General features: G+C 43.9%; 7 protein-coding genes across 15 annotated transcripts in view; 5 read left to right on the forward strand and 2 right to left on the reverse strand.

The window, feature by feature from the left end:
- Positions 1 to 31,826: 31,826 nt before the first annotated feature.
- Positions 31,827 to 127,650, reverse strand: LOC144605287 (endosome/lysosome-associated apoptosis and autophagy regulator 1-like). Of its 5 annotated transcripts, none has more exons than XM_078420393.1 (23): positions 127,507 to 127,650; positions 89,077 to 89,197; positions 86,063 to 86,249; positions 83,764 to 83,911; positions 82,166 to 82,249; positions 78,608 to 78,713; positions 75,388 to 75,537; positions 73,990 to 74,078; positions 69,364 to 69,544; positions 61,255 to 61,383; positions 59,569 to 59,659; positions 57,299 to 57,404; positions 56,442 to 56,579; positions 55,315 to 55,578; positions 53,622 to 53,795; positions 53,337 to 53,517; positions 50,123 to 50,222; positions 48,711 to 48,812; positions 46,574 to 46,700; positions 43,173 to 43,351; positions 40,560 to 40,725; positions 38,926 to 39,021; positions 31,827 to 32,516 (listed from the first exon to the last, which is right to left on the reverse strand). In XM_078420393.1, exons 3-22 carry the CDS (start codon positions 86,215 to 86,217, stop codon positions 38,956 to 38,958), a joined length of 2,736 nt encoding a protein of 911 aa, XP_078276519.1. In that variant the 5' UTR covers positions 86,218 to 86,249; positions 89,077 to 89,197; positions 127,507 to 127,650; the 3' UTR covers positions 31,827 to 32,516; positions 38,926 to 38,955. The 5 variants fall into 5 exon arrangements, with proteins under 5 accessions (XP_078276519.1, XP_078276515.1, XP_078276517.1 ...); XM_078420389.1 differs by lacking the exon at positions 127,507 to 127,650 and adding an exon at positions 108,027 to 108,381; XM_078420390.1 differs by lacking the exons at positions 31,827 to 32,516; positions 127,507 to 127,650 and adding exons at positions 32,579 to 33,255; positions 108,027 to 108,381.
- Positions 115,239 to 123,794, forward strand: cfap276 (cilia and flagella associated protein 276). The gene is made up of 5 exons (XM_078420388.1): positions 115,239 to 115,381; positions 117,522 to 117,638; positions 119,581 to 119,693; positions 122,192 to 122,394; positions 123,562 to 123,794. The coding sequence occupies exons 1-5, from the start codon at positions 115,301 to 115,303 to the stop codon at positions 123,630 to 123,632; spliced, it is 585 nt and encodes a 194-aa protein (XP_078276514.1). The 5' UTR covers positions 115,239 to 115,300; the 3' UTR covers positions 123,633 to 123,794.
- Positions 127,651 to 127,884: 234 nt separating the features above from the next.
- Positions 127,885 to 180,129, forward strand: LOC144605457 (SRSF protein kinase 1-like). Of its 3 annotated transcripts, XR_013548852.1 has the most exons (17): positions 127,885 to 127,997; positions 128,080 to 128,140; positions 152,436 to 152,554; positions 153,955 to 154,063; positions 154,712 to 154,799; positions 156,119 to 156,206; positions 157,541 to 157,647; positions 158,426 to 158,591; positions 160,037 to 160,062; positions 161,349 to 161,586; positions 162,495 to 162,917; positions 165,603 to 165,703; positions 165,861 to 165,968; positions 169,704 to 169,773; positions 171,247 to 171,339; positions 173,302 to 177,599; positions 178,840 to 180,129. XR_013548852.1 is itself a non-coding variant. In XM_078420740.1 (16 exons), exons 1-16 carry the CDS (start codon positions 127,982 to 127,984, stop codon positions 173,484 to 173,486), a joined length of 1,998 nt encoding a protein of 665 aa, XP_078276866.1. In that variant the 5' UTR covers positions 127,885 to 127,981; the 3' UTR covers positions 173,487 to 177,900. The 3 variants fall into 3 exon arrangements, 1 of the variants encoding a protein (XP_078276866.1); XM_078420740.1 differs by lacking the exon at positions 178,840 to 180,129 and having other exon boundaries at positions 173,302 to 177,900; XR_013548853.1 differs by lacking the exons at positions 127,885 to 127,997; positions 128,080 to 128,140 and adding an exon at positions 145,712 to 145,875.
- LOC144605458 (LHFPL tetraspan subfamily member 5 protein-like) lies at positions 177,733 to 228,082 on the reverse strand. 2 transcript variants are annotated; one of them, XM_078420742.1, is made up of 4 exons: positions 227,512 to 228,082; positions 190,719 to 190,955; positions 182,521 to 182,560; positions 177,733 to 180,745 (listed from the first exon to the last, which is right to left on the reverse strand). In XM_078420742.1, exons 1-3 carry the CDS (start codon positions 227,924 to 227,926, stop codon positions 182,547 to 182,549), a joined length of 666 nt encoding a protein of 221 aa, XP_078276868.1. In that variant the 5' UTR covers positions 227,927 to 228,082; the 3' UTR covers positions 177,733 to 180,745; positions 182,521 to 182,546. The 2 variants fall into 2 exon arrangements, with proteins under 2 accessions (XP_078276868.1, XP_078276867.1); XM_078420741.1 differs by having other exon boundaries at positions 182,521 to 182,563.
- Positions 228,083 to 263,326: 35,244 nt separating this feature from the next.
- On the forward strand, positions 263,327 to 266,906 carry LOC144605308 (colipase-like). Its single transcript, XM_078420425.1, has 3 exons — positions 263,327 to 263,407; positions 264,786 to 264,908; positions 266,778 to 266,906. Exons 1-3 carry the CDS (start codon positions 263,327 to 263,329, stop codon positions 266,904 to 266,906), a joined length of 333 nt encoding a protein of 110 aa, XP_078276551.1.
- Positions 266,907 to 273,618: 6,712 nt separating this feature from the next.
- The window catches only part of LOC144605460 (uncharacterized), a 73,464-nt gene continuing 58,724 nt past the window's right edge, over positions 273,619 to 288,358 (forward strand). Inside the window, exon 1 of the mRNA XM_078420748.1 lies at positions 273,619 to 273,629. The gene's annotated coding sequence lies outside the window, so the exon portion shown is untranslated. The remainder of the gene's footprint in view (positions 273,630 to 288,358) is intronic.
- Positions 274,410 to 288,358, forward strand: part of LOC144605459 (striatin-interacting protein 1-like) — a 37,121-nt gene continuing 23,172 nt past the window's right edge. Inside the window, exons 1-6 of one of the 2 annotated variants that reach the window (XM_078420744.1) lie at positions 274,410 to 274,591; positions 274,695 to 274,764; positions 283,046 to 283,115; positions 284,512 to 284,586; positions 285,808 to 285,942; positions 286,557 to 286,677. In XM_078420744.1, the coding sequence (XP_078276870.1) occupies positions 274,590 to 274,591; positions 274,695 to 274,764; positions 283,046 to 283,115; positions 284,512 to 284,586; positions 285,808 to 285,942; positions 286,557 to 286,677 (473 nt within the window). In that variant the 5' untranslated portion in view covers positions 274,410 to 274,589. Of the gene's footprint in view, positions 274,592 to 274,694; positions 274,765 to 280,683; positions 281,394 to 283,045; positions 283,116 to 284,511; positions 284,587 to 285,807; positions 285,943 to 286,556; positions 286,678 to 288,358 lie in introns of those variants that run through there. The other variant, XM_078420743.1, reaches the window with a different exon arrangement.

The raw sequence follows: 288,358 nt of genomic DNA on the forward strand, positions 1-288,358 counted from the left end.
TTTTTGGATTAAATATTTTGGAAATATAAATATATTTAAACGGGGAAATCTGTAAATGCTGATCTATTATTTGGAACTCCCAGTAATTTAGCAGCTGGCTCACAAATGATTTTTGAGAAGGGTCGCGACCTGAAATCTCACCTTGTCCATGTTCTCCAGATGCTGCCTGACCCGTTGAGCTATTCCAGCACGTTGTGTCTTTTCCCCCCCAATTTCTCTCTTAACTGACCGGGGCTCCATCGGCAAACTCAGTGGAACCTCAGTGGTGGCCTGGTTCATGTGTTTCTTTCAATCTCACTGGGGCCCTGGTCACATGAATCTTTATTGGGGAATTTATTGTAATAGATTCAGAGAGTCACACAGCATGGAAACAGGCTCTTCAGCCCAATCTGCCCACACCGACCAACATGCCCCATCAACACTTGTCCCACCTGCCCGTGTTTGGCCCAGATCCCTCCAAACCTGTCCTGACCATGTACCTGTCTAAAGGTTTCTGAAATGTACATGCCTCAACTACCTCCTCCAGCTGTTTGTTCCGTATGCCCACCACCGTTTGTGTAAAAAAAAATGTCACCCCTCAGGTTTCTATTAAATCTTGCCCCTCTCACATTAAACCTAAGCCCTCTGATTCTTGATTTCCCCATATGACTGTGCATTTACCCTATGATTTTATATGCCTCAATAAGTTCACACCTCAGCCTCCTGTGCTCCAAGGAATAAAGTCCAAGTCTGCCCAAACTCTCCCAATAGTTCAGTTCCTTGAGTCCTGGTGACATCCTCGTAAATCTTCTCTGCAATCTTTCCAGCTTACTGCCATCCTTCCTATAGCGTGGACAAAAACTGAACACAGTACTCCAAATGCTCTGCCCCTCACCTTAAACCTATGTCCTCTGTAAAATTCCACAGGGTAATTTCTTCAGAAAAGTTAATTAAAAGTGAGTCATAGTGTTAATATGAATAACATCCAAAAGTCTGGAAATGTGGCAGCCTGATTTAGGCAGCGTCCGAATGTACTAATTAATGGACTTTTACTTAATAATGCACCGATGATATAAGGACAGAATGCCAGAGCAGTTTAACCGATGAAGTCATTTTCTTGCTGCTTCTGAGTCAAGAGCTATGGATTAAAGTCGAGACTCTTTGTTCCAGGGTCTGGAATAACTAAAAGCCTGGTCATCTTGGGCAGCTTTAGCAGAACGCCAAGTTAAAGAGTGATACGGAAAGCAGCTGACAGCAACTTCCTTCACCTCTTGTTCCGACAAGGGAACAATGACATTCTTACTTCAATCAGTTTACAGCCCTGCATACACACACAATGGATAATATGCAATAAACAAAAAAATAATAAAGTAATAACCACACAGAGACAAAGAGGAAATCAGATTAAGAAGAAGAATTTGCAACATTAAAATCTACTGGGAATACAGAATGTAAATTTAAAATAATGGAAGATTTTAAATGAATTGAAATATTGATTGAAGGATACAGCATGGAAACGGGCCCTTCAGCCCACCGAGTCCACGCCGACCATCGATCCCCGTTCACACTGGTTCTATGACCCCATTTATGACCCCATTTTCTCATCCACTCCCCGCACAGTGGGGGGAATTTGCAGAGGACAATTAACCTTCAAACCTGTATGTCTTTGGGATGTGGGAGGAAACTACAGCACCCGGAGGAAATCATAAGGTCACAAGGGGAATGTGCAAACTCTGGAGCGATTGGGCTTGTATACACTGGAATTTAGAAGGATGAGGGGGGATCTTATTGAAACATATAAGATAATTAGGGGATTGGACACATTAGAGGCAGATAACATGTTCCCAATGTTGGGGGAGTCCAGAACAAGGGGCCACAGTTTGAGAATAAGGGGTAGGCCATTTAGAACGGAGATGAGGAAGAACTTTTTCAGTCAGAGGGTGGTGAAGGTGTGGAATTCTCTGCCTCAGAAGGCAGTGGAGGCCAGTTCGTTGGATGCTTTCAAGAGAGAGCTGGATAGAGCTCTTAAGGGTAGCGGAGTGAGGGGGTATGGGGAGAAGGCAGGAACGGGGTACTGATTGAGAGTGATCAGCCATGATCGCATTGAATGGCGGTGCTGGCTCGAAGGGCTGAATGGCCTACTCCTGCGTCTATTGTCTATTGTCTATTGTCTATTGTCTAACTCCACACAGACAGCACCCAAGGTCAGGATCGAAACCAGGTCTCTGGTGCTGTGGGATAGCTGCTCTACCAACTGCCTCTCACTGCCCATTGCTTGAAAAGCTTTTTATTAACCATTCAAAATTGAGTATTTTCTGGTCTGAAAGTAAAACAATACTCTGAAGTCACCTTCACCTTTTCTATTTCCTCGGGTATTTAAAATGATGCAAGACATAGATAAGGTAGACAGTCAGAACCTGTTTCCCAGCATGGAAAATCAAATATGAAAGGCCACAACTTTAAGGTGTGAGGGCTAAAGTTTAAAGGAGATGTGCGGTGGGAGTTTTTTTTACACAGAGGATGGTGAGTATCTGGAACGTGCTGCAGGGGATGATGGTGGAGGCAGATATGATAGTGCCATTCAAGATGATTTTGAATAGCAACGTGGATATGCAGGGAATGGAGGTGGATTGTGTGCAGGTAAATAAGAATTGGTCGGCATCATACTTGGCACAGACATTGAAGGCCGAAGGGCCTGTTCTTGTGCTGCACTGTTGTATGCTTGAAGTATTGCAAAGACTTCTTCTCTGCTATAGTATTTTAATTTCTCTCTTTCAAACATTACAAAAGATAGTATGACCTCAAGGTGTTCGCAGTCTCGGGTTGAGACCGAGGTCGGGAAGCTCCAAAAGCCACAAGACGTTCGACTAGTCCTGACCCGGGGTCAGATCGCCCGGCGTGGGGGAGCCGAGATCCCCCCCCCCCCCCCCCCCCCGATGCAGGAGCTGGATCGCCCTGATGAGGAAGGCCTGCCGCCAGCTACGAGAGTAAGATCGTCCCGTCAACGGAGGGTTAGAGGCCCCCGATCGCTGAAGGACAAAGAAGGGAGAGATTGAACTTTTTTTTGGCTTCTATCACAGTGAGGAATGCGGAGGAGTCACTGTGGTGGATGGTCATGTTAAATTGTATTTTGTGTGTCCTGTTGCTTTTTATTTGTCTGACCGTATGGCAAATGGAATTCCTCGTATGTTGCAAAACATACTTGGCTAATAACGTATGATTATGATTATGAATATGATGACTACTGAAACTAAACCTGGGAGGTTACAGCACTTCCCAAACTTTTAATTAATTTCCCCAGCAGCTCTCCCTATAAAACACACTTTCCATCAGCATCAATGGAGCAGCTTAAACTCAGCCGGTCAAGCCTTGAGCATGCAGAGAAGGAACTGCAGGTGCTGGAATCTTGAGCAAAACACAAAGTGCTGGAGGAACCCATGTGGAAAGGGATGCAGATGCTGGTGTATACCGAAGATAGACACAAAGTGCTGGAGTAACTTAGCGGGTCAGGCAGCATCTCTGGAGAAAAGGGAAGGTGATGTTTCAGATTGGGACCTTCTTCAGACTCTTCCAAGCCATAACAACATGGATGCTGCCTGACCCACTGAGTCACTCCAGCACTTTGTGTTTTGTAAACCAGAGACATGTATTTATTTGGGATTATTTTCAATGGCTTTATTTAATTGCCATGTACATTTTAAAAATAGATTACTTGTCACGAATATTCACTTGACTGACTACATATTATTTTTCTGTTGCATATATTTGTTTCTGAATCTTGGATGGAAAATTGCTGTCATTGCATTTCACTCAGCGTCCGAGACGACCACTGGAGAAATGGATTTAAATCGTTTTCCCAAGCAGGCTTTCCAGAGAAGGGCCTTCAGGTGCATGTAATGGGATGGGTATCAACTGGGTGAAGTCTGGTAACTATTAGTGAGATGACCCGAGTTTGCAGCACAAACAAATGTTAGGGTGATGAAGGCAAACGGCTGTCATCAGAGATCACAATCAAAACCAAGAATCAAATAAACCCTGTGGGAAGGAACTGCAGATGCTGGTTTACACCACAGATAGACACAAAATGCTGGAGTAGAACTCAGCGAAACAGGCAGCATCTCTGGAGAAATGGGTGATAAAGGGGTAACTTCAGACTGAAGAAAGGTCTCGACCCAAAGTGTCACCCATTCCTTCTCTCTGGAGATGCTGCCTTTCCCGCTGAGTTACTCCAGCATTGTGTGTCTATCAAATAAACCCTATCAGGAATTACCATTTTCTTGTCCCTTTTGGATTAAAGTTATGATTTGTTTCTCCACATTTATCACCACCATACTGCAACACCTCAAAGAAAATAGACCACAGAATAGTCCAGCACAGGAACAGGCACTTTGGCCCGCAATGTCCATGCCAAACATGATGCCAAGTTAAATATATTTCTGCTTACTCGTAGAAACATAGAAACATAGAAAATAGGTGCAGGAGTAGGCCATTCGGCCCTTCGAGCCTGCACCGCCATTCAATATGATCATGGCTGATCATCCAGCTCAGTAGCCTGTACCTGCCTTCTCTCCATACCCCCTGATCCCTTTAGCAAAAAGGGCCACATCTAACTCCCTCTTAAATATAGCCAATGAACTGGCCTCAACTACCTTCTGTGGCAGAGAATTCCACAGACTCACCACTCTCTGTGTGAAGAAATGTTTTCTCATCTCGGTCCTAAAAGACTTCCCCCTTATCCTTAAGCTGTGACCCCTGGTTCTGGACTCCCCCAACATCGGGAACAATCTTCCCGCATCTAGCCTCTCCAACCCCTTAAGAATTTTATATGTTTCTATAAGATCCCCCCTCAGTCTTCTAAATTCCAGCGAGTACAAGCCCAGTCTATCCAGTCTTTCCTCATATGCAAGTCCTGCCATCCCAGGGATTAATCTGGTGAACCTTCTCTGTACTCCCTCTAAGGTAAGAACGTCTTTCCTCAGGTTAGGAGACCAAAACTGCACACAATACTCCAGGTGCGGTCTCACCAAGGCCCTGTACAACTGCAGCAGAACCTCCCTGCTCCTAAACTCAAATCCTCTTGCTATGAATGCCAACATACCATTTGCTTTCTTCACTGCCTGCTGCACCTGCACGCTTGCTTTCAATGACTGGTGCACCATGACACCCCGGTCACGTTGCATCTCCCCTTCTCCCAATCGGTCACCATTCAGGTAATACTCTGCTTTCCTGTTCTTGCCGCCAAAGTGGATAACCTCACATTTATCCACATTATATTGCATCTGCCATGCCTTTGCCCACTCGCCTAATCTATCCAAGTCACTCTGCAGCCTCCTAGCATCCTCCTCGCAGCTAACACTGCCACCCAGCTTCGTGTCATCCGCAAACTTAGAGATGTTGCATTCAATTCCCTCGTCCAAATCATTAATATACACTGTAAATAACTGGGGTCCCAGCACTGAGCCTTGCAGTACCCCACTAGTCACTGCCTGCCATTCCGAAAAGGACCCGTTTATTCCTACTCTTTGCTTCCTGTCCACCAACCAATTTTCTATCCACCTCAAAACTGAACCCTCAATACCGTGTGCTTTAAGTTTGTACACCAATCTCCTATGTGGGACCTTGTCGAAGGCCTTCTGAAAGTCCAGATATAACACATCGACTGGTTCTCCCTTATCCACTCTACTAGTTACATCCTCGAAAAATTCTATAAGATTCGTCAGACATGATTTGCCTTTGGTAAATCCATGCTGACTTTGTCCGATGATTTCACCACTTTCCAAATGTGATGCTATCACATCTTTAATAACTGACTCTAGCATTTTCCCCACTACCGATGTTAGGCTAACTGGTCTATAATTTCCCGTTTTCTCTCTCCCTCCCTTTTTAAAAAGTGGGGTTACATTAGCTACCCTCCAGTCCTCAGGAACTACTCCAGAATCTAAAGAGTTTTGAAAAATTATCCTGAAAAATGGCCTGTTCTCTCGTTGGTTCCTCGACATGTTGGTTTAGAAAACCATCTCTCAAACATTCCAAGAAATCCACTTCCTCAGCATCCCTGCCAGTTTGGTTCACCCAATCTATATGTAGATTGAATTCACCCATTATAACTGCTGCACCTTTAGTGCATGCATTTCTAATTTCCTGCTTGATGCCATCCCCAACCTCACTACTGCTGTTAGGTGGCCTGTACACAACTCCCACTAGCGTTTTCTGCCCCTTAGTGTTTCGTAGCTCTACCCATATCGATTCCACTTCCTCCAAGCTAATGTCCTTCCTTTCCACTGCTTTAATCTCCTCTCTAACCAGTAACGCTACCCCACCTCCTTTTCCTTTCTGTCTATCCCGCCTGAATATAGAATATCCCTGGATGTTGAGCTCCCAGCCTTGGTCACCCTGGAGCCATGTCTCCGTAATCCCAACTATATCATAATCATTAATAACTATCTCCACATTTAATTCATCCACCTTATTACGTATACTCCTTGCATTGAGACACAAAGCCTTCAGGCTTGTTTTTACAACTCTCTTACCCCTTATACAATTATGTGGAAAAGTGGCCCTTTTTGATTTTTGCCCTGGATTTGTCTGCTTACCACTTTTACTTTTCACCTTGCTACCTGTTGCTTCTGCCCTCATTTTACACCCCTCTGTCTCTCTGCTCCTGCTCCCATCCCCCTGCCACATTAGTTTAAATCCTCCCCGACAGCACTAGCAAACACTCCCCCTAGGACATTGGTTCCATTCCAGCTCAGGTGCAGACCGTCCTGTTTGTACTGGTCCCACCTCTCCCAGAACTGGTTCCAATGTCCTAAAAATTTGAATCCCTCACCCTTGCACCATTTTTCAAGCCACGTATTCATCTGAAATATCCTCCTATTCCTACTCTGACTAGCACGTGGCACTGGTAGTAATCCAGAGATTATTACCTTTGAGGTCCTACTTTTTAGTTTATTTTCCAAGCTCTCTAAATTCACCTTGTAGGACCTCATCCCGTTTTTTACCTAAATCGTTGGTGCCAACATGCACCACGACAACTGGCTGCTCACCCTCCCCCTTCAGAATGTCCTGCAGCCGCTCAGAGATATCCCTGACCCTTGCACCAGGGAGGCAACATACCATCCTGGAGTCTCCTTTGCGGCCGCAGAAACGCCTATCTATTCCCCTTACAATTGAATCCCCTATCACTATAGCCCTTCCACTCTTTTTCCTCCCCTCTTTTGCCGCAGAGCCACCCACGGTGCCATGAACTTGGCTGCTGCTGCCTTCCCCTGATGAGCCATCTCCCCCAACAGTATCCAAAATGGCATATCTGTTTAGGAGGGAGATGATCGCAGGGGATCCATATCGCTTCATTTCCTGCCTTTCTTTAATAGCCTCTTAAATGCCACCATCATATCTGCCTCCACCATCAACCCTGGCAGCATGTTCCAGGCACTGACCGCTCTGTGTAAAAAAAACCTGCCCCACACATCTGCTTTAAACTTTGCCCCTCGCACCTTAAAGCCATGCCCTCTAGTATTTGATATTTCCATCCTGAGAAAAAAAGGGTTCTGACTGTCCACCCTCTCTATGACTCGCATAATCTTTTATACTTCTATCAGATCTCCTCTCAGTCTCCAGAGAAAACAATCAAAGTTTGTTCAACCTCTCCTTGGAGCAAATGGCGCTCCACTAGATCGACATGAACATTGCCAAAACAAAAATAAAGATGGGATCAGAGGACTGTCTCAGGTTTGTAATGAGGAGTCTAGTTTTATGCACTAGTATCGTGGTTATTAATTCCAGAATACGAGACATTTGGACAGATGCATGGATAGGTTTCGAGAGATATGGGTCAAATGGGACTGGATTAGATGGGGCATGTTGCTCAGCATGGATGGGTTAGGCTGAAGAGCCCATTTCCAAGCTCTATGACTCCATGACTGTAATTTATTGATTTTTTGATTGTTACATATTGTGTGTATCGTGTTTACAGGCCTGTTATGCTGTTGCAAGTTAAAATGTCATTGTTCTGTTTTCAGTACATATGCTAATTAAACGCTCTTGACTTGTAAAACCGTCTGAACCAGAGCCAAATTCTGCCCTTGCCCATATGTCCACATCGAGTAAAATGCCAAGAATTGCATTTTCATCAGGGCTAAGACAGTGCCGAATCTTCAACGCAAACCTATTACCTTCTTTAACATTTATTTATCTTCCTATATTTGACGAAAAGATACGGCATGAAAAAAGTCCACACGGACCATTGATCGCCCGTTCACATTCGTTCTACGTTAACCCATTTTCTCATCTACGCCCTACATCCTAGGGGCAATTTACATCAGTCAATAAACCTACAAACCCACATCTTTGGGATGTGGGAAAAAACCGGAGCACCCGGAGGAAACCCCTGCGGTCACGGGAGGAACATGCAAACTCCGCACAGACAGCACCCGAGGTCAGGATGGAACCCGGGTCTCTGGCACTGTGAGGCAGCAGTTCTACCAGCTGAGCCACTGTGCTGCCCTCCTTTGACACAGTACCTTTCAATGCTACTTTCTGAATTACAATATGATTTTTAAGTGAAGCCATTGCCAATTGAGAGTGCTGGTGTCAGAAACTCTACCCAACATATCTTTCCCTCCCTGAACTCCAGTGACCAGGCAATTAAACAGCAGACTGGTGCAGGGTGAACTAGTCAGATTGCTCACCGCTGTGCCACTTGACTACCTGACACCACACTCTGAGCACCACTGGTTAACCAGGAATGCACGATATTGTTTATTGGAGGAGGCTAATTTTATTGAAGTAAAACTCTCCTTCCAAATCATTATCCAGGCCCAAGCCATGCTCTGCAATGTGTGTGTGTATACACAAGAGAAAGATTGCACATGTTGAGGTCATGTCTGTGTTTACAGATAGCAGACATGTGGATACCTAGCAATCTGGCTGCGACGTTCTTCATGGAAACAAGCACTGAGGGAATAGCTTTGTGTTTATCTGTCTCTGCTTATGACCCATCCGCCTTTGTAAACCTGCCATGTATCTTCCACTTAAACGGTTTGACAGCTGCTTGTGTTTTTAAAAGTTCAAGAATGCTGTTAAAAACAAAATGTTTCCTTTGGAGTAAGGGTTAATTGAAAATAGAGTTCACTCTCTGTGTATCTGTGGAGTATTACATTCAACTGACGTTGTATTAAAGAATCATGGAATCATAGACCTGGATGAAAATGCTTCAAGTCAGACTAAATTAATTGTAAAGAAATTAAATCAATGAAGAGGGTAGTGAAAAACAAATCCTTAAACAATGAAAATGGCTACAGGTACATGTCAGTTTAATAGGAGGCCGTGCACCCAATATACCTCCACAGTTATCCAAACCTAGATTTGCTGCCTTATGGGGAGAGATTAGAGGGCAGGAAAGTGCGAAGCAGTAGACTTGCTGTCTCCCAGCACCAGAGACACGGGTTCGATCCTGACTACAGGTGCTGATTGTACGGAGTTTATACATTCTCCCTGTGGCAGTGTGGGTTTTCTCCGGGTGCTCCGATTTCCTACCACACTGCAAAGATGTGCAGGTTTGTAGGTTAATTGGCTACAGCAAGAAAAAACTGTAAATTGTCCCTTGTATTAGAATAGTGATAGTGTGTTGGGACTGCTGGTTGGTACGGACTTGGTGGGCCAAAGGGCCTGTTTCCATGCTGTGTCTCTAAACTAAACTAGAGTTTGGGTTGGATAGGCCGGGACTTTGTTCTTTGGAGTGTTAGAGGCTAAGGTTATTGAAGTGTACAGGATCGTGAGGAGCATGGATAAAGAGAATGCTCACAGTCTTTTCCCAAGGTAGAGGGTTCTAAAAGTAGAGGGCAAAGGCTTAAGGTGAGGGGGGACAGATTTAAGAGAGACCTCAGGGGCAACCTTTTCACTTAGAGGGTAGTCCACATCTGGAATGAGCTGCCAGAGGAAGCTATAGAAGTGGATACAATTTCCACTTTAAAAAAAATCTGGACAGATATTTCGATAGCAAGTGATGGGGACTAAGGCTGGCAAATGGAACTAGCCCAGAATGTCATCTTGATCAGCATGGACAAGGTGGGCTGAAGGGCCTGTTTCCATGATGTACAGTTCTGTGACTCTATGAGGCCAGTGGTTCAGATGAAGTACTCTTGCCTCATTGAGAAGGTGGCAGACTCTACCTCCCCTCTCAGCAAGTTGAGCATTAACTTGGTCCGCTCCATCACCGAAACACCGAGGAGGTATTGCGCAGAGTGAGTGCAACCTTTCAAGTGAGGCTGTAAACAAAGGCATTAAACAAAGTGCTGGAGGAACTCAGCGGGTCAGGCAGCATCTGTGGAAGGAAAGGGACTTAGTCGAGACCCTTCATTTAAACTCGATCCCCTTGAAAAATAAGACCAGGTGTTTCATTGCTCAACCAAAAAGAAAGATTTTAAGGCTACTAATCTCACTGTTACATCAGCTGCTTTCTGAACTGATTGTGCATTTACTTACATTCAAAACCAGTCATCTGTTGGCTGTAAAGAATTTCTAGATAGCCTGGGGTTATGAGCGTTAGTGTGTAAATCTAATTCCTCTCTCTCTCTCAACCTTTTCCATGTGGTCTCCATTAGCCGCCCTGCGATGTCAAGCCAACTGGGCTGGGATGCGGGGCGTGCGGCTGGAACGTGAGGGAGGGCGTCTTTTGGATGTTGAAAGGGAAGTTGGTTTGCATTTTCCAATAGTAGCGAAAGAGTTTTGTACTTGCAGCCAATAGCATCTCAAGGACTGGTGTATCGAAGGCTGCGACTATCAACATTATTCTGTTTTCCAGCAATGGGGCACATACATTTGGTAAATTTGTTGGTGTATGTTATTTTAATAATGATTAATTTTCAACATGTGTTGATTTTATACTTTTTAGTTAATAGTTTCTTAAGTTGGAAGTCGATTGGTCACAAAGTTTCTTCCCAGCTGTGTCAGGCAACTGAACCATCATATCAACAGCTGGAGACCGGTCCTGAGCTACTATCTACCTCATTGGAGACCCTCAGAAACTCTTTAATCAGACTTTACCTTGCCCTAACCATTATTCCATTTATCCTGTATCTGTACACAGTGGACGACTTGTAATCATGTATCGTCTTTCCGCTGACTGCATAGCACACAACAAAAGGTATTTTCATTGGTATACGTGACAATAAACTAAACTAAACTAAACTAAAGTAAACCAAAGCAGAAGATGGGAGGGGTACATTGATGAGGAAAAAAATATTGATAAATGTAATTTAATTTTTAATTGATATACATACTGGTACATATTTGTCTACAAAAACCCACTGATAATGTCCAACCATCATGACGCAAGGTTTCATCTTCCAAACTCACATGTCATTCATTAAATCGAGACCAAACATCAACTGAAAACTGGATAGCTTCAGGAAAAATGAGCTGCTGTGAAAGCTCAGTGCAAAGAAGTTCACTGGAAGCTCAGTGGAAAGATATTCCATATTTTAGCCATCAGGTAAATGGGCTTAAGTACAAGTGAACTTGTAAACATGACAGAAATGACTGGTACGGATTAACAAATGATGATAGCAGAAATTTACTGCACTAATGGGGGAGAAAACTGAAATCTGTGCATTACAGGGAATGTAATCTGCTTGGAATGTGTTCAACAGCAAAGTGTACTCTGGGCTCTCTGGAACGCTGTACGCTGAGGGGAGACCAGATAGAAGTGTATCAAATAATGAGGCATGGAAAGGGCAGACTGTCATAATCGTTTACCCTAGGGTAGAAACGTCAACAACCAGAGGGCATAGCTTTAAGGTGAGAGGGGCAATGTTTACAGGAGATGTCCGAGCAAGTTTTTGTTTTTAAACAGATGGTGGTGGGTGCCTGGAATGTGCTGCCAGGATGGTGGTGGAGGCAGATTCGAAAGTGGTGTTTAAGCTTTTATGTAGGCACATGGATATGCAGGGAATGGAGAGTTATGGATCACGTGCATGTAGAGGAGGTTAGTTACATTTTGCGTTATGTTTGGCACGAACATTGTGGGCCGAAGGGCCTGTACCTGAGCTGTACTGTTCGATGTTCTGTGTTCTGTGTTCTATGATTGTGAAATTGTCTTGACACATCTCAAACCCATTACAGCTTTCGATGTACCTTGAATCATCTGCAGAGTTCCCAAGTTAACATGAAGGAAATATTTTATGTTGCGTTGCTGGAAGATCAAAAACTGTGAGAGAGGAAATGTTGATCATTTTGATGCAAATAGTAAGGGAACTTTGCCCTTCACCGTGTTCCTTCATTCAAGAACATCCAAATTTCCATAACGAGTGCAGACGTGAGCATTTATAGCACCAGTTTTTGTAAATGCAAACTGAAAAAAGGATACCGAGCTTTATGCAGAACAAATACGTACAGATCAACCATTTCCAATGTTTTGGAGATTTTCAAATTAAACATTGTCCGAGGGTTTCCAATGAGGCCGATTGTAGCTCAGGACTGCTCTCTAGCTGTTGATAGGATGGTTCAGTTGCCTGAGGAATGAAGAGGTGTCTCTACACTCGTGACAAATAGACTGGAAATTAACACAGCACCAGGAGTTAGACAACACCAAACACTGCCAGAAAATATGGGAAGATATGGCAGACCATTGTTTGATATCAGGGATGTAAAAACTTCTGAGATAAAATCATGAGGGGAATACAGAGGGAAAATATACAGAGTCTTTTACCCAGGAGAGGGAAATCAAGAACCAGAGGACATACGTTTATGAGGGGCAGAAAGATTTAATAGGATGGACACATTTTTTAAAAAAAACACAAATGGTGGAGGTGTATGGAACGAGCTGCTGGAGGAGGTAGTTGAGGCAAGTACGATCACAACTTTCAATAAACTTTTGGACAGGTACATGGATAGGATAGGTCTAGAAATAACTGGGCCAAACGCAGGCAAGCGGGACTAGTGTAGATGGGGCATGTTGGTCGGTGGGGGGAAATTGGGTCAAAGGGCATGTTTCCATGCTGTATGACTCTGTGGCCACTGCCATATTAAACGTTATTTATAAATGCTCCCTGAAGCATATTGCAGCATGTTAACTGGTTGTTAATATTTCAAAGCATTTGTTGGCAATCATCACGATGCGAACAACAACTTACAGGGACACTTCTAGTTTATTGAGGGCAACACATGATATTCACAAGTGCCTGATGAATGGATCCCCCTAGAATCTCTCCTTTTCTCTGTCTTGGGATGATGGCTGACCTGATGTGTGGACGAGTTATTTCTGATTTTATATCACATTTCAAACACTAGGTGTGGCCTTTTGACCTTCACGTTGCTCATGGGTATTATGGTATTAACGTCAAGAATTTAATTATGTAACAATGATATTTTGTAAAATAAATTCAATTCACCGTCTGACAGGCAGGATCATCTAAACTGTCCATAACACAAGCCAGCTGGTCCACACAGACTGCCAGCATTCCCCCCATCAATCCCCTCATTTAGAAATCCCACAAACACTTCAAAGTCCACTGGTACCCCTGGTGCTCGACTCTTTAGACTTAAGACATACAGTGCAGAAACTGGCCCATCAGCCCACCGAGTCTGTGCCGACCAGCGATCAACCCCCCGTACACTAGCACCATCCTACACACCGGGGACAATTTTACAATGTTACCAAAGCCAATTAACTATACACCTATACGTCTTTGGAGTGTGGGAAGAAACCAGAGTACCCGGAGAAAGCCCACACGGTCACCAGGTTTGATCCTGACTACGGATCTCTGGCACTGTAAGGCAGCAACTCTGCCGCTGCGCCACTCCTTGTGGACTTAGTAATGGAATACAGATTCCATTGTGGACTTAGTAATGGAATACAGATTCCGACTGTTCCCTTGGAAATAGTTGGGCAAACACAGGTTAAAGTAAGCACGGATTTGCTGACTTAATTCAGGGGAACATTTCTGTAGGGAAAAAAGCACGTTTCAGGAAATTGACTTTCAATAGGGTGGCACAGCAGCACAAGTGGTCGACCCGCTGCCTTGCAGCGCCACAAACCTGGGCTCGATCCTGACCTCAGGTGCTGCCTGGGTGGAGTTTGCACATTGTTCCTGTTACCACGTGCATTTCCTCTGGTGCTCCGGTTTCTTCCCACATCCCAAAGACGTGCGGGTTTGTAGGTTAATTGGCCCTCTATAAATTGCCGCCTGGTGCATTGGGAGTGGTTGCTGAAGTGGGATTACGTAGAACTTGTGTGAACGGGTGATCAATGATCGGCGTGGATTCGGTGGGTCGAAGGGCCTGTTTCCATGCTGAATCTCTAAAACTAAAACTTACACAGCTCCACTCAGGAGTAAGCTGCAAGAATAGACAACACTACACATCCTCCTGACATGCAGGACTGCACACGGGATCACACTTGTAAACTGAGCAACAACCAGTCCTGAACAAATCAGTGGCTGCAGTGCAATTTACCTAGGTCACACATTTTTCCGTTGACAGCTGCTATCAATTTAGAGAAATCGGCCCATCACAATAGTAATTTAGCTGGAGAGCAATGAACATGTCTAATGCCGCACGTTCAATTAACCTGAAGACTTGAATATAGTCCAATTTAAGTTAAATTTTACTCTGTAATTTAACAGACATTTCAATTATTTGGCATGTTATATGGCTATTTTCCAAGTCAAAAATATTGGTTGACGAACAATTATGCCTTTTTAAAATAATGTCTATATCAAATGCTGTACCAGTTAAATTATTCCCCATGTGGTGCAGGGAGTGAGGATAGTTGGACGTTGTTCACTCTACACTGACCTCTGCTGGTCAGTGTGTGTTTACGATACGATAGAGAACAAGAACTTAAGAGTGTTTGATTGACTGAAAGATGCAGCTTGTAAACAGGCCCTTCGGCCCGCCGAGTCCATCCCAAGCATTGATCACCCGTTCACACGAGTCCTATGTTATCCCACTTTCACATCCACTCCCTACACACTAGGGTGCAATTCACAAAGGCCCAATAAATCTACAAACCCGCACGACTTTGGAACTTGGGAGGAAACTGATAGAAGCCCACATGGTCTCAGGGAGTTCGTGCAAACTCCATACAGACAGCAACTGAGGTCAGGATCAAACCCAGGTTTTTGGCGCTGTGAGGCAGTGGCTCTACCCGTTGTGCCACCCCAAATCACATGACAGTACCGTGCTTACGTTTACTATTCACGCTTAGCCAATGAATAACTCCAGTGAATGGATCAAAACATTTATTTGTTTCCATTTGGAGTTCAATTATTACATTACAAGTTAAAGTGTTCCCATAGTTAGGTATATTTGCGGGGAAAAATTGATACATGTAACTTAATCTTTAATTGACCTGCATCCTGGCACTGTTTTGTATACATTAAAAGCACTGACCAGAATAAACAATAAATAATACAAGATTTTATGCTGGAACAAGAAACCTCGAGTACCTTTTAATACTGAACTGTCTCTGTAAATCGCCCGAGAAAGTATTTAATCGGGATGCATCACCACATGGTTTGGGAACAGCTCCATCCAAGGCCGCAAGAATTTGCAGGGAATTGTGCACGCAGCCCAAACCATCACACAAACCAACCTCCCTTCCATTGACACCATCTACACACCACGCTGCCTCGGCAAGGTCACCAGCACAATCAAGGACGAGTCTCACCCCGGTTACTCCCTCTTTTCTCCTCTCCCATGAAGCAAGAGGTACAGAAGTGTGTAAACACACACCTCCAGATTCAGAGACAGTTTCTTCCCAGCTGTTATCAGGCAACTAAACTATTCTACCAACAAAACAGAGAATAGTCCTGAGGTGTGATCTACCTCATTGAAGACCCTTGGACTATCTTTATTAGGAATTTACTAGACTTTATCTTGCGCGAAACGTTATACCGTTAGAGTTTAGACTTTAGAGATACAGTGCAGAAACAGGAACTGCAGCCCACCGAGTCCAGCGATCATCCTGTACACAAACACTATCCTACACACTAGGGGCAACTAAACATTTTATCCAAGCCAATTAACTAACAAACCTGCACGTCTCACGTGTGGGAGAAAGCTAGAGCACCCAGAGAAAACCCATTTGGTCACAGGGAGAACGTACAAAGTCCGTACAGACAGCACCCGTAGTCAGGATCGAACCCGGGTCTCTGGTGCTGTAAGGCAGCAGCTGTACTGCTGCACCACTGTGCCACCCTAAACCTCCAGACTCACGGACAGTTTCTTCCCAGCTGTTATCAGGCAACTGAATCGTCCTATCACAACTAGAGAACGGTCCTGAACTACTATCTACCTCATTGGTGATCCTCAGACCACCTCTGATATCACTTTACCGGCTTTACCTTGCACTAAACGTTATTCCCTTGTACATTGTGCACGGCTCGATTGTAATCATGGATAGTCTTTCCGCTGTCTGGTTAGCATGCAACAAAAAGATTTTCACTGTACCTCGACTCGGTACACGTGACAATAAACTAAACCAACTAACTAAATACCTCGCCAATTCATTTGTACACACACGCAAGCACTTTGCCTTTTAGTAGCTGTGCTGACGTTTACTGATACTTGAGCTGTGTATGTCTCCTTTCAGCAGATGGAGTCTGCTCGTTATTAAACAGCTTCCTTGCTTCAGTTGCTGCTTTGCAAAAATGAAAACAGATTGGATCAACAGGTTGAAGAATTTCCAACATGTGGATCCCATTTATTTTCTTTACTTAATAAAAAAAAAACAAGCCATAAAATCTACAATTTTATGTGGGCAGATATTCTTTTTATGGATGAGAAGAGACTTTCCTGGAAGATTTCAAGTCATTTAAAAACACACACACACACACACACACACATCCATTTCATCTGCAGTGAAACTGTGTGATACAGGAGTGATACAGTCTTGTAGATGGCATGTTGCTTTTCCTCACGATCACAGAGTATGCATGTGTACAGTAGCTGAAATGTTCATTGTGTCTCGGGGAGCCGCGCAGGCCCGATCGACCCGCCGAACAACTCCGCTGCCGACGACCAGAACGATGACCGAAGACCAGAACGGGCCCCGGGTAGGCCCGACCCGCCCCACAGGCCCCCCAGGGGACTGCGGTGAAGCCGGGTGGAGAGGCCTGTCTGGGCCGAAGGAGCCTCAGCGGTGGCGGTGATGGGAGCCTCGGCGGCGGCAGTGGGAGATTCGGTGGCAACGTGGGCCTCGACGGCAACGGGAGCCTCGGTGGCAGTGGCGCCGCCTCGCGGTCGATGAACGCGAGGGGGGAGGGGAAGACAATGGAGGACCCGGCGTGCGCGGGAATGCCGTGAAGAACAATGGGGACCTGGTGTGGAGGACACTCTAGTTTAGAATCCTCTGCCCAGGGGATAAGTCTGTGTTTGTTTGTTTGTTGTTCATTTTTTCCGGTGAAGGCGCTGTGCACACGGCAGCCAGCCAACAGTCACTTGTCTTTTTCTTTTGGTTTTCAATTTTAATTTCAAGTGTTCGTGTACCTTGTGTGTTGTGACTGTTGGCAGACCAATTGCCCTTCAGGGATGAATAAAGTTTTTTCATATTGTATCGTAAGGAGAAGATGGATGAGAGGTGGTTTTATAGAGCTGTACAAGATCATGAGAGATGGACCCACAGAGAAACTCTTACCCACAGGGAATCAAGAACCAGAGTGGATAATAAAAATATTGTTTTCTCTTATTGCGGGATCACTAAAACAAGACATGGAAAGCATCCTTTTGGGATGTGTAGAAAAAAAACTACAGATGCTGGTATAAATCGAAGGTAGACAAAAAATGCTGGAGTAACTCTTCAGTCTGAAGAAGGGTCTCGACCCGAAACGTCACCCATTCCTTCTCTCCAGAGATGCTGCTTGGTCTGTTGAGTTACTCCAGCATTTTTTGTCTACCTTCCCTTCCTTTTGGGATGTATCACAGCTTGGTTTGGTACCAACTTTGCCTCAGAGAGCAAGACAAGTGCAGCCCAGCCCATCATGCAAAGTAATCTCCCCATCCAACTCCCCCTCCCCCTCCCTCTACACTTCACTCTGCCTCTGAAAAACAATCAGCTGATTCAAGGCCTAATTCCACCCCAGTCATTCCCTCTTCTCCCTCCTCCTGTCGGGCAGAAGATACAACAACTCGAAAGTACGTATGCCAGATTCAAAAACAGCTTCTTCTCCACTGTATCAGGTATTTAAACAGGCCTCTCATAAGCTAAGGGAGCATTCTTGAACTCCCAGTCTATCTTGGGCAGGCTACGACTTTATTCCTTGGAGCGCAGGAGGCCGAGAGTTGATTTTACAGAAGTATATAAAATCATGAAGGGAATGGATAGGGTGAATGCACAGAGTCTTTTACCCAGGGTAGAAACATAGAAAATAGGTACAGGAGTAGGCCATACGGCCCTTCGAGCCAGCACTGCCATTCAATATGATCATGGCTGATCATCCAAAATCAGTACCTCGTTCCGGCTTTTTTCTCATATCCCTTGATTCCCTTAGCCCTAAGAGCTAAATCTAACTCTCTCTTGAAAACATCCACAGTGAATTGGCCTCCACTGCCGAGAATTCCACAGTTTCACAATTCTCTGGGTGAAAACGTTTTTCCCCATCTCAGTCCTAATTGGCCTACCCCTTATTCTTAAACTGTGACCCCTGGTTCTGGACTCCCCCAACATTGGGAACATTATTCCTGCATCTACCCTGCTCAATCCTCTAAGAATGTTATATGTTTCTATAAGATCCCCTCTCATCCTTCTAAATTCCAGTGAATACAAGCTCGGTTGATCCATTCTTTCATTATACGTCCTGGAAATTAACCTGGTGAACCTACGCTGCACTCTCTCAATAGCAATAATGTCCTTCCTCAAATGAGGAGACCAAAATTGCACACGATACTCCAGGTGCGGTCTCACCAGGGCCCCGTACAACTGCGGAAGGACCTCCTTGCTCCTAAACTCAAATCCTCTCGCAATGAAGGCCAACATGCCATTGGCTTTCTTCACTGCCTGCTGTACCTGCATGCTTACTTTCAGTGACTGATGTACGAGCACACCCAGGTCTCACGCACCTCCCCTTCTCCTAATATGACACCATTCAGATAATAATCTGCCTTCCTGTTCTTGCTACCAAAGTGGATAACCTCACATTTATCCACATTATACTGCATCTGCCATGCATCTGTCTACTCACCCAACTGACCAGAGTCACCCTGCAGCCTCATAGCATCCTCCTCGCAGCTCACACTGCCACCCAGCTTTGTGTCATCCGTAAACTTCGAGATGTTCCATTTAATTCCCTCATCTAAATCGTTAATATATGTTGTAAACAACTGGGGTCCCAGCACTGAGCCTTGCGGCACCCCACTAGTCACTGCTTGCCATTCTGAAAAGGACCCGTTAATTCCTACTCTTTGCTTCCTGTCTATCAACCAGTTCTCTATCCGGGTCAATACCCTACCCCCAATTTTGCACACTAATCTCTTGTGTGGGGAATCAAGCAGCAAAGTGCCTTGACTGATTCACACTCCGTGCTCTCTCCCTCCTTTCTGCTTCTGACTGTGGCCTGGTCATTCAGACTGTGCCATCCAATGTCCTTTCCGTGTCTGCTGGGCACCCAGCACCAGCCCCTCGCATTAGACTAACGAGGCAAAGACTGATTACAGAACAGACTCAGCTGCCTCACCTCACAGATCATCTCGAGCCCAGCTGTGAGGCTCCAAACGATGTGGTCAATGCAAACAGTCAGCATCCAATTAGCGTTACACACCAAAAGCACGCAGACTAGATTCCGATCATCTCTGGAGAACATGAATAGGTGACGCTTCGTGTTTCAGCCTGAAGAGGGGCCCTGGGCCAAAACGCCACCTGTCCATGTTCTCCGGATGCTGCCTGACCGGCTGAGTTTATAGAGTCACACAGCACAGAAACAGACCCCTCGGCCCAACTTGCCATCTGAGTCCAATTAACCTACAAACCCGCACGTCTTTGGGACATGGGAGGAAACCGGAGCACACGGAGGCAACCCATGTGGTCACAGGGAAAACGTGCAAACTCCACACAGACAGCACCTGAGGTCAGGATCGAACCAGGATATCTCACTGTTGGGCAGCAACGCGACCCACTGCACCACTGTGCCACCACAATTCTGTTGAATATAATCTGAGACACTGAAGCAAGTGCACCTTCCTTCAAAATATTGCCATGGACGTCTCATTCTACCTGTGCAGACAGATGACCATAGGTTTTTGGCAGCAGAATTAAGCCATTCAGCCCATCAAGTCTAGTCTACCATCCAATCTTGGCTGATCTATCTTTCTCTCTGAACCCCATTCTCCTGCCTTCTCCCCATAACACCTGACACCCGTACGAATCGAGAATCTATCAATCTCCACCGTACAAATATCCATTGGCTTGGCCTCCACAGCCTTCTGTGGCAATGAATCCCATAGATTCACCACCCTCCTACTAAAGAAATTCCTCCTCATCTCCTTTCTAAAGGTCTGTCCTTTTATTCTGAGGCTGTGCCCTCTGGTTCTAGACTGTCCCGCTCGTGGAAGCATCCTCTCCTCATCCACCCATCCCGACCTTTCACTATATGAGATGGAGTTTAACATCAATGCTTTAATACTCTACCTGATCATTCACACGGCCAGGGTTTTGTTCGTTCATAACGTGGCCCCTAAGCCAACACATTGCATCAGTATCATCACTCAGCATGCACAGCTGCTCTTTCTCATAGATGTAGGTTGTAGTTCGTATTGCACAAGATCACTCCCTCACAGGGTTACATGAAGAGGAGTAGACCTGGAAGATTAAATTGTGAGTTATAGTGCATTGCCAGAATTTTCATTAAACTGGGCAATTACATCTGTTTAAAACATAAATCAGGTTTCCACAGTTGCTCCATGAGACACTCACGTACGTTACGAGTGATCTATGAAGTTGGTGCGATATGATTGAACTTATACCACCACAAGGAAAGCTCATCAATTTTGGGCCTCATCTCTGAGGAAGGATGTGCTGGCACTGGAGAGGGTCCAGAGGAGGTTTGCGAGAATGGTCCCACGATTGAGTGGGTTAACGGACGATGAAAATGGTACTTATGGTACCGGGAGGAAAATGGCCGTGGTATCTCTGAGGTATCCGCTGGGTACAATCATATAGTTGCCAACCAGATCCCAGTGTGTCAAAGGTTACTGGGAGGAGGCAGGAGAATGGGGCTGAGAGGGAAAGATAGATCAGCCATGATTGAATGGCAGAGTAGACTCGATGGGCTGAATGGCCTAGTTCTGCTCCTATGACCTATGAGCTTATGATCGTGAAAGCTTTGCATGATTATTCATGTGATAACCTGGACTGGAGATTATCATTGTTACTTCTGAATGGTAAACCCTTGCTCCAATCAAGAAGAAGACTCAATTTCCCATTCCAACCACCCGTATCCTCTTTGTATCAGTATAAAGGGCATAGAGTTATTTGTGTATTGAAAAACCAGCCAGAAACAGAACAATATTGTCCCTCAAATGAGCTTACAATGTGTGTAAGATTATGAGAGGACGTGTATAAGATCATGAAAGGAGTAGATATGGACAATGCACAGAGCCTTTTATCCAAAGTAGGGGAATCAAGAACCAGAGGACGTAGGTTTAAGATGAGGGGGAAAATTTCAATTTCAATAGGAACCTGAGAACAACTTCTTTACACAAATGGTGCTATGTATGTGGATCGAGCTGCTGAAAATGGCCGTGGTATCTCTGAGGTATCCGCTGGGTACAATCATATAGTTGCCAACCAGATCCCAGTGTGTCAAAGGTTACTGGGAGGAGGCAGGAGAATGGGGCTGAGAGGGAAAGATAGATCAGCCATGATTGAATGGCAGAGTAGACTCGATGGGCTGAATGGCCTAGTTCTGCTCCTGTGCTTTATGGTCTTATGGATCTTAACAATGGCAGAAATGATGAGCCCATCCAGAGAAAGGTAAGTGAGTGGTCTGCCCAATCTCACTTTCCTTGGCTTTAGATTGCTGGGACCTGTTCCACGTTGCTGTGTGTCTGGGTCATATCCAGGCCAGACTGGGTAAAGGTCGTCAAGTTTCCTTGCCTGAAATACATTAGTCAACTAGACGGTTTCAGTGACAGTGTAGGCACTCCAGATTTAACTAATGACTTAATTTAATATTCCCCATTTGCCTTAATGACCTTTGATCTCAAGTCTACCACACTGCAAACCTCAGGAGAACAGTCTGGAACTCCAGTCCTGCTGTATTTCACGGTTGTAAAGTAGGAATTGTGCCAGTAGTGGACTCATGCAGCACGGAAACAGACCCTTCCGCCCAACTCGTCCATGTTGACCAAATGCCCATCCAAAATATTCTCATTTGCCCATATTTGGCCCATATCCCCCTGGCACATACAGCATGGAAACAGGCCCTTCGGTCCATTGAGTCCTGGCCAGCCAACAATCACCTGTACACTAGTCTGTGTTATCCCACTTTGGCGTTCTGCACACTAAGGCAATTTACAGAAGCCACTTACCCTAGGGCCGAATGGCCTAATTCTGCTCCTATCACTTATGAACTTATGAGCCCAGAGAAAACACACGAGGTCACGGGGAGAACATACAAACTCCATAAGGCAGCACCCGAGGTCAGGATCAAAGCCAGGCCTCTGGTGCTGTATGGCAGCAGCTCTACTGCTGCCCCATTGTGCTGCCCCACTGTGCTGCCCCACTGTGCTGCCCCACTGTGCTGCCCCACTGTGCTGCCCCACTGTGCTGCCCCACTGTGCTGCCCCACTGTGCTGCCCCACTGTGCTGCCCCTCTGTGCTGCCCCACTGTGCTGCCCCACTGTGCTGCCCCACTGTGCTGCCCCACTGTGCTGCCCCACTGTGCTGCCCCACTGTGCTGCCCCTCTGTGCTGCCCCACTGTGCTGCCCCACTGTGCTGCCCCACTGTGCTGCCCCACTGTGCTGCCCCACTGTGCTGCCCCATTGTGCTGCCCCATTGTGCTGCCCCACTGTGCTGCCCCACTGTGCTGCCCCACTGTGCTGCCCCATTGTGCTGCCCCATTGTGCTGCCCCTCTGGCAGCTCATTCCACACACATTGGACTCTCTGTGTCAATTTGTAAATAGCAGAATCACACATACAGCAATGTGATAATGGTCAAATGGGGAGATTTTTGTGATATTAATCTGAGTAAATACAGTCTACAACACTGGTGTGTAACTCCCTCAAATAAGCCATTATGAGACTGAGAAACAAGAATAAAACTGTTAGAGACATCAGGCAAACCTTAGGCTTACCAAAATCAACTGTTTGGAACATCATTAAGAAGAAAGAGAGCACTGGTGAGCTTACGAATCGCAAAGGGACTGGCAGGCCAAGGAAGACATCCACAGGTGATGACAGAACAATTCTCTTCAGGAGTCAGGTGTGGATTTGTCAATGACCACTGTCCGCAGAAGACTTCATGAACAAGAAATACGGAGGCTACACTGCAAGATGCAAACCACTGGTTAGCTCCAAAAATAGGATGGCCAGGTTACAGTTTGCCAAGAAGTACTTAAAAGAGCAACCACAGTTCTGGAAAAAGGTCTTGTGGACAGATGAGACGAAGATTAACTTATATCAGAGTGATGGCAAGAGCAAAATACGGAGGAGAGAAGGAACTGCCCAAGATCCAAAGCATACCACCTCACCTGTGAAACACGGTGGTGGGGGTGTTATGGCCTGGGCATGTATGGCTGCTGAAGGTACTGGCTCACTTATCTTCATTGATGATACAACTGTTGATGGTCAGAGCATAATGAATTCTGAAGTGTATAGACACATCCTATCTGCTCAAGTTCAAACAAATGCCTCAAAACTCATTGGCCGGCGGTTCAAGACAATGATCCCAAACATACTGCTAAATCAACAAAGGAGTTTCTCAAAGCTAAAAAATGGTCAATTCTTGAGTGGCCAAGTCAATCACCCGATCTGAACCCAATTGAGCATGACTTTTATATGCTGAAGAGAAAACTGAAGGGGACTACCCCCTAAAACAAGCATAAGCTAAAGATGGCTGCAATACAGGCCTGGCAGAGCATCACCAGAGAAGACATTCAGCACCTGGTGATGTCCATAAATCGCAGACTTCAAGCAGTCATTGCATGCAAAGGATATGCAACAAAATACTAAACATGACTACTTTCATTTACATGACATTGCTGTGTCCCAAACATTATGGTGGCCTGAAATGGGGGGACTATGTATAAACACTGCTGTAATTTCTACATGGTAAAACCAAAATGTACAAAAATGGCCTTTATTAAAATCTCACAATGTGCACTTTAACCACATGTGATTTTTTCTATTACAAATCTCAAATTGTGGAGTACAGAGGCAAATAAATAAATTATGGATCTTTGTCCTAAACATTATGGAGGGCATTGTATACCTCTCGTTTCCCTTATCCCTAACCTGTCTGATGAAGGGTCTCGACCCGAAACGTCACCCATTCCTTCTCTCCAGAGATGCTGCCTGTCCCGCTGAGTTACTCCAGCTTTCTGTGTCAATCTTTAGCTTAATGCTTTATCTGAACGACAATAAAAAATATTCTACTCTGCATTCTATTTGGAGGCTGACCACTCAGCCCATTGGCCGATGCTAGCTACCAGGACAACATTGGTATTGGTATTGGGTTATGATGGTTGTATTCCTTCTCTCATTTCGTTAGACCTTGGCAACCTACTCTTTCTCTTTGCCCATCCATTTCCTTTGGATTTTTTTGCCATTTAGCTTCACTGAGGAGTAAGTTGCGGTCAGCAATTAACCTCGAGAAACCAGGCAGCATCTCTGGAGGGTATGGACAGACAACGGGTCCATTCCCTCCACAGACGCTGTCTGACCTGTTGAGTTCCTCCAGCACTTTGTGTTTTGCAAAAGATTCCAGCATCGGCTGTTCCTTGTGTCCCTCTTTAAGAAGGAAAACCATAGTTTGAAGTAGTTGCAGGCTTCTCCCCAGTTAACCTGCGACTGTTCGCACTGGGATTTGGATCGTGCTGAGTTACAAACCCCACATTCTGCTTCATATCAACATGACAGATCAGAGATTACAGACACAAAGCAGGTCCATCTGAATGAAAATTCTTCTGGATTTTAGTCTTTCATGTATGATCCTTGTCCCTGGATTAATTTTTGCCAGCTTTAACCGATAATCATTGAATTAAAACCTCAAGGAGATACCTAATAACTCTGCTTCTTAGCAGTGACAAAAATGTTATAATGTCAGCCTTCATTTAAAGATTGCAGATTTCAAAAAGTGGATCTTGTGCATAGACTAATCATTTCATTTGTGGACAAAAGTGCAATGTGCTATCTTGGCATGAGGTGTAGTTCGGGGAAAAGAACCTGCAATGTTTAAAACATCGGCAACAAAGGGTGTGGAGAGGATGTTTCCACTAGTGGGGGAGTCCAGGACCAGAGGGTCCAAGTTCTATGTGATCCCTCTTGCATCCACCCTACACATTAGGGACAATCTACAGAGGCCAATTAACCTACAAACCTACATGTCTTTGGAATGTGGGAGGAAACTGGAGTGCCACAGGAAAACCACACGATCACAGCAAGAACGTACAAATCTCTACAGATAGCACCCATAGTTTGGTCTCTGGCGACGTCAGGCAGCAACTCTTCAGCTGCCCCACAGTGCCACCCTCGCTGTGCCACCTTGCCACACTTACATGCATCACTCCTGTGTCATAACGCACTTGGAATGTTGTATTCTGTTCTGGTCACCCTGCCATTCAGCTGGAACGACTGCAGAGAGGATTCACGAGGATGTTGCCAGGATTTGAGGGCCTGAGCTATACGGTGAGAAATGGGCAGACTAGGACTTTATTCTTTGGATGTTAGGAGGCTGAGGGTTGATCTTACAGAGGTGTACAAAATCATGAGGGGAATAGATAGTGTCAAAGCACAGTCTCTTACTGAGAGTAGAGGAATCAAGAACCAGGGGACATTGGTTTACTGTGAGGGGAAGTATTTAACAGGAACCTGAGGGGCAACTTTTTCACAAAGAGGGTGGTGGGTATAAGGAACGAACTGCTAGAGGAGGTAGTTGAGGCAGGTACAATAACAGTATTTAAAAGACACTTTAACAGGAAAAATAGGGATAAGAAAGGTTTATTGGGATATGGGCCAAACATGGGCAAATGGGACTAGCTTTGATGGAGCATCTTGGTCAGCATGGAGGAGTTGGGCTGAAGGGCCTCTTTCCATGCTGCACGATGTCATGACTGTGATTGACCAGTTATTAGCATGTCATTACTATTGACCGGATGCTTTGTAGATACAAAACAACTGCATTGGACACAACTTTTTCTCGTCACTGACATTCAGAAGCGTGCCAACGAATCTGCTACAGTTTAAGTGGCAAATGCTACGTTCTCATGAGATCTAAATGTTTCAAGTTTTTTCACATTTTGTTTGCATGGATTTGTGATGGTAGCATAAAAAAACAGAAGTAATGGGAGGGTGATTCACTGTGTAAGCTCAGCATGTGCTTGCTTTTCCAGGCATGTTTAGGTAAAACACTGAGACGTATTTTACATATAATAAGAAAAATGCTTGAATTTAACTGCAGTAATTTTAGGCGTGTACTCAAGGCTATTGGTAATGGGCTTATTTTTCTAGTGATCATATGTACCAGAATGTAAAATGGCATTTAAAGAAACATTTGTGCATCCAAATCCTCAGGCAGTTATTTTGTTCAATTTTGTGTTGCAGAGTTAATTTTGAAATGGCATGTTGAGCTTTCTTTATTTACGTCCTGGAGCGGCACAGTGGCACAACGGAAGAGTTGCTGCCTTACAGTGACAGAGACCTGGGTTTAATCCTGACTATGGGTGCGATATGTATAGAGTTTTTAATGTTCAACCTGTGACCGCGTGGGTATTCTCCAGGTGCTCCAGTTTCTGCCCACACTCCAAAGACATACAAGTTTGTAGGTTAATTGGCTTCGGTAACATTTTTAATTGTCCCTAGTGTGTAGGGTAGTGTAGGGAGCGAAAATTGGTCGGCCCCATCTCGGTAGGCCGAAGGGTCTGTGTGCATGCTGTATCTCTAAAGTCTAAAGGCGTGTGTGAACCATTTAAATGGCTCATTTTTCAATACTTTGTCTTGGTAACTGTTTTTAATTGTGTTTGGGAGGGGATGTCCAATTTTATTTTGGCCCGGGGCACCAGTAAGTCCTCAGCCATCTCAGGCACTGATGGGCAAAAGCATGTCCTCTTCCCAGTGGAACTGATGGGAGTCAGATTCACCAAAGGACTCAGGCAGCTTGAATCCATCATAAGACCTGTCTTGTTTTAATTCCTAACTCTGGGCAAAATTTACTGGCTCTTGCTAATTATCTTTTAACATATTGCTGGAGGGCTTTTCAAAAGTTAATGCGCCTGATTGTTTCCAGTATTTAGAAGGGATCATCTAGTCACTGTGCCCAACTTATAGAAATGCCCTTGGTGATCATAAACAGAACAGAAGATAAGCACCCATTGACTTAAATGTCACTGAAAGAGGTTAACAGTGATTATAGGTCTGTACTCACAACGAACTTTGGCCTGAATATTCAGTGATGCTTGTTTAGCAGAAACAAGGATCTGCAGATACTGGTTTACACAAAAGGAACACAAAGTACTGGGGTAACTCAGTGGGTCAGCCAGCATCTCTGGAGAACATGGAGAACAGGCACCATGATCGGTGAATCAGCAACTACACAGGAATCTAGTTGCTGATTCAAATTCTTACAAAGACTTTAAAAAAGGATTTTAAAAAAGCCCGAAAGTGCTTGCCTCTGTTTGTATCTAAGCTCCCATTAAAAGCAGAGCTGCTCATTTCAGTTAAGTCACGTGAGAGAGTGTCTGAAGGTGCTGCCCTTTTCCAAACCCAGGCACCAATCTGTCAGATGACTGTCCCATCCTGTGGAATTGTGTACATGAAAGAGACCGGTAACCAGTGGTGGGGAAGCTATCCAAATAGGAGACAGGTGTCGGGAATAAGGCACACATTGAGAAGTTAAACAAGTGTTTAGTTCAGAAACAAGACACTGCAGATGCTGGTATATACCAAAGATAGATACAAAGTACTGGAGTAACTCTATGGAGAACATGGATAGGTGACCTTTTGGGTCAGGACCCTTCTTCAGACTGGCGTTCAGTTTAGTTTAGAGATAAACTCTAAATGGAAACAGGCACATTGCCCCACCAAAGTTAGAGCCAACCAGCGATCACCCCATATACTACACACTGTCCTATCCTACACACTAGGGACAATTTACAGAAGCCAATTGACCTACAGTCTGATGAAGGGTCTCGACCCGAAACGTCACCCATTCCTTCTCTCCCGAGATGCTGCCTGACCTGCTGAGTTACTCCAGCATTTTGTGAATAAAAACCTTCGATTTGTACCAGCATCTGCAGTTATCTTCTTATATGACCTATAAACCTGCACGGCTTTGGAATATGGGAGGAAACCGGAGCACCTGAAGGAAACCCACATGGTCACTGGGAAAATGTGCAAACTTCACATAGACAGCACCCCTAGTTAGGATCAAACCCAGGTCTCTGGTGCTGTGAGGCAGGAACTCTAACGTTGTGTCACTCTACGCAATTTGAACAGAAATTATTTTGCAATCATAAACTCCCGACCTGAGGAATGAAGGTGCTGGAGAATGGTCCTCTGATAATGAAGAATGTGCTTTGACGGTGGTGGATCTGTTCCCTCATTCTTTCAACAGGGTCAAGGTGAAGTTTAAAGGCAGAGAAGGTGTTTGGTATTGGCAACTTCATTGTAAATCTGCTGACTATGCAGATTTTCCAAACCCACATGGAAGACGGTGGACGCTGCCATGATTTATGCAGAGGGAGTGGTCGTTTTCCTCTCAAGGGGAGCTGATAATTCATCACAAAAAGGGAGGCACCACTCGCTAATCCATGTTAAAATAATTCACGTTTAAAAAAATTGATGGTTTGCAAACAGCTGATAATGTTACAACAGCGAGGGCTGATTCAACAACACATGTTGAACTGATTAAGGACTAGAAGTGTGAATACAAAGACCCATAGCTGGCGGCAGAAAGCTTTCCCCATTTGAAGGTAAGGAGGGACTTTCTGGAGCTTAGCAGATGGAAAGCCTTACCGAGCAATTAAAGCAGAATCGCGTTAAGGGCTGGTTTAAGTCAGCTGTCAATAGCACGAACGCCCACTCTAATGCTTGAAGATAGACACGAAAAGCTGGAGTAGCTCAGCGGGACAGGCAGCATCTCGGGAGAGAAGGAATGCTCCCTTCTTCAGACGCTGATGCTTGATCCTTTTGACTCAGACCAAGCTCTTTGATCCCCGCCGGTGAAGTTAAACTGACGTTCCCTCTGCACCGCACCTACCTTCAATTACAACCCAAAACAGAATCTAATTTTATCCTTGGGATAGACACAAAGTGCTGGAGTAACTCAGCGGGTCAGGCAGCATCTGTGGAGAAAGGGGATGGGTCACGTTTCAGGGACCCTACTCCAGACTCCGAAACCTTTGTCTCCAGAGACGCGGCCTGACTCCAGCATTCGGTGACTATTCCGGATAAACCAGCATCTGTAGTTCCTTTCCACACATTGGTTTCATCCCTGATTGGGTCGTGCCTTCAATTACTCCACTGGGGCTCAGAGAAGATTTTTGGAGTGGGGTATGTTATTTATTTGTAAAAACACGTTTGCGCATTGATTTAAAGCGGGGGGGGTGGGTCAGATTTGACCTGCATCCAACATGACATTAGCAATTAGCGTGCAGGTAGCAATCATGTAGGTCTCACCCAAATTAACGTCAACGCCTTCAGGAACTGAGGTAACGCTGGAGGCTCACGGTGTTCCATCAGGCGAGGAGTAAATTGCTCATTTATAAACCTCCCCAGAGCAATTCCTAGACGCTGACTACAGACCCCTGGGTTCAGTGGATCACCAGGATTGGACAAGAAAGCACCCCGAGTTTGCTTTACAATTAATTAATTCTCACTGGGAAAACATTTCAAAACGATTTTTAAAAATAGCGCATGGATAGAATTACCCCCAGACAAGAATATATTTAATTGTATCACCATCGAAGGAGGGCCATCTAACGGCTGCAATTCAAGATTTTTTTGTCAGATTCACTATTTTTCCTCGCATGACTCCAAAAATAACATGAATTATAAAGCCCACCCTCGTTGGAACGTGGAAGGAACAGATGTAAAAAGAGACTAAAAGTTGAATGTGTTAACGTCCTAAACACACCCATTTTACAAATTATGTTTAATTGGGCAGAAACTCATAGACAGTATCTCCCCAAATGTTGATGAACTACATTTGGAGGGCGAGGCAAAAGTTAGTGGATTAAGCTGCTACATGGAAATAATGTTCCGTGCAACCTTCACTAAGACAGAGAACCTGCCATCTCTATTCATTCATTTATTTATCAATTTATTAATCTATTTATCTACCAATTTATTTATTTATATATTTACTAACTTATTCATTCATTCATTTATTTATTTGTTCAACTGAAAACCATTCACCTTTTTGTGATGCTGCTGCTGGGCTGAGGAACACTGCCTCAGCGAGTGGAAAGCTCTTTCCACTGTTACAAAGCATCGTGCCTGCTTCCAAGTGTGTCATAAACCTTCGCCAGATCTTGTCATGGTTGGGTTTTTTTGTTCGAGAGATCTCTGCATTGTGGCCAGGTCTTCACCCACCTTCCATATTAAACTGCATCTGCCAAGCATCTGCCCGCTCACCCAACCTGTCCAAGTTACCCTACATCCTCATAGCACAGTTCACACTGCCACCCAGCTTTGTGTCATCTGCAAATTTGCTGATGTTACTTTTAATCCCTTCATCTAAATCATTAATGTATATTGTAAAATAGCTGCGGTCCCAGCTCCGAGCCTTGCGGCACCCCACTAGTCACTGCCTGCCATTCTGAAAGGGACCCGTTAATCCCGACTCTTTGTTTGTCTGCCAACCAATTTTCTATCCATGTCAGTACCCTACCCCCAATACCATGTCCTCTAATTTTGCCCACTAATCTCCTATGTGGGGCCTTATCAAAGGCTTTCTGAAAGCATAATACAGTGAAGCTTCATCTGACACCACACCCATGAAGACCCTGCAGGCCACATGATGAGCATTTGACAGCACTGGACCTGTACTAACTGGAGTTTAGAAAGATGAGGGGCAACCTCATTGAAACTTACCGAATAGAGAAAGGTCTGGATAGAGTGAATGTGGAGAGGATGTTTCTACTAGTGGGAGAGTCTAGCACCAGAGGCCAGAATAAAAGGATGTACCTTTCAAATGGCGATGAGAAGGAATTGCTTTAGTGAGAAGATGATGAATCTGTGGAATAATTACAACAGACGGCTGTGGAGACAGTGTTTGACTGATTCTTGATTGGTACAGGTGTCAGGGGTTGTGCAGAAGAATGGGGTTGAGAGGGAAAGATAGATCAGCCATGATTGAATGGCAGAGTAGACTTGATGTGCCGAATGGCCTAATTTTGCTCCGAGAATTTATGAATTTATTCTGTTAAGGTTGCTACATAAATTTGTTCCTCGTGTTCAGGCTGCTAAAATTTGCTCTGTTCCACTGCGTGCCTACACGGGATATACTGAGTGAGGCAGGGAGAAAGAGTCTAAATTGGCCACCTTCATCAAACATTTTCCTGACAGCAAGATTATCGGAAACAACACAAAGTCTATTATATTATGACTAAAATAAAAATAACTATTCAGCTGCGAACATTAATTCCATCATTTAAGTTAAACAGCCAACTGTTCATCAAAATGGTCATTGCAGATTTTCACATTGGATAGAATGGTGAAAAAAGTCGTTCATCTCTTGATATTTTTGTTTTTAAGGCAGATGCACAGTTTCCAGGGCGATTTTCATTTCACATGAAGTGCCGTTCAGCATTGGATACAGAAGAGAAGAGATGCACAGGTGATCCTCTTGTAAGGTGGCCCTCTTAAAGATGATGTGCCGAGGACCAAGAAAGAGAAATATCAACCCCCAACAACTAAACCAGTTTTGATCAGATTAAAAAGTTATGATATTTTGAATGTGGTATTTTTAACATGAACTTGTGATGTCTTTTGGTTTCATTATTTAATAACAAGTTCTGTTTAATACACAATTCTTGGGAAAAAAACAAAAATTGATAAGTGGTCCCATAATGAGTAAATATGATTGTCATCAATCTCCAGTCACTTTATAGATTTGAACATAAATTAATATTTTTTTAAATCTTTGTAGTACATAAACAATACAATAGTAAGGCCATCATGAATCACTGTTTACACCATTCACACACAAGGATCTTCATTTATATTTGCCTTTCTAACGATAACTCTCTTTAACACAGTACTCGTAGTTCAAACGTGTCTCAGTAAAGGCCACTTCAGTGAGTGCATCAGCAAAGCCGTGCCTGCTACATTTCCATGTCTGCAGAGGATTTCAGTGGGACACAATCAAAACCATCTGCCGTTCTCTGGAATAACAAAGAGAAAGGTCAAATTAAAAATCGAGGCCCTGAAATTCAGGATATTGAACAAAGATTTGATCTTTACCCATCTTTCCTCCTCATTCTCAAAGCATGTCTTACTGTCAATTTGCCAATATGGAGTTATCGTACTTCTATTGATAAGTGCACCATGGAACTAGTAAGTAAACAGTATGGCTGCATATAGACTAAATATGGACTTCAGTACATACATGCTGTTGTATAAATTTCTTCCATCATTGAACACAAATCTAACACCAAGAGTCAAGACACAAGAGCGTTTAATTGTCATTTGCACTGTGGAGCAATAAAATTCTTATTTGCTGCAGCTTTACAGGAACATTAATGCAACAACACAACAAATAAATATACAATAATGAACAATGCAATAAATTATCAGTAATCCCAGGTAAGCTGACCACAACTGTGCAAACTGAAGTATGTCATGCAAACTAAACAAGGTCTATTGTGGATCATTGCTGAGGTAGGCTTGAGGTCAGTGCCGTGCAGTTTCATGATTACTGGGAAGAAGCTGTTGTTGAATCTGGAGGTCATGGTTTTCTATCTCCTGTACCACCTTCTCAATGGTGGGAGTGAAATGAGAGTGTGGCCAGGGTGGTGTGGGTCTCTGATGGTGCTGGCTGCATTTTTGAGGCAGCGACTCCTGTAGATTCCTTCGATGGCAGGGAGGTCAGTACCCGTGATGCTCCCCCACTTCACAAGATCACTGCATGAAAATAAAAGCCTCAGAGGAACTTGAGATATTTTGCCACCGATACTTCCCATCAATGAGGAGAAGGGTCAAATACTCACAACCATCTTAACCAATGAAAATATTTTTACTTAAAGTAATTACAAGTAAGAATGTTTGACTTCAGACCATCAAAACTAGTTTAATCGGAGGAAGAAACACCAGTTTGCTCGCCTGAACATAATTATAACCTTTGAAGAACATTAACATGAATAGCCGAATGCAAATTTGTTTCAAAGCCATTCAATTCATTGACATCTTTCAAAATATGACTGCTATTTTAATTACATCAGGGTATTGGACCCGAATGTTGTTGTGTTAAATAAGTGCAATCATGCACTATTTGCACATCTTATGTCCCGGTCTTATGCTTGTCCTGTACTACCCAGCTTAATCGCATTTTTCATCCGTCACCTTGCATATATAAAATTATGAGAGGCAGAGATAGGACAGACAGTCAGAAGCTTTTTCCCCCATAGTGGAAAATAGACTAAGTGGACTCGTTGGGCCCAAACCTCTCCTGCATTGGTGCAGCACCCTCTCCTCCCCCACTCCCCTCTCCCTCCCCTCCCCCTCAACCCCCTAATCCTCCCTCCTCCCCCCTCCCTCTGTAGGAAATAGAGTTAAACTTTGAAACGTGAATAACTTAAAAAATATAACTCCGATTTCAATGAAACTTCTTCCATTAACACCAAAGGGACGACGGTGAGTAAGGTGGGCCTAAAATTGTTGTGCTATCGTGTACCGTTTTGGCTGCAGTTCAGGAACAAACAAACAAACAAACAAACAAACAAGAGTATTAGTATACAGATATCAAAGACTAGGGACATTGCTTTAAGGTAAGAGGGACAAAGTTTGAAGGAGATGTGCGGGACACGATGTTTTACACAGAGTGAGTGGTGGGGGCCTGAACGCGCTGCTAGGAGTGGTGGTGGAGGAAGATACGACAGTGGCGTTTAAGAGGATTTTGGATATGGAGGGAATGGAGGGCTGTGGATCAAGCGCAGGCAGGGGAGATTAGTTTAACTTGGCATCAAGTTCGGCACGGGCATTGTGGGCCGAAGGGCCTGTTTCTGCGCACGCCATTCTGGGTTCTATTTTATGTTCTATATTTCGATCCCAGATCCAAAAAAAAGGGGAAATGGAAAAGAAATAAAAAGGGAGGGATAAAGATGTATATTTGTTTCAAAGAAAACAAAAATCACATGAAGGAAAGGCAGAGATACCATAAACAGCATCAAGCTAAAGAGCAGATATTTATTCTTTCACAACATCGCCTGAGGGATGTTTCGCAGCCACACTTACAGAAATAATCATCCTGATTGCCTCTGCATCATGCAACTCAAGGCAGAAAGGGTGTTGACGTAACAACTCATAGAGTCATAGTCATTGAGGCATAGAGCATGGAAACAGCCCTTTGCCCCACCTTGCCCATGCCTGACCAACATGCCCCATCTACGCTAGTCCCACCTGCCCATTTTTGGCCCATATACCTCTCAATCTTTCTTATCCATGTACCTGTCCAAATGTTTTTTAAATGTTGTGATAGTACATGCCTCAACTACCTCCTCTGGCAGCTCGTTCCATATACATAACACCCTTTAGACAATAGACAATAAACAATAGTTGCAGGAGTGGCCATTCGGCATTTCGAGCCAGCACCGCCATTCACCGTGATCATGGCTGCTCATCCACAATCAGTACCCCGTTCCTGCCTTCTCCCCATATCCCTTGACTCTGCTATCATTAAGAGCTCTATCTAACTCTTGAAAGCATCCAGGGAATTGGCCTTCTGAGGCAGAGTATTCCACAGATTTACAACTCTCTGAGTGAAAAAGTTTTTCCTCTTCTCTGTTCTAAATGGCCTACCCCTTATTCTTAAACGTTGTCCCCTAGTTCGGGACTCCCCCAACATCAGGAACATGTTTCCTGCCTCTAGCGTGTCCAATCCCTTAATAATCTTATATGTTTCAATAAGATCCCCTCTCGTCCTAAATTCCAGAGTACACAAGCCCATTCGCTCCAGTCTTTCAACATACGACAGTCCCGCCATTCCGGGAATTAACCTCGTGAACCTACGCTGCAATCCCTCAATAGTAAGAATGTCCTTCTTCAAATTTGGAGACCAAAACTGCACACAATTGTGTATAAATGTTGCCCCTCAGTTTCCTATTAAATCTTTCCCCCAAATCTTTCTCATTTGATGAACACGCAATAGTCCCTGTCATATACCCAGGTGATAGCACGGATTACACATGTAAAGCAACATTAGGTTATTGGTGACACAAGGAACTGCAGATGCTGGAATCATGAGCAAAATGCAAAGCGCTGGAGGAACTCGGCGGGTCAGGCAGCATCTGTGGAGGGAGTGGACAGGTCAGAAAAGTCCTGACCCGAATCGCTGCCTATCCATCTCCTCCACAGATGCCGCCTGACCCATGAAGTTATTTGGACTTCCCCTATCAGAGAAATACCCCTTTCTCACCAATCCCCCCCAAATCCTTCTCTGCGACTGAAAACCAATTTAGTTGTGTATTTTATCCCAATTTCACCAGAAAGTCACAGATCTAAAACGTGAACATTTTCTCTCTCCACAGATGCTGCCTGACCCGAGTGTTTCCAGCATTTCCTGTTTTCATGATTACAATTCAAGGCTCAGGAATGGCAATAGTCTACCTTCTAACTCAGAGGTGACATCAGTGCCCCAAATCCAAGGCTGACATTAAATCGGAATGAGGGTCCCGACCTGAAACATGCTATATGACTCAATTACTTCGAAAGAATTGTGTTAAATTGTGTTGGATCTCCATAACCCTTGATCCCTTTATAGGTCATGGTGTGCGTCAGCCTCGGATACACTCAGTGGTCCAGCCGCCACTGCTCTCTTGCGTAGAACCTTCTATACACTCAAGGTCCCTGAGAGAAGATATTTCTTCTGTACCCCAGGAACCAACCTTGCAAAACTTTGCTGACCTTCCATTAATCCAAGGTAGCGCTCTCCTTAAATATGAGTATCAAAAATGTACGCAGTATTCCAGGTTTCAGAAACAATATCATCGTATGACAAAAGAGTTGACTTGGAGAGTTCATCGCACTGCCTATTATCCGTCTCCAAACTGGCAATAAATTATCTGCTGTGCATTTCTTTGATCTCCACATGAGGTAATTGGTGTACATAATCACTCTTTAATTAGCCTGATAAGGTTTGTAATTGATTTCAAGTTCCAGCTCATTATCACGTGCATGCGCATGGTGAGGCGCAGGTACAATGAAAGCCTTGCTTGCAGCAGCATTACAGGCACATAGACTCAGACAACACACAACAAATTGTACATAAAATATACATACGATTCCAAGAGAAAGAAGATTGAACATTAAAAAATCAAGTCATTTGTGGATAATGTAATTAAATAAAAGACAAGTCCATAACCATGCAATTGGAAATGGAGCTGAATTAAAATCGTAGTTCTTATTGACCAATCCCACTGTGGACCAAGGGGCATGCTAATTCTGTGTATGAAGGAACTACAGATGTTGATTTACACTGAAGACAGACACAAAATGCTGGAGTAGCTCCGTGGGACAGGCACCATTTCTGGAATAAAGAATGGGTGACGTTGACCTCAGACCGAAGAAGGGTCTCAACCAGAAACGTCACTCATTCCTTTCTTCCAGAGATGCTGCCTGTCCCACTGAGTTATTCCAGCATGCTAATTTTACATTTTTTATCACCTCCTTGATACTCTGACCCTGGGATCATAGATACATAGAAAATAGGTGCAGGAGGAGGCCATTCAGCCCTTCGAGCCAGCACCACCATTCAATGTGATCATGACAGATCATCCACAATCAGTACCCGGTTCCTGCTTTCTCCCCATATCCCTTGGTTCTGCTAGCCCTAAGAGCTCTGTCTAACTCTCTTTTGAATGCATCCAATGAATCGGCCTCCACTGCCTTCTGAGGCAGAAAATTCCACAAATTCACAACTCTCTGGGTGAAAAAGATTTTCCTCATCTCAGTTCTAAATGGCCTACCCCTTATTCTTAAACTGTGGCCCCTGGTTCTGGACTCCCCCAACATCGAGAACATGTTTTCTACATCTAGCGTGTCCAATCCCTTAATAATTTTATATGTTTCTATAAGATTCCCTCTCATCCTTCTAAATTCTTATGACAGTCCCGCCATCCCGGGAATTAACCTCGTGAACTTACACTGCACTCCCTCAAAAGCAAGAATGCCCTTCCTCAATTTAGGATCCTGAGAGACTTGTCATCCTCACATTTCATCTCCATTGGGAAACCCCTTCAACACGATAACCTTACTTGCTAGAAATCCTGCTCAAAACCCTTTGAGAATCCTGCTCAAAACCCTCACACACCTTTTTTTTAAAAGTATTCAAGACTTGTTTGTTATCCCTCTGACACACCAGTAAAATAATTATACAACTTCTGTTCCTTACCCACTTTGGCCTTAGCGACTCGACACTGCCTCTTAAATATCCTCTGAAATGGCCCTGCAATGCATTTAGTTACAACTTAACAGTCAGAATACTGCAGAGGTTCAAGAAACTAACTCTCTGGACTGGACTGCTTGGACTGGATAATGAAAGCGGGCCTTGTCCACATCGTTCACTTCCCAAACAATAAAAAGATAAAGAGTCAAGAGTGTTTAATTGTCAAATGCACGAGGAACAGAACAATAAAATTGGCCCATACCCATTATCCATAGACAAAGAAAGGCCTCGATAGAGTAGAAGTGGAAAGCCCGTTTCCACTAGTGGGAGAGTCTCAGAATAAAAGGATGTACTTTCAGAATGGAGATAAGGAGGAATTTCTTTAATCATAAAGTGGTGAGGCTATGGAATTCATCGTCACAGACGACTGTGGAGTCCATCATTGGGTATTTTTAAAGCAGAAATTGATAGGTTCTTGGGAATCAGGGAGAAGGCAGGAGAATGGAGGAAAAATAGATCATCTCAGATTGAATATGATTGAATAGCAGAGTAGACTCGATGGGCTGAATGGCCTACCTCTGCTTCTATGTCTTATGGTCTGACTTGCTGCAGCTTTACAGGCATAAAGATTATCGCATTAATGAAATAACTGACTGTTAAAGGTTGCTATAAATGCAAGCTATTCACATAACAGTACATTTACAACCAGCATGTGCAAGGGTTGGAAAGCTAATAAAATAATAACTCTGTTCAAACTTGCTATTGTTCCAACAATCATAATACAAATACTCATGAAGAAACAAAGAACTGCAGCTGCTGGTTTACAAACAAATACACACATCGCTGGAGTAACTCAGCGGGTCAGGCAGCATCCCCAGAGAATATGGATAGGTGACATTTCGGGTTGGGCCCCATTTTCACGCTGGGTCTGTGTGGCATTCAATCCCAACTTCCAGTCTGAAGAAGGATCCCGACCCACAGAAATTGCCCATCCATGTTCTCCAGGGATGCTGCCTGACCCACTGAGTTACTCCAGCACTCTGTGTCTTTTCTTGAATGCCAATACACGCGTAACCTAAGAAAATGTCCTACTTCGCCCTTCCCGAGGATTAGTACGCACAAACATTTTCCATACATTATTAGTTTGATTTTACCATCTGATTTATCCGTTTCTTCTTTCATCTATTGCTCACCATTTCTATCTAAGTGGAGGGCACTGTGCTTCAGTCAAAGACTCTGTTTCCCAGGGCAAAACATTCTTCTATGCCGGGATCAAGTGTATATGAAGGCTAAAAACAAAAGCGCAGACAGTCCAGATGTAAAAACGTTCTTCAACATTTCGCAACAGAGCGGGCAAACTGTTCCCTGGGGTCACATTATTAAAGGTTTGCAAAGTTGCTTCAGTTTATGGTCCAAAGATAACAGTCAGTGGCCAGAGGCGGCTGTGTAGACGTACATCACATGCGTGACACCATCACATGATCAGCAGCCTCCATACATGCGGGCATTACATGCGTGAAGGTGCCACATTAACATTAATTATCAGCACAAAATGTTTGAGCATTTAACGCAAGGGAAAATTGTTCGAGTAAATGGACTTTTGAGATTCGTTACCACAATATTTTGAAATATATTTGAAACAAACCACAGCGGTAATAAATGATAAAGTGCAGACGTCATTAATTGCTTCAGCTCGCTGCCTGGTCTCCCCTCCAGAGATTTGCTCTGGATAAGGACAGTTTACCAACGGATTGAAATTCTGCTCAGTTGAGCCACTTTGGGCAGGTGAGGGAACTCACGCTTGGATCTTCCATCTCCACAAGACCTGGGGTGCTGCCAGTGTAATAAACTTTTCACGACCAAACGTCAGAGTCTTTTCTCCATCCAAATGACCAGATTGTGGACGGGAGTGAAGTGGGTGGAGGTGGAAGGAGAGGAGGAGGGGAGGGAGTTGTGGGAGATGATCAAATGGAAGACGGTGGTCTTGGGGAGTGTTGGAGGGGGAATTGTTGGGGGAAAGAGTGTGGAGGGAGAGGATCCAGGTGTGGAAATTATCTGGGTGGGTGGGTGAGGAGGCAGGGTTTGGGGAAGGTGGCGGTGGTGGAGGCGAATAGACCTGGAAGTACCAACAGGTTGGGATAGGTGGGGCCTATCACTGATAATGAAAGCTGACAAGCAGCCCCTATTAAGAGGAGGACTGACTGCACAAGAGAGACTACCAAGAGAGAAACAATGCCAAAATAGACCCCATCCCTTCAGGTAAGGCCAGCGTTGGTGCGCAACGTCTAGATAGTACAACGTTGCACGGGTGACTTAAAAAGCAAGCACTGCACACCGCTCAATGCCAAAGGCAGCCACACACCGTGCAAGCAGGCATCACATGCATGGCACATCGCATGGCCAGCAGCCGTCATACATGCGGGCATCACTTACATGATGCATGTGTGGAACACCTCATGACTGGCAGCCTCTGTGCATGTTTCCATTGTTTGCAAGGCACATACATAACACGTCAATGGCCAGTGGCCTCTGTGTATATGTGCATCACATGCATGACACCATCACATGATCAGCCATGTGTGCATTACATGCATGAAGTTGCCAGATCAACACTGTAATTACCAGCCCACAATGTACCCTGGTGAATGTAGAGATTAGGTTTGGTTAAAAAATTAATCACCTGGCACCAAGAATCTTCCAGCATGCAGTAGATTTCCTCCCTTGCTACTTTCCCTGGCAGTTAATTTGTAAGCAAGTTCAATAAAAGAATAAAGTTTGCACCAACTGCTATGAGCAAGGGTGATTATATCACACGCCAGGAACATACCTTCACAGCAATTGACTTGATCTTTCCAAACAAGGACTTCTTGCTCATGAAGATCAGATCATCCTCCATGTCTTCCCCTTCCATGATGGCACAGCTGTCCACAGCTGGCAACTCACCATCCTTGGTGCTGGCATTTATTATCAGTTTGGAATACTTGTACTCCAGCCTATAAACAGTGCAATCACAAGCACAACTTTAACCAACATTCAAAACTTGGACCCGCGTTGAATGTTTAAAACCGTGTCAAGATGGAATCTGAAAAACCTCTAGAGAAAGACTGAAAATAAGTATTCATATAAGTGCTAAACTAGATCAAATTAGTTTAAACTAAACTAAAATGCTAAGCTAAACTGAATTAAATTAAAGCTAGAAAATGACCCAGTGCTGGAGTAACTCAGTGGGTTAGGCGGCATCTCTGGAAAACATGGAGAGGGGACGTTTTGGGACGTCACCTGTCCGTGTTCTCCACAGATGCTCCACCTGACCTGCTGAGCTACTCCAGCACTTTTTGTCAATTTTTGTAAACCAGCATCTGCAGTTCCTTGTATCTTCATACAAATGCGACCTTCGTGGTATTCTTACCTGGAATTTGTACTCTGAGTGATGTTTATTTATTAAAGCCTGTCCTTCGCTAAAGAAAGCATTTGCAGGTATTAGATGCACAAGAATGGCTGTCACAACATACTAATTTGAGCGTCCGAATCACCTAATATTGTGCATTTGACATCCACAACACATACATGGTTCAGTATCCATATCATTTTGATGAATATTTATTCGATTAACATTGTTCAGCTTTGATTTTCACCCCACTCTATTGTGATTTCACAGTGCTACACATTACCTGAGGCAAATCAGGACAATATCTTGTTATTAAAATTCTAAATTTTAAAATGCTTTAAGGAATTCAGGTTTTAAAATTGTTAATTAATAATTAATCCAAGAAAAGGCCAAGTGGAACCAGATAACGATGCTACTTAAGACATTTGATACATGCAGTGTTAACTGGAGGAGCCAACACCTAAATCCAGATCATGCAGTTTCCCATTCTCCCCCCCCCCCCCCCCCCTTCAACTTGCTTGCTTCAACTTTTTATGTTCATAAGACATAGAAGCATAATTAGGCCATTCATCTCATCAAGTTATTTGAGGGTGGCACAGTGGCACAGCGGTACAGTTGCTGCCTAACAGCGCCAGAGGTAGGGTTCGCTCCTGACTACGGGTACTGTCTGTACGGAGTTTGCACGTTCTCCCTCTGACCACACGGGTTTTCTCCAGGTGCTCCGGTTTCCTCCCACACTCCAAAGACATTCGGGATTGTAGGTTAATAGGCTTTGCTAAGTTGTAAAATTATCCCTTGTGTGTAGGATAGTGTTAGTGTACGGGGTGATCGCTGGTCGGCGCAGACTTGGTGGGCTGAAGGGTCTGTTTCCTACCTGTATCTCTAAAGTCTAAAGTCCAAAGAACATGTTCTACGTTTCTGTCTCAATCCCATTCTCCTGCCTTCTCCCTGATTTTCCTCTACAAAATCCCATGGCTGTTCCTGCAACCACTCCCTGTGGAACATATTCTTTACTCCAACAAACAGTATTAAGGAACTTCCCAGTTCACTCAGTGACATTTTATATGGAGGAACTTTCAGTGCATGTTCACGAGCGAGAAGAAACATTTCCCTTATTCACAATAAAACTCTTCATAGTGTTAAAAACATTCAATTATAAAAACACTTGATCTATAGTATTTTTCCATTAGATCATGTACCTCCTCTTATTCATAGTTTCCCAAACTCTGCTTTTATCCATCTATGGTTTAGTATAACGGGCAATCTCAGCAGTATCAGGAAGTGATGATGCAGCTCTATTGAACATTGGTCAGGCTGCATTTGGAGTATTGCATGTAGTACTAGTCGCCCCATTACAGGAACGATATGGAGGCTTTGGAGAGGGAGCAGAGGAGGTTTGCCAGAATGCTGCCCAGATTAGACGGTTTCAGCTACCAAGAGAGATTGAACAGACTTGTATTGCTTTCTCTGGAACGTCGGAGGTTGAGAGGAGACTCTTTAATCGGACTTTACTGGGCTTGCAATTTACAATTGACTTTACTTTTCTTGCACTAAACATTATTCCCTTTATCCTGTATCCGGACGGCTTGATTGTAATCATGTACAGTCTTTCCGTTGACTGGATAGCACATGCCAAAAAGTTTTTCACTGTATCTCGGTACTCGTGGCAATAACTAAACTAAACAAAATGAGAGGAATAGATCGGGGAGATGTACAAGTCTCTTGCCCAGAATAGGAGAATAAAGAACCAGAGGACATAGGTTTAAAGTGAGGAGGGAAAGATTTAATAGGAACCTGAAGGGTAACTTTTTCACATAAAGGATGGCGGGTGAATGGAACAAGCTGCTGGAGGAGGTAGATGAGGCAGGAACTATTGCAACGTTTAAGAAACATTTACACAGGTTGGCTGGTGTGGGCAAGTTGAGCTAAAGGGCCTGTTCCCTCGCTGTAAGACTCCATGACTCTATGATTCTAAACTGATATTTGACTTCAATATTATTTATCTTAAATATTTCAAAGAAGATTCCAGTTAAGTAACTATTATTTACTCACTTCCGATTTTTCTTGTAGAAATAGCACGTTGTGGCTATTAACAAGCAAGCAGTAACTGTCCCTGTGATTATTCCGATTTTCAAGAAGAAGTCTATTGTCTTGCATGTTGACACTCTTTGTTCCGGTAACGCCACACCGCCTTTGCACAGTTTTGGCTCCCACCACAGGTAGGTCGTTTTCTAGAAACCATTATAATAAATAAACTTTACATCAACCATGCCAATTTACCAATCTTTGTTTTTGTTTAAGAACCACATCACATAAACCCGTCTCCACCTGAATTTGCTACAACATTTTCCATCTCACACATCAATGGGGATATACTTGTCTGGAACTGGTGGTTACGTACGAGCATTTGAAATCAGGTACATAGTTCTGTTGCTGTCACCAGGATGGTGAACTGGGGTTCACACAATGTCTACCCTCTGGTTGCAAGAGTGCCGAGAAGATTGACGAGAATGTTGCCAGGACTCGAGGCCCTGAGCTACAGGGAGAGGTTGGTCAGACTGGGACTTCATTCCTTGGAGCGCAGGAGGATGAGGGATGATCTTGTGGAGGTGTATAAAATCATGAGGGGAATCGATAGGGTGAATGCACAAAGTATTTTACTCATGGTGGGGGGAATCAAGAACTTAAGGTGAGAGGGAAAGAGATTTAATAGGCACACGAGGAGTAATTTTTTTTTTACACAGAGAGCGGTGGGTTTTTTACACAAACGAGCTGCCAGAGGAGGTACAGACACAACTCAGCGGGTCAGGCAGTATCTCAGGGTGACATGAATAGCTGACGTCTGGGGTCGGCACTCTTCTTCAGACTGATTGCAGGAGTGTGGGGGTGGGCGTGTGTGCTGGAAGAAGACTGGAAGGGTGGAGGGGCTGGACAAAACATGGCAGGGCATAGGTGAACACAGATAAGGTGGGGGGAGGGGGGGGGGAGGGGGAGGTTTGATAGACAGATGGTTGGACAAAAGTCAGAGGTGAACACAAGCACAAGGTGTGAGAAAAAAGGATGAGAGAGATGTGAATTATGAAGTTAGAGGATTGACAAGGTGCAAATTGTATAGCTCGGGGAAGGGATGTAGATGGGGAGGGGAGTTGAGGCAGGTTGAGGACACTTGGACATGGGTAGGAAAGCTTTAGGGGGCTGTGGGTCGAACGTGGGCAAATGGGACAAGATTAGATGGGGCATCGTCGGTGTCGAAGGGCCTGTTTCTGTGCTTCATGACTCTTTGAGCTTTGATCTTTGAGCGTTGTTTTTGTACTGTGATGAGTTTGGTTCTCTGTCCGCCTGGAGCCAATGCAACTTGTTCCGCCAACTACTGTGGGGTTTCTGCCAACAAGTGTAAGCGGGAATTAATTGGTAGGTGGAGGCAGCCTGAACCGTCCACTCCTCCTACTCCTCGAGCAAAGAAGTATTTATATAGACAAATTCTCGGCCCTGCTATTACAGTGATTGTAAAAATATACAGGTGTGTCAAACACAGGGCATTTAAAGCTACTGAAACTGAACCAGGAAAAATAAACAGAAAACATCATTGCGAAATACATTCAAAATGCAGATCCAAATTCTACTCTACTACTCTTTCAAACTTTTGTGAACAATACATTGCCCATGGACATGACTGTGCTCATCACAGAGTCTGAGGAAGGGTCCCGACCTGAAACACAGCCTGTCCATGCCCTCCACAGATGCTGCCTCATAAGGTCATGTGACAGGAGCAGAATTAGGCCATTCAGCACGTCAAGTCCACTCCGTCATTCGATCATGGCTGATCTATCTCTCCCTCCTAACCCCATTCTCCTGCCTTCTCCCCATAACCTCTGACACCTGTACTAATCAAGATTCTATCTATCTCTTCCTTAAATATATCCACTGACGGCCTCCACAGCCTGCTGTTGCAAAGAATTCCACAGATTCACCACCCTCTGACTAAGAAATTCCTCTTCATCTCCTTCCTAAAAGAACGTCCTTTAATTCTGAGGCTGTGACCTCCAGTCCTAGACTCTCCCACCAGTGGAATCATCCTCTCCACATCCACTCTATCCAAGCCTTTCACTATTCTGTTCATTTCAATGTTCCCCCTCATTCTTCTAAACTCCAGCAAGTACAGGCCCAGTGCCCTCAAACACTCATCATATGTTAACCTACTCATTCCTGGGATCATTCTTGATCCCAGTGGAGGAGGTCCAGGTTAGAAAGATATGCTGCCTGACCCGCTGAGTTACTTCAGCACTGTGTGTATGTTTTGGTAAACCAACATTTGCAGTTCCTTGTGTCAGTATTTACATGGTATAACAGGTATAACAGAGCTTTATTTGGGAGACAGGATGTAGATTTGGAGAAAGTTCCTGACCCAAAATGTCACCCATCCTTTTTCTCCAGAGATGCTGCCTGACCCACTGAGTTACTCCAGTAATTTGTGTCTATCATTTGAAGATCCACAATGTAGAGAAACTGCAGAGATTTCACTGTGGCCTAACTAAGGTGCAGTGAACTGCAAATAGGAAAATATGTTGTACCTAGATCCCTAGTGTGTAGGAAGGAACTTCAGATGCTAGTTTATACCATAGATATACACAAAATGCTGGAGTAACTCAGCGGGTCATACACAAAATGCTGGAGTAACTGGGTTGTAAGCTGCCAAAGCGAAATATGATGTGTTGTTCCTCCAATTTGAATGTGGCTTCACTCTGACAGTGGAGGAGGCCCAGGATAGAAAGAGATGCTGCCTGACCCGTTGAATTACTCCAGCATTTTATGTCTATCCTAGTTCCCTAGGTAGCATTTAATGAGGGATAGGTAGCAGGAAACATGCTAAGACAGATCCATCCAAATAAATTGTCTTGCAACTTATTTGGGCATGGATCCCTCTTACCAAATATCCTGAGCAAACACCAAAGTGCTGGAGGAACTCAGCAGGTCAGGTAGCATCTGTGGAAGGAATGGACAGGCGATCGTTTTGGATCGGGATCATTCTTCAGAATTATGTAGTGGGGAGAAAGCAGGAAAAGAGAAGAGGGGCAAAGCCTGGCAAGTGATAGGTGGATAAAAGTGAGGGGGTGGGAATGAAAAGGAGACCAAAAGGTATCAGATAAGGAGAGAAGAGGTGGAGTGAAATGTAAAGCCATGGGGAGGGATATGGGTGGAAGGGGACAGGGGTAGGGGAAATCAAAGTGATTGGGGATGAGAAATGAACGTACGGAGGAGGGAGAAGGAGCACGGTGACTGGGGTGGAGGGAGATTGGGTCTGTGTTACCGAGTGTACTGATGGTTTACACCATTCAGCTGGGAATAACAATCAGAAACTCTGGCTCGAACTACATTGACACAAGGAACTCATTAATGACAGTCTCGCGGTTCACACGGGAAGTCATTCACATTGTGCCTGTGTCACACCGTACCTGGATTCCATTAATGCAAGCGCCCACGATCTCGTGGTAATCACTCTTTGAGCAGAGAGGGCAGGCCTCTGCCGTCTCCCACAAGAAGTGGAAGGTACAGCCATCGCATGTTCCTTCCTGGCACTTCCTGTAAACACAACAATACGCAGTAAGGCTATACGCTTTAACAAAGTACACCGTGGAGATTTCCCCCCTTGCCAGGATGACTTGTTTGGTTTCATCACCACACCACTGAACTGTCTGAAGAGTGGAGCAGATAGTTTCAAATTGCTACACTGCAATTACTCATCGTTACAGACACTACCTCGTTTCCATTTCAAGTACAAATCTACCTGTCTCCCAATTTGCTTTTAAAACCTTATCTCACCCCTACAAAAATTACTCCAAATATTATCCATATTTCTCACTTATGTTTCATTAATATTGCACTGGTAGTTTGAGTTTGAGTTTGAGATTGAGTTTAACTTTGAGTTTAGTTTAGTTTAGAGATACAGCGTGGAAACAGGCCCTTCGGCCCACCGAGCCCGCACTGACCAATGATCACCCGTACACGAGTTCTATCCGACACACCAGGGACAATATACAGAAGCCAATTAATCTATAAACTTGCATGTCTTTGGAGTTAAAGAATCTGAATATCTGAACTTCAACCTGTGAAGGCAGAACTGGAAATCAGGCAAGTCCTGAGCAAAAACACCAAGTGCTGGAGAGGCTCAGTGGGTCAGGCAGCATCTGTGGAGGGATGGGACAGACTCTCCACAAGTGCCGAGTTCCTCCAGTCCTTTGTGTTTCGCTCAAGATTCCAGCATCTGCGGTTCCTTGTGTCATCAGTCTGAAGAAGGGTCCCGACCCAAAACGTCACCTATCCATTCCCTCCCAGAAGCTCCTTGACCCACTGAGTTCCCCAGCACTTTGTGTTTTGCTCAAGATTCGAGCATCTTTATAAAATTATGATAGGCATAGCTATGGTAGGCATAGGCGAGGTAGAAACTTTTCCCAGGACAGAAATGTCGAAGACTGGTGGGCATGAGAGGGGCAAAGTTTCCTGGAGGTGTGTGAGTGCCTGTTGGGGGTGGTGGAGGAGGCAGATGCAATCGTGGCGTTTTGAGAAGCTTTTAGAAATGCACATGGATAATGCAGGGAATGGAGGGGTATGGATCTTGTACAGGCATAGGAGATTAGTCTAACTTGATATAATGGTTAGCGCAGACATTGTGGGCCAATTGTTGTTTTATTTTATGGTATGTATGTGTTTGTTTGTCTATGTATGTATGTGTGTGTATAAAATCTCTCTCTCTCTATATATATTATATATATATATATATATATATATATAAAAAACTTTTTTCTCGCTTATTATATTGTTTACAGAGCACTATGTTTACATATTCTGTTGTGCTGCTGCAAATAAGAATTTCATTGTTCTGTCTGGGACATATGACAATATAACACTCTTGACGATTTGCAGTTTCTCGTGTAAGTCCTGTTGGGTTCTGAAATTGCCACCAGAGGTCACTTTGCATCGCGCTTGCAGGCTGATGTTTTAGGCTGGCTCTTTGAACAGATACTTCTAAATTACATTTTATAATTTATAGTCGCCAATGGTTATTGGCGAGCTAAGAAAACCAATAGAACGTTAACTTTAGAATGAATTAAATGGGGCCTTCAAATCTATCTTTGCACTTATCCCAGTCTGTATTCCAAGTACGATTCTTATGTTAATCATTAAAGATTTAAAAGCAAGAGTGCAACGTGTCAGTTTTGGTCTTGATGAAACACTTTATCTGCACGGCTTGTTCACAGAGGTAGCCGAGATACGATTGGACAAAGGAGTCTGACCACCTCTGAAGTACAAACCCAGTCTGAAATCTGCACCAGTTGCTAGGATACCACGTCGCAAATCATGCACATTTTAACTGGAATTTTCATGCACGGGATTCCCCTTCACACCAGCACCCGCGCAGCTGTCAGCTGCAAATCACCTCCCCCCCCCACCCCACCCCCCATGCTTCTGACGTTAAAGCCTGTTGGAGTCACAGAAGGAGACTGGTAACCATGCACCCTGTTGGAAATGGACAGTGTGATCCACCATGCAGCCGACACCCTTAATGTATTTACTCAAAGGATCTGTCATTACTTTGGCACAGAAATGGTTCCTGAGCCAACATTTCCAGGTTTGCATCTCAGTCTCACTGTGGACGCTCTCCCATTTTTACAGGTCTGCGTGGATTCAGTAGATCTATGAAATACAAAGAAAAAGTGTCACTCATCCATCGGGCACCCCGCCCGCGCATGAAACCGTCCTCTCCGTTAAACCATCAAAGCTGATCACATGTAGATACCAGTCGCCATCTCAGGCAGTGGAGGCACTGCAGGTAAGATCTCCCGAAACAGTAAACCCTCATAAAAACAGACCTCGGGAGGATGGTATCCATTATTGCCGACTGTCCACTATAACCGAGTAAAGTATTCTCATGTATAAGTAGTGGAAACGAACAACTGCAGATGGTGGTTAATACACAAAAGGGACACAAAGTCCAAAAACTATCCATGTTCTCCAGATATAGAAACATCGAAAATAGGTGCAGGAGGAGGGCATTCAGCCCTTCGAGCCAGCACCGCCATTCATTGTGATCTTACCCGCTGTGTAACTCCAGCACTTTGTGTCTCTTACTGTAAACAAACATCTGCAGTTCCTTGGTTTCTAGCCAGGTTAAATGTCGTTGAAACCGTCCTGAACGCAGCAGGTTCATGCGGCACGGTGGCGCAGCGGTAGAGTTGCTGCCTCAGAGCGCCAGAGACTCCAGTCGATCATGACTGCGGGTGCTATGTGTACGGAGTTTGTAGGTTCTCCCTGTGACCGCGTGCATTTTCTCTCCCACACTCCAAAGATGGATAGCTCTGTAGGTTAATTGGCTTGGTATAATTGTAAATTGGCCCTAGTGTGTGTAAGGTGGTGTTATTGTATGGGGATCGCTGGTCGGCGTGGACTCAATTTTCTCTATGGTTTTGCCATCAGATGTGGGAATTCTTCCATTGACTTCCCATCCTCAATGGGCAATGTTAACACATCTTCTGTCCAGGTGGTGACTACAAATAGATCCAATTTTACCCTGGTTATGCCTTCCAAACCCTCCTATCGAACTATGCTTCCGGCACTCAAATGCAGATGATTTACCTGTAGTAGAAGGTATTTATTCACAAAATGCTGGAGTAACTCAGCGGGTCAGGCAGCATCTCAGGAGAGAAGGAATGGGCGACGTTTCGGGTCGAGACCCTTCTTCAGACTGATGTCAGGGGGGCGGGACAAAGGAAGGATATAGGTGGAGACAGGAAGGCAGTGGGAGATCTGGGAAGGGGGAGGGGAAGAGAGGGACAGAGGAACTATCTAAAGTTGGAGAAGTCAATGTTCATACCACTGGGCTGCAAGCTGCCCAGGCGAAATATGAGGTGCTGTTCCTCCAATTTCCGGTGGGACTCACTATGGCACTGGAGGAGGCCCATGACCTTTGATTTGTACCAGCATCTGCAGTTATTTTCTTACACTACCTGAAGTAGAAGATAGTATCAGGCAATGCTCCGGATTTTCCGCCTGGGAAGAGGTCAGCCACGGCCTTAATGTTATCGAGCTCTGTTTGAGTGGTTACTCCTGAAAATAGAGAGGAGATTCAAAGATTAGGGGGAGTTCAGGTGTTACCAGCAGCATTCGTCAATAATAATGAATTAGCATTCATAGCAAGAGGATTTGAGTATAGGAGCAGGGAGGTTCTGCTGCAGTTGTACAGGGCCTTGGTGAGACCGCACCTGGAGTATTGTGTACAGTTTTATCATATCATCATATCTATACAGCCGGAAACAGGCCTTTTCGGCCCTCCAAGTCCGTGCCGCCCAGCGATCCCCGTACATTTAACACTATCCTACACCCACTAGGGACAATTTTTACATTTACCCAGCCAATTAACCTACAAACCTGTACGTCTTTGGAGTGTGGGAGGAAACCGAAGATCTCGGAGAAAACCCACGCAGGTCACGGGGAGAACGTACAAACTCCTTACAGTGCAGCACCCGTAGTCAGGATCGAACCCGAGTCTCCAGCGCTGCATTCGCTGTAAAGCAGCAACTCTACCGCTGAGGAAAGACATTCTAGCCTTAGAGGGAGTACAGAGAAGGTTCACCAGATTGATTCCTGGGAGGCAGGACTTTCATATGAAGAAAGACTGGATAGACTCGGCTTATACTCGCTGGAATTTAGAAGACTGAGGGGGGATCTTATAGAAACATATAAAAAATTTAAGGGGTTGGAGAGGCTAGATGCAGGAAGATTGTTCCCGATGTTGGGGAAGTCCAGAACCAGGGGTCACAGCTTAAGGATAAGGGGGAAGTCTTTTAAGACCGAGATGAGAAAACATTTCTTCACACAGAGAGTGGTGAGTCTGTGGAATTCTCTGCCACAGAAGGTAGTTGAGGCCAGTTCATTGGCTATATTTAAGAGGGAGTTAGATGTGGCCCTTGTGGTTAAAGGGATCAGGGGGTATGGAGAGAAGGCAGGTACAGGTTACTGAGTTGGATGATCAGCCATGATCATATTGAATGGCGGTGCAGGCTCAAAGGGCCGAATGGCCTACTCCTGCAGCTATTTTCTATGTTTCTATGTTTCTAATAGAGAAAGATTGGAATGTTACATTACAGTTGTACAAGACATTGGGAAGGCAGTACTTAGGAGTACTGTGTTCAGTTTTAGTCTGCCACTAGACCAAACCTCTCCTGCATTGATGCAGCACCCTCTCCTTCCCCTCCCCCTCCCCCCTCCCTCGTTCCTCCTCCCCACTTCCCTCCCCCCACACCATCCCCCTTAACCCCCCTTATCCTCCCTCCTCCCCCGCTCCCTCCCCCCTCCTCCCTCCCTCCCTCCCCCCTCCCTCCCTAGGAGATAGATTTAATCTTTAAAATGTGAATAACTTTAAAAATATAACACCGATTTCAATGAAACTTCTTCAATTAGCACCAAAGGGACGACGGTGAGTAAGGTGGGCCTAAAATTGTTGCGCTAGCGTGTACCGTTTTGGCTGGTTCATGAACAAATAAACAAAAGAGTTTTAGTATATTGATAGAAAGAATTTCATTAAGATGCAAAGTGCAGAGAAGATTAAAAGTGGAGTTTAATAACAATGGCCTGTTTCCTTTATCATCATCACTTTTTTGCATATGTTTTATTCATTGTTCTTTATCTCTCCACATCATTGCCTACGTCTCTCGTTTCCCTTATCCCTAACCAGCCTGAAGAAGAGTCTTGACCCCAAATGTCACCCATTCCTTCTCTCCAGAGATGCTGCCTGTCCCGCTGAGTTACTCCAGCTTTTTGTGCCTATCTTCAGATTAATATTAAAATTAAGACTAAAATTAAATTTTAAAATAAAATTAAGATTAAGATGTGAAGAGTGCAGAGAATATTAAGATTACGATTTAGATTAAAATTAAAATGAGGATTAAGTTTAGGATAGAAATTTAAATCAATTGAAATTAATTTAAAAAAACAAGATTGGAAGTATTCAGATTTTTATTGAATTAATAAAAATTAAGATTAAAATTAATTTAAAATTAAGATTTAAGATGTTAAGAGTGCAGAGAGGATTAACTACTAAGTAAACTAAATCAGAAAGGGTGCAGAGAAGATTTATGAGGATGTTGCCAGGACTCGAAGGCCTGAGCTCTGGGAAGATAATGGGCTGGCTAGCACTTTATTCCTTGGAGGGCAGGAAGCTGAGGGGTGAATTTATAGACGTGTACAAATTCATATTGAGGGAATATATAGGATGAATGCATAGAGTGCTTTACCCATGGTAGGGGAATTAAGAATTAGAGGACACAGGTTTAAGGTGAGATGGAAAAGATCTAATAGGAGCCTAAGGGGCAACTATTTCACACAGAGGGTGGTGGGTGTATGGAACAAGCCTTCGGAGAGATAGTTAACGCAGGCACTATCAGAATGTTTAACAGACGTTTGGACAGGTACATAGATAGGATAAGTGTAGAGGGATATGGGCCAAGTGCGGGCAGGTAGGACTAGTGTAGATGAGGCACATTGGTCGGTGCAGACAAGTTGGGCCGTGGGGCCTGTTTCCATGCTTTATGACTCTATGCAAGGTACCATTGCAATGTTTAAGAAACATTTGGACAGGTACATGGAGAGGAAAGGTATGGGTGCTCTCTGTAGGGAATTTGTATGTTCTCCCTGTGACCTCGTGGGTTTCATAAGTTCATAAGTTATGGGAGCAGAATTAGGCCATTTGGCCCATCAAGTCTACTTAGTTTAGTTTAGTTTAGAGATACAGTGTGGAAACAGGCACTTCGGCCCACCGAGTTTGCACCGGCCAGCGATCCCCGAACATTAACACTATCCTACACACACTAGGGACAATTTACACTTATATCAAGCCAATTTACCTACATACCTGTACGTCTTTGGAGTGTAGGAGGAAACCGAAGATCTCGGAGAAACCCCACAAGGTCACGGGGAGAACATACAAACTCTCCGTACAGACAGCACCCGTAGTCGGGATCGTACCCGGGTCTCTGAGGCTGCAAGCACTGTAAGGCAGCAACTCTACCGCTGCGCCACCGTGCCGCCCTACTGCCGTACTCCGCATACTCCTTCTACTCTGGGTGGTGGGTGTATGGAACGAGCTGCCAAAGGAGGTAGTTGAGCCAGGTAGGAAAACAACATTTGAAAGACACTTGACCAGGTTTATAATAAAACACTTACCTATTAAATGGTCAGCGAGATTGATGGGATGGGAAGACATGACGGTTCTAAATCCCACCATATCGAATGGAACAAGTGTAGACTGGCAGATGTAAGATGTGACAGATCTGGCAAATCCTTCCCCCTCATCGAAGAACTCGTCCAGGGTTACATTGTCCACACAGGAGGCCAGCTTCCTTCCCTGAAATAAAACAGCGGCAGTGTTGAGCGGGTGTCGGGAGGGTTCTTGGGCAGAAAGCGTGGGGAAGCTGAGTGAATGCCGGCGGAGATGGATCTGCTCCCTACCTGGTTCCCACACAGGCTGATGTTGAAGTGATGGAAGAAGCGGACACCTTTCGGAGTAAACCGGGGCTCACTTGTAAAGCTGGTGATGTGGCTGAGAGGACTGAAGTCGTACTCCCAAGACTTCTGCCCTTCACGATGCACGAATCTGCAGTCATTGTAACACAGGTTGCGGTTCTGAGGAAGGAAGATATGCAAGGCTTCAACAAGGAGACAACACAACCAAAAAAAACACCGAGCACTGGAGTAACTCAGCGGGTCAGGCAGCATCTCTGGAAGACATGGATAGATGACATTTCGGGTCGGACCCTTCTTCAGGCCATTTGATAGGCAAGTGTTTTTGAAGATATACATGTCCCATATGGGCCAAAAACGCAGGCAAATTTAGTTTAGTTTAGTTTATTTTAGAGATAGCTGTGAAACAGGCCCATCGGCCCACAAAGTCCATGCCGACCAGCAAACACCCACACACTAGTTCTATCCTGTTTGCACGTTCTTCCTGTAACTGTATGAGTTTCCTCCGGGTGCTCCGGTTTCCTCCCACATCCCAAAGACGTGCGGGTTTGTAGGGTGATTGGCCTCTGTAAATTGCCCCTGGTGTGTCGGGAGCGGATGAGAAATTGGGATTAGAAATTGGGGTAACATAGAATTCGTGTGACGGGTGATCGATGTACAGCGTGGTCACGGTGGGCCGATGGCCGTTTCCATGTTGGATCACTAAATGAAACAAAACTTTTTAAGACTGAGGATGGATGACATAACCATCAGATTATCTCATAATTTACCTCAGATTATCCTCACAGCCCTGTGACCTGGCAATCCATGGGGGTTAATTCTTCTGAATTTATAGAGTGGCTAAATTCCTGAAAGAGCAATCCCAGTACAGTTGGATATTTTTTTAGCACTCATTGCATATTTGTTGAACATTTTTAAACTCACTATTTAAATGAAATGGCGGATAACAATGGCCATTTATTATAGTTGCCAACTGTATGTTTATTTCTCTGCACCACTTTCATTTTGTATTCTTCGCAATTCCCAGTGAACTCACTCACGAGGAACAGGCCCGACAGCCCACAATGTCCGTGCCATACATGATGCTAAGTTAATCACCTCTGCCTGCACATGATCCACATCCATCCATTCCCTGCCAACCTCAAAGCCTGTTAAAAGCCACTGTCCTATGTATCTGCCTTCACCACCACCCCTGGCAGTGCGTTCCAGTCGCCTACCACCCTCTTTGTAAAAAACTTGCCCGCACATCTCCTTTAAACTTTTCCCCCCAACCTTAAATCTCTGCCCTCTAGTTTTAATTAAAGAGATATAGCATGGAAACTGGCGGCTGTGGAGGCCAAGTCATTGGGTATTTTTTAAAGCGGGGATTGACAGAATCTTGATTAGTAAGGGTGTCAAAGGTTATGGGGAGAAGGCAGGAGACTGAAGGTAAGAGGGAAAGATAAATCAGCTATGATTGAATGGCAGCTTAGAATCAATGGGCTGAATGGCCTAATTCAGCTCCAATGACTTATGAACTAATGAACCTATGAAAGAGGCCCTTCGGCCCATTGAGTCCACACCAACCATCGATCAGCCGCTTACATTACTGCTATGTCATCCCACTTTCTCATCCACTCTCCGCACACCAGGGATACATTTACGGAAACTTCATCAAAAGCAAGAGTTTGTAAATCTTTACCAAATTACTTTGGGTGCCAGGGCCACAGGGGTCACAGGACTCCTTCCCCACGTAGTGATGAGGTTTGAGGTGTGTGTTCGGTGGGCATGCCTGGCATTTGTTGATCTCCTTGTTGACGTATTGTCCTGAAGCACAGGTCACGCAGAGAGATCCCGAGGAGGTTGACTCCAAGGCACAAGGTCCGCAGTGCGACGCCACGCCCCCTACCACATTGGTCACGTTGATGGAGTAGATCTTGGCCACATCCGATGAATACTTCCGGCTCTGAAATATTTAAGACCACAATAAATAAACATCAGTGGCATTTTTTTTTTTTTTTAAAGAAAAATAGATTTAAAATGAGAAATAAATTTATATAACTTCTTTTTCTTACAGTTTCGTAAGTTCTCGAAGCAGAATAAGGCCACTCGGCCCATCAAATCTACTTCACCATTCAATCATGGCTGTCTTTCCCTCTCAACCCTATTCCCCTTCCTTCAGCCCATAACCCCTGACACCTCTTTTGAAATACTGTCTACAACCAATCTTATCACTGTTTAAGATAAGGAAACACAACAGCCATAGATTTTAGCTAAAAATATGAAAACAAAGAGAAAAAGCAATGAAGAAATTGACATGGACTGAAGATGAAGTTGTAAGAACTCCAATTTTCTGACTGTTGGTAAGAACTCACGAATGTCTCAAAGTCCATCACCAAAATACCTAATCTGCCTAATCTAAGTAGTCCCATCTGCCCCGCGCTTGGCCCATATCCCTCCACACCTATCCTATCCATGTACCTGTCCAAGCGTCTCCTAAATGTTATGATAGTACTGCATTAACTACCTCCTCCTGCAGCTCATTCCATATACCCGCCACCCTTTCTGTATAAAAAATGACCCCTCAGGTTCCCATTAAATTCCCCTCCCCTCACTTCAAACCCATATCCTCATTTTCCTTACTCTGGGCAAAAGACGTGTCTAGCTCTTTGTGTCTTTTTTTTCCACAAGTGCAGGTACTGGCAAAAATAAATTATTAGCTCTGGTGCTGGGCTGGTTTCAAGAGTGAGCTGGTCTTTGATCTGGAGATAAGAGTTTACATTTCATTTTGGCACAACCTGTGAGCAGATAAGAAGTATAAGCGTATACCTCTTCAAACGATGCGCTGCGTTGGAATGTCCAGACAAAGGCGAGAGGCGATCCTCTTTCAATAACGTACGTGTACGACTGTTTCTCCCTCGAGCCGTTCCAGAGTTCCACTGACTGTGTATTTTCTGTTGTGGGCCCCTGGAATATTCACAGAGTAAGTTAAGGTTTATGACAAAACCTACGGCCAAAAAAACCTGCCGTGTATTAGTTTAGAGATAGAGCATGGGAAATAGGCCCTTCAGCCCACTGAGAACACGCCGGCCATTGATCACCCTTTCACACTAGTTCTACGTTATCCCACTGTCTCGTCCACTCACTGCACACCAGGAGCCATTTACAGAGGACCAATTAACCCACAAACCCCCGCACGGCTTTGGGATGTGGGAGGGAAGTGGAGCAGCCAGAGGAAACCCACGCAGTCACAGGGAGGACGTACAGATTCCCCACGGACAGCACCCAAGGTCAGGATTGAAACTGGGTCCCTGGCGCTGTGAGGCAGCGGCTCCAACATGCCAAGGCCCCGTAGCGTTGCTGCCATTTACCAACTGAGGACGGTCAAAGTCTGACCTTGGGGCTGCACAGAGCCGCAGCAGTAGACCCGCTGCCTTGCAGCGCCAGAGACTACACGTGACTACACGGGGACGGGTCGGAGGTTCCTGGCCGCACATCACGCATGTCTCTAACCCAGACACGTGACTGCACGTGACCACACGAGAGCAGATTGAAGGTCCATGGTGGCGCATCATCTGTGTCTCCAACCAGACACGTGACTCCACGGAGACAGGTCGGAGGTTGGTGGTGGCACATCACGCGCGTCACCACACAGGCCGGCGCGGGAGAGGACGGAGGGAGCTTACCACGCGGAAGTGCAGCTCGCAGTCAGCGCTGCACACCGTCTCGAAGATGAAGGTGATGCGAGCGATCTCCGGGTTGTCTTCAGTCACGATGGCCGACTGCGGGGGTCTGGGCAACAAACACAACACAGAGAGAAATGTCAGAGGAGGCACGGTCTCTCCAAAACAAAAAATGAAGTGGACTTTCAAAAGGGATTACTGCAATGCATAAAAGCAAACGTGGTTGGTGGAAACCTGAACATAGAACACAGAACAGTCCAGCACAGGAACAGGCCCTTCGGCCCGCAATGTCAGTGCCGAACATGATGCCAAGTTCTAATAATCTCCTCTGTCTGCACATGATCCATATCCCTCCATTTCCTGCATATCCTCGTGCCTATCCAAAGCCTCCTAAATGCCACTATCGTATCTGCTTCCACGACCACCCCTGCCGTGCGGTTCAAGTACCCATTCCTTTCTGTGTAAAAAAAACTTGCCCCTCATATCTCCTTTAAACACTTCTCCTCTCACCATAAAGGTATGCCCTCTTGACATTACCACCCTGGCAAAAATGTTCTGACTGTCTACCCTCTCTATGCTCTCAACACTTTACTTACTTCTACCATGTCCCCTCAACCTACCAAAAAAAAAACAAGTTTGTCCAACCTCATCCTGTAGCTAATACCCTCTAATCAAGACAGCATTCTGGTAAACCTCCATTGCACCCTCTCCAAAGCCTCCACATCCTTCTTGTAATGGACCAGAAATGCACGCAATGCTCCAAACGCGGTCTAACCAAACCCCCACAAAAGCTGCAACATAATTACGAACGCACACACGTTTGTGATGAAAGCAGAATGGAATCACTAAATTGCACACATCAGTTCATCAGTCACAGGAGAATGAGACCATTCAGCCCATCAAATCTACTCCGCCATTTAAATGGTTGCTCTATCTATCCTTCTCAACACCATTCTTCTACCTTCTCCCAATAACCTTTGATACCTTTACCAATCAAGAACCTAGGGCAACACGGTGGCGCAGCAGTAGAGTTGCTGTCTTACAGCACCAGAGACCCAGGTTCGATCCCCACTACGGGTGCTGTCTGTATGGAGTTTGTATGTTCTCCCTGTGACCGTGTGGGTTTTCTCCAAGATCTTCTGTTTCCTCCCATACTCCAAAGACATACAGATAAGTAGGTTCATTGACGGTGTACAAGTATATTGTCCCTTGTGTGTGTAGGATAGTGTTAATGTGAGGGGATCGCTGGTCGGTGCGGACTTGATGGGCTGAAGGGCCTGTTTCCATGCTGTATCTCTAAACTAAACTAAACTAAACCTGGCAATCTCTGTTTTTAAAATACCCAATGACGTTCTCCATGGTCATCTGTGGCAATGATTTCCACAGATTCACCACCCTCTGGCTAAAGATTCCTCCTCATCTCCATTCTAAAGGTACGTCCTTATATTCTGAGGCTGTGCCTGCTGGAACTAGACTCTCCCACTGGTGGAAACATCCTCTCCGTATTCACTCACTCTCTCATTAAAAATATATTTATATATGAATGCCAAGTAACCCATCAGTTCACAGTGGCTCTCAGAGAACTCCCATCTTCTTCACTGAGTGTCTAGTATAACATTCTTTCTCACATGCTGATCAGGGGTGCAACAATGCCACAGTGGTAGTGTTGCTGCCTTACAGCACCAGAGACCCAGGTTCGATCCTGACCACGGGTGCTGTCTGTACAGAGTTTGTATGTTCTCCCTGTGACCGTGTGGGTTTTCTCCGGGTGCTCCAGTCTCCTCCCACACTCCAAAGAAGTACAGGTTTGTAGGCTAATATGGCTTTGGTAAACGACTGTAAATTGTCCCTAGTGTGTAGAATCGTGCTAATGCACAGGGTGACCACTGGTCGGCACGGACTCGGTGGGCCACATGGCCTGTTTCCGCACTGTATCTCTAAAATTTAAACTCTATAGAAGAACAGAATCTAATTCTTGGTGCATTAGGTGCTGTACCTTTAAAATCTAAAATAAAACTTCCATACACCCACAAGGGTTAATTCATAGTAAACCATCCAGACCAGCAGCCAGCATATCTGTGGGACGTTACAGAAAACCACAGGTCCCAGGCAAAGCCACGGATCTCAGGGAGTACACGCAAACTCCACACAAACAGCACCGTTCTTGGCAGAAACAAACATCAGTCACTGGAACCAGGAGGGAGCGAACTCCGAGCGGCCGCTTCCCTGTGAAGACCTAAGCACCCCGCATGGAGGCTGAAGATCTCGCTTACGTGAATCCTTGAACGGCCATCGTCAGCATCAAGTAATTATTGTCGGCTCCAGCCATGGTGCTCTGCACATGGTCCTCAGCCACCTCCCACCCTGAAACAAAGCGGAGTATTTAAATAACAAAAACAAGCACCAATGCTCAGAGCAAACAGTCAATGCACAGGAAACGACACTGGAGTAATTCAGCGGATCAGGCAACATCTCTGGACAGGTGATGTTTCGGGTCAAGACCCTTCCCTTTAAAAATACCCAAGACATTGGATATTTTTAAAGTGGAGGTTTATAGGTTCTTGATTTATAAGGATGTCAAAAGTTATGGTGAGAAAGCAGGAGAATGGGGTTGAGGGGAAAATTGGATCCGCGATGATCAAACGGCAGAATGAACTTGATGGGCCGAATGGTCTAATTCTGCCCTGATATCTGATGGATGTATAAACAAGATGGCTGGTTTCTTCCTGATTCCCTAGGTTCAGAGAACATGGAATAGGTAAGGCAACAAGTCCACGGGGGCCAAATGCCAAACTATCTCTCACTTGAATGAATTTCCATTTTGGTATCCCCCTCTTGGGGAACAAATATCTATACTGCATCTACATGGGTACATACATGATGCAGTAAAAGCTCATCTCTGCAATCAAGTGTCAAAAGGGTTTAATTGTCATAGATACCAAAGATGGAACAATGATACTCTTACAGCAGCATAACAGATCTGTAAACACAGTATATATATATATATATAATATGTAATAAACACAAAAAGTTCAATAAATTTTAAAAAACAATATTAGTGCAAAACAAAAGACCAAAGTCCATAGTGCAAGCAAGACAATTCGTAGTTTAGTTGATGTTTGTCATGTTCAAGAGCCTGATGGTTGTTGGGCAGAAGTTGATCCTGAACCTGTAGGTCTACACGTAGAGAGAGTTGGGGTGGAGGGAGCAAAAATTGGGATGATACACACAGGGGCATCATGTGCCAAGCAAAGGGTATGGGGCAATGGTGAGTGATTGAGAATGGGTGCCAGGGCTATGTAGAAATTTTGGAAACGCTTATGTGTTGGTGGATTCAAGTTCTAGAGGCAATGGTCATTGCCGCAGTCAGTCAGTTCCCAGTTAAATTACACAGAAGCAGGTCTTAACTGTTAGAGATACTGGTATTATAGACAGTGATGATGGTTATTAAGAATTACAGTGGGATCTTGATCAGCGGGATAAATGGGCCGAGGAATGGCAAATGGAGTTTAATTCAGATAAGTGCAAGCTGTTGCATTTGGGAAGTCAAATAAGGGCAGGACTATCATGGTGAATAATAGTGCCCTGGGAGTGTCATAGAGCAGAGGGAACTAGGAATACAGGTACATAGATCCCTGAAGGTGAAATTGTAGGTAGACTCTATGGGGTGTGTGCAGAAAACGGAGCCACTCTTTGACCGATGACACTGTAGGCCAGGTATGTAGGATGGAGTTCTGCACATGACATAATTTGGAAAGTCATTTGACAGCTTTAAGCATATTCAGTTAACATGGTGAAATTAGTGCAATATATACAAGAACACAGTAGAGGAGCCACACAGGTCAGTACCAAGTTGTTAAACATGACTAGGCTTTTGGTTTCAACTATTGCAAAGCCCATTTGGCTGTTGAATGGAAAGGTGTATTTATTATTCCATATACCACATTAATTCTACTTACCATTCATCCCACCACAGCCTTGTTCCATCCCACTGAAGCAGGAACTGTTCATATTTTTAGGCAAGGTGTTCCACCACTTGTATTCAAAACCCTGGATTGGTTCCGTTCCAACAGCGCACTTGATGCAGACTGAAGAGAGATAAATACATGGACATTACCTCAACAGCCAAACGTATCTGTCAGGCACCCTGCCCAGGACTGTCTCCTATATGATCTCCTCCAATCTTCTACTCACGAATTCTACGAATGAATGAATGAATTAATTAATAAGTTTATTGGCCAAGTATGCAGTTACAAGGAATGTGCCTTGGTGCTCCGCTCACAAATGACAACACAAACATACAGTTAACAATTAAGAATAAAGCACAAACACATCAAAAATATAATGATACACCATTACCTCTAAACATGTGGGTGAAAATAAACCAGAGCAAAAAAGAGACTACAGACTTTGGTTATTGAGTAGAACTATCGCTCGTGGAAAAAAGCTGTTTTTATGTCTGGCTGTGGCTGCTTTGACAGTCCGGAGTCGCCTTCCAGAGGGAAGTGCTGCGAAGAGTTTGTGGCCAGGGTGAGAGGGGTCAGAGATGATCTTGCCCGCTCACTTCCTGGCCCTTGCAGTGTACAGTTCATCAATGGGGGGAAGGTTGCAGCCAACAACCTTCTCAGCTGTGCGAACGATCCGTTGCAGCCTCCGGATGTCATGCTTGGTGGCTGAGCCAAACCAGACCATGACGGAGGTGAGGACGGACTCAATGATAGCAGTATAGAATTGGACCATCATTGTCTGTGGCAGATTGTGTTTCTTCAGCTGCCGCAGGAAGTACATCCTCTGTTGGGCCTTTTTGACTGTGGAGTCGATGGTGGCTCCCCATTTAAGATCCCTGGAGATAATGGTTCCAAGGAACTTAAATGACTCCACAGATGTGACTGTGGTGTTGTTGATGGTGAGTGGGGGGAGGGGAGGGGGATCACTTCGAAAGTCTACAATTAGTTCCACTGTCTTGAGAGCATTGAGCTCCAGGATGTTGTGATGGCACCAGGATGCCAGCTGTGTCACTTCCCGTCTGTAGGCAGATTCCTCCCCATCCTGGATCAGTCCAATCAGGGTAGTGTCATCCGCAAACTTGAGGAGCTTGACAGAGGAGTCTTTGGAGGTGCAGTCGTTGGTGTAGAGAGAGTAAAGGAGAGGGGGGAGTACGCAACCTTGCGGTGCTCCTATGCTGAGGGTCTGCGGGTCCGAGATGTGCTTTCCCAGCCTCACATGCTGCTTCCTGTCTGCCAGGAAGTTGATGATCCACTGACAGAGGGGTTCAGGCACAGTCAGCTGGGAGAGTTTGTAGTGTAGTAGCTCTGGCACAATGGTGTTAAAAGCAGAGCTAAAGTCCATAAACAGAATCCTGGCAGTGGTCCCCTTGTGGTCTAGGTGCTGGAGGATGAAGTGCAGGCCTAGATTGACTGTGTCAGCCACCGATCTATTGGCCCTGTGTGCAAACTGCAGGGGGTCCAGCAGGGGGTTTGTGATGTTTTTCAGCTGGGCCAGCACGTCTTTCAAAGGTCTTCATGACTACAGAGGTAAGTGCAACAGGCCTGTAGTCATTAAGACCAGTGATCCTTGTCTTTTTGGGTACAGGGACAATAGTGGAGACATTGAAGCAGGCAGGGACAGTGCAGGTTTGCAGGGACTGGTTGAAAATGTCAGTCTAGGTCGGTGCCAGTTGTTTGGCACAGAGCTTGAGGGTGGTGGGGGAAACATTGTCCAGTCCTGGAGATTTCCGGCTTTTCTGTTTTCTAAATAGCCTCTCCACCTCCATAATTACTATTGTTAAACTGGAGTCATTCTGTGAGGATGTGCAAATTGGTGATTGCAGAGAAGGGGGGGGGGGGGGGTGGGGGAGGGAGGGCCAGTCTTTGCAAACTCCGGCCAGTCTCTGAGTAGGTGTGAATTGCTGCTTGGGGAGGAGTGGGTGGGGACGGATCCAGTCTTTGCAAACTGGGGTCAGTCTTTGAGTACGTGTGAAGTGGTGATGGGGGGAGGGGGTCCCAGGATTATGTTTCTGTTTCTCAAACCTGCAGTAAAACTCGTTCAGGTTGTTGGTCAGCTGACGATTGTCCAAGGAGCGTGGGGTTTTCCTCTTGTACCCGGTGATTTCTTGCAAACCCTTCCAGAAGAGTCATTAGCTGAGAACTTGTTTCTCAGCTTCTCAGAGTACCTTTCCTTGGACGCTCTGATTCCTTTTCTCAGCCTGTACTTGGCCTGCCTGCAGAGATCTGTATCCCTGTAGGCCTCATCTTTTGACTGGCGGAGCTGTCTGAGTTCTGCTGTGAACCAGGGCTTCTTGTTGTTGAACCAGATCCGGGTCTTCGTGGGAATGCAACTATCCTTGCAAAAGCTGACATAGGATGTCACAGTGTCTGTGTGCTCATCGAGGCTTGTGGTTGCTTCCCTGAACACATTCCAATCAGTGCAGTCAAAGCAGGACTGTAGTTTTTCAATGCCCTCACTTGTCCACTTTTCTTCAGATTCAGACTCGTTCCATATACCTGTTCAAATATCTTTTTAATGTTGTTATAATACCTTGCTCAACTACCTCCTCCGGCAGCTCGTTCCATATATCCATATACCTGTGTGAAAAAGTTGCTCCTCAGGTTTGTATTAAATCTTCTCCCTCTCACCTTAAACCAATATACTCTGGTTCTTGATTCCTCTACCCAGGGTAAAAGACTTCTGCTTCACCCTGTCTATTCCCTTCAAGGTTTTATACACCTCAACTACTTTGTCAGTCCTTAGCAGCATTGCACTGGCAGAAAGAACTCCAACTTCAAAGAAGGATAAAGGATAATGTTTAGTCATCAACCAACAGTTCATCTAGATTATACTGTATGAGTCATGATGGTTGTGTGCAATTATTTGCCACATATCCTGCATCAGTGTCTACCAACCCTGAGCTAAGAAGAGGCAATATCCAAGTTCAAATCTTTCCTCCGTCAGAAGAAGGTCCCACCCTGAAACGTTCATTCCTGTCCATTCCATCCACAGATGCTGCCTGGCACACTGAGTTCCTTCAGGAGTAGCCAATTCTAAAACTAGAGAGCACAGGTGTAAGATGAGAGGGAAGAGAAAATACAAAGGTGCCAAGGCAGTTTCCCTTCTTGTCACAGAAGTGGATTCATTACAATTGCTCCACTTTTTAAAATCGTTATTTACTGGACTTTATTGTGCGCTAAATGTTATTCCCTTTATCTTGATCGCAATCAAGTACAGTCTTTGCATTGACTGGATGGCACGCAACAAAAAAGGTTTTCACTGTACCTCGGTACACGTGACAATAATAAACTGAACTAAACTAGATATAAGAGGGATCTCTGGGGCAAAGTTTTTACTCAGAGGGTCGTCCGTAACTGGAATGAGCTGCCAGAGGAAGCACTACGATACGATACGATACGATACGATACAATAGAACTTTATTTATCCCAGGAGGGAAATTGATCTGGTAAAAGTCATAAAACACAAGATACATGAAACATGAAATTAAAGTGACGAGTGGAAAGGATTGGGAATGTGCAAAAAACGTTGTGTTACGGTGAGCAACCTTCCTGAACCGTTCTTACATTCATTATTCATTAATCCCTTGCTCAGTCGTTCTATTTCACAACATTTCCACAGCCACTGACAGCAGGACTGGAACTACCAGTTTCAAAAGCCTGTTCTGCACAAATATATCTGCAGGGTAATTTGCAACTTAAAGTGCAGCTCACAAAATTTGCCTGAACAACCATTGCCTTTTATAGTCATCTGCCCCTGAAAATTAAACCAATGCCGTATTCCATTTAACTCCAACAAAATGGCTTATATTCCTGTGGAAACAAGGAACTGCAGGTGCTGGTTTACAAAGAAACACACAAAGTGCTGTAGTAACTCAGCGGGTCAGGCAGCATCTCTGGAGAACGTGGATAGGTGACGCTTCAGATTGGGACCCTTCTTCAGGCTGTGCTCGGCTTGTATTTCTCTCCTGTCACTGATCACGCAGGGAAGAATAAAAGTAAATTGTCTTTCTCGTCATCTACGTACGGTGCTTTTTTGTTTGTGGATAAAGAGGTGCTGGTAACTTATCAATGACAATTTAATCTACATTTATCAACAATTTTTTTACCATCAATATCCTCCCCTCATCTGTTTCGATTTTGTGACCATTCAACTAACACTTTATTAAACTAATAACTATAAAGTATGAAATCAACGCATGTTAAAAAGTAAACATATTATTTAATAATATACACGAATAATGTTTGAGAGACTTTTGCGTCACATACTGCCACAAAAAAGCTCTGTCTACGTACATCCAATACTTGCTAACTCCGAGGTGATTGGTAAATAGGGGCAGCTGATAAAAAGAAAAAATATTTTCTGGCTTGAATAGTTTGAATCTAAGATGTGGCAAAAATTATTTTGTATAGTGAAAGCAAAACGTATTTGAAAGGAAAATAACATTGCTGAAGAAGGAGGCTAACTGGGTTGGCCAGTCAAATTCTAGCAGAGGATTTTACAAAAAGCTGGAGAAACTCAGCGGGACAGGCAGCATCTCTGGAGAGAAGGAGTGGGTGACGTTTTGGGTTGAGACCTCTCGACCTGAAACGTCACCCATTCCTTCTCTCCAGATATTCTGCCTGCCCCGCTGAGTTACTCCAGCTTCGGGTGTCTATCTTTGGTTAAAGCAGCACCTGCAGTTCCTTCTTGCACACTAGCAGAGGTTTGCTGTGTCAATCATACTGTGGGCAATGATAAGAATGAAACTGTAGCCTCAGGTCGATAAAGTAAATGCAAATAATTTTATCAATCGATCATAACTGCAAGCATAATTTAGTATGGGTGCAATGCAAACATCGCCAAATTCTGACAAGTCTAACATCACATCTAACATCATCTTTGAATAATGGCATCTAAAATGGCGGCCCCCTCATGTGTAATAAATGCAAAATGAATTTCACTGTGCAGCTGCGTATGTGACAAAAAAAAGCTATGTTGAACTAAATTAATCTGCTCCATGAAGGCATTCAAGTCACGTAATTAACCCATTGGACGACAGCAGAAACCTTCAACAGTGGTGGAGTTAAACAAGGCCATGTCTCTGCCCCAGTCTTTCTTGCCTCCGACAGACTTTACAGTGGAGCTCATCCACAGAATACATGGGAAACACGGCATATCATAACATATGGTCGGCGTGGGCAAGTTGGGCCAAAGGATCTGTTTCCACGGTGTATCATTCTCTGACTCTAAGAGCTTTGTGTTAGCTCTGAAGATTAGCTCCAGAATCAAGATCACTCAATCCTCAAAAGACACAAAGTGCTGGAGTAACTCAGCGGGTCAGGCAGCAATGAGCAGGAACATTGATAGGTGACCTTTCAGGTTGGACTCTTCTTCAAGCTGATCCTTCTTGAGAAGAAGGGTCCCAACCCGAAATGTTGCCTGTCCATTCTGAGAATGTAGCATTCTCCAGGGATGCTACCTGCCCTGCTGCGAGACTCTAGCGCTGTGTGTCTTCTCTTTCCTGAAACCCTCTGCCTGCCCCCCTTTTCCTGACTTTTAAGTTTTCTTAAAAATAGCTTTTGAAAAAGGATGGGCGACTTTTCAGGTCAGGACCCTTCTTCAAACCGAAGAGAACCAAGCCGACCCGCTGAGTTACGCCTGCACTTTGTGTCACTCAGGTAGGCTGCAATGGCTTCAGCTGTCACTGCAGAAGCCACACAAGCACCCCTCCCAACAACCCTGCAAGATATAAGAATACAGGACGACAATAGACAATAGACAACAGGTGCAGGAGTAGGTCATTCGGCCCTTCGAGCCAGCACCGCCAGTCAATGTGATCATGGCTGATCATCCACAATCAGTACCCCGTTCCTGCCCTCTCCCCATACCCCCTGACTCCGCTATCATTAAGAGCTCTATCTAACTCTCTCTTGAAAGAGTCTCCAGAGAATTGGCCTCCACTGTCTTCTGAGACAGAGAATTTCACAGATTTACAACTCTGAGTGAAAAAGTTTTGCCTCATCTCCGTTCTAAATGGCCTACCCCTTATTCTTAAACTGTGGCCCCTGGTTCTGGACTCCCCCAACATTGGGAACATGTTTCCTGCCTCGAGCGTGTCCAATCCCTTAATAATCTTATATGTTTCAATAAGATCCCCTCTCATCCTTCTAAATTCCAGTGTATACAAGCCCAGTCGCGCCAGTCTTTCAACAAAATTGCACACAGTACTCCAGGTGTGGTCTCACTAGGGCCCTGTACAACTGCAGAAGGACCTCTTTGCTCCGATACTCAACTCCTCTTGTCATGAAGGCCAACATGCCATTAGCTTTCTTCACTGCCTGTTGTACCTGCATGCTTACTTTCAGTGACTGATCTTAGATTAGAGGGATCTTAGATTAGAGAGATACAGTGTGGAACCAGGCCCTTCGGCCCCCCGAGTCCATGCCAACCGACTATCACCCGTACACTAGTTCTATCCTGCACACCAGGGACAATTTTACATTAGCCTGTGCAGGTTTAACATAAACCTGAACAGGCTTCTGCAAAATTGGGAACATGTTTCCTGCAGTCACAGGGAAAATGTACAAACGCTGCACATTTACCACCCATTGTCAGGATCGAGCCCTGGTCCCTGGTGCACTGAGGCAGCAGCTCTACCGCTGTGCCATGGTGATGCCCTTGGGTGAACGGGCAAACCTACTCAATTTGCCTTAATCTCTTAATCCATTTGCGTACTAAAAGTTTATCAATCACTATTATTTTTTTGTAAAAACAAGCAACTTATCTTCAATTTCTAAATTTTATTTGCCTTCTGGATGATGAAGTCCATTCCTCCTTCAGCCCCGAATTGCCTGGATGGAATATTTGGATTCTGATCCCTGGTCCAGTTACAAATATGACAAATCACCATTTCAATCCACGAATCAGATGGTTACCAAGGGGATCCAGAACTACTGAACCAGAACCACTGCACAAGACAGCGTGGGGAATTAATACACAACTGTACCATATGTTGCTCTGAAGAGGTACTTTCCATCTGATAATGTAGCAGAACATTTAACCTGGGGGGTGGTTAATAATGCAACTATAGTGTATCGAAGAGGCATAACTAATAGAATTCCAATCCAAGGGGTACGAAAGGAATTACAAAAATAGAGCCACAGAGACATAGAGCACAGCAACAGGCCCTTCAGCCCAACTTGTCCATACAAACCAAGATGCCCCATCCAAACTGGTCCCATTTCCCCACATTTGGCTCTTATCCCTCAAAACCTTTTCAACCTATGTTCCTGTCCAAAAGTATTTAAAATTTTATTATTGGGAACTGCCTCAACTACTTCCTCCGATAGCTCGTTCTACATACCCACCACCCTCTCTGTGTGAAGAGGTTGCCCTTTTAAATCTTTCCCCTCTCACCTTAAACCTATGTCCTCTGGTTCTTAATTCCCCTACCCTGGGTAAAAGACTCGGTGCAATTAAAGTTTGGTTACTGTAGTGAGTTGAGGACGAGCGTAAAGGAGAGGGTCTAAAGGACAGGAGATTCCTTTGAGATTTTCATAATTGGGCTGCTGAAAAATCTGGAAGGTTTTTGGGAGGAACAATTCTCCATCAAGAAACCCAGTCAAAGACTTTCAAGGGGTATCTGAGCCAATCCCCTCTCCTACGGCCACCAGCAGAAAACGCATCAGTCTGAAGAAGGGTGCAAACCTAAAGCATCAGCTATCCATGTTCTCCAGATACTGTATACTGCCTGACCTGCTGAGTTACTCCAGCACTTTGTGTCCACTGAAAAGTCACCTATCCATTTTGTCAGAGATGCTGCCTGGCCCACTGAGTTACTCCAGCACTTTGTGTCTTTTTTTCTTTGTAAACCAGCATCTGCAGTTTCTTGTTTCTACCCCCTCAGGTGCTGTTCTGTTAATCATCTTGCTTGTTCAGGTCTTTATTTCAATCTGACAAAAGAAAGCCAGCCGTCCCACATTCTGTATAAATCCCTGAAATGTCATCTTACACGTGGTATTTTTCACGCAATCCTGGCTAATACGACAACCTTCGAGAAGAATGAAACGCAATCATTTTACCTTCAGATCCATCTGAGTAAAAGCCAAATGGACAAGGCTGGCAGCCGGTGGTGTTGACTGGGACGAAGCCTGGGTTACAAGGCTTGCATGGCTTCTTGGCTCCCGAGGCAGGAAGCTTCACTGCACCAGTCATTTCTTCACTGCACAGCTTGGGCTCAATCCACTTGTACATGATCTGAGTCTGCAAGATAAGTAACACGAGAAAGATGTGAAAAATGCCTTCAGGTGTCTGGAGAAATAACATAAACAGCATTAACCGCCTCAGCTACTTTTTTCCCCCCAGATAGTTTTCAGTAACATTCAGTAATTTGGACACTCAAGGTTCTTCAGTCTGAAGGAAGGTCCAGACTCGAAACATCACCTATCCATGTTCGCCAGAGATGCTTCCTGACCTGCTGAGTTACTCCAGCATTTTATATATTTTTTCAGTGATTTGGATGAAGCCTTTTCATAGAACACGGGTCATGATTCTATCCTTAAGTGTTTTCCTCGTTGACTCTTTTAATGACAGCATTAGACCACAGAACGTAGATCTGTAGAGCATAGGAACAGACCATTCGGCCCACACTGTCCATGCAGAACATGATGCCAGGAGAAACCGATCTCATCTGCCTGCACATGATCCGTCTCTCTCCATTCCCTGCATATCCATGTGCCCATCAAAAAGCCTCCTAAACGCCACTATTTAGAATGCCTCCACCTTTTTATGACCCCTGGCAGCAGGTTCCAGGCACCCACCACTCTCTGTGTAACACACTTGCCTTGCACATCTCTTTAAACTTTCCACCTTTTCTTTTTAAACAATCTTACAATTGTGAAAACGACCCATTGCTGAGAAGAGAACCTATCTTTTCACAGTGCATACTCCTGAAACACTCTCAGTCAATATTCCACATCCCATAGATCAAGCTCCCTATGTCCCAACAGGGAGTGTTCAGTTTAGTTTAGTACAGTTGACAAGATACAGTGAAAAGCTTTTTTTGTTGCGTGCTTTCTAGTCAGTGCAAAGACTATACATGATTATAATCAAGACCTCCACAGTGGACAGGCACAGGATAAAGGAAATAACGTTTAGTGCAAGATAAAGTCCAGTAATGTCCGATTAAATATAGTCCGAGGGTCTCCAATGACGTAGATGGGAGGCCAGGACTGCTCTCTAGTTGGTGATAGGAGGTTTTAGTTGCCTGATAACAGCTGGGAAGAAGCTGTTCCTGAATCTGGAGGTATGCGTTTTCACACTTCTGTACTTCGTTTATAGTTCCATCACCATTATCACTCCCAAATGTCTGTCTGGTCCTTCTGAAAATGTTAATTTCTCGGTACATTTTTGCTGTGGCTCTTCTGAACGCATAGAAAATGTGGTATAAATGTCAGAGTTCCATTCACGCAAGACCTTTACGTCAACCTGATATAAACTTGGCATCATGTCCAGCACAGACATCAAGGGCTGAAGGGCCAGTTCTTGTGTTGAACTGTTTGGTGTTCTATGTTCCGGCAGAGGAACAATTTCCATCCCTGTTGCCCCTTCGAATTTGAATTCCTGCATTGCGTTCACCTCCATGACAACCCCACTCACAGAAGAAAGACAGAGCTATCTGGAAAGATCCTGAGTGCCAGAGGTGGATTTCCAGCTGGTATTAATAGCTTCAAGATGGGGTCAGGAGGATTCCGTGTCACTGGGCTTCATGCCACTGACAGCACTATTTTAAAAGAGAGCTATTTCACAGTGTCGATTTGCATGGGTTATCCTACAGCGTAAAAGCAGCTTTCTTTCGGATGGAAATGGTTACGGTCTATGTGATGCAGGCCCATGGTAACTGACGTTGTATTGAAATGTATCACATGTAACACTGAGTCAGAATATTCAGGAGACACATGTTGGCTGGAAATAATCGATGGGGAGATGAAACAGCACGTTTATATTCAGTGTTGTTGAGTACATATTTACTACAATCAGATCAAGGCTAGAAACTGACATGCAGGTCCGTGGTTGGTACAGCCACAGAGACCGAGCTTCTTCTGGGACCTTTAAGAAACAATCTAGATTCTGCCTCTGCTTGACTGGTATCTCTCACTCCCCCACTTCCTAACGCCTTTAGCTGATGGACAGGATGACCTAGGAGCATTTCAATTTGATCATCAGCCTGACATAAACAAGGCTTGGGTCTCAGAATCACAACCAGCACATCAGCTCAGCTTCAGTCGAATGCTGACACACTCTGTATGTTCTAGTTGTGCTATTATGTTAATTGTATTCTGTTCTAATTAGGCAATTTATTATCACGTGTATCAAGGTACAATGAAATGCTTTATTTGCATTCCACCGCGTGGCGCCATCAGTGGTGGGAGCCAGAACTACCGTCTGTCTGTTTTTTCTTTTGCACATGGATATGCAGGGAATGGAGAGAAACGGATCACGTGCAGGCAGATGAGATCGGTTTCTCCTGGCATCATGTCTTTTTTTGTTATTTTTAGTGCGTTTTAAAAGTATGTGTTAATGTTCTCTGGTCTGTTTCAACAGTTCAACAGTTCAACAGAGCTTTATTTGTCATTCGGTACCAAGGTACCGAACGAAACTACATAGCAGTCATACACAAAAAAGAACACAAGACACATAACCCCAACACAAACGTCCATCACAGTGACTCCAAACTCCCCCTCACTGCGATGGAGGCAACAAAACTTCCACTCTCTTCCCCATGCCCACGGACAGACAGCTCGTCCCCGACCGACCCGCACAGTCCCCGCAAGGGGATGGAAGTCCCCGCGGCCGAGTCGCACCGGGCGCTGAAACGTCTCGCGGCTGAACCGGGCGATGGAGCTGGTCAGAGGAAACCTTTTTTCAATCTCTTACCTTGCTGGAAATGCGATTGTTTTCCGGAACGTATCTCCGGTCGCTCTGCGGCCTAACATCATGGAGCTGGCGGCCTTGCTCGAGACTGACTTTGAGCCCCACAGTGTGATGTTAACTTACCATCGGAGCCTGGGATCGACGCTCCAACCGCGGCCTGCGGACTTCAACATCGAGGAGCTCGCAGTCTCAGGTAGAGACCGATGTCGGGAGCTCCAAATCGGAAAAGGTTTGATCAGTCCTGACCAGTGGTCAGATCGCCCGGCACGGGGGAGCTGAGATCCCCCCCGATGCGGGAGGTTGATCGCCCCGATGCGGAGGGCCCAAACGCCGCTGGCTACGGGAGTCAAGATCGTCCCGTCAACAGAAGGCTCGAGGGCCCTGAGCGCGGGAGAACAAAGAAGGGAAGAGATTGAACTTTTTTTCGCCTTCCATCACAGTGAGGAATGTGGAGGAGTCACTGTGATGGATGTTTATGTTTAAATGTATTTTGTGTGATCTGTTACTTTTAATTGGTATGACTGTATGGCAAAACAAATTCCTCGATGTTGCAAAACATACTTGATGAATAAAGTATGATTATGATTATTATTATGATTATGATTAGTTCAGTAAAGTTTTACTATACATAAGCACAATCTTAGATTAAGTACAAAGTGTGTACATAGATTAAGTTCAAAATTAAAGGGCGGCACAGTGGTACCGCCTTACAACGCCAGAGACCTGGGTACAATCCTGGCTACAGGACTTTGTACAGAGTTTGTACGTTCACCCTGTGAACGTGTGGGTTTTCTCCAGGTGCTCCGGTTTCCTCCCAAATTCCAAAGACGTACGTTTGTAGGTTAATTGTCCTTCGTCTGTTGGATTTTGCTGCTGTACAGGATGATCATTGTTCGGCACAGATTTGGTGGGCTGAAGGGCCTATTTCTGCACTGTACCTCTAAACGAAACTAAACGACAGAAATAGTCCACTGAGACAATATACAAGAGTCTGATCCCTGACTCCTTTAGACTTTAGAGATACAGCGTGGAAACAGGCCTTTCAGCCCACCAAGTCCACGTCAAGCAGCATTCATCCCATACTATCCTACTAGTACTATCCTGCACACTGGGGACAATCTTATGGAAGCCAATTAACCTACAAACCCATACGTCTTTGGAATGTAGGAGGAAACCGGAGCACCCGTGGAAAACCCACGCAGTCGCAGGGAGAACGTACAAACTCTGTACAGACAACACCCATAGTCAGGATCGAACGCGGGGGTATCTGGTGCTGTAAGGCAGCAACTCTGCTGCTACGCCACTGTGGGTCGGCCCTTGCCCTTTTTAAAATCATCTCCTTGCTGCACATTGTCAGGGCTACACAAAGGTTTCCACTTGCAAGCTGGTAACCTAACGCCTTCAGCACATCTCAAAACAATAATTGTTCAAAGGCTTTTCACAAGTTTCCAAGTTGAAGCATGTGTAAGGAGGATAAAATATGAAAAGCCGGAGTAACTCAGCGGGACAGGCAGCATCTCTGGAGGAAAAGGAATAGGTGACATTTCGAGTCGAGACACTTCTTCAGATGCAGATGTCACCTATTCTTTTTCTCCAGAGATGCTGCCTGACTCGCTGAGTTGCTCCGACTTTTTGTGTCTATCTTCGGTTTAAAAACAGCATCTCCAGTTCCTTCCTACACGCATGTGTAAGGAGGTTTGCTCTAGTCCTTTATTGAACATTCCGCACATTTACTTTAATATAAAACTTGGTGCACTTCAACGTAAGAGAATTACCTGTCCTTCTGAATCGCACGGCGTGTGTGTGGAGAAGTAGTCCTTCTCTGAGCAAGGCTGCCGTTGCTTGCATGTTCCTTGGCCAGGTTCTGATTCAGAAAGACACAACAAGCAATCTAATCTCGGCCCAAACTTGACAAATAAACCCAAACAGAACTACGAGAAAGACAGAAAAGCCCAAGGCATCGCTTTGTCAGCGCTTGACAACCGTTAAAGAGAATAAATATTGTCATATGTGCTGTATAAACCAACATCCTTCATTTCCATCTTTTCATCTCAAATCCCAAAGGGAAAAGATAATTGACATGCTATGTTCAATATGTTTGCCTGAAATTGCAATTTTCGCAGAGGCATTGGATAACTCGTGATGAGAGGAGAGATTTAAGCGGGACCTTAGGGGCAACTTTTTCAGTCAGACGGTAGTCTGTATCTGGAACAAGCTGCCAGAGGAAGCTATAAAAGGGGATACAATTACCACCTCTGAAAGACAAATGGACAGAAAAGGTTTAGAGGGCTATGGGCCAAATGCAGGCAAATTGGGACTAGCCCAGAATGCCAACTTGGGCAGCGTGAAAAAGGTGGGCCAAAGGGCCTGTTTCTGTGATGTAACAGCTCTATGACTTGAAGTAGATCAACACACAGGAGAGACAGATATCTGTTCCACTCTTGATGGTGGTGCAGATCCGGGCTACCAAAGTGAATTAATCTATTTGAAACATTAATCTTTCTTTAAGATATATTCACCACAGGATGTGGGTGTAAGTGGCAGGGCCAATATCGGACACTTGTCACTATGGACACTAATGGGCAGGACACTAAGTAGCAATTGGACACTAAGTGGCAGGGCCAACATTGGACACAACATTGGCTTGCTGGACACCACCCCAAAGGCTCGTAAGACTCAATTACACTGGGGCAGGTCTGGTCCCATAGAAATCACCTCATACGGCATCTGTAAACCAATTGAGATTCCACAATGACGTGGAAACTGTATTTTAAAATCTAGAGTACTTAAATAATCAAATTTTAATTTTGTTGGCTACCATTCCCCTTAGTTTAGTTTAGTTTTGATATACAGCGTGGAAACAGGCCCTTCGGCCCACCGAGTCCATGCTGAATAGCGATCACCCATACACTAGTTCCATCATACACAATAGGAACAATTTACAGAAGCCTATTAACCTCCAAACCTGCACATCTTTAGATTGTGGAAGGAAATTGGAGCACCCAGAGGAAACCCACGCAGTCACAGAAAGAACGCACAATAAAGTCCAGACTGACAATACCCGTAGTCAAGATCGAACCCAGGTCTCTGGCAATGTAAGGCAGCATCTCCACCGCTGTGCCACAGTGTTGCCTTGTGCTGTCATAAAAGTCACAAGCTGAGTACAAACTTACCTGAATATTGGTCTTTTTGACAAGTTAGGCAGGAGGTTGCACCTCTGGGAGAGTAGGTATTCCTTGAGCAGATGTCACAATAGGAGGAGCCAAGGTTCGCATTGTATGTACCAGGTTTACATGGGAAACATTCCGATGTATAGGCCACCCCTAGACGCACAGAAACAGGACCAGAGAACAACGAGACAGTGAGTGAATGGGTTGGCTGGTTTGATGTCAGCACCTCCTGTTATGTCTGATTTTTTTTTAAAAACAGACACAAAGTACTTCAGGCTAAAGAAGGGTCCCAACCCGAAATGTCGCCTGCCCGCCTCCTCCACAGATGCTGCCTGACACGCTGAGTTACTCCAGCAGTTTGCGTCTTCTTTTTAAATCAGCATCTGCACTTCCTTTTGCCTACATAGGTCTACATCAGTTGCGCACAGAATTAGATCAATTTAGACTTTAGAGATACAGCGTGGAAACAGGTCCTTCGGCCCACCGAGCCCATACCAACGAGCGATCACCCCGTACACTAACACAATCCTACATCCGAGAGACAAATTACAATTTACAGAAGCCAATTAATCTGCACACCTACGCATCTTTGGAGGGAGGGAGTCGCAGGGAGAACATACAAACTCCGTACTGACAGCACCTGTAATCAGGATCAAACCCGGGTCTCTGGCGCTGTAAGGCAACAACTCTAGCGCTTCGCTACAATTGTTGAGCTACATTCCGCTAGGAGTATTGTGAAGGAACTAACACCAAGCTGTGCTAGAAGTTGATTTTTCTTCGTTGATTTTTCTCAGGACAAGTAAGTCCACGACGTTGCCAGGGCTCGAGGGACTGAGCTACAGGGAGAGGTAGGGAAGGCTAGGACGTTATTCCTTGGAGTGCAGGAGGCTGAGGGGTGATCTTATAGAGGGGTGACTTTTTTTTTTACACAAAAGGTGGTGGGTGTAAGGAACGAGCTGCCGGAGGAGGTAGTTGAGGCAGCTACTATCACAATGTTTAAGAAACATTTAAACAGGTACATGGATAAAGTAGGTTTAGATCGACATGGGCCAAATGCAGGTGGGTGGGACCAGTGTAGATGGGGCATGTCGATCAGCATGCAAGTTGGGCCGAAGAGCCTATGTCCACACTTTATGAGTCTATGACTCTATGTCCTGCAGTTAAAACTAGATAACGTTTGTGTGGAAAGAGAATATTTGACCAATTCTGCGTGAATAGATGTTATACGCTACATAACTCTCACTTATCATTTCAAATTTACATTGTTTCATGCATCCCAGTTCGATGGTGATTTCGGATTGTAGACTCCTTGTCACTCTGAACAGGATAAGGTTGCAACAGAAAACATTACGCATGAAATGACTGGCGCTCGAGTGCTGGAAAATGGCATAGGATGACACTGCACAGCACGATGACAACAATCTTTCCCCGTGGCGGAACAGAAAGTGGCTCTGCGGATGCAGTAGCATTTTCCAAATGCACAAAAACAGCCACTGGTGATAAAACACTGGTTAAAAATAATCCTCAGAATTTCACTGTAATTCTACACGGTCACTGAGAAAGTTTAAAATTTGCTGCAGCAAATGCCACATTTTACTGTCAAAGCTCGTGATTTTTGTTTTAAAAACCTTCCAAAAACAACTGGAGACTAAAACCCTGAAAATGATCTGAATATTTCCCATCATCGTTGTTTAATTCTCCCCCAACATAACTTTCAGGTCAAACACAAAACCTGCACATCGTGGTAATCTGTCATTGTACAAAAGAAGTGCTATGACCCAGTAAATTGCAGAAACTATGTGTACCAAATCCTTTCTGCCAGGCTAAAGATATCACGGGTCCAGACACTTGTGATGAAGGTTTTTGGTGCTGATTTAGGTCAGGCTCACAAGTGATAAAGTTCCTTTTCCTGCAAAAAAAGCACCATCTTTGGATTCAAATACAATGAAAGAAAGCATTGTGGTGGAAGGAACTGTGGAAGCTATGACTGGAGATCAAAATCCTCAATAAACCAAACAAATATGACAAGATCAGTGGGAATTCTTTTTTAAAAAAGGGTTATGATTCAGATAGATAAGTCTGCACACATAGCAATGCCATTATTGTTCGACTTTGATGCCATTCACAAACAGAGAACCTGCATCTGCAGTTCATTGTTTCTTCACCAGGATGTCACCTGGGCTTGTGGACTTGACAACCTATAAGGGGAAGGTTGGACAGGCTGGGATTGTTTTCTTTTCAAGTATAGGACGTTGATGAGAGATCTTATTGAGGTGCACAAAATCTTGCGGGGCATGGATAAAGTGAATGCTCAGTATTTTTCCCCAGAGTAGAGGAATCTAAAACTAGAGTGCGCAGGATTAAGATGAGAGGGGAGAGATTTAAGAGGGGCCTCAGGAGCAGCTGTTTCGCTCAGAGGGCAGTCTGTATCTTAAATGAGCTGTCAGAGGAAGCTATAGAAGTAGATACAATGACGACTTTTAAAAGACATTTGGACAGATATGGATACGAAGGATTCAGAGAGGGCAATGGGCCAAATGCAGGTATATGGGACATGCCCAATTTGGTTGGCATGGTACGAGGAGTCTGTTTCCATGCTGTACTGCTCTACGACTCTGTGACTCTATAAAAACAATCCAGGAGGTTGTGGACAGACTACTCTGCCAGAAGCATTATTTTACACGTCAGATGATTCCCTCTTCCTCCGCATTGAGCTACCTCTCCTCCACTCACCTTCCATTGGAAACATCTCAGAGATTCACACATGTTCATAAGTCCCTGGAGCAGATATAGGACATTCGGCCCATCAAGTCTACCCTGCCATTCAATCATGGCTGATCTATTTTTCCCTCTCAACCCAATTCTCCTGGCTTCACCCCATAACCCATGACACCCTTACTAATCAAGAATCAGCCAATCTCCATCAATATCCATTGACTTGGCCTCCACAGCTGTCTGTGGCCACGAATTCCAGATTCACCAGCCTCTGACTAAAGAAATTCTCATCTCCTTTTTAAAGGTATGTCCTTTTATTCTGGGACTATGGCCTCTGGTCCAAGACTTTCCCACACTAGTGGAAACATCCTCTCCACATGCACTCGATCCAGATCTTTCTCTATTCGGTAAGTTTCAATTAGCCCCTCCCCCTCATCCTTCTAAAACAATAAGACAATATCTGTACCACTTATTTTATTTTAAGAGATAATTAATCGGGCTGGTGTACCTGTGATAAGAATGTTTCTGATGAGAACTGGCTTTGGTAGCTTCATGCCCAGCGAAAACCTTGTTGTTTGCCAGTACAGGACATTGTTACCCCGATTCAATTTGACCTTTTAAGAAAAAGACAGCACATTGCAAAATCTGAAATATATAGCACCCTGTAAAGGTAAACGGTAAAATGGGTGCAAGTCAGATGACAATACCATCGCTAATATGACTGAGGAAGATGGAAGAAGATTTTCAATGATTTGCAAACACAATAGTGGGTGGATTTTCTTTTCCACAGGCATTAGCTGATTAATAAAGACAATTCTGCACCTTGAGGCAAGTTGAAAATCTACAGCAGAGAATGAGAGTAAGCAGTTGGACTGCAAGTGGAGAGGCAGGGTGAATGTTTAAGAGACATCTGGGTCCAAGATCAATCTGATTGAGAACCAAAGTGAAGTAAGACTTTCTCCGGAGTCATATGGATATGCATGGAAACATGTCCTTTGGCCACTGTCTCCAGTCTAATATCAGGCACTTACCACCCTCTGTGTGAAAAACCTGCCCCTTACATCTACTTTAAACTTTTCCCTTCTCAATTTAAACCTCAATGGTCCAATCGTACTTTATTTGTCACATGTGCACCTGCACCGTGAAATTATGTTTGCATATTTGCACATGCGGACGCCACTGTGTTTCGGCGCCATTTCCAAAGCACAATGTTGGTCCACCCGTGCGCTCTGGAGCGGTAACCCCATGCTCCTGCAGTGCATTCGTCCCATATCCGCGGTACCGTGGCACCGAGGGAAGAGTTCTCTTGAGGTCTCCAGAGAACGTCTTACTTCATTCTCTGCTGTAGATTGATCTTGGACCTAGATGTCTCTTAAACATTTGCAACCACTTCACCCTGCTGCTCCACTTGCAGTCCAACTGCTTACCCTCATTCTCTGCTGTAGATTTTCAACTTGCCTCAAGGTGCAGAATTGTTTTTAGTAATCAGCTAATGCCTGTGGAAAAGAAAATCCACCCACTATTGCATTTGAAAATCATTGAAACTCTTCTTCCATATTCCATGGAGGCCAAATCACTGGATGGATTTAAGAGAGTTAGATAGAGCTCTAGGGGCAAGTGGAATCAAAGGATATGGGGAGAAGGCAGGCACGGGTTATTGATTGTGGATGATCAGCCATGAATGGCGGTGCTGGCTCGAAGGGCTGAATGGCCTCCTCCTGCACCTATTTTCTATGTTTCTATGACATGGGTTTAAGCTGAGGGGCAAAACCCTACCCCGTGCCCCACCGAGTCTCACACCAACTTCTCCCCTCCCCTCCCCATCTCCTTCCGTCTACATTCCTTCCTCTGCCTTCACAATTCTCAACTCTTCTATCCTTATCTGACAACTTTTGTATTTTCATTTCTGCCCTGGGAAAAGGTTCTGACCGTCTACCCTACCAACGCCTCTCATAATTTTACATACTTCTAGTTGATTGGTTTGTGAAGGACCGTGTGCTTCTTGGAGTGCAACATCAAGTACACGTTAAACAAACACACGCACAGGTATCATTGTTCTGACATCGGAATGTAGCCCATCGTCCTCGACCTCGAGGGATAGCCACGACGATACTTCTCTGTCTCCCCTCAGCCTCTGACATTCCAGAGAAAACACTCCACGTCTATCCAACCTCCCATAGGTAAAACCCCTGGTAAAATTCAGGCAGCATTCTGGTAAACCTCTTGGCTGCATGATCTAAGGCCTTGTGATTTACCAATTCTAAGTGGGGACAAATTATTTTGTGACGTGCTTAATTGTTTTCCCAAGGTGTCTGTTTGTTCGGTGACTGCCGCCAACTCCATTTTAGCTCAGAGGCCCATTCGAACCCTTGCATCACACCCATGAACTTTAAAACATGTAAAATGAAGAAAGAAAATAGGATAATGAAAAGAGTGTGCCTAACGTACAAATGACCCTGGTGAGTTTACAACATAGTCAGCCTTGCCAAGAGTCATAATGGCATTTGCTGTTAGTTAAGAATGCCTGGCATTCAAGTCAAGTCATTTAATACTCATTGAGGTCAGTAATTTCTCCCACTGGATATCAAACTTTCTCAGAACAACAATAGGTTTGTCGTAAACTGTCAACCAGATGCAACCTGACTAGATTAAATGTTGGCATGTCAAAGTGACGAGCAAAACCAACACACACAGGAGGAGACATTGTGAAGCTTCCTCGTTTAGAGATACAACGTGAAAACAGGTCCTTCGGCCCACCGTCCGCACCGACCGGCAATCACCCGTGCACACTAGTTCTGTCCTACGCACGAGGGACAGTTTACAGAGTGACAATTAACCTACAAACCTTTGGAACATCTCTGGAATATGCGAGGAAACAGGAGCACCCAGAGAAAACCACACAGGGAAAACGTGCAAACTCCGTACAGACAGCACCCACAGTCAGGATCGAACCCGGGTCCCTGGCACTGTGAGGCAGCAACTCTACCGCTGTGCCATCGTGCCGCCCTAAATCATTGCAATATTTTTAAACAGAGACAGACCGACAGAAACTGCTTATCCAGACAGATTTGGAGACATTGCCATTTATATAAACCTCAAATCTTCCTGCGTGACAAAGATCTACCCAACACTTGACAGGGTCTTCTACTATGTGACAAATGAGAGATAAATGTTTGGCAGAGAGATCCCCATCGCAGTCACTCTCTCCCCCGCCACTCTCTCCCCCGCCACTCTCTCCCCCGCCACTCTCTCCCCCGCCACTCTCTCCCCCGCCACTCCCTCCCCCGCCACTCTCTCCCCCGCCACTCTCTCCCCCGCCACTCTCTCCCCGTCACTCCCCCGGCACACAGTTTTCAAACACTTCCCTTCACGGCACAACACCACTCTCCTTCGTAGAACTACTGCCAGCAACAAGGGGAGGCACAGTGTTGCAGCGGGTCGAGCTGCTGCCTCGCAGCACCAGAAACCCGGGTTCGATGCTGTCTGTGTGGAGTCTGCATGTTCTCCCTGTGGCCATGTGGGTTTCCTCCGGGTGAGTTTACTTTAGACTTTAGAGATACAGCGTGGAAACAGGCCCTTTGGCCCACCGAGTCCACGCCGACCAGCGATCACACCACACACTTGGGACATCCCTCACACGAGGGACAATTTACAATTTACAGAACCCAATCAACCTAGAAACATGCACGTCTTTGGAGCGTGGGAGGAAACCGGAGCATCCGGGGAAAACCCACGCGGTCACAGGGAGAACATACAAACTCAGTACAGATAGCACCAGTAGTCAGGATCGAACCCGGGCCTCTGGCGCTGTAAGGCAGCAACTCTATCGCTGCACTACTGTGCCGCCCGATGGCTCTGTTAAGGTGGAAGAGAGTGCGGGGAACCTGGCGCCACCAAGTTGAACATGGGGTTCAGCGAACACTGGCTGGTGAGATGCTCAACCACTGGGATTTCCCAGAGTTTAGAAAGAGATCACAGTTTTATTGTATTATTAAGGAACATTTCTTAAAATTAAAAAAGGGCGGAGATTTAAGGGCAGGGATTGAAATGTATTTCATATACGTACCGTTTGGCGGTTCCATTGATTTCTTTCTGTTTTCTTCATCCATTTGTGCTCATTGTCTATTGATTGACACTGGTCATTCTGAACCTGTGGAGAAATAATTATTACAGCATGTCAATAAACTGGAAAGGGTGCAGGGGAGATTCATCGGGATGTTTCCTGGGCTTGTGGGTTTGAGTTACAAGGAGAGGTTGGATAAGCTGGGACTCTTTCTTTGGAGTATAGGAGGCTGAGGGGTGTAGGGACCTTATTGAGGTGTGCAAGATCTTGAGGGGCATGGATAAAGTGAACGCTCAACGGTCTTTTTCCCAGGGCAAAGGGTTCTAAACCCAATGAGGGCATTGGATTAAGGTGAGAGGGGAGATATTTAAGAGGGCCCTCTGGGGCAACTTTTTCACTCAGAGGGTAGTTAGTGTCTGGAATGAGCTGCCAGAGGAAGCCATATAAGCAGATGCAATTATGACTTTTAAAAGACATTTGGACAGATATATGCACAGGAAAGATTTAGAGAGATATGGGCCAACTACAGGCAAATGGGACTAGTCCAATATGGACAAGGTGGCCTGGAGGCCCTGTCTCTATGCATCTCTATGACAAATTAAAATTTGCAGAACCCAATTAACCTCCAAACCTGTATGTCTTTGGAGTGTGGGAGGAAAGACGTACAGGTATGTAGGTTAATTGGCTGGGTAAAGGTAAAAATTGTCCATAGTGGGTGTAGGATAGTGTTAATTTGCGGGGATCGCTGGGCGGCACGGACTTGGTGGGCCGAAAAGGCCTGTTTCCGGCTGTATATATATGATATGATATGATATGATATGAAACCGGAGCACTCGGAGAAAACTCATGCATTCACAGGAAGAACGTACAAACTCCGTACAGACAGCAACCGTAGTCAGGATCGAACCCAGGCCTCTGGCGCTGTAGACAGCAGCTCTACCACTGCACGACCATGCCACACCACAGTTCTCTTGCACTGAACCAGTTCAGCGTTGATGGGCCAAAGGTCCACCTTCCTTACTGTAAATGTTCTGCCAGTATTCAAGACTGTAACAATCTCAGATTCTATTACTCCTCTTTCAGAGTCAACTTCACTGCTGGGTTTTAAATGGGCAACGCTGTCGTTTCCAATGGTTCCAATTTATTTTTAACACACCGATCAAATTATAAATTAAAGTCACAATTTCAGCAATATTGTGAGATTTATGTATGCTATTCTCTCACACCCCTTCACCTTTCATCCAGTAAGCAGTGAAAGTTACTGACGAGATCATTAACTGCATTTTCTGAGCCTGAAACAAAACATTATCTGTAGTGCATCTATAAAATGTTCACAAGAACATTTCATAGGAACTGTGGATGCAGGAGTCTTGAGTGAAGCACAAAAGTGCTGGAGGAACTCAGCGGGTCAGACAGCACCTCTGGTGGATAGACACAAAGTGCTGGTGTAACTCAACGGGTCAGGCAGCATCCCTGGATGGTATGGATATGCGATGTTTCAGGTCGGAACCCTGCCTGACCAGCTGAGTTACTCCAGGACTATGCTTTAAAATGTTCATCATGTCATTCAACAGACACCTGTAACTTTTTCAACTACTTACGAAGAATTTGAAGAGGATTGTCGTGTCAGGGTAGAGATATTCAAATGACACGGTGCCAGATTGTTTCAGGGTCACAGCGTACATCAGCGCTGCCGTACACTCATCGTTGTTGGAAGCTATGAAGTCACCTTCAGGAGTCCACTTTGACCTGTCAAAGTTTCACGGAAAAATAGAGTTCAAATTTACCACAAGTGATAATGCTTCCAGTTGACCAATCTTCCTCAGTGCATCCATTGTAAATGGCAGGACCCTCATGGGCATAGATGTTTGGTTTAGTTTCGTTTATTATTGTCATGTGGCCCAAGGCACAGTGAAAAGCTTTTAGGTTGCATGCTATCCAGTCCACAGAAAGACTCTACATGATTACAATCAAGCCCTCCACAGTGTACAGAGACAGCTTAGAATAATGTTTAGTGCAAGATAAAGTCCAGTAATATCCAATTAAAAATAGTCTGAGGGTCTCCAATGAGGTTGATGGGATGTCAGGAACGCTCTCTAGTTGGTATTAGGATGGTTCAGTTGCCTGGTAACAGCTGGGAAGAAACTGTCCGTGAATCTGGACTTCTTGCCTGGTGGGAGAGGGTAGGTGTCTGGGGTGAGACTCATCCTTGATTATGCTGGTGCTTTGCCGAGGCAGCATGAAGTATAGATGGAGTCAATGAATGGGAGGTTGATTTACGTGATACACAGGGCTGTGTCCACAATTCTCTGCAACTTCTTGCGGTCTTAAATGGAGTTGTTTCCAAACCATGCTGTGATATATCCTGATAAAATGCTTTCTCGGAAACGCCTATGGAAGCATAGAAGGATCTTGAGGTGCAACTATAGAAGTATTTAAAATTGGGAGGGGCATAGAAAGGGTAGCTACTCCACATCGTTTTGCTGGGGCATAGATTTAAGGTGAGAGGGATAAAGTTTAAAGGAGATTTACAAGGCAAGTTCCTTTTATACTCAGAGAGTGTTCGATGCCTGGAACGCACTGCCAGGGGAGGTGATGGAAGCCGATACAACAGCAACATCTAGGAGGCATTTAGACAAGCACTGGGCAGGCAGCGATGGAGGGGTTGCGACCACGTGCCATGTCCATGTTATATGAGAAAAGCCCTCCATTCCAGGGAACATCCTGGTGAATCACTTCTGCACCCTCCCTATTGCTTCCACGCCCTTCCTGTAATGTGGCGACCAGAACTGAACACAATACTCTAATGCGGATTTATCAATGTTTGGTCCAGCTGCAACATGGTCTCCTGACTCCTATACCCACTCTTGATGAAACTTCCTTCCATACATGGATTTTTTTCTTGGCCGTTCTGTATTTTCCTCCGGAGACACAAGAGTAAAATACACAGTGAAAATGTGGACACACTCAACTGATGAAAATAATCGGGGTATATCTGTGATTCCTCAATATATATCTACAGTCTCTGGAGGTTCCAAATGAGAGGGCACACTCAGTAAAATACTCTGAGATGCACACAAAGTCCTGGAGTAACTCAGCGCGCCAGGCATCGTCTCTGTAGAAAAAGGATGCGTGACGTTTCGGGTCGGAACCCTTCTTCAGAACGCTTCCTTTAAATATAGCAAGGGTTGAACATTGTGCCTTTCAAACTTGAGATAATTTATTGTGCTATTTTCTACCTCTAGAAAATAGCACGATATTATTCTGTTATTGTCACGTGTACCGAGGTACAGCAAAAAGCTTGGGTTTTGCATGCCATTCAATGAGATCAAATAATACTATACATAAATATAATCAATCCAAACTCAAGTACAACAGGTAGAGCAAACATTTAGACAGGTACATGGATAGGATGGGTTTAAAGGGATATAGTCCAAGGGCAGGCAGGTGGGATTAGCGTCGATGGGGAATGTTGGTCGATGTGTGCAAGTTGAGCCGAAGGGCCTTTTTTCACACTGTATAACTCAAATGACTCAAAGAACAAAATAGAGCGCAGAATATAGTTCTCAGTAATATAGCGTGATAGTTCCATAGTTAAAGTCCAATGCCCGCATTTGGGTAGAGGTGAGTTGGCGTGTGCCCCAGGTTATGGAAGAAATGCTCAGAAGCATGATAACAGAGGGGAGGAAGCTGTTCCCGTGTCTGGTGATGCACGCTTTTAAGCGTCTGTACCTTCTGCTGGTCGGGAGTGGGAAGAAGGAATGACCAGGGTGGGACAGGGACAAGTCTGTAACAAAGCAAGAATCTATCATAACAAATAGATAAATATATCTCAGAGAGCATCAGGGGAAATAATCAGTTCTCCAAACATGAGATTGGTTGAAGTGCAGATATACTTACATAGTACAGTTCTCAGCTGAGTCTTCCAGCGAGGCATCCTGAGCTGTTCCTGAGTTAACAAACCCTGGTGGGACCTTCACCCACTCGTTGAATTCAATACCAGTGCCCAGGGAGTAAGTGCCAACTATGCAGTCTTTGCACACTTGGTCTTTCATGTCCAAAAACTGACCAGCTCCACAGGAGAAAGCTGCAAAAAGATACAGCATCCACATCAGGAACTTTGGCAAGGCTGCCAGTTTAGTCAAAACTCAAATATATTACATATCTTAAATATATCAACTCTATCTATTTTTTAACTTTTTTTAAAGAGATACAGCATGGAAACAAGCCCTTCGATCCACTGAGTCCACGCCGACCGTCAATCACCCATTCACACTAGTTTTGTTATCCCTTTTTTGCATCCGCTCCCGACACACTAAGGGCAATTTACAGAGATCAATTAACCTGGAAACCGGCATGTCTTTGGGATATGGGAGGAAACCAGAGCACCCAGAGTAAACCCACACAGTCACAGGGAGGATGTGACAACTCCACACAATCAGCACCCAAGGTTACGATTAAATCCATCAAGGAATCTACAGGAGTCACATCCTCAAAATGGCAGCCAACATCATTTAAGCCCTACGCCACCCGGATCACACCCTCATCTCGCTGCTACCATTGAGAAGAAGGTACAGAAGCCTGAAAACCGTAACCTCCAGATTCAAGAACAACTTCTTCTCAGCAGCCATCAAGCTCTTGAACACTGAAGAACACTAACCTCAGCAACTATGACCTTCTATGGTCTGTGTCTTTGGTTGCACTACTTACTTTGGTTTTGCACTGTTATGAATACCTCGTGTTACCATTATTAATATATTGTATTGTTGAATATTGTATGTTTTGTCTGTGTGCTATTGAATTTATGGGCCTGTAAAGCTGCAGGAAGTATGAATTGCATTATTCCATTTGCCAGTACATATGACAATTAAACACTCTTGACTCTTGGTTTCTAACGAAGATTATTAAAGGCAATGTACAAAGCTCTCCGAATAGATTTTAAAATTATCCCCAGGGATATGTGGTTTTCTTTGGATAATCTGTGTCATCTGTGCGTGTGCTTAATTATCCAGGTTCAACCAATCTCAACCAATAATCATCCCATGTTAAAATTATCCATTGTTAGTGGATAATTTACTCCATCCTCTCTCCTGTTTTCACTGCACCCCAGAGAAGGTGTTCGCTTGTGCCTTTGGAGTTAAGATGACAGGACAGGCTGTCAAAAGGTGTTTCTCTCTTTCAGCCCTTTTTTCTAAAAATATATATTCAAAACTAAGGTTGGCACTTAATAGGAACAGATGGATGTCAAATAAATTAAAGCATTCTCTGCTCGTTGGGAAATAATGCCTCTGAAAGCCATGGGCAATTGTCGCTATTAAAGTATTAAATTGAACAAAGGTAAATCTTTGTTTACCTACAGATTGAGGCCCCTCTGCCCACTGTGTCCATGCTGATCAAAAATAGAGCTCTTGCTTCTGAGGATGAAGTATCTAACTTCAACATAAGTTCATAAGTTCATAAGTCAAAGGAGCAGAAGTCGCCCATCAAATCTATTCCGTAATTCAATCATAACTGATCTACTTTCCCCTCTCCACCCCATTCTCCTGCCTTCCCCCCATAACCCTTGATACCCTTACCAACCAAGTATCTATCAATCTCCACCTTAAAAATAGCCATCGATGGCCTCCACAGCCATCTGTGGCAATGAATTCCACAGATTCACCAGCCTCTGACTAAATAAATCCCCTCTCTTCTCATTTCTAAAGGTACATCCTTTTATTATGAGATAACGGACTACATTTTTTAACACCATAGAAGCTGGCCAATCCATCTTCAAGACAATGCTAGCCTTTACAGTGAGAGGGGCAAGGTTTATAACAGATGCGCTGAGCTTTTCTTTACCCTGAGTGTGGTGGGTGCCTAGAACGCACTGCCAGGGGTGGTGGTGGAGGCAGATACGATAGTGGCATTTAGAAGTCTTTTGGATAGGTACAGGGAATGGAGGTCGGATCCAGCTGTGGATCACGTGCAGGCAGAGTAGATTACTTTAATTTGGCATCGTGTTCAGTGTAGACATTGTGGGTTAAAGGGCCTGTTCCTGTGCCATACTGTTCTATGCTCTATTTTCCGTGTTATCCCACAAAAGAACCCAAAGCTATGCATGGGTACTATCAAGCCACACAGAGGTACAAACAAATAGTGCTTAGAGAAAAACACCAGAGTTCAGAATGCAGCATTACAGTGTTATGGTATCACAGTTACAGAGAAAAATTCCAGCGTCTGCAATGTGATAGGTCGGGAGATCGGAACTGCACCCTAGCTTAAGGGAGGGCCATTCGGTAGCCTGACAACAGCGGGGAAGAAGCTGTTCCTGAGTCTGGTGGTTCGTGCTTTCAACCCTTTGTATCTTCTGCCTGACGGGAGAGGGGAGAAGAGGGAAGCACTCTCCTAAATTGTGCCATGTTTGATTGTAATTTAAAACCAACCATTGGACTACATGCTCCACTTGAATTGGATTATTGCACTTTCTCTATGCAACAAAGAGGAAAATGTAAGAATATTCTGCCACATTACTGGCAAAAGCTCTGAATATCTGTGGGTAATTATTTAATAAAGTTAGGGTGGTACAGTGGCGTTAGAGGCAGTGGCGTTAGAGTTGCTGCCTCACAACGCCAGAGGCCCGCATTCAATTCTGGGTGCTGTCTGTATGGAGATTGTACATTCTCCCCGTGACCCCCCTGGGTTTTCTCCGGGTGATTCGGTTTCCATCCACATCCCAAAGACGTGCAGGTTTGTAGGTTAATTGGCTTCTGAAAATTGCCCTTGGTGTGTAGGTATAGGACTAGTGTGACCAGGTGATCGTTGGTCAGCATGGGCATGATGGGCCGAGGAGTCTGTTTCCACAGTGTATCTCGAAACCAAACAAAACTCAACTAAGATGATCAAACCGAGATTGGAATGTGTGAAGTGTTTACCACATGGTGTGCCGCTGATTGGCTCTGGCAGTCCTATGCAGCTTCGGAGCACATGAGGCACAGCCACTCTCCACCTCGATCCACGACCATCACACTCCGTGTACTCAAAGTAGTAATCCGACTGCAAAAAAAAACCGAAATGGCCCACGTCAAACACGCAACAATGCACAGGTCACGGCTGAACAAGATGTTGCAAAGGTCACATCTGGAGTACTGTGCACACTTCTGGTCACTCCACTAAAGAAAGAATGTCACTAAAAAGGAAAATACATTTGCGCAGGTATATGGATAGGAAGGGTTTAGTGGAATAGGGGCCAAATGCAGGCAAATGGGACTAGCCTAGTATGCCAACTTGGTCAGCATGGACAAGGTGGGCCGAAGGGCCTAGTTTCATACTGTACAGCTCTGTGACTATAAAAAGGGTTCCAAAAAGACATGATGATGATCCAAGACTGGAAGGTTTGATTTATCGGGGAGGATGAATAGGTTGGGTTGTTTTTCCCCATGAAGCGTATGAGGCAGAGGGCTGACTTTACAGAGGTTTATAAAATCATAAGGAGTATAGATCGGTTGAATGGCCACAGTCTTTTCCTCAGAGTAGAGGAGTCAATCCCATTTGCCAGCAGTTAGCCCAAATCTTTCCCCTCTCACTTTAAACCTATAGCTTCTGGTTCTTGATTCCCCAACTCTTGGAAAAAGACTCTGCTGCACTGACCCTATCTATTTCCATCGTGACCTTCTATATCTCTACAAGATCATCCCTCATGAATTATCAATAGCAACCATTTGATACTTTCACAGTCAGAATAAGTGTGAAGTTTTTACTTTGACTTAAATGGAGGATGATACTTCTACACAGAGTTTGACTCGGCTGGGGCTGTGTTCATTGAAACTTAATCAAGTAATCTCAGTCCAAAGCAGTGCCGTGAAGGAGTGTGCAGCACAACATATGACTAAAATGTAAACACTAACCTCTCAGCACACACCAATACATTATTTATTTTGATGTTCACTGTACTTTGAATAAACATGTAGCATTATTGTTGTTCACCAGCTTGGAACAGAGTTATATGCTTTTAATAAATTACCTGGCTTACAATACAAATTTATTTTTTTTAAATTTTAGTCAAAAGGGAGAAATTTAACAAAGAGAGTTATAGCTATATTGACTCAGATTATGTAGCCAAATAGGTTTTTTAATCATGAACGTAAGTTGGCTTTGCATTAACTTTTCTTATGAAGAAAAGATGAGGTAAAAATGGTCAATAATATAAAGGAGGATAGTAAAAGCTTCTTTAGGTATGTGAAGAGGAAAAAAATATTGGTTCCTTGAAGACAGAAGCAGGGGAATTTATTATTGGGAACAAGAAAATGGCAGACGAGTTGAACCAGTACTTTGGATCTGTCTTCACTAAGGAAGATACAAACAATCTCCCAGATGTTCCAGTGGCCAGAGATCCTAGGGTGACGGAGGAACTGAAGGAAATTCGCATTAGGCAGGAAATGGTGTTGGGTAGACTGATGGAACTGAAGGCTGATAAATCCCCAGGCCCTGATGGTCTGCATCCCAGGGTACTTAAGGAGGTGGCTCTAGAAATCATGGACACATTGGTGATCATTTTCCAATGTTCTATAGATTCAGGATCAGTTCCTGTGGACTGGAGGGTAGCTAATGTTATCCCACTTTTTAAGAAAGGAGGGAGAGAGAAAACGGGAAATTATAGACCAGTTAGTCTGACATCAGAGGTGGGGAAGATGCTGGAGTCAATTATAAAAGACGAAATTGCGGAGCATTTGGATAGCAGTAACAGGATTGTTCCGAGTCAGCATGGATTTACGAAGGGGAAATCATGCTGAACTAATCTTCTGGAATTTTTTGAGGATGTAACTAGGAAAATGGAGAGGGGAGAGCCGGTGGATGTAGTGTACCTTGACTTTCAGAAAGCCTTCAACAAGGTCCCACATAGGAGATTAGTGGGCAAAATTAGAGCACATGGTATTGGGGGTAGCGTACTGACATGGATAGAAAATTGGTTGGCAGACAGAAAGTAAAGAGTGGGGATAAATGGGTCCCTTTCAGAATGGCAGGTAGTGACTTGTGGGGTACCGCAAGGCTCGGTGCTGGGACCGCAGCTATTTACAATATACATTAATGACTTGAATGAAGGGATTAAAAGTAACATCAGCAAATTTGCAGATGACACAAAGCTGGGTGGCAGTGTGAACTGTGAGGAAGATGCCATGAGGTTGCAAGTTGACTTGGACAGGCTGTGTGAGTGGGCGGATGATTGGCAGATGCAGTTTAATGTGGATAAGTGTGAGGTTATCCACTTTGGTGGTAAGAATAGGAAGGCAGATTATTATCTGAATGGTGTCAAGTTAGGAAAAGGGGTCGTACAACGACATCTGGGTGTCCTAGTGCATCAGTCACTGAAAGGAAGCAAGCAGGTACAGCAGGCAGTGAAGAAAACCAATGGAATGTTGACCTTCATAACAAGAGGAATTGAGTATAAGAACAAAGAGGTCCTTCTACAGTTGTACAGGGCCCTGGTGAGACCGCACCTGGAGTACTGTGTGCAGTTTTGGTCTCCAAATTTGAGGAAGGATATTCTTGCTATTGAGAGCGTGCAGCGTAGGTTTACTAGGTTAATTCCCGAAATGGCGGGACTGTCGTATGTTGAAAGACTGGAGCGACTAGGCTTGTGTACAATGGAATTTAGAAGGATGAGAGGGGATCTTATCGAAACATATAAGATTATTAAGGGGTTGGACTCGTTAGAGGCAGGAAACATGTTCCCAATGTTGGGGGAGACCAGAACCAGGGGCCACAGTTTAAGAATAAGGGGTAGGCCATTTAGAACAGAGATGAGCAGAGAGTTGTAAATCTATGGAATTCTCTGCCTCAGAAAGCAGTGGAGGCCAGTTCTCTGAATGCTTTCAAGAGAGAGCTAGATAGAGCTCTTAAGGATAGCTGAGTCAGGGGGTATGTGGAGAAGGCAGGAACGGGGTACTGATTGAGAATGATCAGCCATGATCACATTGAATGGTGGTGCTGGCTCGAAGGGCCGAATGGCCTCCTCCTGCACCTATTGTCTAATGCTTGAAGAAATGCCTCAACTGAGGTATGCCAGGACATTTTAAATGTGCACTAAACTGCTGGTTTCCTGCAAGCTATTGTTATTTTATATTCTTCCTAATTCATCTAATCTTGTATAAATATGAAATGCACCAGGTTTAAGTGCATAAACTTGTAATATTCTATGGTTGAACGAGTTTGTTCACGGATATATCAGAATGCAAATTTAATACCTACTTCTAATATATAAGAAAACATCTCACTGAAGGAGTTCGACCCGAAACGTCACCTATTCTTTTTCTCCAGAGATGCTGCCTGATCCACAAAGTTACTCCAGCATTTTGTGTTTAACTTCGGTGTAAACCAACATTTGCAGTTCCTTCCAACTTACCTCGCTGCTACCATCGGGAAGAAGGTTGTCAGCCTGAGAATCGTGAGCTCCAGGTTCAAGAACAGCTTCCCAGCAACCAGCAACACTGTGAACACTGCGCATCATTGACCACAACAGTCAGCACCAAATACTGTGGACCTTGCCCTACTGAGGCTGCTCTACGCACCTTTGCTTGCAGCACAATGGTCTGGTTTATTAAGAATAACTGATCATTTCTTGTATATTTATTTGTTGTATTGGTGCATTTAATGTATCTGTAAAGGTGCAGCATACAAACATTTTGTTATTCCAATCGCGGTGTGTAAGACAATTGCACACCCATGAATTCTTGCACAGTTCTGGTCGCTCCATTACAGGAAGGAAGCAGAGGCTTTGGAAAGGGTGTGGAAGAGGTTGACCAGAATGTTGCCTGGATTAAAGGGTGTTAGCTACAAGGGTATTAGCTGCAGAGTGGAAAAAGGACTGGAGGGCATAGCGTGAGGGTGAAAGGGTTAATCACACAAAAATGAGAATAACATTAGTTGGTGCAGATCTGAACCGGCCTGAGGAAGATCTGAAATGCAGCCATGACATCCCCATTAATATTAATGACAGGAAAATTGTGGGGATGGTGTGAATTTGTAAAACCAGCCCAAAGCTGGTTCATATCTGTCCCGAGAAGACACTGGAACCAAAAAAAACAAGATACTCCTTGAGAATAAGGGGACAAAAATAATATTGTTTATCCATGGGATCATCTTGAGCACTTCAACAATAAACTTCAACAAAGGTTAATTAATCGTGAGCAGGAGAGAACACCTTTACTGCTAAAAATCAGGCTTTTTTTTGTTTCTGGAAAGTTCAGTAGATGTTCTGTAGAAACAGGGAACTGAAGTTGCTGGTTAATACACAAAAGGACACAAAGTTCGGGAGTAACTCAGCAGGTCAGGCAACATCCCTGGAGAACATGGATAGATGACACCGGATTGGAACCCTTCAAGTTGAGAGTAAGGGGGCAAGAAAGTCTGATAGTCCTATTAAGTCCTAGCCTGCCCAACCTCTCCCATTAGTTCGGGCCCTCAAGTCCTGGCAACATCCTTGTAAATATTCTCTGCGCTCTTTCTAGCTTAATAGCACCTTTCCTACAGCAGAGTGACTGAACATAATACTACAAGTGTGGCCTCACCATTGTCTTGTCTTTCAGCATTAAAGCTTTGGTGAGGTTCTACCTTTGTAGCAGCCTTGTCGGCAATGACTAACATCCAAAGCGTTTACTGTTGCTGCTGTGCCCCTGCAAGTGGCCAGTGCCCACACTGTCCGTGCCACAGACTGCTCTCTGGGGAGTGACAGAAGACCTTTACCAGTGCAGCTAATCTGCCAGGCACTGATCTAGAAGAGGCCGCCAATGCTCGCCAACTCAGCTGATGCATTCTGACAGTGCGCCACACAGATCACCAAGGGCACTTTCAACAGTGGCCAGAGTCCAGGGGAGTTGCTGTGGTGACAAATGGTACCCATGCAACAATGATTGCTCTGAACATGAACTCTCCTGTTCCCCGCGGTTTATCTACAGGCATCATCTCATCAGTTACGGTCATTCTCTGTGCACTTTGCAAAGATATCACAGAGGGGGCCAGACAGCTGAACCATGACAGGGCTTCTGCTGAAGTCTCAGCTCGAGAGCTACAGTAAGCAGGCACAACCCAAACCCAGTGGCTTAGCTTAGTTTAGTTTAGTTTAGTTGTCGATATACAGCGTGGAAACAGGCCATTCGTCCCACCATGCTGAACAGCAATCACCCATCGACTAGTTCGATCCTACACACTGGGGACAAGTTACAGAAGCCAATTAACCTACAAACCCTGATGTCATTGGGATGTGGGAGAAATCTGGACCACCCAGAGAAAACCGGTGCAGTCACAGGGAGAACGTGCAAACACCATACAGACAGCACCTGTAGTTAGGATTGAACCTGGGTCTCTGGCACAGTAAGGCAGCAGCTCTACCGCTGCGCCACGGTGCTGAAAAGCAAGATCATCAGGTAGATATTTCCAAATAAATACAAAGCTAACATTTGGGGGATTCATTATAATGCTGTTTTGTAGATGGGAAAAGTTCATGTGGAGGCTAGGATTTACTTTCAGAACAAACTCTATTACAAAAAAAATGACACACAGTGCTGGAGTAACTCAGTGGGTCAGACTGCATTTCTGGGGAACATGGATAAGCAACATTTCGGGTCAGGACTCTTCTCCAGACTGATTGTGTTCGGGGAGGGGGTGGGGGAAGTTGGGAAAGAGGTGGGGCAGGACAAAGCCTGGCAAGTGATAGGTGGATGCAGGTTATGAGAGCAGCAGTTGGACAAAGGCCAGCGATAAAAAGATAAGAAGCATGAAACAAGGATAAAAAGGGTATGAATTGTGAAGCAAGAGGAAGGAATATAGTTGGAAGGGGGTGGGGGTTGGGGGTTGGGGTTGGGGTTGGGGGTGGGGGTTGGGGGTTGGGGTTGGGGGTGAGGGTTAGGTAAGGGGTGAGGGTTAGGTAAGGGGAGTAAAGGGTGCACATCACCAGGATTCAGTGAGGCCACTGACTTGAGGATTAGCTTAGACCTTGGGCTGATCTGCCTTAGTCTGAAGAAGGGCCCCGACTCGAAACGTCACCCATCCATGTTCTCCAGAGATGCTGCCTGACCTGCTGTTACTCCAGCACTTTGTGCCTATCTTTGATATAAACCAGCACCTGTAGTTCTTTGTTTCTACATGTTCACTTTAACCCATTGGCTGCCTTGACCTATTGTGAAATCTCCTCAAGGTGTGTCGCTTTATATGTTTGCTCTTACCGTTCCACTCAATGGTGCAGGCTAAGCCTCTTCAACATTATTTCATGGTTTCAACCCACCGCAGTCTGACCCAAATGAGAGAGGAATGTGACCACGACACCTCAACGGATACAATTCCTGAACTCAAACTAGTGCTGTTCATGGACCTCTTTAGTCAGAGACTGACATCGAGTGCTGCTGGAAGGTCATCAACTTGGTGAAAGACGCTCTTTGGTCTGCCAGAGCTTTGTTGACCTCCCAGCGGAGTGAGCTGTCCGTCGGGGAATGTTGCCGACTGGCCTGCTGCAGACTGCAGGAGTACGTGCTGAGGGACACACTGAAGCTCGGTGCAGCCAACGCCAAGGCTCTGTGAGGGAGGACCACAGTCTAGGGTCCTTCTGCTGCTGGACATGGGGGGCAGGGTGTGGTGGAGACGCCCCTCAAAATAAGGGAAGGGATTCCACGCCAGAGGGCCACATGAGTAGCAAGCGTGGGGGGAAATTTTATGTAATTGGGGTATTGAATGTATGTATAGTCTCCAAGAATGTCGGATGGAGTTTTGGGAGGAACATGTTTTGTATATATTTATTTCTTGAATAAAGTTTTTTTTTATAATTTTAAAAAAACGGTGGGTCCATCACATGCTTAGAAGGAGGCAAATCTCAAGAATGGACTTTCCCTTTCATGCCAGTCAGGCACAAAGTGCTGGAGAACTCAGTGGGTCAGGCTGCATCTGTGGAGGGTATGGACAGGTGACGTTTCAGAACAGGACCCTTCCTCTAATATAGGAGGGTCATCCAACATAAACTCAGCCCCCTCTGTGGTCACAGTGGGAGACAAATTGAATTTCAATCAAACGCCATTTTTCTTCGTGTACATTAAAAGATTTCTTTAGATCCAGTAACCATATATAAACTACACTCTAGACAAAAAATGTTCCGAATAGTTTTCTCTCTTGTAACAATCATTCCGATGTGATCATTCAAAATTTAATTGAGGAACATAATGATGAAAGAAATCCAAATGCAACCAATCGAGCTACAAGAGAGATGTGAATTAAGTGTGAGATTGTTTTAAACACTGCCATTGCTTGCCTTTTCCCATAGGAAACATGATTCAGGTTCAAAAACAAAACAAATGCTTGCAACATCCTTGCAGCTACCTTGTCGAAACGTGCAGATCTTCCAATGTATTATAATGTCTGTGTGGATTATAGCCCCTCCCTTTCAACATGGAAGCTGTTATTTAACTATTTAACCTCACCGCGGATAACATTCTAATACTACCTTAATTAGTTAATCAGCCTAATAGAGATCAATTATCCTGAACTGCAGCTGTAGATAACAGGGTTTAAAGGTTGCAGAGTTTGAAAGATTATTGAGTGCTTTGTCCAGAGTGCAGGAAAAATCATCCAAGTGCAATCAGCATTGATCCAAGCAGGTAAGCCAAGGACATGCCAAGTTTGATTTGGAGATACAACAGGGAAGCAGGCCCTTCGGCCCACCAAGTCCATGCTAACCATCGATCATTTGTTCACACTACTTCTATGTTATCACACTTTCTCAATCACTTTCTACACAGGAGGGGAAATTTACAGAAGCCAATTGACCGACAGAGCCGCACGTCTTTAGGAGGTGGAAGGAAACCAGAGCACCTGGACGGAATCTATGCGGTCACAGAGAGAATGTGCAAAGTCCACACTGACAGCACGAGAGGTCAGGATCGAATATACATCTGTGGTGCTGTGATAATAATAATAATAATAATAATAATAATAATAATAATGCATTACATTTATATAGCGCTTTTCAAACACTCAAAGACGCTTTACAGGGATTTCTAGAACATAGAGAAGTGAATAAATAGATAAATAAGTAAACGAGCAGAAAAAGGAGACAGAAGGTGAGGTGACCTTCAGTGGTTGAAGGCAGTGCTGAACAGGTGAGACTTCAGTGATGTTTTGAATGTGGTGAGTGAGGAGGAGTCTCTGACGGTTTGGGGTAGTGAGTTCCATAGGGTGGGAGCAGCGATGGAGAAAGGCCCTGTCCCCCCAGGATCTGAGTTTGGTCCGGATGGGGGGGGACAGGAGATTGGCAGCAGCATAATATGTATGGCAGCATAATATATGGCAGCATAATATGTCGTGTAATATAGAGAGCACTCATCAGAGCATGTGTTTGTACGAATGGATAAAAAAATAATAGTTTTTTTGCTTTACCGTCAGTGCAGCAGGTAGAGCTGCTGCCTCACAGCGCCAGTGACACAGGTTCGATCCTGACCTCGGGAGCTGTCTGTGTGAAGTTTGCACATACACACTATAATTGCGTGTATTTCTTCCCACATCCCAAAGATGTGCAGATTTGTACATTGTACTCTGTAAATTACCCCTGGTGTGGAGGGAATGAATGAGAAAATTGGATAACAAAGAAGTGGTGGGAATGAGTGATCAATGGCTTGGTTGCCTGAAGGACCTGTTTCCATGCTGCATCTTTCAATCAAAAAAAAGTTCAACCGCGAAGTCAAGGACATTATTGTTATTTAACTCGATGGGCTACAATTTCTTATATTTATAAATTAGTTTATTGATTGTGCCTTTTTAACGTTGGACACTGTTGTTAATTTGATTTTGACAAGGGTTTTTACAAACATTATGAAATATTAGGCAATCACCATCCCTGCAGAAGATCAAAGTTGGGATGTTTGCTGGGTAAGAAGGAACTGCAGATGCTGGTTTAAACCAAAGATAGACACAAAAGGCTGGAGTAACTCAGCGGGACAGGCAGCATTTCTAGAGAGAAGGAATGGGTGACGTTTCGGGTCGAGACCCTTCTTCAGATGTTTGCTGGTGATTACATAATGTTTCAATTCCATTGACAGCTCCTCTGAAAGAGAAGGCATCCATGTCTGTAGACACCACTCAGGCATAAAGCTTGATGCACAGCAACCACTTTAGGTGCCAACTCATAACCACCTCCAAAGAGTCTACTCCCTATCCTTGCCATCCAATGGGATTATCATCAACATTCCAGTGTACACCAGAACCTTAACTGGGCAGTCAAATAAATACTGCTGCCGAAAGTTAGACAAAAAATGCTGGAGTAACTCGGGGGGACAGCTGAAGTTACTCCAGCATTTTGCGTCTATCTTCGGTGTAAACCAGCATCTGCAGTTGTTTGCTACACAAAAATACTATTGCCATTGGGGTCAAGCCAGAAGCAATGTGTTCTCATCTCCTGGCGGGACACTACCCAACACAAAGCTCTCCACTCGACTTGCAAATCGTCAACTGTCCGTCACTCCCTCCACAAACAACTCAGCAGAGCTCCATTCTGCACCATCTTAAAATATGCTAGAATAACTTCATTTGCTCAATAGTGGTTCAATGGTGCTTTTATTTTCACATGTGCTAACACACAGTGGAAGTGTGAAAACGCACACCTCCAGATTCAGGGACAGTTTCTTCCCATCTGTTATCGGGCAACTGAACCGTTCTACCACAACTAGAGAACAGTCCTGAACTACTATCTACCTCATTGATGACCCTCAGACTAACTCTGATATAACTTTACTTACTTTATCCTGCACTAAACGTTATTCCCTTATGTATCTGTACACTGTGAATGGCTCGATTGGAATCATGTATCGCCTTTCTGTTGACTGGTTAGCACGCAACAAAAGTGTTTCGCCATGTTCTCTGTTCACGTGACAATAAACTAAAGTCAACTAAATTAGTTTTCTTATAAACAGTCTAGGTGTAGAAATGGCACATCCCCGATCCTCAATTAGCAAGTGTACAGAAATAGCCTACTGAGCCCACATGCCAGAGGTGCCATGCTTTGGTGCTTCAAAGTCCACGCTCCAGTTCTTATGAGCAGTGCCTGTTCCAGGCAAGTCCTATGCTTCTGTGGGCCTCCAGACATCTCTTTGTCACAGCTTTTGAGAGCATTCCCTAAACCTGAAACCTTGATCTCCACATTTAACAGGTGTGGCTTGGCCAGGAGAACATTGCCAGCTGCTGCATCCATCAAAGCCACAGTCTCTCCTTTTCTGGAAGTACATCTGGTGTATGTGGATCCAGGAATGAATAGCTGTGACCATATACCTTCACCACAAAGACTGCAGCCGTTCAACAAGGTAACTCACCACAACCTTTCAAGGACCATTAATCATGAGCAATTAATATTTGGTTATCTATTGACACCCTCTAAACAAATAAAATAAAAATTATCAAAGGAAGGAAAGCTGGAAATATCTTGGGGAAGGCTTCATATCCTTTTCTCAAGTGGGACACACCCAAAGGCCCAGCTATGGTAGAATATATAACAATAGAAAAAGACCAATTCTTATTCCATTTTTGCTCTAGTTTTTTCCATGAATATTCTGCTTGAAATGCTACCAATGAAAACATTCTGTGCTTATTCAGCTGGCGTGCTATACCAGGTGACACAAACTTCAGATGAACCACGAAATAGAACCAATAAAGTCATCAGCAAGTCACAACTTGTCTGCAAACTACTTTTCTTGATCTAACAACCTGTGTGAAACATTGGCATATGAATGATTCTCAGCCACATAACCACCCATGTCAAAAAAAAACTCTGAAAATTGATTCAGACATTTGACATGCTGCTTCTTGTGAGTACATATTGTCAAAATGTGGGAACCAGCTTGTAATAGATACTGGAGAACTGTGGAACAGCTTCTTCCCCTCTGTGATCAGGCTTCTGAACTCTCCTTCCATAAGCTTGGGTTCTATCCCAATCACCTCTACACCATTGCGGAATTTGTCTCTGGAGCTGATGTGCGACAACACTATGTTCTGAACTCTGTATCTTCCCCTTTGCTCTACCTATTGCACTTGAGTTTGACTTGATTGTATCTCTTTTTATGCACGGTTTGAGACGGGTAACACCACCAGCTCGCCGTCTAAAAACAGCACCGAAGAGACGCTGGCTAGCGAGGCTGGAGGGGGATCCACCGCCGGGGATGTGCACACATTCTCGGTGTCCGAGCATGAGGTGAGGTGGGCTCTGACGCGTGTGAACACGAGGAAAGCTGGAGGCCCAGATGGTATATCTGGGCGAGTACTAAAGTCTTGTGCTACTCAGCTTGCTCCAGTGCTCACCACAATATTCAACCTCTCCTTGGCAAAGTCCGTGGTCCCTGCATGCTTCAAAAGATCCATCATTGTAACGGTGCCAAAGAATGCCTCTCCAGCGTGTTTAAATGACTACCGACCGGTGGCCCTCACCTCGGTTGTCATGAAATGCTTTGAGAGGCTAGTCAAGAAGCATATCTGCGCCCTCCTTCCTCGCAACATGGACCCACTACAGTTCGCATACCGTCCGAACAGGTCCACGGATGATGCGGTCTCCCAGGTTCTACACACCGCTCTCTCTCATCTGGATAGCCAGGGGGGCTATGTGAGGATGCTGTTCATTGACTTTAGTTCAGCATTCAACACAATAGTCCTCAGCAGACTGGTTGAGAAGCTGCTGGAACTGGGGCTTAGCACCCCTCTGTGTGCCTGGGTCCTGGACTTTCTCACTGCCAGGCCCCAAGTGGTCAGGATGGGGGAACATACATCTAGCTCCCTCACCCTGAACATAGGATCCCCCCAGGGCTGCGTCCTTAGCCCCCTACTGTACTCCCTGTACACACATGACTGTGGGGCCAGGTTCAGCTCAAACTCCATCATCAAGTTTGCTGATGACACTGTGGTGGTGGGCCGGATCTCCAACAACGATGAGAAGGCCTACCGGGAGGAGGTGGCTGATCTGGCACTCTGGTGTCAGGACAATAGCCTCCTCTTGAATGTCACTAAAACAAAGGAGCTGATTGTGGACTTCAGAAGGGCTAAACATCCAAGGACGTACACGCCACTGGAGATAAATGGGTCTACTGTGGATAGGGTGAGCAGTTTTAAATACTTGGGAGTCCGCATCACAGAGGATCTGACGTGGGCAACGCACATTGCCGCACTGGTGGGTAAGGCAAAGCAGCGCCTTTACCACCTTAGACAGCTGAGGAAATTCAGAGTGTCTCTGAGGATCCTTCATTGCTTCTACTCTGGGGCTGTAGAGAGCATCCTGTTAGGTAACATTACAGTCTGGTTTGGGAACAGCTCTGCCCAGGACAGGATGGCCCTGCAGAGAGTAGTGCGTTCGGCAGAACGCACCATGGGAACTACACTCGTCCCCCTGCAGGACCTATACATCAGGAGGTGCAGATCCAGAGCAAGCAAGATCATGAGGGACCCCTGCCACCCCAGTAACGGACTGTTCCAGATGCTACGTTCAGGCAAACGCCTCCGCTGTCACGCTGCGAAAACGGAGAGGATGAGACGGAGCTTCTTCCCACAGGCCATCAGGACTGTCAACTTTTATAACCCTAGAGACTAAATTTTTGTCGACACTAATAGTAACTTATTAACTTTATTTATATGCTGTAACTGTAATTCTTTTATGTGCACAACCCGCAGGCATTGCCACTTTCATTTCACTGCACATCGTGTATGTGTATGTGACAAATAAATTTGACTTGACTTGACTTGTATAGTATTATCTGATCCGATTGGTTAGCATGCACAACAAAGCTTTTCACTGTACCTCGGTACACGTGACAACAATAAACATAAACACAAAGCAGGTGCCCACAATTCCTCATTTTCTGATAAGCAGGATGAATTAAGTGGTATGCTTTTTATTGTGTTCAGTGCCTCTCTAATAATCAAGGACAATCCAAAAGAAATCATTAATAACTATGAGTGGAAAAAGTCACATGAGCTTTGGGAGGTGGGAGGAAACCGGAGAACCCGGAGGAAACCCACGCAGTCACAGGGAGAATGTGCAAACTTCACACACACAGCACCCAAGGACAGGATTGAACCTGTGTCTCTGGCGCTGTGAGCCAGCGGCTCTACCTGCTGTGCCACTGTGCCAAGATCCAGACAATGTTGATCTAGATATTTCCAAAAGAAGATTGAACTATTAAAGGAAGGGACTTCTTGCTCTTTAATGAGAAAGCTGGAGAAAAGCCTCTTTTAAAAAAAACTCTATTTACGGCCTCTTTGCGAAACTGATCGTGCTTTTTGAGGACTTGGCTGGTATATTTCCTCGCGAGGTATTTACTGACCAACTTCACGGTTACAAAAAAGTAGTTACAAAACTGCACGAACAATGAAATCCACACAGCAGATACATATAACAGGTATAACAGAGCTTTATTTGTCGTTCGGTACCGAAGTACCGAACGAAACTACATAGCAGTCATAGAAAAAAAAAGAACACAAGACACATAACCCCAACACAAACGTCCATCACAGTGACTCCAAACACCCCCTCACTGTGATGGAGGCAACAAAACTTCCACTCTCTTCCCCACGCCCACGGACAGACAGCTCGTCCCCGACCGACCCGCACAGTCCCCGCACCGGGCGCTGAAACGTCCCGCGGCCGAACCGGGCGATGAAAGGCCCGCGACCAAGCCTTGCGCAGCTAAGTCCCGTGGTCGAGCCGCACCGGGCGATGTTAAGTCCGCAGCCGAGCCGCACCAGCGATGAAAAGCCCCGCAGCCGAGCTGCACCGGGCGATGTTAAGCCCCGCAGCCGAGCTGCACCGGGCGATGTTAAGCCCCGCAGCCGAGCTGCACCGGGCACTGTTAAGCCCCGCAGCCGAGCTGCACCGGGCACTGTTAAGCCCCGCAGCCGAGCTGCACCGGGCACTGTTAAGTCCAGCGGCCAAGCCGCACCGGGATGTAAAGTCCAGCGGCCAAGCCGCACCGGGATGTAAAGTCCAGCGGCCGAGCCGCAGCGGGCGATGTTAGGCCCCGCAGCCGAGCCGAGCCGCACCCCGCGCCGTGAGGAAGAGAAAAGTCCCCCCCCACCCACACACCACCACCCCCTCCCACACATACACAGCCAAAAAAATATATATATAAACCATCCCAACACCGACACACAACAAAAAAAGACGGACAGACTGCTAGTCAGCCGCTGCCGTTAGGCGCCGCCACGTACACCGTAAGGCGTTTGTCAAATTGTTTCAGCATAGACTAAAATTAAAATGCTATGTAATTATTCAGTGATGTCTACCCATCTAACCTGTGAGCTACTTCTTCAGTCTCCTGTATTCATTAGCTTCATCACCAGTGCAGTCAAATTTCAAAGCCATGGCTCAGTAACCTGAATTGTAACCTGTATTGGCCATCAATTTATTGGCCTGCTTTTAACCAAAACTTTGATGGGGGTACAGCATGTTCAGGTTGATACATTCTTCAAAGAATACAGGCACCTTGTGTTTTGCGTAATTTAAAACTGCACAAATTAATCATAAACATGACTACATTGCCGGGTGTGAGCACGTTATTTCAAAGATACAGGCATGTAAATCAGGATTTGGTATTAAATGACCAAGCCCAATATTCCAAAAATACATAAATCAAACACGTGTAAAGGGCGAGGTGCCTGGATTTTGCATATTCCGGTCTTTTTTTAAAAGATCCCCTTTTTTTCCATTTGCTCAAGGGTGCTTTCTTCCCTCTGCCTATCTCTCTCTATCTGTAGTTTGGTGGCCTTGCTCTGCCTGTGATCACAACAAATGGTCTCCCACTGTCCAGCCTTCACTGGTCAACACCTGGGACAGGTGGAAGATTTGCTGCCGTCCAGGCCTGAGCGATTGGATGATCCCAACAACTGGGCTCAGCGTCAAAGCAAATTCAATTTCTAGAGAGTTCTCAGGGCACCTGTACCTTTAGTATCTGCACAGATGGGCTACTAGTTTCTAATTAACTTGTTAATGTCTACTGTGCCATGTAATCTGTACATGTTGTCCACTACCTTTGTTGTCTTTGGTCCAACAATATCTAACAGTGACACAGTCAGATGTCTCGATAGGTAACAAAGGCACCAGTAAAGATGACCACAAGGACATATCATATCATCATATCATATATATACAGCCGGAAACAAGCCTTTTCGGCCCACCAAGTCCGTGCCGCCCAGCGATCCCCGTACATTAACACTATCCTACACCCACTAGGGACAATTTTTTACATTTACCCAGCCAATTAACCTACATACCTGTACGTCTTTGGAGTGTGGGAGGAAACCGAAGATCTCGGAGAAAACCCACGCAGGTCACGGGGAGAACGTACAAACTCCTTACAGTACAGCACCCGTAGTCAGGATCGAACCTGAGTCTCCGGCGCTGCATTCGCTGTAAAGCAGCAACTCTACCGCTGCGCTACCGTGCCGCCCATGACATGACATGATTTGCCAGTAGAGTGCAGGTCCACAACCAATTTTCCAGCAATTGATGGTCCGGCGCCTCCTTTAATCCGGACAAAAGCATGAGCGTGCACTTGAATTTGCCCCCTGCAGCCCGGGCTCTGGAACTCTAGCCTGGCCGGAGTCGGTGGATCGGGTCCCATAACCAACTTCCAAGGCCAGCTTTGGGGTACCTTGACTCTCCAGTGGCCTAGGCGGACCCTTCCAGTACGTTGTGATAGTACCTGCCTCAGTTTCCTACTCTGACAGCTCATTCCATATACCTATCATCCCTTGGGTAAAAACAGTTCCTCCTCAGGCTCCTGTTAAATCTTTCCCCTCTCACTTTAAACCGATGTCTTCTGGTTCTCGATTCCCCTACTCCGGGTAAAGGTTTGTGCACATTCACCTCTCATCCTCCTGCACTCCAAGGAGTAAAGATCAAGCCTGCACAACATCCCCCTACAGCTCAGGTCCTCAAGTCCTGGCAACATCCTTGTAAATCTTCTCCATTTAACGAGATTAGTTTTAACTCGGCATCATGTTCGACATGGATATTGTGGGCCGAAGGGCCTGTTCCTGTACATATTGTTCTATGAACACAGAGTCCAAATCCTGATCATTTCTCCCCAGCAAGTCTATCTCGGGGTCTGCTCCAGATGGGCTGCAGCTAATCGAGAGTGAATCTCCCCACCCATATTCTCCAGGTAAGTCACGGATGGGCGATGAATACGGGCTATGCCTCATAGCTCCTGGCTCATAAATTAATTCAGAAAATTTCCAGGGGACTCAACGGAGGGCTTCTTAACATTACTGTATGCATTTCCATCGGCCGTGTTCCCATTCCATGTAAAGTAAGGATCAGAAGGGTAAAAATCTGTCAATAAATCCAATTCTGTTGGGTTTTTTGTGTCAAATGAATGTCATTGTAACAGGGAGTTAAACATTTACACGCCTTTGTCACCAGCGTCCCATTTTAAACATGCATGGGTTTCCCAGAAACTAAGGTTACCTGAGAATGATGATAAATTAATGTAACAATTGCTGCCTCAACTGAAGCATAAAAAAGGGCAGCTGTTGTTTAATATGCAAAGCAATCTAGAAACCTGCCAAACTGTCAAACCTGTACACTTATAGTTGGTGGAAAACCTGTGATGATTTGTTGGCCATGTTACTCTTTTCTGGATGAAAGACACATTTTGAATTTCCACTGTTGTATATATGCTTTTTTAGAAAAGCAGAGGAAATACTTATACCAATGAGAGAGGCCTCTAGATAGGGTAGACAGTCAGAATCTTTTTCCCGGGGTGGAAATGTCAAAGACATTTAAAGAGGGCATAGTTTTAAAGTGGGAAAGGCAAAGTTAAAAAGTGCAAGTTTTTTTTTAACAGAGTGAGTGCCTGGAATGTACTGCCAGAGATGGTGGTGGAGGCAGATACAAGAGCGTTAGTTAAGAGGCTGTCAGATAGATACATGGATATGCAGGGAGTGGAGGGATATCGGTTATATCCAGGTAGAGATTAGTTTATCTTGGCATCATGTTTGTCACGGACATTGTGGCTGAAGGGCAGGTTCCCGTGCTGTACTGTCCTGTGTCCTTATGTTCAATAATATCAATGCCCGCCTGTAAAACATCTTTAATGCAAAATATCTCAACATGAGCAATAAAAAACAAAGTATTGTCAAGCAAATTAAGGGAATATAAAGCCAGTGTCCAAAAGTTTGGTCAAAGGGACAGGCTTTGAAAATCATCTTTAAAGATTTGTTAAAAGTGGTTACTGTGGAGAGTGTGCAGGGTAGGAATTCCAGAACTAAAGATATGGGCAGCTCACGCATGGCTATGAGTGGTGAACTGAGTTTAATTTACAGATACAGCATGGAAACAGGTCTTTCGGTCCACGCTGACCATCGATCACCCATTCACACTCATTCTGTTATCCTTTCTCATCCACTCCCTTCAATTTACAGAGGCCAATTATCCTACAAACCCGCATGTCTTAGGGATGTGAGTGGAAACCCACATAGTGAGAATGTGCAAACTCCACACAGACAGCACCCGAGGTCAGTGTCGAAGCCGGGTCTCTGGCGCTGTGAGGCAGCAGCTCTACCCCAAAATGTACCGCTGTGCCCACTGGTGATTAGATATGAAGATTCTGAAGATGCAAGAATGAGAGGAGGTGGCAGGGACCTGCAAGGACACAACTATCCGATGGGAGTTTTAAAACTGAACTGTGGCTTATCTATGGGCCAATTATACGTCAGCAAACACGGGAGACGCGGATGAACAGGATTGTGTGCAGGACAAGGGCGTTTTGGATGGCTTCGAGTTTACACAAGGCAGTTTGAGTGGTGAGGGCCAGAGATAAGCGGGTTTGTTATAAAACAATGAATAATGCGAACAACTAGGCAGTGAACAACGTGTATTTAAATATTTCTTATGAATAATTTGCATCCACAAAGATTAAGTCAGAAATTAAAATTCTACGTGATAATTGCCTCGGGAACAGTTGTTATTGGTCAGTCGTTCAAACATCAGCTGGTCATCGTGCATTTTGTATCGCTTTACAGGTCTGTGCTTTATCAAAGATGAACGATAACTTGTGAAAACAATATTTTTTGCGTCTCTACAATCCGGCCGTTTCTCGCGCCGAAACGCCTCCAGTCCTTCAGTAAAATACTCCGCACACCATCTGTTTACAACATGTGCTGCCCCCAAATGTCATGACATTGACCTTTCTCAGCCCTGAAATGTGACACAGAGCATCTGCACTCTTGCAGATGTGTAATAGATTGCGCTTTGAGAAGAAAACTTCCAAATCGCACTTGCTGGACGGGCAGGTGAAAAATACAAAGAACGCGTCCTTTGTTTTGCAGGAAAAAAACTTTGGTGAAGTGTGAACGTCAGCGAGGGATTGTGAGCACCATATATTGGTTAGATGCCGCCTTCTACCAACAAGAAAAGCGGAGAGGGAAAAAAGTAAAAAGTTGCCACATGCGCCAAAATCAGAACAGTAATTATTACAGGTCTTTGGCGAGTCGAATGAAACCTGTTAAATCATAATCCAACCTGCCATATGGACAAACGGTATATCCGCGGCTTACTTAGTCGGTCGGCCAAAGTCAGTGAAGTGTCCAAACGACTGCGTTTTCACCAGAGGAAACAAACACTGTATCATTTCATGAAAAGGATACAATTGTAATCACTGTGTATCACTGTTGCATTGCCCGCGAACTGTGCAACGCTGTAGCTCGCTATATTGATCAATATATTGATACATACTTGCAGAATAAGAAATGGTTAATTCCTGTGACAGCACTTCGCGCAATGCAAGCCCCAGAGTGTTTCATTCCAAGCGGGGAGAGATGCAACAGTCATTGCCAAGCCGTGGAGTGTTCGGCGTACAGTATGAAAGCACTTTACCTCTTTGCAAATGGGAAGGTTGTCTTGTCCAAATGTCAGGCGAAAGCCGGTGGCGAAAAGCAGCAGCGGGAAGAGCAGGTGAGAAGGCGAGGTGTCTCCACACATGGCGAGTCGGTAAATGCTGAGGCAGCGTTGTCACATGGAGTGGTGAAAGGTGGACTCTCTCCGTGTGTGTGTGTGTGGTATTCCTTATCGTTATCACTCCGCTCCTTGCAGCGTTTGACACACACACACACACACACAGAGAACCAGTACAATGCCCCTGGTGTTGTCGGCTCGCCTCTTTCCGTCAGTTCACGGAAACGCCCGACCCGATCCGCAAGTGACAGGTGCGCCACCTTATACCGAGGGAGAAGAATCCTCCATCAGACCGGCCGAGTTCCCGGGGCCTGATCCACAAGGCGTGCAACAAATGTGTGTGTCATCTTATAAATAAGCTTGCAACGCCTTCCCCCGGCGTTACATTTGTTGCGTTTCATCATTCAATTATTCCCTGCCGAGATACAGGTGCACACGGGGAGAAATAACAATTGAACGCTTTGAAGCTGAAGAAATCGACATTCTGTACTTTAAATAATTCACATTCTAACCAGTGAATCCAAACTGGCCACTTTTGAAATTCTATTCCAGTTCCAAACGAAACAACCGCTGGTGCTATAGTTACAGAACGTTGTGGTGTAGTCAGCTGAGATTTAAACCAAATTCTACTCCGAGAAATCAAACCGAGTCAAATACATCACATGAGGAATATTTTATCTGTTCGTCGCCGGACCAGCATATATCGCCGCGAAACCTAGACAGCTGATTATGGGGATAATTAAAAATCTGCTTCGTTGCTGTAGACAGACGCAAAGTGCTGCAGCAACTCAGCAGGCCAAGCAGCATCTCTGGAGAAAAGGAATAGGTGACGTTTCGGGTCGAGACGAGTCGAAACGTCACCTGTTCCTTTCCTCCAGGGATGCTGTCTGGCCGCTGAGTTGCTCCAGCATTTTGTGTCTATCTTCGGTGTAAACCAGCATCTGTAGTTCCTTCCTACACATTCACTGTTGTAGAAATGAGGGGCGGGCGTCGGCGAAGGGATTTCATTCTCTGGAGGATTTGTGCACCAGTTATTTACTGGACTTTATCACAAGGCAATCGTTTATTGCCCATCACTAGTTGATCTTGAACTGCAATTATTCTAGTTGATGGAGAAGAGTTGATCACGCAGGGGACACGTCAATCTCAATCGTCACACCAACATTGTATTTCAAAACTTAAATACCCTGGAGCAAAATAAAACCCACAAGGCGCTGAAGCCAGACAACAAGATTCCAGCATCTGCACTTCCTGTGCCTACTTGGGTTCAGGTTTATTATTGTCACCTGTGCAGGTACAAGGTGCAGTGAAAAGGATCTGAGGAAGGGTCATGACCCGAAACATCGCCTGTTAATATTCTCCAGAGATGCTGCCTGACCCGCTGAGTTACTCCAGCACTTTGTCTTTTTACAGTGAAAAAGCTTTGTTTTGCATGTTCATAAATTCATGTGATAAGAGCAGAATTAGACCATTCGGCCCATCAAGTCTATTCCGCCATTCAATTATGATTGATCTATCTCTCCCTCCTAAATCCATTCTCCTGCCTTCTCCCCATAACCTCTGACTAATCAATAATCAATCTATCTCTGCCTTAAAAATATCCACTGACTTAGCCTCCACAGCCTTCTGTGGAAAGAATTCCACAGATTTACCACTCTCTGACTAAAGAAATTCCTCCTCATCTCCATCCTAAAAGAACGTCCTTTAATTCTGAGGCTATGACTTCTAGTCCTAGACTCTCCCACTAGTGGAAGCATCCTTTCCATATCCATTCTATCCAAGCTTTTCACTATTCTGTACATTTCAATGAGGTTCCCCTCATTCTTCTAAACTTCAGCGAGTACAGGCCCAATGCCATCAAATGCTCATCATATGTTAACCTACTCATTCCTGGGGTAATTCGTGAAAACCTCCCCTGGACCCTCTCCAGAGCCAGCACATCTTTCCTGAGATATGGTGCCCAAAATTGCTCACAATATTCCAAATGCGGCCTGACCAGCGCTTTATGGAGCCTCAGCATTACATCCCTGCTTTTGTATACAAGCTTTCTTGAAATAAATGCTAGTACTGCGTTTGCTTCCTTTACTACTGATTTAACTTGCAGATTATCTTTTTGGGAATCCTGCACCAGCACTCCCAAGTCCCTTTGCACCTCCGATTTCCGGATTCTCTCCCCTTTTAGAAAATAGTCTACGCCTTTATTCCTACTACCAAAATGCAAAATGCATGACTCCACACTTTGCTTCACTATATTCCATCTGCCACTTCTCTGCCCCCTCTCCCAACCTGCCCAAGTCCTTCTGCAGTGTCCCTGCTTTCTCTGCACTACCTGCCCCTCCACATATTTTTGTATCATCCGCAAACTTGGCCACAATGCCTTCAATCCCCTAGGATCACATATACCACACATTGATACAATCAGTTCAAACTCAAGTACAAAAGGTAGAGCAAAAGGGAAGATACAGAGTGCATCAGTTTGACAAAGTCCAATGTCTGCAATGGGGTAGAGGTGAATCGCTCAGAACCCTAGCTTATAGAAAGACTATTCAGGTCTACTAACAAAGGGGGGAAGTAGCCGTTCCTGAGTCTGGTGGTGTATGCTTTCAATCTTCAGTAGCATGCCAAGGTAGCGTGAAGTGCAGACGGAGTCAATGGTGGGATGTCTGGCCTGTGTGATGGACTGGGCCACATTTATAACTCTTAAATTCCCTTGCTGCGTTAGTTGGTATGCTGAGTTATTTGTCTCTGCAATTCGTTTACGACTAGGTCACTGTGCCCTGTGGCTGGTGAACCTGAAGGGTTACTAACAATAGTCACTAGCTTATTATTTGGAGATACAGCGTGGAAACGAGTCCGCGCCAACCAGCGATCCCCGCACACTAGCATTATCCTAGAGACAATGGGCAAATTACAATTTTTACCAAATCCAATTAACCTAAACTTGAACGCCTTTTGAGTGTGGGAGGAAACCAGGGCACTCAGAGAAAACTCACGTGGTCACGAGGAGAACGTACAAACTCCATACAGACAACACCCGTAGTCAGGATCGAGCCTGGGTCTCCGGCACTGTAAGGCAGCAACTCTACTGCTACACCACTGTGCCACCCTATTTCCTTCTGATTTCCTTTCCTAAAGTGTATCTGTGAACCAGCTGTTTTTTAAAACACAGCATAGGCCATTTTTCCTCTTTACTGATATTAATCCTTCAACATGTTTTTATTACATTAACTACATTTAGATTTGTATGTTCTCATCTACTTTTAATTTGACATCTATAGCAAGATGCTTGACTTTGAATTGTAGTCTTTAATGGGTGAGCAAACTGCTTTGTCCAATAGAAATGAAATATAGAAACAAAGAACTGCATAACCTGGTTTACAAAAAAATGACACAGTGCTGAAGTAACTCAGTAGATCAGGCAGCATTACTGGGGAATATAGATAGGTGATATTTCAGATTGGGAACATTCTTCTGACGTTTAGGGTCCCAAACTGAAATGACACCTATCCATGTTCTCCAGAGTTGCTGTCTGACCCACTGAGTTACCCCAGCACTTTGTGTACTGTACTGTTCTACCTTCAGTTCATGGACTGCTGAGACTCAAAGACATTGCTTCTCACCACCTCAATGTGCAGCTAGCGATGGAGCCAATATATGCTGGTCTTGATCGTGAAGCCCACATCTTGTGAATCAACACATACAAACAGCAACCAAACAGGGTACAGAGCACAGGGTTAATCAGGGAAATAAGTGAATATGTGTTTGCTTTGATGTCTTGATGTTGGTGAGTTGTTGTCAGTTGTGTGCAGGAGACCAGACAAAGGATCATTGCAGTGGATATCCCTGGAGCTAACAAGAGACATGGATCAATAGATCAATCCATGGTTATTACAGTGAAGCTGCAAGCATTTTGTTCTTGCTGGGACCAGGATACCACATTTAATTCTCATAATAGGGAGACAATTAAATTGCTGGACAATTGCGGCATCAAACTAAAGGCCAACAAGGCTGATCCTTAAAATCAGATGATTAAATTATAGGGAGTCATCGAGCTGTAAAGAACAGAAACAAGCCCTTCGGCCCACCTTGTCCATGCCGACTAAGTTATATTACCCCCCTATCCATGTTCTCTAGAGATGCTGCCTGACTTGCTGAATTACTCCAGCAGTTTGTGTACTTTCAAGTTATATTTTTGATTCATATTTTACAAGAAAGGATTCCAAAATATATCATTTTTCACAGGGTCTAATCAGATAACTATCTCGTGTTCCATCAATTCAGTTATAGAAATTAATTTAAAATACTTCTATCTAGTTTCAGTGCATTAGAAAGTTGGCAGAAAAATAGTTCTTCATGGGTTAAGGGGCTGTTTTGTGGCTGTGTAGTCCTGCTATTAAGAAGCTCCATCTTGTGACTGCATTATGCAAGTTGCATGTGTAGATGCGTAAGTGGATCTGTGACAATGGAGCATCCTGTTGTTACATTTGAATCACCCACATCATAAAATTCATGTTAAAATATACTGTAGGTTTTGGATCCAGCATGGAGTCCAAATCATCGGGTTGGGGAATGTAAAAAGATTTGTACGTGCTTAGCAAATGTGAAGAAAGAGTGTAGTGATTTAAATAATGGTAAGTAAACACAAAAGTGGGTTTTCACAAACTTTTTCTTGCTACATAATTGCTGGACCAACCCGTGTGACTGATATGCATATTCAAAAGTCAAAGATAACGAAGCTGCATAAAAATCCATTGAATTCCAATATGATTAATTAAATAACAGGAACCCGGTGGTTAATCTGGTTTAACAGCAATTGAATAAAGTTTACTGAATAAGAGACCAGACAATACCATCGCTCCACACCAGTCTTTATGCCCCTGGCAACATCCTCCCAATTTATTTACCTCACCTCCAGTTGCATGGTCCTTTTCTCCTCGTATCTCATATCCCTTCGACCAAGGTCGCAGTGGAAGAGTGAGGGGAGGCACAGTGGCGCAGCAGTAGATTTGCTGCCTTACAGCACCAGAGACTCGGGTTCGATCCAAGAAGGACCGACGGTCTGAAGAAGGATCTCGACCCGAAACATTGCCCATCCCTTCTCATCAGCGACGCTGCCTGTCCTGCTGAGTTACTCCAGTATTTTGTGTATGTCTGCAACTGCAGATGTTGGTTTATACCAACGATAGATACAAAGTGCTGGAATAACAGCAAGTCAAACAGCATATCTGGGGGGAAATTATGGGTGACGTTTCGAGTCGGGACCCTTCTTCAGACCTGGTCCTGAGCCAAAACGTCACCCATGCTTTTTCCACAGAGATGCTGCTTGACTCGCTGTTACTCCAGCACGTTGTGTCTATCTTTGGGGGTGGAAGAAATCCTAGCAAGTGTAGGTGGATACATGTGACGGGGAGCGACGGAGGTGATTGGCAGATAGGTGGAGTAAGTGACAAAGGCTAGCGGTGAATAGGAGACAAAAGGGGTCAGATAAGAAGAGGAGGAATGAAATGTAAAACCAGAGAAGGATATGGGTGAAAGGGGGGGGGGGGGGAATAAAGGGAAAAATGGGACTCAGTAACGGGAGATGTGGGAAGGAGGGGAAAGGGGCAAGGTGTCTGGGAGTGGGAGATAGTGTGAGGAATGTATGTGGGGGGAGGGGTAAGACAAAGATAGGAAGTGCAGGGGTTATTGCTTGAAATTGGAGAACTCAATGTTCCTACTAGTCAGAATTTCAACTGTGAGGAGAGAAAATGTTAACTTGTCATCTGAAGGTGAATGCAGAAAGAACATAGAAAATTACAGACAGATAATGCTGGAGTAACTCAGCGGGTCATGCAGCATCCATGGAGAACATGGATAGGTGATGTTTCAGATCGCAACCCTTCTATAGACTTCCAACCCGAAACCTATTCCTTTTCTCCAGAGATGCTGCTTGATCTGCTAAGTTCCACAGAGCATTTTGTGTCCATCTTCGGTATAAACCACCATCTGCAGTTCCACCCTACACATAGAAAATTGCAGCACAGGAATGGACCCACTGAATCTGTACAGCACTTTCTCGGAGATGCACGGCGTCTTCATATGTTCATAAGTGATAGGAGCAGAATTAGGCCATTCGGTCCATCAGGTCTACTCCACCATTCAATCAAGGCTGATCTATCTTTTCCTCTCAACCCCATTCTCCTGGGGCTTCTCCCCATAACATCTGACACCCTTACTAATCAAGAATCTATTAATATCTGCCTCAAAAGTATCCATTGACTTGGCCTCTACAGCCATTTATGGCAATGAACACAGATTCGCCACGCATTGACGAAAGACATCCCAGCTGTTATCAGGTAACTGAACCATCCTACCACAACCAGAGAGCTGTCCTGAACTACTATCTGCCCCATTGTTGACCCTCGTACTATCTTTGATTGGAATTTACTGGCTTTACCTTGCACTAAACATTATTAACTTATCATACACCACAAATGGCTTGATTGTAATGATGTATAGTCTTTCTGCTGACTGGATAGCATGTAACAAAAGCTTTTCACTGTACCTCGATACAATAGACTAAACTAAACCAACTAACTTAACTCGTCTCTTTCCTAAAGGTGCCCCCTTTTATTCTGAGGTTGTGGCCTCTGGTCCAAGACTCTCCCAGTAGTGGAGACATCCACTCTAACTGGTGCGATAAGGTCATAAGTGATAGGAGCAGAATTAGGCCATTCGGCCCATCAAGTCTACTCCGCCATTCAATCATGGCTGATCTATCTCTCCCTCCTAACCCCATTCTCCTGCCTTCTCCCCACAACCCTCTGACACCTGTACTGATCAAAATTCTATCTATCTCTGCCTCAAAAATATTTGACCTCTACAGCCTTCTGTGGCAAAGAATTCCACAGATTCACCGCCCTCTGACTAAATAAATGTCTCCTCATCTCCTTCCTAAAAGAACGTCCTTTAATTTTAATAATTTAATAATGTGTTTTTTTCGGTGTTTCAGTTTTTCAGTCATTCTTTACTGCCCTTACGTTTTTTAAAAACCGGGCAGTGATCTTGGCGGAGTTCAGCAGGAGGCGGTAGAGTGGCAACTCTCGACGAGGTTCTGATACATCACAGCCTAGCAACGGATTGTGACTCCGTCAACAAAAGTGCCAGTAACATCGGACAGTCTTCCCTTCGGAACTCTGTGGGCAGCGGCCGGAACCATGCCAGAGACACGCGAACCCTTCCCCTTCCCCAGATATGAAAACGACGATGATTTCACAGGCCGCAGAAAAGAAAGTCAGGTATTCCAACAACTTTAAAACTTTGATATCGCGCTCTTTGTAAAAATGCATCTGCATTTTATTTAGAACTATTTTAACAGCTATTTTAATACTTTTGTTTATAACTGGACTGTAAACAGTGTTAAAATGATTAGTTTATTTATCGTGTAAAATACCCGTTTTAGCACGAAACGCAAGGTGTGAAATGTGAGAGAAATCCACGAGGATTAATAACCCAAACTAATAATTAAAAACACGATGTCAAACATAAAATATATACTAGGATTTAACATTTAAAATCGCTTCAACGGCGCAACATAACTTACAGATTTTTGTTTCTTTGTAAAACAGACCATTGCATTTGTTTTTTAAGCCCTTGAATCGTTGTGGTGTAACTGAGCCAGGAACCAATATTTCTTACGAAACTTCCACTATATCCGACAGTATGGATCATTTTGCAAATGTTTTTTTTAAATAACTGGATTTGTTTCTTAGCTGCGTTCCTTGTAAGTTTGTTGTAAATAAAACAATTATTACAACGTTATATTGCACGTAAACTTACTCGAGGAGCAAGTACTGTCAACGTTTGCAAATAACACAAGCTAGAGAATGTACAGGGCCTTGTTGGAACCGCGCCTGGAACATGGTGCATATTGTTCTCACAACCTACAAGACGTTGGTGAGGTGGTACTTGTACAATAAAAAAGGAACTGCAGATGTTAGTTTATACAACTCGGCGGGTCAGGCTGCGGCTCTGGAGACCATGGACACGTGATGTTTCAGGTCTGCACATCTCATCAGACTGTCTATCTTTGTTACTGCGTTCAGTTTTGGTCACCCTGCTTTGGGAAGGATGTCATTAAGGTGGAAAGAGTGCTGAGAAGATCTACGTGACTGAAGAAGGGTCCCCTACCCGAAATCTCACATATCCAGAAGTACTGCCTAACATGTTGAGTTAATCCAGCCTTTGTGTCTTTTTATATGAGCATGTTGCCAGGACTTGAGGGCCTGAGCTACAGTGAGAGGTTGGGCAGGCTTGGAGTTTACTCCTGTGCAGGAGACCAAGGGGCGATCTTCTAGAGATGTGCAAAATCAAGAGGGGAATAGATAGGGTGAATGGACAGAGCCTTTTTCCAAGGGCAGGGTGATCAAGACCCACAGGACATGTGTTATTGTGATTATAACCGACTTTGTAACTGACAATTGCTGGGACCTAGGTTTAATGTCAGTAGGGAAAGACTTAATAGGAAGTGAGCAACAACATTTCTACTCAGATGGTGGTGGGAAGCCAAGATGGTGGCTCCTTGGTCTAGTGCCTGACAACAAATGAAACTGAAAGGGCAGGGGTCTCCCCCTCCCCTTATTTCACAGCCTTTTGTCTTCATCTCCTGCGTTTGTCCAACCATCTGCCAACATCTCTCTCCTGTGTCCACCTATCACTTTCCAAGCATTGTCCTGCCCACCTCTCCAGTCTGAAGGGATGGCACAGTGGCGCAGCGGTAGAGTTGTTGCCTTACAATGCCAGAGACCCAGGTCAATTCTGACCTCGGGTGCTGTCTGTGTGGAATTTGTACCTTCTCCCCGTGACCGCATGAGTTTTCTCTGGATGCTCCAGTTTCCTCCCACAGCCCAAAGACGTACAGGTTTGTAGGTAGACGCAAAATGCTGGAGTAACTCAACAGGACGGGCAGCATCTCTGGAGAGAAGGACTGAAGAAAGGTCTCAACCTGAAACATCACCCATTCCTTCTCTCCAGAAATCCTGCTAGTCCCGCTGAGTTACTCCAGCATTTTTGCGTCTACCTTTGATTTAAACCAGCATCTGCAGTTCTTTCCTACAGATTTGTAGGTAATTGGGTTCTGTAAATTGTAACTTGTCCCTCGTGTGTAGGATAGTGCTAGTGTACGGGTGATTGATGGTTGGCGCAGACAAGGTGGGCTGAAAGGCCTGTTTCCACGCTGTGTCTCTAATGTCTAAAGGGTCCCGCCCCAAAACGTCATCCATGTTCCCAGGTATGCTGCCTGACCTGCTGAGTTATTCCAGTATCTTTTGCTGTTCGTACCCAGCTCCTTGGGAGTCTTGGAAATTACCGTGTTAAATAATGATGTTAACGAGTGATGTTGTGACGTCCTTCATGTTTTGCGTTCTCCACTTCTCCCAGAGTCTTCAGTACGAGCAGCCGACCCACATAGCACAGCAGGAGGACCCATGGAACCGGCTGCATGCAACTGCAACCGTGGCAAGTGCCAACAAAGGAATCTACCTCTACAATCCCAAGGTAGAGTATAGAACACCTGAAACATCATGCTAACAGGTATAGAAGCCGTGCCGTAGGTGGCTGCTATTTGTATACATTGGGTATACAAGCAACAAATTTCACTGTGCCTTGTCACGTGACAATAAAATATTCCATCCAGTAGTATAAAACGCACACCTCAGGGACAGTTCTACTCGGCTGTTATCAGGCAACTGAACCATCCTACCACAACCAATGAGCAGTCCTGAACTACTATCTTCCTCATTGGAGACCCTCGGACTATCTTTGATCGGACTGTCCCGGCTTTATCTTGCACTAAACGTTATTTATTGTTATTCCCTTTATCACTTATCTGTACACTGTGAATGGCTCGATTGTAATCAAGTATTGTCTTTCCGCTGATTGGTTAGCACGCAACAAAAACTTTTCATTGTACCTCGGTGCACATCACAATAAACTATTAAAACAAAGCCATTAAACAATGATAATGGCCTTCTGCCCAACAAAAGTATCAACTAGTTGCTGCCAATGGCAACATGAAATTCTAGAATCTCACCTCCAGTTGCTGAATATGAAAGTCACGGTGTCATACAGCATGGAAACAGTCCCTTCAGCCGAGGTGGACCATGCTGACCAAGATGCCCCAATTATGCTCGTCCCACCTGCCTGTGTTTGCCCCTATCCCTCTAAATCTTTCCTATCCTTTTAAATGCTACTATAGTATCTGCCCAAAATACCTCCTCTGGCAACTCATTCTATACACCCACAACCCCCTGTGTGAAAAAAGTGGCACGGATTCCTATTAAATCTTTACCTTCTCACTTTAAGCCCAAGTCCCCTTGTTCTTGATTCACCTATTCGGGGTAAAAGACTGTGCAGTTTTCCTTTCCATGATTTTATACACCGCATGATTTTATACACCTCAAGAAGATCACCCCTCAGCCTCCAGCACTCCATGGAATAAAGTCCTAGCCTGACTAATCTCTCCGTACAGCTCAGGGCCTTAAATCCTTGCAACATCCTCATAAATCTCTACACCCTTTCCAGCTAAACAACATCCTTCCTGTAGCAGGGTGACCAAAACTGCACACAATATTACAAATGCAACCTCAGCAACATCTTGTACAACTGTAACTGGTGAAGGCCAAAGTACTGAAAGCCCTCTTGACCATCCTGTGAAGCTGCTGAGAGTAACAAATAAGAGAGATCTTTCAGCCAACAGCACTCATTGATTCAGTATGTTTGACCTGACAGTTGATTATTTAAGATTTCTTAGCGGAACTTTTCTATGTTTATTGTATATGTTCCTTACACCTTACTAATCATGGAACTAGAGCCAACTGTGCCTGGTGTCAAAACCACACAACAGTTGGCACCAGGACACCACCTGCCTTATACTACCTGGAAAGCCCTAAACTGCCTCCGCGCTGGAGTGGGACGTTGCAGACTCAACCTGAAGAAGTGGAGCTTCTCGGACTCTGACAAATGCAACTGTGGAGAGGTACAGACAATGGCCCACCTACTGACTTGTGGCGGAGAGGCATGCACTGCGGACAATCTCCGCAGAGGCACAGATGTGGCACTGGCTGTGCCAAAGTGGTGGCCGAACGTCGTCTGACACATGAGCGAAAAAACCTTACTAATCAAAATTAGATACAATATTTTAAATACTGACTCTCAATTACTAGCATAGGTTTAAAATAAAGGTAATGCATTTACCTGTACTGAATTAAATGGAGTATTTAAGTCAACAGTTGGGACTTGGACCTATTTAGGTTTAGCTACTTTGAATGGATGGATATAATGAGGTGAGACGGTTGTAGATTTGGACATTGTGTCTGTCATATGGTGACCTATTTCAAAATGCCTTAAGTATAGCTGAACATTTGCTTCTTTCAATTTACAGTTCAAACAGAAGTTGCTCTATTCACTTAGTTTTGATAGCTGCACATTGTTCTAATAGGCACCCAAAGACAGCCTGGACATTCATCTTAATGCTGTTTATGATCATTCAAACGCGTTTTTAAAGCAGAAAAATGAGGTGCTTCTTCAAAAAACTACTTGTGATCCTCAGAGGTGAGTGCTTTGTGATAAGTGTGTATTTGTGTTCAAACTATTATCGTATACTGTAAACGAGAATGAGTCCGTATTAAAACAATAATGATGGAAAGATACAAAGTGCTGGAGTAACTTAGCGGGTCAGGCAGCATCTCTGGAGAACATGGATAGATTAAGTTTTAGGTCAGGACCCTTGTTCAAACTGATTAGCCTTTAAGGTTTTAAGTGAACTTACTCAAGTTCCAGTCTGAAGAAGGCTCTCGAGCCAAAACGTTGGCTATCCATGTTCTCCAGAGATGCTGCCTGACCTACTGAGTTACTCCAGCACCTTATCTTTCCTTGGTCAACCAACATCTGCAGTTCCTTGTTTCTACATTAAAGCCTATAATGACATTGTGACTGCAGCATAGACTTTTGCAATCAGGTTAACATGATCCGTCTGATTTTATGGCCATTATTTGCAATGCATAATTTGGGAAAATGACTTTGGCATTTTAAATGGTAAAAATATCTGTGCAGTCTAAAAAATGCTGTTTCTCAAGAAGTCTGAGGAATGGTCTCGACCAGAAACGTCACCCATTCCTTCTCTCCAGAGATGCTCCCTGTCCTGCTGAGTTATTCAAACATTTTGTGTCTACATTCGGTTTAAACCAGCATCTGCTGTCCTTTCCTACATTGTTTATCAAGAAAGTGTATATAGATTAATAGGGCTAGGTTGCAACTTTGCTATAACATTGTAGAGCTGGTAGGTGTAAAATAACCCAATCAAAATACAAGAACTAGGTATGATTACTAAGTTTGCAGATAATACTGAAGTGGGTTGTATTGTAGACAGTGAAGATGGTTATCAAAAATTACAACATGCTATTGAGCAGTGGGCAAGTGGGCTGAGGAATAGCTAATGAAGTTTAATGCATAAGTGTGAGGTGTTCTTGATTCCCCTACTCTGGGTAAAAGACTGTGGATTCACCCTTGATATTGTACACCTCTATAAGATCACCACTCAGCCTCCTGCACTCCAAGAAATAAAATACTAGCCTTCCCAACCTCTCCCTATAGCTTAGCCTATCAAGTGCTGGCAACATCCTTGTAAATTTTCTCTGCACTCTTTCCAGGTTAATGACATCCTTCCAATAGCAGAGCAACCAAAATGAAATACATTACTCTAATTGTGGCCTCACCAGCGCATCTTGCACATCTGCAACATAACGTCCTAACTTCTATCCTCAACATCTTGACTGATGAAGATCCATGTACTTAAAGACTTCTTGACCACCTTATCTACCTGTAATGCCACTTTCAGGGAACTAAGGGAACGCAGTTAAGGTCTTGGTAAAACATGTCTATAATCCTAGATCCCTCTGCTCTTCCGCACTCCCCTGGTCCTATCAATTACTGTGAAGGTCCTGCCCTAGTTTGAATTCCCAAAATGCAAACCTCATACTTGTCTGCATTAAACTCCATTAACCATTCTTCAGCCACGTTGCCCAGATGATCAAGATCCTGCTGCAATTTTTGATAACCAGCTTCACTGTCTACGATATCACCCACTTTAATGTCATCTGTAAACTTATTAATCGTGCCTGGTACATTCTCATCCAAATTTTTGATATTGCAAAGAACACCTTAGTAAACAATCTTGAACAAATATTTTGCATTTAATTCCTCGGAATAGTTAATTATTCAGCAGAAAAATGAACTGTTCGAATAAATTGCCAGCTGGAAAATTGTGTGCTGATATTTGGATCAAAAATGGGGTAGCTAAATAAAAGCAGCTAAGGTCTTGACTTGCAAAGAGGTCCTTCTGCACTTGTATAGGGCCCTGGTAAGACCACATTTAGAGTATTATGTGCAGTTTTGGTCTAATTTGAGGAAGGACATCCTTGCTATTGAGGCAGTGCAGCGTAGGTTCATGAGGTTAATCCATGGGATGGCGGGACTGTCATATGAGGAAAGATTGGAAAGACTGTGCTTGTATTCGCTGGCTTTTAGAAGGATGAGAGGGGATCTTATAGAGACGTATAAAATTATAAAAGGACTGGACAAGCTAGATGCAGGAAAAATGTTCCCAATGTTGGGGGAGTCCAGAATCAGGGACCATAGTCTAAGAATAAAAGGGAGCCATTAAAAACTGAGGTGAGAAGAAACTTTTTCACCCAGAATTTGTGGAATTCTCTTGCCCAACTTGCCCACACTGACCAACAGGCCCCATTTACACTAGTCCCACCTGCCTGCGTTTGACCCCTCAGAAGGCAGTGGAGGCCAATTCACTGGATGAATTTAAAAGAGAGTTAGATAGAGCTCCAGAGGCCAGTGGAATCAAGAGATATGGGGAGAAGGCAGGCACAGGTTACTGATTGTGGATGATCAGCCATGATCACAATGAATGGCGGTGCTGGCTCGAAGAGCCTAATGGCCTCCCCCTGCACCTATTTTCTATGTTTCTATGTCTTGGTAAATCATGTCTGTGAACTTACATCTTTAACTGTTTACTTGCCTCTCTGAATTATTTACAGAGGCTGTTGGCTAAGCACCAATGGACAATTACCTGAAGATGTGTTTCGCCGGAAAATTGCAATGGACAGAGTGCAGAAAGATATTTGTGGCTGTGCCCGCGATCACACAGAAACCGGCGCTATTTACTTACGAGCAAGATCTCCCCCAAGATTTTGGGTTTCACCCACAAAAGCATCCGTTCATAGCATCGATGGAGCAATAAGTGAGATACTAGTTTTGATCTGCATGATCAGAATTAGAATAATTTTCTATGTGCTTATTCCTGCAGCATGTTTTACCTGACCGTTGGTTGCTGGCACGCTTTCTTGATGCTGCCATCCCAGATGTACCTTCCTCTTCAAGCAAGGGGCAGCCGGTAGAGCTGCTGCCTTACGGTGCCAGAGACCCGGGTTTGATCCTGACCTTGGGTGTTGTTTGTGGGGAGTTTGCACCTTCTCCCTGTGACCACGTGGGTTTCTTCTGAGTGCTCCTGTTTCCTCCCACATCCAAAAGACAGACAAGTTTGTAGGTTAATTGACCTCTTTAAAATTGCTCCTAGCATGTAGTGAGTGAATGCAAAAATAGGATAACATAGAACTGAGTGAATAGGTGATCAATGGCTGCCATGGACTCTGGGCTGAATGGCTTGTTTCCATACTGTATCTGTCAATCAATCAATCAAGGACACAAAGTGCTCAAGTAACTCATCAGGTCAGCACTTCTGGAGAACATGGATTGTTGGCATTTTAAGTCAAGACCCTTCTTCAGACTGATTGTAAGGGTGGGATGAAACCTGGGAGAGAGGAGGGGCAGGACAACTATGGCAAGTAAACACAGGCGAGGGTGGTGGGTTTGATAGGCAGATAGTTGTACAAAGGCCAGAGATTAAAACAGAAGGCGTGAGAATTGGGAAGGCAGTCGGAATGTGGGCGGAGGGGAGAAATCAGTCAATCAATATAAACTCACATCTTTGCATCTTCTAGAAAGTTATTTTGAGATAGAAATGTTCTGAAACTAGGTTTGTTTAGATGTGAGACATCAAGTGTGATTCTGATAATCCTTACAAAGACACACGGGTGTTAGTCATAGAGTCATACAACATGGAAACAGGCACTTTGGCCCAACTTGCCTGCCACTGACCAACAGGCCCCATTTACACTAGTCCCACCTGCCTGCATTTGACCCATATCCCTCTAAACCTGTCCTGTCCATGGACCTGCCCAATTGTTTCTTAAACTTTGCGATGGTACAGGGGTTGGACCAGGGCTGGCTGCTGCTAGGACATGACATTCACATTCTTCTGAGGGAAAGGGTTTTTTAAAAATATGCCCAGGAATATCTTATATGCTTTGGACTTAATTTTTCATGTTCCTTTTACTTCTTTTCACAGCAAGCCAACATACCGCGGCAACTAATGGAGGATATTCCAGGAAAAAAGATGGCGGTTTCTTTACAATCTGAAGTGGAGGATGTTTCTGCATAAATACTGAACTTAGATATTGTCGAGTCTTTGTTCATCATCTTCAATAAAACACTGTAATATTAAGAGCAAGCTGTACCAACACTGTGAAGTAGCATTGACTTCTCCCCATGTAATAAGAGAATTAAATCACTAGAAAATGAAAATTCAGAATGTTGTCCAATGAAATTATTACCTTTGGGCTTCCTGGGGCTAATTCAGTCATAGCGTCGTACAGCGCAGAAACAGGCCATGCCGACCAAGAAGACCCATCCTCAAAAATAAAATCTTTGCTGTTTCTTATCTGCTTGTTGGCCCTCAGTAATGTTACTGAGAATAGAGTGTTGGAGTCTGCATGCATGCTCACCATCACTGCAGCTCCATCATCTCTGTGTAGACAAGTTGTTGTTCGCATATTGAGCATCAATGGGACTGCTAGGACGTCAAAGTCCTCCAGTCTGAAGAAGAGTCCCGACCAAAAATATCACCTATCCATGTTCTTTACAGATGCTACCTGACCTGCTGAGTTACTCTAGCACCTTGTGTACTTTAAGTTTACTTCAGTTTATTGTCATGTGTACCAAGGTACAGAGAAAAGCTTTTGCTGTATGCCAACCAGTCAACAGAAAGACAATACATGATTACAATCGAGCCATCCACAGTGTACAGATACACGATAAAGGGAATAATGTTTAGTACAAGATAAGGTCTCCAATTAGGTAGATGGTAGCTCAGGATTGCCCTCTGGTTGTTGATAGGATGGTTCAGTTGCCTGATAACAGCTGGGAAGAAACTGTCCCTGAATCTGGAGGTGTACGTTTTCACACTTTTATACCTCTTACCTGACAGGAGAGTGGAGAAGGGCATAGTTGAAGTAAGTTAATGTAAAGGACAATAAAGGCACATTTATACCTCTTTTAAGGAGTCGGATCCAGGTAATTGTCTCAAATTTATTGAGCCATTCAAAATCTGTTTGCTTAAACAGAGCGTAGAAACCACAGACAGCACCGGACGGCAATAATGAATAGGCATTGGGGGAATGGTGAGCCATCACCACTAGTGACCTAGCTGTCTCACTAGTCTGTTCATCTAAATTGGACTGCTTCCAACCCGTCACTCTATCCTCCCTTGCAAAGCTTGTCTCCACTATGAAACCTGCAACCTGCCCCCTTGATCCTGCCCCCACTGCCCTTCTGAAGGATGTCATTGCAATAGCTGGTCCCAGCATCCTCTCTATTATCAACAGTTCTCTGGCCACTGGCACTGTTCCAACCAGTTTCAAGCACGCGGTGGTCCAGCCCCTACTGAAAAAACCTAACCTAGACCCCACCTTGCCTAGCAACTACAGACCCATTTCCAAACTGCCATTCCTGTCAAAAGTCCTTGAAAAGGCAATCCTTAACCAATTAGTGCCCTACCTGCACCAAAACACCATCCTGGAAAGTTTCCAGTCAGGTTTCAGAGCCCACCACAGCACAGAGTCTGCCTTGTTGAAGGTACACAACGACCTGCTTCTCGCCATCGACACCGGCGACTGTGCAATCCTGCTCCTTCTCGACCTCAGCGCAGCATTCGATACAGTGGACCACACCATCCTTATTGACCGTCTCCGGTACGCGGTTGGCATTGATGGCACTGCCCTGAGCTGGTTCGCTTCGTACCTCAAAGATAGGAGTTTCGCCATCAACATAGGCAGTTATTCCTCTGCTCCAGCTAGCCTCTCCTGCGGAGTTCCACAAGGCTCCATCCTAGGCCCCATTCTCTTCTCTCTATACATGCTCCCCCTTGGCCAAATCATTCAAAGGCACGGCATTTCTTTCCACTGCTATGCCGATGACACTCAGCTTTACCTCCCCCTGAAACCCAACAACCAGTCAAATTTAAACAGCCTCTCACACTGCCTTGAGGACATAAAATGTTGGATGGCACAGAACTTCCTCCAATTAAATGAGAGCAAGTCTGAGGTCATCCTATTCGGCCCCCCCGACTCCATCAAATTGATAACAGGCAGTCTTGGAAGCCTATCCTGCCTAGTCAAACCGCATGTCAAAAACCTCGGCATGATATTTGACTCTGCATTAAAATTTGATAAGCAAGTCAACGCTGTGGTAAAAGCCAGCTTCTTCCAACTTCGAACCATAGCTAAAATCAAACCTTTCCTCAAATTCGACGACACAGAAAAAATCATTCACGCTTTCATTTCCTCCCGCCTAGACTACTGCAACTCCCTATACACTGGGATCAGCCAATCTTCCCTGTCCCGCCTGCAACTGGTCCAAAACGCCGCAGCGAGACTCCTGACGGGTACCCGTAAAAGGGACCACATCACCCCGATTCTGGCCTCTCTCCACTGGCTCCCTGTACGGTACAGAATCAACTTCAAGCTCCTCCTATTCACGTATAAAGCCCTAAATGGACACTTCCCCCCCTACATCAAAAATCTTCTAACCCCCCTCTCTAACTCCAGGTCCCTCAGATCGGCCGACTTGGGGCTCTTCACTATCCCGCGGTCTAGGCTTAAACTCAGGGGTGACCGCGCTTTTGCGGTTGCAGCTCCTAGACTGTGGAACAGCATCCCTCTCCCGATCAGAACTGCCCCCTCCATCGACTCCTTTAAGTCCAGGCTCAAAACATATTTCTACTCCCTAGCGTTTGAGGCTCATTGAGGAGGCGCTGTGAACTGTTTGCGTGCTACTGTATGTTTTCATTTTTTTTCTATTGGAACCTAATCAAATGTACAGCACTTTGGTCAACGTGGGTTGTTTTTAAATGTGCTATACAAATAAAATTGACTTGACTTGACTTGACTAGTGGCATCAACTGTACCACCCCAGTTTATATCCTTCTGCCTCTTGTGGTTCCTTCAAAATAACACTAATTGTAAAACTATTTAGCTCACACCACATCATTAAAAAGCAAATACATCCTCTGTGGATCATTTGTATAGAAATAAGTTGCACCTGCCAATAGAATCAGTTGGACCTCTGTATCTGTAATTGTAGTTTGAGTTAATTAGACTTTAAATGCTGTTCTCATGATCATAGACAAAGGTAACTACCCTAATTTTAATATGCTCACCCCGAAAGCTTGATCAACCAATAAGGGACAATCTATGTGTGTCAAATCTACTGAAGATGTTTTTCTATTTGTAGGTTTGCAGATACATCCCAGTTCCATAAATTAGGTCATTTTCAATTTGCCATTAAAAACACTTCTGGTCAAAAGTCTGAGAAAGCTTTTTCAAAATTTTGGATACACTTAAAATCTCTGGAATAATCTAGCAGAGTACCAGACTGAATTTAGTTTAGAGATGCAACATGGAAACAGGCCCTTCAGTCCATCGCGTTCATGCTGACCATTTGCATGCCCTAAAGCATATAATAAGATTTTGAGACTTCAGAAGTCTCATGGCCAATACTACTGACACTACCTTGCAGTTTAGGATTTGCCACGATGTAGTCAAGGCTGTTTTAATTAAAAGGACACAAAGTGCTGGAGTAACTGAGCAGATCATCTCTGGAGAACATGGATAGGTCACGTTTCGAGTCGGGACCCATCATCAGAATGATCTTTACCTATTTACCCTTTAGACTTAGACTTTAAAGATACAGCACGGAAACAGGCCCTTCGGCCCACTGAGTCTGTGCCGACCAGCGACCACCCCTTACACCAGCACTATCTTACACACCAAAGCAAAGCCAATTAACCTATGTCGTTGGAGTGTGGGAGGAATCCGGAGCACCCGGAGAAACTCCGTATAAACATAACTCAGGATCGAACCTATGTCTTCGGTGCTGTGAGGCAGCAACTGCGGCACTGTGCCTGCCCCCTCTAATGGAGCAGCCATCCAGGAGGTGCCACTGGTGGGACACTTACCTCATGAGGGTATAGGGTATAGACACGTCAGCGATGGAGATTACGTCAGCGGTCTAGGGTACGTCATCAGGCGAGCACTGTCTCAGTGCAGGGACTGGGAGGACCTGACTGGGAACAAGCCAGAGTCCTCAGCGAGGCAGGTGCTGTGCCCTCCCCCTGGCGGTGGGAGGTCGAGAGGCCAGGCGCTGCTCATTCCTCCAGACGGGAGCGCCTCCCCCTAGCGGTGGGAGGTCGGGAGCGCCTCCCCCTAGCGGTGGGAGGTCGGGAGCGCCTCCCCCTAGCGGTGGGAGGTCGGGAGCGCCTCCCCCTAGCGGTGGGAGGTCGAGCGGGTCCCAGCGAAAGAGAAAAGAAACTCTGGCGGTACGCGTGCGCCGTGCTGGCGGCGGCGACGACGACGACGAGAGCGAGCGGACGTTGGGGAGCGCTGGTGTGCGCGTGCGCGTCTCGGCGCGACGCGGCCAGAACTAGGCTCACCATGAGCTCCCGGAAAGGTGAGCGGCATCTCTCCCCCCTCCCGACCGGCGCCGGCCCCCGGCCCACTCTAACCCGCCCTCTCCCCCTTTGTCTCCTCAGTGCTCGCTCTGCAGGCGCGCAAGAAGCGGAGCCGCGTCAAGAAGGAGAAGGTGCCGAAAAAGTGAGTGCTCCGGGGCCGGGCCTCCCCTCACCCCCATTCCCCCCCTCCCGGGGCCTGGTCCTCCCCTCACCCCTCCCCCTCCCCCATCCCCTCTCCTCCCCCCCACCTCCATCCCCTCCCCCCCACCTCCATCCCCTCCCCCCCATTCCTTCCCAAAGCTCCTCTCCACCTGCTGCACCAGGGCCTGGCTGGTATCTCCCTCTCCCCTTTTCCTGTCCCACCTCTGCCCTCCCGATCTTCCCCATCGCCTCTCCCCATCTCTCCCTTCCAACCCCATCCCATCTTCCCCGCCCCATCCCATCTGCCCCATCCCATGTCCCCCACGCCCCTCCCATCCCATGTCCCCCACGCCCCTCCCATCCCATGTCTCCCACCCCCCCGCATCCCATGTCCCCCACCCCCCCATCCCATGTCCCCCACCCCCCCCCCATCCCATGTCCCCCACCCGCATCCCATGTCCCCCATCCCATGTCCCCCATCCCATCTCCCCCACCCCCCCATCTCCTCCACCCCACCATCCCATTTCCTCATGCCCCCTCCATATCCCCATCTATCTTTGGGGATTATGGAGGAAAGGTTATACTGGATTCTCACTTAAAGGTTTGAATTAGTAGTGTGTCTTAATACATCTAGTTAATGCAAAACCTTTAATCAAGGTAGAATTCTATACAACTTTTGCTTCTAAGCTCATTCACTTTGATTAAAACAGATTAGGTTTATCTGCAAATAGACACAAAATGCTGGAGTAACTCGGTCTGAAGAAGGGTCTCAACCTGAAACGTCATGCATTCCTTCTCTCCACAGATGCTGCCTTATTCCATCATTTTGAGACATTTTTGATTTAAACCAGCATCTGTAGTTCTTTCTGACACAAGGTTTATCTGCAAATGGGTCTACTAATTGTTTATAGAGACATGCCACTGCAGATGTTGGAATCTTGAACAAGATACATTGCTGGTGGAAGTCAGTGGGTCAGGCAGCATCTGTGTCGGGAATGGATAGCTGACACTTCAGATTGGTACCCTTCAGATTGATTATATCCTTCTTTTCCCCCAACTACAGTCAGGCTGAAGAATAAATATCGCCTATCCATTCCCTCACAGCCTGACCCACTGACTACCTCCAGCACTTTGTGTTTTGCAAATAATTTATATTACCTTGCAAGATTTCCTGTGTCCTTTTCAAACCTTGTTCTGGGCAGTAAGAGAGCTTGCAAGGACACAAAGTGCTGGAGTAACTCAGCAGATCAGGCAGTATCTCTGGAGAACATGGATAGATAATGTTTTGGGTTGAGACCCTTCTAAAGGCAGTGATGCTGCCTGAATTGGTGAGTTACAATAGGACTTTGTGTCCTTTTGTGTATTAACCAGCATCTGCAGTGTTTCTAAAGGAAGAGATCTTGCATGTTTTTGTTGTTGAAAAGGTATAGTTGGGAAATACTGGGCAGCATAATGCTAGATTAGGTTTTTTCTCAGACAGGCCTTTTCTCCAGTTATTTGCTTGTTGAATATCTAGGTAGTTTATTTGATGTCTGGAAAAAGCTGGGGGGATTTCTGCAATAGAGGAATTAAGATGGCCAAGTATATCATATTGGAGGATCCGATGCTGGAATCAGGTGGACGGAGCTGCGCAATGTCTAGAGTGGAGAAATATTTTTTTAAAGTCCAGGTGTTGGTGTGTGTGGAATGAGAAGCAGTTTGTTTCATGTCCTGCACTTTTCAATCAGGACTGGGAGAGAGAAATCCTCAGTTTGAACAAAGGGTCTTTGACCTACAGAGTCAAAGTTTCCTTTGTTCTCCACACTACTGCCGAGTACTTCTCCAATTGTGTTTTTTAAAGGTTTCTATCATCTGGGATCTCTCTTTAACCACTTGAGCTGACCTCCTTGCTTTGGACAATGGATAAAGTAATGGCAGGACATTAATGGTACAGACCGAGGATAAATGGGTAATTGGACATGAAGCAATGCCAATGAAAGTCGGCCTGTACTTTATGGGAATTGTCACATTATCCAATTCTGCTGGGTTTACATTTGAAGATATTGTTGGAATGGATGGTAAATTTCTGTAGAACGGTAACAAAGAAAATAGTGTGTTACTCAAATATGAGATCATAATGTCATTGATGTCATAAACAGATTGTTTCAACTGATTTTTGAGGATTTTTATAATTGTATTTAAAAAATATTTTTCAATTCATGACCTTGTTTTATTTTGTCACAAACTTGCATTTTTCTCCTGTCTTCCACCATGCCAATTGAGCTCATCTGTATTGGGCCCATCTACTTGATCCCAAGACCTACATACCGCTGATCATTAATATCTTCCCTGGCTGCCATGTTAACTGATATTGTTAATGGCTTCTCTCTGCCATATAAGCCTTCCTTCAAATCTGCCATAATTTTCTTGTAAAGAAAATTCTTAATCCTTCTGTCCTTGCAAACCTTTACATGGTCCTCCTTTTTCTCAACCCTATCTGGGTGATCATTTTTTTAATCATAAAGGTTTTGTATTATAAGATGAGGTTTTTCTTGCCTTTATCTCCATATTTGGAATTTGGTACACTTTGGAGTCACTTATGACCTTATTTGACACAGTTCCTATTCCACAATGTCCAGCTGAAAAGATCTGTTCTTATCTATCCAGTTTTAAAGATGTTTAGTGTCATTTTATTCAAGTTTGTTCAGCAGAAATGTTCTGATACGTTGTAGAGTTTTACTTGTGGTTGGCTTGATTGTATTCATGCATAGTATTGTCTGATTTGAGTAGATAGCATGCAAACACAATTTTTTCACTCTTGCTCAGTACACATGACAATAATAATCCTAAACCTAAAGTATGCAGGAGGGTGGAATGTATTCTTCCTGTCACTGCAACTTACCTAGTGAACCTATTGCTATATTGACTACCCCTGTCCACCACTCACTTGTATCCTACCGGGGCAAAACTTTTCTGCAGACTAAGGGTTGGAATTGCAGGGGCAGCGTGTTTACTGTATTAAACCATTGTCTAATAATAAGGGTTATTTTCAAGGGGAATGTAGGGTACTCAAAGAACAGAGGACAAGGTTTAAGGTGAGAAGAGAAACATTTAATGGGAACCTGAGAGGCAACTTTTTCATTCAGAGGGTGCTTGGTATATGGAATGAGCTGCCAGAGGATGTAGTTGAGACAGGTACTTTCATAGCATTTACAAGGAACTTTAGATAGATAGAAAGTGCGGCAGTTACAGTGGATCAGGCAGCATCTCTGAAGAAAAAGGATGGGTGACATTTTGGGTTAGATTCGAAGGATGGGTGACATTTTGGGTCGGATTCGAGGGATGGGTGACATATTGGGTCCCGATTTGATTAAGGGAGATGTACAAGGCAAATATTTTTACACAGTGGTAGGTGCCTGGACAGCGCAGCTAGTAGGAGGAAGTGGGGGTTATGGGAATAGATACCCTGGTGACTATTATGAGGCATTTGTTTCTGAATTAGCACCATTTAAAACGTTGCTTAGTTCAGTTCCATTTGGGGTTCACAATGGATGACTTTGCACACATTGAAATATGCTTTCTGAAGTTTATTCATTCACATCAATTAATGTTTCTTTTTAATTCAATGTTTCCAATACCATCCGCCTTTGTGTATAAGCAAGTTTCAATTTTTTTATCACGGTCATTAACGCGTTGAATAATTGTGGCATGAGGTCAAGTCCTTCTTGGGCCCTGTTGTCACATCCTGACACTTTTGTTTCTCTCCATTAATCCTACCCTCTGTACATAGAAACATAGACAATAGGTGCAGGAAGAGGCCATTCGGCCCTTTGAGCCAACACTGCCATTCATTGTGATCATGGCTGATTGTCCCTAATCAATAACCCATGCCTGCCTTCTCCCCATATCCATTTTTTTCCACTAGCCCCTTGCAGCTCAGTCAATTTCCCAGCCAGATCAGTAATTCCATTAATTTTAAACTTAATGAAAACCTGTATTGAGTGATTTTATCAAATATACTGTATGGATGTTGACTGTAAATATCTATGAACCTTTGCCTGAGTGCCACAAGGTCTATGCGCAGATGGTCAACATATTTGGCGGCACAGTGGTGCAGCTGGTAAAGTTGCTGCCTCACATTACCAGAGATGTGAGTTTGATCCTGATCTTCGTGGGTTTCCTCAGGGTGTTCTAGTTACCTCTCGCATCCCAAAGATGTGTGGGTTTGTAGTTTAATTGAATTCTATAAATTGCCCCTATTGTGGAAAGTAAATGGGAATGTGTTTTAATGCAGAAATAGTGTAAATGGGTGAACGATGGTTGGCGTCGACTGGGTGGGCTGAAGGGCCTGTTAGCATGCTGTATCGCGAAACTAAATATTCATTCATGTTCTTTAATTATAGTCTCCAGTTATCTACCAGCATTCCACGTTAAGTTAAATAGACTATAATTTCCTAGTTTTCCACTTTTCATTTGCTACTGAACTATTGATCCACATCTTTGTTAATTCTAGACAGCTGTGTCTACATAGTTAAGATTGGCCAGTTGCTCGTCAATGGGGAGGTCTTTGAAAACCTTGCATCATGTTCACCCATTATAGATGTGGATAGGATTCCACTAGTGGGAGAGTCTAGGACAAGAAGTTCACAGACTCCGAATAAAAGGATGTACTTTAGAAAGATTAGGAGGAACTTCTTGAGGCAGAGAGGGTGGTGAATCTGTGGAACCTGTTGCCACAGATGGCTGTGGAGCCCAAGTCATTTGGTATTTTTAAAACAGAAATTACCAAGTTCTTGATTGATATGGGCCTCAAGGGTTACGGGCAGAAGACAGGAGAATGAAGTTGAGAAGGAAAAATAGATCAATCATGACAGAATGGCGGAGTAGACTAAGGGCCGAATGGTCTAATTCTGCTCCTATGATTTATGAACATAATTTCTGTGCATGCTGCCCTTTGTTAGTTTCTGTTTAAACAAGCCTTGATTTTTAAAATTCTCATCGTTTTCTGATCCTTCCATGGTTTAGCCCCTCCTGATCTCAGTCAAAAACTTTTTCCAGCCTTGCCCGTTGCCTTTCGTTGCTGCCTCTGAATGCAGATACGCCAGTGTTGGCAATGCCTTAATGCCATGCCCTCAGACTTGGAATTCCCTCGCTACCTCCCCACCTCTTTATGCCTCTGTGCTTTGAAGCATTGCTTAAACCTATTTTTGAGACCTTCAGTCACCAATCTCTTCATTTGGCTCAGCATCAAATAAACTATTTAAGGAATTTTAGTCCAGTTAGTTTAACGTTACTGCAGCTAAACATTAAATAAAGGGGATGAATACCTGAAAAATTGCAGATGGGTCACGCCTGTCAGCCCAAATTGTGTTTTATTAGGTTAAAGGCACATTGCAAATTCCTTAGCTTCAAAACCAAAATTATTATACATGATGGAAATCTATATATATTATATATTACTAAAACTCTCATCTTGTATATATGTGGGTTAGTGGATATATTGTCCCGAAATACAGCCAAAGCAGTAGACGATAGCGCAACAATTTTACGCCCATCCTACTCGCCATTCCCCTGCGGTCTCAATTGATCAAGGTTTGTTACATTTTAAAAACAATTAACTTAGTAAACTTTAATAAATGCGCTGCCCCCCCCCCCCCACCAGGAGGACCGGCGCCGGTCCCAGCGTGCCCTTCCTCCCGTGGTGCAGCACGGCGGCAGAGGGTCTAAGAAGATGGCCGTTGCCGTCGAGCTGCCACTACAGGAGAGGTTTCCACCCAACGGGTCCACGGCTCGCTCTGGCTGACGCGATGGTCGCCCAGGGTGAGTGGTTCCCTCTTCCCCCCGCACGGCCTCGGGGGAGACTCCCCGGCTGGCAACGGGCCCACGGGTCGTCAGTTGGGGGAGGATTGCTGGGCCCGCAGGAGAGGTTTGCACCCAACGGGGGTTTCCGCGCCCGCAGGAGAGGTTTGGACCCAATGGGTCCACGCGTGTCTAGTATGAAATAAAAACAAGTTGCTAGAAATACTCAGCAGGACAGTGGAAAAAGAAAATATTTGCTTCAGATTGACATTTGCTTAAAAAGTTAGTTAGATTACTCTGGTGATCCATTGAACACCCAACCTAATATTGCTTTTTATAGTCAATATATAAGCCTTCTCCCATAAAGTCACGGGTAAGTACTATTGCGCAAAATTCCAATAGGGGAGAGAGTGGGAGCAATGCCGTTGGACGTCAAGGATAAGTCGTTAGTTTCTCGCTAGGCATGGTCTGTGAGCTTCGTGAAGGGAATGTTGCATGTCCAGGTCATGGTGTAGGAACAGGCCCTTCGGCCCAACTTGGTCACGTCGACCAAAGTGCCCCACCTACATGTCCTACCTGCCTGCGTTTGGCCTATATCCCTCTAAAACCTATCCATGTACCTGTGTAAATATTTCTAAAGCATAATATTTGGTGTTGGGCAAGCGCTGCTTCATTATATTTGAAATACTATCCTAGACTATTCTGTCATCAGCTGAGAAAGTATGCAGAGCCTAGGAAGGATTCCGACCCGAAACACCACCTGCCCAGGTTCTCCAAAGATGCTGCCTTACCTGCTGAGTTACTCCTGCACTTTACATTTGTAAACCAGCATCTGCAATTCCATGTGTCTAAATTTAGAGTTTGTCCCACATGGGAATATCTTCCACAGTGCAACACCCCATCGAAGTGTCTCCCAACATTTGGTGCTCATTAGTGGAATGAGTGGGACTCGAACCCTCAGTCTGACAGGACTGGGAGTGGTTCTCACAGAGGCACTGCTTTCAAATCTCAACATTTTTGTAATGTCATGGAGTCATACAGCATGGAAACAGACCCTTCAGCATAACTTTCCCACCCCGACCAACATGTGCCATCTACATGCGTTCCACTAGCCTGCGTTTAGCCCAAACCTGTCCTATCCATGTACCTGTCTAAATGTTTCTAAAATGTTGGAATAGTACCTGCCTCAATTCCCTCCTCCAGAAACTCGTTTCATACACCTACCACCCTTTGTGTGAAAAGGTTACCCCTCAGTTTCCTATTAAATTTTCCCCCACTCACCTTTGTCCTCTGGTTCTCGACTCCCCTACTTTGGGAAAGAGTGTGTGTGTGTGTGTGTGTGTCTACCCGATCTATTTCACATGATTTTGTGCATCTCTCTAACAGCTCCCTCATCCTCCTGTGCTCCAAGGAATAGAGTCCTAACCTGCTCAACCTCTCCATATAACCTAGGCCCTCGAGTCCTGACAATATCCTCATAAAAATGCCTGTACAGATGCTCCCAGACTTGCGATGCTTCGGCTTACGATATTTCGACTGCGATGGTGCAAACGGCAGCGACCCGTAGCAAGCTGCAGCTCGCTTCCGGCCACGTGATCAGGTGTATTAAATGCGTTTCCACTTCATTATTTCCGATTTCCAATGGGTTTCTCGGAACATAACCCCATCGTAAGTTGAGGAGCACCTGTATCTCAAATAGAAACACGGTATTAATGATAAAAAATTACAGAACTTAATCAAACCTGAATTCTAAATTTTAATTCTGAAATTCAGTAATCCAATGGTGCAATAGTCGGATATAATACCTGTCTTGTGGATTTAAAATTTACAGTTTCATAAGAGATATACTGTCCTCAGCTTCCAGTTAAGCAATTTGATCTCTTATTGAAATTAAAACAAATTAATTTGCGTAACATCTTTGGAATGTTACAAAAAAATATGCACACCTTTGATGTTGGCAGTACATGTTACTGAATTTGCATTTTTAGAATTATGGTATCTTGTAAACGATATCAATCATTATTAGGTTTAAATTTAGGTTTATTATTATTGTCACATAGCAGGTACATTGAAATGTTTTGTTTTGCGTGCTATCCAATCAAATCAGCTAATGCTGTACACAAATACAATCAAGTCAAACTCAAGTGCAATAAGTAGAGCAAGGAGAAAGATACAGTTCCAAAGACAAAGTCCAGTGTCTGCAGTGAGGTAGGTTGGAGAATCTGGATTGTACCCCAGCTTATGGAAGGACTGAATTGTATTATAATGCTAATGATGTAATATTTGATAGTTATGTTGATTGAGCAATCAAATATTTGTAGTTATACTAAAGCAGCGTATTTGGTGTAAACCAGGCCAGGGAAATTTAACATGTTTTTTTCTCTGTGCTCCCAAAAGATTTTGTGCTGACTTTCAGGAGAGGCGCCTATGTTAATCTTTATCATTACACATTTGCAGCATAACTGAACACCGGCAGAACATTTTAATTACTCACGTTAAAAATGAATTGTTTCACGCACAGAAGCCAGGTTGAATTTACTGGGGTTTTTTTTGTGTTTTTACCTTGCTGTCCAATTAAGAACTTCAGTTGGAAAAACTTAAGAGTGTGATCTCAATTTTCCAGTTCTGCTGAAAGGTCATTGACATTGAACGTTAAGTTTTTTGTACTTGTTACTTGACCTGCTCAGTATCGTCAGCATTTTGCATTTGAACTTTTGTATGGTTCATCCAGTATAAATTCTTCCTTTTCCATGTCCTGTCCTCACCTGTGAGAAGTACATCGGTGAGGCTCTTGACTTTAATGATATGAAAAATTTCTCTATTCTCAGATACTTTTAGTCTCTTGTTCCAAGGATTAGTCCAGCTTCTGCAGTCTATCCAGATAACCAAAGTCATTCATGCCTGGAACCATTTTAATAAGCTTTCCACATTTCTAAAGCCTTTACCTCTTTGTTAAAGTATGGTGCCCAGAATTGGACATAACATTGCTTTGACAACAATTGAAATATTGCAATTGTAAATAATGGAAAATTCTGATGTTGACATTTAAAATGTAGATTCTATAAAATCAATTGACTAGGACTGTGAACATGTCAACCAATTCTTGACGACTGAGCCATCAAATCTGACTAGCCACAAGTAAGTTTGATCTTTTTCTATTGAAGTATGCCTCGGTCCATTCACATTTCCCTTCCTGGACCTGACGTCTTTGTGTTCAACACTGAAAATTCTCTATTGTTGCTCCTCACTTCACCCTTATTTCTTTCAGAAATATTCCTTATTTCTTTGCACTGCTGTTATCTCTTTATATTGTAACCCCTACTCTCTCATCTGTTTCGACCCCATTGTTAAGTTCTCCATTGCACCATGTGGTAATTTTAATTGTCCTACATACAGCAATGAGATAATGATGAGTTGAGTGTTATATTGAAAGATAAATAATTAGCCTTGACTCCAGGAAAAAATCCTTTTTCCCTCAGCTTGTCTCATCTTTGATTGCTCAAATTGGTGGTATTGTACTTAAAGTCAAAAGATTTTACACTCAAATATGCACACTAGATGGAGGGAAGGGCAAAAGCAGACAGGTTGAACCAGAGACATACTCTGCTAGAATAAAACACGAAAGTGCTGGGGTAATTCAGTGGGTCAGGCAGCATCTGTGGATTCCTTCCAGAGACATCTGTAGAAGGGTGCTGTTCCGAATCATCACCTATCCATTCTCCACACATGCTGTCTAAGTTACTCCAGCACCTTGCGTTTCACTAAAAATTCCAGCATCTGCAGTTCCTTGTATCTTGTCTTCACTTCACTGTACTGTTCATGTTCAGGTACTGTTCAAGAGAAAGCTTTTGTTGCAACACGGTATAACAGTGCTCTCGAGTGGACGGCCAACTAATTGATCCAGTCACTATCACTTGTATTGACCAGATAAACCCAGACAGCTGCTTATGTTTGAAAAGAAGTGCGAGCCTTGTTACGTTACAGTGTACATGAATTACAAAGGTTGTAGCTTTAGCGGTTTTAAGTAGGCTGGCTATTTTTGGCAGTTCAGCAGCTGCTTGCACTTCATTAAGCTCCAATTGCATTGCATTATTGATTAAACTTATTAAAAACTCATCTCCATGAAATGGAATCCTCTTTTTCTCACCTGATACGTAAAGCCATAAAGCATTACTAGTTGAGGTTGGTTAGTTTTCACCCTGTTTCTTGGTGGGTTGCATGAATTTCCTGAGGTTTGTGTCCGTGTCCTGGCTGGAGCTTTGGAGAGGCACTGCTCCCAGGGAGCTATGCCATGGATGGGTTTCTCTTGTCAAAGCTTTTATATTGTCAGTGGGTGATTAGTGATTATCAATGAACTGCCAACCATTTTGTTTCTTGGATACTGTGCTGGGGTCATGAATCACTGCACATTTCTAAACCATCATTAAAGGTGAGTAGACTGCACAACCAGAGAACCAAAATGAGCAGGAAGTATTGAAAAACAGGGTGGATGCAGATGAACTTGAGAATTAAAATGCTCGTGGAAGAGTTGAATTCTATGGTTTATTTGCAAATAATTTTGCCATACATGCATGCAGATACAACTTCTGGAAATTGATCTTGATATTTCCCCATCTTTGTAGATTGGTGTTCACTCCCAACTGAACCATTGAAGTTCAAGTTTCTTTATCACAGTGAAGAGGGAATCCAGGGCTAAAAGCTGGTGCAGACTCGAGTTGATGCTAAAACTGCATCTTTAGTGTTTAGCTTACAAATCACTCTCTGGTGAACCATGAATAGAAAATGTGCAGTTGGTCTTTCAAACTTGCCCAATGCTATCATGTTTTATCCCGCACCAGAAACCCAGCTTGACCAGCCATGCACATGCCCATGGAGTTGAGGGCTGATCAGTGGTGCAGCAGTAAAGTTGCTGCCTTACAGCGCCAAAAAGCTGGGTTCAAACCTGACTATGGTGCTGTCTGTACCGAGTTTGCATGTTCTCCGTGTGACTGTGGGTTTTCTCCGGGTGGTCTGGTTTCCTCCTACACTCCAAAGACATGCAGGTTTGTTGGTTAATTGGCTTCGGAAAAATCGTCCCTAGTGTGTAGGATAGTATTAGGATATGGGGTGATCGCTGTTTGGCGCAGACTCTGAGGGCCGAGGGGCCTGTTTCCATGCTGTATCTCTAAGTCTAAACTAAAGTCCAAAGAGTCCACGCCAACTATCAATCATCCATTTCCACTAAGCTATATCAATCCCACTTTTATTCCTCCCAGGTTCTACTACTCGCATACACTAGAGGCAATTTACAGTGGCCAATTAACTATTAACCTAGTGGGTGTAGGATAATGTTAATGTGCGGGGATCACTGGGCGGCACGGACTTGGAGGGCCGAAAAGGCCTGTTTCCGGCTGTATATATATGATATGATATGAAACCAACCCGCATGGGTATAATAGGAAATCAGAGTGCCCAGAGGAAATCCAGCCAGTCACAAGGAGAGCACAAACTACATACAGCACTCGAGGGCCAATTTGAACATGGATCTCTGGTGCTGTGAGGCAGCAGCTCTAGTCTCTGGGCCACTGGGGTGTCTTTTTTGGATTGCTTTTGTGAATTGACTTGAGAGTGATTACATGTAAAGTTCATTTCCATCTTCATTAAGTTAATTTTGACCTCATGATTGTGCATTTCTCAGCGTTGACATGTTAATCTATAAGGTTCTGGAAATAGACACGCTGTAGCAAAATTAGGAGGTTTAGTTTAGTTTAGTTTGAGGTGTTCTCATTTAAATAAAGATGGTGTTTGCCAAAAATATTAGGAAGTGTCGAGTAATTCACTTGTAGGTTAATAACAAATGCAGACGGTTCTTCAATGCTTTCAATGTGAATACTTGCATAATTATTTTGCACAATTTATGTGCTTAGGATGAAAAATTCAGGCTGGTAGGTTAATTGACAACTAAATTGCCCCAAGTATATCATAAATAATAGAATCTGGGGGGGGGGGGGGGAGAAAGAACGATGGAAACAATGAGAAAAATATGTGTGACTGGTATTAGGAGTCAGCACCTCCTCTTGCCAAACTACTGGCTTATAGTTTTTAAATAACATTGTTTAATGCTCCAGATGTCTGTCTATTCAGTTTAAAAGCAATATATTTGCTTCCTCATGGATCACTTTGCATTTCTCTATATTGTTTGATCTGTCAAATTCTGCTTGACCATTCTATTCAATTTACTTTTTCCTTCTTGGACCACTTAATGCCCTAAGCTTTGATATTTTGTCCCATTATCATTCAAAATTACTTGAATTTCCTGTGTTCTGGGAAAGCTGCGTATACGAGATCTTTCCTGAGCACATCATAAATATGTGGCCATTTTATGACTATTTGGATAAGAGATTTGGTAGTTCACCATGTGAATATTTAGTGCTACAAGTCTGCAGAGGGTTCATTGGGAACAATGGAGGCAAACTTGGTGAGATTGACTCATAACCAAATGAATGTTGAATATATTTTGGTTAATCAATGATCTATATCTAAATCTGTCTAGATTAACATTGCTAATTCAGGTGTCCATCGTGAATTATTTGGATCTCCAGTGTATCTTTAATGTTTATCACTAAGACATCTGCACTGGAAAATACTAATGACATTGAGCTGCTTAAAATTACTAATTTCAATAAACGAGCTTTCAGCGCTGAGATTTACTTACATGAACTGGTGAAACGACAGGTGTAAGGCAGTATTAGGGTAGAAATTATGAAATGACGCAACCTTTAGTTGAATAAGAATAGGTTATTAAAGCACAATATAAAACTGGTAAAATGTTGATGAGATTGGCAGAACAAAAGACTTGAATATATTCAAATATTTGAAGCCCATGCAACAATTTAATTTTTCTTATTTAAAGAATTTGCATTGCTGGTTTTATTAACGGGGAAAAGGAAAGAGTTAACTCTATCTTTGGTTCGACCTTGAATTGAATAATTTATTCAAATGTTGGGAGCACACTTTAAATTGGTGTGGCATGGTGGGCACTTACCACCAAGTAACCCGGTTTAATATTGACCATTGAACGTGTGTGGAGTTTGAATTTTCTCACAGTGACTGGGTTTCTTCCAGTTGCCGCAATTTGACTCTCGCGTCTCAAAGATGTGCTGGTAGATTAATTGGCTACTTCATATTGTCCCTTTTATGTGGCCAACAGATCAACGGGGAAAGTTATTGGGTATGCGAGACAGAATAAGTTGTCGACCTCTGGAATTAAGTGAAAGGGAAATCGGATTGATAGGATCACAATGGGCCAAATATTCTGTGTAATAATGAGAACTTCAAGTGTCAAGATCTTGGAAATGGTTTATTAAAGTCGAGGCAGACATAAAGCCTTTCAATCATATGGAGTTAATAGAGAAGCTTATAATCTCTTGGAGCAGAAGAGGATGGAATGTTTTTTTAGTGACCGTCAATTATAAATTCTATTGTTAAAACTTTTTTAGTGGTGATATTGATACAAAGGTTTCAGAAGTGACGTGAGAGAATTTTTTAAAAAACATTATTATATTTGGAGGTATTTATTCACAAAATGCTGGAGTAACTCAGCAGGTCAGGCAGCATCTCAGGAGAGAAGGAATGGATGTCGTTTCGGGTCGAGACCCTTCTTCAGACTGATGTCAGGGGGGCCGGGACAAAGGAAGGATATAGGTGGAGACAGGAAGATAGAGGGAGATCTGGGGAGGGGGAGAGAGGGACAGAGGAACTATCTAAAGTGGGAGAAGTCGATGTTCATACCACTGCATTGCAAGCTGCCCAGGCAAAATATGAGGTGCTGTTCCTCCAGTTTCCGGTGGGCCTCACAATGGCACTGGAGGAGGCCCATGACAGAGAGGTCAGACTGGGAATGGGAGGGGAGTTGAAGTGCTCGGCCACCGGGAGACCAGTTTGGCCAACGCGGACCGAGTGCAGGTGTTGAGCGAAGCGTTCGCCAAGCCTGCTCTTGGTTTCGCCGATGTAAATAAGTTGACATCTGGAGCAGCGGATGCAATAGATGAGGTTGGAGGAGGTGCAGGTGAACCTCTGTCTCACCTGGAAAGACTGTTTGGGTCCTTGGATGGAGTTGAGGGGGGAGGTAAAGGGACAGGTGTTGCATCTTGTGCGGTTGCAGGGGAAAGTGCTCGGGGATGGGGTGGTTTGGGTAGGAAGGGACGAGTGGACCAGGGAGTTACGGAGGGAGCGGTCTCTGCGGAACGCAGAGAGGGGAGGGGATGGGAAGATATGGCCAGTGGTGGGGTCCCGTTGTAGGTGACGGAAATGTTGGCGGAAGATTTGTTGGATCTGCTGGCTGGTGGGGTGGAAGGTGAGAACGAGGGGGATTCTGTCCTTGTTGCGAGTGGGGGGAGGGGGAGCAAGAGCGGAGCTGCAGGATGTAGAAGCGACCCTAGTGAGAGCCTCATCTATAATGGAAGAGGGGAAGCCCTGTTTCCTGAAGAATGAGTCACTTGCTGGAAAGGATGGCTGAGCAAAATCAGTTACATTAGATGGAATTATACAAATAGTTAAAGGAAAACCACACTGCGAAGAGCAGGAACATGGGATTAAAGCAGTGCAGCACAGGAAAAGGTCCTTTGGCCCACAATATCCAAGTTCAATATGATGTCAAGACCAACTATTATTTCTCTACACATACTCCATATCCCTCCATTTCATGTGCTTGTCCAAAGGTCTCTTAAATGTCACTCTTGCATCTGCCGGGTGGCATCTAAGAGATTTAAGGTATTAATTTGATAACTCTTATCAATTAGGAATCTAGCAAAAGCACACGGAGCCAAATAGTTGCCTTCTGTTTACAGCTTACTATGAACACATTGTTTATAAATTTGAAAATTGCTGTTTTGTTAAAATAGTTTATGGATTCCAATAATAGTGCAGTGTTTAACCATCAGTTTTCAGGAGCGTGCTTTATTTGGGCATCTTTGAGCTGAGCTGAACTGAGTTTGTCAGTGGTGAAATGAATTATTTTCATCCATATATAAAAAGATCCCTTTCATGAATTTAACGTGCTCCTAATCAGCTTGAAATGGTTTAATATTTTTCAATTTAATTATATGGAGAAATGTATCCTCCATTTTGGCCACCCATACAAATAACCAGATATTGTTGACTGAGAGTATATCCTTATTTTCAAACTGGGGTTTGGTCCTTTTTGTTTTTGCCTATTTAACAGGACTTTAGTACCTTATCCAAAAGAAGACTAAAGAAATGAAGTGTGAGCTTACAATATGTGCATACGCCTTGTGTGGAGTTTGAATGTTCACTCTTCTGATTCAGAAGGTGCTGTGTTGTGTAGTTGTGAAGTACTTGTGAAACAGCAATTTCTAGCACTGATATTGTGAATGTCAGTGTGGATTGTCTTTTGAGATCGCAGTTTATCTTAAACTCGTTCAATCTTGGAAGGAGCAAGATAAAGAAAATGTACTTTTATTACCAAGTCTTGAGCAGCACAGTATTCTCCATTACTTTAGATAATGCACGTTACTACTGTTTATTGTTCTGGTACTTGTCTTTGAAATTACTTTTGCCTGTGAATTTTTTTTGAGACACAGAATTAAACAATTAAATTTGTGCAGTATATTTGGCTATACTCCTCCAAATAATACACCCACGTATGCTATACTGTTTAGACAAGAAACTGCAGATGCAGGTTTACAAAAAAATAGTGCTGGAGTAACTCAGTAGGCCAGGGAACATTGTTGGAGGACATGGAAAGGTGGTGTTTCGGGTCAGTCTGAAGATGGGTCCTGCCCCTATCCATGTCCCCTAGAGATGCTGCTTGGTTCACTGAGTAACTCCAGCGCTTTTTGGGGATACTGTTTATATTTGGCTCCTTGAGATTAATGAGTTTGAGATTAAACAGATATTGAATAGCAAAATGGTAAATATTGGAAAACCATAACACATTAAGCATGCACCTAAAATTCCTTTTGAATCTAATCTGTTTCCCCAATTTGGGGTTATACTTAGTTTAGTTTAGAGATACCTTGACAAAATAGGCTTTCGGCCCACCAAGTCTGCATCGAGCAGCAATCCCTGCACATTAACACTATCCTACACACACAAGGGACAATTTATGCATACACAAGCCAATTAACCTACATACCTGTACGTCTTTGGAGCGTGGGAGGAAACCGAAGATCTCATAGAAAACCCACGCGGTCACGGGGAGAACGTACAACCTCCTTTCAGACAGCACCCGTAGTCGAGATCGAACCCGGAACTCCGGCGCTGCAAGCGATGTCAGGCAGCAACTGTACCAATTGTCCTCTCTAACAATTAGAACTGGCATTTAGATTGTTGATAATTGTCTCAAACCCTCTTGCAATATCTATTAGATGTGCAAACCTAGTACCTGTTCAATTTTGTAGTTCGTTGCATTTGATCAGATTGAAATAAGAATTGTTGATGAACCATTCATGTAGCTTGAATGGTGTACACATGTAATATTTAATATGTTTAGCTAAGGATATCTTGCAGTTTAAAATATAAATCATTAACTTTGCATGAATAGAAACTCAACCTACGTTCTGCAGAAAGTGGGTCGGATTGAATTAGCTCAAGAATCAAATGCGTGTCTTTTGAAGTGCAGGGTTTTCAATTTTTTTTTACTGTATGGTTCTTCTAAAATGATTCCTTTGCCAAAAAAATTAGCTAAACAGACCTGCTTGAGTGTCTTCCAAAATGTGATTGATTCAAGCACTGCAAATAGTTGTATACATACAAACCCAGGATAATCTCCATGAAAAACATTGGTCTCAATTTGTAGGTTGGGTTGGCTTAAAGTAGTTGAGGAAGAAGATTCACCTCTGGATTACAGATTTTGTAAGAGGAAAGTAGACAGCCTGTGTACAGTATATGTGAATATAGAATGAAGAGAAAATGGGCAGTATATTTATGTATGCTGTATAATTCTCTCCAAAACCCATGTGCCCAAAATATTGCACCATCTATCCAAATGAAGAATATCCATGCATTCAAATAAAGGCATTTATACCCCATGCAAAAACATTTTGAGTTTGGAAAGGCAGCTTTTTTCTTTGGCTGTTTCTCAAGAATGATGTTTTACAGAGCATAAAACACCCGTATTATTTTAGGTGTATTGCAGACCAGCAACTGCATGGTGTTGACTGAATGAGTTGTAATACAAGCCCATTGTTTTCTGACTTCCTCGTCTTGTCTCACTTTACTTTAACGATCCATATATCTTGCATATGCACTTCATTTTTTAGATTCTACGGTTCTCATTTCCTCTGGCTAGTCCATCAGTGCGTTTCACAGTCAATGGCCCTGCACCCTCCCTGGAGTGATCTTGCCATCTTAACGTTCAGGGATGAACCCACAACCCATGCAATCATTTTAAATTAAAGATTCACTTCCAAGCCCCACCCATGCCATTATGTAGCATGTTTGGCATCTCAACACTGCTTGCCACTCCTCTAACTACACATCGACCCACTCCTCTAGAGTACCCATCTAACTGCTACACTGCCCACCCCCATTCCTTTCCAAAAAATCCTCTTATGGGCTTGTCTGAATTCAGATCTGTGAACACACCACCCATCACTGTGGCTATCACTCTAACTGATTAAATGCAATATCATTAACACGCTGCTTCGCTGCACCACTTGCTAAAATGTGATTCTAGACCACTAGAATATATGCATCTGAAATAAATGTAAAGAAAATGGTTTGTTTGTTTTTAAACTGGAAGGTACTCACCTGCAATGCAGTGTAGTCTCTCTGCAGCTGGGTGGTAGGCCATTTCCTGCTTGTGATGTAAGCAGACTCCCGATCGGCTCGGGGGCTGATCACAGCCTGCAGTGCATTCTAGCAGAAGCAGCTGAAATATTTGTTGATGGCTTTGCAGAAAATCTCTGATTTGACTTCAGGGCTGCCATTGCCAATGGGTAACAGAGCATCAAACAGGTATTGTAAATCTTTTGTGTTCTGTTTTAAGAATTGAAATGAGGCTTATGGTGCTAGTTATCAAATGATGGTATTAAATATGGTGGAATACTTGTCTGTGATTATGCTTTACACTGTGTGCCGAGTGATTTTTATGAAAGATGTGTTCTGGTAGTACTGTATACAGGGTATCTTGTGAAACTAGCATTTTTGCCTGTTATTTTTGCCATTACCGGTGAATTGATATTCAAATCAGGTACAATGCAGAGAAAGCGGTGTTTTGATGAAGTACTTGCATTTCCATGCAAGCACTGACCTTGGTAACCAGAATTTCTTACCCTTTATCCCATTTCAAGGAAATTCGGGGCACTTTTTTGTGTTTATTCTCTCAAAAGCAGGTTTGAGGAGGAAATGTTCACATTTTTGTTAGTCAGTTATACTAAATTCACTAATTTGCTCCAGTTTATTGGCTATCGTTTTGCCAATTGAAAGTATGTATTTTTAGCTGTGTCGACCTGTCACTAGTTTTGTGCTTTTATGGGGAATGGAAGAGAGGTACACTGGTCCATCGTATGTGAAAGGACGGCATCTTAATTGCTGCTCAGGAAATGTATAAAATCGATTGCATGCATTTTGTTTCTCTGCATTTTGGGGGAAAGGTTGAGCAGTCCATGCCGAACTGAAATACAGAAGGTCTATGTAATGGCCAGGATATAAATGTACTCGCAGTCAGTGGTGTAGTTAAGGGGTGGATAGAGGAAGAAATGTTGGGTGCTTTGCTGCTTGCTTCAGAGTATTGAAATCTGTCTCATTTGGAGCCAGAGCTCTTACTCTATTTGGATAACTATAATTAGGGCAGTGAACTTGAAATTAGGTGATGGAAAAGATAAAGCTTCAAAGCTCCATGCATTTCATTTACAGAGCAGAAGTATTAACATGCAATATTGTGATTGGAAGGCAGATGTATAAAAGACAAATTTGCAGAAGATTACCACCTTTTCAAAAATTGACCGTCGTACATTTTTTGGAAAGTTAAAGTGATTTATCACAGAATGTTAGCTCCGTGGGAGTAATGCCTATGTAAAGAAAATTGACACTTTGCTGCACAACAGTTGCTGATTCATCACAGGCTGTTTCATATTAACAAATATAAAAATCGTCTGCTTCCCTGTTGGACTAGTAGTGTCCGTTGACACCCAGAAATCTGACTAGCCAGGTAGAAAAAATAGACTAGCTAACAGCAGATACCCACTGCATGTTAAGATTGTGACTGTGAAAAGTTGTTTAGGAATTTCTTTGACTACTGACCATGTGTTGTGAGACGGGCATCAGGCACGTGGGGCTTGATGACCCTGGCATTGGGGACCAGTGCATGTTGCTATGTGATGGAGGTGAGATTGATCACAAAGAGCCTAAAACACCTCTACACCCAAGCTGGTAACATGAGCCTTAAAATGGCGATCTTTTAAATACATCTGAGGGCAAGAGCTAATTGTGTGTTGAAATTCTAATGTGTGCAGTTATTGTTATTCTCCTTTGATCTTTAATTGCTTTGCAATTCTCAGACAACTTGATGAGCTTCTAAAATGAAAATGTTTTTTTAAACTAGTGCTTGAATGTCATTCAAAGGAGCCAACCAAAGCACTGCACACAATCCCTTGTAAAATAAGATGAGGTGGAGTTGATTTTGCAGTGTGGTTTGCCTCAGCATGTGTAAACCAATCATGTAATTCTATCTACTATTCAAACAGACTCAGTCTTCCTCTTCTTGCCAAATATTTTTGCCAGGATTCTTAGTCATAAATACTCTGCTTATCCTAGGAAAGCACACATCTTGGTTATGGTATTCTTTGCTTCCCTGATTTAGACTTTCCAGTGATGAGCTATCACTTGAATCAGGCATTGTAACCTAACTACATTCAGGATCTTCTGATTAGAGATGGTATATTCAACAAGAATTAAAAAGCAGCAAATATCTAGAAATGAATTGCTATTTTCATTTTTCAGTTTATTTTTTTGATTGTTCCTCTGGCATCCAGACTAGGTGAGCAAACATTATTGGAGGATTGGACCCATTATCGTTGGTTACTGGTAAACTACTTGGTTAGTTTGGTTCTCTGGCCACTATTTCCGTCTCAGGACATTTCTGAGGTTGAACCAGATCATTGATCTGATTAATACAACTGAGTTTGACGACATGTCCTTGCCATCACTGTGACTTGGTATCTCTACCTCTGTGACATCACTTGGCTCTGTCCCTACCTCAGTTCATCTGGGGTTGGTATCTTGCGAACATGCCAATTCCATTGATCTCTTGGCTAATCTCCCATTTTCTCCTCTATACAAGCTCATCGAAGTATTTGGACTTGCTTAAAGTCCTGTGTACACAGCCTTACTTTGGTTTGACTTAAATTAGGTCTGCCCCATGTCTCTTTCCGCCAAGATATCCCTCAAAACTTATTGTGGTGTCCTGTCAACTATTTCTTTTGCTTGATGTTAGTTTTTGGTAATATGCTGGAGATACTATAATATTGCAGGTATTCTATAGATTGTGATGTCCAGATTACAAAGAGGTTGGCATCTTTCAATCTTCGGACCACGGTTAGTAAAGGTTCAGCAAAAGCTACAATAGCAGTCGAATGAATTTTCAAAGCGTGCACTTTGTAAAAATGGAGGACAATAGTATTACCCTGCAAGTCGATATAAATCAATTAATAATACTGTGACCAGGTTTGTGTTTTATAGAGAGAGAGAGAGTTTTATAGAGAGAGATTTTAAGATGTTTTTTTATGATCCAGGACCGAGCCATTGAAAAAATAATTTATTAATTGTGGATGATTTTATCCCCATGTGTATCCTATCATTGGATTCAGTTGCAAATGTTTAGAGTTGAGGTCTTAAACTGCTTGAAAGATTCAACTGAGGTACAACACAAGTGTTTTCCTTCAGCTGATGAGGGTTTCCCTAGTTTAGTCTTTGTTACCTGATATTCAATAGTTCATGCTTTCAGTTTAATGTGTAAATGTGCTGTGGTTTCCTTTTTATAAATTTCTGATGCTTATGATTTGGAAAGCAATTACTCCTGAACACTTGCTGTTCGTATCGTCACATTGTGGCATGTTGCCTTGCATTTATTACATGGGTTTTTGAATAAATCAAGTGTTATACTCAGACCACACGGAAACAGGCCCTATGGTCCAACTTGCCCATGCCGACCAAGTTGCCCCATCTCTGCTAGTCCCACGCGTTTGTCCCATCTATGTATTACAAAACTCTCATCTTGTTTGTGGGAAATACAACCAAAACGGTACACGATAGTGCGACCATTTTAGGCCCACCTTACTCACCATTGTCCTGGGGTTTAAATGTTTGTTATATTTTTAAAGATTTTTACTTTTTAAACCATAAAATCACCTTTAAAGTTTTAAAAATCACTTTTCCATTTCCCCTGGCCATCACCCGCGTTTGACGTCACAATGGGACCCGCCCAAGTGACGGGAGTGGCGGCCCATGGGGGGGGGGGTCGGGCACGATGGCCGCCTGGGGCGAGACCCGCCAGAGTGACAGGAGTGGTGGCCAATAAGGGGTCCCGTTCCCCTCCATCTCCTCCAGCGCCCGCTTCAACCGGCGTAATCGTCCCCCTCCGTTTCCTCCAGCGTTCATTTCAACCGACGGCCTTTGTTTCCTCCAGCACCCGAGGCCACTCTCCTCCTTCTGCTCCTCCCGCTCCGCCATCTTGTGCGCGCCCCCCCCCCCCCCCCCGCAGCGCTTCCCACCGTGTAGTTCCCGCCTGGCCCCAGCGACCCGGACCATCACCGGCCTACAACCCATGAGTGGAGGGGGAGGAGTGCCTGAGAGCCCCTAAGAGGGGAGGAGGGGGAGATAAGGGGGGATGGAGTGGGGGAGGGGGGTTGAGGGGGGATGGAGTGGGTGAGTGGAGGGGGGAGTGGGGGGAGGGTGCTACAATGCAGGAGAGCTTTGGGCCCAACGGGTCTACCCTGTTCTAGTATTCCTCTAAACCTTTCCTATCCATGTGCCTGTCTAAATGGTTTTTTTCAATGCTGTTACAATACCTGCTTCAACTACCTCCTCTGCCAGCTCGTTCCATATTCCCACCACCCTGAAAAAGTTGTGTGTGGAAAATTTGCCCTTCAGGATCCTCTTAAACTTTTACCACTCACCTGAAACTTATGTCCTCTGATTTATTGATTCCCCTACTCTGTACAATTACCCTATCTATTCCTCTCATGATCTTGTACTCCAGCACTCTGTGTTTTAGTCTGCAGTTCCTTGACTCGCTCCTGATTATCTCTTTGGCCATTTGAACCCATTGCCTTGGTTAAAGGGTATTTTATGATTCCTTCACAAGTCAAGTCTAGCAGTTATGGATATAGCTAGACAAGCTTTTAAGTTTTAGTTTTGAGGGATGGAGAGATGTTTTGATTCAACGTGAGGGCGAGGAAAAAATAACCGTGTTCACAAATTATACCCAATCTATCCCAAACATGATTTTATGCACCTCTGTCAGATCAGCCGCAGAGGAAAGTGGAGAGTTTCAGTGGAAGAAGTAAACATTGGTGTAGTAACTGAATGGGCAGTACTAATTTAGTATGTACTAATTTAGTTCTCCTGTGGTTCAAACCTGCCTCAGTTTTTGTCAGAAAATACACTGGCCATTTAGTGAGTGAACTTTAAGGAAGCCCAAAGTTTCTGTAATAATCATGGCCACTGATAGTAACTAATTCAGTTTGGACTGTTGATTCCATATGTTATTTTCTTATTTACTTTTGGAAAACCTATGAACTGGCTTCTGATGTGCATCAACTCCTTCATAAATGTCACACAGCAAAAATAGGTAATATGTATGCTGCTGTATTTTTTTTTAAATTGCTTGAAGAAAAATTTGGTCTTTGGGTCATGTATTTACAATTGAGCCATTGTTTGAAAACTGCATCCATTTTTAAAAAGGAGCATCCATCAGTGCCACTCTCCTGCACTATTCCCCGTGTCCCTTGATTCCGTCAATATCCAATAATTTATTGATTACTACCTTTCGATATACTCAATTACATTATTCTCAGCGAGCTTCGGCAAAGAACTCCAAAGTTCTGCCACCCTCCGAGTAAATTCTTTGCTCCTCAATTTGAGGCTGGGTTAAGACAGGCAATCATCCTTAGCAAAGTATGGTTTAAAAACTAGGTTTTGAGTAGCTTCAAAACAAGCAACAGATGCTGATGAGGTTCAGGGCTTCAGTTGCTGAAGGCACTGCTGTTAATGATGTAGGAATATGCACCAACTAAAATTTGTATAATAAAGATATTTGAAGTGTAGAAGGATATAGAATGAGAATGGCCAAAACCTTGGAGAGATATGAAAATTGAATCCAATATAGGTTAGAGACGAGCAGGTATGTTTTGGGTGACTAAGACTTCAGATGACCGGTTGAGTTCCAGGTAGATGTAAGTGAGATCAAAGTTGGAACAAGTCAAGGGATAGCAAAGACTTAGGTGAAGCACAGATTTGATTGTATTGCTCCAGAGGTGGTTAACACTAATTTACAATCAATTCCTGATTTTTTTTTTCTGAGAGAAACAGGAAAATAGTTTGATCTGTAAATACACTTGATGCAGATTGTTTTCTGTACTAAATTAATTGTAACATTGTAGTACATGCAAATAGTTTACATTGTTTAGAGTTACACTATACATGGCAATCACATTTTATTGTTTAAAATGAATTCTTACTGGTACTTCTTCAATTGCCGTTGAGACGATAGTTAGATAGTTACAAGATGAAAATATTTCTTTTCTTTCACCCATTCATGCATGTCCCAGAGAAGTTGCCAAGTTTCTGAGCGTTTCCTGGAATTGACCCTGAAACCTCAGCGATGTGGCAGGTTAGGTTTTCCTGTGTGCCATACCATCGTGTTACCAGCCAAAATTCTCACAAAGCAGACGATGAATAATAGATTGGATTTGGTTTGCTTAAAAAGCATGTTGAGCATCAATGAACAACATTAATATAAATAAGTAATGAGGCTAGTCAAGCCAGCTCAAAATGTTTGTGGCTAAACTTCTCCACCAACTATAAAAGAACTTCAAACTGAAGATGGCTCCTGACCTGAAACATCACCCATCCTTTTTATCCCTAGATGCTGCTTGACCCACTGAGTTTCTCCAGCACTTTGTGTCTATCTTTAGTATAAACCAGCATCTGCAGTTCTTTGTTTCTACATCAACTAACCTATGTTTTGTTGCATTCCCATAAGTTGGGATTGCTTTAGCACCTAGGCATTTATTTGATAACTGAACAGTCATAAATCTTTAAGTAGAAACACTGAGTGAAGAAATGTCTCTTTTGCCCCTTCTCTGTAGTCAACCCCTGAGAGCGGATCACCTGGCTCATGACTCTGATAACTGGGAGACAAATCTCTCAGTGGTTGTTTAAATTACATCCTTAACAACTCAATGGTCTCTTCTATACCTGAGGGAATGAGTTATTAGCAGTTCTGAAGCATCATTGTTGCTGTTAAGTTTACCTAAGGGAGCAATTTGTATGTAAGTTCTTTCTATTATTTTCAGGCCCGAGCCTCAACATAGGTCTCATCCCATTATAACAGAATCTGAAGCACACGAGCCAGAGGATGAAATTTTGGGATCTGATGATGAAGAACAAGAAGACCCAAGTGACTACTGCAAAGGTGAGTTTGTTCTGCCCAGAGGACTGTTTAACTTACAAGTAGTACTCCAGATAGACACAAAAAGCTGGAGTAACTCAGCGGGACAGGCAGCATCTCTGGAGAGAAGGAATGGGTGACGTTTCGGGTCGAGACCCTTCTTCAGGTCTCGACCCGAAACGTCACTCATTCCTTCTCTCCAGAGATGCTGCCTGTCCCGCTGAGTTACTCCAGCTTTTTGTCTATTTTCGGTTTAAACCAGCATCTGCAGTTCCTTCCTATGCAATAGTACTCCAGGTTTGATGCATGTGTTGGAAGGAATTGCAGATGTCAGTTTATACCAAATAAAGACGCAAAATGCTGGAGTTACTAAGTGGGTCAGGCAACATCTCTGCAGAAAAGGAATAGGTGATGCATCTGAACTCTTCAGACTGGAGAAGGGGGCTGACCTGAAAAGTCACCTATTCCTTTTCGCAAGAGATGCTTCCTGGCCTGTTGAGCTACTATAACATTTTGTGTGTCTCTGTTACATATGTTGTTTTGTACATATCAGTACATTCCAATGTTTTTAATAATGATTTCCCATTATCTTGGACCGAGGCTGCTGGTGAGTTGGAGCAGAAATAGTGTTAGACTTGGAATTGCAGATGCTACTTTACAAAAAAGACACAAAGTGCTGGATTAACTTGGTGGGTCAGGCTGTATCTATGGAGAACATGGATAGGTGGTGTTTCAGGTTGGGACCCTTCTTCAGACTGATTGGGGTGGGGGAGGGGGGAGAAGAAAGCTACAAATGAGATGGGGCAGGACAAAGCCCGGTGAGTGATAGGGGGATACAGGTGAGGGGTGGAAGGGGTGATTGGCAGATAGTTGGAGAAAGGCTAGAGATGAAAAGACAAAAAGTGGGGGATAGGATAGAAAATATGTGAATTGTAAAGCCAGAGGAAGGAATATGGGGGAAAATGGGAAGGAATCAAGGTGGATCACTGGGAAGAGAGTTGTTGGGGGTGGGGAGAGGGGAATATAGTAGTGTTGTATTCCTGATGCATAAGTAAATTTAAGTGAGGGAAATGAGATGTAGCTTGTGAGTAATTATAGGAAATGATAAGATATAACTGCCTGCCCATCACTGAGTGTCGTGGTGGCAAGGTCAGGTGCACCCGCACTGAATAAAGCATGTAAATAAAGTTTAGATTATCGATGAACAATGAGCTGGTTGACATATAAGATCTGAATTGAGGCTTTAATTGCAAGCTACATCTACATGCTTACTACTGAAAATAGTAGGCATGATCTAAATCTTTCTTAACTTTAGCCTTTTGTATTTTGTAAGATCAGATGTTTTCAATCCTCTTTAAAAGTAAAATATGTATTTTTGAAACTATAGATGGCAGCAGTGATCTTATCCCCTTTGTATATCATAGGTGGATATCATCATGTCAAGATTGGCGATCTTTTTAATGGTCGATACCACGTGATTCGAAAGTTGGGATGGGGCCACTTTTCTACAGTGTGGCTATGTTGGGATATTCAGTAAGTCATGTTTAACTACATTTAAAATTCAGTAAGTGTATTCCCATGGTGGCTTCTGTCTAGATTTTTATTAAATTAATCTGGAGCAACCATGTATTTTGGTAGTTGAACTCTGCTGCCACCTGGCTGAACTTTATGGATTGTAGTTTTAATCTTATTTTCACAGGTAACCATTTCAACCTATGCATGATCTTGAAGAAATTTTTAATTTATGGCTGTTTTGTTTATGGCTGAAAATACTTTCTTGGCTATAATTGTCTCACTGTATCCCATTTGAAATATCTGGTATTCAATGCTTTGTGCTCAATTTGGCAACATAAATGAGTTTTCTTCAGTCAATATCATACCTGTAACACAGCTAAAAGGTGGAGATTGACCAGAACAAATCCAAATCTGTTTCTTTCTCGCACTTGGGGTAAACTGCACTTGATTACAAATGGTTTTCCAACATTGTTTATGTATCTGTGCATGTAATTGAAAATAATATTTCTTATGTACTTTGCATTTTTATACAAAGGTTGAACTTGAGACATGGATGTAGAAAACAGGGATTATAACATTATTGTGATGTTAATTGTGTTTGGCTGTTGAGAAATGAATTTCTATATTGTCACATTATAAGCTATTAAACTACTCTCATTCATTTAGGGGTAAAAGATTTGTTGCCATGAAAGTTGTCAAAAGTGCTGAACATTATACAGAAACTGCTCTGGATGAAATCAAACTACTGAAAGCAGTAAGTAGCTCCATGATGTTTTTTTGACAAATCCATCAATAGGGCCATCAATACTAATTCTATCCTGATTTGCAGACTAATTTCATTGTTTCAGTGACTGATTTTTCCAAACACATTTCTGATTGATTCTATCACTTGAAATTAGATTTTTTGTTTTTCTGAAGGCAATTAAGTGGTAGGAACGGTTGGGTTTCAGGGTTTGTTTCTCTCTGAAAATGCATATTTGCACAGGAGATACAGAGCTATGATCAGACACCATCTGGAAAGATGCATTTGGATATGGGACATTGGAGCTTCAATTTAGAAAAAAAACTGCATGTCAGCTGAAGTGTAAAAGTCTGTCTTTAAAATAAAGCCGTTTTAAATAGGGTTGAAGTAGTCTTTCGAGTAAGTCACAGTTACATTACAGTTAGGTGTAGTGGTGGAAGAGTCAAGTCTTCGAGTGCAGAGAAGTTTGGAACTTTCCCTGAAAAAGTTGAGGCTGTTGAATCAAATGAAATATTCAGAACCCAAGATATTTTTCTTAACAGATTTAAACCAAAGTGGCTAAAATAAAACAAAACTATGGTTAACTAAATTGATAAAATTGGATCTGTGATAAAATTGGCATAAGGGTCAGTTCCGGTGACCAGGGTTGGAGGGACTTACCTGGAAAGACTGTTTGGGTCAGGTGAGACAGGTGAGACAGAGGTTCACCTGCACCTCCTCCAACCTCATCTATTGCATCTGCTGCTCTAGATGTCAACTTATTTATATCGGCGAAACCAAGCGCAGGCTCGGCGATCGCTTCGCTGAACACCTGCACTCGGTCCGCATTAACAAAACTGATCTCCCGGTGGCCCAGCACTTTAACTCCCCCTCCCATTCCCAGTCTGACCTCTCTGTCATGGGCCTCCTCCAGTGCCATAGTGAGGCCCGCCGGAAATTGGAGGAGCTGCACCTCATATTTCGCCTGGGCAGTTTGCAGCCCGGTGGTATGAACGTCGACTTCTCCAACTTCAGATAGCTCCTCTGTCCCTCCCTTCCCCTCCTCCTTCCCAGATCTCCCTCTATCTTCCTGTCTCCACCTATATCCTTCCTTTGTCCCGCCCCCCTGACATCAGTCTGAAGAAGGGTCTCGACCCGAAACGTCACCCATTCCTTCTCTCCCGAGATGCTGCCTGACCTGCTGAGTTACTCCAGCATTTTGTGAATAAATCGATTTGTACCAGCATCTGCAGTTATTTTCTTATATTGCCTGAAATCTTTTGTCTTGAGCTAATTATAGAAAATAAAACATAACATTTTTACTTGTGCGATATTCTGTTATCTTTTTCCAGGTTCGTAACAGTGACCCAAATGACCCGAACAAAGAGAAAGTGGTTCAGTTGTTAGATGACTTCAAAACTTCAGGAGTGAATGGATCACGTATCCTTTTTATTTTGTTCTTGGTGTATTATCAATTTAGCTGTTGGTACAGTGAGTATTGAAAATTGAACCAGAGTAGAATGATAGTTGTTGGAGCAAAATGTGCAGACAACTTCAATGTTGCATCTTTGCCAGTCAGGCAGGCAGGCAGATGAATGGTTGAAAAAGGGATTAGCAAAGATATACTTGGCCGATAAATAGTTGCTTCTCATTGTGGCACGCTATTGTTCCAAAGTGGAAATGTAGTCAATGTAAATCCGTAATCTAGGCCTGTATTTAAAAACTTTAGACGAAAGTCTCAGTGCCCCAGCTGCTGAGTCTGACTTCTTTTCCTTGCTGATATGTGCTTGAATATTATTGCCTTGGCCTTTTGCTCCATATTAATCCATGAATTCCAGATTACAGTTCCATACAAATGTGTAGTTTTATTTCTTCAAAATAAGGCTGTAACTTAACTTGCTTTAGTTTGAAATGAAACTACTGGAGGAACTCTGGTCAGGCAGCACCTGTGGAGGCAAAGTGTTAATCACGTTGGGTTGAGACCCGACATCAGGTTGTTGGTGTTTAGCTCTAGAGTGCAACATCTGCAATCTCCTGTTTCCATCTCGCTTTAGTTAGTTAGTGCTTGAAAATGTTTTAAGTATTCACATAATCTTCGTCATCTTCAACATTCTTGCTACTCTACTGTTCAAATAAAGAATTCTACATGAGCGCAAATATTGGCCAGAGTTCAAATGTGAACACTAGGTCCAGAGTTATGCAGTCAATACAAGAATGAAAGACAAGCAGCCGAGAATGTTCAAATGTAGGTCAGTAAAAGGAAGAAGGACAACCCTTTGAAAACACAAAGCACTATGATACTTCCTCAAGTCACTAATTCTACTATAAACTCCCTAGATTTGATAATACCCATTGTTTAATAGTCATTGTAACTAGCATCAGAAAATATAAAAGTATAAAAGAAGCAAATAATAGCTATGATGTTGGACATCTGAAACAAAGCCACACCAGGTTGGGCAACATCTTGAGATATTCATTTAATGTTTCTGGTCAAATACTTCTCATTGGAACCAACAAAAAGGCAAAGTTACTCCAGTATTTCGTGTCTTTTTTGTAAACCAGCATGTGCAGTTCCTTGTGTCTAAATGTTAGGAAATAAACTTGTTTTAATGCAATGAAAGGGGAAGAGAATGTCTATAACAGGGTCGAAGTCAAGAAGAACAATGATGTAGTGGCGCTGGGTGGTGAAGGGTCACAACTGGTCTGACTGGAGCAGAGGTGAATGGGAGATGGGTGGGATCAGAAGAGAAAATATAGCCTTAACCTTGTTCAAGATGTTTGCATGGTGTTTGAAGTGTTGGGACATCACCTATTAAAGTGGATCATCAAATCAAACTACCAGGGACTTCCGATCAATTGTGTTAAAAGCATAATTCGGCAAGTAAGTATGGTAATTTTTATGGATTTTGGGGGAAGGGGCAGGGGGGAGGTGGTGAAGGAAAATTATAAGGAAAATAATTAACCAGAAAAGGTGCTGCATCTCATCTTAATGCTCACGTTTGTACTTTAGATTGTTTAATGTGCATATTATATTTCTACAAATTCCACTGATGGATGCATATAGGTGGCTGTTATAGAATCTATAATAATAACATTGAGATAGGCATGCGCACAAGATTTTATGGGACTGAGAATTTAGTCTCTAAAGAAAAGAGCACCACAGTGGGTAGCGCAGTGGTTGGGTTGCTGCCTTACTGCGCCAATGACCCGGGTTCAATCCTGACTAAAGTGGGCTGTCTGTACGGAGTTTGTACGTTCTCCCTCTGACCGCATGGATTTTCTCCAGGATCTTGAGTATCCTGCCACAATCTGAAGTTGTGCATGTTTGTAAATTAATTGGTTTCGGTAAAATTGTAAACCATCCCTCGTGTGTAGGATAGTGCTAGTGACGGATTGGTAGCTAATTGGTGCAGACCCAGTGGGCCGAAGGGCCTGTTTTTGTGCTATATCTGTGAAGTCTAAAAAGTGTAAAGAAAATTTCTATTTGTCATATTTTAAAAGGCAAAGGTAGACTGTTTAGGTGTAGCCATCACGGGCAGTGCTTTGTATGCAACCTATCAACTATTCGACACTAGTTCTTTCAAATCTGAGCATTAATGTTTGCTTGTGAAATATTCCTGCCACTGCACAAGTTTTCACTCCCTGTTGATTTCTGGTAGGTTCTTCAGGGACTCGATTATCTACATTCCAAGTGCAAGATCATCCACACCGATATAAAGCCAGAAAACATCCTCTTGTGTGTGAACGAGACTTATGTCCGCCGCCTGGCTGCAGAGGCAACAGAATGGCAGAAAGCTGGTGCCCCTCCACCATCTGGATCTGCAGGTAATTCGGTTTTACCCAGCACTGCAGGCATAAACATTGGTACAAAAGAAAGCCACTAAGCTGTTTGTGGTAGTCATTGGAAATTTTGTTTTTTTTTTCATTTTCCTGAAGAAAGGTCTCGACCGAAACGTTCCCGATTCATTTTCTCCGGAGATGAGCACTTTGTGTCTATCTACATGATGCCACTTTGTTCTTTTCTGCAGGATGTGCTTTTCCATCTTCTCCTTACCAGCATTGGTTACCTTGTGACCACTAAGAATTTAAGCAAATAGAAGAGTTAAAAAATCACAAAATAATTTTAAAATCCAAAACCCTGCCCTCTAGGAAAATAAGAGTGAATTGAGCAGGTATCAGTACTACTAATGTGTGACTGTTTGCAGTCAAGTAAATTTAGTCTCTTTTGAAAGCATTCAGGGGAGAGGCTCAGCAATGTGCTGCCTGTGATCAGCTTACTGCCGAGGCCTCGCTGTGTAATAATACATGAAGTCTGACACTGCAGGTGGTTGGATAAATGTAACCCATCGGAGTAAGTATCACCAGAAACTTGTCCTGGACCAGCTGTAGAGAAGCAACGTCCCTATTTCCTTAGAAGGATTAGGAAGTTCGACAAGTCCCCAACAACTCTCACCAACTTGTATAGATGTGCCATAGGAAAGTATTTTATTGGGGTGCATCACAGCATGGTTTAGGAACAGCTCCATCCAAGACCACAAGAAATGGCAGAGAATTGAGAATGCACCCCAGACCATCACACAAACCAACCTCCCTTCCATGGACTCCATCAACACGTCATGCTGCGTCGGCAAGGCCACCAACATAATCAATACGAGTCTCATCCTGGTCACTCCCTCTTCTCCCCTTTCCAATCAGGCAAGAGGTACAGGTGTGAAAAAGCACACCTTCAGATTCAAGGACAGTGTCCTCCCAGTTGTGATCAGGCAACTGAACCATCCGATCAACAACTAGAGTGGTCCCAGGCTACTATCTCCCTCACTGGCGACCCTCAGACTATAATTAATCGGACTTTAATGGACTTTATCTTGCACTAAATGTTATTTCCGTTATAATGTATCTGAACACTGTAGATGGCTCAATTGTAATCATGTATAGTTTTTCTTCTGTACCTTGGTACACACTACAATAATAAACTAAACTTGACTGAGCCCATAATGTTGCATTATGTACACATTTGTACACTATGTACACATTTAATCCATGCCTGTAATAGCCACACCGGTCATGGAAAATTAGCTTTAGTTATGATGAGGAAAGAGAAATCACTAGACCAGATTGTTGTATTGGTATATCTTAAGGAAAGTGATTTTCTACTTTATTGACTGATTTCACACCTGCGCTGTGTAGTTTAATATTTCAGAACATGGCTTGCTGATTTGCAGTTACAATATCATTTTTTGCATCTGTAATTGTTGCTTTTTCTCTTGCAGTGAGTACCGCACCACAGCCTAAACCTGTAAGTACATTAACTTTTTGGCTCTGTTGTAATTTTACTTGATATCAAAGCGGGAGTTTCTATCAGAAAGTGGTATTATGATTTGTCCCTGACTGCGAAACTGCCTTGGTTTTTAAAATGTTGACTGTGTACAAAATAGTACCAATAAGGCACACCACGTGGCCAAGTGGTAGAGTTACTGTCTAATCGTACCAATGACCTGGGTTCGATCCTGACTACGGGTGCTGTCTGTATGGAGTTTGTACGTTCTTCCTGTGATCGCATGGGTTTTCCCCGGGGGCTCCGGTTTCCTCCCACTCTCCAAAGATGTCAAGTTTGTAGGTTAATTGGCTTCAGTATAGATTGTAAATTGTTCCTAGTGTGAGGGATAATGCTAGTGTACGATATCGCTGGTCAGCATGGACTCAGAGGGTCGAGGGGCCTGTTTTTACGCCGTATCTCTAAGCTGAACCTTTTTCAGAAAAAGGAAAATGAGCATAAGCAATTGGTGTGGTTTTATTGCTTGTGATTGTATACTCACTGTGCTAGATTGCTCACACATATTCACAATACAAGTTATTGAATGGTTGGATCCTGGCATAGTTTTAGTGGTAGCAGCATGAACTAAATTGAAAGCAAAATTTGTTTGCTTTGGCATATTTGCAACTTGTTGATCATGCAATGTCACAGATAATACTAACAGTAGAATTCTGTAGCTCAAAGCTGACTTCTGTTGTAAATGCGGCCAAATTCAGCAACAGTATCTGTGCTTAAAGTTTAAGACAATTTCAATATAATACTTTAAAATATGGTTGTTTAATGAAAGCGTGTCAGTAGTACAGCATTTTAAAAGCAATTTATGCTGCTTTTCAAGCCACATTGCACTTGTCAGTCTTCCCAACTGGAATTGACATTCACATGGCTTCATACAGATTCCATAATCAGCATTCTGGGAATTACAATTTCCTAGCTCTTAAAAGATTATTTTTTTCCAAGCCCCTGCTGACGGTATCCATTAACTGGGCTTTAATAATTGACCAGACTTAAGAGAACAATTACCCAAGCTGCAAATAAGGGGTCGTTAAGGAAATTTGCATCAGTTGATGCCATTTTGACTGCTGATTCGGGGAAAGATTTGGAAAAAAATGTTCTAGTTTGCAACACGTGTTAGAGTTTTGAACTCCAAAGATCGTCTGTTTATAGATCGTGCACATTATGGTGTGGCTGAGAATGGTGAAAAAAATACCTATTTAGTTGAAGGAATTAAAAGTATGTTTCTTCCAAATTGGAATATTGTACCTTTACAGATTGGAAAAATGTCCAGAAACAAAAAAAAGAAGCTTAAGAAGAAACAGAAGCGGCAAGCAGAGCTACTGGAGAAAAGATTGCAAGAAATTGAAGAGTTGGAACGGGTTGCTGGAAACGCAGATAAAGAACAGCAACTGGACGATGATGAAGATGATGCAGTGCAGGAAAATGAGCCTGATCAACATGTTACAGAGCAGCTGGAGAAAACAGTGGATAATACAGCTTGTGAAGAGCAAGGTAGGCTGAAGTATCCGTGGAATAATCACTTGCATATGCACACACACACACACACACACATGCAAGTGATTTATATATTATACAAATATATATATATATATATAGATATATATATTTAGATATATAAATAAATAAATATACATATAGATATATGCCAATTCTAAGTATATATAGATAAATAGAAATATATAGAAATATATATAGATATTTACTTAGAATTGGCAAATATTGGCATCTGCTTAGAAATTTGTATATCTTCCATATTGCCGCAGATTTTACATGCGCGAACCGTCACGCAAAGTCGCCGCGGAAGTCAGTTATGGGGATGGATCTGCCAGCTCCAGAGTACTGGCGACAGGGGGGCAGATTCGACCTGCGGATCGACCGCGGAAGTCCAGATGAAGTCGCGATCGGCTGCCTCACCCGGCCTAGGTGCCACATTTCCGGGGGGGACTTCTGAGGGGGGCGGGATTTCAAGTGCACGCCCTCGTAATTTTGTCCAGATTAATGGGAGTGCGGAAACACCAGTTGCTGGAAATTCGATGGTGGACCTGTGTTGAAATGTTTGATGTTGAAACAAATGTGATTATGGGGATTCCGGCCTGAAAATTAATGCAGTAATTTGCATTGTATTGGAGCACATTTATGCTAGAGCATGGGCATTGTGTTTATTTTAACTAATCTGTAGTTCATTTTATCCCCATGTAGCTGAAAAGTAAATAACCTGTTATTCAATTTTCAATTCTAAGTGATCACATTTATAACCCATTGTTGGCCAAAATACCAAAGGCTTTTTTTTTTTTCCCTTATGGCAAAATGTCGATGTCCTCTAGTGTCTTGTTTTGGGATTGCTCTTGTTATATAAAGCAGGAAAATATTCACATTTTCTACCATATATTACTTTTTAGATGGAAATGAACCAGCAGAAAAAATAAAAGAACCTTTAGAAGATGTAAATACTGAAAAGACGAGGATTGAATCGATTAATTGTAATGGACATGTAGACGTTGGACCACTTTCAGATCAAGTTAGTAATGGAGCAGAAGAAAATAAAGAAGATATTAATCAAAATACAGATGAATGTAAACCGAAAGAACCTTGCAAAGATGGAGACTTCTTCCCTTGTGCTTATGACATGTTGAATGGACTGCTGCAAAACGGACAAAAAGAAAGCAACCAGAATAATTACTCGGAAACCTGTAAACCTTTAATAACTGGAATGTTTGAATCTGTATCCTGTAATTTGAACCCAGAAGATGGAAATCCATTGAATGAGAATGAGATCAAGCAAAATAGTAGGGAAGGTTCCATAGCCAGCTCTGGAGACAATGGTTAGTTCCTTGACAACACTATAAAACGCCAGTGCATGATATCTGATGCAGCCAAGGTTTTCTGCTTGGATGTGCCTTGAAATTTAAATTTTATTTCAAGCTTTAATCATTCACCGTTCCCGTGATCCTAAGTAATTTCTATCGTCTTGCTGACCTACCAGTGGAAAGATCATTTTGTTGTTTGTTTAAACCATTTAAATTCTAAATGTTGAATCTTAATAATTTGTTCATTTGAAATCTCTGGCTTTTCCAGCCTGCCTGTTCAGTTTCTTCCCCAGTAATGTTTTTGGCACCCTTTGTGCTTCGAATAGCCGTTCTAAAATGTACTTGGAACTCGTCCTGACCTACAATTGCGAAAATTCCACCTCGCTTTCGTGCATTTACATTTTTTTTTGTGTGCATGAAACCCAAGTGCAGCTTTCCTTTTAATATTTTTTCATCTAATATTTGTTCATTCGCAATACTAAAAATAATGTTCTGGTGTTCACAAAATATGTTACTGTTTATTTTTCATTGGATATTATCAATCACATTATCTCCATCGAAGATTGCTCGGAAAAATACAATTGTTATCCTAGTTTAAATTGTTTTAAAATTAAGATATTACTGGATATCCATATAAGTGTAAGAAAAAAGGGCAATGGGTCATATTTTGACAGATGATTGGAAGAATTCAGTTGTACCATAATCTTTGGCTGCATCTTTGAATTTCCTGGTCAGGTTATTTTTTGGATGTGTGCAAACCTTTTTGCTTCAGTATGATAAGTCTTTAATCGCTATCTTGACAGTTATTGACGAGGACAGCAATCTTGTGCCAGCCTTCTGTACAGGTTCACCTCCAGTTTATAATATGTCAGCATTCACAGAGCAAGTCCGAACTTGGCCAAATACCATTATAGGTGGGACAACACTATCCCTCAGATTAAGCCGTCTCTTGCATGTTGACCCAGTAAATTACATTTTCATTTAATTCAAATTCTATACATTGTGCAACCCAAATAATTAGTAATTGCACTGATTAGTGGGAGACAGAATCAAAATGTGCAACTGAAACACTTCAACCTGCGAATCCTTGCAATGTATTCCATTAGCCAAAAGTTGTTTGGAAATCGAGTATTTAGGGGTAGGGATAATGGGCAGGCACTAGGATTGGCATTATCACACCTCAAGGGTCTTCAAAAGATCATCTTTTAAAAAATGATAGCCACTTCTCCATTTGGCAGACTGGTGAGTGGGAATGTAAACAGCGTGGATGAAAACATTAATTTGCAAAGATGTACAACGGGCTTTATGGCACAGTTCTAAAGGAACAAAGAGAGGTTAAGTTAAAAATGAAATCATCTCTTAGAAAGCACTGGCTTTATAACTCTTACTCCTGCAGTTGAGTAAGGGTGTGAAGGTTGAGGAGGGTGCAGACAAAATCTGAGGAGGTTCCAAGGATAGTCTGCACAGTCTGAAGGAGCTTGTTTATTCTTGGTGGAAAGAAGATAGGACAGGTTGGGTACTTTACAAGATAGCTTTGGACAGTGTTAAAGCTCTTCTTACTTGCACATTAGAGGTCTTTTACAGATGTAGATCAAAGTGAGGACTATCTTGAGCACACTCTCTAAGGCTGATGGAAACGTTTAATTTAGACTTTCAGAAGGGAATGTGATGACATTTGAACAATTGAGTGGAGAATCAGAAATGGAACAGATTTTTCTACAAGGATCTTGCATGGATTTAGAGACAGCTGTCTCCACTGCTGCAATCATGTAATAATAATGGACCAAGTAAGTGGGTCAAATTGTGACAGAATGGAGATGAGGGTAAATTTCTTTAGCCAGAGGGTGGCGAATCTGTAGAATTCATTGCCACAGTTTGCGGTGGAGGCCAAGTCAGTGGGTATTTTTAAAGTGGATATTGATAGGTTCTTAATTAATATGGGTTTCAAAAGTTACAGGGAGAAGGCAGGGGAATTGAGTTAAGAGGGAAAAATAGATCAGCCATGATCAAACGGTGGGGCACACTCGAAGGGCCAAATGGCCTAATTCTGCTCCTATGCCTTATGCTTAAAAAACTTCCAGTACAGGCAAATGCAAAGTCATCCTCCTTGGATCGAGAAAGCCGAGTTCAAAACTATGATTGAAAGCAGTGGAGCTTCAGAAATTCTTGGGAAAGTACAAATTGTGAGTAGGTACAGGAAGTGATCGAACGCTAATGGACTGTTGGTCATTAGACCCAAGTAGTAGGGCTTGGATTGACGTTCTTGGTTTGACTGCAGCCCATGTATTGTGTGCAGTTTCTCACATTGAGAACGTGCAAGCTCCATATAGTCAGCAGGGGAAGTCATGATTAAATCCAGGTCACAGGACCTGTGAGGTGGCAGCAGCACTAATGTCCTTTGCATTGAGAGTTTTAAAACGTTTGGACTTCAGCAAGCTTCAGTGGATGCTGCATCACTTACTAAATTTAAATTTTAAAATGTTTTCAATGATTAAATATATTGATGGGGGAAAAGATGGTTCATGTGGAATTGTCCCATTGTTTCATCTGATTGGTAGTGTGGGTACCAGGAGCCTAAAGGCTTTCTAATTCCTATTTGTGATTAGCAGCAGAAGCCCATTATTAAGAATAAATGTTGTGCATATTGTATTTTGCAAAGAATTTTAAATTTTGATTGATAAACTAGTGTTTCTTCCACAGCAAAATCTGATGCTGCTAGCCTGCTTACCAATCCCCTCGACCCTATAAATGCAGACGGCATCCAAGTTAAGATTGCTGACCTTGGAAATGCTTGCTGGGTTGTAAGTGTATCATTTCATAACATTCAGAATTTTGTATTTTGTGGAGTGTTTCTTTAAATTGGTGGTACAGGTTTTTTTGGGGCAATTTTGTATAATAAAAATAAATCTAATTGCAGATCTCTCGGTTAATGGTACATTATCCATTTTCTTTTTGTAGCATAAACATTTTACAGAAGACATCCAAACTAGACAATATCGCTCATTGGAAGTTCTAATTGGTGCTGGATATGGAACACCTGCAGACATTTGGAGCACTGCCTGCATGGTATGTAAGAACACAGTTGAAGTCTTGTTTTTAAAAAAATGAACATTGTACCTTATTTAATATTCAATAGGTTTCGGTTAGAGTGCAAAGCTTTGTTTTGCATGCTGTCCAAACTGATCAGTTATTCCATACATGGATATAAACAAGTCAACCTCAAGTACAATAGATTGAGTAATGGGGAAGATAGAGTGTGAAGAATATTGTTCTCAGCATTGTAATTCTATAGAAACTATTTGCATTTTTGTAAATTCACATAAAAAGTTAATTGCTTATCGTTCTCTGGATTTGTAAGAGCCTTATTGCATTGTTTACCCATTTTATCAAAAAGTTTGTAGAAAGAGTCAACCCGAAACATCACCTATCCAAGTCCAGTTAGTTGTTAACGGATATGATATAATTGGGATTACGGAGACATGGCTCCAGGGTGACCAAGGCTGGGAGCTCAACGTGCAGGGATATTCAATATTCAGGAAGGATAGACAGAAAGGAAGAGGAGGTAGGGTGGCATTGCTGGTTAAAGAGGAGATTAATGCAATGGTAAGGAGTGACATTAGATTGGATGCTGCAGAATCGGTATGGGTAGAACTGCGAAATAGCCAAGGGCAGAAAACGCTTGTTGGAGCTGTGTACAGATCACCAAATAGCAGTTAATAAGGTTGGGGATAACATCATACAAGAAATTTGGGATGTGTATGTAGCAAAGGTACAGCAATTATCATGGGTGACTTTAATCTACATAAAGATCATGCTACCAAATTGGTAACAGTGCTGAGGAGGAGGATTTCCTGGAGTGTATACAGGATTGTTTTCTAATCAATATGTAGAGGAATCAACTAGAGGGCTGGCCTTCCTAGACTGGGTATTGTGCAATTAGGAAGGATTAGTTAGCAATCTTGTTGTGCAAAGCCCCTTGGCAATAGTGGCCATAACATGGTTGAATTCTGCATGAAGATGGAGAGTGACACGGTTAATTCAGAGACAAGGGTCCTGAAAGGTCACTTTAATGGTATGGCTGGGATAGACGGGCAAATTATACTTAAAGGGTTGACACAAAATGTTGGAGTAACTCAGCGGGATAGGCAGCATCTCTGAAGAGAAGGAATGGGTGATGTTTTGGGTCGAGACCCTTCTTTAGACATCCCCCATTCCTTCTCTCCAGAGATGCTGCCTGTCCCCGCTGAGTTAATCCAGCATTTTGTGTCAACCTTCGATTTAAACCAGCATCTGCAGTTCTTTTCAATACTTAGTGTTGATGTGCAATGGCAAAGATTTAAAGATCGCCCGGTTAATTTACAACAATTGTTCATCCCTGTCTGACGTAAAATTAATACAGAGAAAGCGGTTCAACCGTGGTTTATGAGGGAAATTAGGGATGGTGTTAAATCCAAGGAAAGAGGCATATAAATTGGCCAGAGGAAGCAGCAAACCGGAGGACTGGGAGAAATTTAGAATTCAACTGAGGACAAATGGATAATTAAGAGGGGGAAAATAGAGCATGAAAGAAAGCTTGCGGGGAATATAAAAACTGACTGTAAAAGCTTCTCTCGATATGTGAAGAGGAAAAGATTAGTGAAGACAAATGTAGGTCCCTTACTGTCAGAAACGGGTGCATTTATAATGGGAAACAAGGAAATGGCAGACAGTTAAACAAGTACTTTGGTTCTTTCGCCACTAAGGAAGACACAATCTCCCAGAAATACAAGGGGACCGAGGATCTAGCGGGAGGGAGGAACTGAAGGAAACTCATATTAGTCAGGAATTGGTGTTAGATAAACTGTTGGGACAGAAGGCAGATAAATCCCCAGGGCCTGATGGTCTGCATCTCAGAGTACTCCAGGAGGTGGCCCTAGAAATCATGGATGCATTGGTGATCATTTTCCAATGTTCTATAGACTCTGGATCAGTGCCTGTGGACTGGAGGGTAGCTAATGTAACCCCACTTTTTAAGAAAGGAGGGAGAGAGAAACTAGGGACCAGTTAGCCTAATTTGACATCATTTGACATCAGTCTGAAGAAGGGTCTCGACCCGAAACGTCACCCATTCCTTCTCTCCCGAGATGCTGCCTGACCTGCTGAGTTACTCCAGCATTTTGTGAATAAACCAGTTAGCCTAACATCGATAGTGGGGAGGATGCTTGATTTGACTATTAAAGATGTAATAGCAGTGACAGGATCGGTCAAAGTCAGCACGGATTTATTAAGGGGAAATCATGCTTGACTGATCTTCTGGATTTTTTGAGGATGTAACAAGTAGAATGGATAAGGGAGAGCCAGTACATGTGGTGTATCTGAATTTTCAAAAAGCCTTTGACAAGGTCCCACACAAGCGATTAGAGTGCAAAACGAGCACGTTGGTAATGGTGGCATGGTCTTGACATAGATAGAGAACTGGTTGGCAGACAGGAAGCAAAGGGTAGGAATTAACCGCTCCATTTCAGAATCGAAGGCAGTGACTAGTGGGGTGCCACAAGGCACAGTTCTGGGACTCCAGTTATTTACAATATATATTAATGATTTAGACAAAGGAATCAAAAGTAAAATTTCAAAGTTTGTGGATGGCATAACACTGGATAGTAGTGCGAGCTGCTGGGTGGCAGTGTGAGCTATGAGGAACATACTATGAGGATGCAGGGTGGCCTGGATAGGGTGAGTGAGTTGGCAGATGCATGGCAAATGCAGTATAATGTGGATAAATGTGAGGTTATCCACTTTAGTAGTAAGAACAAGAAGGCAGATTATTATCGGAATGGTGTCAGATTTTGAAAAGGGGAGGCGCAACGAGACGTGGGTGTCCTTGTACATCGGTCACTGAAAGTAAGCATTCAGGTACGGCAGGCAGTGAAGCAAGCAAATGGCATGTTGGCCTTCATAGCGAGAGGATTTGCGTTTAGGAGCAAGGAAGTCCTTCTACAGTTGTGCAGGGCCCTGGTGAGACCACACCTGGAGTATTGTGCGCAGTTTTTGTCTCCTAATTTGAGAAGGACTTTTTTGCTATTGAGGGAGTGCAGCGTAGGTTAATTCCTGGGATGATGGGACTGACATATGATGAAAGAATGGATCAACTGGGCTTATATTCACTGGAATTTAGAAGGATGAGAGGGGATCTTATAAGAGATTGGACAGGCTAGATGCTGGAAAATTTCCTGATGTTGGGGAAGTCCAGAACCAGGGGTTGCAGTTTAAGAATAAGGATTGGCCATTTAGGACTGAGATGAGGAAAAACTTTTTCAGCCAGAGAGTTGTGAACCTGTGGAATTCTTTGCCACAGAAAGCAGTGGAGGCCAATTCACTGGATGTATTCAAGAGAGAGTTAGATATAGATCTTAAGGCTAACTGAATCAAGGGATATGTGGAGAAAGCAGGAACAGGGTACTGATTTTGGATGATCAACCATGATTATATTGAATGGCGGTGCTGGTTCAAGGGGCTGAATAGCCTACTCCCGCACCTATTTTCTATGTTTTCTCCAGAGGTGCTGCCTGACCCACTGGGTTACTCCAGCAATTATTCCTTTTTTTTGTAAACCAGCACCTGAGTTCCTTGTGCCATAAAGTTCTGATTGGACTTCTGGAGACAGTCTGTTTTGCTTCTTGTTTTAATGCAAACATTATATGTTGCTAGCAAATGCTAAATCAGGAAAAAAAGCTGCTTTTAGTTACTTTTAAGAGACATTTGTATGTTTTCAAATTACTTTCAAGTACTGTCTTTGGTGAACACACTTTTCTTTTTGTCAAGGCATTTGAACTTGCAACTGGAGATTATTTGTTTGAGCCTCATTCTGGCGAAGATTATTCCAGAGATGAAGGTAATTCTCATTGTGTTTCCAAGGTCACATACTTGAAATATTGGATGCTTCAACCATTACAGTTTATGTTTCTTCAGGTTAAATCTGCAATCTAATTGAAGGATCTCTTTTAATACTGAAATTGGTGTCTGCTTTCAGTGAAATCACACAATGTTTCATTAATAATTCTTTGATTCTGGAAGCCCAAGTTATTCTTTCCCTATTCACTGTTATCCAGAGGCTCGCATCAACATTTAGAAGTCTACATAATCTGCCTCAAAAATATTTTAAACAAAATTCTTTCATTTTGCCAGTGAAAGCAGTCTAAATGCCCAATTCTTGTGTTATTAACTTACACCCGCTGTTATCTTTATTTTTCCCAATAAACTTTAAATTCATGTTAACGCGACCAAGTTGGAGACTACAAAATGCTGTTTCTCTTTTTACTATCTTTGGTCTCTTGAAATAATTATTATAAACTACATTCTTTCACCTTTCTTCAACTTCATCGACTTACCTAAGACTTAAATTTTCCTGAAATCCTCTGAATATTGTCAACATTGTTTATTTCCTTGGGCAAATATTTCTCGGAGAATATACATGGTCATTCATATCTGCTACCACTAATACAAAATGCAGAGAAGTTAGATTATTAGCTCTTAGCTCTCCAACATGTTCATTTTTGCTTACTAATATTCACTCTTTGTTGGATTTTCTTTGTTCATTTTTTTAAATGCTTTACTTTGAACATATTTGTTTACATGATCCTGACCATCTTTCTCTGGGCAGCTTTTTTTCAGTCCAATTCAAGTCTGTTTCCTTCTTTTTAATAAAGTCCACGACTTGAGATTTGTTTTTGTTCCCACTCTCACATTATTATACAAATTCTAGGCATTACAAAGGAGATTTACCAGGCTAATTCCTGGGACAACCTCACAGGACAACAGATGTTAGGGGCGGCACAGTGGAGCAGCTGCCTCTCAGCGCCAGAGGGTTCAATCCGAACCCTGGGTGCTGTCTATTTGTGAGAAACAAAATGGTTTTAACCTGTATCTATTGAAGTTTAAACGAATGAGGGATGATCTTATTGAATCACAAAATCCTAAGAGGTTTAACAGGGTAAATGATGGGATGTTTTCACTAACAGGAGGGCATAGAAAAAGGAGACATAACCTGTCAATGAGGGGCTAGTCATTTAAAACGGAGGCCTGTAGACTTGAAGAGAGTGGTGAATCTGTGGAATTCTCTGCACATTGGGTGATGGAAGCTGGCTCTTCTGAAGTATTTAACGCGGAGGTGGATAAGTATTTGATCAAGGCACAGTGGGCAGAAGGGGAGTTGAGGCTGGCACGGATCAGCCACGGTCCTAATAAATGTCGGGGCAGACTTGAAGGACTATATTCTTGTGTCTGTGGGCCATATTGATGTGGTACATTGGACGTATAGTACATGGGTATAACTCTTTAGTCTCTTTGTTACTATGTTTGCATGCAGATCACATTGCTTTGATCATTGAACTACTGGGGAAAATGCCTCGAAAGCTTATTCTTGCCGGGAAATACTCCAAGGAATTTTTCACCAAAAAAGGTAAAGTAGTAAGTGTTGCGATGGCAACTTTGTGTCAATGTAGAAGCTGCACATTTTCCAAAAAATATGACGTACACTGCAGTGATACTTCAAGTTATTAGCAAATGGACCGAGAAATTGGTGAGAATTATTTTGCGATCTATAGTATCATATAAAGTGCTTGCCCTCATGTTAAAGATTGCTGTTTCCTTTCAGGTAATACATACAAACAAGTGAACTGATTTTGCATAACTAGTGTTTGAAATACACAGCACGTCAGGCAACTTTTGTGGAGAGAAGTTATTTTTCAGATCATTGACCCAGCAAAGAGAATTGGTCAATAAAAGAATATAATTGATGAAAAGATGAAAGTTGATGTTGAATTTGCACATTTCTGTGCTGCAGTTGTAAACTAATTGGAAGAGAAAAGCCATAGAAGATTCAAATCTGCTTGAAGTTGAGAATACATAATATTCTTAATTTAAGAAATTCCAAAGTAATACCAAAGCAGCTGATTTTCTCCAGCCTGGGTTTTAAACTAGGTGAAATAAACGATGTGGATGTAAATTGATTGAGCGTTCCAAACCATTCAAAGGCTCAAAAGCCTCATGAGCAGATTTATCCCAGAATGTAGAAAGGAGAAATCTGAGAAATAATAGCAAAGTCTTTGATAATCTCTGCGCATAGTTAAGTTACCATTAAATTAGAAACTGGTTAATATATCCAAAGAAAATGAAGCGCTGGGGGAACGTAGGAGGTCAGGCAGCATCTGCAGAGGGAATGGGCAGGTCAGCAACCCAATAAATTCTCTTTGTTGGGTTGTTGATCTGAAAAATGACTTCCTCTCCACAAACACATTGCCTGATGAATAGATGACAATTTGGGTAGGGACTCTTTGTAAGCAAAATGATTCGGCAATCACGAATGACAAAGCCTGTAGTCTTACTGTCCTGCGTTGAATTCAGTCTAGTTAACAGTATTAAGCAAATGAACGATTCTGTGTAAACAAACTCAACTTTATAAAAACATTAACCATGTAGACTGCAAAAAATCATATGATTTTAATTTACTTGGATTTAAAATCAAACTTCCATGAAAAGTCTTTAAATCTCTTACCCAAAGAGGGGAATTGAGGACCAGAGGACATAGGTTCAAGGTGAAGGGGAAAAGATTTAATAGGAATCTGACAGGTAGCTTTTTCGCACAAAGGGTGGTGGGTGCATAGAACAAGCTGCCAGAGGAGGTAGTTGAGGCTGGGACTATCCCAACGTTTAAGAAACAGTTTGACAGTTAAGTTACATGGATAGGACAAGTTTGGAGGGATATGGACCAAGCGCAGGCAGGTGGGACTAGTATAGCTGGGACATGTTGGCTGGTGTGGGCAAGTTGGGCCAAAGGGCCTGTTTCCACACTGAATCACTCTATGATCTCAAACTAGGGATTGGCAAATGGCCTAAGGTGACCCAAAGCTTTCTGATTACACACGACTATTGCTTATGTACAATGTGAATTTGTAAGGACTCTGGAAATTAGCCACATTTTCATATTACTTGGGTGTTTTGTGGTCAGAACTGGCGGAAAACACAACAGTTTAAAGTCAAAGAGTATATGGTGGGAGGGATGGATTGGACAATGTAAATATCTATGACGTTGAGGTCAATGTTATCATGGAATGAGTTGTAGGAGTCATAGTCACACAGCACACAAATGAGCCATTCGGCCAATTTTTCCATGCCGACCAAAATGCCCCATCAGAGCCAGTCCCAATTGCCTATGTATGGCTGATATCCTTCAAACGTTTGGCCCATATTACTCATCGGATCAAATGGGTTACTGGGCAGTTGGAGAGTAATGCCACAAATATATTTGCTAAATGCAAAGATGTCAGACTGGTCAGGATGTACTTTTAAGGAGAGAGAGAAAGTAGTTCAACTGAGTGTTTTGTAAAATTGAATATACTAACCAAGATAGTTCTCTCTTCAGGTGAGCTGAGGCATATCACAAAGCTGAAACCTTGGGGACTGTTTGAAGTGCTGGTGGAAAAGTACGAATGGCCGCAGGAGGAAGCTTCTACATTTACAGATTTCCTGTTGCCGATGCTGGAACTGATGCCAGAGAAGAGGGCTACAGCAGCAGAATGCATCAGACACCCTTGGCTTAACTCATAGCAACCAAATTAATTGCTACCATTTTTTTTTCTGCCCTTAACTCAGTAGAGCACCTGGTTTAATGTCTTAAACAGGTACAAATACACGCTCCTTCAATCTTTAGGCAGATTTTACACATTCAATTGAAAAATTACACGTACTGGAAAGAGGTTGTTGCAGGGGTTTGGATTGGTTTGGAATATGGAAATTTGCATAGTCATAGCTGCCATTTGTTAGTTGCTAATGGAAGATCATTTAGTCCACATTCAACAATTGTGCTGTTCACATTTATGATAAGTGCGAGTATAAATTTAAAGTATTTTTTTTATTTTGCCAAGGGATTATAAAATCTGGAAGTTTGGCCATATGGGAGAAGAGACCAGATGAGATCTTATACTCGTACCAAAGAGTTAGCTAACAATGTTTTGCCCGATTAGTATATTACCCATTTGAATTGGAGTAAAGTATCTAGTAAATTAATTGCTTTTTGCTTTGGAATGACTTCTGGCCAGTCTGCATGCTTTCACGTTAGCCTGCTTAACATCTAGGCTGTGTACTTGGTGTTTTGACCACGTTTTCTATAGGTAGGTTGATGGCTGAATAACTCAAATAATCCATTGTTTGAGATGTGTTCGTTTTCCAGCTTACCAACTGCCATTCCTGGAACAGCACTTTAGAAAAAGGCATTCTGTCCGTTCCAAAGTACTTCTCAGTACTTGAAATCTCTGGAGTTATGTTATTTGAAGAACTAAGATACAGTAGGAAACTGTTCCTTTTCATTTGTCCCCTTTTGTGTTTGTATTTACTGCAGTTCTTACAAATGTTAACTTTGTATTTAAATATTCCTGTTTTCTAACGAAGGTTCCCCATTTTGTGTTTTGTACATCTTCTGTCCAGAAAATGTTTTTAAGATTGTCTCATTGAATAATCCAGGAAAGATGCTCGGATTGATCATTAATTGGTCATGTTCTACTACATAGGAGTGTGGCTTGTTTGCCTAAACAGACTATATTTCGAAAAATAAAGGAACTTTTTGCATATGATATGTTAATATTGTACGTGACAAAGTTGAGTTGAAAAAATTTATTTTCTTTTGAAGGGAATTCTTGACTGTTGCCAGACTCTGTCAAGCACTACCATTGAAATCCTTTTTTCGAAACATTGAAAGCATTTGGGCCATAATGCAAGATTACAGTGTATGGTTTTAGCTTATGTTGTTTTTTTGAGTCTATAGAAGAGGTGCTGATGTTTCCAGTTGAAAAATATACCGTGGGGCATCCCAATTCGTCACATTTGACCAAAGCAGATGACTAAACTGAGACGGGCTCTTAATTGCTCTTGGTAATATTTGGCCAGGTTGTGTGTGTTTCGTGTGTCCTAAACTAACACTAAATTATACCATAAATGCTACCTTTCAGTGCCATACGTAGCTAGATTACTGGGCAGTGTTGTGTATGGTTTTGGTACCATTGAATTAAGTCAAAGAATGGTGTAGCAAGTCAGTTGTATCAAATAATTCTGTTTGGAATGGCCCAACTGTTTGTTCTGCATATTATTCTTTATGGCTACTACTGTCCCCGTATTTGTTAAGTGCAGTGATCTGATTCGTACCCTTTTCTTGAAAATGCACTTGATGTAAAGCACCACAATGATCAAATTTAATTAAAAATGTGCAGCAGTGGCATTCAGTAGCCTTCAAGGGAATTTCTTGCTTACAAAAGGATAACCCACTTGTGCAAATTTTGAAATAAAGCAGATTAGAAGCATCCAAGTTATTTGTCTTTCAAAAAATCTTTGCATCGAGAATTAAAAATGCACTACCGTAGATTCTACAGGAATTATCTGAATAATAGCAATGCTGCGACTGTTTCAGGCAAATGCTCTGTGCTTTTGATACATGGATTATACACATCTTAAATCTAATGGACCATCCCCTTTTATTGGGTTAAATTTTAAGAAATTAAAAGACAGATACGTGGATGAAAGGTTGAGGGACATATTCGGCAAACGCAGGTTAAATGGGTCTAGTTTAGATGGGGCATCTTGGTTGGCATAGACTAGTTTGGTCGAGGATTTGTTTCTGTGCTGTGTGATTGACTAAAATTTGGTCCAGTGGCAAACGTCACAAACATGTCACTGGGTCAGACAGCACAGAAACAGGTCCTTCAGCCCAACTTGCCCATGCTGACCAAGATGCCGCATCTACACTTGTCCACGTTTGGCCCATATCCTTCTAAACCTTTCCTATTCAAGTACTGGTCCAAATGTATAGAGTCATAGTGTCAATTGCTCACTGTGGATACCATATGTGTTACTTATAGAAACATTTGGGCAACCTTATTTTATCTTTTAAAGTTCATTCAGATTGCAAGGAAATCAAAGTGATTCCCGTGAACATCTCATGCACCATTCAAAGGCAGACTTTTATTTCTTCTATTAATTCTTCAACCAATGTTTAAAATATATTGGGTTAGAGCTTGGTGAATAGAACTGGTACAGTTTAGTCTTGTGATTGCCAGTAAGTTGAGTTCCTGTTTGCATGCCAAAGGGCTGAATTTGCTGGGCTGTGCTGCCGATCTCTCACTTCTGCTCCATCATTTAACTGCATGCAGCCATCAGACATTCAGAACTTTCCAGCTGCCATTGCGTGCTCTCTGGCTGCTGAACATTAAACCAAGCCAGATTTGGAAGATCCTTGATTTTAAATAACAGGAGTGTCTAGAGGGAGGAATAAGAGCGCAGTTGGCAAGTTACTCTGAGCAGTTTAGTTTAAAGATACAGCGCGGAAACAGGCCATTTGCCCCACCGAGTCTGCACTGGCCAATGATCCCCGCACGTTAACACCATCCTACACACACTAGGGACAATGTACACTTATTCCATGCCAATTAACCTACAAACCTGTACGTCTTTGGAGTGTGGGAGGAAACCGAAGATCTCTGAGAAAACCCACGCGGTCATGGGGAGATCGTACAAGCTCTGAGCAGACAGCACCCGTAGTCAGGATCGAACCCGAGTCTCCGACGCTGCAAGCTTTGTCAGGCAGCAACTCTACCCCTGTGCCTCCCTATATCGTTCTTGATGTGATACATTTGTGAAACGTTGTCCAAGACCAGCTCCTGCATTTTCTATCACTAGATCCACAGTGAATCCCCTGCTAACCATTTTCACTCCACTTCCCATTACCATGCTGACCTTTATATCCTGGGCCTCCTCCATTGCTAGAGTGAGGCCACCCACAAACTGGAGAAACAGCACCACATATTCTGCTTGGGTGTCTTGCAACCTATCGGTATGAACAAGCAGCTCTCCAATATTAGGTAACAAACCCATCCTCCCTTTTTTCTCGCTCTCTTCCATGTTCCCCACCCGGATGCACACCCATTTCTCCTTTCTCCCCAGTCCCCTTCCACCTCTGTTCTTTCCTCTGGCTTCATGCCTCTTCTCTCCTTATCGCACAACATTTTGTCTCCTTTTTATCTCTGGCCTTTGTCCTCCTGTATTCACCTATCACTTGCCTGGCTTTGTCCTGCCCCCACCTCTCTTCCAACTTTCTTTTTTTTTTTAAATCCCGACCTGAACCGTCACCTTGCCATGTTCTCCACAGATGCTGCCTGCCCCCTGAATTACTCCAGTATTTTTTTTTTAACTTAAGTTTCCAGCAACTGCGGTTCCGTGTGTCATCTGTTCTTTGAATCCTCTCTTGTTGTTTGGCCTTTACATACTGTATGCTGTATTTCTACGAGAGTCTTCTCTTGTCAATTGTTGAGTCTATTATACAAATTTTTGTTTGCCATTATTACCTCAAACTTTCTTTCCCAAAGCACATTTGTGTGTCTGTTCTGTCGAGTTAATTTCTAAATGAATTGCAGCTGGCTCTACAGGTCCATGCACATGGAAATGGTTGGACACGATCAGGAATTATATTTGATGTTTGCAATTATTATTTAGTACATTCTTTAACAATATAACACAATTGTTTATGACTACAAAGCATTCTGTTAGTTTCTAAACAGATCTGCATTGAACATAACTGGTTTGAATACCTTGGAAATACGTCTAGATGTATTTGACCCAATACTGAAAATAGCCAGCAATCTTTCCCCTTGTAGCACTCAACCTAGGACTGAAATGGTGAGTTTTATACTATTGTTCCACATTATGCCCTTGGGGTAGATTTAATAGATGAAATAGAATTTAATTTCAAATGCATTTTAATTCACAAGTGTGCGTTTTAAATGAATAGTGGAATACAATTAACGTGGTCATACACTCCGTACTGTGGAATTCTGATGCCTTCTTGAGTCTCATTCAGCGTCGTCAGAATCTGTTGGTGCAATAGGATACAAGGAACTGTAAATGCTGGTTTACAAAATAAAACACACAGGGCTGCAGTAACTCAGCATCTGGAGAACACGGATAGGTAACATTTTGGGTTGGGACCCTTCAGACTGATGGTGGTGGAAGGGGGGGAAGGGAGGGGGGTAAGAGAGGAAGCTGGAAGAGTGGAGGAGCAGGACAAACCCTGGTGAATGATAGGTGAGTGGGGGGTCAGTGGGCAGATGGTTGGACAAAGGCCAGAGATGAAAAGACAAAAGAAAGATAGGTGCGATTTTCTGAAGCCAGAGTAAGGAATGGGGATGACGGGTGGGGGAAGGGGAGAAATGGGTCTGAGAGGAGGGGAAGGTGCAGCAGGTGAACCTGAATTAATTCTCTAGTTGCAACCTAGATTTTCCATGTAGATGGCACAGTGGAGCAGCAGTAGAATTGCTGCCTTGCAGGGCCATAGACCCGGGTTCCATCCTGACCACGGGTGCTGTCTCTGGTGTTTTTACATTCTCCCTGTGACCACGTGGGTTTTCTCCAGGTGCTCCGGTTTCCTCCCGCACTTCAAAGTCGTGCATGTTTGTAGGTCAATTGGCTTCGGTAAAAAAAATTGTACGTTGTCCCGAATAGATGGGATAGTGTTAGTCTATGGGGTTGGTCGACAGCGCTGTCCGTTGATGGGCTAAAAGATCTGTTTCTGCACTATCTCCAAAGTAAAGTAATGTGCCTGCATTTAGAGTACTGCCTTCGTAACTCTCACCTCTGCTTTTTCAAATTGCAAGCCACAATAATTTAACATGTCTCCATTTTACCCATAAAATCCACCTAAAAAATGTCTTTAAAACCTGCACCCATTTTCTGGCAGATTATAGAGGTGGTTGGTGTATTTTAAGTAACAATCGGGTACTGTGAGCCATTGTCATGAGGTGGTTAAAATGTAAAATCGTGAAAGCAAAGCCTTTGTTTTATTTGTGTTAATTATGACCATTTGCAATGCAATAAACTAGTAACAACCAATTAGAAATGTAAGACTTTGTTTTGCCAACAGGATGTCGATGAACAGCAGAGAAGACCAGACCATTAAAATAAAATCATGACCTCAAGCAGTATTTTTTCTATGTGGTCCGAACATGGAGCAGTACAACACAAGAACAGGTCCTTCAACCCACAATGTCCGTGCTGAGCATGATGCCAAAAGCAACTCTCATCTGCCATATTGTTTGGCAGTACTGTTTCACTTATTTGCAATGAATTTAAAAACTAAGGGGATATCACAGCACATGTGCAAATACAACATTCCACGTGCAAACTAGTAGAGCAGGTTTCCAGATTGTTATTCAGGGAAACAAAACACTACTAAAATCTTGCTTCATTTTTTTTTCCTGCTCATCCTCCCAAACTATGTCTTAATGCAACTTAACACACATTATCTTTCTGCTTGTGAATTTCAATGAAAACTGGTAGAAATATAGTTTTCAGAAGAACCATTAAGATTGCATCTTCAATTCCATGGGAAGCACAATATAGCTGTCATACAGGTATGCTTGGGACTTTTGTAATTCCTGTCTGGACTCTGAGTTAGGACTGTCTGGATTCGAGGGTATTCATTATAAGGAGGGGTTGAACAAACTTGGATTGGTTTCTCTGGAGCAGCGCAAGTTGATGGAAGACCCAATACAAGTATTTAAAATTAAGAGGCATAGATAGAGTAGACAGTCAGAACCTTTTTGGGTCTGGGTGGAAATGTCAAAATCTAGAGGGCATAACTTTAAAGTGAAAGGGGCAAAGTTTAATGGTGGGGCAATTATTTTTGCACATGTGCCTGGAATGTGCTGCCAGGTGTAGGGAAGGAGGCAGATACGATCAAGGCATGAGACTTTTAGATAGGCACATATATATGCGGGAGGTGCATCAAGCGCATGGGCCGACCAGACTTGGGAAATGGTGCCAAAACATGGCGGTGCCTACATGTGTGAATATGGAAAAAAATAATTTCACTGTGCAGTTGCACATGTGCCACATAAAGCATAATTGGAGTGAGGGGTATGGATCAGGTGCCGGCAGAATAGATTGGGACCATGTACAGCAGAGACATTGGGTGCCAAAGCACCTGTTCCTTTACTGTTCTGATCTATGTTCTTCTATGTCAGTCTTTTTGAAATCCTCAAAAAAATTTAACATGGAATATTTTTTTCCAGTAGAGGAATGCAGTAAAGATGCTGAAAAACTGGGGCTTCCAAATAGTAAAATTTTAACAATCTATTCAACTATGATTCTTACTTTCTATTGAGCATTTTATTGCACTGCTGCAGCAAAACTCTGTCATTTGTACTTTGGATTAATTGATTTTCTGGTTTTAATAGTTATATAGTGGAGGAAAGCTTTGTTTAATCTTAAAACAAAAGTTTGTCACACTTTAGCTGGGCACAGATTTTGAAGAACTGGTCTCTTGTTCCTGTCAATAATAGGTTTATAATGTTTATAAATGGCGTGATGAGGGGACTGCACAACATGCAATAACTTCACCTCTTGAAACATTGCCTACACATAGAACCATTCACATTGTCACTACATTTTTTCTTCTTCAATGTTACGATTTATCAATTACTCGAGCTATTTCAAAGTTTGAAGTACGTACAATTAGTACAATACACAGTGGTACAGAAATATATATCACCAGATTGAACCATAGATGATGCTTGCAATCACTCTAATCAGGCTCGTTTGGACCCACACGGGGGGTGGCACCAGACCGTGTAAATAAATTAATCGTCTGACTCTAGCCGTGTGACGGACTTCCAATGGAATAAAACAATTTCAACTACTGTAACTCTGATGCGTATCTTCAGGGCAAACTGCAGGATTCGGTGTTCCTCTTGCAACACAGTTCTCTTCAGTCCTGTGCTTCAATACTCTGTGGAGTTTCTTTAATACCACAAACTTATGGAACGGCTCTGGAAATTAAAAAAACACAACCTTGATAAATAGGACTTCAAAGCGTCCACAATGTGCCTGAAACCGTTTTCTTTAAACTTGGTGGGTTTAATCTCTGTGTATTTTGTGAAATTTGTGATGTATCTACTGAGGGAGCATACAGTCATTTTTATATGCCTTCGGATTTTTACCATACACGGTGGACATTGATCTCCCACAACTCTTGATTTTGTATCACTGGACTGACTAGGTTTTGATGCTAATAGTAAGGGTGGCACAGTGGCGCAGCGACAGAGTTGTTGCCTTACAGTGCCAGACACCCGGGTTTACTCCTGACAGGGTGCTGACTGTACGGAGTGCTCCAAAGACGATCAGGTTTGCAGGTTAATTGGCTTTGGTAAAATTGTAAATTGTCCCTAGTGTGTGGGATTGTGTTAGTGTACGGGGTAATTGGTAGTCTGCGTGGGCTCGGTGGGCCGAAGGGCCTGTTTCCATGCTGTATCTCTGTCTAATGTATCATTTACAGTCAAAACACTTTATGCAGAAAGTTTTTCATTTAACATTACAATTGGCAAAATTGCCTCCACATTGTTGCAGCAATAATGCTAAACATTTGTGTTAAGTTTGTATGAAGAACCTTGCTCTCCGTACTGGAGATTTTGAAGCAAGATTTTGAAGCTGACGCTATGCTGCTTTTATGATTAGCTTTATTGTTGTCATAGAAACATAGAAAAATAGGTGCAGGAGTAGGCCATTTGGTCCTTTGAGCCAGCACAGGCCATTCAATATGACCATGGTTGATCCTCTAAAATCAGTACCCTGTTCCTGCTTTTTCCCCATATCCCTTGATTCCTTTAGCCCTAAGAGTTAAATCTAGCTCTCTTGAAATCATATGTACCGAGGTACAGTGAAAGCTTTGTTTTGCATGCTTTTAAATCAGATAATGCTCTACATAATACAATCAACCCAAATTCGAGTTCAATAGGTAGAGCAAAGGAAAAGGGATTCAAGAGGAAAAAAAAGATTCAAGCTTTCGAATCTTCTGCCTGACAGAAAGAGGAACGAGGAGGGACAAGTCTTTGATTATATTGGCTGCTTTCCTGAGGCAGCGTGGTGTAGATGGAAACGGTGGTGGAGAGTCTGGTCTATGTAATAAACTGGGTTATATCTGCAACGCTTGGCTGAGTTGGTCCAGAGGAGATAGATTCACAGCTTGATCTGCACTACACGCGATTACAGCAATATTTGACTGTCTTTTACTATGCTTAAAATTGAAATTGTACATCACTCTGTACCAGATTAGAAAGAAGTTTGGCAATTGCCAAGGGAGTCAACATCATACTGATCATGTGGCCACAACTGCCTCGAGACGTGAATACGTCAACTGTAATTTTGGATAGTAAGAGTCAGAGAGCTGTACAGCACGGAAATAGGCCCTTCAGCCCACCTAGTCCAGGCTGCCGCAGTTGGCACACTGAGCTCATCCCATTTGCCTGCATGTGGCCCATATCCTTCTTAAAACCTTCCTACGTCTGTCCAAATGTCTTTCGAGTCTTATTTGGATCTGCTTCTTTCGTTCCCTCAGCCAGCTTGGCTTTTAAGTACAGCTGTCACATTCTTGTTTTTGACCCTGGAATGGTGCAATATCTACATCACTATTCCGTATAAGGTATTTAAACTAGAGTGTCAGAAGGTATGAAGGAAGTTAACAGTTTTGGATATAGAGATTTTAAACTTAGCTTCCAGCATATCTTGATACTTTGTCACCAACGTAAATATACTTGAAAATACTCACCAAAATTCATGATAACGATGCCTTTCCTAGGCATTGTCTGCTTCTGCAACACATGGAATACAGATATGGACTTAGAATTAATTGGCAGATACATGAGTTTAAAAAGATGTCATGAGCTGGCATGAAAAACAACGTCCAGGGCCAATTGTTGAAATAAATAAAGTTTAATGTCCGTAATAATTTTGACTTGAAATTATTTGGGGTTTTCTCTCATTATGAACTATCAGGACTTGACATTATAGCTTCAACTCTTATTTAAAGATGATTAATATATATATTTTTTTTTAAACTCTCATTTAAAGATGATTTATTTATGCCGAGCATCCCATAGTCAACTCTTTTCCAAATCCTCACTCCTGCCCTCTTCCAAATGTAAGTCAAGTGGCTTGGACTTTGCAGTAGACATAATGATGAAGTTAAAATGTAATTGCAAGTAACTGCAGATGCTGGTTTATACCAAAGATAGACACAAAATACTGGAGTAACTCAGCGGGTCAGGCTGCATCTCTGGAGTAAATGGATAGGTGACGTTTCCAGATGGGACCCAAGTAAATAAGACTTGCGTGTAACAGCACTTAAGTGGAACTCAGTAAATCGGTGCAAAATTGCCCAGCTCCTGAAGCAGCCACACTAGATCTATATCTCCCCAAAATATCTATTTTCGTATTGAAAATAATCATAGAGCCAGGCATGATTGGAGGTTTCTCATTTAAGTTAAATGATTTTCTTATTAAACAGCGATGTCACCAAGCAATCTGTGGCAATAAAAAAATACTGGACTTGGAGAAATTCCTATTTCTTCTGAATTGGATTGGTTTGTTCAGACTAAATATGAACCTAATTGCATAAACTGTGTGTTTATACACTGTTACGGAATCTGATGTGTACAGATTTGGGAACAACTCGACCCAAACACGACACAGAGCCAGACACAAAATGCTGGAGTCACTCATCGGGTCAGGCAGCATCTCAGGAGAACGTGGATAGGTGATGTTTCAGGTCAGAACAATTCTTCAATCTGAGGAAGGGCCCCAACCCGAAAAGTTACCTATCCATTTTCTCCAGAGATGCTCCCATACCCGCGGAGTTACTCCAGCGCTTTGTGTCTATCTTTGGTATAAGCCAGCATTTGCAATTCCTTTTTATTACATGACACAAAGGCAATAGTTTTAGTAGCTACTAGACCAAGTGGACCTGTTGAGCCCAAACTTCTGCATTGGTACAGCACCCTCTCCTTCCCCCCCCCCCCCCCCCCACTCCATCCTCCCTTCCACCCCATTCCTCCCTTACCAGGAGATAGATTTAACTTTAAAATGTGAATAACTTAAAAAATATAACACCGATTTCAATGAAACTTCTTCTATTAGCAAAAAATGGACGACGGTGAGTAAGGTGGGCCTAAACGTCGCGCTATCGTGTACCGTTTTGGCTGTAGTTCAGGGGCAAACAAACATACGAGAATTTTAGTATATAGAAGATTACCCATAGATTGTTCATCAATTTCCATATGAAATTTGCTAGTAAATATCCAAGAATACTTCAGTAAAAATCCTTGGATAAATATTTGCTAAATTTTGCTGATTTCTAAGTGGCTTAAGATCCACATTAGGAGATTAGGAAATGAAAGGATTGGTGTAATAAATCTTGTGGATAAACTTTGCCATGACACTTAATGCCCTGTGTATAATAATTTTATGTATTGTAATTTGTTGATATTTTAGGTTGATTAGTAGGACTAGATGTTACAATCCCTAAGGTTTGCACTACAATTGACTGGTGTTGTTCTTGGGGTGACCACTAGGTGATGTTGCTACCATTCCGACACATCTTCAGTTGTGTACCTCAACATCACTGGGTGTTTCGGCCTTTTATCACAAGACACCCTCAGTCGAGGCAGGCCCACCGCAGGGTGATCAGACCTGGGTGTGTGTCTTATGGTTAGCCTCTAGATGGTCACGTGGCAGCCCAGACAGTATATTTTCTTTTCAGCCACAGCCAGTGACTGCTCCGTTCGGCGGCATTTGCAAGTTCTTTGATTGCCCTCCTTTGGGCCTGCCCTCTGACTCCAACTTCCCTCAGGAGCCTTGCAGTGGAACTGGCTACAAAGCCCCTGCACCCCACCTCTACTGGACACACTCTTACACTCCAACCTCGCTCCTCTGCCTCTACTGCAAGGTTGGAATATCTCAGCCTTTTCCTTTCAAATGCTTCGTCCACAGCCTCCTCCCAGGGCACCGTCAGCTCAATGATGTAAACACCCCGACAGGAGTTGGACCAGAGGACGAGGTCTGGTCGCAGGTTGGTAGCTGCGATTTCAACTGGGAAGGAAAGCCTCTGTCTGGCCTTGGTCAACCCGCATTTCCCAGTCTCTGGCTGCGCTCAGTGGGCATGAGTTGAGAGGCGAGGTGGTAGTCTTCCGTTTCTCTCCTTCCCGGATGAACGATTGGATTTGCGGGAATGGTAGCTGGGCATTGATAGGCATGGCGTTGGTGGTAACTCTCTTGCACTCGAGTGCAGCTGCCAAACACCTCAGCACCTGGTTGTGTCGCCAGGTGTATCTGCCTTGTGTTAGGCTGGTCTTACAACCGACCAGGATGTGCTTGAGGTTTGCTGGAACTTCACACAGGGGGCAGGCTGGATCCTCTCGCAGCCAAAGATTTAAGTTTATGGGAGAGGGAAGGACGTCATATGTGGAAACTATTTTAAAGAATAAATTGATGGCATAACTAGTTCATCTGAAATGTTACCATTTTTCAAATACAAAGCTTGGTAAAAACCTAAATCAGTTTACTTTCGAGGTACAGCATGGAAACAGGCCCCTCCGCCCATGCCAATCATGGATCACCCATTCACACTAGTTCATATTATCCCACTTTCTCATCCACTCCCTACACACAGAAAAAGTTTCTATAATTATGAATAAAAGATGTACAACCTGCTTTTGCAGAAATGCACTGTAGATGGAGTTACAAGACTGTACTTCAATTGCCAATAGCTAACCGAGTGTTGGAATTAAATACCATATAACTAAACACAATTTCTGGACTACTTGATAGAATTTGCAGATGATACAAAGCTGGGTGGTAGTGTGAACTGTGAGGAAGATGCTATGAGGTTGCAGGGTGACTTGGACAGGTTGTGTGAGTGGGCGGATGCATGGCAGATGCAGTTTAATGTGGATAGGTGTGAGGTTATCCACTTTGGTGGTAAGAATAGGAAGGCAGAGTATTATCTGAATGGTATCAAGTTAGGAACAGGGGACGTACAACGAGATCTGGGTGTCCTAGTGCATCAGTCACTGAAAGGAAGCATGCAGGTGCAGCAGGCAGTGAAGAAAGCCAATGGGATGTTGGCCTTCATAACAATGAGTTGAGTATAGGAGCAAAGAGGTCCTTCTGCAGTTGTACGGGGCCCTAGTGAGACCACACCTGGAGTACTGTGTGCAGTTTTGGTCTCCAAATTTGAGGAAGGATATTCTTGTTATTGAGAGCGTGCAGCGTAGGTTTACTAGGTTAATTCCCGGAATGGCGGGACTGTCATATGTTGAAAGACTGGAGTGACTAGGCTTGTATACACTGGAATTTAGAAGGATGAGAGGAGATCTTATCGAAACGTATAAGATTATTAAGGGGTTGGACACGTTAGAGGCAGGAAACATGTTCCCAATGTTGGGGGAGTCCAAAACAAGGGGCCGCAGTTTAAGAATAAGGTGTAAGCCATTTAAAACAGAGATGAGGAAAAACTCTTTCAGTCAGAGTTGTGGAATTCACTGCCTCAGAAGGCAGTGGAGGCCAATTCTCTGAATGCATTCAAGAGAGAGTTAGATAGAACTCTTAAGGATAGGGGAGTCAGGGGGTAGGGGGAGAAGGCAGGAACGGGGTACTGATTGAGAATGATCAGCCATGATCACATTGAATGGCGGTGCTGGCTCGAAGGGCCGAATGGCCTCCTCCTGCACCTATTGTCTATTGAATGGATTGCAATTTATTGTTTATTTGAAGCAATTTGTTTAGCATGCATAAGGTATGGCAGCATCATGCCTTTCTACAACTGAATTCCAGAGAGAAGATAGAACATTATGTTACAGTTGTACAAGATGTTGGTGATTGTGCTCAGTTTTGGGCACCCTGTTATTGGAAAGATGCCATTAAGCTGGATAGAGTGCAGAGAGCATTTACGAGGATGTTGCCAGGAATTGAGGGCTTGAGCTGTAGGGAGGGATTGGTCAGGCCAAGATTTTGTTAGTGTAGGAAAAAAAACTGCAAATGCTGGTTTAAATCGAAGGTAGACACAAAATGCTGGAGTAACTCAGCGGGGCAGGCAGCATCTCAGGAGAGGAATGGGTGACGTTTCGGGTCGAGACCCTTCTTCAGACTGATGCTAAACTCTCCTCAGAGAGAAGAGGAGAAATTCTTCAAAGTTGACATTTCTCGAGGAGATTTCACAGTGGAGCGTTAGAATGTGTAGGGAAAAAACTGCAGATGCTGGTTTAAATCAAAGGTAGACACAAAATGCTGGAGTAAAATCCGAGGATTTTATTCCTCGGATCGCAGGAGGTTGAGGGGTGATCTTGCAGAGTTGTATAAAGTCTTGTGGGGAATAGATTGGGTAAATGCACAGAGTATTCTACCCTGGGTAGGGGAATCAAGAACAAGAGAACATAGGTTTAAGGGGAGAGGACAAGATTTAATAGGAACCTGAGGGGCAACGTTTTCACACAGAGGATAGTGGGTACCTGGAATGAGCTGCCAGGGGAGGTAGATGAGGCAGGTACAAAAACAACATTTAAAAGACACAGGGACAGGTACATGGATAGGAAAGGTTTAGAGAAATATGGGCAAATGCAGGAAAATGGAACTAACTGAGATGGGGCACCTTGGTTGGCAAGGACGAGTTGGGCCAAAGGGCCCGTTTGGGTGCTGTATGACCCTACCCATCGGCCATATGGATTGTGCATTGTTAAAATAAGTAGGTTACCTAATCCATTGTGAATTCTTCTGCATTTCTGACATTAATCTGCAGCAACCAATAGACAACCAATCCTTGTTCTGTTGTGTCAGTCGTAGTTTGATTTGCAAATGCCATTTCTACACTTAAACAGGTTGAGTAAGGGACTAAAATTCTGCACTCTGCACCGTTACTACAGTATGAGCTTGGTCCCTCTCCCTTCCACAAGATACTTCCAAATCCTTCACTGGCTTCTCACCTGGAAACTACATCTTCCTCTGAGAGCAACTTTGAACGGCATTCTAACCTGACGTAGCGTCACTTCAGTGCTATTTAGTCATTTAAATCTAAATGGCCTGTTGACACCTCCAGAAGACATGGAGTGGTTTCACTCTTGGAAACCAACACTTAGTTAAAATCCACCCCAAAGTTGCAGCAATCTAATAATTAAGCCACTTTTTCATCTACCGCCAGTCCGTTTAAATGGAGAATAGGGCGGCACAGGTGCACCGTGGTAGAGCTGCTGCCTCACAGCACCAGATTTTTAAAAAAGGTGTTCTTAAGGGGTCTTAATTCTGACACAGTGGTGCAGCTGGTAGAGCCACTGTCTCAAAGTGCCAAGGACTTGGGTTCCATCGTGACCTTGGGTGTTGTTTGTGTACAATTTGTACGTTCTACCTGTGACCGTGTGGGTTTTCTCCGGGTGCTCCAGTTTCATCCCACATCCCAAAGACGTGCGGGTTAGTAGGTTAATTGGCTTCTGTATTGTAAATTTTCCCAAGTGTGTAGTACGGTACTAGTGTGCAAGGGGGATCACTGGTCGGAGCAGACTTGGTGGGCCGAAGAGCCTGTTTCCACGCTGTATCTCTAAAGTCTGAAGTTCTTCTGGCATTATTAATGAATTGGCTTCTTGGTGTTTAAACTCAGGTATGCTGTCAGGGGAAGTGGTAAAATAAAGACAATGCCAATGTTTTAAAGTCAGACATGAACAGGCAGAGAGGGACGTAGAACATATGTGGCCGTAAGATTAGTTTAAGTTGGCATCATGGTAGGTTTGATCAAGATGGGCCAAAGAGTCTGTACATGTGCAATACCGTTCTATGTTCTCTATTTCCAATCATAAAATGGCTGCAAAAATAGAGGTTGGTGGTCAAAATCTCTGATACTACTGTTTTTTCAATGTATAATACATTGTCTTGATTTGTACTCAATTTTCTTTTCCGGCTTTAATATCATCTGTCACAATGAAAAATTGCCTGTATTAATATAATGCATGAAATTTCAGATTTTATTATGGTACTGGGAAACAAAAGTTACACCATATTAGATGATATTTTCCTGTCTGGAGGCAAAAACTATTTTATCCAAGCACTTATTCAATTCAATCAGCCCAGCTGAGGGCATGGCACTGCGCACTGACACAAGGAACTGCAGATGCTGATTTCCAAATAAAAAAGACACAAATGCTGGAGTAACTCGGGCAGCATCCCTGGAGAACATGGATAGCTGACAATTCAGTGCATCTGAGTGCATCTACATTCTTTAATGTCGATAAAATCTAGAATGATGTATCTCAGTCGTTAAGTGGTTAAGTGGGCCATTTAAAAGCCCATATGGCTTAATGATAAGATCAGATATTGACTTCCATTTCTAGTGTAGGAATAAATTGTGATTTCAGTTGAACTTTTTATGCTTAAACTAATTCAGTCTATCTATTTCTACTAAAATGACCTGAAGCTATGAGAATCTCAGTATGAAATTGTTTCTGACAACAGCTGATTGATATTCATACTCTGCGTTGATAAGCTCTTGTTATGAATAACAACAACAATCTATCTTCAGCCCTGAACTACACAGATAGAAGCTCCAAGCTCTAATCATTTTTAAACCTTGAAAATTCTCTACGCACAGTTAAATCTATCCACCCATTTCAACTTAATTGTATTCCTGACATTCATCACCTTTTACATACATTTTTATTAGGACTTTTTCCCCAGGTTGATATCTGCAAAAAAAGACACTAAGTGCTGGCATAACTCAGCGGGTCAGTTAGCATTTCTGGAGTGCATGTATGGGTGACGTTTTGGGTCGTGACATACACACATAAGCTTGACAAAGAGCCTCTCATTCACAATTGCTACATCCCACTAATCTTGTTAATATTTCATTTATATTCTCCCCATTCCAGTTCCTTACCTTGGTCATGCACCATTCTCTGAATCTAAAATCGCAGGGGGTTTAACCCCATTCCATGGTTTCTAATGGAGTGTTTTGTGCATTTAAGGACACAGTGTGCTGGAGTAACTCAGTGAGTCAGGCAGCATCTCTGGAGAACATAGATAGGTGATGTTTCAGGTCGAGACCAATTGCAGGGGGAGAAAGTAAGCTAGAAGATGGGAGATGCAGGAAAAATATTTTACCTCCATTCCAACTTCCTTCACCGTCCCCACCCCCCTGCAATCCACCCTTTTTAATTCTATACTCTACAACCCTTACTCTCACGACTCTGGCTGATGTTCTTGACCGTGTCTATCTACCTGTGGTGCCACTTAGAAAGAAAAGACACGAAGTGCTGAAGCAGGTTAGGCAGTATCTCTGGAGAACATGAGAAGGTGACATTTCGGATCGGGACTGTTTTTCAGACAGCGTCTTCAGACCCCACTTGACACTTTGTGTCTTTTTAAAATAATTATAATTGCATTGTGTAACCAATCTACTGCAAGCTGATCCTTATTGACCCTTACTGCCGCGCAAGATCTTGCTTGCTATTTTGTACACCTTCTCATTGTTAATTCCATACAGTACTATAATCCAGAATGCTTGTGATGCTGAAAACACAAAGTGCTGGAGGAACTCAGCGGGTCACGGTGGACCAATCATTCTGAAGAAGGGTGCTGACTCAAATCACCGCCTGCCCTTTCCCTCCACGGATGCTGCCTGAGCCAGAGACCCGGGTTCAATCCCGACTACGGGTGCTGTCTGTAAAGAGCTTGTAAGTTCTCCCCGTGACCGCGTGGGTTTTCACCGAGATCTTCGGTTTCCTCCCACACTCCAAAGACGTACAGGTTTGTAAGTTAATTGGCTTGGTATAAATGTAAATTGTCCCGAGTGTGTGTAGGATAGTGTTAGTGTGTGGGGATCGCTGGTCGGTGCGGACTAGGTGGGCCGAAGGGCCTGTGTCTGCGCTGCGTCTCTAAACTAAACAATGGGATGGAAATCCTTCGCAAAACACAAAGCATAAAATCGCTTACCCTTGTTTTCCACCTTGAAGTCTTCAGGCAGAAGGTTGTCTTGCCTGTTGCCGAGCACAAAGGCCAGGAAGGAGAGGATGAGAGCGTCCAGGATGCCGATTATGGCTAAGATGTACGCCCAGCGGACCGAACACGCTCCCAAGGTGTACTTGTCCGTCTTGTTGCCACACATCTGTCTGACTGCATCAGAGTCCCAACCATCCGGGTAAATCATGCATCCCATAATGAGGCCGGTGGCTACAGGGCAAATAACCTTCTGTTAATCTCACATCTGGCAGACGTGCAAGAAATAATTATTAACATACTTAACATGTTATGAAAATACACTTCCACGATATCCCTAATATGTTCAATTCAGTGAAGAGCAACATTTGGTATTTAAAGCTGTTTGCCTTAAAGGTAACGTGTAAGAAGCAATGGCAGATGCTGGTTTAAACCAAAGATAGACAGAAAAAGCTGAAGTAACTCAGCGGGACAGGCAGCATCTCTGGAGAGAAGGAATGGGTGACGTTTCGGGTGGAGACCCTTCTTCAAGTTTGAGATGCTGCCTGTCCCGCTGAGTTACTCCAGCTTTTGGTGTCTATCTTTGCCTTAAAGGTAATGTTTGTACATTTTGCCTGTCAGGGAATTTTACTAAAATGACTTGGTTTCAACTGCATATTCATAGAATGAAACTTACTTTCCACTAGAGAGTAGAAACGAGGAACTGCAGACGCTGGTTTACAAATTTAAAAAAAGACACAAATAAACAATAGACAATAGGTGCAGGAGGAGGCCATTCGGCCCTTCGAGCCAGCACCGCCATTCAATGTGATCATGGCTGATCATTCTCAATCAGTACCCCGTTCCTGCCTTCTCCCCATACCTGCTGACTCCGCTATCCTTAAGGGCTCTATCCAGCTCTCTCTTGAATGCATTCAGAGAATTGGCCTCCACTGCCTTCTGAGGCAGAGAATTCCACAGATTCACAACTCTCTGACTGAAAAAGTTTTTCCTCATCTCAGTTCTAAATGGCCTACCCCTTATTGTTAAATTGTGGCCCCTTGTTCTGGACTCCCCCAACATTGGGAACATGTTTCCTGCCTCTAACGTGTCCAACCCCTTAATAATCTTATACGTTTCGATAAGACGCTGGAGTAACTGAGCGGGTCACGCAGCATCTCTGGAGAACGTGGAGAGGTGATGTTTCGGGTCGGGTCCCATCTTCAGCCTGACTTTTGCTCCTTGTTTCTCAGTTTATTTATCCACTCATGACCCCACTGTGTGCAGTTTTGGTCTCCAAATTTGAGGAAGGATATTCTTGCTATTGAGGGCGTGCAGCGTAGGTTCACTAGGTTAATTCCCGGAATGGCGGGACTGTCGTATGTTGAAAGGCTGGAGCAATTAGGCTTGTATACACTGGAATTTAGAAGGATGAGGGGGGATCTTATTGAAACATATAAGATAATTAGGGGATTGGACACATTAGAGGCAGGAAACTTGTTCCCAATGTTGGGGGAGTCCAGAACAAGGGGCCACAGTTTAAGAATAAGGGGTAGGCCATTTAGAACAGAGATGAGGAAGAACTTTTTCAGTCAGAGAGTGGTGAAGGTGTGGAATTCTCTGCCTCAGAAGGCAGTGGAGGCCAGTTCGTTGGATGCTTTCAAGGGAGAGCTGGACAGAGCTCTTAAGGATAGTGGAATGAGGGGGTATGGGGAGAAGGCAGGAACGGGGTACTGATTGAGAGTGATCAGCCATGATCGCATTGAATGGCGGTGCTGGCTCGAAGGGCTGAATGGCCTACTCCTGCACCTATTGTCTATTGTCTCACTGGCTTCAAATCTGTTCATTGCCCATTTTCGAGCAACTGGTGTTGGGAGTTCCGAATCGATCACACTGCTCTTGCCTGGAGCCCTTTGCAGGCCAGAACCCACAGGTTCAGCAGATTTTCAGTATACAATGACATTTGGTCCCTGTTACTAATATTAGTTTTTAATTTCAGGATTAGTTATTACCTTCACTTTAAATCCCCCAGCTGTTGAAGTGACGTTTGAACGTTTCCAGATAAACAATCCAATCTCACTGGAGCGCTCACTTCACCACAATTACCCGAACATATTCAACTCAATGAAGAGCAAAATTTGGTATTAGAATCTGAAAGCTGGATGCCTTATCGGTGATGTTTTCTACATTTTGGCTCTCAGGGAATTTTCAGAAATGACTTGGTATTAGTGTAGGAAGGAACTGCAGATGCTGATTTGAACCGTAGATTGTTATTTGAGTATTGGACAGACAGCATCCGAGTCAGGCAGACTGAGTCTGAAGGAGGGTCTCGACCCGAAACGTCACCCATTCCTTCTCTCCAGAGATGCTGCCTGTCCCGCTGAATTACTCCGGCATTTTGTGTCTGACATGGTATTAGTACTGGTTTATTATTGTCACACATACTGAGATACTTTGAAAAGCTTTTGTTTGCGTGTTTTCCAGTCAAATCAAACTGTACATGGCCCTGACCAACCATCTACCTCACTGGAGACCTTCTCATCTTCAATCAGGCTTTACTAGACTTGATCTTGCACTAAACATTATTCCCTTTATCTTGTATCTGTACACTGTTGATGGCTTGATTGTAATCGTACAGTCTTTCCTCTGACCGGATAGCACGCAGCAAAAAAGCTTTTCACTGTGTCTTGGTATATGTGACAATAAACTTAACTAAGCTAAACGACAATCAGGCCATACACAAGTACACCAGGTAGTGCAAAGAGAAAAAGACCCCAGAGTGCATACAGAGTTACTGCATTGTCTTGTTACATGTTCAGAGAAAAAGTCCAATGTTGGTAATGACCAAATACAAAGTAGTGATGATGATATTGAGCTGCAATGTTTGCATCTTAAATTGCCAGACCTTTGTTGGACACTAGACCAACTACACTTCAATCGCCAACTATATAAATTCACCGGGAACTCAGTGATTTGGTGTTCGGATTTTAACCATTCCTCTGACTATTTCCTGCCTGTTGAAACTGTGAAGTTAAGCTAAAGCCATGTTTCCATCCTCCACCACCTGCTAACAGCAGTAGGTCGGGTTACATCTCACACCCGGTGATCAAATGGTCATTGTTCACCTGATTTCACTGCTTAGATAGGGTCAAAGTTGGGTGTATATTTTTCTTGACTCCACATTTAATGTTCTATTCCCACCTCTTCCCATGCAGTTGCCATCATTGAATATCCCTGCTGCTTGTCTCAAAGTCATGTTGCTCAGTGGACCACTGTACTGAAACTGCTGAAATTGCATGGAAATACTGCCTGGCACGAGAAAATACAAGAGAGTTCGACTGATTGTTTCCGCTGCATGTTTAATAAAGCAGTGGTTTGAAGAGATTCGTTGAGCCATATGGCACAGCAATGTAGACACAAGGAACTGCAGGTTCTGACTTACCAAAAAATGCACAAAGTGCCAGAGGATCAGGAAGTTCTCTGGAGAACATGGATAGGCGGCATTTTGTGTTCACACTGAAGAAGGGTCCTGACCCGAAACGTTACCTATCCATGTTCAGACTGAAGAAACGTCGCCTATCCATGTTCAGACTGAAGAAAAGTCACCTATCCATGTTCAGACTGGAAACGTCACTTATCCATGTTCTGACTGAAAAAAAGTCACCTATCAATGTTCAGACTGAAGAAACTACTCCTATCCATGTTCTCCAGAGATTCTGCCTGATGGGCACAGAAATGGGTCCCTCGTGGAACTTGGAACAAAACAGCACAGGAACAGGCCCTTCAGCCCACAATGTCTGTGCCAAACATGATGCCAAGATAAACTAATCTTCTCTGCCAAAGAAGATTAGGCTGAGAATTTGAAGAAGGGTCTCGACCCGAAACGTCACCCATTCCTTCTCTCCCGAGATGCTGCCTGACCTGCTGAGTTACTCCAGCATTTTGTGAATTAATCTTCTCTGCCTGCATGTTATCCATATTCCTCAATTCCCTGCAGATCCATGTGCCTTTCTCAAAGCCTCTTAAACGCCATTATCGTATCTGCCTCCACCAACACCCCTGGCACCCACCACTCTCTGTATAACAAATAACAATTATTTTGATCTTGGAGGATGCAGGCTCTTTCAAGCAAACCTTTGGCTTCCCTTCACTGATCAATGAAAGATCAGATGTTTGCACCCACTCAATTCAGGCCTTCCTCGTGAAATTGGTAGAGCCCCCATATTGTGATTGCCTGGCACAGCAGCGCAGTGGTAGAGTTGCTGCCTTACAGCGCCAGAGACCCGGGTTCAATCCTGACTATGGATGCTGTCTGTACAAGAGGTTTTACGTTTTTAGTGTGTAGGATAGTGCTCGTTCGTGTACAGGGTAATCACTGGTTGGCGTGGACTCAGTGGGCCAAAGAGCTTGTTTCCACTCTGTATTTCTAAAGTCTACAGTCTAAACACACAACCTTAAACTCTGGCACTCTCAAATTATGAAGTATGTCTCTGTCATGTTCATGTACGATAATAATACACATTATGATCACCAAAAATGAGACTAACAAATGTATTGATTGCTATTAATGCAAGTGGTTGAATGTGTCTTCAACACAGATTTGTATTTTAAAGATTCATCCAATATTCCTTGAGCTGATGTCATGCTCTATACTGTGGAATCCTCAATTGTAATCATGTATAGTCTCTCCACTGGCTGGTTAGCGTGCAGCAAAAAGATTTTGACCGTAACTCGGGTACACATGACAATAAACTAAACTAAACTGGCGGCACGGTGGCGCAGCGGTAGAGTTGCTGCCTTACAGCGAATGCAGCGCCGGAGATTCAGGTTCGATCCTGACTATGGGCGCCGTCTGTACGGAGTTTGTACGTTCTCCCCGTGACCTGCGTGGGTTTTCTCCGAGATCTTCGGTTTCCTCCCACACTCCAAAGACGTACAGGTTTGTAGGTTAATTGGCTGGGCAAATGTAAAAATTGTCCCTAGTGGGTGTAGGATAGTGTTAATGTGCGGGGATCGTTGGGCGGCGCGGACCCGGTGGGCCGAAGGGCCTGTTTCTGTGCTGTATCTCTAAATCTAAATCTAAATCTAAAAAAAAATCTAAACCCACCTTCTATCTGCTGAGACACTATTTTCTACACTCTAGTATCTTTCTCTCACTCTACCTGTTGTACTGAAGAAGAAGGGTCTCGACCCGAAACGTCACCCATTCCTTCTCTCCTGAGATGCTGCCTGACCTGCTGAGTTACTCCAGCATTTTGTGAATAAATCGTACTAGATTCAGGCTGGATTGTATACATGTACAGCATTATCTGAATGGATTGCACGCAAACACCTTGGTACACGTATCAATAATAAACCTAAACCTATTAACCTCCATGGGAGAAAAATAAATAGCGATATTGATGGAAAAGGCATTCAAACATTCTCGGATTGGAGTTAAAGTCGTGTGTAATTAGGAAGAGACACACATTGAGTTTTCAAAAGTGTAAAAGAAGATGTCTTGACCTTGCTAGCCAACAGCATCTCGGCTGCAACACCCAGAAAATATTATGTTACACAATTAAATCCCCCTTCTCCGGCCAATGATACGACAGAGAAACCAGATGATAAAATGCAGATGAAAAGACTTCAGAAACATCTCTCTGGACCTGATTAATTTTGAACATGTCACATGGGCGTGTGAGTTATTTGATGAAACTGCCGGACGTGTAATCAATTGATCTCTTGAGATCTATGACTTGATTGCTTCGAGTGAAGAATTTCTTGTGGAAAATTTGCTGGCAACATCGTAAAATATACATAAAGCTGCCCCAGTTAAATTTTAATGGCGACGGTAATTATAACTATAAATCTTGTTGCATTTGATTCATCAATGGTATGGATAGAGGTTGTAGGATGAGACTTATTAAGACCCCAACTCCATGTACTATCTATCATTACTGACTGGATCTACAGGAGGCGCTGCCTCAAAAAGGCAGCCAGCATCATCAAGGACCCACACTACTCTGGCCACACTCACATTTCACTCCTGCCATTGGGAAGAAGGCACAGGAGCTTGGGAACCATGATCTCCCAGTTCAAAAACAGCATCTTCCCAACACCCATCAGGCTCCGAACACTGCACAACAATAACTTCAGCAACTATGGCCTCTGGGTTTCTCAGCAGGTCAGGCAGCATCTCTAGGTGACGTTTCAGGTCGGGACCATTCTTCAGGCTGATTGTAGTAGGGAGGTGGAAGAGAGGTGGGTGCAGGACAATCCCACCTCAACTGTATCCACCTATCACTTGCCAGACTTTATCCCGCACCCACCACTCTTTTCCAGGTTCTCCCCCTTACTGCAATCAGCCTGAAGAAGGGTCCCGAACTGAGATGTTGCCTGTCCATGTCCCCCAGAGATGCTGCCTGACCCGCTGAGTTACTCCAGCACTTTGTATGTTATTATAGAAACATGCCCATTGGCACACCAAGTCCGCACTAACCATCAACCATGCATTTGTACACCACGGGTTGTATTTCAGAATAAAAAATATATACGAAACAATTTAAAAAACATTTGGACAGGTAGAAACATAGAAAATGGGTGCAGGAGTAGGCCATTTGACCCTCCGAGCCAGCACCACCATTCAATATGATCATGGCTGATCATCCAAAATCAGTACCCCATTCCTTCTTTCACCCCATATCCCTTGATTCCATTAGCACTAAGAGCTATATCTAATTCCCTCTTGGTCTAGTAAATGAAGCGAGGGGCCGAGTGGCCACAGGTCGGTAGTGTTGTTCTTTGAGTCCCCGCTGTATCGCTAAACTAAACTGAAAACATCCAGTGAATTGGCCTCCACTGCCTTCTGTGGCAGAGAATTCTGCAGAGGTTCGTGGATAGGAATCATTTCAAGGGATAGGGGGTCATATGCAGGCGAATGGGACTAGCTTAGATGCAACATCTTGGTGGCAGGGCTGTTACTGTGCTGTATGACTCTGTTTAAAAAGGTTATTTATTTATGTTTACAATTCAATTTTCTTAATCTTGTATTTAAATCGGAATTACATTAAATGGTGAATAAGAAGCTGCCAATTTCCCAGCTAATTGAGAGCAGCTAAAAGTGGTTAATTGAAGTCAGCTGACACAAATATACTGATACCTGGAAAATAAATCAGTGGTGATGGATGAGGGTGAATGTTCTGGAAGTAAATTAATTAGTTAGAATGAACAAAATACTTGAAGACAGGCATGGGATGGTAAGTGATGTTATACATTTACTTACTATTGACACAGAGGCCATTCGGCCCATTGGGACTATGCTATTTACCAGCAGAGCGATCCGTTTAGTCCCTTGCCCGCTCTGCCAATTTGCTTGTGCATCTGCAGCTGCAATGCTCGTACATCCATTAATTCCCTTCTACTCTTCACCTGCATTTGAGGGTTTTTCTTTACGTAGCCAATTTAAAATGCCAACATGTCTTTGGAAAGTGGGAAGAGAGTGCGGAGTGTTTTATTGTCATGCACACCGGATTGGAAAGATGGCATTCTTACTTGCAGTGAGAATGTGGAATGGGGAAAGAAATGGTAGCTCCTGGTGGAAAGTCATACAGTCACAGGGAGGACATGCAAACTCCACATAGACAGCAGGCGAGGTCAGGATCGAACATGCAAACTCCAGACAGACTGTGCCGTGGAGGGGTGAGGTAGTAGGGTTCATGATGTTGTAGTTCTAGGAGTTGATGGATCCATTGCCATCGCATCAGGCATCAGTATCTGCAGCTCGAGGAATTCTAGGCAACAGCTGATGACCTGAAGAATTAATTGATTGAAAGATACAGCATGGAAACAGGCACTTCAGACCACCACGTCTACACACCTCGATCACCTGTGCACACCAGTTAAATATTATTCCAGTGTCCCATTCACTCCCTACACATTCCCTACAAACCCACACGTCTTTATGATGTGGGAGGAAATCGGAGCACCCGGAGGAAACCCATATGGTCACAGGGAGAACGTTCAAACTCCACGCAGACGGCACCTGAAGTCAGCATTGAACCTGGGTCTCTGGCGCTGTGAAGCAGCAGCACTACCAGCTGCACCTCTATGCTGCCCTAGAAATGGTTTACGTCTCGAAATTATAATACATCTGAAAACCTCCAAGCAACCGTTCATGATATTTCCAGGTATGGACATCCTACAGGGGGTAATATAAAAAATGTTGTGTTTTGGAAAATGAGGGTTGGAAATAACAAAGACACAAAGTGCTGGAGTAACTCAGCAGGCCAGGCAGAATCTCTAGAAAACACGGATAGTGATGTTTCAGGTCAGGACCCTTCTTCAGACTGATATCAGATAGTACATGCACCTGTCCAAATGTTTCTTAAACATTGTGATTGTATCTGCCTCAATTACCTCTTCCAGCAGCTTGTTCCTTATCCTTGTTCCTACAACCCTTTGTGTAAAAAACGTTGCCCCTCAGTTTCCCATTAAATCCTTCTGCCCTCACCTTAATGTTCTTTATTCCCCTTCTCTGGGTAAAAGATTAATTTACCCTATCTGTTCCTGAGTCAAGCATGTTATATTATCATATGTCTCGAAACGGAACAATGAACGTCTTACTTGCAGCAGTGGTACAACTGAACTAACTAGCTAACCCAGTTTTAAAGTACCTCAAACTGTTGATAGAGGTCGGTACGAAAATATTGGAGATTTTGACCAGATTTTTCAATCCTCTTTACTTTAGTAAATCCTGCTGTGATTCTGGGGTACAGCCAAAGAGCTCCATTGTCCAAAAGCCTTTTTTGAAGAACTATTTGAATGATTATGTAATTGGAATTCTGTAATTATAATGAAATTGGATTAATTCCGAAGGTATTTAATAATCCCTGCTATTAAAATTCAGTCAGAATTTTGGCCTTAGAAAATACTTATGAGAGTTTTAAACAAAGGTGTGGTGGTTTGATTCTTCCGATAGTCTATATGAAGTACTTTTCTGCGGTATCTCTTTTATCTCTTCATATACCCCATCTAAGGTCTTAAAATATGAATACTATTGTGCAGCTTGCAATCTAGCTACGTGTACAACAATATGTGTTTGTATATTTCAGAAAGCAATATGTAATGTCACATGGAGATATGTATTGGGAAAAAAAATGGCAGTAAAATTAAATCCTGGCTGTCTGGGACTGGAGTCGATTTGTGGCAATTATAAATCCTCACACAGTAATGCAATTTATAAATTGTTACTGCTTAGAACATTGAACAGTACAGCACAGGAACAGGCCCTTTGGCCCACAATGTCTGTGCCGAACATGATGCCGTTAAACTAACCTCTTCCGCCTGCACTTGATCCATATCTCTCCATTCCCCGCACATCTACGTGCCGAGACTAAAGTGACTGAAACACCACCATCATATCTGCCGCCACCACCACCCTCTGTGTTAAAACATTACTTGCCCCACACATCTCCTTTAAACATTGTCCCTCTCACCTTAAATCCATGCCCTCCAGCCTTTCTCATTTCCACTCTGGGAGAAATCATCTACCCTATCTGTGCCTTTCATAATTTTACATCGTTTTATCAGGTTTCCCCTCAGCCTCCGACACTCCAAAGAAAACAATCCGACCGCTCCTTATACATAATACCCTCTAATTCAGGCATCGTTCTAGTAAATCGCCTCTGCACCCTCTCCAAAACCTCCACATCTTTCCTGTAGTGCGGTGACCAGAACTAAATTATATGCAATACTCCAAATGCGGCCTAACCAAAGTCCTATAAACTGCATCATTACTTCCTGACTCTTGTACCCAATGCCCCGACCAGTCGAGGCAAGCATAACACGCGCCTGCGTATGGTAGTACTGTGTGCAGTTTTGGTCTCCAAATTTGAGGAAGGATATTCTTGCTATTGAGGGCGTGCAGCGTAAGTTCACTAGGTTAATTCCCGGAATGGCGGGACTGTCGTATGTTGAAAGGTTGGAGCAATTAGGCTTGTATACACTGGAATTTAGAAGGATGAGGGGGGATCTTATTGAAGCATATAAGATAATTAGGGGATTGGACACATTAGAGGCAGGAAACATGTTCCCAATGTTGGGGGAGTCCAGAACAAGGGACCACAGTTTAAGAATAAGGGGTAGGCCATTTAGAACGGAGATGAGGAAGAACTTTTTCAGTCAGAGAGTGGTGAAGGTGTGGAATTCCCTGCCTCAGAAGGCAGTGGAGGCCAGTTCGTTGGATGCTTTCAAGAGAGAGCTGGATAGAGCTCTTAAGGATAGCGGAGTGAGGGGGTATGGGGAGAAGGCAGGAACGGGGTACTGATTGAGAGTGATCAGCCATGATCGCATTGAATGGCGGTGCTGGCTCGAAGGGCTGAATGGCCTACTCCTGCACCTATTGTATATTGTCTATTGTCTATTGTCTATGAAAATAAATCTCAGATATTTAATTTGACTTGTAGTTTTTGTAGTATTTGCTTGTGAAAATGTGTATAACGCCCTCTACCGAGGCCAATTCGACTCTGCTTTAATCAAAGGCAAAAAATTTCAGTCTGAAGAAGGGTCTCGACCCAAAACGTCACATTCCTCTTCTCCAGGAATGCTGCCTGTCCCGTTAAGTTACTCCAGCACTTTGTGTCTCTCTTCAGAGTAAACCAGCACCTGCAGTTCCTTCCTACACATTTCGTCTGCTCCACTGTGAAATCTCCTCACGGTGCGCCTAATTTGAAGAAGTTCTCATCCTCTCTCCAACGAGTCTGTGACACCCTCTCGAAACGTCACCCATTCCTTTTCTCAAGGAATGCTGTCTGTCTCGTTGACCAGCAAATTGTCCAGCATTTTGTGTCTACTGGGCTGATAGCTTTCTGTTTCTTAGCATGTTGAAATATATGAGCTCGCTGATCTACTGTGAGTTTGCAACAAAAGAGAATGTCTGGATTTTGTGTAATGGGTTCCGAGCAGATGGATGAGTGAATGAGTCCGTTCCCACACACAGACAGGCAAACAACCTCCCTCCATTGTAAATGTGCTGGATTGGTATCAGATCCATTTGAAGACTTTGCCCACAGTCAAACGACTGAAATCTAGTGTTTTGAACAGGAGGATAAAACATGTTCAGACACAGCAAGTGCCACAAAGAGGCCATGGGTGTACCAGTCATTCCAGAGCTCTTGCTGAGTAGATAAATTACTCTGTGATTACTGTCAGTGTATTATTTATTCACTATCCAATCAATCTTATTAAATCTGCTTTCTTAGTCTGCTTGAATGAAGATCAGTCTGAAGAAGGGTCCTGACCTGAAACGTCACCTATCCATGTCCTCCTGTGATGCTGCCTGACCCGCTGAGTTACTCCAGAACGTTGTGTCTGCTTATTCTGCCTGTTACCTGATATCTGTCGCTGCACTTTGTTCCATCTCTGGCTCAGTGTCTCCGATGTGATTCAGATATCCCATCCAAAGACTTGGACGGGTCAAGGCTGACACTTTCAGCACTGAAGAAGAGCTCCACAGTTGGAGGATAGTGTCCTTACAATGTCTTGAGAAACCAAGCTCTTGGATTAGTGCGTGTATTTTTAAAAATAAAAATCCACAGCATTACTCTGAGGGATAACCTAAAATTATTTGGACAGGCACACGGATAGGAAATGTTTCGAGGGATATGGGCCAAACGCAGGCAAAGCGGGATTAGTTTAGATGGGGCATCTTGGTCAGCGTGAGTGAGGTGCCAAAGGGTTTGTTTCTGTGCTGTATGACTCAATCTGACTTTAAGAGCCACAGAGATATCCCTGGTATCATGCACTATGTTTATTGCTCAATCAACAAGAAATCTGTACATAGGCACAAAAAGCTGGAGTAACTCAGTGGGTCAGACACATCTCTGGAGAAAAGGAACAGGTGACGTTTCGGGTCAAGACCCTACTTCAGAAATCTGTGTTGGCTTCTATGCTACTCACATCTCTTTATAATCAATGGTGTACATTTGAAGTGTACTTTAACACCAGGAGAGACTGCCAAGAATGCCCTGTGAACGCAACCCTCAACCATTTGCCTTTTCAAATGATTAATTCTATTAACTTTTTTCCCATATGATTGTCTTGAACATCTATGCTTTTTCAGGGGTAATATTCACATGGGTTCGAAGCAGGGCTAGGCCAACTGGCTCCTTGTATGTTGTTACACCAATGGCTCTCCCTCTCCTGCAAGATTTCACCTTCACCCTCCCCTCTCCCAACAATCTCTTTTATTTGCTGTAGTCAGGTTGATTATTCCAAAATGTTCAATTAACAACATTCCCTCTCCACGAGCCTCCTCCACTGTTATAAAAGGACCATCTGCTTGTAACCTCAGCCCTGCATTCCTGCTATACAATCTAATTGTCCATCCCTGCTTCTCAAAACTCCAACCATTTCCGCCTTAAAAATATGCAAAGATCCGACAGCGTTTCAGTTTCCGCAGATTACAAGTGGACATTAGATCAATAACACAGACCGTTCTGTTGCTAAACTAAATCTCTGCACGCTGTTGCACAGACCACAGGGTACAATAGTTGTGAATAAATCCATCTTTGAGTGAATGGAGTTTAATTGACAATCACACCTTGAAACTCAATTAAAGGATAATTGTTTCTTTGAAGAAAACCGTGTTTGCAAATCCCTGGCTCCTCCCCAGCATTTACAGGGCACAACAGAGAAAGACTGGGTTTACAACAAATCCACATTAACGGCCTTTAGAAGATATTTTATTAATAAGAGAAAACATATTGAGGAGGATGTGCCTTTAAGTTGGAAAGAGTGCAGAGTAGATTTACGAGGATGTTGCTAGGACTCGAGGGCCTGAGCTACAGGGAGAGGTTGGGCAGGCAAATACTTTATTCCTTAGAGTGCAGGAGGCTGAGGGGGTGATCTTATGGAGGTGTATAAGATCATGAGGGGAATAGATAGGGTGAATGCACAGAATTGTTTCCCAGAGAGACCCAAAATGCTGGTGTAACTCAGCGGGACAGGCAGATGGATAGAAGGAATGGGTGACGTTTTTCGGGTCGAGATCCTTCTACAGACTCTTTTCAGACTCAGAGTTCAGACTCAGAATCTTTTCCCAGCGTAGGGCAATCAAGAACCAGAGGACATAGGGGAATAGATGAGGGAAGAAGATAGGGTGAATGCACAGTGCCTTAGGCATCAAATGGTAATGGGCATAGGTATAAGGTGAGAGGGGAAAGATTTAAAAGGGGATTTAAAAAGAGGAAACCTATGTGGTCACAGGGAAAACATGCAGACTTCTCACAGACAGCACCCGAAGTCAGGATTTAATCCGGGTCTCCAGCACTGTGAGGAAGCAGCTCTTCCAGCTGCAACACTCAAACGGTTAAATAATAATTCAGTATTAAAATTATCTGAGGAGCTGCCACCCCTTTGATGATTAAAGTGCTGCAGCGGTCAAGCTGCTGCCTCACAACACCAGAGACCCGTGTTCCACCCTGACCAATGGTGCTGTCTGTAAGGTGTTTACACATTCTCCCTCTGACCGCATTGGCTTCCTCTGGGTGCTCCAGCTTCCTCCCACATCCTAAAGACGTACAGGTTTGTAGATTAATTGGCCTCTGAGAACCTTGTGCGCGGAGGATAGAACTAGTGTATGGGTGATCGTTAGTTGGCGCGGACTCGGTGGGCCAAAGGACCTGCTTCCACGCTGTATCTCTAAACTAAACAATGTTTTTTTCTCTGTGATTGTGGTTGGGAATCCTGGTTGAAAGATTTTTGACATTTACCAGTGTTTTCGGTAAAGAACGGTAAAGAGTTTGTTGCAATGTAAATGCTTAATTACTCTTACTTTTATTAGCTACCTGCATGGCCAAATAGATTAAATTAAATTAAATATTCCATTGCACTTGAACTTGTTACGTTCCAGTCTTGTGACATAGAGTCATAGAGTGATACAGTGTGGAAACAGGTCCTTCAGCCCAACTTGCCCACACTGGACAATATGTCCCAGCTACACTAGTCCCACCTGCCAGTATTTGGTCCATATCCCTCCAAACCTGTCCTATCCATGTACCTGTCTAACTGCTTCTTAAATGTTGGGATAGTCCCTGTCTCAACTACCTCCTCTGGCAGCTTGTTCCATACACCCACCACCCTTTGTGGGAAAAAGTTACTCCTCAGATTCCTAGAAAATCTTTTCCCCTTCACCTTAAACCTATGTCCTCTGGTCCTCGAACATAATCCAGTTATTTAAATATTATTCCATTTAAAGCTTTAATAAAAGATAATGCTGTAATTGGTAATCAGCTCCTCTCATTGTAATTCATTTCCACAACCTTTTAATTATTAAAGTAGAAATAATGAAATGAGCGCTTGTACATTTTGTAAATGACTACCTAATGTCCCTGAAGATCTCATTTGATTTATCTCAGGCATTACATCAAACTCTGCATTATTTCTTTACGAAGAACATGGAGAAAATTTCCAGATGCGAATGACATCAAAGGATGTGGGCAGAGAGAGAGAGAAATGATAATAGTGCGTGCATAAGACAGATTTAGAGGGACATTGGCCAAACGCAGGCAGGTGGGACTAGTATAGATGGGACATGTTACCCGGTGTTTGCAAGTTGTGCTGAAGGGCTTATTTCCACGCTGTAAGACTCTATAACACCGGTGGGCTTAAATGGCCTACTACTGAATGTGTTCTGTCTGCCTAATTTTGACCCAAGGGCCTGAGCTATAGGGAGAGATTAGGCAGGCTGAGACTATTCCTTGAACGTAGAAAGCTAAGGGGTGATCTTCATAGGGGTGTGTAAAATCAGGAGGGGAATAGATAGGGTGATTGCACAGAGTTTTTTACCCGTAGGGGAATCAAGAACCAGAGAACGTAGGTTTAAGGAGAGGGGAAAGATTCTCATTATTTTGAACATTAAATACTTTTCTAATTAAGATCATTTTCTAATTACATACAGAGTAAAGGATTTCAATTTGCCGTTCCATGGTGCATGTGGAAATAATTGTATGAAAGACAACTGTCTGATAGAACTGGCCTCAGTGATCACTGGAATTGCAAAAATACTTGAAGGAATGGCGGTGAAATGACAGGATTTATATAATTAAGTTCATGCTCCAGTAAGCTGAGTTGACTGCATTAAAACTTTTGTATACAAGTCACTGAGTTCCAGACATTGATGCTGCCTAAGAGAAGTTATCATTTTGTTGTCTGTTTACAGTTAATTGCACAGAAGCTCCCTTCCAAGAGATCTCCTGGAAACAGACTGATCTGGAATTAGTTATCCTGAGTGTGCAATTTAGACTTTAGAGATACAGTGCGAAACAGGCCCTTCGGCCCACCGAGTCCGCGCCAACCAGCAATCACCACATACACTAGCACTATCGTACACACTAAGGATAATTTCCTTTTTTTAAATTTTAACCTAAGCCAATGAACCTACAAACCTGTACGTCCTTCGAATGTGGGGGACAACCGGAGCACCCGGAGAAAACCCACGTGGTCACAGGGGTAATGTACAAGCTCTGTACAGACAGCACCCATAGTCAGGATTGAACTGGGAACTCTGGTGCTGCAAGGCAGCAACTCTACTGCTGCGCCACCGTGCCACTATTTAGTTGAATAATGGTCAATTAATCAAGCAGAGCAGAATGTTAAGAGCACGCAAGATATTCTTGATAACTTCAATCTAAGTTGGAGACCAAAATAAAATAAACCACTTTGGCTGAATGACAAGGAAAGATGGGGCATCTTGATCAGCATGGCCGATGAAGATGAAGGAGGCTGTTTTGCTGTTGTTTGACTCTCTGAATCCATACACCCAATAATTATAATAGATGGATTCTTAATTTTTTTAAATGATTTTGTTGCTTTGTTGGCAATGATGGGCCCTTCATACCAACTTGCCCACTCTGCCTAACATGCCCCATCTGTACAAGTCCCACCTACCTGCATTTGGCTCTAATCCCTCTAATTTTGAGCATGTAAACGAATGACTTTACGCACACACACGTATAAATGTAATTGATTCAAGAGGCATTTTACAGCAACTACTAACTAATGGCATGCTATCTGGAACAGAACTAAAGTTCACCCATTGCAGACCACTATGACCATGTCCCATCGTTCACTCTGTCATAACGTTCTGGCAACACTTTGTCACAGTGGGTGACACAGTGACACGGTGGTAGAGATGCTGGCTCACAGTGCTAGAGACCTGGGTTCAATCCAAAGGGTATGTTTCTGTTTAAACACATAAAGTGCTGAAGTAACTCAGTGGGCCTGGCAGCATCTCGGAAGAACATGGATAGGTGATATTTTGGGTCGGGACCCATCTTCAGACTCGACCCGACCTGAAACATCACCTATCCATTTTCGCCAGAGAGGCTGCCTGACCCGCTGAGTTACTGCAGCACTTTGTGCCTATCTTTGGTATAAACCAGCATATGCAGTTCCTTTTTATTACATATTAATTATTTAATAAGTTGGCCAAGTTGCCAATGAATAGTGGAACAAGCATACACTTACTTCTAAAACCTGTGCACAACTTGCACAATAAACTCCCTCATTCGGAAATTAATCAACGTGAGTTAATTGATGGTGACTGCACGCTTAATTAAAACAAGGTAGTGACCTTTAAATAACCTGCAAGTCTACAATCAAGCCGTCCAAGTTAAACCAAAGACTATTAATATGCTGTCTGTGCTTTGCCTAAAGTTACTTCATGACCCGTGCTGATGTTCTCTGAGCAGCTGGTTGCAAATTCTCTGTTGCGGAAATAAATAGCTGTGTTTTGACGAGTTCTTAAAAATTGATTCACGTTATTCTAATGCATTAATATAGATGCCCTCCTGATACAGATTTATGTAGTAAAAACTTTAATGTGTTAGACAATAGACAATAGGTGCAGGAGTAGGCCATTCGGCCCTTCGAGCTAACACCACCATTCAATGTGATCATGGCTGATCATTCACAATCAGTACCCCTTTCCTGCCCTCTCCCCATACCCCCTGTTTGCTCCTTTCTAAAAACATTGTTCACTCCCACGATTCTTTTTGAAGGTTGTTACCTTTGCCTCTGTTCTCCACAGATGCTGACTGACTGCCAGCATTTTCTGGTTTGTTTCGTGTCATTGAGACCCAATTTTTATCCCTCAGTCTGGGCAAAATTTGTTTGAACACTGGTTCTCGAGATGAAGGTATTTAATCAAAATACAACTTAGGCCTACGGACATAAGTTTGCATGTGCCTACCGCCCTTTACACACTTGGCAAGGAGCCCTAAAGGCCTTCATGAAGAATTCGTATTTTTGAAGACACAAGAAACTGCAGATGCTGCAATCTCGAGCAAAAAACAAAGTGCTGGAAGAATTCAACGGGTCAGGCAGAGATCCCCACAAAATACGCTTCAGCTTTGAAGTAATGGATTGGCCTGAAAATAATTGCTTTCCAAATAATCTTGAGAAACCACTTTACTGGGGAGAAGATTACCAGAGGGTGAGGCTGGAGGACGGGGACATTGATGGTAGCAAGGTTGGCTGGGAGGATTGGAAGGGAGGTGATCTATTACTGTTGTTATCTTTCTCTACTCTTGTTTTCTCCCATTCACCAGCTTCTGTTCTCACTTTTGCCTGTCACTGTTCCCATTCACTTTCTCAATGCAAACTGCACCACAACAAATGAACAAATGTGCAACAGTTAACCAAGCATGTTTTGCAGCCGTGCATGCTTTGCATCCATGCATATATACATATAATGCAATGCATTTTGTTCACTGCACCATACTGACATTTCTATCCTGGGCCACCTCCACTGTCAGAGTGTGGCTACACATAAATTGTAGGAACAGCACTTCATATTTCGTTTGGGCTGCTTACAACCCAGCGGTATGAACATTGATTCCCCCCACCCCCGCCCCTGCCCCCCTCCCACACCATGGTCATCCTATCACTGTTTGCATCCTTGTATCCCTTTTGTTATCACACCTTCCCCAACCAACAATGGGCCACTATGTGCTCCACCCTTCTTGAGTTCATCTGTTGCTGCCCGTGTTTTATTCTGCCATTTTCTCGCCTCCTGTTTATTCCTCACCCCCACCTCTTCTTTCAGTCTGACAAAGAGTTCCCAACCTGAAATGCCACCTATTCCTTTTCTCCAGAGGTACTGCCTGACCCGCTGAGTTATTCCAGCAATTTGTGTCTATCTTCAATGTAAACCAGCATCTGCAGTTCCTTCCTACACATTTTGTCTGATACTGAGGTTCATATTTGAGGAGCTGCACTAATGTTAAATGCTGTCACATTTAGTTGATGTTCACCATTGTTAAATAACTCTACAATGCTTTAGATAGAAGAGTCTATTCTTTTGATTTGGTACACCATGTTGACTTTGGGTTGGAAACCATTCTTCAGCTCGTGAATGCGATGAACCTGTTAGTTAGCCCCTTTGTGTCATAAACATTGTAAGGTGAGCGGGCAAAGTTTAAAGGAGAAGTGCGGGGCAAGTTTGTTACACAGAGGGTGGTGTGTGCTTGGAACGTGCTGCGAGGGGTGGTGGTGAGGCAGATACGATAGTGGCGTTTAAGAGGCTTTTAGATCGGCACACGGATATAAAGGGAATGGATGGATATGCGCAGGCTGGTAAGAGTTGTGCAAGGGCATCACAGTGGTGCAGTGGTAGAGTGCTGCCTTACAGTGCCAGAGACCCGGTTCGGTACTGACTCTGGGTGCTGTCTGTACAGAGTTTGTAAGTTCTCCCTGTGACCGCGTGGGTTTTCTCCGGGTGCTCCAGTTTCCTCCAACACTCTGAAGACGTGCAGGTTTGTAGGTCAATTGGCTTTGGTTAAAAAAAATTATAAATAGTCCCTTGTTGGTAGGATAGTGCTGGTGTAAGGGGTGATCACTGGTTGGCATCGACTCAGTGGGCTGAAGGGCTCGTTTCTGCCCTGTATCTCTAAAGTCTGAAGTAAAGCTGGTTGTGGCGTTATGTCCGGCACGCACATTGTGGGCTGAAGGGCCTGTTCCTGTTCTATGTTGTATGATCCCAACTAGTTTCCCATTTCCAAAGCCATGGGATTATTCCTGAAACATCACTGCCTCAGTGCAACTGCGATGAGATGATCAATTAAAAATCAATGATTTGTAAGAATTCCCTCCCACAGTTAATTTCACAAAATAGCCATGCTACCAGAGCAGGCAACTCCCCATCATCTCCACGAAGCTTTAACAAGGATCAGGTCCATGGGCAGCGGCTCTTCATTAATGGCTTGTCGCTGTTGTGTTCTCCGTGATTTTGAGCGATGTGCTGGTTTACAATCAACAAGATGCAGTCTCATCAGGTGGTGGAGTTTTCCTTATCGCATGTAAAGTGCCAGATGAAAAATAATGATCTTATCAAGACCTTGGGTTTTAAGAAATTACTTAGGCTTTTGCTGTAATTGTGAAAATAAATTAAAATTAGCACATAATCTACTTTCTACCTCTACGCTCTGCGTAATTATCCCACTGTGTTTTGAAGAAATTCAGATAGCTAATAAATATTGCAACAAATTCAGATTTTTAATCAAATTATTGTGCAATGCACTTCATATGTCAGGTTGAATTTCATAAGATTGCCATAAGTATTTGTTGCTGATTAAGATGCTGGCACAGAAATCACACTACTTGCTCAGCAGAGATGGGGCAGCACAGTGATGCAGTGGTAGAGTTGCCGCATCACAGCACCAGACTCCCGGGTTCAATCCTGACCACGGGTGCTGTCTGTACGGATTTTGTACGTTCTCCCTGTGACCGCGTGGGTTTTCTCCGGGTGCTCCGGATTCCTCCCACATTCCAAAGACTTGCAGATTTGTAGTTTAATTGGCTTCTGTAAATTGTAAATAGTCCCCAGTGTGTAGGATAGTGCAACTGCACGGGGTGATCGTCGGTCGTCACGGACTCAATGGGCTGAAGGGCCTGCTTCCGTGCTGTATCTCTAAAGTCCAAACTCTAATTATGAGAAGTTGGTGTAAAACATTGTCTGTAGGCAAACTTCGAACATTTGAAAGTTGGATACCCGCTCTGTCGGCGGGTATACCCGCTCTTAGGATACCCGCTCTTAGGGTGGCACGGTGGCGCAGCGGTAGAGTTGCTGCCTTACAGCGAATGCAGCGCCGGAGACTCACGTTCGATCCTGACTACAGGCGCCCGTCTGTACGGAGTTTGTACTATCTCCCCATGACCTGCGTGGGTTTTCTCCGAGATCTTCAGTTTCCTCCCACACTCCAAAGACGTACAGGTTTGTAGGTTAATTGACTGGGTAAATGTAAAAATTGTCCCTAGTGTGTGTAGGATAGTGTTAATGTGCGGGGATCGCTGGGCGGCGTGGACTCGGTGGGCCGAAGGGCCTGTTTCCGCGCTGTATCTCTAAAATCTGTCAACTAAAGAGCTGTACAGCACAGAAACAGGCCCTTTGGCCTATCTTGTTGGCATGCTGGGCTAGTCTCATTAGCGTGGTGCGGCTCGACCACGGGACTTTTCATCGCTGGTGCGGCTCGGCTGCGGGACTTAACATCGCCCGGTGCGGCTCGGCTGCGGGACTTAACATCGCCCGGTGTGGCTCGGCTGCGGGACTTTACATCGCCCGGTGCGGCTCGGCTGCGGGACTTAACATCGCCCGGTGCGGCTCGGCTGCGGGACTTAACATCGCCCGGTGCGGCTCGGCTGCGGGACTTTACATCGCTCGGTGCGGCTCGGCTGCGGGACTTTACATCACCCGGTGCAGCTCGACCACGGGACTTAGCTGCGCAAGGCTTTGTTGCGGGGCCTTTCATCGCCCGGCTCGGCCGCGAGACGTTTCAGCGCCCGGTGCGATTCGGCCGGGGAGACTTCCATCCCCTTGCGGGGACTGTGCGGGTCGGTCGGGGACGAGCTGTCTGTCCGTGGGTGCGGGGGGAAGAGAGTGGAAGTTTTGTTGCCTCCATCACAGTGAGGGGGTGTTTGGAGTCACTGTGATGGACGTTTGTGTTGGGGCTATGTGTCTTGTGTTCTTTTTTTTCTATGACTGCTATGTAGTTTCGTTCGGTACTTCGGTGCCGAACGACAAATAAAGCTCTGTTATACTGTTATACTGTGAGCGTGCTCTCTGTTGATCGACAGAAGCTTCCTGGCTAACGGGTAGAATTTCAGATTCGTCTTTTATTTTTGAAGAATATATTTCTTAAGCATTTCACATATCTTGAAATATTCGGACAGCTCTTAGGGCCAAAGGAATCAAGGGAAAAAGCCGGAACCGGGTACTGATTTTATGATCTTTTGATGATCAGCCATGATCACATTGAATAGTGGTGCTGGCTTGAAGGGCCGAATGGCCTACTCCTGCACATATTTTTTCTATGTTTCTACATAATTATTGGGGGGTTTTGAGAAAACAAAGAGTGAGGTGACTATAAAGTAAGATAGCTTTAAGTTGTTTTTGTTTACATAAAAGTCTCAGAAAAAGAAATTGCACAGTTTCCTTGGAACACAAGGCAGTCGTTGTTTGTAGCAATATACAGAATGCCGCCAGAGTATACAGTGAGGATGGGCAGCCTAGGGCTTTATTCCTTGGAGCACAGGATGCTGAGGGGTGATCTTTTAGAGGTGTACAAAATCTCGAGGGGAATAAATAAGCTGAATGTATAGTTTTTTCCCCACAGAAGGGGAATCAAGAACCAGAGGACTTGGGTTTAAGGTGAGAGGAGAAAGATTTAATAGGAACTGATGAGGGAACACTTTCACAGAGTGGTGGGTAGATGCAACTAGCTGGCAGAGGAGGTAGTTGAGGCAGGTACCATAATAACATTTAACAGACATTTGGTCAGGTACATGGATAGGAAAGGGCGGTGAATCTGTGGAATTCTTTGCCACAGAAGGTTGTGGAGGCAAAGTCAGTGGGTATATTTAAGGCAGAGATAGATAGATTTTTGATTAGTGTGGGTGTCAGAGGTTATGGGGAGAAGGCAGGAGAAAGGGGTTAGCAGAGAGAGATAGATCCCTGATGGACAATCAGCCATGATTGAATGGTGGAGTGGAATTGAAGGGGCGAATGGCCTAATTCTACTCCAATCACTTCTGATCTTATGACTTATGAAAGGTGTAGAGGTTTATGGGCCAAACACTGGAAAATGGCAGTAGCCTAGATGGGACAGATTGGTCGGCATGGATGAGTTGGGCTGAAGGGCCTGGCTCCATGCTGTGTGACCTAGTGACTCCATTAAATTTCTGGCCATTCATCTTCCATCAGGGCAGTCCCACTTTGCTTTACAGTCTAAGTTAGACCTTTCTATACAATGACTGCTCAGTGCCAGGTTTCCTGCATCAAAGCCATGATATACAATTGGCGGTGCCTGACGTGTGCAGGGTGGGTATTTTCTTCCGTAAGTCATGCCCCACTTCACTTTGCGACACGTCCTCTCCTTTCGCCGCCAACAAAAGTGTGAATGAATATTTCACGAGCTGCTCGGTTACCCTACATCCCTGCTGCTCCCTCGAGCAATTACGCTAATGAATCGGAGTCCCGCTCCTACTCCAGCTTGTGAGAGCACGCTTCTGTTTGTCACTTGCCATCTGGTCTACACAGGGCTGATGAGTGTGCATTCATTGTAGAGGCTTTGTCACAGCCCGTTCAGAAAGCAGCCAAAGTCTAACGAATCCCCTCTCAGGTGAATGTCAAGCATTTAACACAAAATTGTGCTCTAGTTGTTAAAAGGTGAGATTCCAGCTGTAAGTTGCCCCTAGTGGGTTGGGAGTGAGTGCAAAAGTGGGATAACATGGAACTAGTGTGAACGGATGATCGCTAGCCGACATGGACTCGGTGGGCCAAACGCCTGTTTTCATGCTGTATCTTTCTCTCTAAACTCTAAATACCAATATCAATTTGTGGCTTTGGAGTACCATGGGATCTGGACTCACCGGACGTGTGTCTATGAGATTTGTAGTCCAGTGGAGGCAAACCCTTATGCTTCTAATTAAAAAAAAGACACAAAGTACTGGAGTAACTCAGTGGGTCAGGCAGCATCCCTGGAGAACATGGATAGGTGATGTTTTGAGTCAGGACCCTTCTTGATTAGGAGCTTAGAAATGCAGAAGCAAGGAACTGCAAATGCTGGTTCAGATTTCAGTCTGAAGAAGAGTCATGACCCAAAACAGCACCTATCCATATTCTCCAGGGATAGATTTTATTTATGTTTAATATGATCTCATCTGATTGAATAGCACGCAAAACTAAGCCTTTCACTGTACCTTGGTGCAGCAGACGATAATAAACCTAAACCTAGTCAGTTATTGCCATTGGCAGCATGGTCATATAGCATGGAAACAGGCCCTTCGGCCCAACTTGCCAATGCCAACCAAGATGCCTCATCTACACTGGTCCAACCTGCCTGCATTTGGCCCGTATCTGCTGAGCCTTGCGTATCCAGTTCAACAAGTTCAGTTTATTCCTAATTCATCTTTTGTAGACGTGGAATTCCCAGGGCAGGCCAAGGGGTGGAAGATAATCCAACAGAGAAACACATTTGGTGGGGGGTTTTTCTGATCAGCGGAGGGAGTTGTGATCTGAATCTATCTGCAGGACGGTTAAATAGTTCAAAAACAGCTGTGAGTTCTAACTTACCCTTCCTGGTTTAATGAGGCAAGGGGAGATCAAACAGTGCATCTGGAACTGAAACGGCCCATAAACCATTACATAAACATGGTGGTTTCCTTATCTGTTATACCTGGCATCCACTTCGCATTTTAATTGTGTTCTATCAGTTCTGCTCAGCAAGGCTACGATTCCATTTTTGTGTGGAGCGTTGATATAGAAAGTGATTTATTTGGTTTTGTGTTATGGACGAGGTTCAGCCTTTTAATCTGCATGATTCACCTATGATCTATTAATCATTTTTTCCTGTCAAAGCTGTCTCGATGTTTTACACATCACCGGTTCTTTACTTAAGGCAGCGAAACCAAAGTCAGTATCCTGCATGTCATCGCATCTGTCCTCTGCTGTGTGTGGTGCACCCCTCTGTCGCTGGCCCTGGATGGTGTGAGTGTCACATCTGTCCTCTGCTGTGTGTGGTGCACCCCTCTGTCACTGGCCCTGGATGGTGTGAGTGTCACATCTGTCCTCTCTGCTGTGTGTGGTGCACCCCTCTGTCACTGGCCCTGGATGGTGTGAGTGTCACATCTGTCCTCTGCTGTGTGTGGTGCACCCCTCTGTCACTGGCCCTGGACGGCTGACACTGGGACACTCGGCAATATTCACCACTGCCTCGTCCAACGAAGGTCAGGGGAAAGTCAGAGGATGAGGACCATCAAATAAATTAGCAATGGAAGTTGAGCAGAGACCTGATAGAAGTATATAAATTGATGAGAGGCATTGATAGGGTAGACAGTCAGAAGCACACAAAGTGCTGCAGTAACTCAGCAGGTTAGGCAGCATATCTGGAATGGGATGTTGCCTAACCTGCATGAATAGGTGACGTTTCGGATCGGGACCCATCTTCAGACCCCACTTGACACATTGTGTCTTTTTTTAAATAATTATAATTGCATTGTGGAACCCATCTACCACAAACTGATCCTTTATTGACCCCTACAGCAGTGCAAGTTCTTGCTTGCTATTTAGTACGCCTTCTCATTGTTAACTCCATTCGTTACTATAATCTAGAATGTTTGTGTTGCTGAAAACACAAAGTGCTGGAGGAACTCAGCTGCTTAGGCAGACAAACCATTCTGAAGAAGGGTCCTGACGCAAAACATTGCCTGCCCATTCCCTCCACGGATGCTGCCTGACCCACCGAGTTCCTCCTGCACTTTATGTTTCGCTCCAGCATCTGCAGTCTCTTGTGTCTCCATATTTGACATTTTGACAGGTACTTGGATAGGAATAGGGACTAGTTTAGATGGAGCATCTTGGTCGGCATGGACGAGTTTTGCCGAAGGGCCTGTTTTCGTGCTGTATAACTCTATGGCTTGTGCTGGTTTACCTGTAGTAGTGTGGAATGTTTCTGAGTAAGCTGTTCTGGAATGTTGGAAGAATGACCACAATAGTTAGATTTCAGCAGCAATTTAAAATTAAACCCTCTTCATTAGCTGGAAGTTCCCAGTTAGCATTTTCCTATCTGCAGTATGTTAACCAAATTGAGAATCCCTCACGTAAAAGCTGCAACTGCAAAATGCCTCCTTCTTCCACTGAGAAACGGCTCATTGTGTAATGCTGCTTCTGTAAAGCACGTCCTACATTTTATTGATTTAAACAGCAAAGAATCTTTAAAGCAAAATAGTTTTTACCCGTTGGAAACTGACACGGGTTAATTGAATCATTAATGCGAATGTGGATGGGAAATTATCATTTGACATCAACATGCAAAATAATGCTGCTTCTCCCAGATTTCAGTAACTCATTAATCTGATGCGGTCAATGTATGCAGTTTGATCTTTGAGGCTAGTCATCGATCTATTCAAGTGCTGGCAGGACAGAATCAAAGACAGATGTGATGGCAGGCATTGCTTCTGACATGTTTGTATAATTAGATAGCTCTAAGCCTGGAGTGAAAAAACAACCACTGCCTTGTGAATGAAAACCATCGCGTTCAGTACACTTGGGCAGTTTAAATTCAGCAACCTTTAAAACGAAGGACTTCAGCACCACATCTGCTAACTAACAGACGTGTATTCTGGAAACTGCTTACTTTCAGCAGAAAATACGATGGAGTCATAGTTATGCAGTATGGCAACAAGCCCATTGGCCCAACTCATCCATGCCGACCAAGGTGCCCCATCTAAGCCCCATTTGCCTGTATTTGTCCCATACCCCCCTAAGCCTTTTCAATCCTTGTACTGGTCCAAAGGTCTTTTACATGTTGTTATTATACCTGCCTCGACTACCTCTTCTAGCTGCTCATTCCATATACCCGATAATCAAGAGAATCTATTTGACACCTCTGAGCTTTATTATAAATTACAGCTCCCATCCTCGGATTGTCCTGAACCAGGGCATCAAGAGCTTGTTGGACAGTTCTCCAATATTATATTGCAATGGAGTAACTCAATTGGTCTCTCGGCATCTGTGGAGGAATTAGATGGGCCACATTTTGGATCAGGATTTTAGATTTTAGATTTTAGATTTAGAGATACAGCGCGGAAACAGGCCCTTCGGCCCACCGGGTCCGCGCCGCCCAGCGATCCCCGCACATTAACACTATCCTACACACACTAGGGACAATTTTTTAAAAACATTTGCCCAGCCAATTAACCTACATACCTGTACGTCTTTGGAGTGTGGGAGGAAACCGAAGATCTCGGAGAAAACCCACGCAGGTCACGGGGAGAACGTACAAACTCCGTACAGACGGTGCCCGTAGTCAGGATCGAACCTGAGTCTCCGGCGCTGCATTTTCTGTAAGGCAGCAACTCTACCGCTGCGCCACCTTCTTCAAAAGTATCTATTCCCTCCACAGATGCTGCCTGGCCCACTAAGTTCCCCCAGCACTTTGTGTTTTGCTCAAGATTCCAGCATCTCCAGTTCTTATGCCTCCAATATATTGGATTACTTCGGTTAGGACTTCAAAGACCCTGAAAGCATGGTCCACACTTAGGAATTCCAAACATTTAGAAACAAAATTCGGGCGGCTGTCGGAAGTGACTGGTAAGATTTTAGATTTGTGTATTAATAAAAGATATTTTGTCTTACCACCAACTGCCCATTCACAGGGAATTGAGGATTTACCAGCAACCTTATTAAAATGAAGGTAAACCTGAAAGACTTAACAAGGAAACTAGCTTGTGCAACTTGTTGGACTTGTTTCATTTTCTCCAGCAGGAAATGTTTCTGATATTAATTTCCAGGCCATACAGAGAGGAAAGTCCATCAAGTACTAACGTGCATGGTTCTGAATGCAGAAGGAGTTTTCTTTCTTCCATCGCTGTGATTCCATTAGTTACGGAAATTATAGTTTGACCTTTCCTTTCTTTAGAGATGCAATTTTGATTGATATTGATGCACACCCAGCATGAAAGCTTACTTCTCATCTGCCAGTGAGTCTTCAGATTAAATCTTACTGATATAGGAAAGGAAATTCTGATTAATTTTTGTGTGGATGTGCTTTGTTTGCTTGTAGATGTTAGAGGTTCCATGAAAAAATGAAATGTCTATATTATTTTCAAATGTAAAAGAGCCTTCAATTTTGCTACAGGTACAATTAAATGCTCAAATCAATTAGCAGCATACAAAATGTTTGCTTGATTTTTGCCACTTTAGACTTTTTAGACTTTACTTTAGACTTCAGAGATACAGTATGGAAACAGGCACTTTGGCCCACCGAGTTCACGCTGACCCGCGTTTACCCCGAACACTAACACTATCCTACACACTAGGGACACTTAACACTTTTTTACAGAAGCCAATTAACCTATAAAGCTGCACGTCTTTGGAGTGTGGGAGAAAACTGGAGCATCCACAAATTTTAAATATCTACATTGACATCCAATCAAATCCTGACAGAGACAAGATCATATTGGATTTTTGTAAAATTTTGATTTATAGAGAAATAATTACAAGGGAACCATCAAGAGAACAAAGCTGTATCTTCATGAGCCCACACAGTTCCCGACAACACAGTGATCTCAGTCTCCGAGCATGACATCAGAAGATCTTTCACGAGGGTGAACATCAGATACCATCGCTCTGCACATTTGTGTGGGACTCGTGTCCAGAGAAAGAACAGACTGTGTTCACTGAGAGTTTTTTTCTGTCTCTTTACCAACCGTGTAACTTTTTAACGTTGCTCAGGACCAAGCCCCGGGATTGTGATCATGCAGCCAAACAGATCCTCGCTAATCTAATCATCTATAATCTAATACCATGGGGCAGCAAAGTGGTAGAGTTGCTGCCTTACAGCGCCAGAGGCCCGTGTTCAATCCTGACTATCGAGCTATGGAGTTTGTCCGTTCTCCCCATGGGTATGTGTTTTATCCGGGTGCTCGAGTTTCTTCCCACACTCCAAAGACGTACAGGTTTGTAGGTTAATTGGCTTTGGTAAAAATATATAAATTGTCCCTGGTGCGTAGGATAGTGCTACTATATGAGGATCGCCGGTTGGCATGGACTCAGTGGGCCTGTTTCCCTGCTGTATCCCTAAACTAAATTAAACTAACAAATTGAAATTGCCAACCACCAGGCACACAACTATTATTAAATAATCTTTACAGTCTGGCTGTCACAGAGAATTACCACTATCAGTTGTCACTTTGGTGTGTCTACTGTCATTTTCTAATCATCAGCCATTGTTTGCTTATGACATACCCTTACAGGGAATTTAAAATAATAACAGGAAACGTTGGAAATAAGTTCCTGCTCTTTCTTTAATTTCATATTTCCAGAATCTGCAGTATTTTGTTTTGAACTAATTTAAGAATCACAATTATCTACGTTTAACGCTGGCTTTTCTGTGAGCTATGAAAGCCGGCATTATTTCTTGAAGCTTTAAGTACAGAGCGGTGAAAGGAAATCTCACTGATGTGCAAAGGCTTGACTCTGTGGTATCAACTGCCCACCTCTCCACCCAAAACAGTCAACCAATGCTTCATTATGTGTAGGGTGCTGAGCATAATGGTAGCTGGTTTTGCATCAACAGCCACTGTTCAGCAAAGTAATTTATTGTATATGCAGCTCTGTGCACTTTTCCAAAAGATGCAATTGTGTCTGAACAGTATTTTCTTCCCGCAGTGACATTTGTTATCTCACTTGCCATTGGCCATTTAATGGGAGGCCATTTAAAACTGAGGTGAGAAGTAACTTTTTCACCCAGAGAGTTGTGAATTTGTGGAATTCTCTGCCACAGAAGGCAGTGGAGGCAAATTCACTGGATGAATTTAAAAGAGAGTTAGGTAGAGCTCTAGGGTCTAGTGGAATCAAGGGATATGGGGAGAAGGCAGGCACAGGTTACTGATTATAGATGAGCAGCCATGATCACAATGAATGGCAGTGCTGGCTCAAAGGGCCAAATGGCCTCCTCCAGCACCTATGTTTCTATGTTTCTATGTTTGCAATGAGTAAATTACAAATGGTTGTGAAATATCTGCTATAACCCAGTCAAAGAGACAAGGAGTCACAGAATCATAGCCATACAGTCCAACCTATCCATGCCAACCAAGATGCCCATCTCAGCTAAGTTCCATTTGACCGTGTTTGGCCCATATCCCTCTATACTTTTTCTGTACATGTAGCTGTCCAAATGTTATAGTACCTGCCTCAACTACCTCCTGTGGCAGCTTGTTCCATATACTCACCACCCTCTGTGTGAAAATGTTGCCCCACTCACCTTAAACCTATGTCCTCTGCTTCTTGATTCAGTTACCCGACTGCGCATTCACCCTTTCCTTGATCTTGTACACCTATGTAAGATCACCCCCTCAGTCTCCTGCGCACCAAGAAATAAATTCCCAGCCTGTCCAACCTCTCCCTATATCTCAGGCCCTCAAGTCCAGGCAACATCCACGTAAAACCTCTCTGCAATCTTTCCGGCTTACCCGGCGTTGTTCTTTTGTTCCAGCAAGTGCTGAGTAAATTGAAGACAAAATGTCCGTGGAATTTGCAGGTCGAAATAGTTGAACTGCACCAAAACTCATTGAAGAAGTTGAACTAATGTACTGTTTGGGTGTGGATGGTGGGTATATGGAACCAGCTGCCAGAAGAGGTAATTGAGGAAGATACTGTAACACCATTTAAACATCATTTGAATAGGTACATGGATAGGAAAGGTTTAGAGAGATATTTGGCCAAACACAGCTACATGGGACTAGCGTAGATGAGGACCTTGGTCGGCAGTGACGACGTAGGCTGAAGGGGCTGTTTCCATGCTGGGTGCCTCTGTCATTCTATGTTTATGGAGGCAATTCCATCTTGCTACTGGGGAAGGAGGATTGGGGGAACTCACTGCTGTTCAGCATAGACATTGTGGACCGAGCTGTATTGTTCTATGCTCTAGGGCAGTGTAATGGCAGTGTGGGCAATGGTGATTAGCTTTATTCATAAACCAAGTAACTTGCTGAACAAATGGAGGCAATTTCCTGGCATACTGCCATGTTGATATTTCCACACCAGGGTTTCAATCTCAAAGATCCCAATGGCTACTTGTTCACTGTTGCTACTGTAATCTGTATCCGAAATATAGATTACAGTCAAAGCTCCTGTCTTGTTACGTTTGACTTTATCAGATGTGAGGATGCTTTATTCAATGCTGTTAAAGACGCTTTAGATATAAAGATGCTGTAAATATCTGTATCTACCCTCCATTGCCAGCAGCAACATTCTGCGCGGCAATCAGTCTGCCCACAATAAATTATAGGATGGAGAATTATGTACACTGACAACATGGACTTCTTTAGTGATAAAGTAAAATAACCATAGATATATATATATATATATATATATTGGTTAACTGTAATGCAATGATTCTGGTGGGGTATTCCTAAAAGCACAACACAAAGTGTTGGAGGAACTCAGCGGGTCAGGCAGCATCTGTGGAGGGAAAGGTCAGATGATATTTCAGGTTGGAGCCCTTCTCTGAAAAAATGTCATCACCTGCCTACCTGACCCACTGAGTTCCTCCAGCACTTTGTGTTTTGTTAATGACTCCAGCATCTGCAGTTCCTTATGTCACCATTTATCACTGGAAGAACTGATTGTGCGGTCTGGTTTTAGAGCAACATTTTTCATGCCAGTTTTCCCCACTTTCCTGACGTCTCTGGATGAATTGCAGACGCTGATGAAGGATGATCGGCCTGTAATGCGAGCTCTATACCTCTCCTTACCATGCTGACTGACCGCCGGTAAATCAAAGGGATTTATCAGAGTCACTGCCTCAAAAAGGCAGCCAGCATCATCGGTGAACCACACCACCCTGGGCACACACTCATTTCACCCATGCCATCAGGAAGAAGGTACAGGAGCCTGAAAACTGTAATGTCCAGGTTCTTCCCTTCAGCCATTAGGCTATTAAACACTACAACCTCAAATAAGCTCTGAACTGCATAGACTATTATTGTTATTATTGCACTATTATTGTTTGTTTGTATTTTATATTATGTATGTGTGCGTGTACATACACACACTGAACTTTTTTTCGCATTTATTATATTGTTTACAGTGTACTATGTTTACATATTCTGTTGTGCTGCTACGAGTAAGAATTTCATTGTTCTATCTGGGACATATGACAATAAAACACTTTTGACTCTTGACTCTCTTGCTGACTGCTTCCAGCATTGCTTTTATTTCAGATTTTCCACATCTGCAGTATTTTGCTCTGAGATGCAATGCAGTATTATTTGCACACTTCACTGTATATAACATGTCTACCGCATAAAATAAGCACCAAATTTCTACCGTGTATATTTCTGATATAACTAGGTGATATGACACCCAGGGCCCCAAAAGGAAAAGGGAACTTTGGGCGAATGCACGTCATGAGTCATTCTTGAGATGAGTAATCAACACGCAGTATAATCCCTAACGCATTGATCAGGAAGGCAAGGCTGTGGAGAGACACCAGGAAAGAACATTTTTCAGGCAAAGTTGGGCTGAGAAAAAAAGGAGCAACGAAAGGGATTAAAACAGAAATAAGATTGCCGCTTAAATTTTAAACGAATAAAGCAAACTACAATTCTCCAATTGAATTCTCCAATTTTCGGTAACTAACCTAACACCGCCACCTCCACCCCCTTTTCCCCCTTCTCTTTCCAGCACCCTCTCTGGACACACCCATTTCGCCCTGCCCCGTCCCCTTCCATCTACATTCCTTTCTCTGGCTTCACAATATGAACCTCTTCAATCCTTTTTGTCACCTTTAGTCTTTTCATTACTGGCCTTGGTTCACCCATCTGCCTATCAAAGCACCCCCTCCCTTGTATCCACCTATCACTCATTAGTCTTTGTCTGCCCCACCTCTCGCCCAACTTTCTTCCCACCCCCCAACCCCCTCGCTATAATCAGTCTGAAGAAATGTCCCAACCTGAAACGTCACCTATCCATGTTCTCCAGAGATTCTGCCTGACCTGCTGAGTTACTCCAGCACTTTGCATCTTTTTTATTGTAAACCCGCACCTGCAGCTCTTTGTTTCTCTAAGCAGAATAACATTTGTTCTGGATTTGTGTCGGGACATGGATCCATTATTTTTACTGCTTTGTACTTAATGAGGAAAGGGATATTTAATTTTGCAATGTAAAATGTTTCCAGCTCTGGGCTTTGTGTTGGATGACTCACATTCAGATCAGTCATGGCTTGATGAGGTGAAATGGTTAAAGATGGTTCAATAAAGAGAAAACCCTCCACTTCTGCTTTTATGTTATTGAAAGTGAAGATTGGTAATAAGGAGCAGCATATAACCAGAAACGCACAAATCCAATCATTTCTTAAACACTTTTAAATTGGTGTAATTGCTATGAAATAATTGAAGTCCTTTTTATAGCCTTGTAAATTAAAGTTAATATGATGTTCTATTGCGTGGGAGAGTTGGATAAAAAGAGACAGTTCCATAGCCTATAGTCATGTTCTTATTTGATTACCATATCTTATTGCTAAATATAGGGCGGCACAGTGGTGCAGCAGGTAGAGCTGCTGCCTCACAGCATCAGGGACCCGGGTTCGATCCTGACCTTGGTTGTTGTCTGTACGGAACTTGCACATTCTCTCTGTGACTTTGCGGACATTCCAAAAATGTGCGGGTTTGTAGGTCAGTTGGCCTCTGTAAATTGCCCCTAGTATGTCGGGAGTGGATGAGAAAGTGGAGATAAGATCGAACTAGTGTGAACGGGTAATCGATGGTTGGCGTGGGGTCAGTGGGCCGAAGGGCCTGTTTCCATGCTAAATTAAATTTGAGTGACTGCAGATTCCAATATGGACGCTGGGATCTAACTTTGCTTCCTGCATTCTGCCGAGTGCTTCTGAGCACTTCATAGCGAAGAAACACTTTCAAAAAATGACACAATTTTAAAATAAGCATTGCTGAGCCCAACCTTTCGGGAACAACCAGTTCTACCGTGTTAAAGATTCTCCTATTATGTTGGTGATGTTTGAGGTAACACTTTTTGCCTGCACATTATAGGCACTAGACTTTTCTTTAAACAGTGTCAGGGAACAGCACAACCTGAGTGTGGAGTGGTGACATAGAACATCGAACATTGAACAGAGGACAGTACAGCACAAGGATAGTCTCTTTGGTCTACGATGTCTGTGCTGAACATGATGCTAAGTTAAACTAGTCTCCTCTGTCTGCACGTAATCCACATCCCTCCATTCCCTGCATATCAAAGTGCCTATCCAAAAGTCTATTAAATGCCACTATAGTATCTGCTTCAACCACCATCCCCGACAACACATTCCAGGCACTCAGCACCCTCACTGTAGGAAAGTTGAATGCACATCTCCTTTAAACTTTGCCCCACTAACCTTAAAGCTAAGCTCCCGAGACCTGCAAAACAAAACTTCAAAAATGCCCAGACATTCACTTCTGAATTAAGGTGTCCGAACATCTCATCAGGAAGGTGCTACTCCTCATGGTGCAGTCCACAATCAGTGCACAAGGTGCTGCCCCTGATGGTTCAGTGCACAATCAGCTCCATGTCACCATGCTGAAGCTCTGGATCAGTGAGTGAAGCAAACCCTTCCAATTCAGGTACAAGGGAAGCATCACTGAGCTAACCGATACTGAACATTTACATTGATACTGCCAGGACTCAAGAGCTACAGGGAGGGGTTGGGCAGGCTATGACTTTATTCCACGGAGTGCAGGAGGCTGAGGGGTGCTTAGAGAGATGTATAACATAATGTGGAATATAGATAAGGTGAATGCTCATAGTCTTTTACCATCAAGGTCGGGGAATCAAGAACCAAAGGACTTAGGTTTAAGATGAGAGGGGAAAGTTTAAGAGGAACACATGGACCATCTTTTACACAAAGAGTGGTGGGTATATGGGACAACCTGCCAGAGGAGGTAGTTGAGGCAGGTAAAATAACATTTAAAAAAACATTTGGACAGGTACATGAATAGGAAAGGTTTAGAGCAATATGGGCCAATGCAGGCAGGTGGAATGAGCAGAGTTGGGCATCTTGGGCAGCATGGGAAAATTGGACCAAAGGGGCTTTTTCCATGCTGTATGACTCTATAAAACCATCCATATCTTGGAGAAGAAACTTCTGAGATCTGCAAAAAAAAACCTTCAAATATGCACAGACATTCACTTCTGAAATAAGGTTTAACAAGCCAGTTGTAAGTTTACTCACAAGGAACTAAGTAGATGCAACATCATCTGAAATATGTCTGCAATCTGAAGTTGCAGTTGTGGAGTTATTACTGAAAGGCATAACTGTAATAGCTACCATTTACATTTAGAGTGCTTTTATAAAGGTGCTGACAAACATCACGCAATATCCGGTAGGTAAACATAACACTCATTGCTGGACTTTGCCTTGGATTGTGTCCAAATATTTATAACACCAAACACCTATCAGCCCATTGTGTCATCTTTCCTAAAATATGGCAACCAAGACTGGATATCACACCAGAATTTTTTTGATACCTTTTTTGTGTAGTGTCTGTATACACAGGATGGTGTTACAAAGGAGCCAGATTCAAAAGGGAACTGGTTAGGGATATGAAATAATTTGCTGGGGAGGGAGGCATTGATAAGCAGATGGGTGGACAAAGGTCAGAGATTAAAAGATAGGTGAGAGATAAGGATAGAAGAGGGACAAATTGTGAAGCCAGATGAAGGAATATGGGTGGAAGGGGTGAAATGGGTGTTAGCCCAGGTGGGGCATGAGGAAGAGGCAGGGAAATAAGAAAAGGGAAAGTATTACCTGTTGCTGTTCATGATTGGGTCTACCGTTCTGATGATGCTTTATTGCTAGCTGGTCAAGAAATCTGCAGTGACCATTCACTTTGTACATCCATGATTTACAGTAAATTACTTTCCATTGGAATAAAATTGGCAGGTATAAACTGTAGATACAGCATCTAATAGATATGTTTAACTAGTATTTGCATGAAAAGCCCCAGAATTTGGTTGTCTCTCAGATTTTATTCAAATTGAAAATAATTTAATGCCTTCAATCATTCATTTAATGGATAACCAAATAACAGGTGGATGTGCACTTAGGAATTTAACCAGAAGAATGAAGGAAATTAGAACATGAAAGATTAGAACCTAATTAGACCTCGGGTGCTGTCTGCAGGGAGTTTGCACCTTTTCCCTGTGAGCTTGTGAGATTGTGAGAGGAACTCCTGTTTCCTCCCACGTCCCAAAGGTGTGAGGGTTAATGGGCATCTGTGGAATTTCCCCTGCAAGGAGTGGATGCAAAATTGGGATAACAGAACTAGTGTGAATGGGTGATTGATGGTCGGTGTAAGCCAGCATCTGCAGCTCCTTCCTACCCGTTCACACTAGTTTAGTTGAAGAAACAAGGAATTTATCGCAGATGCTGGTTTGCAAAAAAGGACAGAGACTGCTGGAGTAACTTAGCGGGTCAGGCTGCATCTGTGGATATAGGACTGATTTCCTGACTCGCTGAATTACTCCAGCACTTTATATCCTGCTTAGCTGAAGACTGCACAGCATCATTTTCCTTACACTTTTAGTATACCAGGTACCTTCTGTGTTAGCTTTGAAAGATGAAGTACTCAGTGCTGAGGGAACATCATGAAAAGTTGTGCCCAAGACAGTGCAGCCACTGGAATAGCTGAGGTATTAACTGGAGAGCTTTGTTTTATGATTGAAAAGGTGTGTCTCACACCCACATATCACCTACAGAACCCAGATGAACATCACAAAACACTTTAGACTTTAGAGATACAGCATGGAAACAGGCCCTTCGGCCCACCAAGTCTGCATGGACCAGCGATCGCTCCCTACATTAGCACAATCCTACACACAAGGAACATTTTACAATTAACCTACAAACCTGTCCGACTTTGGAGTGTGGGAGGAAACAGGAGCAACCGAAGAAAACCCACGCGGTCACAGAGTGAACGTGAAAACTCCCCGGAGACAGCACCCGTAGTCAGGATGCAACCCGGGTCCCTGATGCTGTAAGGCAGCAGGTCTACCGCTGTGCCACAGTGCCACACTAGTGCTGCAGAGTTACTATGGGAAGTGAGGCTGTGAATTTTGGTGGTGATCAGTTACTCAGTCTGGAGAATAGAGTGCTGAGAGACGGGTGTACTACATACCCAAAACGTCACCCCAACAATAATCTTTGGATAGATTATTATTGAATCCGTTTACTGCCCTGAATCAACATAACCTGGAACAAACATATAGTGCTAGAGCCATAGAAACAGCATAGAAATAGGCTCTTCGACCCGACCTCCATGCTGACCAAGATGCCCCATCTATACTCATCCCACCTGCCCTCGTCTGGCCCATATCCCTCTAAACCTTTTTTATCATGCGCTTGCCTGAATGTCTTTTAAACGTTGTGATAGCACCTGCCTCAACTACCTTCCGTGGCAGCTCGCCCAGTACATCCGCCACCCTCTATGTGGAAAAAAATGCTCACAGCGATAGACATGAGATCATTTAGAAATAGATCATTAGATTGCAATACGATGAATGGGGAAGATTGTGGGTAAATGATCAAGTGGACAGATCACCGCTAACGCCAAAGCCGAGTTAGTAAAGTGGACACAGTAATTCCGAGGCAAAGTATGAACTGGGAAACGTTGCAACTCGTGGTTTTTAAATTGTATTTTAAGAAGGCGTGTTAGGCGGGAGTGCTGTTGGAGGCACCGAGCTGAGGTGCAGTCGGCAGCCGAGCAGCGGGGACTCACTCACCTGAAGCAAGTTGCATCCAAGCGCAGACTTTGTAAACAGTGGCTGAGTTGCAAAAGAAAAAGAGGCTGAAGCAGACGAGGCAACCGATGATGAGCAGCATGGAGATGCCCACGAAGAACATAGCAGTTTTGAAAGCTCCCGAGGGGATGGAGCCGAAATCCAGGGCACTTCCTTTGCAGATGAGCTCCCGGGTGAGTCCGTTACCGATGCAGTAATGGAAGAGGCCGAAGTAGCCGGCCTGAGGGGTGTTGATACTGTCCCCGATCCAGTACGGTTGGATGAAGATGACCACGGTGATGATGGCAAAGCAAATGGTGAAGATCGCCCAGAGGACACCTATGGCTCTGGAATTCCTCACGTAGTTGGTGTGATAGATCTTAGCAGCCTCCTGGGCTGGAAGCATCTTGTCCCCCATGCTCGCGGCTATCAGCACCCTCTCAGCCCGGGCTCCGCTCTGCTGTGGCTGAGATCCGTCACCTAAGATGCTCTCTGAGCTTTGCCTAGACTCATGTTGCTAAGGAGACGAAACTGCTTCTGAATACCTGAACGGTGCCCGGTTAAATGTTGGCGTAACTCAGCCTGCGTTCAGCGGCGTCGGTCCGGCACCGGTGGAGGTGCGGGTGCTGAAGTGGAGGGGCGGAGGGGTGGAGAGGCGGAGGGGCGGAGGGGTGGAGAGGCGGAGGGGCGGAAGGGTGGAGAGGCGGAGGGGCGGAGGGATGGAGGGGTGGAGAGGCGGAGGGGTGGAGAGGCGGAGGGGTGGAGGCGATCGGAGAGGTGGAGGGGTGGAGGGGTGGAGAGGCGGAGGGGTGGAGAGGTGGAGAGGCGGAGGGGTGGAGAGGTGGAGGGGTGGAGAGGCGGAGGGGTGGAGAGGTGGAGAGGCGGAGAGGCGGATGGGTGGAGGGACGGAGGGGTGGAGAGGTGGAGGGGTGGAGAGGCGGAGGTGTGGAGAGGCGGAGAGGCGGAGGGGTGGAGGGGCGGAGGGGTGGAGGGGTGGAGAGGCGGAGGGGTGGAGGCGAGCGGAGAGTTTCAGCACCGCGGACAGCGGCTCGTCCTGAGAAGTTTTCTGGTGGCGGCGGGTTGACGCGCACAAGCACCTCCCAGGGCAGAACTCTTTAAAGGCGCAACAACTCGATTTCACAAAGTCTTCACCCACTTGATGCAGCTGCAGAGATAGGCGAAGAATTTGTTTGAAAACAATCGATCAAAACATTTATTTGCCATAGAGCGTGGAAACAGGCACTTCGGCCCAACTTGCCCACAGTGACCAACATGTCTACACCAGTGCCACCTGCCCGCGTTTGACCCATATCCCTCTAATCATGTCCTATCCATGTATCTGTCTAAATGTTTCTTAAACATTGGACAAACATGGGCAAATAGGACCAGCTTAGATGGGCCATCTTGGTAGACATGGACAGGTTGAGCCGAAGGGCCTGTTTCCATTCTGTATAACTCTATCACTCTATAATTGTGAGCATCGTGGAGGTAATGGACAGATAACTCTTCTTCAGTCAGAATCAATCTGAAGAATGAATGAATGGATGAATGAATGAATGAATGAATGAATGAATAAGTTTATTAGCCAAGTATGCATATACAAGGAATGTGCCTTGGTGCTCCCCTCACAAATGACAACACAAACATACAGTTAACAATTAAGAATAAAGCATAAACACATCAAAACAATAAGGATACAACATTACGGTCTAAACATGTGGGTGAAAATAAACCAGAGCGAAAAAGAGACTGCAGACTTTGGTTATTGAGTAGAACTATCACTCGTGGGAAAAAAGCTGTTTTTATGTCTGGCTGTGGCTGCTTTGACAGTCCGGAGTCGCCTTCCAGAGGGAAGTGCTTCGAAGAGTTTGTGGCCAAGGTGAGAGGGGTCAGAGATGATCTTGCCCACTCGCTTCCTGGCCCTTGCAGTGTACAGTTCGTCAATGGGGGGAAGGTTGCAGCCAACAACCTTCTCAGCTGTGCGAACGATCCATTGCAGCCTCCGGATGTCGTGCTTGATGGCTGAGCCAAACCAGACCATGATAGAGAAGGTGAGGACGGACTCAATGATAGCAGTATAGAATTGGACCATCATTGCCTGTGGCAGATTGTGTTTCTTCAGTTGCCGCAGGAAGTACATCCTCTGTTGGGCCTTTTTGACTGTGGAGTCGATGGTGGCCCCCCATTTAAGATCCCTGGAGATGATGGTTCCAAGGAACTTAAATGACTTTAAAGAATTTTCTTCTTTTTAAGAAGAAAAGTCCCTTTGTGAAGTGTCATCTATCTATTCCCTCCACAGATGCTGCCTGACCCATTGAGTTCCTCCAAAATTCCAGCACCTGCAGTTCCTTTTGTCTCCATGGATCAGAGTCAGCTGCCCATTCCTCACCATGACCAAGTAGGCTGCTGATGTTGTGGAGGGTAGATTAAAAAAAGGTGCATGCTTGCTGTAAGATGCTGAATAATATCCAAGAACAATAGACATGCACACCAGTGAGGAATCAATGTCCTTCAGGGAAGCGTCTGGGAGATGAAAGGTACGAAGAGAAATATCAAAGTTAATTTGAATCAAAAGAATAAAAATCAATGAAGGTTGTGGTTGCAGAATGCTAAACATGCAAGCCCCGGGACATGGATATTGGAGGATCTCGGGTAGAGTTTGAAGACCTTCGACCGTCCCAACATTCCCATCAGTAACCTTCCATCCATCGCAATCATGGAATTGTCAAAATGTAGAAACAAGGAACAGCAGATGCTGGTCTACACAAAAGCACACAAAGTGTTGGAGTAACTTTGCAGGTCAGAAGAATATGGATAGGTGACATTGGGACCCTTCTTCAGAGTGATTGTAGGAGGTGGAGGGGGAAGCTGGAAGAGAGGTAGGACAAAGCCTGGCAGGTAATAGGTAGACACAGGTGAGGGGGTTTTGTTTTAATCTCTGGCCATTGTTCCAACCATCTGCCTATCAACCTCCCCCCCCCCCCCCCCCCCACACACACCTCCCATCGTCTGTATCCAACTATTAATTGTGTAAGAAGGAACTGCAGATGCTGGTTTAAACCGAAGATAGACACAAAAAGTTGGAGTAACTCAGCTGGACAGGCAGCATCTCTGGAAAGAAGGAATGGGTGACATTTCGAGTTGAGACCCTTACTTTCCACGCTTTGTACTGCCACCCTTCTCTTGCAGCTTTTCTCCCCTCCCCCCTCCTTCTCCACAATCAGTCTGAAGAAGGGACCCGTCCCAAAATGTCACCTATCCATGTTTTCCAGAGATGCTGTCTGACCCACTCAGTTACTCCAGCACTTTGTGGGTTTTTTTCACAATCATAGAAATCTCCAGCTAAAAGCATTGGTGTCCCTTCACCAGCGCATCTGCAGCGGTTCAATGAGGTGGGGTACAAATCCCTTCTCAGATGCAAGACAACACCTACATTTTGCAAATGAATGCAAGAAACTTGGAGACACAAGAAGCTGTAGATGCTGGATCCTTGAACAAAACACAAACCGCTGGAGAAACTCAGCAGGTCAGGCAGCATCTGTGGAGGGAATGGACTGATGGCATTTCAGAAGGTAAGGACCATTCTTCATTATGAGGAAGAGGTCCAGAGTGAACTTTGACACAGAGAAGGTGCATAATTGAACTATTGTCTGAGATATATAATTGCCTTGACATGTTATCCATATCCCTCCATTTCCTGCATATCCATGTACCCATCTAAAAGCCTCTTAAACATAGGGTATAGGAAAGAACTGCAGATGCTGGTTTAAATCGAAGGTAGACACAAAATGCTGTCGTGACTCAGCGGGCCAGGCAGCATCTCTGGAGAGAAGGAATGGGTGACGTTTCGAGTCGAGACCCTTCTTCAGACATCGGGCAATAGAAGACAGGTGGCGGATTTGAGGTGATGTGGTTGAGATAGTAAGGGAGTTGTATGATAAAGTTTATGGTAACTTATTCATACATTAAAAATACCACACTGTCACATATGAGTATGTCAATGGAGATTTATTTTTGACGCTTTCTCTGTTTTAAGTTTCGGTTTATTATTGCCACATGTACCAAGGTACAGGGAAAATCTTTGTTTTGCATGCTATCCAATCAGATCAAATTATATTCTACACGTAAATACGATCAAGTCAAACTCAAGTACAATAGATAGAGGAAAAGAAAAGATACAGAATGCAGAATATAGTTCTCAGCATTGTAGCGCAACAGTTCCAGAGATAAATTCCAATGTCCGCAATGGGGTAAAGGTGAATCAGACAGGACCCTAGCTTACGGAAGGACCGTTCAGAAGGCTGATAGCAGAGGGGAAGAAGCCATTCCTGAGCCTGGTGGTGCGCGCTTTCAAGCTTCCGTACTTTCTGCCTGATGGGAGCGGAGAGGAATGACCAGAGTGGGAGAGGTGGCAGAGTTAGCTGCTTTCCGAACAAAAGTTTTAACTTTCCTCCGGCAATTCATTAAAATCATGAGCGGCGTAGGTAGGGTAGAAGGTCAGAATCTTTTTCTCAGGACAGAAATATCAACTACTAGTGATAAGGTGAGAGAGGCAAAATGTAATGTGGGACATGTTTTTTTACACATAGGGTGGTGGGTGCCTGGAACGTGCTGCCAAGGGTGGTGGTGGAGACTAATATGATAGTGGTGTTTATGAGGCCTTTGGATAGGCACATGAATATACTGGGAATGGAGGGTATGGAATATGTGCTGACAGGTAAGAATTGGTCTTGGCATCATATTCGGCACAGACTTTGTGGGCAGAAGGGCTTGTTTATGTGCTGTACTGTTTTATGTTGCATGTTCTATGTATTACAAGCAAAGGTTATAGTTGAAAAATGACCTGAAAGAAATTTTAAAAACAGCAAATTAGACATAGTGGCAACATGTCAGTATTTATTTATTGAACTTCACTGCAGATGGTCAGCCTGAGCCTTAGTTCCTTCAGAACTATATATAATTGAAGTAATAATTGTATCACCCTACTACAATGGCCACTGTATTGATGTCACAACATACCCAGTCTGATGTTATCGCCAAATTACATGTTTTCAGGGTCTCACAGAGTGAATTCTCATCTCTTCTTTCAAGATTCTTTCTTCCATCACTATTCACTCCAGGGACCGATGGTTCAAATTGAATATCCATCACAGAGGAAACAGAAAATCATCTTTAAATGGGCCATCAAGATGTTGATATTCATCTTATTATTCTGCCTTTGTAGATTCAGAATACAGTCCAAGATTAAAGGTTCACGTTTTCCTTAAAAAAAATCATTCACATTGGCCCACAGGTCCAAACTAATGGAGCTGCTGACTTCATGCTTATGGAACAAAGCATTTGAGAGATTGAAGAAATGTTCAACTGTACACTGCAAGATAAATTGATAATGGTGAAAGCAAACTAATAAAAATTCAAAATATTTTGGCACACTCTAATATATATTTTCAAATTGCCCAGGCAAGTCATTCAGCATGGCAACATGGTGGCACAGCAGTAGAGTTGCTGCCTTAGTGTCAGAGACCCAAGTTCAATCCTGACTATGGGCGCTGTCTGCGAAGTTTGTACGTTCTCCCTGTGACCATATGCGTTTACTCCAGGAGCTCCGGTTTCCTCACACAATGCAAAAATGTACAGCTTTGTAGGATACTTGGCTTTGGTAAACTTGTAAATTGCCCCTAGTGTATTGGATAGTGCTAGTGTACAGGGTGGTTGCTGGTCGGCACAGACTCTGTGAGCCGAAGGGCCTGTTTCCACGCTGTATCTCTAAAGTCGAAAGGTGCCCTATCTAAACTATTCCCATTCGCATGCGTTTGGCCTCCAAACCTTTCCTAGCCATGTATCTGTACAAATGCCATTTAAATGTTGTTATTGTACCTGCCTCAACTGCCTCCTCTGGCAGCTCACTCCATATACCCTCTACCTTCTGTGTGAAAACATTGCCCCTCGGGTTATTATTAAATCTTTCCTCTCCCACTAAAACCTTTATCCTCTGTTTTCTTGATTCCCCTACCCTCAGAAAAAAGACTGTACATTCACCCTATATATTCCCCTCGTGATTTTCTACACCTCTATCAGATCACCCCTCAGCCTCCTTGCCTGCCCAACCTCCTCCGACACCTCAGGTCCTCGAGTCCTGGCAACACCCTCTGCTCTCTCTTCAGCTCCATTGCATCTTTCCTGATTTTGCAGTTGAATTTCTAAGTCATGTATCTTACTTCTATATCTTACAATACAGCAGGTGGATTTGGTGGAGAAGAAACAGTGTCAGTTGGGGGCAGAAAGGAAATGTGTAACTGTTTTATATGTGAGATTGATATCAATGGTGCTACAATTGTTTGATGGCGGGTTAGGATAAGTGTAAGACAGGGTGCATGTGTTTAGCACTTATTTGATTGATTTAATCATGTATATATTTACATAGCTTAGTAGTAGTAGCATAGATGATGAGAACAGGTATTGAGGGGGGTGGTTCTGGGACGTCAGAACTAACTGTTGAGCCTTCCCGAGGTGTCGTGGGCCTAACACAATGAGACACCAGTGAAGGGCGGACGGAGTCCACTTGCCCACTTGATAACCCCAATGATTTAGTGGCATCTACATGTCTAGATTTTGTTGTTCCGTAGTTTAACGGTGTAAAGGCATCTTAGATTCTCATGTGGCATTGGACGGGGATTCTTGGTTAAACATTTAGATGGGTGTGTAGATAGCTTCTTACTGAATATGGAATGAGTTATTGTCCTATATCATAGGTATGTATAAGCAGTTTAGATACTACTTAGGCATTGGGCTTCTTGGTTGAGTGCTGATCCTGATGTGAGAGCATGTACTTGTGTTCTAACAGTAATTTAACTCCTCATAATCTCCCCTTATTGTATATTTTGAACATTGAGGAATAAGCTTTCAGTGAACAAATGCATTTTATTTAGACAATAGACAATAGTCAATAGGTGCAGGAGTAGGCCATTCGGCCCTTCGAGCCAGCACCACCATTCAATGTGATCATGGCTGATCATTCTCAATCAGTACCCCGTTCCTGCCTTCTCCCCATACCCCCTGACTCCGCTATTGTTAAGAGCTCTATCTAGCTCTCTCTTGAATGCATTCAGAGAATTGGCCTCCACTGCCTTCTGAGGCAGTGAATTCCACAGATTTACAACTCCCAGCACCGAGCCTTGCGGTACCCCACTAGTCACTGCCTGCCATTCTGAAAGGGACCCATTTATCCCCACTCTTTGCTTTCTGTCTGTCAACCAATTTTCCATCCATGTCAGTATCCTACCCCCAATAGCATGTGCTCTAATTTTGCCCACTAATCTCCTATGTGGGACCTTGTCGAAGGCTTTCTGAAAATCGAGGTACACCACATCCACCGGCTCTCCCCTGTCAATTTTCCTAGTTACATCCTCAAAAAATTCCAGAAGTTTGGTCAAGCATGATTTATTCGTAAATCCATGCTGACTTGGATTTATCACCAACATTTTCAATGATCTTCTAATGTGAGTTCCTGCGGCAATATTATGACATCAAGTCAGAGAACATAGAACTGAACAGCATAGGAATGGGTCCACTCTAGCCCACAATTGTTTGTGCCAAGCATAATGCTAAGTTAAACTGATCTTATCTGCCTGTAAATGATCCAAATTCCTCTATTCCTGTATTTCCATATCAAGAGCCCCTTAAACACCATTATGGTATCTGCCTCCACCACTGCCCCTGGCAATGCGTTCCAGGCTCCCAACACTTTCTGTGTAAAAAAAACGTACTATCTTCATTAAACTTTCCCCTCTCGTGCCTTAGCTTTGCCGTCTCATGTTGGACATTTGCAAAAATCATGGAAAGAGCTTCTGACTGTCTACCCTCTTTATGCCTCTCATAATTTTATATACTTCTATCAGGTCTCCCCTCAACCTCCGATGTTCCCGAGAAAACCATCCAAGTGTATCAAACCTCTCCTTGTAGCTGAAACTCGCTAACCCAGGCAGCATTCTTGTAAACCTCCCAGTCGATAAGTAAAATAGAACAAAGGCTTTTTATTCTTTAAATGGTTGCCTTTTTGTAATGTTAAAAAGAACTGCATTAGATTGAGTTTTGCATTTGATCAGTGCCTGAGTATTAATTCAGCGACCCCATCAATAATACATAATGCAAGAAACCCGCGTTGTTCATTGGCTCCAATGATAGCTGCTTGGAACTAGTTTATAACCAGTGGATGATGTAATTGATCGTAAAGGGGAACATAATTCTTTTCAACCTAAGAAAGTGAGAATCACCTCATTAAAAAACACTTTTTTGGGGGGAAGGTTTAAAAATTCAGCTGTAGACCCCATAGGCATCTGGCCAAAATCTAAAGCTGTTGAAACAAGCAATGGCATTTGAGGTGAAATATTCAGTTACGTGGATCTCTTTAATCACAATTTAACACTACATATATTCCAACATAATTGTGGAAAACAGTGCAATAATATTTTATTGCTTTTTCTTTTGGTTTGCCTGCAGCGTGGAGATCGTGAGTCCCAGGCATGTTACGGCATGTTTATGCCCATAGTTCGTACACTGAATCTCACGCACAGCCCTGTTATACAGGCTGGAGCCACTGTAAATCCATTGCTTCTGCACAAGGTAGAGAATGAGATACTAAATTCAGATGCCTTTGGCTGCTGTCAAATGCCACGTGGAGACTGCGTTGGGAGTAACACTCGTAGTGTGTTTCCGAGAGAGAAACAGAACAAAGAAAAAATGATGCAAAAATCAGAGCATCAGCTCTGGCCAACAAGACCAAAATACCTGCCATGCTTATTTTTGAAATCTACCCTTTGATGCTATTTGTGGAGAAATTTAAATAATTAATCCAAATATTGCTTTGCAGAATCTTTAAAATGCACAACTGTGACATATTTTCATGAATCATACTGATTTTTCCTCTCCTGGGTTAAAGAAATTACAAACAAAAGGAACTGCGGATGCTGGAATCTGGTGCAGAACACAGAGCTGGAGTAACTCAATGGGCCCCAACCTGAAACCTTGCCCATCCATGTCCTCCAGAGATGCTGCCTGGCCCACAGAGTTACTCCAGCACTTTGTGTTCTATTACAGTAAAGCAGGACTTGCTTTTCGATGTGTGAGACAGTCTGACTGTTTATGATGTCAGAGAGTCTCAAAATGGTTTGTAGCCAGTTAAGAACTGTTGTCATCGCTTGCCAGGCTCTGCCCCATCCCACCTCTCGTTTCCAGCTTTCTCTATACTTAATCAGTCTGAAGAAGGGTCCCAACCCAGAACGCCATCTGTCTTTTCCCTCCACAGATACTACCTGACCTGCTGCTCAAGAAAAGCTTGCCACAGACACAGAGATTGTGACAGTCAGAATCTTCTAATCAGGGGTGAAATGGCAAATGTCTAGAGGGCATAGCTTTAAAGTGAGGGGGAAAAGTTTAAAGGAGATATGAGGGGCAAGTTTTTTACACAGAGAATGGTGAGTGCCTGGAACGCGTTGCCAGGGGAAGTGGTGGAAGCAGCTACAATAGTGGCGTTTACGAGACCTTTAGATAGGCACATGAATATGCAAGGAATGGAGGGATATACCCAGTGCCTGGGTCCTGGACTTTCTCACCGCCAGGCCCCAAGTGGTCAAGATGGGGAGACATACATCTAACCCCCTCACCCTGAACGCAGGATCCCCCCAGGGTTGCGTCCTTAGCCCCTTACTGTACTCCCTGCACACACTTGACTGTGTGGTCAGGTTCAGCTCCAACTCCATCATCAAGTTTGCTGACGACACTGTGGTGGTGGGCCTGATCTCCGATAACGAGAAGAAGGTCTACCGGGAGGAGGTGGCTGATCTGGCACTCTGGTGTCAGGACAACAGCCTCCTCTTGAATGTCACAAAAACTAAGGAGCTGATTGTAGACTTTAGAAGGGCTCAACTTCTGAGGACGTACACGCCACTGGAGATAAATGGGATTACTGTGGATAGGGTGAGCAGCTTTAAATACCTGGGAATCCACATCACAGCGGATCTGACATGGACAACACACATTGCCGCACTGGTGAGTAAGGCAAAGCAGCGCCTTTACCACCTCAGACAGTTGAGGAAATTCAGAGTCTCTCTGAGGATCCTTCAGTGCTTCTACTCTGGGGCTGTAGAAAGCATCTTTTCCGGAAACATCACAATCTGGTTTGGGAACAGCTCTGCCCAGGACAGGAAGGCTCTGTGGAGAGTAGTGCGTTCAGCTGAGCGCACTATGGGAACTACACTCGCCCCCCTGCAGGACCTATACATCAGGAGGTGCAGATCCAGAGCCAGCAACATTATGGGGGACCCCTATCACCCCAGCAACGGACTGTCCCAGCTGCTATGGTCAGGCAAATGCCTCCGCTGTCACGCTGTGAAAACAGAGAGGATGAGACGGAGTTTCTTCCCACAGGCCATCAGGACTGTTAACTCTCATATCACCAGGGACTAATTTAATTTACAGTATTAATTTTTTCTGTGTGTTAAAAAAATTATTATATTCCGTTTTGTAGTTTTAGCACAATCCGCAGTAGTTTTAGCATTTTCATTTCACTGCACATCTTGTATAACTTGACTTGATATGGATCAAGTGCAGGCTGAGGAGATTAGTTTAACTCGGCATCATGTTCAGCGTAGCCATTATGGGCTGAATGGGCCGTTCGTGTGCTGTACTGTGCTACGTTTATCCATATTGTTGACTGCTGGGCACACAGTGGAGCAGCTGGTAGTGGTCAGGGCACTGTTGGCACCACCCTACACTTCACTAAAGTAATGCCATGTGATCTTTCTCAGTTAGCCTTCTAAGGAAGTAGAGGTGCTGAGTTCTTTCTTATACATTGCTTCAATGTGGCTGGTCCAGGACTAATTGCTGATGATATTTATTCTGAAGAAGAAACTGTCAACCGAATTACAAGGTTCTCAATCTCCTTCTCGAACTCTGTCTGGTGATTATTTGATGGGGCTCAGTGATGGTCCAAAGACTTGAAAATATTGTCATTGATTTTTATTTATTTATTCTATTTATTTTATTTTATTTATTCTGCTTAAAATTGAATTTTAGAAAATTGACATGATCAACTTTAAATCAGACTACGAATGGTCCTATCTCATTCAATTCCCAATAACCTTGCCTATATGATTGAGGGATTGTGTCTTGTAAAATACATCATACTCGATTGGCATGAAAAGGATTTTGTGTAAGATCACATATGTACAAAGTATTTTTTCAGAACTCAAACCATGGGTGTGTCACCAGGGAAATGGTTCTTGGGGTTCATTAGTGCATAGAAGAGTCAGATTAAGATTATCTGGAGACATAAAAACTGCCGATGCTGGAATCTGGAGCAAAACAAACTCAGCGGGTCAGGCAGCATCAGTCTGAAGAAGGGTCCTGGTCCAAAATGGTGCCTGCCCATTCCTCCCTAGATGCTGCCTGGCCTGTTGAGTTCCTCTAGCACTTTGTGTTTAGATCTAAATTATCTATTTGATCTGATAACATCAGCAACATATCTGATATCACAATCAACATTGCCATATTCTTATTAAATAAAAATTCTAATTAAATAAATATAGAAACTACATGATTTTTTATAAATTCCAGCATATATCATTACTTTTTCATTGGAAACCATGGTAACGATTCAAAGTACCATTTTGGTCTTTCAAGAATTTAATCTCCCTGGAAACACGTGCTAGACCTGTCAAATGAGCTTTATCAACAAGCTGTGGATCGCCAGATTTTTGGGTGATAAAATTTAAAATGTTTTTCCCAATCGGATGCATTTTATTTATAGACAGGTGCAAATAAGAGTACTTAACTGTTCGTGTAATTCTGTGTAACACTGACTAAACAAACACAGTGCAGAACGTGTTAAAGAGGGACAGCGCAGAGACCATTGTGTCAGGCTTGACAATTGACACTTCGGTGAAGAGATTTGCTTCATTATTTATTTCCCCTTTTCTCACAAGTTATCTGCTGTGTCTGAGTTATCAGCAGTCTCTCCTGGGAGTTGAAAACTAGGGTTCAAACCTGCCACAAAACTAAGGCTTGTCCACCATAGGGATATAGATCATGAGATCAGTTTAACTTAGCATCATGTTCAGCATAAACATTGTGAGCCAAAGATCCCGTTCCAGTGCTATACTGTTCTATACTGAAGATAAACACAGAATGCTGGTCTCGGCGGGCCAGGCAGCATCTCTGGAGAAAAGTAACAGGTGATGTTTCGAGTCGGAACCCTTCTTCATCTGTATGTCTTCAGTCCAACGTCACCAATTACTTTTCACCAGAGATGATGAGACAAAGGATGGGTGATGTTTTGGGTCGGGACCCTTCTTCAGAGTCTGAACTGAAACGCCAGCCATCCTCTGAACCCAGAGATGCTGCTTGACCCACTGAGTAACTCCAACACTTTGTGTCTATCTTTGGTATGAACAAGCATCTGCAGTTCCTTGCTTCTACAAGCTCAAGTACAATAGGTAGAGCAAGGGGGAAGATGCAGAGTGCACTAGTTCCAGAGACAAAATCCAATGTCCACAATGCCGACAATGTTAGTCCTCTATTGCACATGCAGGTCTGAGTATAGTGGAAGACCAGGAGACATTCCTGGTCCAATGTTAGTCCTCTATTGCACATGCAGGTCTGAGTATAGTGGAAGACCAGGAGACATTCCTGGTCCAATGTTAGTCCTCTATTGCACATGCAGGTCTGAGTATAGTGGAAGACCAGGAGACATTCCTGGTCCAATGTTAGTCCTCTATTGCACATGCAGGTCTGAGTATAGTGGAAGACCAGGAGACATTCCTGGTCCAATGTTAGTCCTCTATTGCACATGCAGGTCTGAGTATAGTGGAAGACCAGGAGACATTCCTGGTCCAATGTTAGTCCTCTATTGCACATGCAGGTCTGAGTATAGTGGAAGGCCAGGAGACATTGGAATTGTGGTGAGTGTTTCTCAAAATGGTTTGTTTGGCTTTAGGGCTGATCCAGTGTTTGAAATTGCCAGTTAAGAATAGGTACAATCAGGACATTTGGGTGCAAATCTAATGAGTAATGTAAAAGCTTTTTCTCTGAATTAAGACTGACATTGGGGGGTCACTATGGCCAGATCTCTGGCAACATTTCCCACACTACTGCACTTAATAAAATTACCGAATTGGCTGTGAAATGCAATGAGAGATCTGGAAAAGGATGTGAAAGTTGCTATATAAACGTTGGCCTTTCCCTGAAAGATGCAAGAATCTTTTTGTAAAATGACTCAGTCAAGTAATTTGAAATTGTGTGGCCTGTGCTGTTCATACACTTTGAATGGAACTTGTGCTGTTTCCTTCAAGAACAATTCCCTCAAACTACTTTACTTTTATTCAGGATAACTATTGGGCATTCTTTTCTTTCCTTTTCTTTTCTTTAGTCGATTGTTCCAATGCTAGTTCCCTTTGGTACTTAATAATACAATGTGTCATATGGAAGGTGATAGTATTCATCTAGTTAAAACTCAGAGAGTGCTGCCAAAATGGTTTAAAGAATGATTTTGTATTTTGTATTTTGATGAACCTTTCGGAGCTTTACTTAAGTGATCATTGCAATAAATAAACCTCCCTTACTGTTTGCCAGCTAAAGATCAGTTAACATTTTAGGGTTGATGGTATGGTATAGTATGGTACTTTATTTGTCACATCTACCTAGGTACAGTGAAATTCATTTTTGTTCAGTACAAGTATCACAATGCATAAGCACTTAGATACATATTAGATAAGCATCTCAGATACAGTTCAGATGTATCGCAGTAGTACACTAACACAGCGTCGCCAGTTTGACGCCATTTTCAAGTCTCAGTTGTAAGTGCAGGGATCTTGATCTGACCATGAAGGTCGGTTGCCATGGCGGCGTTGCAGGGTTGGCCTGCCCAAGGGTGGCGTTGGTCTGTTCCGCCGCAGCTCCACCGCTGTAGGCCGTGTGCGGTCCACATGCTCGGCCTCATGGAGTGGCGCCTGGACCAGTCGTGGCCTGGTCCTCCGACTGTCGAGGCCGTGATTAATGATTTTTATGATAATATTGTTCCTTGCTGTTGGTGACTATGGCGGATCATCATCCTATAAACTGCTTAAGATGTTTAAGGGCCTGACTGCTTCATTTAATTAATACATTCTGTATTTGAAACTTTTGTAATCGTTATGGAATATTAAAAGTTTAGAGATCTAGTTGTGAACTTTTTAGAGGTGCTGATATGCCACACCATCACAAAGCAAGCAGTCTGAAGAAGGGTCTCGACCCGAAACGTCACCCATTCCTTCTCTCCAGAGATGCTGCCTGACCTGCTGAGTTACTCCAGCTTTTTGGGTCTACCTTCGATTTAAACCAGCATCTGCAGTTTTTTTTCCTACAAAGCAAGCACTGCGTTTTTTTAACTTTTGAGAGATGCAGCTTGGGAACAGGCCCTTTGGCCCATCGAGTCCAGCCGTTCACCCTAGTTCTATGTTATCCCACTTTCTCATCCACTACCTACACAGGGGCAATTTACAGAGGCCAATTAACCTACAAACTCACACATTTTAGGGATGTGGGAGGAAACCGGTGCACCCGGAGGAAACCCACGCGGTTAAGGAGAGAACATGCAAACTCCACATAGAGAGTACCCAAGATCAGGATTGAATCTGGGTGTCTAGTGCCGTGAGGCACTGTGTGGAGCAGACCATGGGGACAACACACCTCTTTCTGTGTCATGTCTTTATGTGACACTGGGTGAGGTTAGTCCAGATTTTTCTGGCAAGGAGTCGCTTGGTTGGTTTGATACGTTTGCGTTGTTTCAGCTTGGCAGCTTTTGTGCTCATAGCTGCAAGGGAGTGCTTCTTGGGTCTGAAAAATCAGACATTTCATAAAATCAAATATTAACTCAGTATTTCTCCGCACAGATGCTGACTGACCGGCTGAGTATTTCCAGCACTCTCTATTTTTAATTCAGATTTCCAACACCTGCATCTTTTTGTTTTTTAGAACTTCTATTCCTATTTATCAAAAAGTTGGGACGTTAACACTTTGATATCTTTGTGCAGGCTCTATCGCATTCTTTCGCTCTAATTCTCGCACACTTTCCTTGCCTTCTCACATTCTTACATTTACTGATCGCCGTCAGATTGTTCAACACGAGTTATGGAAACTGCCTGCAGTCCTCAGACCCAAACTCAATTTTCCGGCTGCAAGGGAATGACACCATGGCGCAGCCACTGCCTCACAGCGCCAGAGACTAGGGTTCGATCCTGACCTCGGGTGCTGTCTGTGTGAAGTTTGCACGTACTCACTGTCACCCGTGAGTTTCCTCAGGGTGTCATAGAGTCATAGAGTCATAGAGTCCTACAGCACAGAAAGAGGCCCTTTGGCCCATCGTGTCCGTGCCGCCCGTTACCAAACACAGTCTAATTTTAATCCCATTTTCCCGCATTTGGACCATAGCCCTGAATGATGTAGCATTTCAAGTGCCCATCCAAATGCCTCTTAAACGTTGTGAGTGTTCCCGCCTCCACCACCACCCCAGGCAGTGAGTTCCAGACTCCAACCCCCCTCTGGGTGAAAAAGTTATTTCTCACATCCCCCCTAAACCTCCCTCCCCTTACCCTGTATCTATGTCCCCTCGTTGTTGAACCTTCCACCAGTGGAAGAAGTTTCCCGCCATCTACCTTATCTATGCCCCTCATGATCTTGTACACCTCGATCATGTCCCCTCTCAGCCTTCTCTGCTCCAGGGAAAACAACCCCAGTCTGCTCAGTCTCTCCTCATAGCCGAGGCCCTTCATCCCTGGCAGCATCCTGGTGAATCTCCTCTGCACCCTCTCCAAAGCTATCACATCCTTTCTATAATGTGGTGACCAGAACTGTACACAATACTCCAGCTGTGGCCTCACCAGTGTTCTGTACAATTCCATCATTATCCCCCTACTTTTATATTCGATGCCCCGGCTAATGAAGGCCAGTAACCCATATGCCTTTTTAACCACCCTGTCCACCTGTCCTGCTGCCTTCAAGGACTTGTGTACCTGTACTCCAAGGTCCCTCTGTACCCCTGTCTTCCTTAGGGTCCTTCCATTCATGGTGTACTCCCTCTCCGTTATTTCTGCCAAAGTGCATCACCTCGCACTTTTCAGGATTAAATTCCATCTGCCACTGCTCCGCCCATCTGACCATCTCATCTATATCTTCCTGCAGCTTGCAGATCCCTTCCTCGCTATTCACCACCCCCCCCTACCTTTGTGTCATCTGCAAACTTGCTGATCGTGCCCTGTACGTTGACATCCAGATCATTTATGTAGATTACAAACAGTAAGGGACCCAACACCGATCCCTGCGGCACCCCACTGGACACCGGCCTCCAGTCACAGAAGCACCCTTCTACCATCACCCTCCGCCTTCTGTCACTAAGCCAGTTTTTTATCCATTTTGCCAAGGTGCCCTGGATCCCATGGGCTCTTACCTTCTTGACTAGTCTCCTGTGTGGGACCTTGTCAAAAGCCTTACCGAAATCCATGTATACCACATCCACTGCACTACCCCCATCTACCTCCTTGGTCACCCCTTCAAAAAATTCAATCAAGTTAGTCAGACACGACCTTCCCTTAACAAAGCCATGTTGACTATCCTTAATTAACCCTCGATCCTCCAAGTGAAGACTGATTCTGTCCCTCAGAATCTTTTCTAGCAGCTTCCCCACCACCGATGTCAGACTCACCGGCCTGTAGTTCCCAGGTTTATCCCTACTGCCCTTTTTAAATAATGGCACCACATTAGCTATCCTCCAGTCCTCCGGTACATCCCCTGTTGCAAGAGAGGCTCTGAAAATTTGTGCCAGAGCCCCCGCAATCTCCTCCCTTGCCTCTCTCAGCATCCTGGAATACATCTCGTCAGGGCCTGGAGACTTATCCACTTTTAAGCCTGCCAGAGCCTCCCTGTCAATAGCAATATGCTCAAGAACATCACAACCCTCCTGCTCCATTTCTAAGTCCGCATCGCCCTCCTCCCTCGTAAAAACAGATGCAAAAAAATCATTTAAAACATCTCCTACATCCTCTGGCTCCACACACAGCTTTCCACTATGGTCCCTGATGGGCCCCACTCTTTCCCTCGTTATCCTCTTACCCTTGATATATTTATAGAACACTTTGGGATTTTCTTTTATTTTGCCCGCTAGTGCTATCTCATGGCCCCTTTTTGCTCTCCTAATTTCTTTTTTAAGAACCGCCCTACACCTTCTGTATTCCTCTAATGATGTCTGTGCCTTAAGTTCTTTATGCCTTCCAAAAGCCCCCCTTTTTTTCGAATCAATCCTACTATATCGTTCGACATCCAAGGTTCTTTGGACTTGTTTGTCCCACCCTTGAACTTTAGGGGAACATGCTTCCTCTGTACTTTTTCAATTATTCCTTTGAATGACTCCCACTGTTCTGATGCGGTCCTCCCCACGAGAAGCTGATCCCAGTCCACCAGGGCCAACTTCTGCCTTATCAGATTAAAATCGGCCTTGCCCCAATTTAGAAATTTTCCTCTTTCCTCTGGTCCCTCTTTATCCTTTTCCATTACCACCTTAAATATCACTGAATTGTGATCACTGTCACCAAAATGCTCTGCCCCTGACACTTCAGCCACCTGTCCGGCCTCATTTCCCAAGATTAAGTCCAATACCGCCCCCTCCCTTGTTGGACTTTCAACATATTGGCTCAAAAAGCCCTCCTGGATGACCCTTAGGAACTCTGCACCCTCAGGGCCCTTGACACTTTGGCTATCCCAATCAATATTCGGGAAGTTGAAATCCCCTACTATTACTACCCTGTTGTTTTCACACACCCCCGAGATTTGCCTACAAATATGTTCTTCTATTTCCCTCTGACTGTTTGGGGGTCTGTAGTATACACCCAGTAAGGTGCATGCCCCTTTTTTATTTCTCAATTCCACCCAAATAGCCTCATTTGAGGAACCCGCTAATATGTCATCCCTTCTTACAGCAGAAATAGATTCTTTGATTAATACTGCAACACCCCCTCCCCTTTTTCCCTGCTCTCTGTCTCTCCTGAAGATTCTATATCCTGGAATATTGAGCTGCCAGTCCTGCCCTTCCTTCAACTATGTTTCCGTAATGGCAACAATGTCGTACTCCCATGTGTTCAGTAACACCTTCAATTCATCCCCCTTGCTTCCAATACTCCTTGCATTAAAATAGATGCCGTTCAGACTTGCCCTACCCCATTGTGCTGGGGCATTCTTGTTCTGCCTCCCAATCTGACCAGTTATTTCCTCTATATTTTCCTTCTCCTCGCCCCCTATACTAGCTCCATGCTGTATCCCAACCCCCTGCCAAATTAGTTTAAACCCTCCCCAACAGTGCTAGCAAACCTCCCCGCCAGGATATTGGTCCCCCTCTGGTTAAGGTGGAGACCGTCCGGCCTATACAGTTCCCACCTTTCCCAGAAACAGGCCCAATTATCCAGAAAAACGAATCCCTCCCCCCTGCACCAACTCCTGAGCCACGCATTAAACTGCTCTATCCTCCTATTTCTATACTCACTAGCTCGTGGCACAGGGAGTAATCCAGAGATTACAACCTTAGATGTCCTACACTTCAATCCTCTACCTAGTCCTTTTTTTAACTATCTTCCTAGCCCCCTAAATTCTCCTTTCAGGACCTCTTCCCTTATCCTACCTATATTGTTGGTACCTATATGTACCACGACCTCTGGCTCCTCTCCCTCCCCTTTCAGGATATTCTGGACACGCTCAGACACATCCCGGACACCGGCACCAGGGAGGCAAACCACCATCCGGGTCTCCCGACTGCGTCCACAGAATCGCCTATCTGACCCCCTCACTATAGCGTCCCCTATCACTATCGCTCTCCTCTTCCTTTCCCTACCCTTCTGAGCAACAGGGCCGGACTCCGTGCCAGAGGCCCGGGCGCCGTCGCTGCCCCCAGGTAGGCTATACTCCCCAACAACACCTAAACAGGAGTATTTATTGCCAAGGGGTACATCCACTGGGGTACTCTCTAGTCCCTGCCTCTGCTCCTTGCCCCCCCTAACCGTGACCCACTTGTCTACCTCCCGTGGTCTTGGAGTGACCACCTCTTTATAACTCCTCTCTATAACCTCCTCACTCTCCCTAACCAGACGGAGGTCATCAATCTGCCGCTCCAGGTTCCTAATACGGTCCCTTAGGAGCCCCATCTCATCGCACCTGGCGCAGATGTGGATGTCTGGAAGACTATCAGACTCCCAGATTCCCCACATCCGACACCCAGAACAATAAACTGCCCTGGCACTCATACTCTCCAAACAAAGCCCCGTGCTCGGTTACTAAACCTACCGCCCGGCCGCTGCTCCACCCGCTCCAACCGCCCACCCAAAAGAACTGAGTGATCTCCTGGGAGAGGCGAAAAACCGGATTAAAAACCCAGGCCAATTTGGGAAAAAAAATCCGGGAAATTCCTCTCCGACCCCAAGCTAGGCGATCGAAACTTGTCCGGGAGATCACACAGGTCTTACTCCTTACTATCTCCACACAATGCTGCTGCTGCTGTTGCTGCTGCTGCTGCTGCTGTTGCTGCTGCTGCTGCTGCTGCTGCTGCTGCTGCTGCTGCTGCTGCTGCTGTTGCTGCTGCTGCTGCTGCTGCTGTTGCTGCTGCGGTTGCTGCTGCTGCTGCTGCTGCTGCTGCTGCTCCAGCTCCTTCCCACATCCCAAAGACGTGCAGGTTTGTAGGTTAATTGTCTCTGCAAATTGCCCTTGATGTATAGGGAGTGGGATGGGATAACATGGAACTTGTGTCAATAAGTGATCGATGGTTGACATGGACTCGGTGGGCCAAAGGGCCTAATTACAGGCTGTATCTCTAAATTAAACTAAACTAAACTCACGGAGCTCCACATTTTATTTTAATTCTGCATTAATTCATGGAAAATTATTTTTTGCAGATTCTTCATAATTGAAAACGTGTACTTGTACTTTAACAGTGGCAAATAACTTTTTTAGCACCCTCAGTTAAAAATATACCTCTCAAGTTCACTTGGCTGCATACAACATGACTATTTCTTAGACATGGAAGACCAACGTTGCTTTTTATTGGAGAACCTTTGGAAACAGCATCTGCAGTTTCTTGTTTCTAAATAAAATGGCTGAAGGGTCATAGTCATGGAGTCATAGAGTGATACAGTGTGGAAACAGGCCCTTTGGCCCAACTCGCCTACCCTTCGTCCCAACCTGTGACTCAAACTTCAAGGGACCACGCATCTGTACTCCTAGATCCCTCTGTTCTACAACACTACCCAGGGGCCTACCATTTGCTGCGTAGGTCCTGCCCTTGTTCGACGTTCCAAAATGCAACACCTCACACTTCTCTGTATTAAATTCCATCAATTATTCCTCCGCCCACCTGGCCAATCGATCCAGATCCTGCTGCAATCGTTCACAACCATCTTCACTAACTGCAAAACCACTAACTTTTGTATCATCAGCAAACTTGCTAATCTTGAAGTTTATGTTCTCATCCAAATCATTGATGCAGATGACAAACAGAAACAGTCCCAGCATCGAACCCAGAGGTACACCACTAGTCACAGGCATCCAGTCTGAGAAGCAATTACCCTCTGCTTCCTTCCACGGAGCCAATTTTCTATCCATTCAGCTGTCTCTCCTTGGATACCATGCGATCTAACTTTCCAAAGCAGCCTACCATGCGGAACCTTGTTGGACATCTTTACTGAGGTCCATGTACGCAACATCTACAGCTCTGCCCTCATCAACCTTTTTGGTCACGTCTTCAAAAAAATCAATCAAATTTGTGAGACACAACCTCCCACATACAAAACCATGCTGACTATCCCTCATCAGCCCTTGCCCATCCAAATGCCTGTATATCGTACCCTCAGAATACTCTCCAGTAACTTACCAACTACAGATGTTAAGCTCACCGGCCTACAGTTCCCAGCATTTTCCCTGCAGCCCTTCTTGAAAAGAGGCACAACATTTGCCACCCGCCAGTCTTCCGGCACCTCTCCTGTATTTAAGGACGACTCGTAAATTTCAACTAGGGCTCCCGAGATTTCCTCTCTAGTTTCTCAATGTCCTCGGATATATCTGATCAGGCCCTGGAGATTTATCTACCTTCAAACATGACAGTACCTTCAGTACTTCTTCGACAGTAACCATGACCGTTCACAAGACACTTCCAGTGACTGCTCCAATTTCCTCCGTCCTACTGTCTTTCTCCTCGGTAAAGACAGAGGAGAAATATTCATTTAGGACCTTGCCCATCTCCTGTGGCTCCACTCAGAGATGGCCGCTTTGATTCCTGAGAGGTCCCACTCTCTCTCTCTAGTTACCCTTTTCCCCCTTGTATTTATAAAATCTTTTGGGATTGTTCGTAATGCTACCTGCCAGAGCTATCTCCTGCCCCCTTTTTGCCCTTCTGATTTCCTTTTTTAGTTTACTCCTTAGTTCCCAAAACTCCTCCAGGCATGCACACAGTGGCAGTACAGTTACTGCCTTACAGCGCCAGAGACCGGGTTCTATCCTGACTACGGGTGATGTCTGTACGGAGTCTGTACGATCTTCCTGTGATTGCATGGGTTTCCTCCGGGACCTCCAGTTTCCTCCCACACTCCAAGACTTACAAGCTTGCAGGTTAATTGGCTTTGGTAAAATTGTAAACTTCCCCTCGTGTGTAGGATGATGTTAGTGTACGGGGTGATCGCTGGTCAGCATGGACTTGGTGGGTGGAAGGGCCCGTTTCCACGCTGTATCTCTAAAGTTTAAAGTAAAGTCTAAAGTAATGATATTTGGACAGATACATGGATAGGAAGGGTTTAGAGGGATATGGGCCACACCCAATGCGCCAACTTGACCAGCATAGACATTGTGGGCCAAAGGGTCGGTTTCCATGCTGTACAACCCGATGGCTTTATGATGGTGCTCCACAGCTGTGGGATGTTAATTATATTGTGGTGTGACTCTTTAAGAGCTGGGTGTGAAGATTGCTCCTGAGATGTTACTTGCTGAGGACTGCAGGTACCTGCAGAGAGAACGCAGCACTGCGGCTGACAGTTTCAGCGTGCTTTTACACAGCCACACCTCCACAGGCCCCACCACTCAAACTGTCGCTCTATATGTGGCTTTCAATTAACAATATGAACCACAAGGTTTAGGTTTATTATTGTCACGTATACCGAGGTACACTGAAAAGCTTCATTGTTAGTTTAGGAAATGTCACACGTGTAAATACGCTAAAAAAAAAATCACTTTGTAGGTACACTTGTGATAAATAAGGCACTATTGAACCATTGAACCATTTATAGTTTAGTCTAGTTTAGAGATGCAGCGTGGAAACAGGCCCGTTGGCCCACCGAGTAGGCACTGACCATCGATCTCCCATACACTAGTTTTAACCTACACTATGGGGACAATTTGCAGAAGGCAATTAACCTGTAAACTCGCACGTCTGAGAAAATCGGGACATCCGGAGGAACCCCACATGGAGAACGTACAAACTCCGTACAGACAGCACCCGTGGTCAGGAGTGAACCCAGGTTTCTGGCACTGTTAACCAACAGTTCTACCACTGCGCCACCGCGCCGCCCTGAACATCTCTTTGGAACACCTTTTTATCTTCATAGAACACCTATGCTTAATGTGCAGTTTATGGAAAGTAGGCCAACCTTGCACGTGTGAGTGTTAAGAATTTAGAACTTTTATTTTATGGTAGTGACTTGGACAAAACTCTGGAATGAAGATGTGGCACTCTGTTAATAAACAGCTGCTTCCAATCTACCTCACTGTTCTTAGAACAGTGCAGCACAAGAATAGGCCGTTCGGCCCACAATGTCCGTGCCGAACATGATGGCAAGACCAACTCTTATCTACCTGCACATAATCCATACCATTCCATGCCCTGCATATTCATATGCCTTCCTAAATGTCCCTTAAATGCCACTATTGTATCTGCCTCCACCATCACCCCTGACCTGGAGTTCCAGGCACTCACCACTCTCTGTGCAAAACAAATAGCCCCGTATCTCTCCTTTAAACTTTGCCCCTCTTACCCTAAAGCCATGCCCTCCGGTATCTGAGTTTTTCATCCTGTGAAAAAGGTTCTGACTGTTTACCCTATCTATGCCTCTCATAATTTTACATGTTTGTATCAGGTCTCCCTGCAACTTCCGGCATTCCAGAGACAACAACCCAAGTCTATCCAACCGCTCCCTGAAGCCCCTCACGTTCCCATTAAATCTTTGCCCTCTCACTAAATTCTATGTACTCTGGTTTTTTATTCCCCTCCACTGCATAAAGGACTGTGTGTATTCACCCTATCTATTCATGATTTTATACATCTCAACAAGGTCACCCCTCAGCCTCCTGCACGCCATAAAACAAAGTCCCTACAGTTCTCCCTACAGCCCAGTCCCTCAAGCCCTGGCAATATCCTTGTAAATCATTTCTGCATCTTTGATGGTTAACAACTTCCTTCCTATAGCAGAATGACTAAACCTGAACAGAATATTCAAAATTTGGCCTCACCAATATCTGGTGCTACCGTAACATAACATCCCAACTCTCAGAAGTTACTCAAAACTGTGACTGATGAAGCCCAACGTACCAAAAGATGTTTGGACCACTGTATCTACCTATGGTGCCACTTTCTGTACCTTAACTCCTAGATCCCACCTCTCTACAACACTCCCCCAGGGCCCTGCCATTCACTGTGAAGACCCCAAAAAAGCTGGAGTAACTCGAAATGCATTTATCTGCATTAAACTCCATGAACCATTCCTCAGCCCAGTTGCCCAGCTGGCCTAGATCCTGCTGTAATTTTTGATAACCATCTTTGCTATCTACGATACCACCCACTAGTAAAAGGAGAGACTAGGAAAATATTGTCAAAGATCCAGCAATTGGCAGGAGAGATGTTATGCAGGCATACAACAGGGCAACAGGCTCAACTTGTCCAAGCCAACCAAGGTACCCCATGCAAGCTAATTCCTTTTACCTGTACCTGGCCCATACCCCTCTAAATCTTCCTGTCTAAACCTCTCCTATAGTCATTGAAGAGCTTATCGACAATGTTCCTTGCTCAATTTTCCCATGTTTTATAATGATTCTCAGCTATTACCTGGTCAGCTTAAACACTTCATTTTGCTTTGCAAATGATTTCAAAAAGTTAAGAAATAAGCTTAGAATTTATCTCAATTTGTAAAACTGTACTGAAAAAACTTCTAAAATTAGAAAACTGGAACAGGCTCTACCGTCTGAAAGGATTGCAATTCCACAGGTGGTGTATGATAAATATTTCATAGATGTGTCACATACAGTGGTTGTAACTGTGTTGAATTGAAGGAATTGTTGAATAAAGTCTCCAAATATCTTGTCACAATTCAGTCATTTTTCCCCATGAGCGCTTTTATCTGCTTTCAAATCCAGATGATGGTTTCTATCGGCTCTGTTTTCAAAGGATTTGACACATCAAAAGGACTTTCTGAAGTCCTGGAACCCTGTTCCTGGATTGATTGCAGCAAAACTTATCGATGTGTTGGAGAGTAGAGGTTGGAGCATATTGCTGTTTGCAGACCCCACTAACCCATTCTACATTAACCACCCGAGGCCAGGAATTGGATTACACTTTATTTGGTCAGTACAAAGCTCAAACAATTTGCAAAGTTGTTTAAGAGCAAATATATTTAAGTTTAGGTTTAGGTTTATTATTGTCACATGTGCTGAGATTCAGTGAAAAGCTATTGATTTGCATACTATCCAATCAGATCAAATTGTACTATAAATGCAGATAGACCCAAAAACCTTTAGTAACAGTAGGTCAGGCAGCATCTCTGGAGAAAAGGAATAGGTGATGTTTCGGGTTGAGACCCGTTTCAACCCGAAACGTCACCTATTCCTTTCCTCCAAAGATGCTGCCTGACCCGTTGAGTTACTCCAGCTTTTTGTGTCTATCTTCGGTTTAAACCAGCATCTGCATTTCCTTCCTACACATATAATATACATGAATACAATCAAGTCAAACTCAACTACTATAGAATATCTCAACCCGAAACGTCACCTATTCCTTTCCTCCAGAGATGCTGCCTGACCCGCTGAGTTACTCCAGCACTTTGTGTCTATCTTCAACTACAACAGGTTTAGTTTAAATTAGTTTAGTTTAGTTTATTGTCATGTGTACCGAAGTACAGTGAAAAGGTTTTGTTGCGTGCTATCCAGTCAGTGGAGAGACCGGGGTGGGAGCTGCTTTACATCCTTGTCGTCCACCCTGGGTAGTTCTAAGGAACTGGCAAAATTTGCAGCAAAGCGTCAACTACGGTACTCTGAAGCACCAATTGCCACTTTTGATTGTTGTAGTTGACATACGAAAGAAAGAAAGAAAGCGGAGAGACTATACATGATTACAATGAAGCCGTTCATACAGGATAAAGTGAATAACGTTTAGTGCAAGATAAAGTCCTGTAAAGTCTGATTATAGATAGTCCAAGGGTTTCAATGAGGTAGATGGTAGATCAGGACAGTTCTCTGGTTGGTGGAAGGATGGTTCAGTTGCCTGATGCATCCATGTTAGTGTGGTCTGGCACCCTAGTAAAGGTGTTGGCAGGTGGATCCTAATAAGGACATTAACGTCAACATCAACGTAACTCAAATTTCACTGTACCTTAATTGGTACATGTGACAATAAATTGATCTTGAAATCTTGAAATCTCTTGAATCTTGAACGCCGGACACTTTCCCATGCAGATCTCGGAAATGATTCTCAGCTCCTAACGGTCCCCAAAAGACACAGAACAGCACAGCACAAAAACAGGCCCTTCAGCCCACAATGTCTGTGCCAAACATGATGTCAAGTTATATTAATCTCTGCCTGTACGTGATCTATATACCTCCATTCCCTGCATATCCATGTGCCTATCCATAAGCCTCTTAAACATCATTATCATATCTGCCTCCATGGCAGCTGGACACCTATAATGTGCAGGCTTCCTGAAGGAAAGAGGAGCAGTAAAGAGTCTTTGTAATTGTGCCTTTTTGTACTTCCAGCCCCAGAACCAGAACCTACGTTGCCCTAACCCGATGCTTGTGCTATCTGCTGTATGATCGCTGGGCCCAACATAACATTGCTTTCCCATTTATTACATTCATTGAAAAATGACTTAGTTTGATCACAGACAGAGTGCATCAGGAAGTGGGTGAGCGACTGGGGCTGTTTGTGGGTGAACAGAATGTCCCTCTACCTCACTGTCCCAGGTATTATGTCATAGTTTGCCAGGTCTGGTGTTGTGCAAAGGCCGAAAACAGAGATGTGATGCTCAGGCTCTAAAAGGTGCTGGTCAGGATGCATTTGGAGTACTGTGAGCAAATCTGGGCCACGTGTGTGAGGAAGGATGTGCTGGCTCTGGAAAGGGTCGAGAGGAGGTTCACAAGAATGATTCTAGGAATGAGTGGGTTAGCATATGATGAGCGTTTGACAGCACTGGGCCTGTACTCGCTGGAGTTTAGAAGGTTGAGGGGGGACCTCATTGAAACTTACAGAATAATGAAAGGCATAGATAGAGTGGATGTGGAAAGGATGTTTCCACTGTTGGGAGAATCTAGGATCAGAGGTCACAGCCTCAGAATTAAAGGGCTGTAGCGACCATAGAGAATGGTCCAGGTCGTCGAACCCTCGGATTGGCCAGCGAGGTCACGTGTGAACGCGACCATGGGGATTGGTCCAGGGAGCGACATCGCTGATTGGCCAGCGATGTCATGTGCGCGTTTGGCGCCCGAAATAGTAGTTCGGCGAAGTCTTCGAAGAAGACAGTAAGTTTTTGATGGTTGTCCTTTACCTTGTTGTTTAACTCTGTATTCGAATATTGCGGCTGCAATAAACTTCTTCTACAACCAACAAGTTTCCGGACTCGCCATATTGGTGACCCCGACGTGATCACCGACTATGCAGGGACCCGACGCCTCGTCGGCGATGGTCGCGCCGGGCACACCGGAGTCAAGCGCGGTAAGCGTTCACCTTCCGTGGTTTTGGACGCACGCACCGCAATCTTGGTTTATACACACCGAAGCTCAATTTCATATAAAGAAGATATCGGACGACTCCACGAGGTATTACTACCTCGTCAGCGCTCTATCATCGGAGACGACCACGCGCGTGATGCGGTTCATCGTTAATCCACCTGCGGAAAGCAAGTACGAGGCCCTGAAGAAAGTATTACTGCGAATCTTCGGGTTTAATAAGCATGGTGGTGCGGCAAGACTTCTGCACCTACCGGATCTTGGAGACCGACTGCCTTCCGTCCTCATGTCCGAAATGATGATGCTAGCCGGTGAGCATACGGATTGCCCTATGTTCGAACAGGCATTCCGCGAGAAGCTTCCTGAGGATGTCCGACTGCTGCTCACGGATTGTTCTTTTAAGGACCCCGAAGCATATGCAGCGAAAGCGGACGCGCTCATAGCGGCTAAAAACAAGGCAAAGGACCAGGCAAGCGGTTCGATCAACAAGGTCTCGACATCAGTGACCACGCCACAGCGACGGCAAGATGGCGCCACGTCTCCCGCCAATTCTCCGAAAGCCCGCCAAAAAGATCCGCACAAGCGCGGCTGGTGCTATTATCACCTACGATGGGGTAGCGAATCCCGCAACTGCCGCTCACCTTGTACCTTCGCGGGAAATGCCTCGGCCGATCGTACATAGGGGCAGTTACGATTGGCCAGAACCGACGCCTCTATGTCCATGATCGATTCACGGACACGGGAGCCATCGTCAGTATAGTGCCGCCGACCGACCTCGAAACCAGATCGGGTAAGACGGGTCCCACCCTCATCGCGGTTAATGGCAGCCCAATTCGCACTTTCGGTATACGGAAGATGTCCCTTGTGTTAGGCCTCCGCACGTACGAATGGCCATTCATCATAGCCGACGTCATCAAGCGATCTTGGGAGCAGATTTTCTCTGGGCTTTTTCACTGGACCCTGATGTCCGCGGTAACGACCTCCGACCCTCCGCCGAAGATGAGCACGTCGCTCCGACAATCGCCTCCTCGCCCAGCCCTACTGTCCAGGCCGTCGTCGCGGCCCCCGACTCGTATGCTGAGATTCTGGCGGAGTTTCCAGAGCTGCTCATTCAACGTTTCGACACATCTTCGGCCAAGCACGGCGTGGTCCATCACATCCGCACCGAAGGCCCTCCTGTTTTCGCTCGGGCCAGGAGGCTACCGCCAGACAAACTGGTGGTGGCACGGGCAGAGTTCAGGAAGATGGAGGAAATGGGAATTGTTCGTCAGTCTGACAGCCCGTGGGCCTCGCCGTTACATATGGTCTCCAAGGCATCTGGGGGGTGGAGACCATGTGGCGATTATCGGCGTCTCAATGCTGTCACCACGGCTGATCGCTACCCCATACCGCATCTACAGGACTTTTCATCTGGGCTGGAAGGAGCGGTGGTGTTCTCCAAAATCGATTTGGTGCGAGGATACCACCAGATCCCGGTGCGACCGGAGGACATACAGAAAACTGCAACGATTACTCCGTTCGGGTTGTTTGAATGGTTGCGTATGCCTTTCGGTTTAAAGAACGCGGCACAGGCTTTCCTTTTTTTTTTTTTTTGAATAAATTTTTTATTGGAGATAGGTACATAACCTGTTTACATCTTTACAGTCATACATTTTTTAATTGATAATATTGTCAATTATTATTATATTGTCTCCAATACCTTTTGCCCCTTTTTTTTTTAAAACTAGATAGAACTAAAGAAATAGATGAAGTAAAGAAAGAAAAAAGAGAGAAGAAAAATAAAAACAAAAACAAAAACATATTATAAAGATAAGGAAAAAGTTAGTTAAAGAAGAGTGGAGAAATTTATTAAAATAACAAAAACTTCATTCGAGATATATTCGTACATTTCAAAGTATAGCATTTCATCCATTCTTTAGTCCGAGTGCTAGTCAGGTTCCTGTGCTGAACCATTCTGACCCTTTAAGTAATCAATAAAAGGAGACCATATTCCAATAAATAATTCCTGTTTATCCAACAGGGAAAATCTGATTCTTTCCACGTTTAAGGTCTCCGTCATTTCTATAATCCACATTTTGATTGTGGGGGACGTAGGGCCTTTCCAAAATTTTAGAATTAATTTTTTTCCTGTTATTAAACTATAATCCATAAAGTTTCTTTGTGTTGTTCTAAATGTTTGATTTAATTCTAATATTCCGAGTATAATTAATTTTGGATCTGGGTCCAATTGTGTGCTGGTTACTTTAGATATTATGCTAAAAATATTTACCCAGAATTTTTTAATTTTTATACAGTTTGCAAACATATGAAATAATGTAGCTTCTAAATGTTGACATTTATCACATTTAGGTGAGATATGTTGGAAAATTTTATGTAGTTTTGTTTTTGAATAGTGTAACCTATGTATTACTTTAAATTGTATTAGAGAATGTCTGGCGTTTAGTGAACACTGATGTATATGTTGCAAACTTTCTTCCCAAGTATCTTTCGTAATTACTTGGTTTAATTCTTTTTCCCATTTTTGTCTGTATAAGTCCGTGGAGGGAATGTCACTGTCTAATTACACAGGCTTTCCAACGACTGATGGACCGCGTGGGCCGGGGTTTACCCTTTGTGTTTATTTATTTAGACGACATCCTGGTTGCCAGCCCCTCAGTGCAGGAACACCAGGCCCACTTGCGGACCGTTTTCCAGCGGCTCCAAGACCACGGGCTCATAATCCAACCCTCCAAATGTCAATTCGGCCTTCCTGCTCTTGATTTTTTAGGGCACAGAATTACCCCTGCCGGCGCCTCCCCTTTGCCCGAAAAGGTGGAGGCTATCCGGGCATTTCCTCGGCCCACCACAGTAAAAGGGCTACAGGAGTTCGTAGGCATGGTTAATTTCTACCATAGGTTCGTTCCGGCAGCTGCGCGAGTCATGCGCCCACTTTTCCAATGCCTTGCAGGGAATCCGGTAGAGTTGATATGGTCCCCGACCGCAGAGTCGGCTTTTACAGCAGCTAAGGCAGCCTTGGCAGACGCCACCATGTTGGTCCACCCGAGCCCCTCCGCCCCCACGGCCCTGACGGTTGACGCCTCTGACGTGGCGGTGGGCGGGGTTCTGGAGCAGCAGGTCGGTGGCCGTTGGCAGCCTTTGGCGTTTTTCAGCCGGCAACTAAATTCGGCTGAGCTGAAGTATAGCGCATTTGACCGAGAGCTTTTGGCCCTCTATTTAGCTGTTCGTCATTTCAGGTACTTCCTTGAGGGCCGCCCATTTGTGGCCTTTACGGACCATAAACCATTAACATTTGCTTTTGTCAAATTGTCTGACCCATGGTCGGCCCGCCAGCAGCGGCACCTGACTGCTATCTCCGAATTCACCACCGATGTCCGTCATGTCGCGGGTAAGCTTAATGCCGTTGCTGACGCCCTGTCTAGACCTGCTTTTCCCCCTATTTCGGCGGTGGACTGCGAAGTGGATCCCCAAGAGCTTGCGGAGGCACAGCTTCTAGCGGATACCGCTTCGGCATACCAGTCCACCACTTCGGGATTGAAGTTGGCCCAGGTAGCTTGTGGGTCAGAAGGCACAAAAGTCTGGTGCGATGTTTCTCTTCCCCGTCCCAGGCCGGTAGTACCGCCCTCCCTTCAGCGCCGGGTTTTCGATGCCATTCATGGGCTGGCGCACCCGTCCATCCGCTCCACCTCTGCTTTGGTAGCAGCTCGGTTTGTCTGGCATGGCCTACGGAAACAGGTAGCGGGTTGGGCGCGTGCCTGCGTTCCCTGTCAGACCGCTAAAGTCCAGCGCCATGTCCAGCCCCCCGTACAGGATTTCGAGGTCCCGGCTGTTCATTTTTTCCACATCCACGTGGATTTGGTCGGTCCTTTGCCTTCCTCCCGGGGCTACACCCACCTCCTCACGGTGGTGGATCGGTTCACCCGGTGGCCAGAGGCTTTCCCATTGTCTGATATTTCGTCAGCGTCTTGTGCTATGACTTTGGCCCTTCATTGGGTAGCTCGATTCGGGGTCCCGGCAGTTATTACCACTGACAGAGGCCCACAATTCACTTCGTCCCTCTGGGCCGCGCTCGCAGAACTGTACGGGTCCAAGTTACAACCCACTACTGCATATCACCCCCAGGCAAATGGACTCGTAGAAAGGTTCCACCGCCAACTTAAGGCGTCCCTCAGTGCAAGGCTTGAAGGCCCGGACTGGGTAGACCAGCTCCCTTGGGTTCTTTTGGGCATCCGGACTGCTCCTAAGCTAGATCTCGGTGCGTCGTCCGCAGAGCTAGTATATGGCTTGACACTTCGAGTACCCGGAGATCTGTTTCCGGACCCTTCAGACCAGCTGCCTACAGTCCCATCAGTGTTAGCATCTCTCCGGGAACGGGTGGGCTCCCTGGCTCCAGTTCCGACTTCACGTCATGGGTGTCCCATGGTACATGAACCGCCTTCCCTGAAGGACTGTGAGTTCGTTTTTCTGCGAAAAGATTCCCATCGCGCCCCGTTGCAGAGGGTCTATCAAGGGCCGTTCCGGGTTTTGCGTAAGGGAACGGCTACCTTCACCTTAGACATGTGCGGCAAGAGTGAGCTCGTCTCGGTGTCCCGGCTCAAACCTGCACATTTGGATCCGGATCAACCAGTCCTGGTCGGTCAAACCCCTAGGAGAGGCCAACCTCCGTTAGTTCCGCTCAGTCCAGGACCCCCCGTTCCGACAGTTCCTCCAGGACCCCCCGTTCCGGCAGTTCCTCCAGGACCCCCCGTTCCGGTAGTTCCTCCAGGACCTCCCGTTCCGGCTGTTCCGCCAAGTCCGGAACCCCCGGCTCCTGTGGTTCAGGCTGTCCCTCTCCGTACTCGTTATGGTCGCGAAATCCGGCTCCCTGCTAGGTTCCGCACCTCGGGTTCTGGGGGGGGGTCATGTAGCGACCATAGAGAATGGTCCAGGTCGTCGAACCCTTGGATTGGCCAGCGAGGTCACGTGTGAACGCGACCACGGGGATTGGTCCAGGGAGCGACATCGCTGATTGGCCAGCGATGTCATGTGCGCGTTTGGCGCCCGAAATAGTAGTTCGGCGAAGTCTTCGAAGAAGACAGTAAGTTTTTGATGGTTGTCCTTTACCTTGTTGTTTAACTCTGTATTCGAATATTGCGGCTGCAATAAACTTCTTCTACAACCAACAAGTTTCCGGACTCGCCATAGGGCGTTGTTTTAGAAAGAAGGTGAGGAGGAACTTCTTTTGTCAGTGAGTAGTTAATCTGTGGAACTCATTGCCACAGAGTGCTGTGGCGGCCAAGTCGGTGGATATTTTTAAAGCAGAGATAGTATAATTCTAGATTAGAACGGGTGTCAACGGTTTGGGAAGAAGGCAGGAAAATAGGATTAGGAGGCAGAGATCAGCCATGATTGAATGGCAGACTCGATGGGCCGAATGGCCTAATTCTATTCCTATAACTTGTGAACTTGTGAAAATGCTGGAGAAACTCAGTGGATCGGGCAGCATCTATGGAAGGGATGGACAAACAATGTTTCAGGTCAGGATCCTTCTTCAGATTCAAAGGAGTATTTCATATACCATGTTCACAACGTTTCTTTAAGGGTAGACAAAAATGCTGGAGTAACTCAGCGGGTCAGACTGCATCTCTGGAGAAAAGGAATAGGTAGCATTTCGGGTCGAGACCCTTCTTAAGACTGAGTCAGGGGAGAGGGAAACTAGAGATATGAATAGTTACAAAGAACAAATGAATAAGAGATATGCAAAAGGATAAAACAAAGCCAGCAACGATGATCAAGGAAAGGTGGAGCCCACAATGGTCCATTGTAGGCTGTGAAGTAGGTGATAACGAGTGAATGCAAACAGTGAAACTTAGCAGGACGACAGTGAAACTAGTAGGATGACTAGGGTGGAGGAAGGATGAGGAAAGAGGAAATGCAAGGATTCCTTGAAGTTTGAGGAATCAATATTCATACCACTAGGTTGGAAGCTGCCCAAGTGAAATATGAGGTGCTCTTCCTCCATTTTGCGCTTGGCATTACTCTGACAGTGGAGGAGCAGTCCTTTCGTATATGTGTTGGTGTCAATGTTCGAGGAACGAGGTTTGGATTTATTAATAGTTGACACAGTAAAAGTGTTTGTAAAATGCCTGGCGTAGCACCTGGTGTTTTTCCAGCTGCTGCTGAAGGCAAATTCCCAGAGAACCACACGACAGTTATCCGATAGAGGTTGATAAAGAGGTAACAAAAAGTGGATTTACTTTGGTGTAGGAGAGTGAACTGTTAGTTTTGCAAGTGTTTGTTGAAACTGCTTATCGGCAGTGTAATGCTGTGGCTGGATTAATAGTTTAACACAGAAGGACATTCTCATGATTGGGTGTATAATAAGCCTCCCTATCATATGTAAATAAAGCATTAGAATTGAAATGTCTGAGCATACATAAAACGATAAAATGAACAACAAAATGTGCACAGTTCCCAACCATATCTCTTCTCACACAACTAGCTTGCAGCAGGAGTTAAAACTGGCATTTAACAAAGATAATGCCACTGTGGTTATGGGAGATTTCAATATGCAGATAGACTGGGAAAATCAGGTTGGTTCTGGACCCCAAGAAAGGAAGTTTGTAGAGTTTGTAGAGTGCCTCCGAGATGGATTCTTAGAGCAGCTTGTACTGGAGCCTACCAGAGAGAAGGCAATTCTGGATTTAGTGTTGTCTAATGAACCAGATTTAATAAGGGAACTCAAGATAAAGGAACTGCTAGGAGGTAGTGGCCATAATATGATAAGTTTTAATCTGCAATTTGAGAGGGGGAAGGTTAAATCAGAAGTGTCAGTGTTGCTGATGAACAAAGGGGACTATGAAGGCATGAGAGAGGAGCTGGCCAAGGCAGACTGGAAAAGGATCCAAGGAGGAATGATGGTGGAACACCAATGGCAGGAATTTCTGGGCATAATCCAGAAGATGCAGGATCATTTCATTCCAAAGAGGAAGAAAGAGTCTAAGGGGAGTAAGAGACAAACGTGGCTGACAAGGGAAGTTAGGGATGGAATAAAACTAAAAGAAAAAGTGTATAACATAGCAAAGAGTAGCGGGAAGCCAGAGGATTGGGGAACTTTCAAAGGTCAACAGAAGGTAACAAAAAAGACAATATGGGGTGAAAAGATGAAGTACGAGGGTAAGCTGGCCAAGAATATAAAGATGGATGGTAAAAGCTTCTTTAGTATGTTAAGATAAAATGGATTAGTAAAGGAGGAGGGGATTGTTGGTAGGAGAAATAGGTATGTCTTGTTGGGGCATAGGAGAGGAAGGGGCGACGGAAGGTATGTGGGAGAAGGGAGGGGGGTGCTTAGGGAGGGGGGTGCTTAGGAAGGGGATGGGCTAGGTAGAAGTTATCTAAAATTGGAGAATTCATTGTTCATACCGTTGAGTTGTAAGCTATCAAAGCAGAATTAATCGAGGAAGAACATTATTGCTATTGAGGGAGTGCAGCATAGGTTCACCAGGTTAATTCCTGGGATGGCAGGACTGACGAATGATTAAAAAAAATGGGTAGACACAAAATGCTGGAGTAACTCAGCAGGACAGGCAGCATCTTTGGAGAGAAGTAATGGGTGACGTTTCGGGTCGAGAACCTTCTTCAGACTGATGTCAAGGGAATGGGTGGGACAAAGAGAGAATGTAGTCGGAGGCAGTAAGACTGGTGGGAGAACTGGGAAGGGGAGGGGAGAGAGAAAGGGAAAACAAGAAAACAAGGGCTATTTGAAGTTAGAGAAGTCAATGTTCATACCGCTGGGGTGTAAACTACTCAAGCGAAAAATGAGGTGCTATTCCTCCAATTTGAATATATCTGAACTGAGCTATTTTTTATTTTTCTGGTCAAAGCCGACCAGGAGAACCAAACGTAAAGCACAAATGAGGCCATTTGGCCCATCAGCCATATTTCATCCATGCTGTTCTGAGGTTAGTTACCATACAATACTATAATTTACAAGGCCTTTATATGATCTGAAATTGTGGGTGTGAATATCCTCACTACATGAGCGAGATAAATGTATCAGGCATATTTGTGGGGTAGATGGATTTTGTGTGTAATAATTGAAGTATGATCTGATTCAGAAATTCAGAAAGAATTTTTGTTTCTGTTTTATTGAACTTCTTGTTGTACAGTATTACAGTATCTACTGAACACTGTGTTTATATACCTGTTGTGCTGTTACAAGTAAGAGTTTCTATTCTTCCATTTTGGGACATATGACAATAAAACACTCTTGACTCTCGCAGGTAGACACAAAGTGCTGGAGTAACTCAGCGGGTCAGGCAGCATCTCTGAGGAAAGGAATAGGTGATACTTCAGGTCGGAGCCTTTCTTCAGACTTCAGGCTCTCTTGACTTGACTCTCTGTAAACGTAAAAGTGAGCAAAGTTTTAACAGGATGTTAGTCTGAAATAATGGAAAGCAGAAAATAAAAAAATACATACATCATTAAGAAATATTTAGACAGGTACATGGATAGGGTAGGTTTGATGAGATATGGGGCAAAGTCAGGCAGGTATGACGTTTAGATGGGGCATTTTGGTCGGCGTGGGCAAGTTGGGCCGAAGGGCCTGTTTCCACATTGTATGACTCCATCACACCTGCCACAGCCTCAGACCAGATAAGAACAAGTTGTTTACAATAACTACAAAGTGCTTAAAGTGGCCAAATTCAATCATTAACTTGCATGCAACCTATTGAATAGCTATAAAAAGGAAGCATTGAGATGTCTTCAGTGAGCTTACAACTGTTCATCACTCTGTAAAATGAAGTTAACTTTGCTTTTTCTTGCAAGCTGCATTGCGCTGGGAACAGCAGCTCCAGAGAGAGGCTTGTTCCTGAACCTGGTAAGATCCATGCAAAGTTCACAGAGAACTACTTATGTTGGGCAATGCAATGGGCATTAGCAATGAGGATGGTCATATGAAAGAGATTACAAGGATCACAATGGGCGGCACAGTGGTGCAGCAGTAGGGTTGCTGCCTTACAGCGCCTTACAGCGCCTTACAGCGCCAGTGGCCCGAGTTCGATCCTGACTATGGGTACTGTCCATACAGAGTTTGTACGTTCTCCCTGTGACCATGTGGGTTTTCTCCAGGTGCTCCTGCTTCCTCCAACATCCCAAAGACAAAGTAGGTTAATTGGCTTCTGTTAATTGTCTCTAGTATGAAGGATAGAACTAGTGTATGGGTGGATATGGGTCAGTGCGGACTCGGTGGGCCAAAGGGCCTGTTTCCACGCTGTATCTCTAAACTAAACTAAATTAAACTAAACAAGTGTTTGTGGTGAGATTTCCTATGAATTTGTCCTTAATTACTTCAACAAAATCTTCTTCGGAGATTACAGAGATGCTGTTAGATTTAAGTTACAGTAGGGTGATGAGACCTTTTTCATAGAGACATGTTTTCTACTTTTTAAATAAATCAGCGCAATTAAAATTAAATTTGCCACAGGGGTTTGGTTGTAAAACAATTATTGGATGTTCATTCAGTAAAAGATCCCAATTGAAAACTGATGGTTGTTTAATTAAAATTATTCATAAAACAGTCTAAAGGTGTATTAATTATAAAGGTGACCTAGTTTGCACTTTTTCCATATGATTAAGTGGCCAATTAGGTTGCAAAATGCAAAGGGTGTAAATGAAGTTAGCTGGTGGGTTTTATTTTTTGGAAATCACATTTCAAAATTTGTAACATGTAAAATAAAGGGGTGCAGCGGGTAGAGCTGCTGGCTCACAGCACCAGAGACCTGGGTTCCATCCTGACTTCGGGCGCAGTCTGTGTGAAGTTTGCATGTTCTCCCTGTAGCTGCGTGGGCTTCGTCCGGGAGCTCCGGTTTCCTCCCACATTCCCACGTGCGGGTTTGTTCAAAGAAATGAGCATTTGTAGGTTGATTGGACTCTAAATTCTCCTAGTGTGTAGAGAGCGGATGAAAAAGAGGGATAATATTAGACTAGTGTTCAATGGTGGGCACAGACTCGGTGGGCCAAGAGGCCTGTTTCCATGCTGTATCAATTTGAATTTGAAAAATGATATCCAAAATGTTCAATATCATTAAGTGGAATGGTAGAATCCAAGGGGAATCGATAATAATATGGAGAGAATACAGTTGGATTAGATTAGTATAAATGGGCGATTGAGGGTTGCCACGGACTTGGTGGGCTGAAGGACTGGTTTCCATGCTGCATGTCTCTATAATAATAAAATATGTCTTGTTTTTATTCAGCTAAATGGAGAACTTTGCATTGGAAGCTTTCAGTGCAAGAGTGGTTGCTGTCAAAGAGAAACTGGACTGAGTCTTGCAAGGTGTGCCGGTAAAGGTGCTGAAAGAAACTCCTGCTCAAGTCATGTAGGTGGTCAACATTACTTTCACTCATTAAAATTGCAAAGAAATAACAGCAATATTCAAGAAAATATGTACAGGAAAAAATATCTTGCATTTCATTCCATTATTGAAACCTGGTATTTATTATTAAGGTTGAATTTTGCCAGTCACTGTAAATTAAAATGCCTTTGGGTTACAAGAGATATTTTAATAATAAAATAGGTTTTATGACATATACTGATATCCATATTCTGTCGTGTAAAATACACTTTTACTTTATATTAATTTTGCAACATCAATTTCTTCTAACTATAATAAGGAGAAAAGAATTGCATTAACTTCCTGAGAGTGAAATGTCCTAAACTGCTTCACACTCATTTAAGTGTTTTTGAAGTACTGTGGTGTTGGAAATACAGCCGTTAATTTGCATAAAATAAGGTCCTGCAAACAGCAATGTGATAATGACCAAGCAATTTGTTTTCTTGGGAAAAATAAATGTCATCACGGAAGCCTGTGAGCTCTCTTAGTTTTTCTCCAAATGATATTGCCCAATCTTTTATATCTCTTCCAAAACAGCAAACAGAGCCTTTCTCTGCTCTGTTCTGTACGATCACTACTGAGAAAGCAGTCATTGCCGGCCATCCTTAATGAGAATGCATTGATGCATTGCAACCTTCAGTGGCTGCCGTTCAGATGTGAGAGTATACCTCTCGCCCAGCTGCCAGATCATCTCTACAAGACCAGAAGACAAAAGAGCAGAATTAAGCCCTTCGGCCCACCGAGTCAACTCTGCCATTCAGTCATGGCTGATCAATTTTTCTCTCTCAACCCCACTCTCCTGCCTTCTCGCCTTAACCTTTGATGCTCTTACATACCAAGAGCATCCACTTTAAAAATACCCAATGACTTGGCCTCCACCATCGTCTATGGCAATGAATTACAGATTCTCCACCCTCTGGCTAAAGAAATTCCTTTCGACTCTTCTAGTCACAGTCGAAGAGCATCATTGAGTGATGAAATTAGATGGTATATATACTCATAGAGTCATGCAGCAAGGAAACAGGCCTTCAGCCCAAACAGTCCATGCCGACCAAGATGCCCCATCTACGCTAGTCCTATATCCCTCTAAACCTTTCCTATGTACTTGTCCAAATGTCTTTTAAATGCTGTTAGTGTGGAAAAAGTTGCCTCTGAGGTTCTATTAAATCTTTCCCCTCTCACCCTGAACCTTGACCCTCCAGTTCTTGATTCCTTTAACCTGGGGGAAAAAACACCCTATCTATTCCCCTCATGATTTTATGCACCTATATAAGATCACCCCTCAGCCTCCTGCACTCCAAGGAATAAAGTTCTCACCTGCCTAACCTGTCCAATTATCTTTTAAATACTGTTAGTGCACCTGCCTCAAATTCCTCCTTTGGCAGCTCATTCCATAGGCCCACCACCCTCTCTGTGAAAACGCTGCCCCTCAGGTTCCAAATTATATATTTTCCACCTAATCGGGACACAGTGACGCAGTGATAGAGTTGCTGCATTTCAGTGCCAGAGACCCGGGTACGATCCTGACTCTGGGTGCTATCTGTACAGAGTTTGTATGCTCTTCAAGTGACCACGAGGGTTTTCTCCAGGTGCTCTAGTTTCCTCCCACACTCCAAAGACGTACAGGTTTGTAAGTTAATTGACTTTGGTAAGTTCCTAGTGTGTAAGATAGTGTTCGGCACGGGCCGAAGGGCCTGTTTCTGCGTTGTATCTCTAAAATCTAAAACCTAAAGTGATCACAGCTAATCCATCTCGGTATGCATTCATCTCTGGTGGGCTGAAGAAAAATAGTTAACTGCCGTCTATGGTTGATTGATTAATTAATTAATATTGAGATTGTGTCTGTCTTTTCAGCTCTTGTATAACGTTTATTACAAATGTCCCTGTGAAGATGGTCTAAAATGTGACGGTGAATCATCGATCATCGGTTCCATAACCAACACGAACTTTGGTACTTGCAAGGACCCCAACAGTATTGCTTAACCAGTCCAACCGGAAAATGCAATAAAGATATTTCCTTCATCATTATACTTAACTTGTCTCAATGCCAACTTGCAATGCCTGTGTCTGAATATGACAAATACGGTTAAAATCAATACATTAACGTAAAGTCGAGAATGATGCAGCTCTCTGGTCTCTGGAGATTTTGCCATCATATTTCATCTTTAAAACCAGCCATAGTTTTACTAATTAAATTCAAGAATGCTACAGCTTTTAATAATTCATTCTATTGCAGCTCGCCTCAAATCTTGTATCTTTTCAAATGCTTAATTGCTGTTAGATCTTTGCATATGAAATGTAACGCACTATAGTACAAAGAAATAGGCGCTGCAACAGGGAATTTAGTGTCCCATATTACTAAAGTAAACCTTTTAAGTTGGTACAACTGAATTGGAGTAAATTAGTTATAATTCAGTACATTTAAAGTGCAGCTCATTTTCATCTGTACCTTTTAATCCATACCTTTCAGTTACATTAAGATGACATTGTTAAAGGAAATTATTCCATTCTTTAGTTTAGTTTAGTTTTTAATTTAGAGATAGACGCGCGGAAACAGGCCCTTCGGCCCACCGGGTCCGCGCCGGCCAGCGATTTCCGCATATTAACACTATGCTACACACACTCGGGACAATTTTTACATTTACCAAGCCAATTAACCTACATGCCTGTACGTCTTTGGAGGAGAAAACCCTCGCAGGTCACGGGGAGAACGTACAAACTCCATACAGACAGCACCTGTAGTCGGGATCAAACCCTGATCTCCAGCACTGCATTCGCTGTAAGGCAGCAACTCTACCGCTGCGCCACTTTTTGAGAATTATAATAAAGATTTATCCAGTTGTAGTGAAATCGCTTACACGTGTGGTTGCAACTTACAATGTGTATTTTTTGCTTTACTAACTAGGCAGTGTTATCTTGAAATTAATGAAATCACATTTAAGCAAGCTCAAGGATAGATACAAAGAACTGTAGTTGCTGATTTACAAAAAAAGAAATAAAGTGCTGGAGTAAATCTACGGGGTCAGGCAGTATCTTTGGAGAATGTGGATAGGTGACGTTATGGGTCGGAACTCTTCTTCAAATTCAATTTGTTGTTTGATCATGAATAGCTTACAGGTTATGAACTAGTAATAATGGATGTAATTGTAGAGATCAGTGGACGGCCAATGTGCATTAGTAAAGAGTGTGCATTCGGTTTAGGTTAGGTTTGTTATTGTCTTGTGTCTTGGGGTACAGTTAAGCATGCTATCCAAACATGAGATATACAGTCAAGTCAAAATCAAAAACTCTTCCTCCTCTGGCAGCTCGTTCCATATACCCACCATCCTCTCTGTGAAAAAATGGTGCCACAGATTTCTTTGAAATCTTTCCTTTCTCACCTTATACCTCTGTCCTCTGATTCTTGATTCCCATACCCCTGCGTAGAGGACTCTGTACGTTCACCTTATCTATTCCCAATTTGATTTTATACTCCTTTTTAAAATCACCCCTCAGCCTCCTGCCCTCCAAGGAATAAAGTCCTCGCCTGCCCAACCTCTCCCTGTCAGTCAGGCCCACTGAGTCCTGGCAACATCCTTGTAAATCTTCTCTGCACTCTTTCCAACTTAACTCACAACCTTTCTGCAACCTTTTATATTCTGTATGCAGCCTATTGACATTCATTGCACAACTTTTCTATTCATCCTTTTGTCATCAGCAAATTAGCAACTTTCAATGTGGGCCAAAGGGTCTGTTCCTGCGCAGTTCTATCTCTTAATAGTCAAACCAGTCTGTCTTTAATCAATGTTTTGATCAATCAGAATTCAATACATCTCCAAGGTCCAATTTCCCATTTTCCTTGGGATAGGGAACTATTGGTTAAAATATTCTGGAACAATGCCACACCATTGGATTGGAAAGGAGCAAAAGAAATGAAAGATACATTTCTTATTACTGAACTATTAAGGATTCTAATTGAAATTAATTGAGAATTTACTTTGTTTTTCTACAGCACTTATCTAAATCATATTTTGGGGGGAGATAGATTGATTAGAACAGCGTATTTCATTTAGATGAAGGGTGCACATCTTTGAGTAGATAAATGGGTGTGATTCTACACCACTCCTGAGGCAATGAAGAATGAGAGTCAATTATAAACCTCTGCTGTACGTATTTCAAACACATTTAATACTGCCGTTGGATAAATCAATGTGCAACATTCTCCTCCCAACCATCACTCACCACAGTCGACACAAGAAAGAATCAGATGTGTATTTGTAAAACATTTTTTTTTGTTATCTTAGGTTTAATGAAGTACTTTTTCTTCAAATTTCCCTGAAACAGAAGTCCATCAGGAAACTGGCAACTGTATGTAGCATGGTCCCTTAAGTTGCAAAACAATAATTAGCTCAAAAGAAAACAAGACATTGGAGCAGGGTCGGCAACAGGACGATTCAAACGCGTTCTTCCGATCATAATCAAAAGTCAAGAGCATTTAGTGGTCAAATGTACCGGCAATGGAACAATTAAATACTGTCGTGCTGCAACTTAAAGGCCCATTAACACAAGAACACACAGATAAATATATAGAACAATCAATAATACAATAAAATAACATTTAATAATACTAGGTAAGCATAATAGCGCAAAATTGGAGTCTGGAGTCTGTAGTATGACTAAGACAAAGTCCACGGAAGTGCATAATTGCTGAGGTTAGTGTTGTGCAGTTTTGAAGAGTCTGATGCTTACTTGGAAGAAGTGTTCTTGAACCTGGAGGTTATGGTTCTCAGGCTCCTTTACCTTCTTCCCGATGGTAGGGGTGAGATGAGAGCGTGGCCAAGGTGGCGTGGGTCTTTGATAATATTGGCTGACTTTCTGAGGCAGCGCCTCCCGTGGATCCCTTCGATGGTGGGGAGGTCAGTACCCGTGATGAACCGGGCAGTGTCCACCACTCTCTATCGTCTCCTTTGTTTCTGAGCATTCAAGTTGCCGTTCTCCCCGTGACCTGCGTGGGTTTTCTCCGAGATCTTCAGTTTCTCTCACACTCCAAAGACATACAGGTATGCAGGTAAATTGGCTTGGTAAATGTAAAAATTGTCCCTAGTGCTTGTAGGATACTGTTAATATGCGGGGATTGCTGGTCAGCGCGGACCTGGTGGGCCGAAGGGCCTATTTCCACCCTGTATCTCTAAACTAAACTAAACCAGGCTGTGATGCAACCATGTGAATATGTTCACTACTGTACACCTGAAGAAGTTCGATAACTGGCTTTCAACTTAACTACTTTCCCATCCACTTTTAATTTGCTCCAGATTTTAAAAACAATTATTTATCTCTTTCTTCAATTCTGCATATATATGTTTCTATTTTCCTCTGCTGGGAAGTATATTGTTCCATAGCAGCTTCCTCATTACTAACTTTAAGAGACACTGAATGCCAAATGTAGATCAAACTTGTTGAAAAATCCTTTAATATTGTTGAGTGTCAGACAAAAGAAACATTTGGCACAAAGTGATCCCAAAAGAAATAAAATATGTCATGCATCAAACCGAAAAAATACATGACCTTTCAAGTGTGTCAATAATGAACATTAGGCATTGAATTAATGTGGTTGGTATATCTTTGAAGGACCAGGTAAACCAACAACTACATTTACATCAAAGACTGTAACTTCAAAAGATTCTGAAAGCTGAATTTATTAGAAGGGTGTGGGGCGGTGATAAACACAAAATGAAGGCGAGGAGCCAGGTGTTTCGGGAGGAATTTTATTAGCTGTTGTTCTCTTGTCCAGTCGGGTCTGCAAGGGGCGATCACCCCTAAACCCCTGCCCTTTATCCCTGTAGCTAAGGGCCGCCCCGGGACTAGTCCATTCCCTTGCCGAGGGGTTCGATAGTGGAATGGCCCGACCCTTGGGAGCCGCCACAACGGACACCTTTTGAAAATCCCCAAATAACTGGGTGATTTTTGGTAGAGGTGCTTCAGGTAAAGCTGCAACGTTAGCTGAGAAATGCCTAAACCATACACAGGAACCTAACCCACTTAGAGACTTAAGGCACTGCTGATGCTGCTTTACAACCTGCTGTCTGAAGACACAAAACATCACCCATTCATGTTTAGTTTTGTTTAAGAAGATAGTTTAATTTGGAGATACAGCACCGAAACAGGCCCTTCGACCCACTGAGTTCATGCCGACCACCGACCCCCATTCCAACACATCAGGGACAATTTACAACCTTTACCAAAGCCAATTAACCTACAAACCTACACGTCTTTGGAGGGTGGTCACAGAGAGAATCTACAAACTCCGTACAGACAGTACAGTACCAGGATCGAACCTGGGTCTCTAGCGCTGTAAGGCAGCAACTCTACCACTGCATCACTGTGCCGCCCTCCAGAGTTCTCCAGTTCTCCAGAAATGCTGCCTGAGCCGCTGTGTTACTCCAGCAGTTTGAGTCTTTTTTTTACCTGGCACACGTACACTGTAATTCCATGTCTTTCCCAAGTATTAACTGACCTACAAAGCCCCCAATATCTCAGGCACAGCGTGCCCTCCACCATACTGATATCCCGGATTGTGCTACAGGACGAACTACTTGTTTTGGGTAGACACAAGCAACTGCAGATGCTGGTTTACAAAAAAGACACAAAGTGCTGGAGTAACTCAGAAGGTCAGGCAGCATCTGTGGAGGAAATGGATCCATGTCCTCTGAAGATGCTGCCTGATCCATTGATTTAATCCAGCACCTTGGGTCTTTGCTTGTTTCAAGACTTTCTTCTGAGTATTTTAGATTAACTGACTTTTTAAATATGCATTTCTCAATTGTGGAGTTTGCACGTTCTCCCTGTGACCCCGTGGGTTTCCTCCAGGTACTCCGGTTTACTCCTGCTTCCCAAAGACACGCAGGTTTGTAGGGTAATAGATCTCTGTAAATTTTCCCTAGTGTGCAGGGAATGGATGAGAAAGTGGGATAGCGTAGAACAAGTATGAAGGGGTGAGCGATGGTCGACATAGACTTGATGGGACTGTTTCCATACTGTATCTTTCAATCAATCAACCCATTTCACTGTATCTGTGTACACGAGACAATAAATAAAACTAAACTAAATTAACTAATTTATAGTTAGGGTAGGACTTAAGTTTGAAGGTTTGACGAGGTGTGAGTAAGCTTAAAAAAATCTGCAGTAACATTCTCTCCGTTCCTTCAGGAATTGCTGTGGCCCACACATCTCATTTTGCTGTGCCCGCAATCCTTTATTCTTCCTGACAGTTTGTCAGCTCCCTGCTGCCAATCCTGAAAGTTATATTCTCCACAGGTGATGTGACTTTTCATCTCTAAACCTTTAAATATCTGGCTTGAAATTGGATCTGAAACCATCCATTGATTACTTTTTGTGTTGGTCCTTTTGCCCCGTAGAGCAGTAGAAGCAAAGTTCCATTGTTACGGACTTTCAAAAGCGTCAGCCCGGCATTGTTGTAAATGTTGATCTATTTTGGGGTGTTTTTCTGTGCATTGAATGGCATACAAAGCAAAGCTCAGAACACTTGACCGCTGTTCATTGTGGAGCGCATTTAACTGCTACCTATCAAGTCTCACTCACTCAGTTACAGACTCCCAGCTGGTGATAAAGATCAGGGGAATTAAAAGTAGCTGAAAAAGAGCTCAGACAATAAAAAGTCCGTGAGGCTGTCTATGAAAAAGAATCACAGATAATGTCCTGCCAGTTTTTAATGGCACAGAGTCAGAGATTCATAGAGTCGTCATACACCACGGAAATAGGTCCTAACACCCAACTTGTCCATGCCGACCAAGATGCCCCATCTAAGCAAGTCCCATTTGTCTGCATGTGGCCCATATCCCTCTAAACCTTTTCCTATCCATGTACCTGTAAAAAGGTTTTAAAATTGTGTTATTGTACCTGCCTCAACTACCTCCTCCGACAGATTGTTTCGTACACCCACCACCCTCCGTGTGAAAAGGTTCCTATTACATCTTTCCCCTTTCTCCAACATCCCCTGTTCTTTTTCTCCATCCTTTCTGCAGCAGTTACCAACTATGTGATGTGTATGATTTATTAATCATTGACTGTCTACTCCTTTTATTAGACAGTCAGAACCCGTTTCAGAGAGTGGAAAATTAAAATACTAGAGGGCATAGCTTTAAGGTGTGAGGGGCAAAGTTTAAAGGAGATGTGCAGGGCAAGTCTTTTACAGAGTGGCTGGAACGTGCTGCCAGGGGTGATGGTAGAGGCAGATCCAATAGAGCTACTTAAAAGTCATTTAGGTAGGCACATGGATTTGCAGGGAATAGAGGGATATGGATCATGTAGAGGCAGATAAGAGTTGTCGGAAAGAACTGCAGATGCTGGTTTAAATCGAAGGTAGACACAAAATGCTGGAGTAACTCAGTGGGACAAGCAGTATCTCTGGAGAGGAATGGGTGACGTTTCGGATCGAGAACCTTCTTCTGAAGAAGGGTTTCGACCCGAAATGTCACCCATTCCTTCTCTCCGGAGATGCTGCTTGTCCAGATAAGAGTTGGTCTTGGCGTCATGGTCTGCTCAGACTGTGGGCCGAAGGGCCTGTTCTTGTGCTCTACTGTTCTATGTTGTACGTACTGTAAATCACATGTTTTGTTTTAAAATGGTTAAAGAAGTGTATTAGACTGATCCAAAAATTGACACAAAGTGCTGGAGTAACTCAGCGTGTAAAGCAGCATCTCTGGTGAACATGGACAGGTGACGTTTCAGGTAGAAAAGCACAAATGTTCCTGGATAGGCAACATATCAGATCGTATTGCTTCAGGTCCCAACCCGAAACGTCACCTATCCATGTTCTCCAGAGGTGCTGCCTGACCCGTTCATTTTACTTTAGACTTTAGGAATACATCGTGGGAACAGGCCCTTCAGCCCACCGGGTCCGTGCTGACCATCAATACACTAGTTCTGCCCTACACACTGGACAATATGCAATTTACAGAAGCCGATTAACTGACAAACCTGCACATCTTTGGAGTCTGGGAGGAAACCGGAGCACCTGGAGAAAACCCATGCGGACACAGTGAGAACGTACAAATTCCGTACAGGAGCCCTTGAGGACAGTGTAGAAGGGTCCCCACCCAAAACGTCACCTATCCATATTCTCAATAGATCCTGCCTGACCTGTTGAGTTACTCCAGCACTTTGTGTCTTTTTTCGTAAACCAGCATCTGCAGTTCCTTGTGTCTACATTGAGATTGACCAACATTGATGTCAGACAGACAATGTTCTCCATTGGACTAATTCTACTCAATATGTTGTGTAGAATTCACTGACTAATTGGTTCTGATTTTTTTAACGCTACTTTGGAGAACTACCGTAATTTAAAGTATTTTAAGTTATCTAAAAATCTTTTTTCAGATACTTTGTTTTGCTATTTTAATTTGTGATATTTAATACGTGTTGGTAAAGATCACCCTCTGGTGAAATTATTTTGTAACAACAAACATGGAAGGAGCTGCTCAGAACCCAAAGCAGAGTAATTCAGCTGCAGAATATGTAGGAAAATAACTGCAGATGCTGGTACAAATCGAAGGTATCACTAAAAGCTGGAGTAACTCAGCGGGTCAGGCAGCATCTCAGGAGAGAAGGAATGGGTGACGTTTTGGGTCAAGACCCTTCTTCAGACATAAATCATGGACAGTTTCAATAATGTCAGTTCTGCTGTTTCATTTGCACATTGTAAAATGTCTGTGTATAGCCTGTCTTCTGATATTTCATTGTTGAGTTTTGCTTTTCCCTCTTCCTCCCCCCCAGGGTTTCTCCGACTCACCTGACCTGGAGTTTGAATATTCCGACAGTGACAAGTGGGCAGCCGAGCTTTCTGGTAAGAACATAAAGTCATAATATAAATCTATGCAAAGAAAATTTGCTCACATCCAAAAATAGTAAAGTGGCTGTTAGCAGAAGTGGAATGGTGATGGATACATAAATGCGACATTGCGTGAGGCACCCAGCTCGACCCCGTGTGGGCTCTTTGGCTTTTTATCCTAAATAGACTGGGCGGAATTATTGCCGCCAGTCTGCAGCAGACGTTGCTGGCATTTGCTGTCTTTACAGATCCTTTGCATTGCAGCTGGACGTGGAACATACAATGTAGTGTTGAATGGAAGTGTGATTTTTAAATATATATATATATATATATTACCAGTCAAGCTGGTGAGTTGAGAATAGATTCTCATTACAGTCGCCTATCCATGTTCTCCAGACATGCTGGCTGACCTGCTGATTTACTCCAGCACTTTGTGTCTTTTCTCATTGCATTGTTGTTTCATACGTTGCCTTGGCCAAAGGAGGAAAGGAGTTGTCCACATGCAACGTCCATTGGGTTGTGGAGAAACATGCTCCTAAAACTCCTTGTGTAGGAAGGAACTGCAGATGATGGTTTACACCGAAGATAAACACAAAGCGCTGGAGTAACTCAGTGGGTCAGGCAGCATCTCTGGATAAAAGGAATAGGTGACATTTTGTGTCGAGACCTTTCATCAGATCAAAACTAAAACCCCTTTTCCTCCTCCTGTCATGTGCTGTTTTTCCCATTTCCTTGCTTTATTTGTGCTTTCTTTCCCAATTTGCTCTGAGATAGAAACAAAAAAGATGAGGTTACTGGAGACTCAAGAAACTACAGATGCTGCAATCAGACTGAAGAAGGATCTCGACCCAAAACGTCACCCATTTTTTTCTCTCCTGAGATGCTGCCTGACCCGCTGAGTTACTCCAGCTTTTTGTGATACCTTCAGCTGCAGAATATGTTCTATTTCTGGGGTGTTATTTGTAAAATACTGCCAGTGTTTCACTGTCCTGGCTTACCCTGGCAAAGCAAATCCTCTCCAGGTTAGGAAAGCACAAATGTTCCTGGATTGGCAACGTTTCAGGTCCCAACCCAAAACATCACCTATCCATGTTCTACAGAGGTGCTGCCTGACCCGCTCAGTTTACTGTAGACTGTAGACTTTAGAAATACAGCGTGGGAACAGACCCGTCAGCCAACCAAGTCCGCAGCGACCTTACTTCTATCCTGCACTCTAGGGACAATTTCCAATTTACAGAAGCCGATTAATCGACAAATCTGTACGTCCTTGGAGTCTGGAAGGAAACTAGAGGACCTGGAGAAAATCCATGCAGTCACAGGGAGAGCGTACAAACTCCATACAGACAGCACCCATAGTCAGGATCAAACCTGGGCCTCTGGTGCTGTAGCAAATCTACCACTACGTCACTATGACTCCATTACTCCAGCACTTTGTGCCTTTTTCTGTAAACTAGCATCTGCTGTTCCTTGTGTCCATAGATGCTCTTGTTGGAGTAATCAGGTTAGTTACCATCCATCAGCCTAGCTTCAATTATCGGCACATTGATTGGAGTGTTGTGGGTAGTGTGGTTAAGAAGGCTTTTGGCATGCTGACCTTCATTAGTTAGAGTAGTGAGTGTAGAAGTTGGGACGTTACATTACAGTTGTACAAGACAGTGAGGTCGCACTTGGAGTATCATTGTTCGGTTTTGGTCACCCTGCTATAGGAAAGATGCTATTAAACTGGAGACTGTGCAGAAAAGAATTACAAAGATGTTACCAGGACACGAGGTCAGGGCTATTGGGAGAGATTGGGCAGGTCAGGACTTTATTGCTTGGAGTGTAGGAGGATGAGGGGTGATCTTATAGAGGTGTATAAAATAATGAGGGGAATAGACAAAATGAATTCCCAGAGTAGGGAAATCAAGAACCAGAGGACTTAGGTTTAAGATAAGATGAGATAAGATTAAGATTTAACAGGAATCTGAGGGGCAACTTTTTCATGGAGGGTGATGGGTTTATGGAACAAGCTGCCAACGGATGTTGCTGACGGAGATACAAAAGCAACATTTAAAAGGTATTTGGACAGACACATGGATCGAAAAGGTTTAGATGGATATGGGCCAAATGTGGACAAATAGGACTAGCTTAGATGTGGCATCTTGGTTGCCACGGGCAGTTTGGGCCAAATGAGGTTTCTGTGTTGTATGACCCCATAACTCTATAATGTCAATGCAATCACTTCTCAGCCTCCCACCCTCCAAAGAAAAAAGTCCTTGCCTAACCCACATCTCTCTATAACTCAAGTGTGCAAGCCCGGGTAGTGTCCTGGTGTGTTTCTTTTCCACCCTTTCCAACTTGATAAAAATCTAGTGTCATCTAAACTAGTGATTTTTAAAAATACTAAATTAGTTCTAAAAGTATTAATTTGGCTCACAATCCAGGATTGTAGGCTTTGTTATGGCACAGTGATGCAACTGATGGAGCTGCTGCCTCACAGTGCCAGTGACCTGTGTTCGATCCTGACCTTGGATGCTGTCTGTGTGGAGTTTGCACGTTCTCCCTGTGACTGTGTGGGTTTCCTCCGGGTGCTCCGGATTCCTGCCACATTCCAAAGAAGTGCGGGTTTGTAGGTTAATTGGCCTCTGTAAATTGCCCCTAGTGTGTAAGGAGTGGGTGAGAAAGTGAGATAACATAGAACTAGTGTGAACGGGTAATCGATGTTCAGCATGGTCTTGGGTGGGCCGAAAGTCCCGTTTCTATGCTATATCCTTCAATCAATTAAATTTAAAAAATAAAGTCAATTCAGCAAAATGGAAGAAAACAAGTGATACATTGCCTCCTTGCAAATTTATTTATTTCCGCAGCCTTGCCGCCCCAGGGCCTTGTTTAATATTTGTGCAAAGAACTGTTGGAGTGTGGGAATTTTAATTCGGAATTCCGACATTGAAAAGCTTTTTCAGCAAAAGGAGTCATTTATATTGGTTCACAAATGTCCTTTAGAGAAGGAAGCATTTGTCAGTGGAAAGAAAGGAATGGATACAAGGCAGCAACTCAGCGAGCTTTCCGATTAGATCATGACTGATCTAGTGCCAAGTCAATTTCACCGACTTGACCTCATAATCCTTAATTATCCTTCTCCAGAGAAAATAAAAAGATTACTTTCGTATTTAAAATTCTTATTTTTACATGCATTGCATTTTCTAAAAAAATAATGTTTTCCACACCTGCCATCCTTTTTCAGAATAATCATTTCCATCTTCTGGTGAATGCCAGGGTTTTGATTATTTTCTCAGAGAATTGCACAGCATAACAACAGGCCCTTTGGCCCACCATGTATATGGCAGCCTTATTAAACCACAAATGCCGACCACATTGGAACAAAAATGCTTCCTCCTCTAAAGAGCAGCCCTGACCTCCCATCTACCTCATTAGAGATCCTCGGACTATCTTTAATTGGACTTTACTGGACTTAAACATTATTCTCTTTATCCTGTATCTCTGTACACCGTAGACAGCTCAATTGTAATCATGTGTAGTCTTTTTGCTGAATGGATAGCATGCAACAAAAATGATTTTCATTGTACATCGGTATACGTGATAATAATAATAATAAATTAAAATAAATTCACAAGTTCGCAGGTTACAGTAGAATTAGGCCATTTGGCCCATCGAGTCTATCAATCATGGTTGATCTCTGCCACCTAATCCCATTTTCCTGCCTTCTCTTCATAACCCTTGACACCCATTCTAATCAAGAATTAAACACTTGCCTGCATTAGAACCATACCTTTCAATACGGTGACTGTTGTGTCTGTCGAAATGTCTCTCAAACATAGTAATTACATCTGATTCCACCACCACCTCTGGCAGTTTATTCTCTGTGTAAAAGAAAACTTTTACTACCCCTATCAAATGTTAAAAAGAAACAGAATGCTGAATGCAACAGGGAGATGAATCGGCTTCAATCTTTACTTTTATCTCCTCCATGGAAATGTAAAAAGTAGAGTCCCTTTATTGTCCTTGATTGAGTGGCAGTAATTTACTTTTGATTTCATGCACCTTGGAGTATGTTTAAGGATATGCTCATACTATCATGCATATCTCATTGTAAATATTTTGAGACTAGTTACGCATTTGTATTATTTTGTAAAATGTTACGGTTTTTCAGGGAAGCTGTTCTTTATTTCAGGCTCAAATCTGAGGTTTAATATGCACACTTTGAAAAGATACAAAGTGCTGTAGTAACTCAGTGGTTCAGGCAGTATTTCTGTGGAACATGCATAGGTGATGTTTCAGGTCAGGAACCAACAATCAGTCTGAAGAAAGGTCCTGACCTGAAACATCAGCTATCCATATTCTTCAGAGATACTGCTTGACCCATTGAGTTACTTCAGCACTTTGTATCTTGTGGTGTAAACCAGTATCTGCAGTTCCTTGTTTCTACATTTTGACAGTTAAACACTCTTGATGTACCAGCAGCTGGCTTGGTAATGGGAATCAAGGCCAGGTTTAATAGCAGTTTTTAAGTAGAATCCAAAATACAAATTCAGGTGTTGGAAATTTTAAATAGCAACAGAAATGTCTGGAGATATTCAAAAGCGCAGGAGGATGAGGGGTGATCTTACAAAGGTGTATAAAATCATGAGAGGAATAGATCGAGTAGATGCACAGAGTCTCTTGTCCAGAGTAGGGGAATCAAGGGCCAGAGGACATTGGTTTAAGGTGAATAGACAATAGACAATAGGTGCAGGAGTAGGCCATTCAGCCCTTCGAGCCAGCACCACCATTCAATATGATCATGGCTGATCATTCTCAATCAGTACCCCGTTCCTGCCTTCTCCCCATACCCCCTGACTCCGCTATCCTTAAGAGTTCTATCTAGCTCTCTCTTGAATGCATTCAGAGAACTGGCCTCCACGGCCTTCTGAGGGGAAAAGATTTAACAGAAATCTACACAAAGGATGGTGGGTGTATGGAACAAGCTGCCAGAGGATGTAGTTGAAGCAGGGACTATACCAATATTTAAGAATATTTACATGGACAGGACAGGTTTGGAGGGATATGGGTCAGGTGGGACCAGTGTAGCTGGGACATGTTGGCCAGTGTGGGCACATTGGCCAAAGGGCCTGTTTCCATGCTGTAGACATACAGAATTAAATCCTTCTGGTCGATTATTTAGCATCAGGTTAATCTCGCTGATTTTTACACATATTTCATCACAGCTCAGCAGCAAGTTCTATTGCTAAGGGAGTGCAGTCTCCAGGGCTAGTGTTTTGGCGTGAACATGGAAAGGCCCTTCTGGCGGCCATGTTGGGAAGGTCAGGCCCGGTGTTTGGGGCAGCCTTGTTGGGAAGGTCATACCAATCTTCTGGGCGGTCACATTTGGAAGGTCATTCCAGTGTTCAGTGCGGTCTGGTTCTGGTTGATTACTGCGCAAACACCTCATAAGTGGTTATCTCACGCAGGTCGGAGTGAGTAGAGTAGTGATTAAATTTCATGGTGGGAAGGTCGGGCCGGCCCGGCCGGCGTCAATGGGAGCCATATTAGGAAGGTCTCGGCCGCGGGGCCTTCCATCCTCTTGCGGGGGCTGTGGGTGTCGGTTGCCTCGGTAGGGGTCGAGCTGCCTGTCCGTGGGTGCGGGGGGAAGAGAGGGGAAGTTTTGTTGCCTCCATCACAGTGAGGGGGTGTTTGGAGTCACTGTGATGGATGTTTGTGTTGGGGTCGGGTGTCCTGTGTTTTTTTTCTTTTTGCTGTGTTTTGTGACTGCTGAAATTTCGTTCGGTGTTGTGCCGAATGACAATAAAGTGTTGTTATGTCTGTTCAAGCGGCCATGCTGGGGAGGTCACGCTAGTGTTGTGGGTGCGGTCGGTAGGGACGCCATGTCGTGAAGGGCGGTTGCCCGGGTACTGTGATGAAGTCGCCTGACGTCGAGATCTCGCGAGAGGCGGGCGGTGGCGATGGAGACGAGCGGCGGGCCGCAACCGCAGCCTGGCGGGCCGGGGCCTGGAGCAGGACCGGGGCCTGGAGTAGGACTGGAGTCGGGGGCAGGAGCAGGACCGGGACCAGGAGCAGGACCGGGATCAGGCTTGGGGTCGGGATCAGGCTTGGAGCCGGGAACGGGGCCTGGAACGGGACCGGGAGCAGGACCGTGGGCGGGAGCAGGACAAGGACCGGGATCAGGCTTGGGACCGGGATCAGGCTTGGAGCCGGGACCGGGACCGGGAGCAGGACCGTGGGCGGGAGCAGGAGCAGGACCGGGGGCAGGGCAAGGACCGGGATCAGGCTTGGAGCCGGGATCAGGCTTGGAGCCGGGACCGGGACCGGGAGCAGGACCGGGGCCAGGGCAAGGACCGGGATCAGGCTTGGAGCCGGGATCAGGCTTGGAGCCGGGAGCAGGACCGGGACCAGGACAGGGATCAGGCTTGGGGTCGGGATCAGGCTTGGAGCCGGGAGCAGCATCGGGACCGTGGGCGGGAGCAGGAGCAGGAGCAGGACCGGGAGCAGCAGCGGGGCCAGGCCCAGGGCCAGGAGCCGCGGTGGGAGCAGGAACGATGCCCGTGGCCGCAGTCGCGCCCCCATCCCCGGCCAACAACAGCTGCGGCAAACCCCGGGCCCTGCCCAAAGGCCGCGAGTTCTTCCGCAACCAGAGGAAGGATTCGGAGGTGAGAGGCGGCAGCAGTCCCGGGACACAGGGCAGGAGAGAGGGCCAAGGGAAGGCTTGGCGGAGTAGAAAGGAGGCCAGGGGCCTAGGAGAAGGGTACGAGGCAGGAGAGAAGGCAGAGGGGAGGCCCGGGGTACGGGGCAACAGGGGAAGGGGCACTGTTGGGATCACAGGTTATGGGAGTGGGGCAGGGGTAGAGGTAGAGGGCAGAGGTGATGGGCAGGAGAGGGGTACAGGGCATGGGAGGCCAGGGGTGCAGGGCATGAGAGTAGGCACAGGGGAGGGGGTGGTGGTGGGCACAAGGCAGGGGCACAGAGCGAAGGGGTGGATACAATAGGGTAGTGGGCATAGGCGAGGGGTATGGGGAAGAAGGGAAAGAGGAACAGGAGAGGGGGCAGCAGGTGTGGAGAGGAACGGGGTATAGGGTAGTGAAGCAGGGGAGCAGCATGGGGGAGGGAAGGCAGGAGATAGGATCATGAGAAAGGCGTGGGGCAAGAGTGTGGGATACTGATTGTGTAATTTGCTTAAGAATTAATCAGGAAATGAAGCAATCCATGCATAGATACCACAAAACCCAGTGATATTCATGCTTGGGTTGATAAGTGGCATTAACAGCGCACAACTGCAAGGCAATTCATACTTTCAACAAGAAAGCCCCGTCATCTACAGTTGATATTCCGTGATCTCACCTGCCACTATCAGTGTGGAAATCACTGTTACTTGGAAGCTGAGCCTGATCAGCCTCTTTGACCATAACAGCCTCTTTGTGGCAGTTATCCAGGATTGAATGATTCACTGCCTGACACCACACGATGCTTCTACCATCTACAAGGTGCTATATAGGAGCAGATTGAAATACTCTTCTCTTGGATGGATGAGATCAGCTCCAGGAACACTCAGCAACATCCAGGACAAAGTATCACGCGTGCCTGGCCTTTGGTTCGCCACTCTAAGCATTCATTGTCTGCACCGCTAACACACAGTGGCTGCAATATTCACTATCTCCAGTGTGTTTGATGATATTGACTGCGTTTTTTGAGGCTGCACTTACTGTAGATCGAGACCGTGCCTTAGCTTCCAGATCTCTTCCATGGCGCCCATCATCTTGATTTGCAAATATAATCGCATGTCAATCTTTCAGTTTTACTTGGGCTCTGTAACCAACCCTTGGTCCAGTTCCGAAACGTCATCTATTCACATTCTCCAGAGATACTGCCTCACCCACTGAGTTCCTCCAGCACCTCGGGTCTTTTTTTCCCTCACAATATTATTGTTAGATTATCTTCGCTAAAAGCACTGAAGATACTCAAGAAGAGATGTTTGATCTGCAACCTATTTCACACACAGGCTGGGCCTGATACACCCCTACATTTGGTGTGGTGTGCCTTGCATTTGGTGTGGTGTGCGAACTTAGAAGTCGCTTTTTATTCCAAAGCTTTGACACAAAGTTGGGGAGCCTCAGCGGGTCAAACAGCATCTCTGGAGAAAAGGAACAGGTGACGTTTTGGGTGGAGACCCTTCTTCAGACATAAATTATGGACAGTTTCAATAATGTCAGTTCTGCTGTTTCATTTGCACATTGTAAAATGTCTGTGTATAGCCTTTCTGATATTTCATTGTTTAGTTTTGCTTTTCTCTCTTCCTCCCCCCCAGGGTTTCTCCGACTCACCTGACCTGGAGTTTGAATATTCCGACAGTGACAAGTGGGCAGCCGAGCTTTCCGGTAAGAACATAATGTTATAAAATAAATCTATGCAAAGAAAATTTGCTCAGATCCAAAAATAGTAAAGTGGCTGTTAGCAGAAGTGGAATGGTGATGGATACATAAATGCGACATTGCGTGAGGCACCCAGCTCGACCCCGTGTGGGCTCTTTGGCTTTTTATCCTAAATAGACTGGGCGGAATTATTGCCGCCAGTCTGCAGCAGAAGTTGCTGGCATTTGCTGTCTTCACAGATCCTTTGCATTGCAGCTGGACGTGGAACATGCAATGTAGTGTTGAATGGAAGTGTGATTTTTAAATATATATATATATATATATATTACCAGTCAAGCTGGTGAGTTGAGAATAGATTTTCATTACAGTCGCCTATCCGTGTTCTCCAGTGATGCTGCTTGACTTGCTGATTTACTCCAGCACTTTGTGTCTTTTCTCATTGCATTGTTGTTTCATTCGTTGTCTTGGCCAAAGAAGGTGTGAAGGAAAGGAGTTGTCCATATGCAACTTCCATTGGGTTGTGGAGAAACATGCTCCTAAAGCTCCTTGTGTAGGAACTGCAGATGATGGTTTACACCGAAGATAGACACAAAGTGCTGGAGTAACTCAGTGGGTCAGTCAGCATCACTGGAGAAAAGGAATAGGTGACGTTGCGGGTTGAGACCCTTCATCAGATCAAAACTAAAACTCCTTTTCCTCCCCCCTGTCATGTGCTGTTTTTCCATTTCCTTGCTTTACTTGTGCTTTCCCAATTTGCTTTGAGAGTGGATAAAGATAAGATAGAAACAAAGAATATGAGGTTACTGGAGACTCAAGAAACTACAGATGCTGCAATCTTGAATATAAAACAAACTGTTGGAGGAACTCAGCGGGTCATGCAGCATCTGTGGAGTGAAATGGATAGATGATGTTTTGGGCCTGGACCCTTCGTTCGACCGTTATGTTAATGTTTTTATAGAAGGAACTAACTTGATATGAGCAGCTTGTATTAAGAGGAAACATTTCTAAGATCTAAGAATGAGAGTGTGTGACGAAGAAAAGGAGATGAATAAGTGACTTGGGTATGAAAGGTAGACAGCAAAATTAAAGAAAATAATGGGAGCAAATATCTTCGTTTCTCCAGAGGTGGGTTTGGAAGAATATTGAGGAGAAATATGGTGAAAACATTGAAGTGGATTTGATTCTCGAGGTGCGTTAATGTCAGAGAAGCAAAGAAGGGTAGACAGGGAAACAATCCATCTCTTTGTGCGTGTGTGCGCGCGCGCGCGTGTGTGTGCGCGTCCCTTCCCACTGCTCTGTCAGCAGCCATTTTAATGTATTTTGTATGATTGCCATTGATTACATCAATGGTCCAAGATATATTCATTAACACTCCAAAACATTTCTGATACTATTTGACTAGAATTGTACAGCTACACAGAAGGTCCTGAGCTTCACCTGAACAGAAAATGCTTTGAAGATGAATTCAAGACTCATGGTATTGACAAGCATTTTGCCTTTTTGTTGCTTTGTTTACACTGTCGAAGATAATTTTAAATTACATCTCATATAACTGAGACCAAAAATGTTATGTAATAGCAATCCTGATGATGTTTAATGATTTTTTTATTCCAATAGTGGTGTTATTTCTTAAACTACCATTCAGGAATATGAGATACAAGGAACTGCAGATGCTAGTTTATACAAATATATTTTGTACTCCATTTCACATTTCAATATTCCCATTGATGATCATGCTGGCTTTGTTAATTTGATATTCATTTCTTACAATACTGACATTTTCTTTTTTCCAGTCCATAATTCTTTCCATTAATCCTTTCTTCATCACTGCCCTCCACTGTCAAATATGCCCAATTTCTTGCACTAACTATTTGCTGTACACACAGATCTGCTCTAACGTGTGTTTCCATAAACACTATTTGGATATAACACAAGTGATGACTTAGGGAACACTATTTGCATTATTAGGTATAACACAATTTCAATTGGGAACTAGAGAACCACTTAGAGGTTACTTAGAGAATTGACCAGCAGAAATAAAAGCTGTCAAAATAACAGTCAAGGGGAATAGATTTACTTCCCAACAGATCAGACACTAGTATCTAAGAACATAGTCTGTCACTTTCACTGTGGGAGACCATATAAATTTTCAAGCAGTTGCTCCAATAGACACTTATACAATGATATTAAACAACGCAATACCCTACCGTTGGAATTTGTAACTTACAGTAACAAAAAGAATCTTATTGCTATTGAAAAGACCTTTATTTTGAAAATCCAGGTGGGGAAAAAGCCTTTGCTTTTGTCAGTCTTAACTGCGTAGGCCCAAACTTCCTTCCCTAATGCACATGATTGTCTATACAACATGATTTCCTATAACACCAAGTTTCTTGCAAATGTAACAGTGGCGATATGGCAGAATTACCTGTATTTAATTCTCAGAACAAAATCAAATAACTTTGTTTCTTCAGTGTCAGTATATTGTCTGGAGCATTTTCATGGTGCCGAAGTTTAGTTTGGTTTATTGTAATGTGTACCGAGGTACAGTAAAAAAGCTTTTTGTTGCGTGATGCGTTAACCAGTCAGTGGGAAGACTACATGATTTGTAAACCAGCATGTACAGTTCTGTTTCTACTACTTGCTTGTTATCATTGTTTATTGTGATTGATGAAATGCATGCTAATGATTTCCTGCACAGTGAAGGACAAGAAATGGACAGAAGTGGACACCTCGGAACACCAGGCCCACGCCATGCGATTGCTAGATGGCCTGGAAGTAACTGCCAGGGAGAAGAGACTGAAAGTGGCTCGTGCCATCCTGTACATGGCACAAGGTAACATCTTCCACTGATCTGGCGGTAAACCAGAGTGAATAAGGTGAATGGATGGTTGTTTTACAGTTAAACCCGCTGATGATACAATGGTGAGATGGAAGTAACGAAGATGGAGAATATATAGGGTAAACTCAGTGGCAAATGAGGTGTAATTTGGGGAAATATGAGGCTGTTCAGAAGAATAGAAATTGTGTCAATGGAGAGAGAATAGAAATTGTGTAAATAGAGATTACACAACAACTACCCCCACCTCCAAAAATTACCCTCCAAAATATTGCCAAGTGAAGTGCTTGTAACATTATCAATGTTAAATTGCTATATAAATATACAATACAATATATCTTTATTGTCATTGTACAGGGGTACAACGAGATTGGGAATGCCCCTCCCACACGATGCAATAAATTTATTAGCTAATCAGTATTAATTTAAACAACCCAATGAAACAAATTAGAAACAGTTTTAAAACAGAATAAAGTGCAAGTAGATCTGCCGGTTCACTGTGCGATGTGACCATCCGGCTCAGCAGGTTCATGGCAGCTATGGTCTGCACATTTATTGTGGAAGAACAAAGGTAAAGTGGGCTGGATGTGACCCTGTATGTTTGTGTGCAGGTGCCTTTGGTGAATGTAACTCGGAGGGAGAGGTGCAGCAGTGGATGAGGTACAACGTGTTCCTACTGCTGGAGGTCGGCACCTTCACTGCACTGGTGGAGCTCCTCAGCATGGAGATCGAGTGAGTGCCAAACATACACATGCACAAAATGTGTGTTACACAGAGCATTATAGCGCAATGAAATAATTGGCAGATCGCTCTCTTAATAGTTGCTTGAGTTTTAAGCAGCTTTTTGATTTTCTTTTTTATCGGTTTAGGATGAGCCATGAGGAGAAATTTGGGGTAATATTTGTCGATTAGTCAGCTCTATCCAGTTACTAGCATAGACCTGATTGATTAAATGGCCTCCTCTGTGCTGGGAGATTGGATGCTCTTTAAAATTGACCAGGGGAAACATAATCTTGTGCCATTGACAGGTGGAAAATCATAATATTAACATAATATGTTAAGCTCTTGCAGCGTCAAAACGTTGGAAGAAATTTGACCTGCTTGTGTATAAATTCATGAGAGAAATAGACCGGGTAGGCGCACAGAGTCTCTTGCCCAGAGTAGGTGAATCGAGGACCAGTGGACAAGTTTAAGGTGAAGGGGAAAAGATTTAATAGGAATCTGGGGTAACCTTTTCATGCAAAGGGTGGTGGGTGTATGGAACAAGCTGCCAGAGGAGATAATTGAGTCGGACTAACCCAACATTTAAGAAACAGATAGATTCGTGGATAGAACAGGTTTGGAGGGATATGGACAAAACGCAGGTAGGTGGGACTAGTGTAGCTGGGGACATGCTGGCCGTTGTGGGCAAGTTGGGCTAAAGGGCCTGTTTCCACACTGTATCACTCTATGACTCTATGTTCTTAATGAGTGCATGGTTAGCAGAATGATCTCACTGGGCACCCAATGCGTGCCCTGGCTGAGAGAAACGTGTTGCACTTTAAGTGCTGCAGGTGTGAAGCTGACATTCTGTCCCATCACTGCAGGAGGGTGGAAGGTCAGTCAGCTCCTTTGCTGGGGTGATCGGGGAGTAGGAGTTTGAGTGATCGCAAAATACTGCCCAAGTTGCTGCTTTACAGCGAATGCAGCGCCGGAGACTCAGGTTCGATCCTGACTACGGGTGCTGTACTGTAAGGAGTTTGTACGTTCTCCCCGTGACCTGCGTGGGTTTTCTCCGAGATCTTCGGTTTCCTCCCACACTCCAAAGACGTACAGGTATGTAGGTTAATTGACTGGGTAAATGTAAAAATTGGCCCTAGTGTGTGTAGGATAGTGTTAATGTGCGGGGATCGCTGGGCGGCGCGGACTTGGTGGGCCGAAAAGGCCTGTTTCCGCGCTGTATCTGAAATATGAAAAATAAATAAAAATAAATAAGAAGCCCTCTCCTAGCCCACAACATCCAATCAAAACAAAAAATTCCTTCAATGTTGTATGGTTGGTCTTCATTGTTTCTGTAAGGACTATTGGTTACTCTGTTCAACATCTGAAATAATGGTTCAGTATTTATACAGCCAAATTGTGTGGCAAATGGCATTGTGTTGCACAGATCAAGGTTATAGGGAACAGAGCCAAACACAAAGTGCTGGAGGAACTCAGCAGGCCAGGCAGCATCTGTTGGGGGAATGGGCAGACTTTAGGGTCGGGACTCTTCAACCCAACCCGAAGCATTGCCTGTCCATTCCCTCTGCATATGTTGCCTGACCCACTGAGTTCCCCCAGCTCAAGATTACAACACCTGCAGTTTCTTGTGTCTCCATTATAGAGAACTTAATTCGTTACAATGTGGAAGGTTTAAAAATTGAGAGAAATTATT

The sequence above is a fragment of the Rhinoraja longicauda genome, chromosome 24, assembly GCF_053455715.1.
Source record: "Rhinoraja longicauda isolate Sanriku21f chromosome 24, sRhiLon1.1, whole genome shotgun sequence".
In the NCBI taxonomy this organism is placed as follows: Eukaryota; Metazoa; Chordata; class Chondrichthyes; order Rajiformes; family Arhynchobatidae; genus Rhinoraja; species Rhinoraja longicauda.

What these genes read in the sequence shown, in the direction of transcription:
- LOC144605287 (XM_078420389.1), bottom strand. Translation starts at nt 108,131, where the DNA reads ATGTGTGGAGACACCTCGCCTTCTCACCTGCTCTTCCCGCTGCTGCTT. An exon ending in ATGGCCGTTCAAGGATTCAC is followed by an intron (nt 57,405 to 59,568) that starts GTAAGCGAGATC and finishes TTTGTTGCCCAG; the next exon opens with ACCCCCGCAGTCGGCCATCG. An exon ending in TCAAGTCAATTGCTGTGAAG is followed by an intron (nt 39,022 to 40,559) that starts GTATGTTCCTGG and finishes TTTTGTTTTTAG; the next exon opens with CCTTCATATACACTTGATCC.
- cfap276 (XM_078420388.1), top strand. Translation starts at nt 115,301, where the DNA reads ATGCCAGAGACACGCGAACCCTTCCCCTTCCCCAGATATGAAAACGAC. An exon ending in GCCGCAGAAAAGAAAGTCAG is followed by an intron (nt 115,382 to 117,521) that starts GTATTCCAACAA and finishes CACTTCTCCCAG; the next exon opens with AGTCTTCAGTACGAGCAGCC. An exon ending in TAGCATCGATGGAGCAATAA is followed by an intron (nt 122,395 to 123,561) that starts GTGAGATACTAG and finishes TTCTTTTCACAG; the next exon opens with CAAGCCAACATACCGCGGCA.
- LOC144605457 (XM_078420740.1), top strand. An exon ending in AAGGAGAAGGTGCCGAAAAA is followed by an intron (nt 128,141 to 152,435) that starts GTGAGTGCTCCG and finishes TATTATTTTCAG; the next exon opens with GCCCGAGCCTCAACATAGGT. An exon ending in TACAGCTTGTGAAGAGCAAG is followed by an intron (nt 161,587 to 162,494) that starts GTAGGCTGAAGT and finishes ATTACTTTTTAG; the next exon opens with ATGGAAATGAACCAGCAGAA.
- LOC144605458 (XM_078420741.1), bottom strand. Translation starts at nt 227,926, where the DNA reads ATGGGGGACAAGATGCTTCCAGCCCAGGAGGCTGCTAAGATCTATCAC. An exon ending in TTGGATGCAACTTGCTTCAG is followed by an intron (nt 190,956 to 227,511) that starts GTGAGTGAGTCC and finishes TTTGCCCTGTAG; the next exon opens with CCACCGGCCTCATTATGGGA.
- LOC144605308 (XM_078420425.1), top strand. Translation starts at nt 263,327, where the DNA reads ATGAAGTTAACTTTGCTTTTTCTTGCAAGCTGCATTGCGCTGGGAACA. An exon ending in GAGGCTTGTTCCTGAACCTG is followed by an intron (nt 263,408 to 264,785) that starts GTAAGATCCATG and finishes GTTTTTATTCAG; the next exon opens with CTAAATGGAGAACTTTGCAT. An exon ending in GAAACTCCTGCTCAAGTCAT is followed by an intron (nt 264,909 to 266,777) that starts GTAGGTGGTCAA and finishes CTGTCTTTTCAG; the next exon opens with CTCTTGTATAACGTTTATTA.